General features: G+C 47.4%; 4 protein-coding genes and 3 long non-coding RNA genes across 13 annotated transcripts; 5 read left to right on the top strand and 2 right to left on the bottom strand.

Moving 5' to 3' along the window:
* Positions 1-19,192: 19,192 nt before the first annotated feature.
* Positions 19,193-31,632, bottom strand: LOC113263705 (uncharacterized). 2 transcript variants are annotated; one of them, XR_006410770.3, is made up of 4 exons: positions 31,217-31,632; positions 26,400-26,516; positions 23,053-23,142; positions 19,193-19,660 (listed from the first exon to the last, which is right to left on the bottom strand). It is a non-coding gene; the product is annotated as an uncharacterized LOC113263705 (long non-coding RNA). The 2 variants fall into 2 exon arrangements; XR_008956067.1 differs by lacking the exon at positions 31,217-31,632 and adding an exon at positions 26,631-26,714.
* A 160-nt stretch (positions 31,633-31,792) lies between these two features.
* IDH2 (isocitrate dehydrogenase (NADP(+)) 2) lies at positions 31,793-47,621 on the top strand. The gene is made up of 11 exons (XM_026510480.4): positions 31,793-32,031; positions 40,180-40,271; positions 41,137-41,302; positions 42,539-42,699; positions 42,783-42,926; positions 43,949-44,085; positions 44,270-44,421; positions 45,919-46,031; positions 46,176-46,273; positions 46,366-46,458; positions 46,648-47,621. Exons 1-11 carry the CDS (start codon positions 31,917-31,919, stop codon positions 46,730-46,732), a joined length of 1,356 nt encoding a protein of 451 aa, XP_026366265.1. The 5' UTR covers positions 31,793-31,916; the 3' UTR covers positions 46,733-47,621.
* A 585-nt stretch (positions 47,622-48,206) lies between these two features.
* Positions 48,207-112,507, bottom strand: ZNF710 (zinc finger protein 710). Of its 2 annotated transcripts, none has more exons than XM_026510477.4 (5): positions 111,883-112,507; positions 57,917-59,408; positions 55,238-55,429; positions 54,596-54,770; positions 48,207-50,876 (listed from the first exon to the last, which is right to left on the bottom strand). In XM_026510477.4, the coding sequence occupies exons 2-5, from the start codon at positions 59,378-59,380 to the stop codon at positions 50,710-50,712; spliced, it is 1,998 nt and encodes a 665-aa protein (XP_026366262.1). In that variant the 5' UTR covers positions 59,381-59,408; positions 111,883-112,507; the 3' UTR covers positions 48,207-50,709. The 2 variants fall into 2 exon arrangements, with proteins under 2 accessions (XP_026366262.1, XP_057159614.1); XM_057303631.1 differs by lacking the exon at positions 111,883-112,507 and adding an exon at positions 110,853-111,165.
* Positions 112,508-113,091: 584 nt separating this feature from the next.
* Positions 113,092-121,767, top strand: LOC130541973 (uncharacterized). The gene is made up of 3 exons (XR_008956140.1): positions 113,092-113,441; positions 117,080-117,161; positions 118,403-121,767. It is a non-coding gene; the product is annotated as an uncharacterized LOC130541973 (long non-coding RNA).
* A 43,614-nt stretch (positions 121,768-165,381) lies between these two features.
* LOC130541972 (uncharacterized) lies at positions 165,382-204,776 on the top strand. 2 transcript variants are annotated; one of them, XR_008956138.1, is made up of 4 exons: positions 165,382-165,567; positions 166,213-166,401; positions 202,878-203,033; positions 204,721-204,776. It is a non-coding gene; the product is annotated as an uncharacterized LOC130541972 (long non-coding RNA). The 2 variants fall into 2 exon arrangements; XR_008956139.1 differs by lacking the exons at positions 202,878-203,033; positions 204,721-204,776 and adding an exon at positions 170,277-170,365 and having other exon boundaries at positions 165,391-165,567.
* Positions 204,777-210,483: 5,707 nt separating this feature from the next.
* ARPIN (actin related protein 2/3 complex inhibitor) lies at positions 210,484-223,076 on the top strand. Of its 2 annotated transcripts, XM_026510474.4 has the most exons (6): positions 210,484-210,709; positions 212,059-212,134; positions 214,644-214,776; positions 217,613-217,819; positions 218,204-218,367; positions 219,288-223,076. In XM_026510474.4, the coding sequence occupies exons 1-6, from the start codon at positions 210,618-210,620 to the stop codon at positions 219,294-219,296; spliced, it is 681 nt and encodes a 226-aa protein (XP_026366259.2). In that variant the 5' UTR covers positions 210,484-210,617; the 3' UTR covers positions 219,297-223,076. The 2 variants fall into 2 exon arrangements, with proteins under 2 accessions (XP_026366259.2, XP_057159626.1); XM_057303643.1 differs by having other exon boundaries at positions 218,204-223,076.
* A 1,195-nt stretch (positions 223,077-224,271) lies between these two features.
* On the top strand, positions 224,272-275,008 carry AP3S2 (adaptor related protein complex 3 subunit sigma 2). 3 transcript variants are annotated; one of them, XM_057303641.1, is made up of 6 exons: positions 224,367-225,178; positions 228,811-228,898; positions 229,287-229,398; positions 243,097-243,168; positions 268,889-268,996; positions 270,655-275,008. In XM_057303641.1, the coding sequence occupies exons 1-6, from the start codon at positions 224,869-224,871 to the stop codon at positions 270,781-270,783; spliced, it is 819 nt and encodes a 272-aa protein (XP_057159624.1). In that variant the 5' UTR covers positions 224,367-224,868; the 3' UTR covers positions 270,784-275,008. The 3 variants fall into 3 exon arrangements, with proteins under 3 accessions (XP_057159625.1, XP_057159624.1, XP_026366260.1); XM_026510475.4 differs by having other exon boundaries at positions 224,534-225,178; positions 228,807-228,898; XM_057303642.1 differs by lacking the exons at positions 243,097-243,168; positions 268,889-268,996; positions 270,655-275,008 and adding an exon at positions 231,745-232,241 and having other exon boundaries at positions 224,272-225,178.
* The last annotated feature ends 3,206 nt before the right edge of the window (positions 275,009-278,214 follow it).

Raw genomic sequence — 278,214 nt, 5'->3', positions numbered from 1 at the left:
GACTAGCCTCTGAGTAGGGAGCCCGAGGTGGGACTCCATCCCGGGATCCCGGGATCATGACCTAAGCCGAAGGCAGTTGCCCAACCGACTGAGCCACCCAGGTGCCCACCTGTGAGCATTGTCTTTACCTACTTGGCTCACTTTTCATCTCGGCTGTTGGCCTTGGATGCAGGTTCTTTCTCTCTGTTCTGCCAAAACCAAGATGGCAGCCACAGTTCCAGAAACTGAGAGGTATGGAAAATAAGGAGTATTGCTTCCTGTGTGTAGTCAACCTACTTTCATTTCCCAATCCCCTTTTCTGTGTCCTGTTTCTTCTATAGCCAAAAAGAGCAAAAAGCTCACTTTCCCAGTCTGCCTTGCAGCTAAAAGTGGCCATGTGACACGGTCCTGTCTAACGAGAGGAAAGTGAAAGCAAGCCAGGGCGCTTCTGGGAAATCTTTCATTAGAAAAGAGACAGGTGTTGGTCACTGGCAAAGTTCCTTTCTTCCCCTGCCTTATCATGGACATAATGGCTGGAGTGGCAGCCTTTTTGACATCATAAGTGAAAGACAAAGAGAATCACAGAGATGTTGATCCTTTTTTTTTTTAATTTTATTTATTTAAGTAGTGTCTACACCTCACATGGGGCTTGAACTCACGAGCCCGAGATCAAGAGTTGCATACTCTTCTGACTGAGCCAGCCAGCCGCCCCCAAGAGATGTTGATCCTGATATTATTTGAGCCACCAAACCAATGCCAGGAACCACCTACCTCCAGACTTTTATACTAAGCTCATTAAATATCTTCACTCTTGGATGCCTGGGCGGTTCAGTAGGCTAAGAGTCTGCCTTCGGCTTAGGTCATGATCCCAGGGTCCTTGGATCGAGTCCCACATCAAGTCCTGCAGGGAGCCTGCTTCTCCCTCTACCTCTGCCCTTCTCTCTCTCTGTCTCTCATGAATAAGTAAATAAAATCTTAAAAAAACAAATAAAACAAACGTCTCCACTCTTGAATCATTGTTTGTCAGTGTATGTGTGTGTGGAGGAGGGTTCTGTTACTCGCTGATAAAAACATTTCTAACTGAGGAAAACTTCCCAGGAAGTCACCATCCCCTCTCCCCAGATTTCTTCTCAGGATATTTGTCAGACTGGATCACATGCCCTTTCCTGAAGCAACTGCCCTCAAGTGGAACAGAATTCCCCTGAGGCCAATGGGGTGACTCTTGAGGTATGGGGGTCAACTTTCCCTGAGATAAATGGATGCAAGGAAGAAAAAATGGTGGCGCTGTTGGCGGGGGAGATGTGGCACTTCTAGAAGGAAGAGGCAAGAACGGCTGCTGGGGAGGCCACCAGCAGAGACCCGTGAGAGCCATTAGCTCAGGTTTGGGCCTGAGAGAGAAGCAATCCGCGCCTCACCTGCACGGACCCGTTGCCCCATCAGGCTGCTCTAGGGCTTCGCTGGAGTTCGGCCGTGTGCAGAGGTTGCCATGTACGCCACCTGTGGGGCAACAGGTCATCGAAACCACGAATGCACGGTTACATGAGCTACCCCTCTCTCAGTGAGGTCAAAGAAATGTTGTTTTCTCCCCCTTAAAACAGAAATAAACTTTCCTTACTCCATGACTAGATTACACTAGTTTATTGACTCCGTGAGGACAGGGGTATAATTTTCTTGTTTTCCACTCCATCCCTAATCCCTAGCAATTGAGAAGACATGTTGAACAGGACGGAACCTCTCCGCAGACCTAGAGAACTGCCTCCGCTTTGACATCAATCCACTGATTTGGGGATTAGGATAACTCAATCTGCCACCATCTGATCTAACTACACTAACAGCTGCTCCATATTTCCCCATCTCAGCCAGAGGATGACAAGCCGAGACTGGTCTGCGGCGGGAGCTGGTGACCCCATTCTGGTTCTCAGGAATCATCACTTTCTTTCTGGGGCTTCCCAGGTCACCTCTTTACCCTTGTTCAGCCCTCTGACCCAATATCTGAAGTCTCCATTTCCTTCCCTTTCAAAAACAGGGGGAGGGGTGGAGTGGGGGGTTAGGGTGGGGGTGGGGACGACCTTTCAACCCTCCCGAACTTCCAGCTCATTTTCCACTGCAGTTTTTCAAAGACCACTGGCAGAGACTCAGTATCCTTTTCTCAGTAGCTGGGATATTAGCCCAGACCAAAGGACCTGATTTCGAGAAGCCAGGCGCTCATTTGCAAACTCTTCAACCCACCCTGCACCGGCTAAGAGCTAGCTCCTCCCTGGCGAGGATCGCTCACGTGCACTCTTCTCCAGGTCTGAGAGGCAAAGGGCCAGTCGCCTGATGGGCTTCCATCTTCCCTCGTGGCCCCCACCTCTGCAGGCCTCACTCAGCTCCGAGGCAGCGGGCTTGCTCTTTCTTTCATCTTCCTGCTCTGAACAGAGCTCAAAGTTCCTTCTAATTGTCCCCATCGGCAGTATTCTCTTACGGTTGTTTATTTCTCCCGTTATAAAAAGTAATATAAGCTCATTAAAGAAAATGTAGAAGATCCAATGAAGTAGGAAGACAAAGGGAGAAAAATAACTTTCTGCCCCATTACCTAAACTCAAGCCTGCTTAACGTACCAGAAGCCCTTCTGACTTACGGGCCTCCTTTCTACAATTTCCAAACCCAACTCAGGGTGAGAGGAGAGAGCAAGAGAAGGAAGGAGCAGAGAATTACAAAAACAACAAGTAACAAAATGGCAAGGAGTACATCACTGTAGAATTTCCTTTTAAATCTGAGCTCTAGGGGCGCCTGGGTGGCCCGGTTGGAGAAGCAAATGACTCTGGATCTCGGGGTCGCGAGTTCAAGTCCCACACTGGGTGTAGAGCTTACTTAAAGTAAATAAAAAACTTTAAAAATAAAAAGCAATCTGAGCTCTAATTGTTAACATTTTGTACAGCCTTCAACAGAACAATTCTAGAGTCAGTGTGAAGGTGCACAAAGGTTTAATTCACAGCCGGAGCGGTGTGCTCTCTAGGACAGCCACTCGAACGGGTCGAGATATGGGGACAAGGACGTTCCTGGAAGCAGCTTGCGCAAGCACAGAAAAGGTCTGAAAGGACACATCCCTATTATTACAAACCATTATTACAGGTGTTCTTCGGGGAGAAGGGGGTGGAAGTGGAGGAAGGGGTGTGCTTTCCCTTTTTACTTTATACGCTTAAAGAAAAAGACTTTTACAGAGATCCTTTCTTAATTTCTCCATTTCTGAACTTTCTACATTTTCTATGGAGAATTTATGTTATTTTTAGAATCATGAAAGTGTTACAAAGGCGTTAGCGGCCGAATGGTGTTCTCCCCCACAACTCATTGGTTGAAGTCTGAATCCCCAGGAGCTCAGAATATGACTGTATTTGGGGAGAGGGTGTTTAAGGAGGCAATTAAGGTGAAGCGAGGTTACTGGGGTGGGTCCTAATCCAATCTGACCAACGTCCCTGTAAGAGGAGATCAGGACACACAGAGAGGGAAGACGTAGGGAGAAGACAGCCACCTGCACGCTAAGGAGAGAGGCCTCAGATGGAACTAATCTTTTGCGACCTTGATCTTGGACTTTTAGAGTCCAGAATGGTCAGAAAATGAATTTCTGCTGTTTAAACCACCCAATCTATGGCTCTTTGTTCTGGCGGCCTGGCCAACGAAGACACTACGTAATTAAAAGCAAAGAAAGGCAAGCAGGTACAAGCACTTGGTATTTCAAGTTTTCACACTGAAAGTTTTTGCTGGTTATGAGAAACGCAGGGGTTCAGGAAACCATTTGTAATTTTTTTTTTTTTCCTTTTTGCAGCTAGAATTTGAGCCTCAGCCTATGGGGCCAGGAGCAAACCGAGGATCCAAGAGAGCCAAGGTGAGGCCTCTCTGCTCTAAGCTGCCAGCAGCCACCACTTAACACACACGAAGGTCACGGAGCCCAAAATACAGGTCTTTGTGATGAATGGTCTTAACCGGAAAGCCCCTTGCTGGGCTGGGAAAGAGAAACGGAGGAGTCCAGAAGCCGTGATTCTTGGCCAGAGAAGTCTGCAGAGAAGGAGCAGACGCTGCAGGGTCCTATCCGGTGGCCACTCGGACCCACCACATACTCTTAGGTGGGTCCCAGGCCCCTTGGGAAATTGGACGAAAATAAGCAACCTCTCCCTACAAAGATCCACACACACTAATTCGGGGGTTTGCGTCTTCCCCCTTCCCAACATCTGTGTACTCTAATGAAAAACCCCTGCCTAGGGTGGCTCAGTGGGTTAAGTGTCCGACTCTTAATTTCTGCCCAGGTCTTGATCTCAGGGTCATGAGTTCAAGCCCCGTGTTGGGCTCCACGCCCAGCTTGAAAAAACAAAACAAAACGGAACACACCCCTGCTCTAGTTAAAAACATAAAAAGTTAATTCCAGGAACTGATGTTTCAGTTGGACTTCTGTTGTGCAACCCCTCCCCACCCGCCCCCAAGTTAGAGATAAGACCAACTGAAAGGTAAAAGGGCGGTCAGATACAGCCTGGGAAGAACCTGGACAAACATTTCCACGAAGCAGAACGGTGAAGGCTCCAGGTGGCTCTAAGTGCAACTTGCCTGAGAGCAGGGGATGAAGAAGCATCTTTCTGCATAATGGGCACAGGAGAGGCAACCCCGGCCGACGGTGTGGCCCCAGAAATGTTTCCTCTCGAGCTGAATGAAGCTCATCAGAGAGCAGAAAGATGGGTGGAACCAAGTACCGGATGCAGAGGAAACCGGACTGTATGATGAGAAAGTTAGGTCATGAAGGTAAAGCACCAGGGTTTTTAGGTGGACATGTTCAGGGCCTCTTGGGTGCAGTGGCAACACATCAGGCTTGGGGTATTTGAGAGGCTCTCCTACACTCTTTGAACACCAGACAGTGAAGTGGCAGAAAATAAAAACTTCTGGGCTGCACAATGGATGACTGGAAAAAATAATTTGCAAGAATCTTCACTGCAGGGCTATCTATATTAGTGAAACATTGCCCTCAAAGAGGGACTGCTGAAATAAATTCTAGTGCGTTATTTGAAAAACGATGGGATGGGCTCCTGGGAGGCTCAGTGGGTTAAGCATCTGCCTTCAGCTCAGGTCATGATCTCAGGGTCCCAGGACAGAGTGCAGCATCGGGCTCCCTGCTCAACGGGGAGTCTGCTTCTCCCTCTGTCCTTCCCCCTGCTCGTGTTCTCGCTCTCTCAAATAAATGAATAAAATCTTTTAAAAAAAATACAAATAGTGGGCACCTGGGTGGCTCAGTCATTAAGCGTCTGCCTTTGGCTCAGGGCGTGATCCCGGCGTTCTGGGATGGAGCCCGCATCAGGCTCCTCCGCTGGGGGCCTGCTTCTTCCTCTCCCACTCCCCCTGCTTGTGTTCCCTCTCTTGCTGGCTGTCTTTCTGTCTGTCAAATAAATAAATAAAATCTTAAAAAAAAAAAAAAAAGAATGGCTTAAAAAAAAACCACAAATAGAAGTACATTACATGTAGACCTAATGTATACACGGGAGATAACCCAGGGAGAAATGAGTCACTCCTCTGCATTTTAAAAAGTAAAAAAATAATAATAATGATAAATAATAATACATATAGTGAGATTAATTGTAAAATATATTCTACTTAACCCAACAGATGCAAAATATTATTTCAACATGGAATCAAATAAGAAATTATTAGTGAGCTATTTCACATTCTCTTTCCATATTAAGACTTCAGAACCTGATGTGAATTTACACTTACAGCTCGTCTCGGTTTGCAGGAGCCACACTTCAAAGACTTATTTATTTAAGTCATCTCTACGCCCGATGTGGGGCTCAAACCCGTGACCCCGACTGAGCCAGCCAGGTGCCCCAAGGTGATGAGCCACATTTCAAATGCACGCTAGGTACATGTGGTTGCTGGCTATGCTGTTGGACACCACAGTGTAGACACATTAATTCTAAGTGCAAGCACTTTAGATATCAACTCGCTTAGTCCCCATAACCATGTTTTTGTTATTCTCATTTTGTAGATGAGAAAAATTAAACACAGAAAGAAAATGGCCGGGCTGGGGTCTGAACCACCCAGCTCAGCCGAGTGTGCAGCCACCATCGTATGGCAATCCCCCTCGGGCTTAAAGAAAAAGTCTGTCTGCTGTAGTTAACCTCTGTTTTACAGGAGAGAAACTGAAGGTAAGAGAAGCTAGAAGAACTTGCCCTTTAGGTGGTCCTGCTGGGAGTGTAAACTGGGGGGGGGGGGGGAATCAGCTCATACTTCAGTGAGTGTCAGGAAGGAAGGGCTGGGCATGGCCACCTGTACCCCACACTGAAGGTTAAGTCCACTTTGAAAAGTTCAAAGGAACAATGACCCCATGGCTTGAACTGGGAGGGAAAGAGGGGTTTGCACCCTCTTCTACACTAGCATTTTATTTTTATTTTATTTTTTTAAGCAGACTCTACACCCAATGTGGGGCTTGAACTCACGACCCAAGATCAAGAGTTGCATGTTCCACAGATGGAGCCAGCCAGGTGCCCTTTCGTGGTTTTTTTCTTGTTTTTAAGATTCTATTTATTTATTTGAGAGAGAGCGTTGGGGGGGGGGAGAGAGAGAGCATGAGCAGGGAGAGGGGCAGAAGGAGAGGGAGAAGCAGACTCCCCGCTGAGAATGGAGCCCGATGTGGGACTCGATCCCACGACCATGAGATCATGACCTGAGCCAAAGGCAGATGCTCAACCCACCGAGCCACCCAGATGCCCTATTTGTATTTTAATAAATACGACAAAATGCGGCTCCTAGAATATTTCCAATGACACATGCGGCTTGCTTTGCGTGTTTACTAGACAGTGCTGGCTCAGGACAATGCCTGGCACGCAGGAGAGTGACTGTAGCTGCTCGGCGTGGAGGGCCTGGCGCGTGGTAAGCGCTTATCTCATGGCCGCTTTTGTCTGAGGACGTCTCGCTGGGCCCTCTCTTGGGCCCGCACTGCACGTCTCTGCCCAGAAGGCGTTATCTGTTTCCCTGCCCACCCCGGCGTATTTCTTCACCCACCGCGAGAGCTCCTGGCCTTCCCTTTCATCTTCCCCACCTCTGAGACCTCTCCGGGGGCCTCACCCCCCCCAGACTCTTACACACTCACACGAGTGGACACCCACACCCACACACACGCCTCAAGAATTCCGTGCAGGGGCAAACTTTCTTAACATCCAGTCCACTGTCACCTCCTGTCTCCCAGCGGCTCTGGACCCCAAGCCTCTCCGCTCCATGGAGGTCCCCTCACCTCCGTGCTGTCATCCTTCCCGGCTTTCTCCTCAGGGCCCCGCACAGCTGAGGCTCGATCTGTGCTGCTCAGACAGATGGAACATTGCCAGAAGGGGCTGCTGGCAGGCTGCCAAGAGGCTGCCCCACACTGGCCTTTACTCTGACAAATTCACTCCTGGGGCGCCGGGCCGAGCCTCGGCCTGGCAGCTGGTGGAGAGGAGATCGGAGTCTCAGCTGTGAGCTTGGACGCCTCAGTTTCTCAGGAGACCAGCGTGTGCACCAGATGGCACGTTTTCAGTGCATTTGGCGGGGCGAGAACAGTTTTGTTTAGGAAAACATCTCGATCAGCCACTTTGGTTGAGGAAGGGGAGGGCGGTGCCAGGGACATGGTTGAAGGGACACCGTCAAACACGTGGGGGACGAAACAGCTTTATCAGCATCTTCACGGGAGCGTGGGGAAAAGAGACCCCAAGAAGAGAGAAGACGAGGGAGGTTGGAGAAATGAAATGAAGGGGGGAGGGGTGCGGCACAAAACGAAATGGCAGGAGCCACAGCCTGGGATGAATTCCAGTGAGAAATTTCCAGTGGCAGGGACACCAAAGGACGGACGGACTCTGACTGATTGATTCTTTTTTTTTAAAAGTAGGTTCCACACCCAATGTGAGGCTTGAGCTCAGGACCCTGAGACCAAGAGTCACATGCTCTACTGACTGAGCCAGCCAAGGGCCCCCAAAGGATTTTTTTTTTTCAACTGTAGTAAAATACACATAACAAAATGTACCATCTTAATCATTTCAGGACGTGCACTGCAGTGGCGTTTGTCCGCTGGTATCTGGTTCATTTCCCTTAGCCTCACGCCCTGAAGGTTCATCCACGTTGCAGCACGGGACAGCGTTTCCTTACTTGCTAAGGCTGAATAATATTCCATCGTATGTGTCTGCCTCCTTTAGTTGATCCGTTCATCCAGGGGTAGACACTTGGATTACTTCTACCTTTTGGCCGTCGTGCACAACGCTGCTATGCACACCGTGTCCAAACAGCTCCTTGAAACTCGGCTTGGATTCCTTCAGGTATTCGGCCAGAGGTGGAGTTGCTGGATCACACAGGGATTCTACTATTGCTCGTTTGCTTTCCCAGTGCTGAGTTGTGGAAGTTATTTCTAGTCTTCGGTGATTAAGCCCATATCACATCTGTGATCTCTAACTAGTCTCTTCCATTCCGTGGGTCGCCTTTTCATTCTGCTGTTTCCTTTAACGCACAGAAGGTTTTAATCGTGATGCAGCTCGATTTAATCTATCTTTCCTTTTGTGGCCTGTCATGTCCAAAAAATCATTACCAAATCCAATGTCAGGAAGCTTTTCTGCTATGTTTTGCTTTACGATTTATAGTTTTACCTCTTATGTTTAGGTCTTTGATCCAGTGTGAGTTAATTTACATATAGGAAGTGAGGTAAGGGTCCAACTTCATTCTTTTGTAGGTGGATGTCCAGTTTTCGCAGCACCATTTGTGGAAAAGACTCTCCTTTTCCCATTGAGTGGTCTTGACATCTTTGTTGAGGACCAACTGACCACACACATGAGGGTTTATTTGTGGGCTCTCTATTCTATGCCATGGGCTTATACGTCTGTCTTTATGCCAGTAACACACTGTCTTGATTACTGTAGCTTTGTAGTAAATTTTGAAATTAGGAAGCGTGAGACCTCCAACTTTGTGTTTCTTTGTTAAGATTGTTCGGCTCTTCAGGGTCCCTTGAGATTTCATATGAATTTTATTTTATTTTATTATTTATTTATTTATTTGACAGAGAGAGAGACAGCCAGTGAGAGAGGGAACACAAGCAGGGGGGTGGGAGAGGAAGAAGCGGGCTCCCAGCAGAGGAGCCTGATGTGGGACTCGATCCCAGAACGCCGGGATCATGCCCTGAGCCCAAGGCAGACGCTTAACGACTGAGCCACCCAGGAGCCCCTCATATGAATTTTAGGATGGATTTTTCTTTTTTCTTCAAGATTTTATTTTTTAAAAAAAGATTTATTTATTGGGGGCGCCTGGGTGGCTCAGTTGGTTAAGCGACTGCCTTTGGCTCAGGTCATGATCCTGGAGTCCCAGGATCGAGTCCCGCATGGAGCTCCCTGCTCATCGGGGAGTCTGCTTCTCCCTCTGACCTTCCTCCCTCTCTAATTCTCTCTGTCCCCGATAAACAAATAAAATCTTAAAAAAAAAAGATTTATTTATTTATCTGAGAGAAAGAGAGTGAGCAAGTGGGGGATGGGGAGAGGCAGAGGGAGAAGTAGCGAATCTCAGGCAGACTCTGCTGAGCACGGAGCCTGATGCAGGGCTCGATCCCAGGACCCCGAGAGCATGACCTGAGCGGAAATCAAGAGTCAGATGCTTAACCAACGGAGCCACCCGGGTGCCCCTTTAAGACTTTATTTTTAAGTCATCTCTACACCCAAGATGGGGCTTGAATTTACAACCCCGAGATTAAGAGTCTCACGCTCCACTGACTGAGCCAGCTGGGTGCCCAGCAAAAGAAGTCATTGGGCTTTTGATACTATAGGTTTTTTTTTTCTTTTTTTTTGAGAGAGAGAAAGAGAGCGAGCTTGTATGAGTGTGTGGGGGTGGGGGTGGGGTGGGGAGGGGCAGTGGGAGAGGGAGAGAGAGAGAGAGAGAGAGAGAATCCTAAGCAGGCTCCACGCTCAGCACAGGGCCGGGCCAGGGCTCTATCTCATGACCCTGAGGTCATGACCTGAGCGGAAATCAAGAGTCAGACACTTAACCAACTGAGCCACTCAGGCGCCCAGATGCTATAGGACTTTTAAGACGAGAATCTGTAATGCATTTTGAATGGCTTGTGTTCCTGCCATATGGACTCCTGTTTTGCCCCAAGCTGTATCTTGTGTGAGCAGGGGTCTCAGAGGAGAGACTCACTGGGAACCGAGGATGGGCGCATAGCAGGGGGAGGAGAAGGGGCTGGAAAGTGAGCGGCAGGCTCTCAGGAGATCAGCACAGGACTCTGGCCAGAGGTACTAGAAAACAAGCCCTTCTGAACCCCGGGGACAGCAAGGAGGACTCGGAGGGGGGAGGGGTCCCACTGCCTGTGGGACAGGAGTGGAAGGAGATGGGAGGAGATTGGGCCTAGGCCACGGGAGGAAGGCCTGTCAGGCTCAGATCGTGGCAAGGGGCAACACAGGCTGCATACCCTGGTGACTTGGCCGCTGGCTGCCCTTGGTGGGCCCTGCCCACACCCCTCCCTGGGTAGACACTGCCACCTTCTGGCTCTTTGTTGACCAACTGCCCCACCCCATCCCAAGAAGAGCTTCCTCCTGACCAAGAAACAAGAGAGGCAATGAGATTTCCTTTACCTGCAAACAATCCTATTCTCCTGGGGCCCCACCCTGGTCCTCTGCAGTAGAATCTGGCTGGTCCCAACCTTTCATCTTTTGGTCTCCTCCCACTGACGGCTTAACAACAACCCTCACCGGTCTACCTCTCCACAGCCAGTTTTGCTTGTCTTCATTTTCAGTTGATTAGGGGCAGGGCCTCACTGTGGAGTGCTGCAACCACTGGACCCTGGGATCCACAGGACCCCTGGGATAGAGGCGTCCAGGTGCCTACACGGCTGAGGCCCTTCTCCATTATCTCTCAGCTTGATGGTTGGTGGGTTGTTTTTGCTGGAATCCCCAAGTACCTCCCACCTATTGTTCCCTGTTAGCCAGACCTGCTGGGATCCCTATAACCAGTTAAGCAGTTTCTCAAGTTTGTCAAGGTGCTTTTCTCCCTCCCCTTCTACAGTTAGTTCGTTGCCTCTCTCTCACCTGAACAATAAGCACTTTCCTCTGCCTGTCCGCCACCCCCTAACCTGGCCCAAAGTCCTTTGTTTTGACATCTCAAACTCAGTGCTGAAACTCAGACTCTCCACCAGCAGGCACTACCTGGAGACCCAGCTCTTCTTGACTTTCCATCTTCCCATTCTCAAGTCCCAGACAGGGAAGTGAATGTGGGCTACCACGCTGATTGGCCTGGGGAGGCCCTCAGTTTCCTCAGATTCAGAAGGAGATGAGGGGATGGGGAATGGGAAGCTGGTGTTGGGGCCCCATTCCATCCAGCCTCTCTGCTCAACCCCACAGGTCCCCATCTGCTCCCCTCTCCTTGGGCTTGAAGACCCTCTTAATCCATGTCTCCCTCCTCCCTTCTCCACACAGCAAACCTACTCATTGGGCACCTCCAGCAATACAGTTCCTCCTTCCTCCCCCCAACCCCTACCCCATGCCATATGCTTCCTGGTAGAGGTTGGGGCACCTCAGAGGTTCCCACAGAGATCAGTCTGGAGACCAGTCTTCCTTAGGCCCAGGACTTCACAGCCTGAGGAGGGAGGAGACCACAGAAAGGCACTCACCTTCCTTTCCACATCAAGTGTGCCTGTTAGATATTCTGGAAACAGGAGTGCTCATTCCTCGGGTCCCTACGGGTTGCTAAGGGCACCTTGAGATTGTCTCTATTCCATGGGTTTTGCCTGGGACTTCCGAAGCTGTCCAGAGCCATGGAGTCCAGCAACACAGATATGGATTGGCCCTTTTGTTCCCAAAGGGTTCTGTGGGGTGAACCTGAGTAATGCCGGGAGGCTCTGTAGGAAATGGGAGGAATGCCCTCTCGATCTGATGACTGTCCTGACCGTCAGACCTAGAAGGACTAGGTTCTGCTGACACACACCCACCTCCACTCGCCATTCTCTTTTTGGAAGTTTGTGCAAGTCATTCCAGTTGCCACCATGATGCTCTTTTCATAGACAGCCCACTTAAAAGCCCTCAATGACTTCCCACAGATCCTGGAATAACAGTGTCCTTACCACGTCTTCAAGGCCCAGTGTGAACCCTGCCCGTTCCTCTGGACTCCCCACCTCTCCCTCTCTCCTGGCTCACTATACTCCAGGCCCACTGATCTTGGGCTGGTGGCATCCCAAGCCTGTATCGACCTCAGGGCCTTTGCACTCGCTGTTCCTTCAGCTCATAATGTCTTCACCCTTCACCCATGGCTGGCTCCTTGTCACTCAGCTTGCAGCTCAAAAGTCCACCTTCTCTGACTACTCCCGTCTAGACCACATGCTCCTTTCCCTTGGGCTCTGTCCCCTCATCTTATTTTATTTTCTGCTCCACACATATTCCTTTCTGAAGCTTAAGCTGCAGGGCTTCCTCCGAGGGTCAGTACCTAATTTTGTATTCTTTTCTTAAAAGGATCCCCCTTCCTGACTGACCCAACTGTGCAAGCTTAAGGTCTCACAGAATCTGAATCCATTTGTAGCCAGAGCAAAGGACCAGGCTGCGCTGGGGACGTCCTGTGCCTGTCTCTGGCAGGGAGACAAACTCAGCATTCCCTCTGCCAGGCTATTTTGACAGGCCCTTGGCCTCCCCATCTCCTCAGGCCTGGGTGCCAAGAGTAAGCCTTGCCCAGAAATCTTGGTAACTGTCCTGCTTACTGGGCCCTGGATTCAACAGGGGGTCGGACAAACAGAGCTGCTGTTCGTCCTTCTCTTCCTGGATAACCCCTGCCTTGACACCCAAAGAGACATAAACATTCTCAGTCAGCAGCCCTACAGCGCCAGACTGCTCAGCAGGGTGACAGAAAACAGACTTTTATGGAATCTTTCATGACTTCCCTTCCCAAACTTTTCTGCAAAGCTAAACCTTCAGTCTGCCACCTACCCCACCTCTAACCAGCTTGGGCAAATATTTAGCAGAACACAGGATTAACCCTCCCACTGCCTTGCCCTTGGCAGACCTGGCTAGTTGATCACAGAGCTCTTTCCAGATGGGCTCCAGTGGCTTTCCAGCCACTATCCATAGATCAGGGAGGAAACCGATTTGCCTCTTCATGAAAGTCAGGTCTAAATTATCAAAGAGGGGGGTGCCTGGGTGGCTCAGTCAGTTAAGCATCAGCCTTTGGCTCAGGTCATGATTTCGGGGTCCTGGGATCGAGCCCTGCGTGGGGTTCCACGCTCAGTGGGGAGTCTGCTCCTTCCTCTCCCTCTGCCCATCCCCCCATTCGTGCTCCCTCTCTCAAATAAATAAATAAATAAATAAATAAATAAATAAAATCTTTAAAAAAAGATTATTGAAGAGGTAAATCTGTTTCAGAGGAAAAGGGCCAGCGCTTGCAATGAGTTCTTCCATGTAGGCTGAGCCCAGGGAGGCCAATTCCAAGGATGTATTTTCTGTTTGATCAAGCAAGGGGAGACCTCGGGAGACCACAGCACCTGTGGCACATCCTGTGACACAGTGGAAAGTCACTGGCCCAGAGCTGGAAGTCCTGTCCTGTTCTGGGCAGAACGACTCACTTCCTCATTCTGCAGATGGGGTTACAGCTTGGGCTGCTGGAGCAAATTACCGTAGACCGGGTGACTGAGAAAAACAAATATTTAATCCTGACAGTTCTGAAGTCCGGGTGCTCCAAGATCAAGGGGCTGGCTGATGCCATGTCAGGCTGCAGACCGCCAATTTCCTGGACCCTCACATGGTGGAAAGAAACCCCTCACTGCTTACTGGGTGGCCATGGTGAGCTGTCCTTAGAACCTGGAGCCAATGTCACCTCCCGGGGACGGATGAGCTTACTGACCATAGACACAACCAGCTTCCGCAAAGAAGTCCAGGTACAGGGCTGCTGGGCCATGACAGCGAGGGGACTGTCCCATGCGTGCAGTGCCTCCTACTTCAGCTGCGTCTCCCGGCAGCCTCCCACACAGCTGGTTACAAGCCTCACCACTCCCCTTGGTGCCCCCACCTGTTCGCTCCCCTCACTCTCCGCCTCCTACTTATCGGACCGATTCGAGGCCACCAGGCAGAACCCAGCGCAGCCCACTCCTCCCCAGGCCATGAGGCGGATGTCCCCCGTCTGCAGCTCAGACCCCTCAGCGCGTGGCCTCCGAGGCCACCCGTCATCACTCTCCTCTGTCACCACCGTCTTCAGCCTCACCTCTGCCAGCGCCTTTTCTTCAGCATCTAGATTTGCTAAGGATATTCCCAGTTTAAAGCACCAACAAAATAAAAGCTACACCCCAAAAGCCCTCCTTCGGTCTAGCATGTGCCTCCTGCGTTCTTGCCGGAAGACAGGTCTACACTGTGGACCCCACTCAGCTAGCTCCTCGCCTTTCTTCAACCCACTGTTGTCGGGTTCTTCCTTGTCCTGCTCCAGCTTCCTCATCCTCTGGTAAAGAAATAGAGAAAAGGCCCCTCCTGCCAAGACCACCGATGGGCTCCGGATCGCCCGGTCCAGGGGACAACTTTGGTGTCCGTTTATTCATGCACTTGGTAGCTTCCCCACTGCAGCTTGCAAAGGGCAGCTTGCACTTTCTGTGACAGCCCGCCTGGGTCCTCTCTTCCTCGGGGGCCCTTAAGCGCTGGTGTCGCCCCGGGTCTCATCAATGATCTCTCCCCTGCCCCATTCCACAGCACACCCTCTCCTGAGCAATCTTCTCAGACCCACGGCTTTTACTACTACTGTCTCTATGCCCGAGAACACTTAGTAGGAAGCGAAGTGTTAAAGAACATAAAATAACCGTGCGTGAACCGAGGAGGGCACCCCAGGAAGAAGACATTCGAGGCAGAAAGGAAAAACACCGGGTCCTTCCCATACCACCGTGGGCAAGTTTGCACACCACCCCAAGCTCTGGATTTCTCATCCACAGGACTTGGGACAAGAATAGTACCTACTTCATAGGGTTGCTATGAGGCTTAAGTGGGATAATTCTAGAGCAAGCTGCCAGAGCTTGTAGTTGTCAACATTGCAACTGTCTCTGTGACTTGCAGGGGTAGAGACACAAGGGAGAGAAGAGAAGTCAAATGAGAAACGGTAGTCTGGGTCCAGCTTTGGAAACATACGAGCACAGTGGACTGGTGAGGTCCATTCGTCAAGGGCATGCCTAACCCATGAACACAGATGTCATGGGGCTGAGGGCCAAGCAGCAGGCTGCCACTCTCCTTCTGGCCATCTGGATGACCTTGTGAGCACCTGACATGGGTTCAGCGAGTGGCTGGCCACGGTGCCCTGTGTGCACGTCCCAGGCATTCCCCAGATAGTCTGTCCTGAAGTGTGTGTGTGTGTGGGGGGGTGCTGCTGGTGGCTTGGGAAGATAAATAGCCTAGAGCCAGGAAAGGAAAAGGTCACCTTCTGGGCTGTGTCGTGCGGAAGGGAACACAGTTCCCAGGGAAACGAGCACTGGTCCTTAAGAAGTACATCAAGCCTGTCCTTAGCATTTGTCCTGGTGCCAGGTCCTGAACTAAACATGAATGTTATGTGTCCATGATTACGGGCTCCAAATGAGGACCTGAGGACTAACTCACAGTGGTGGCTAGAGCCAGTTTACACAGGTTCACGAGAGTCAATTATTACATTTTCAGAAATTTTGCAAGCCAGCTGTTAAACACAGCCATCATTAAAAATTAAGTTATAGAGGGGCGCCTGGCTGGCTCAGTCAGAGGAGCGCGCGACTCTGGATCTTGGGGTCGTGAGTTCGAGCCCCACGTTGGGTGTAGGGATTACTTAAATAAATAAACTAGGGGTGCCTGGGTGGCACAGCGGTTAAGCGTCTGCCTTTGGCTCAGGGCGTGATCCCGGTGTTCTGGGATCGAGCCCCACATCAGGCTCCTCCGCTATGAGCCTGCTTCTTCCTCTCCCACTCCCCCTGCTTGTGTTCCCTCTCTCGCTGGCTGTCTCTATCTCTGTCAAATAAATAAATAAAATCTTTAAAATAAATAAATAAATAAATAAATAAATAAATAAACTAAAAAAAATTAAGTTATACAAACCTATAATTAAATAAATCATATTTAAAAACTCAAAACTTATCACTTCTTATTTAATTTACTTTATTTTACTCGTCTCTCTTCCCTTGAGGATACTTAACACCTATTGTCTCCATGTGATAGAAACACTATATAACTCTGTTCCGTGATGTTATGTGGGTAGTTTGAAATTGGCGGGGGCTGAAGTCTTTACGTCAGGGAATCAGCGCGCACATACACACGCTCACACGTTCCCCAATAACAACTACCAGCACCTCACGCGACAAACTCATGGCCCGAATGTGGTCTTTGGCCACGTCTCATCAGTTCCAGTAATCCCCATCTGCCCCAGATAAACAAGCACTCCAGCCTTTTGGGTTTCCCCACTCCACTCGGATCCAGAGTCCGATGCCTCCAACGGACAGCTCTCCCCCGTCCATACCACCGGGGGTGAGAACACTGGTGGCCACTGTGGATCTCGACACTTGCGTCCTCCCTTGGCCGGGCGCTCCTTTGACTTTGATAGCATGACCGGAGGTGGGGACTGAAAGCTGACTCTGCCCATTTTACAGATGCTAGAGTGAGCCGCTCTCCCCTGAGGCGGTCAGCTAAGAGCGGTAGAATCCTCTCAGAACCACGAGCTCTACAGATAAAGAATAATCCCATGATCGATAAGGGAATGTGATTGGTGGCTCGGTCGCTATTCCTTCAGGCGCCCAAGGCTGCCTTTGGTTTCCAGCTATCTCAGGGCATTCGTTTTGATGTAGTTTTCACTGTCCTTGCTCACATCCCATAAAACTGTGAACTGCAGCGTGAGGCCAATCCCAGGTCTTCTGGAGACTTTCATGAGTAAATGAGACTGTTCTAGAGTTAATGATCCACAGTCTCAGTGGATACGGTGCTTCTAAGTCAATCAATTATTAATTAGGAATTGAGGAACTACATAACCAAGGAAGTTCAGGATCTGGACACCTCCCACGAAAGCTAAAACCTGGAGTATTTCATTTATTTTATTATTTTTTAAAAAGATTTTACTTATTTCTTTGAGAGAGAGCGAGAGCACAAGCACGAGCAGGGGGGAGGGGCAGAGGGGGAAGCAAACTCCCTGCTGAGCAGGGAGCCTGATATAGGACTTGATCCCAGGACTCTGGGACCACAACCTAAGCTGAAGGCAAACACTTCACCGACTGAGCCACCCAGGCACCCTAGAACCCAGAGTATTTAAATAACTGGTTGAAAGTTACACAGTTTGGAAGAGATTAGGACAGGATATTCACCAGCCTTGTCTGAGTCCAGAGCCCCTGTGCCAGGGAGAGGCATGTGAGGAATATTTGACAGCTATTTAAAAAGTCTCCTGGGGTGCCTGGGTGGCGCAGTCGTTAAGCGTCTGCCTTTGACTCAGGTCATGATCCCAGGGTCCTGGGATCCAGCCCCTGCTCAGCAGGAAGCCTGCTTCTCCCTCTCCCACTCCCCCTGCTTTGTTCCCTCTCTCGCTGTTTCTCTCTGTCAAATAAATAAATAAAATCTTTAAAAAAAAAAAAGACATATTAAGAGGGGTGCCTGGGGTACCTGGGTGGCTCAGTTGGCTAAGTGTCTGCCTTCGGCTCACGTCATGATCCTAGCGTCCCAGGATCAAGCCTCACATCAGGCTCCCTGCTCTGTAGGTTGTCTGCTTCTTGCTCTCCCTCTGCTGCTCCCCCACCCTGCTCCTTCTCTCTCTCTCTCATTCTCTCTCTCAAATAAATAAATACAATCTTTAAAAAAGAAGAAGAGGGGCGCCTGGGTGGCTCAGTCAGTTAAGCATCTGCCTTTGACTCAGGTCACGGTCCCAGGGTCCTGGGATTGAGCCCCGATTCGGGCTCCCTACTCAGCGGGGAGTCTGCTTCTCCCTCTCCCTTTCCCTGTCCCCCCCCCAATCCCCACTCATGCTCTTTCTTTCTCTCTCAAATATATAAATAAAATCTTAAAAAAAAAAAAGGACATATTAAGAGAATGAGAAGATAAGCCACTGAAAGGGAGAAAACTTTTACAGTGTATGTGTCCCAAAAGGGGACTTATATCAGAATGTGTATCAAACTCCCACAAATCAGAAACAGGCAGAATCCAGTGGAAAAAAGAAAATAAGCACAAGACTTAAACAGGCACTTCATAAGAGAAAATAAATAAATATTAAACACTCAGTCTCATCCGTTTCTAGGCAAATACAATCTAAAAACGGTGTGAGGGGCGCCTGGGTGGCTCAGTTGGTTAAACAACCAACTCTTAATTTCAGCTCAGGTCATGTTCTCAGGATCATGGGAACGAGCCCAGCAGGGAGTCTGCTTGGGATTCTCTCTCTCCGTCTCCCTCTGCCCCTCACCCCGCTCACACTCTCGCTCGCTCTCAAATAAATAAATAAATAAATCTTTAAAAAATAAAAAATAAAGCTGCCACGAGATACCTCTATACACTCAGGAGCATGACCCAAACCCAGAAGAACGACAACGCCAAGTGTCAGCAACGATGTGGATAAACTGAAACTCCCATGCATTGCTGGTAGAAAATAACTGAGACAATCACTTGGAAAAACCATTTGGCAGTGTCTATGAAAGCTGAATGCTTATGCAGTAACCTACAAGCCGCTAACTCACTTTTGAGCGTCATCCAACGGAATTTCCTACATACGTGCAGCAAAAGACAAGCGCTAGAACATTCACACAAGCCTCATTAATAAGAGCCCCAACCCAGAAAAAACAAACAAATGTCCATCAATAGTAGAATGGATACATAAATTGTGGCAGATTCATAAAATGGGATTTTATATAGCAACAGCATTAAATTACAGCATGTTATGCAAAAGCATGGATGAATTTCACAAATGGAATGTTGAGAAGGAAGACACAACGGAGAACATGCTGTCTGATTCCATTTACACCCAAAATGAAAATAGACAAAACCATTTTAGTAGAACTCAGGATAGCAGTTATTTTGTGCAGCGGCGGGGGGGCGGGGGAGGGGAGCTGGGGGAAAAAGTGCCTAGGATGTGAGCTGAGGAGCGTTTCTGGTGTGCTAGTGAGGGTCTGTTTCCTGAGCTGGGCAGCGATGGGGTGAACATTCATAAACTGTGTACACGTACTTTTCTGTATATGTGTATACATATATTATGCTCCAGGAAAAAGTTTAAAAAAAAAAAAACAACAAAGGAGGGAGGACAAAGTTGGAGGACTTGAGACAGAGGATGTTAATGACTCACAGACCTTTGCTGAAAGACCCCAACCCCTTCGGTTAGGAAGTGGGAGTGGGATACGAGATGCCAAACTGAGCTAAGAAACGGGCAAACGTGCTGATGAATCTATTTGAAAAACGGGGGTGCTCAGAAAACCCACTGGAACTAGAATACTATGGGATAAGAACGTGAAATATAGAAGAGGAGAAATTGGACAGGAATCTTCTATGTTTTTCACATTTCTAAGAACGATAAGGAAAATGATGAGTTTTATACTTCATAAAGTCACGTTAAGAATTTAATTTCTAGTGGCACCTGGGTGGCTCAGTCGGTTAAGCGTCTGCCTTCGGCTCAGGTCATGATTCCAGGGTCCTGGGATCAAGGCCCGTGTTGGGCTCTTTGTTCGGCGGGGAGCCGACTTCTCCCTCTCCCTCTGCCGCTTCCCCTGCTTGTGTTCTCTCTCTCTCTCTCTCTGTCAAATAAAGAAATACGATATTTAAAAAAAATAAGAACTTAATTTCTAAATGAGTAGAAAAAGATGTATAACTTCTAAACCAGTAAACAGGGTGGGGGAACATAAAGAAATCTTGATTGACCCAACAGAAAACTAAAAAGAATGTGGGGAAAAAAGCAAACGAAAAGCGTGGCAAGCAGAAAATACAAAACAAAGTGATAGAAATAAGTAAAAAATCTTCAGTAATCTCTATAAATGTGAATAGTTTAAATGTGTCTTTTCTAAGACATGGATTTTCAAGTATGTTACAAAAGTAAAATTCAGTTGCATGTGGCTACATGTAGAACCTGGGACAGAAAAGATGAGTGTAAAAAGCATGAACAAATATGTATTAGACAAATGCCAACCAAAGTAAAGCTGGGTGTGGCCATATTATATAACATAACATAATATAAACCTTAAAGCAAAAAGCAATTATTAGGTATAAGGATGATTATTTTTTTATAAGATTTTATTTATTTATTTGACACAGAGAGAGAGAGGATGATTGCTATTTAATGATAAAAAGAATAAATCACTAGAAAAATAGAACAGGCATGAACTTACACTTAACATAGCTTCAAAGTATATACATCACCATGGATGGAATGTGAAGAGAAGACAACATCTACCACCACAAGGAGAGACCTTAACACTTCTCTCAGAAGCTGATAGATTCAACTTATAAAAATGTGTAGGAATCTAAGTTTGAGAAGCATGTTCTCAAGGCTAGACGTAGAACTCTCTAACCTTACAATCAGGGGCCGTATTTTTTGTTTTCAAGAACATGTGGAACGTACAACTGTGGCCCCATATTGGACCACAAAGGAAGAGTCAGTAAGTGCCAAAGAAGACGTAGCATTAGACCTAGTGCAAAAAAATATAAAATCACAATCAAGGGGTGCCTGGCTGGCTCAGTTGGTAGAGCACGCAATTTTTTTTTTTTTAAGATTTTTATTTATTTTATTTTATTTTTTTTTTTTTTAAGATTTTATTTATTTATTCGACAGGATAGAGACTGCCAGCGAGAGAGGGAACACAAGCAGGGGGAGTGGGAGAGGAAGAAGCAGGCTCATAGCAGAGAAGCCTGATGTGGGGCTCGATCCCAGAACGCCGGGATCACGCCCTGAGCCGAAGGCAGACGCTTAACCGCTGTGCCACCCAGGCGCCCCAAGATTTTTATTTTTAAGCAATCTGTACATCCAACTTGGCGCTCGAACCCACAGCCCCAAAGTGAAGAGTTGTACGTTCCACCCACTGAGCCAGCCAGGCGCCCCAAGCATGTGACTCTGGGTATTGGGGTTGTAAGGTCGAACCCTAGCCTCCATGCTGGGTGTAGAGATTAGTTAAAAATAAAATCATGGGACACTTGGGTGGCTCAGTTGGTTAAGCGTCTGCCTTCAGCTCAGGTCATGATCTCAGAGTCCTGGAGTCAAGCCCTGCGTTGGGCTCCCTGCTCAGCGGGGGTCTGCTGCTCCCTCTGCCTCTGCCCCTCCTCGCCCCCCCCCCCCGCCTCACCCCGGCACCCTTCCCCCCATTGTGCCCTCTCTCTCTCTTACTCTCTCTCAAATAAATAAATAAAATCTTTTTTTAAAAATAAAACAAAATCACGATCAAGAAGAAAGTCCCCAAATATAGTCATAACTAAGGACACATAGGGTATCTGGCTGGCTCAATTAGTAGAGCATAGGACTCTTTTTTTGTGTTTTTAATTTTATTTATTTATTTGACACAGAGAGACAGAGAGAGCGAGAGAGCACAAGCAAGCAGAGCGACAGGCAGAGGGAGAAGGAGAAGCAGGCTCCCTGCAGAAAGCCTGACCTGGGGCTCAATCCCAACACCCTGGGATCTTGGGGTCATGAGTTCGAGCCCACGTTGGGTGTAGAGATTACTTAAAAAACAAACAAAATATTTTTGAAAATAAAATAAAATAGGACACACAGAGATCAGGGGCTTCCTAATGTGATACAAGGGGAATGACACAATGTAAAATTCCTGTTAAAGATGTTTAACGTGAATCCAATGATAAGAAAACCATCAGACAAAAGAAACAAAGCAGCTGTTAGGCTCTTCTGCACAACAGTTGACCTGGCTTTTTCAAAAATAGCAATATAAATACCTCCCATCCACCCACAAAAGAACAGGGTATTGCTTTAGATTAAAGAAAGTTAATGAGGCATGACAGCCACATGCAACGCATGATTCTTACTAGATTCTGGAGCCCCGAGGGCCCCCCAAATGTAAAGAAATTATTGGGACAACTTGGGACAATTAATATGGACCATCTATGATATAGTATTATTGCATGAATATTAAATTTCTTGTGTGTGTGATAATGTGGCCCTATTTTTGTTGAGTTGCTAGGACTTTCCTCTAACAGAATTCTCGAACCTTTTGATTTTAGGACCCCTGTACATTCTAGAAGTTGTTGAGGACTCCAAAAAGCTTTTGTTTATATGGGTTCTATAAAACCACACTGGCTGAATTAAAAAGTTAAAGCAGAAAATTTTTTTTTGGGGGGGGGGGCGCCTGGGTGGCTCAGTCGGTTAAGCGTCTGCCTTCAGCTCGGGTTGTGATCTCAGGGTCCCGATATGGAGTCCCAGGTCAGGCTCCCTGTTCAGCGAGGAGTCTGCTTCTCCCTCTCCCTCCACTCCTTCCCCCTGCTCACGCTCTTTCTCTCTCTCAAATAAATAAAATCGTTAAAAAAAGAAAAATTTTTAAAAGTTTACTTTACTTAATTTCATTTATTTATTTATTTATTTGACAGAGAAAGAGCACAAGCAGGGGGAGCTGGAGAGGGAGAAGCAGGCTCCCTGTGGGGAGCCTGACGTGGGCCTGGATCCTAGGACCCTGGGATACTGACCTGAGCCGAAGGCAGATGCTTCACTGACTAAGCCACCCAGGTGCCCCTAAAAGTTTATTTATTCATTTAAAAATAACTACATTTCCGGGGCGCTTGGGTGGCTCAGTCGGTTAAGCATCTGAGTCTTGACTTCAGCTCAGGTCATGATCTCAGGTCATGGAATCGAGCTCTGCGTGGGACTCCACTCAGTGGGAAGTGTACTTAAGGAGTGTCTCTCTCTCCCTCTGCCCATCCCTCTGCTCTCTCTCTCTCTCTCAAAGAAATAAAATAAATCTTTAACAACAACAAGAAAACTACAGCTGGGGCACCTGGTTGGCTCAGTGGGAAGAGCGCTACTTTTGATCTCAGGGTTGTTAAGTTTGAGCCCCACGTTGAGTGTAGAGATTACTTAAAATAATCTTAAAAAAAAAAAGTTTCCCAAAAAAACAAACAAAACAAAAACCTTAGTCGGGAGAGTTGTTTGTTTATATTTTTGCAAATCCCTTCCTATCTGACTCGGTGGAAATACCTGGTTCTCGTACGTGCTTCTGCGTTCCGTCTGTTGCTGCGGGCTCTTTCGGTTGAGGTGTATGAAGGAGATCCAGCTTCACACAGATTTCTATTCGGAAAAAGAAGAGGGAGTTTTTTGGTTTTTTTTTTTTTCTTTCAGATTTATTTATTTATTTGAGAGGCAGGGGAAGGGGCGGAGGGAGAGGGAAAAGCCTCAGGTGGACTCCCTGCTGAGAAGGGAGGCGGACCTGGGGCTCGATCTCACCATCCTGAGATCACGACCCTGAGACAAAACCAAGACCCAGGCGCCCCCATCTACCATTTAATTCTTAAAGATCCACGATACCAAAAGCATTTAACGGAGTAGAAGAAAAGTTTTTTTACATGTATGATTTAACTTAAACTGTTCACAGGTATTCTCTCCCACGGTAGTTCAGCATGAATTTTAAAAGATTAAGAGATGAGACAAACAAGCCCACGGGCACACACGGTCAGAGGACCCGGCGTGCGGTCTGTGGCGCCCGATGTTTCACTGTATCAAGACGGGGACCAGACACCGGTGGCCTTTTTTCTTTCCTCCCTCCCTCCCTCCCTTCCTTCCTTCCTTCTTTTCTTTCTTTTCTTCCTTACTTACTTTTTTAATTAAGGCTGTTACTTGATTTTGGGTTTTTTTGTGTTTTTTTTAAAAAGATTTTATTTTTTTCATTTGAGAGAGAGCAAGAGAGCTCAAGCAGGGGGAGAGGCAGAGGGAGAAGCAGTCTCCCTGCTGAGCTGGAAGCCCAGCATGGGACTCGATCCCAGGACCCTGGGATCATGACCTGAGCTGAAGGCAGACACTTAACCATCTGAGCCACCCAGACACCCCACTTACTTGATCTTGAACAAGAAAGTGGCGAGTGGCGTAAAGAACTGAGAGTGTGCTTCTGTTATGAGACTTCTTCCCCTTACCACTCCACACTTCAAGGTCAAGGTACAATTTGGGGAGAAAATAGTGTGCTATATCTAGTTAGTTGTGTTATCTACTAGTACACCTTTCTAGTTTGTTTTCCCCACACTGAGCAATTCTCCAATCCTTTGCAGGACTGAACGTCCTACAATGTAACTTAATTCTGACACCATCTACCCGGAGACAGCGTCAGATCCCACAGGATAGGGGCTCACTCCCACCAGACTGATGCCAGTTGCAGATCTGGGAAGCTTGAACTTCTGATCAACGAGCTCTAAATGGGGGATTCCTATGACCCTCTCCTCTGGTCCCATAATTTGCTGGAATAGCCCACAAAACTGAGGGAAATGTTGGTTTACATTGACCCACTTATTATAAAGGGTTTAAAAAGGATTTAGATGGACAGTCAGATGAATAGGTACTTAGAGTGAGGGCCAGAGGGTCCTGAGCAAAGGAGCTTCTGTCCCTCCTTATGAATAACAAAGGACACTCCTGTCACTCAGGGAATTCCCAGGGGTTTAGGAGCTCTGTGCCTGGGACTGGAGACAAAAAGAATCATGCCCAGATAGAAAATCTAAGAAGTTACACTTTAGGAGATAAGACTTTCATTTGAGTTGAAGTCGAATGCCTGTCTAAACCACTGATCTTGATTGAGTTAGAGAAAATGATGCGTGATTTGTCCAGATGTGCACATTGCTTCCATGTAAAAAATCAGCTTTCTAGCTCCTTTTATTAAAACATATTCTGATCAAATAATCTTACGCAAGAAAGATAGCCTAGCTTCAAGACTGCAATGTAAAAACAGAGAGCAAACGATTGATTTTCTGCTCAGTTATCAGGTTTAGGATCTTTACAAGAAGTGTGTTAGCTCCCAGGAGCAAAGCTATGGGGCTGGGCCAAAAATTTCTTGTATTGTCCTTGAGCATGAAAAATGGTCAGCTGGCCGGTTGTACGCGGTTCACGCTGGTCCTCCCACAAACGGCCCCGTGACTGTCACGGGGTTGTGTTCACCCAGTGTGAAGCACAAGTTCTAATGTCGCCCTTTTCCATGAAAATCTGGATCTGCTAGTCCTCTTTGTTGCTCACATCAAAGTATCCACTGCCTGCCGAGGGGCAGCAAGTCTTACGTCCAAGCAGGTGCTCCTCACCAGATGCCTCTATCTTTTCTTCCTTTCTTCCAATGTATCTTTGCATGTGGTTATTATGCCCACCAGGAGTAGTTTCTTTTTCTGGAGAATTCTAATTCTGGACCATGCTCCCATTTGTCAGCTTTTCGGTAAAGGACGGCTGCTCCGGGCTGACCAGGTAGCCAGGCTCTTGGGTTGTAGGGCTACCTTGGGGAGTCCTGGGACTCATCCCTGTGCCAGGCCTGACCACAGTACTTCCCCGGGGGGTGCATCGGGGCATGGTGGACACCACAAACACCAGGGTCACTCCAACTTGCATGGGTCGATCTGGACCAAGGCCCAGGAAGCTTTTCTGCTCCAGGTGTCTCGGTGCTTCACTGCCCAGCCTCAGTTTCCTGTGTTTCCTGGTCACTGAGACTGGGTGAGACCCCATGGCGGGGGTAGGGGGGTTATTCTTTAACCATAACAAGATGTACAGGGGCTGCCTGGCTGGCTCAGTCAGTAGAGCGAGTGACTCCTGGTCTCCACATCGTGAGTTCAAGCCCTGCCTTGGGTCTGGAGCTTACCTTAAAATAAAATCTTTAAGAAAAAATGTACAACTGCTTGTTTTTTAAAGGTTCATTGTAATGTGGAATCCAGAACAACATCAATGTGCCTTTCCCACTCTGTGACATTCACGTCTATTACATTCAAGTTCTTTCTCGACTAGATTTTTTACCCATGCATAACGTTTTAACATCATGTATTGGTCACCTGGAAAATACTGGGTCACTGAGTTATGCAGATGTTCTAAAAATTGACACATTTCATTACACCATATGAAAAAAAAAATCACACTTGGTGATGCCACCAATCTCATTAGAAACATCTTCAAGAACCGGGAAGCTCTCAAGCTCAGGTCGTAAATACAAGTTTTACAAAATTTCAGTATTCCTTTGAAAGTTCACGTTTTATCATGGGCAACAAATACTGTCAGTTATTTCCTTGAAGTGACTGGCTCATTTCATTCTTTCTTGAGAAAATATCTGTCAAATATTCAAGTCTGAGTAACTATGGTTTCCCTATCTGCTGTTCTTTCCAGTTAAAATAGTGTTTTATGAAAAAAGCAGCTGCTTCATCTCGAAAACTCAAATAAACCTAAGGGCTTTTCCAGAAGACAACGGCGTACCTGGGTCTGCTCAACAAGTACTTTATAGGTACTTCCCACTTTTACTAGACAGGCTATTCAAAAGCGGTAAACCCGAGAGTTCATTTTTAATAACATTATTAATTTTACTGCTTTATGAGAGATACCTTCATACTTTTTCTTAAAAGCCAACGAGTGCACGTGGTGGGTAATAAAATCACCGCTCTGATGACTGGGTGCCTCCGTGTCCTGATTCGCGGCGAAGCGCCAGCAGTTTTCCCCACCTGTGCAAACAATAACACAGTCGGAAAGGCATGTGACTTCTCAGGAACGGTATGAAAACAGTTTTGCCCTCCGGGATACCCCCGCCCCTCCCCCTCCAGGGCCGCGGACCACACTTTGAAAACCGTTGCTCTAGGTGGCACCATCTTGTCCTTATCTCCACCTGACTTTACATTAAGTTCTCCTCATTCGTCCTCCTGCGCTCCTAGGACCAGGGCGGCGGCGCCAAGGCGGCACGCGGCGGGGGGGGGGGGCGGGGGGGGACGGGGGGGGGTCTCCCGCCGAGGGGCGTGGCCAGCCGGCAGGCAGCCCGCACTGCCCGTGGGGCCCCTCACCCTTCTTTCCTGACCTCACTTCCTCTTCCCCTCCCCCAGCCCCTTTAACCCTTCACTTCCCCCGGGGTGAAAAAGAAGCGAGGGGAAAAGCCTCCCCGTGAAGGAAGCCGCTGGAGTGACTTGTGCTAAGTTACGGGGGCGATTTGTTTTAAAAAATAAAAAATCTACATCTTGATTGTTCTTTTTCTGCTTTTAAAAGTAATAGATGCTTGTCACATAATATTCAAACCACACAGAATTGTATATAGTAGAAATTGAGAGTCTCCCCTCAGCCCCCCTCCCCCATGCTCTCTCTGGTTTATGTGCCTTCAATTTTTCGCATATATGTGTTTTTCGTATATATGTATGCAACTTTCTATTTTCACTTAACGTACCACATTACAATATTCCGCCTCAGCAAATACAGATCTACCTCATTCTTAATATAACTGACAATGGACATTTAGTCATTCCTAATTTTTCCCTGTTATAAACAGTGCTGCAGCGAACACCTTGGTCTTTTATGTCTCTAAACAATCTGGGGAGTATTTCCATGCTGTCAGTCCTTCAAAGTGGAATTTCTGGATGAAAGGGTATGTGCATTTTATAAAAGGATGGATGCTACCCAATTACCCTCCAAAGAGATGATACCAGCTAAGACTCCCTCCAACCACATCCACTGTATTTTGAAATCACCTCTTTACACATCCATCTCCCTGACCCCCCCCCCCGCCCCGTGGCTTGAGGTCCCCTTGGGAATGGAGTGTGTCCTCTTGTCCATCCCTGGGACACAACTGTTACATGACAGGAGCTCATTCATGTGAATGAATGGGTAATATTACCAATAGCACTGTTAAGAAAGAAACAGGCCCAAAATGGAGTTATTTGTGCTAAGCCCAGTGTCAGCAAACCAATACTTGATACCTAACCCAATGGCAATTTTAGCCCCTCCCAGGAATCTGGGAGTCAATCTGGAATTACCTGGTCAGCACTAGGGAGGTGATCTGCCTGATAGATCCCTTCCGTCCTCCATAGGACGGTGATTTTGTCTGGAAACAATCTACTCTTTGCTAGAAACTTCCTTTTCCTGCCCTCTTCTGCCTATAAAAGTCTTTCATTTTGTACAACTATTCGTAGCTCCTATCTACCTGCTAGATGGGATGGTGCCCGGTTCATGAATTATTGAATAAAGCCAATAAGATCTTTAAATTTTACTCCGTTGAATTTTAACACCGCCAACAGGTTTCCATTAGGTGTGTCAGGCACCATTCTAAGCATCTTGTCTGCCCAAAATTCTTTAATCGAATAACTTCTAGGAGTATGTGTTGTTATAACCCTCATTTACAGACGAAGAAACTGAGGCTGGGAAGTTAAGTGACTTGCCCAGGCAATGAGACAGTAATGACTAATAACTTCAGCAAACAAGCAGAAACCTTAATGCTCGAGGAATCTGCTGCCCGCAGGGTAATGACGCCCCTGGTTCTTTTTTAATGCCTTTTCAGTCATTTCCCTTGCTCCAGCTTCTGGATCTCCTACTTTATTAGGGATTTTTAGGATTCACTTAGGCAACCGGAGAGAACATTTCATAAATAGTATCCTAAAATCTTCCAAGTTCAGGGGTGCCTGGGTGGCTCAGTCGGTTAAGTGCCTGCCTTTGGCTCAGATCGTGATCCCTGAGTCCCAGGATCTAGTCCCAGGATCAAGTCCCGCTTCCCGCTTCCCACTTCTGGGATCCCTGCTCAGCAGGGAGTCTGCTTCTCCCTCTCCCACTCCCCCTGCTTGTGCTCTCTCTCTCTCTCTCTGTCAAATAAATAAATAAATCTTAAAAAAAAAAAAATCTTCCAAGTTAGTTTCTGGACCCCGCCTGTTATTGTCCATAGATTTCTTTGACAAAGTTAAAATCAGAGTAGTATATGGTGCTCTTTTATGGGGGGGGGGGGTGCTGGAGAGTTGTTTACCTTGCATGGTAACTTAGGTATACACGAATGCTGTGTGCTCCTCACCCCCAGTGCAGGCTTGAGAAGGTGGGCTTGACCACTGGGGGGGTGGGGGGTGGGAAGAGTCCACTTGATGGAAGGAAGGGGCCGTGCAAAGGCTCAGAGTCAGGGACTATTCAGGGGAATGGCTAAATATAGAATTCTTGGGGAGAGGAAATAGTAGAAGAGAAGGATGGTGAGGGAGGTGAAGGCCGGGAAATGTTACTAGTGTTCAGACTTGACTGTGTGGGGCCTGGAGAGCTACTGCGGAGAGCTGGCTAGGGAGTGACTGCTCAGGGCTGTGCAGCAGGGCTGCGGCAGTGAGAGTGGGAAGGGGAGGGAACAGACTGCTGGCAGGGACATAAGTTTAGAAATGACCATAAATAGCTCTGCTATCAACACACCCCCACCCCCACATACCCTACCTTCTTCTCCTCTTTTCTGATTTCTAATAATGGCATGACTATTCTTCTAGCCCCAGGGATGGAAGTCTGAGTCACTCTGACTCCTCCCCCTGCCCGAGTCCAGCCAGCGGCGATTCCTGCTGATTCTATCTCTCCACCACCTCTGGAGTCTTGAGGGTCCTGCCAGGACCTTGTGTGAGGCCTGGCCCTGGTCAGGGACTCTGACCTCCCCTGCCCAGGCCTGATCCCCTAGTGCCAACGTCCTCTCACAGCTGTTGCCAGATGTTACCCCCTGCCAACAAACACACCGCACAACAAATGACCTTCAGTGTCCACCTGGGTGAAGTGCAAGTCCCTCCCCTCTCCCAGAAGGCCGGTCCAACCTCCTCCCAGATCCTAAATATCCTTAAGAGCCAGCTTGATGGGCGTTCCCGCCCTAAACCAACGAGGGTCTCCCCTATTAGAAGTAACTTTGTCTTTGGTGCTTTGCTTGTCACCTAAGCCCCTCTTGGGACACTTCCTTCTTGTGCCTGGTTTGTGTGAGGGCACAGCTGTGTGTCTGGCTCTCCAAAGGTAGAGACCGAGTTTGGTGCCTCCATAGGGAACTTGCATATGACCTCGTCTCAATAACTAATTGCCATTTGATTAAAAACATGGGAGGGTGGGAGTTTCCAATTCTGCTGACCCCCGACTGGAGCGTCTGAGCATTTTTCCCTTAAATACCATCTTTCTATGAAGTGGCTTTCCGGGCCAGTAGCTAGCACTGCCAGGAATTCCAAACAAGTGCAATAAATGGGGACTCTGTTTTCTCCTTTCTTCTTAAAAGAGCAACAGACTGTGAGCCAGGTATATGGGTATGAACCAGAGTTCCGCTGCTTCCCAGCTGTGTAACTTTAAGTGTCCTAACCTCTTTGAGCAAATGTCAGCTGTCTCACCCAAACAGGCACTGTGTGGGGAAGGCTGGCATGCAGCTGGAGCCCTGGGAGGCGGGGAGTGAGAGGCAGTTTCATCTGAAGACCTTGCTTCACTGCCCTGGGCTTCTGCTGTGTGTGCAAAGGATACAAGTGCCCCCACCCTCTCTGCAGGAGTTGGCTGAACTCCAGAACACACTGAGGCTTCAGTGCTGCTTCTCACTAGGGCTTCTGACACCCTAGTCTACCACGCAGAGGAACAGATGAGCCCTTGGGGGGGGGCAGCAATTTCTTCATGGCCATTTCAGAAGTAGTAGTATGAGTAGCTGACATCCATAACCGAATCTCATTGTTTGGGCTAGAAGGATCCTCAGGGGGTCCATTCTCCCAGTTGACCGGTATGGACACTGAGGCCCAGGTGCCTGGTATCAACCAGGATGGCATAAAGGCAAATACCAGAGGCTTCCAAGGTCTTTAACTGTGTTTTGAACAAGAGGACTGGGAACACAGTGAAAGACATCATGAGTCATTCTGGGACAGGCTGGCCTAAGATCAGGCCTTCCACTGAGACCTCAGACTTTGCAGGGGAGGGGTGTCCAAAAGCAACCTCCCCTTGGATCCAGTCTACTGGATCTCAGGGCCAAAGCAGTAGCTCTGCCTGGTTGGGACAGGGAGAAGGAAGCAGTGAAGTCAGTAATTCAAGGTCGCTTTCTTGGCCCAGCCCCATCTGGCAATGTTGACTGTGAGGCAATGAAGGGGAGAGCTGGGGACACAGGGCAGAAAGAGGTTGCTAGTATTTGGAGTGAGTTGGTGTGACCGGGAAAGTGGGGCTGGGGTCAGATTTTTCTAAATAAAACCCAGCCCCAGCTGGTGTCTCATTTCAAGAACATGGCCTATGAGACTTTGGTTGCTGATGACAGAATCAATCAGTATTGTCTTCCACATGCAAACAGGCGAAGATGGAACTGTCCGCCAGCGTAGACCCTGAGCTTCTGCGGGACAAGCTGCACAGGACTCAACTGGATCGTGATAAGCGTAACTACAACCGTTGAGCACAGGGTGTGCCCCAAGCCTTTTCCTTGCCTTAGGTTACCCACCTTTCCTGGCAGCTCTGTGGTCGTCATAATTACCATTTCGGGGCCGGAGAAAACAGACTCTGGCTAGGCTGAATGACTTCGAGGATTAGCTGCGGAGAAGAGATTTCAGCTCTTGACTCGGGTCGGTCTACACAACTCGTGGAGTGGACAGGGGTGTCTGAGCGCGAACTTGAGGAGAGCCGACGTGCCCGTGGTCTTAGTCCAAGAACACGCAACTCGCCCTCGGTTAATGCGAAGGAGTTTCAGGCCAGCCAACGCGAAGGGCGCAAACGTTTGCTCACTTAGGGGGTTTAAGCTGATTTGTCAGCAACTGCCACCCAGGTTTAAATAGGGCATCCCGGAGAGAGGGGTTTAGACTCACTAACAGCTGCCCTAATTCCCCACCTCCCGCGCCCGCTCGCGGGTCCCCGCGGGTCTCTCAGCCTGTCTCAACAGCCCCTTGGCGCCAATGGAAGCGCGCGCCGGGCGCTGGGGCGGGGTCCGGCGGGTGCGGGGGCCCCCGGAGGAGGCCGGCCCGGCCCCGGCCCCGCCTCCTCCCCGGCGAGGCCCAATCAGGTTGGCGGCCCCCGGCAGCCCCGCCCCGCCCCTGCCCTCGCCCGGGCGCCGGGCAGGCCTCGGCCGCTTGCAGCCAGGCAGCCGGGAGCAGCACCGGCGCTCGGATCTCTCCTACCGCGCTTGTTTCGCTCGCCTGCTTGGCGGGATGGCTGGCTACCTGCGGGTCGTGCGCTCGCTCTGTAGAGCCTCCGGCTCCGGGCCGGCCTGGGCGCCGGCAGCCCCGACGGGCCCCAACTTGCAGGAGCAGCCGCGGCGCCACTGTGAGTGCCACGAGGAGGGTCCAGGCGGGGCGCGCGCCCGGCACCGCGACGTGGCGGCCTCCCGGGCGGGGACCTGGGAGCGCGAGTCGGGAAGATCGCAGGGCCGGGGACGGCGGGGTTGGCCTACAAAGAGCCGGGGGTCGGGGACGCTCTTCCCGGCCCCAGGCTCTCTGGCCGCGCCAGGCGCAGAGGTGGGGACTTGAAGGACGGTGGCAACTGGTGGCCCTGGCGCGGCCGGTCCTGCGGTCCTTCGCGGGCGGGGGTTCCGGGCCGCTCCTCGCCCCCAGGTATTCCTGTAGGGGCTGCTGGGGTGTCCCGGGCCCGGAGGGTATCCTGCCTGCCCTGCGTCCCCTGGAGGGGGACAGGCCTGCGAGTAGGGGGCCGGAGCACCCGGCCCCGTGTTGCCGTGAGAAGGAGAGTCGCGGCGCGGGCCCGGCTCAGACAAAGGCGGGGAGGAGGCATGTACTTCCCCTTCCTTTGCAGCCCGGCGCTCTGTAATCCCTCCTCGCTGTCAGGCCCGCGTCAGCTGTTTTTGGAGCCTTTTACGCGACAGCTGGAGGAGCGTCCTTTTTATTTTCCCTTTTGTTTGACACCCCCCCCCCCCCGGTCTCACTTAAGTCTCCATCCTGGGGCCTCTCCTTGGCCTGACCTGCCTTTTCTCGCCAGCCCGCTCCTGCGCTGCTCCTTGGCCCGCCCCTCTCTCCCGACTGGGAGACTGGGCAGCCTCACCAAAATACCACTTTACTGAATAGTTCCTCAGTGCTTCTCTGGTACCCTTAGCACCCTGCTTAGGAGAGAAGACCGTAGTCGGGGCAGAGTAAGCAGGATTTAGCCTGAACCTCCATTACCAACCTCGGCTGCCCCCTGTGGCACGTGGGCACTGGCCCACACTGTGGCTCTCCATTGCCAGCCACAAAAGGCAGGGAAATGTAGGTTCCTTGGCCCTGTTTCTTGCCTGTTGCCACGGAAACCCCTTTCCTGACCTGGCCTGCAGCCCCTTGGAGTGAGCCAGGACAGTGAGGAAGAGGGAGTGGGGCCCAGGCAGCCTGGCCTTACTGTTAGGGTAGGTAATCTTCAACGAGTGTGGGAGCAGCTGACCAGAATTGGGGATGGGAGGGGGGAGGAGAGCTTGGGCCCCCACCCCCACCTCTCCTGCCAAGAAGAAAGAGGCATTTCTGCTTTTGTATTTCTGGGATTTGTCTCTAAGTGGTCAGTCCTGCAACTCCAAGGTTCCAAGTGCCCGCAGGCCCCCAAACAGAGTTTCCCATACAGCACCACCTTTAGCAAAATAGAGTGGGAGTTAGATATATTCTCCAGTTCTGCCTTTTTCTCCCCTGCATTGATGGTGAGAAAGTAAGTTCTTTTAGTCGTAGGTCTTCCAGAAGTCCCCAGGCGGGTCGGTTATTAATGGGGCCAATACGTAGTATTTAAATTGGTCGAGAGATTACAACTGTGGCCTCTGCTAGCTTGTTACCTGGCAACGCTGTGAGAGACTGAATATTTGGCATTCCCCTTGATGACAAGGGAAGAATATATTTTTTTTTTGGCTAAAACACTCTTGTGTCTTTGCTGCTAGGTAATTTCCACCTGTCTCTCGTTTTGCAATTCCTAGGCCTCCAGCGACTGCTGGTGGTTGTTCTGACACGCTGGCCTTTGGGAAGGTGAGGGTGGGCTCTGCCCAGGCACCCACTGGAAGGATGAGCTTGTCTGGCCTTCCTTAGCTCCACTCCTCACCTGGGAACTTCTTGATTTTCTCACCCTACCTCTTAGCTCTTGGTGACTTGCCTGCCCTCTTAGATCCCAGGGCAGATTATTTAATGATTGTTCAAAGTTTCAGCCATATCAGATAAGACCACTGCTGCCCCATCAGAGGTGTTTTGGGTGGTCAGTGTTTAGGCCCAGTAGGTTTGGAGGAACAGCCTCCGGAAGGCCTGGGACCTGCCCCCAAATCCTCCATGGGAGGCTGGAGCCTCTTGCGCTGGTTCCATTCAGGGTATGCAGCGCTGGACGCTGCCCTCTGGTTCCTGGAAGCCAGGCTCTGTGACCCGCCCTGGAGTTTGCACTAATATAATGCATGTTTAAAATGCCAGTGGATTGCACATTTTAGCACAGTATAAAGTGTGAGCTTTTCCAGGGCAGGTTGCCCATTGCCTGGTAGAGATGCTGCCCATGTACATTTGTGATGGTCTCGTGCAGTCTGCTGGTGAGAATTCACCAGTCTGTGTGTGGCCGTGCATCCCGGGTGGGGGGAGGGGGGTGCATTTCATCCCAACAGGAGGTGCGAGCAGGGCAGCAACTAACTGTAGACCAAACTGACTGTGACTTGACATTCATTTGTGACTTCAACAACTGTTGTGTTCTCCTGTGTGTCAGGCACGGGGCAAGGTGCTGGGGACGGAGCCAGGGGTAAGAGACAAAGATTTCTGCCCTTGTGGAGCCTAAATTCTAATGTGGGGACAGCCAGTAAAACAAGGTCAAAGTTGGCTAGTGTGGTATAGAGTAACACGAGCTAAGGGGAGCAAAGAAGCCAGGCAGGGGTGAGAGCAAGTTTGGATGGGGCAGCCGGAAAAGACCTGGAATGAAGCGCTAAGGGGAGGAAGGAAACAGACCATTTGGTTTTCAGGTGCCAAGGCCACGCTGGGGGAGACCACCTTTGCTTGAGGGAGGAGTGCCTGAGGCTGGCCCAGAGTTGGGGGGCAGTGACATGTTAGGTCAGGCCTCGTGGGGGCCTCGTATTTTTGAGGACTTTGACCTTTACTCTGAGTGAAGGGGGAAGCTTTGCAGGGTTTTGAGGCCAGTATTCTGGCCTGATTTACGTTTAATAGGAGCACTCTGGCTTCAGGGCCTTGGTAGGAGGCTTGCAGTCCTCATCTGGTGAGAGATGTTGGGGGAAAAAAAAAAGAGTGAGCGAGAAATGCTGACATGCACCTGGGTGGTAGTGCTGGGGGTGGTGAGAAGGGGGTTGGATTCTGGATGTATTTTGAAGGAAGAGCCAATAGGATTTTTTGATGGTGCAGATGTGGTGTGAGGGAGTGGAAGAGAGGAGGATGACACCAAGGAAAACCCTAGAGCCTCTTCTAGTATTGCCCTACCTTCTTGAGCTCCCAGGAAGTGGGGGCTCCCCTCACATTCTGCTGGGCCATGCCATCAGCTTCTCTGCTGACCGCAGCCAGGGTGGGAAAGCGGTAAAGCACTTACTCTTGGGGGCGGCTGGCTTGGGAGAGACCTTTAGCCTTGAGTTTGGAGCAGCAGGCCGATCTTGAAACTGGGGACAGGTTTTGAAATCCTTACGTGGTATTGGGTGCTAGCAGTCCAGATGGGGAGGAGAATTGGCCTGCGGGGCCGCCTGTGACTGGTATACTTCATCCCACACTCTGGCCAGGGGGACCACGTGCAACATGGCTTCTGAAGATCTCCTGGTGGCTGGCCCTGGGAAGCTGTCAGGGAGGCCCGTGCCCTGTTCTTGGATTTCACGTTGCTTGTCATCCCTTGTCACCGAGAGAGGGGCAGACGATGGGGGTGTCTCTACCATATTGACTGAACCACACACCAGGTCTCCAACTCTGATGCCTCGGGGCTCACGTCCTCTGGAGGGTACATGATAGGCCTGGAATCGAGGAGAAGCTATGCCCAGCACAGCCCATCCTAGCTGTGAGTGAGCGCCTGCTCGGCGTGGGGGAAGCAGCTAATTCCTCAAGAAGAGACTGAGGGGCCCCTGGGCGGCTCAGTGGCTTGAGCGTCTGCCTTTGGCTCAGGTCATGATCCGGGAGTCCCGGATGGATCCCCGCATCAGGCTCCCTGCTCAGTGGCGAGCCTGCGTCTTCCGCTCCCTCTGCCACTCTCCTTGCTTGTGCTCGCTCGCTCTTTCAAGTAAATAAAATTAAAAAAAAAAAAAAAAAAAAAAGAAGAAGAGACTGGATTTTTAATGTAAAATCTCCTGGGTTGTCCCCCCCCCAACTGGTTCAAATTTTTAAAAACTAAAAAAAAAAGTATTTATTTTGTATTGTGGTAAAAACCGCACAACAATTTCCATCTTAAGCATTTTTAAGAGCGTGGCTCCATGGTGTCGAATACTTTCACACTGTTGCACGACCAATCCCCAGAGCTTTAGCATCTTGCAAAACTGAAACTCTGTACCCACCGAACAACAATGCCCCACCCTCTCCTCCCCCCCAGCTCCTGGCAACTGCCTTTCCACTTTCTGTTTCTATGAATTTGACTACTCTAGGTACCTCCTGTCAGTAAAATCAGACCGTATTTTTCTTTTTGTGACTAGCTTATTTCCGTCCTCATAATGTCCTCCTGGTTTATCCTGCTTGTGTCAGCATTTTCTTAATTTTTAGGGCTGAATATTCCATTCTCTATATACCCATTTAAAAAATAGTCCATTTAAAATGTATTGACCTTCTGAGTAAGGTACAGGAATTGTGAAAAGCTTGGGCAGTATGGTTATTAATTCCTTGCATATTTATTGCTGCTTCTAATTGATGATAAGAGTTACTCCCAGAAATGTTAATCACAGCTGGATTGAAAGTGCTGGGGATGTGCAGTGCTGTCTATGCAAGTGTACCGCATTATAAGTCCCCTGGCATCCGAGGGGAAACTGGCTTTGTGGAAGTTGAAACAAAAGAACGTGAGCAGCAAAAGCTATTGAGGTAGGTCCAGGTCCATCACTGTCACTAACCATGGTGGCACTTCCTTTTTTAGCTTCCAGGCAAATCCGTTCACATTTGAGTGGTGGGGAGCCCAGTCTTGGAGAAACTTGGAATTATGAACATCGTTTAACCTTTTGGAGGGACGTTTCTCTTAACCTTCCTTGGATTAGTGTCCAGAGTCCTGTTTTCTCAAAGGCTCATACCACGTTTTGTTCATCCCTTTGTTCCTTGATAGACCCTTGAGCTGCTTCCACCTTTTGGCTTTTGTGAATAATTCTGCTATGGATATGAGTGTACAAGTAGCTCTTTGAGACCCTGCTTTTAATTATTTTGGATATATATCCAGAAGTGGGATTGCTGGACAATGTGACAATTTTTTTTAAGAGGGGAGGGGCAGAGGGGAAGGGAGAGAGAGAAGCCCAAGCAGGCTCCACACCCAGAGCAGAGCCCGAGCCCCTGCTCCATCTCACACCCCTGAGATCATGACCTGGGTCAAAATCAAGAGTTGGACGCTTAACTGACTGAGCCACCCAGGTGCCCCTGGGCCATATGGCAGTTCTATCTTTCATTTTTTGAGGAACCATCATACTGTTTTCCATAGTGGCTGCAACATTTTACATTCTTACCAGCTGTGCACAGGGTTCCAGTTTCTCCACATCCTCACTAACACCTGTTGTTTTCTGTTTCAGGGGTTTTTTTGTCTGTTAGTTTGTTCTCTTGATAGTAGCCATCCTCATGGGTGTGAGGTGGTATCTCATTGTGATTTTCATTTGCATTTCCACTCATGATTGGTGCCGTGGGGCAACTTTTCATATGCTTATTGGCCATTTATATATCATTTTTGAAAAAATATCTATTCAAGTCCTTTGCCCATTTATTAATTGGTTATTTCTTGTTATTGTTGTTGAAATCACCTGATTTTAAAACCTTGGTCACCGATTAGTTAATATATTTTTTAAAAACCCTGCCTGAGCAGTGTCTTTTTTTTTTTTTTTGGTAATTGTAATTTTGTAATTGTTGGTAATTTTTATTTTATTTTTTATATTTTTTAAATATTTTATTTATTCATTTGTCAGAGACAGAGAGCACAAGCAGGGGGAGGCAGCAGGCAGAGGGAGAAGTAGGCTGAGCAAGGAGCCACCCAGGTGTCCCACTCCTGACTCTGTTAACAGCCCCTGCTTGCTCTCTCTCTCTCCATCTGTAGGTTTCCCCTTACATACTCACACCTTGAGGCCAGGCACTGTTATGTTTTTCTCAGTGTTTCAGAAAGAGGTTAGCACCTGGTTGTAAATAAGTGGGCCCTGTGTTCTCTGAGGGTTTGACACCTGCCCGCACAGCCGGGCGGGCTGCCTACTGTGATCTTGACATTGAGCTCTGCATGCAGGAGGCATGCTGTCCATAGCCCACAGGTTGCTGTGTCTGAAACCCATAACTTGAGGGGAGCCCAGGTGAGGCTGAAACCTTTAGGACTGGCCCCAAATGAATTCTCCTTAGGGATTATGATTATGGCAGATTTGGTACAGTTAAAAAAAAATCTTGATTAGTTCTCATGACATTAACTCGTAAGAGATGCTCTTAAAAACTAAGCTGGCTCTGCGACAGCCCCGTAGACTTTCTGCAGGTCCTAAAGCCCTTTACACTCAAGCTTTCAGCCAGGAAAGGTGAAGGAATTTTGTAACTTGGGTCCAAAGGCCCCTTCGCATCCTAGAAGGGTGGTAGAGCCGTGCCAGCTGCGTCCTCCTCGTTCTCTGGGGAATGGAATGTTTGGAGTCTGTTTGCTTTCTGCGTCTCTGCATGTGATCCATGAGGGTGTCCAGAGGCTAGGCTTGAACCAGAGACCTGGGATCTATCCTGACTTCTGACACAAGCCACACTCCCTGGGTCTCATTTTTCTTCCTAAATAATCTCTAAGATTCTTTTTAGGTTAAAAAAAAAATCTGTTTGCATATCCCTGGGAGATTATTTTTAGATTAAAAAAAAATCTGTGCACATCTTTGGAAAGTGAGTCATTTTGCTGCACATAACTCACCTTTTTCTCAGTGGGCTGGGATGTCAGCATGAGTCACGGTTGTGCTGTGTGTTGTAGGACAGTGATATGTTTGGGGTTGTGGGATTTTGGTCACTTCTGTTTTAAATGTGCGTAGGTGGTCATGCTTTTTTAGGCTCAGGGCCTGCTTTGCACAGACTTCCGTCCCTTGCTGTTCACCTAGCGGTGGTCACTTCTGAGTGTTGGTGTTTTTAAGTGAACATCCTGGTCCCCTCTTTGGACTTGCTGTCTAATCTCTGGTGAGGTGAAAGACCTTGAACTCTGTCTGTAAGGACTGTGTGTAACATAAGAGTCCGTGGGCCCTGAGTGAGGGCTGAGGGGCCTGCACTGGGGACAGAGCCCCGCTCTCGGCTGTCCTCCTCCTGCCTGCATGGGCTTTCTGGTGACGGAGGCCTGGCTGTAGGGTTTACGCAGATCCGGTTGCCCGACTCTGCAGTCACTGCTTCTTCCCCGGAGAGGTGGGGAGAGGGACGTGCCGGTGCGGGGGTACCTCTGTCTTCCACAGGCTGGGGTTCAACAAGCTCACTGCAGGGAACCTGCACTGATTGACTTGGATGGGCCCGTTCTCTTGAGTTTTCTTTGGAATTCACTTCCCAGACTGTTGGTTTTTCTCATGAGTCAGACTTTCCTTGGAGAGCCTCCCCCGGCTCCTCTCGCCCTCCACCATCTCCCTGGACCTTAGATGCTTCTCCGGCGGGACTGGCCACTTGAGCCGGCTCGGATCGAGGGTTCTGAGTTCCATTCCAGGTGCCCTGAGCCTACGCTTTCCGTTGAGAAAGGTGTGACTCCTGGTAGGTGTGTCATCTTCAAGCGGCAGTAAGCTGGTAAACTCTCTGAGCCTCGGCACCACGATGAAAGCTGACAGAACCGTGTTCCCTGTGGGAGTGGTTTGAGGCTGAAAAGGAATCACACGCAGGGTGTGGGTGCGCTGTCAGGCACGTCGGTGCTCACAGAGTTGCCGGCCTCACTTAGATTTAGTCGGGCTCTTGTTATAAGCTCAGAGGCTGGCTAACTTGGAGAGGAAGTTGCAGGAAGGACTTGGGGTAGCGCAGAGAGCTGCAGGGATGGGGCCACAGGGCCTGCGGGGCCGCCCTGGGAACAGGGACAGCCCCGTCGGCGTTCCCTCCCTGACTTGCGGCTGGACAGGGTGGCCCCAGCTGGCTCTCAGGCTCTGTGTTGGTATCCTCTGCCTTCAGATCCCAGGGGACAGGATCTGACGGGCAAGGCTGGCATCCTTCTGGCCAGTCCTAGGTGGCCGTCCTCCGTGGGGATCCAGGTCTCCCAGGTGGCCAGGGAGCTGCTCCTGTGGAGGGGGAGGGAACGTGGGTAACTGGGCCCCGGCTGACGCTGCTCCCTCCTTGGTGAAGGGCAGGTCCGGCTGGGGGGAGAGGGGCTCCCCCACGAACCTCCCCAGAGCTGTGATGCGCTGTGTGTGCCCGGTTCCAGATGCCGACAAGAGGATCAAGGTGGCGAAGCCGGTGGTGGAGATGGACGGCGATGAGATGACCCGGATCATCTGGCAGTTCATCAAGGAGAAGGTAGCCCCTCCCAAGGCGGGCGGCTCTCCGCACAGCCTCCTGCGCCCCGTGGCAGGTCCCAGGGCTCAGCCGCCACGCTGGTGGGCAGCAGCAGCCCTCTTTCCGGGCTTCTATCCACCCTCTGTCACGTCCGCACCACCCATGGTTTTCATGACATCAGGCAGGGGCCCGTCCTCAGCCGTCTGTCTTGTGCCGGTGCCAAACCCGCATGTTTTCCAGAAGGGGCGCACATTCAAGGCCCATCCTGTATCCGTCTTGATGCCCCACAGTCCAATGTGCTTTCTCGAGGGAGTGGAAGGAGCAGGGCTGGTGTGCCGGGCAGCGTGCACCCCTTTCTGTCGCGGTTCAGGGGTGTTATCTGGAGTTGTGGTGTGTCGTCCGACAGCGCTATGTCTGAGCTATCATGGCGGATGGCTGCCAGCATGGCTGCTGGGCTTCTCCAGAGTCGCGGTGCTCTGGACCTGCCTGGAGAGCTCGTTGTCCACGTGAAGACCCCCGCACTGTGTGTGTCCACAAGACGAAGGTCGAGAATCACCACTTCTGAATGGGGAGGAAGAGGGAATCCACTGTGTGGAGAAGTCTAGATACACCTGGAGTTGGTGGGCCATCGTGGTCCCTGTGAGGGGCTGGGCCCTTGGAGGGGCTGCAGCCTGGTCTGCTGGCCTCTTTCCAGAGAGCCCTGGCATCCAGACAGCTTCCGCCTCAGGATCAGGAATGGCTGATGCCACCCCTCTGCCATGCTGCCCCCTTCCCCCACTGGCTGCCTCTCATCCCCGCCCTGCCTGGGCGTCCTGCGCTGTGGCCCACACATGCCCCTGAGTCACAGACATCTGGGCTGACGCCTTGCCCTGTCATCTGTCTCTAGCTCATCCTACCCCACGTGGATGTCCAGCTCAAGTACTTCGACCTGGGGCTCCCTCACCGTGACCAGACCAACGACCAGGTCACCATAGACTCCGCGTTGGCCACCCAGAAGTACAGTGTGGCTGTCAAGTGTGCCACCATCACTCCTGATGAGGCCCGTGTGGAAGGTGTGAGGGTGTGGAGGTGGGTGGGCCGGGACAGCGGGGGCTGTGCCATGAACCCGGTCTCCCTGTGACAGCCCGGGAGACAGGGGAGCCCCAGGGGTTCCTGCAGATGAGGCTGGGCGGGGTGGTGTTCCCAGGCCCGTGGGGTTTGTGCTATGCTGTGTGACTCCTGCCAGGGTTGGTGTCATTGGCAACATGGAGGAGGAAGAGCACGCTGATGCCGGCACAGTAAGGACAGCCTCTCTGGGCAGCCTGCCCCCCTGGCCTCCTGGACTGTTCTGCAGGCAGGTTTACGGAGAGACTTTGGGGCCACCCCTGTCTAGTAGAGTGCTGTGTGTCAGGCTCGTATCCTTCAGAGCCTTAGACGGCCCTGGGGAGCATGGCTGGTATCTCGCCACCATCTTGGCACCACAGCTCTGCCCCTTGCCCCTGTGGCTGGGGAAGGGTCTCAGAGAGGTGCCCTCACCAGCCATGGACTGGCTGCTGGGCCCTGGTTCTGGGGACCACTTTCGAGGGTTCCATGAAATATGGCACCGGTGTGTGGACAAAGGGGCCAGGTTTGGAAAATTCGAGAAAGGGTGGCTTAGGAGTTTGCAGAGCTCTTTCTCTCTTGCTATGTCCTGCAGTGTGAGGGAGCTGGAAGGAGGCATTCAAGGCCCATTTCCAAATGCTCCAGAGCTCCTCCCATCTTTCGGGTGGAACCTGACTGTAGGGTATTGGAATCATTTTAGTGCTAAGCTCTTTTTGCAGGTTTTTCTTTGATTTCTCCTGAGCCCTGGGATTTATGCATCCCTATTTTATGGACAAGGAAGTAGGGAATGACTGTCGTAGTAATATGGGCTGCACCCTGTGTTTCAGTAAGGTGGCTAGAACAGCATGTCTGCAGGGAGGCCCGGTGCTACGCCCCGCCCCCCCCGCCCCCCCCCCCCCAGCGGCTACTGTGCTAGCCACTTTACACGTAAGTTTACTTAATCCTCACCGTGACCCAGAGGCTAGGTGTTTTAGCAATCAGTTCATTTTACAGCTCAGGTTAAGCCACTTGCATAAAACTCACAGTTAGAGGTGGTGGAGCTAGACCTCGAAGCCAAGAAATCTGATCCAACAGCCCACACATTCATATTCTAGACATTCCCCAGGATGATTTCCAGGGCTCCCGTCTGGCTGCGTTCTTGCTTAGGGTTCACATTTCTGCTGGAAGGTGGGGGCTGCAGCGAGGCCACTTCGTCTCTGTCCTCACAGAGTTCAAGCTGAAGAAGATGTGGAAGAGTCCCAACGGGACCATCCGAAACATCCTCGGGGGGACCGTCTTCCGGGAGCCCATCATCTGCAAAAACATCCCCCGCCTCGTCCCCGGCTGGACCAAGCCCATCACCATTGGCAGGCACGCCCACGGCGACCAGGTTGGCCCCACGGGAGCTGGCTCGCGCTGGTCTGGGACCCTCACCCGGGCCCCCTGGCCTGAGCCGCGCTCTCGTCTCTGTAGTACAAGGCCACAGACTTTGTGGTGGACCGGGCCGGCACGTTCAAGATCGTCTTCTCCCCGAAGGACGGCAGTGGAGCGAAGGAGTGGGAGGTGTACAACTTCCCGGCCGGCGGCGTGGGGATGGGCATGTACAATACCGACGAGGTGAGGCCCCGCGCGGCTCCTGAGCGCCCCCCTCCCCGAGCCCGGGCCCCCGCTCGGCCGCTGCGGACTGCGGAGTCTGAGCGCCCCTGCGACGGTGGTCTGAGGAGGGTACAGGCCTGTGTCCAGATGCATCCAGCATGCGTTCAGGGGTGTGCCCAGTATGGAGGGGGGCGGGAAGATCCCTGCGTAGCCAGCCGCCCCTGCTCTCCGACTTCTTGTGCTCCTCGGACACCCCGACTTCCTGTGCTCCTTCTCTGACACCCCGACTTCCTGTGCTCCTTCTCCAACACTCCGACTTCCTGTGCGCCGCCTCCGACACCCCGACTTCCTGTGTTCCTTCTCCGACACCCCGACTTCCTGTGCTCCTTCTCCGACACTCCGACTTCCTGTGCGCCTTCTCCGACACCCCGACTTCTTGTGCTCCTTCTCCAGATATACTTTTGGGGGCACGTTAGTTGTCAGGATGGTTGGCTTAAGCAAACTGGATGAGCATTTTTTCCCCCTTCCCCAACTCTTGGCTTTCATTTCTTCTGTGGTTGGCTTCGTTCTCTGGCGTGAGGAAGTGGCCACCAGGAGCCCCCCGGGCTTGTCCCCTGCCAACTTGGTTATCCGATCGGAAAAGAGCCATTTTGTTCATGGTTCCGGCGAATTGGCCCCGGCCTGGGTCACATGACCACCTCTGAGCCAATCACGGAGGGCTCTGAGCGCCTGCGCGGGGGACACAGGGTCCACTCTAGAGACCCGCGGGCGGATTGGGGAATCAGCCCCACCCCGGCCATATAGTCTAAGAATTGGGGAGAGGAGGGTAGTTTTCTAAAGCCAAATCGAGGGGCTCCTCCCTCCCAGAAGTTGGGAGGGGGCTACTGGGCCAGCAGAAACAGCAGCTGCTCCCTCCAGGGTGGCTGGGCTCACCCAGACTGTCAGGGCGGGTGGTATGGAGGGAAGGGATGCCGTTGGGGACCAGGAAGGGCTGGCAGTCCCAGGCTGGGGACCACGCCAGGGACCTCTCTCTCTCCCTGCAGTCCATCTCGGGGTTTGCGCACAGTTGCTTCCAGTACGCCATCCAGAAGAAGTGGCCGCTGTACATGAGCACTAAGAACACCATCCTTAAAGCCTACGACGGGCGCTTCAAGGACATCTTCCAGGAGATCTTTGAGAAGTAACAGCCTCTCCCTTTATTGCTCCCTAAGGATTCCACAGCCTTTCTTGCCTGTTCCCCCCCAGCCCCCAATCTGCAGGGTGGCCTCTGTCCCAGTGCATTTGGCTCCCCCCTGAGACTGGGGGGAGATACCCAGCCTGTCAGCCTCCCGCCCTCTCCCCACAACAGGCCCTTTTGCTCCCAGGCACTATAAGACCGAGTTTGACAAGAATAAGATCTGGTATGAGCACCGGCTCATTGATGACATGGTGGCTCAGGTCCTCAAGTCTTCAGGCGGCTTCGTGTGGGCCTGCAAGAACTACGATGGAGATGTGCAGTCGGACATCCTGGCGCAGGGTATGCTGCGAGCACCGTTCCCCAGGGGGTGGGTTGTTGGTCTTCTCTGGCTGGGGGATTTTTCAGACCCTTTTCATAGGAAAACTTCTCTAGTATGGCCTGCCGGCCCATTGCAGGGTTCCCTGTGGACAGCAGGGGGCAGGAGCTCTCTGGCATATGACGGAGGAAGGCACCCCAAATTAGGTTTGGACTGGTGTATTACTAAGGCTACTGTTAAAGAGAAAGGAGAATCTAGGAATTCAAGTTCTAAAGGGCTACATGCGTCAGCTTTGAGGTTGTTCCTGCCCATGGGCCAAGTGACTGTGGCTTCCAAGGTTTGGGCTAGGTTTGGCTCCAGGAGAAATATGGGATTGAGCACAACCGGGTGCTTTTTGAATGACAGAGACTTCATTTTGCACAGTAAATCTGTTGGAGGTAGGAGAATATTGGAGAAGGTGGCAAAGCCCCAAGCCCTAGAGTGTCCTATGAGACAAATTGGATTGCAGCAGGAGCCTGGATGAGGCCATTAGAGAGGTAGCCGTGAGAACTAGCCCAATTGTGTTGGGAACGAGAACAGGAAAGGTGGTGAGAGTAGACTACATGTGAAGTACAGAGAGGGAGGAGAAACAAGGTTCCATGAGATGGGGTGAAGTCTAGCTCCTGATAAGGAGGAAAGTGAAGTCCACCGCAGGTAGCGAGGAAAAGGCATAAGGTCCTGATGTTTTCTAAAAACCTTTGGCTTTATTTCTGTAAGTGCAGTGGTGATCCTCTCACTAGAACAATTCCTATCTAGGATGGGAGGATGAAAAGCCATAGCAGACAAGAGAAAGGTATGAAAATCACCTTTAAGCAATAAGAAATTGGTGAGTGTGAGGGTCCGGTAAACGTGAAAAAGAGACCCCTTTCCCCTGCCCCAGATGCATTCTTAGACAACTAATTTTTTTTAAATATTTTATTTATTTATTTGAGAGAAAGTGAGAGAGTACAAGTGGGATAGGGGCAGAGGGGATGAGGAGAGGGAGAGGGAGAAGGAGGCTCCCTGCTGAGCAGAGAACCTGACACCAGGCTCGATCCCAGGACCCCAGGATCATGATTGGAGCCGAAGGCAGATGCTTAACCAACTGAGCCCCCCAGTTGTCCCTTAGACAACCAATTATCTTATAGAAGTTTTTCACTTTTTGGGCACCTGGGTGGCTCGGTTGGTTGGGCCTCTGCCTTTGGCTCAGGTCATGATCCTAGAGTTGGAGTTCAGGGATCAAGCCCCACACTGGGGTCCCTGCTCAGCGAGGAGCTTACTTCTCCCTCTGACCCTCCCCCTCTCATGCTCTCTCTCTCACACTCTCTCTCAAGTAAATAAATAAAATCTTCAAAAAAAAGAAAGAAGTTTTGCACATTTCGGATCAGCCTGGGTCCGAGCGATGGAGAGATTCCCCCTCACAAGCAGGAGGGCAGATGGGCTCAACCCAGTGGTCTGAGGAGTGGTGTTGGCACTGAAAGGAGGGTCTTCCCCCTCTTCAGGCTTTGGCTCCCTTGGCCTGATGACGTCCGTGCTGGTCTGCCCGGATGGGAAGACCATCGAGGCTGAGGCTGCTCATGGAACGGTCACCCGCCATTATCGGGAGCACCAGAAGGTGAGCGGTAGGGACTGTGGTCACATGTCCGTCTACCCCAGCGGAAGGCTGGGAGGATGGGTCTGGCCTGTCAGTGCAGGGGCGGGCAGCCGCGTCCCTTGCCGGCTGGTTTGGCTCCTGATCCCCTGTGACCCCTGCCCCCAGGGCCGGCCTACCAGCACGAACCCCATTGCCAGCATCTTCGCCTGGACACGTGGCCTGGAGCACCGGGGGAAGCTGGACGGGAACCAGGACCTCATCAGGTGAGCGCAGAGGGAGGGGGCCTGAGCCGGTCCAGGGCAGGTTCCGGGCCGGCCCTGGAAGCTGGGGCCTCACCCTGCCCCGCCGCCCGCAGGTTTGCGCAGACCCTGGAGAAAGTGTGCGTCCAGACCGTGGAGAGCGGAGCCATGACCAAGGACCTGGCGGGCTGCATCCATGGCCTCAGCAAGTGCGTGGCCTGTGGCTCAGGGCGACCTGAGGGCGGGTGGGAAGAAGCCAGAGGCCCCCTCTGGACTCGGCTCCGCTGCCAAGGGCCCGAGGGGGGCAGGCGCCGGCCGGGGTGCGGGCCGCGGCTCGGTGGGGGTGCGGGCCGGGCCGTCCGGAGCCGCGCCTCACGCCGGTGGTGTTCTCTCGGCAGCGTGAGGCTGAACGAGCACTTCCTCAACACCTCGGACTTCCTGGACGCCATCAAGACCAACCTGGACAAGGCTCTGGGCCAGTAGTGCGGGCGGCGGGCCGCGGGTGAGCCCCCTCAGGCCCTGCTAGGGGACGTTTTTTACAAGCAAGATGTTTTTAAAAGTATCTGTGTTCCCCTCGCGGCGACGTGAGGCAGGAGCAGCGTGTTTTACCTCAGCGCGTGCGTGTGCCCCGCGCCCTGTAATTTATATCGCCCTGGGAACGCACGGCGCCCGATTTAGCTACTAAAAAGCTCTTCACACAACCGTCTGCTGTGTTTGTGCCCAGCAGGGGCCCCGGAGAAAGAGGGCCTCAGAGGGCTGGCCGAGTCTGCCGGGGGCACACTGGCCTCCGCGGGCCTGCGTGCCGGGCCTCCGTTCCGTCAGGGGCCACCATGGCGGGAGGGGACCGGGCAGCACTGAGCGTCCCGAATTCTCTAGAAGCCGCCTGACCAGCCCCGGGACTCTTGGTGTGCAGGCCTGTGGGCGCCCTGAAATGACCCGGCACGATCCCGTTCCTGTAGCCGCCTCTCTCCATTTCGGGATTGCCATCCCTTCCTGATAGATTCTGGTTTTCTGCTTCGTTGGTTCTAACCTTCTCAACATCTCCAGACCTCTCTCTGTGCCCTTTGCTGGGTCTTCCAAATGGGTCTCACATAGCAGCTGCCTCTCTGGCCTCTCCGTGGCTGCCTAGGGCTTGGGGCTGGGACCGGGGGCCCCATGCACTCTAGACCACTGGGTCCCAGACTTGCGTTCATCTTCATTGTTCTTTGGCAAAACCAGAAAAGTAAGATCATAAAGTTGCTGTAAAGTTAAATAGAGCCAATTGAAAGGGCCATCTTTTCTGCAGGGATTATATTCTGCTTTTGGTGTTTACATGTCCAGGGGAAGAGTTGTACCATTTTCACTTGATACAATAAATACTTGGCAACTGAAAGTCCATTTCCCCCAGTTTCGGGGGGACTCTGATGGCTCCTGACACTGGACAGTTGGGACCTCGGGAGCTTGGAGATGGGCTCTAGCCACCCCTCACTTTGGTGGCCTCTGTCTGTTCGAGGGACTACTTACTCCTTTCGCTCATCACACTGAACTCCCAGGGTGGCAGGAAGAAAAGCTGTGTGCTGGCTCTTCACTCCCGGGGTGAAGCTCAAGGTTTCCGGCCCCTTCTTGCCCAACAGTAGAAAAGGGCTGACAGCCTCTGAAATGCAAGCTGGCATCGTGAGCTGGCTTCTGTCCTGGTGCCCTGTTGGTGGGTCAGGAGGGGAAGTGGCTTTTCTCTGCAAGTGGTGGGAATTCTAGGGCCTGGTTCCCTCTTGGGAGGCTTGGAGCAGCTCCCTGTAGGTGCCTGGCCCTGCAGGTGGCTATTCAGATGCCAAGGATGGTCTGGGTTTCTTCCCCTCGTGACCGCCCCCCCCCCCCCCCGGCTGTGCAGGGTTGGGAAGCCTTGTTGGGAGTTCTTTGTGGGGGAGGGGTGAGGACCAAATCCTCAAGAACCAGGGGAAGAAGGACTCACAGTCACCTTGCTAAAGAATATTCATTTATTTATAATTATTGCTAAGTAAACTTCTCTTTTAAATGGGAACATAAAAACACAGTAGGGCTTTGCACAAGTGGAATTTCTAAACAGTTGGTTTGTATACACGTCAAAATAAGTTAGGATGGAATTTGTCCAGGAGTTTCCAAGTCACCCAAGAGGCCGCGTGTGCGCCTCTCTTGAAAGGTCAGGGGAGGGGTGAGGACAGGAGCCTTGCCGAGACCACCCCCCAGCTCAATCTGTGAGTTGTGCTGTTTCCTTCTCTTAGCTTTGCCCGGGTCCAAGGCACAGGGCAGGGGGGCGTTCAAGTATCGAACCTCGCAGAGGGCCGGTGCTGATGGCGGGGCTGGGGAGGAAAGGAGAGCCCCACCCTGGGGCCCAGACCTTCTCCCTTGGGTTTCCATGACCAAGGCCACTGCACTGGCAGGAAGGAGGAGGAGGAGAAGGAGGAGGTACAGGGTTCTTTTTGGTACCAGGGGAGAAAGACATTGTGGGAAGAGGTAGTTTGCAGGGGGTGAGGCTTCTGCTCAGCAGGAGAAAATGTCTTCTACAGTGACGGGGTCACTGCCACCTGAGGGTCATCATGGCGGGCACCTGGGGGGCTGGGGGGGGGGCCCTCTGGGTTCTGGAGGGGAAAGGCTCCTGGGAGCCCCCAGCCCTCTTGTCTGCTGCCTCTTCGTGGGAGCTTTAGCAGAGAAGGAAGGGGCACCTGGCTGCCTGATCCGAGGCCACCTTGTCCTCCCCTCAGTCCTGATGACAGCCACCCTGAAGCCTGGCTTGCTCCTTCACTAAGGATACAGCTTTGGGGGCAGCTGCATTTCAAACTGATTCCCCCCCACCCCTCCCCGGCTGTTACCCCTCCTTTCCTGGTTTCCGGGCTGAAGTTGGCGGCTTCACCGCCTTCACGCCTTTGGGGACAGCCCTGCCTGCCCCTCCGCACCGAGGCCTCAGGAGGCGAGTGGGCAAGGAGTCTGGGTGCCCTAGCCGTTCCCGAATGTGCTCTTTCACGCCCCGGACCTGGCTTCGGTGCCCGGGGCAGGAGCTGGCGTGGGGACAGAGGCCATGAGAATGGGCAGGCAGGGGAGCGAGCTGCTGGCTGAGCAGAATCAAGCCACTCTGGCTTCTGCGGTGGCTGGTGCTGCGCGAGTCACCGGCCAGAGGGGCCGGGCAGGGGCCAAGGGCCTGCCCGGCTCTGCCTCCCGCCTCTCGCCCCAGCCCGAGGCTCCCGCCAGCAGCCTCCCCTCCGCCTGAGCCCCGCCTGGCCAGCCGCTCGAGGTTGGGGAGGCACGAAGCACGCACAGCACACGAGGGAGCTTCGATTTGGAAAAAGAAAATGATCTCCATCAGAAAAGAATAGGCGACACAGAATTGGAAAGGAAAAAAAAATAAATTACCTTCAAAATACCCCTTTTGCTCAGAAAAAAAAATTTTTTTTTTCTCTATGGTCTTCATTTTCTTTTTAACTATGTTGCTCTTCTTGGGACCCTGTTGACTCTTGGCTGTCCGCTTCCTCAAAATGGACACCTGTTAATAATATAACACCCCAGCCGCCCCCCAGGTGGTCCTTGGCCTCCTCTGAGGACAGCCCCTCTCGGTCCCCTGCCCCTCACTCGAGGGGCCTCTGTCTTAGCCTGTGCCCAGCGAAAGGCACGTCCCAGCTCTGCTCACGTCAGGGGACCCTGGTGCGGTGACCGATTCAACAAGGAACTGGAGGACATCTGTTGGAATCCAGTTTAGGGACACCCACTTTCAAACCGCTGGAAGATGGGGGCCTTCTGGGGGTTGGCCGGAGAGGGCATTAGCTGGGGGCTGGGCTACACCCCGCTTTCCTGAGGCCAGGACCGGGGCTGCGTGCACGCCTGGCTCCCGGAGAGCGTGGGAGGCACCAGGAGGTAGAAGGCAGAGGGCCCTGCCTGGCTGTTTGTGGACAGGGTGGGGAGGGGCTCTTCGCAGCCCCGGGGCTGGTAGGGGGCGGGGTGGGGGGCAGTGCTGGCCGGCACAGGAGCTCAAACATCCCTGGAGGCAGGAGTTGGTCCAGCGGGAAACAAGGCCAGGCTCAAGTTCTGTCTTCCTCCAGTGCCAGGACCCCTGAGGGGCTATCAGGGGGCCCTACCCACACTGGCTGCCGCAGCCCTGCTGGGCCTGGAGAGACCTGAGGACCGTGTGCCCTTGTGACCTGTCCCCAGATGGCCCCCACCAGCATTTCTCCCACCCTCCCACAGCAGCAGGCCGAGGAGACCCAGAGCGGGGCCTCCCGGGCTCTCCTTCCTTCCCCAGACGCCTGCGGCCTGTGCCTGGTTCACAGCTGAGGCCAGTAGTACAGTCTCCATTTGGTCTAAAAGTCCCTAGTGGTGCAAACGACTCGGCGGGAGGGGAGGGCTCGGGACAGTGGGGCAGTAGCTTCTCGGCCGCGGGAGGTGCAGCCCGCAGCACATGGGTCTCCCCCCACGTCCCACGCCCTCCCCGCCCCTTCCGGGCGGCCCGGCTTGTGCTATAGCACGTTGTAGTAGGCCATCTCCTTCATGGCCTGTTCGGTGAGGACGCTGGCCTCGGCGCTGCTATCCACACCAGCGTAGGCGTAGGCGTTCTCGAAGTCCTCCATCTCCTGCTGGCTGTCAAGCTCGGAGGGGTCAGTGCCTGTCAGCTCCATCATGGGGTCTGCAAGAGAGGGGCACAGTCAGGCCCGGATGCCGCCTCCCGGGAAGAGCCAGTCACTTCTATACACGGAAGCAGAGGACCCTTGTCAAGAAAGCACTTCCTAGTCATTGCTTCCAGAGGATTCTCCTCGGCCTCTCTTCCTTCCTGCGCCGGGAAGCCCCAGGCTCCTGTGGCTTCTCAAATGTGTCACCAGACCCGAGCGCTAAAGCTGGAAGGGGGGGACGGGGGGGAGCGTGGGGGGATGGGCGCAGGCCTGGCCTTGAACTCTTGTTTCCCTCCTATGCATTCTCTGCAGTGTTTCGCATTGGCCCCCTTGGCCACACGGAAGCCTGCTGCACTATGTCACGCACCACTCATTTAGGACCTACTGCATGCCCGAACTTCCCATACACCGTCTCGTGAATGCTCACAGCAATCCCTTGGAGGTGGTCAAAAGGAAGTTCAGAGAGGTTAATCAACTTGCCATAGGGCACCCAGCAAGTGCTGTTGTTTTCATCTACTGTGCTGCTCTGCCTCGAAAGGCGGGAGGGAGCCCTTTCTAACCTCTGGCTTCCTACCAGCCTTAGTGCTTTAAACCGGTTCTGCCCAGTGGTCTCCTTGGTCTTGCTCTTCAAGGACAAACACCCAAGGTAGGTCAACAGAGATGCACGAGGCAAAAACTCGAAGAGGCCTCTTGTAATTTTACCAACTTGAAATCTTACTATAAAGTTCTTAGCATCAGAACAAAAGCCAGATGGAAAGCTCCACTTTCCAGCCTGGGGCTGTCTTCCATGGGAAGGAGGGAAGCCCAGGGTATGATCTGGCGACCCTGGGTAGCTGGCTGGCAAGGGCTGTGGCTGAGCCCCAGTGTGTGTTCTGTCCCTGTGCACCTAAGAGAAGTGATGTGTTTTGGGGAGAAACAGACCCCAATCAAGGGGGCGGCCCTAATAAGTCTATGGCAGGGTTTTGGCACTATTAACATTTTGGGCCATAATTCTTTGCTGTGGGGGTACATGGTAGGATGGCTAACAATATCCCTGGTTTCTACCAGCCAGATGCCAGTAGCATCACTCCAGGTACAACAATCAAAAATGTCTCCAGACTTGACCAAATGTCCCCAAGGGGCAAACTCACCCTCAGTTGAGAATCAGTGGTCTAAGGGCAATTCTACGAGTGGTTCAGGAATGAATCCAGGCCAGTGAATCATGAGGAGAGGCCTGCTTGTGAATTCTCTGAATTCACACAATTCTCATTGGTTTCATAGAGAAAAGGGAAGAGGCTCTTACTCTCCCACTGGTTGTGTACAAGCCGTGAAGAGCACACTGCCCTGAAAGAGCAATGGCAGCCATCTTGTGACCATGAGGAAAATCAGAGCTAATGCTGTGAACAGACGGAGGGAGCCTCACCCTGGTGTCATTGTTGAGGGGCTGAATCAGCCAACTCTGAAGAGGGCCTGGATTTCGAGTCCTTTCTGAATCTATTTCATTACTGTTTAAGTTAGTCCGAGTTGGGGGGGGGGTGTCTATTACTCATGCCCAGGGCATCTGACACACTGTGAATCTTCCTGACTTTATAAAACAAGGTCAGCTGTTCCAAATCTTAAAGACACTAGGCTCTGTCTTCCTCAAATCCTAGTGCCATACCTTCATATGGTACAGTTGACTAAACATTAAAAACAAGCTAATACGTACCATTTTTTACAAGGACATTGATCCACCTCCCAAATTATAGTTCCAATTTATTAGATGGTTCCATCTAGAATGTACCCTGCCTTCCTCCGGCATAAGTGTGAAACCTGAGCTTTTCAGACCAAGGTTATATGTGAGAGGCAGGTTGCCTTGGGTCCCAGCCATTCAAGTGCCAGTCACTCCTTTACTGCCTGTCATCTGCCGCAGTCAGGAAGAAAGCAGTCCTATGCATCCCGGTTATTGACCTCAGACAGAAAGAGCATGTCCCTTCACCACCCCCTGGGAGCAAGGTGTGCAGGGACAGCTGTTTCCAAAAGGACGAGTTCTGCGCTGGTCCCTCCTGGTGGGTTAGTTACATGGGGGGGGGGGGGGGGTCTGCTAGACTATGGCTGTCAAACCCCACTGCATATAGAATTATCTAAAGTGCTTTAAAGTGCTGACCCTAGGCCACGTGCCAGATCAATTACATTTGACTCTCTGGGGTTGAGACTCAGGCACCAGCATTTAAAAAATTCCCCAGGTGCTTCCGCTGTACAGCCAAGTTTGAGAACTAGACCTTTAGAGTCCAGATCAAAGGTTCTCCAAGTGAGGTCCCTGATCAGCAGCTTTGGTATCCCCTGAGAACTTGCTGGAAATGCAAATTCTGCAACCCTCCCCCAGACCTACAGATTCAGAGGCTCCGGGGGTGGAGCTCCGGGGGTGGAGCCCTGCCGTTTTAACAGATTTCCAGGTGATTCCAATGCATACGGAAGTTTGAAACACCACTGCGCTTCCATGCCTCTAAAACTCTACCGGGCAAACAGATCGCCTGGGATCTTTTCTGAAATGCAGATTCTGATTCAGCGGGTCTGGGGTAGGGCTGACTCTGCAGTTCTAGCAAGACCCCAGGTGATGCTGACACTGTTGGTTCTCGTACCACATTCTGAGCTGGAAGGGGCTACAGAGAGCACCCATATGCAGGCAACAGGGTGGGATTCTTGCTCACGAGATCGAAAACTGAGGACACCCGTGTCTGCCAGAAAACCCAGGCCACTCACTGGTTAGCTGCTGCAAAACCAAACCAGGGTTCCTGCAGCCAGCCCCCAACATCTGATTGCCTGCTAGTGAGTAACGTCACCCAGGCAAGTCAACTCACCTGTATTGTTCCCTGCTACTTTGTCTGAGAAGGCACGCCAGGCAGGCAACTAGCTCTAGACCGTACAGGGAGCCTTCCTGAGGCGCCATCAACTCTTTCCTCCAGTAGAATCTCTAAAGTCCCTCCTCCCCTCAGTACGGCCAGAGAGACTAATGTTCTTCCATAGCTGACGAGTGTGGAGGGGACAGGCTATCGCTCACACTTAGGGATGTTACAACACCAGCCTATGAAACGACTACCAACTGCAGAGGTGAGGCCCCTCCCCTGAATGCATGGCCTACACTCTCTTTGGCAAGCACTGTGAAGAGCGTGATGGACTGTGTTACACACTTTTTGCCTTGGCTGCTGGGAAGCTCAGAGCTCCCCCGGGCTGTCCACAGACCCTCCCATGGTACACTTGGGGATTGGGACCTCACCCGGCTTCCCTCATCTCTTCAGCTGCCCTTTTCCCTTTTGTTACTTCCTTTCCCAGCCAACATTTATTTTTAACGTCACTGTCATAGTCATAAAAGCGTCTGTCCCCCCCACCCCCGGGTGTTGTGATCTTCCCTGAGTTACCTAACTTCTCTGTCCAGTGTTGGCATCTGTAGGATGGGGATAATTAGCAGAGCCAAGCTCGCTGTGAGGAGCACGTGAGTTGATAAAGGCCTGGCACGCAGTCAGCACTGGATTGGTATCAGTCAGGCTTTTTATTTATCATTATTTACGTGAGCCCGCTGAAGTCCTTTGTTCTTACACAAAGGCCCTGTCGTCAGCACCAGGACCATCTTCCAGGGTTTCTCCTCCCTAGCCCGGAGCCCACCCCAGCGAGGTCTCAGGCCTGGCCAGCCTCCCCCACCCCCTGACCGGACAGGAGGCTCCTGAGCATGCCGTGACGGGACCGCTCCTGCGCCGTCCCCTGTGCGTGGCCCACCCACCTTGGCTGTCCAGGCCGATGTCCATGACGCCATGCTTGACCTTCATGTGCCGGCTCAGGTTGCCCTTGAGGTTAAACTTGCTGGAGCAGTAGGGGCACTTGAAGGGCTTGCTGCCCGCGTGCAGGTGCATGTGGCCCAGCAGGTTGTACATGCGGTTGAAGGACTTCCCACACACCTGCAACACACCGGCTCGGCGTCAGGAGCCCGCGGGGAGCCCGCCCTCCCTGAACCCCAGCCCCCTCCCACCACCCCGCTGGGGCTTGAATCCCACTCGCTGTGGACAGCACTCACTCTGTCCTCTCCTAGGTGACCCCAGAGGCCCGAGAGCCAGAGAACCGAGCCTCCTCTTGCTGGTCACTGTTCCACTCTCCCCGAGCTGGAGTTACCAGAAACCCAGGGCTGGGCTCTCGGACCACAGCGTCTCATGCCTGCACTTTTCCTGCCATGCAGGGACCTTCACCCCTTCCCCAGCCTCCAAAAAATACCACCTCAACAGCGTATAGGCTCTGAACACTGTGGCCCACAGTGACCCCCCCAAGCCCAGGCATTTTCACCCAAAACTGGGCTCCCCTGCTTGCACCGGCCAGGCCGGCTCTCAGCGGCTGCAGTCGTGCCAACCCGGGGGCCCTGGCAGCCGGGTACCTTGCATTTGAATGGCTTCACAGGCGAGTGTACAATCATGTGGGTCTTGAGGGTCTGCTTCTGCACGAAGGTCTTGAAGCAGATGTGGCACTGGTAGGGCCGGACGCTGGTGTGGATCAGCATGTGCCGCTTCATGTTGGCCTGCAGGGTGAACTCCCGGCCGCACACCTCGCACTTGAACTCCTTCACGCCCTGGCGGGGGAGGGGGGAGGGGGGGATGGTCAGGCCACGTGACGGGCATAGCCTCTGGAAGCGTGTGTGTGTGTGGGGTGTGCACACAGTGTCCGAGCGTACGCACAGCTTCCGGAAAGCGACTTCCCGGAGGGGGTGCTCCGGATGGGGACCACTTGTGGAAAGCCACTGGGAGAATGTTGGGGCAGGGCCACTGACTCCAGGAAGACTTCTAGTTCCTACCTACACACCTGCTGTCTCCCGCCCACCTGGGCAGGTGCCCCTCTAGGTTTGCACCTGTGCACCAAGGCAAGTGTGTTCATTCGTTCGTTCGTTCATTCATTCATTCGTTCATTCATCCAGCAACCATTTACTGGGCACCTGCGACAAGCCAGCATCACGCCAGGCACCAGGATCTGTGGCCAAGAAGTGGATCTGGGGCCACGGCCTGGTGGACCGTCCTCAGGTCAAGGGCACACATGTCTTTTTCCCCTCAGTGTGGGCTCTCAGTGTTCCTTGGGGTTCATGGAGCCCTTTGAGAATCTGATTAAAAGTATGGACGCTGCAGGAAAAATGACACTTGGATCTGAATACAAGAGTTCTCAACCCCCCTGGAGCCCATCCACTCAACCCCTTGAGAGTTTCCCAAGCTTCCCTGGTGTAAGAATCCACCACCATGCTGCACATACGGCCTCTCGGGAGATTCCTCCTGCCGCTGCCGGGCCAGCAGGCCCAGGAATGTTTGGTCTCAACAGGTCCCTCAGAGGACTCTTATCATTGGAGGAGATTGGGACACTTGGCCCCAGGAGACAATGATTCCAGGGGAAAACCCTCTGGTTTGACTTCAACATGGCCTGGAGGTGACCCCCAGAGCGGGACAGGGTGTTGTGAGCACAGGGGGTCCGATGTATTGTCTGGAGAGCAAAGTCAGGACAAATGTTGGGAGTTGATCTCTTTGCTGAGCCAGTAATTTAGCAGACCCCCAGCGGGACGGTCATGTGTGTGCGGTCACAGGGGCTGTCCCGACGCTTACGTGGGACAGAGTTCCGTATTATAAGGCAGCAGCGCGTGTGTGTCTCTCTTTTAGCAGACAGGGGCTGTGTGTCACGTCTCTACACTCGCCTGACACACTGACGGTGTGTCTGACCACCAGGGGGCCCTGCCTTGGGGCGCTGACCCCGTAAGTACATATTATGTGCACACTGTGCAAATTTAGGCTGACGACAGGGATGTTTTCGATTTTACCGGTCTTTGGTTTTTGTTCTCAGTTTTTTGTCACGGTGTTATTTCTCTTTGAACACTTTGCAGACTCGTGGGGATTTTTAGTAGAGGAGAAAAATGGCACAAGATGCTTATGGCTCCCACTCCCTTCCCAGCAGACACGAAGTCAGTCAGTCATCTGGTTTCACTTGACACACGGTCTGCTCTTATGGCTGAGCCCAGACTCTGCTTCAGAATCCTTCTTAACATCACACTGTGGGCAGCTTTACCAACCGACCGGGGGAGCAGCTGCAAAAAGCTGCAAGTCATCTGTGCTCTAGCAGATGTTCCCAGGGCAGGGAAGGCTGGATTCTCGGGCCAGCAGGCTCCGGCTGCCCCACTCACTGCTGCGTCCACTGTGAGAGGTGAGGACGCAGGCTGGACCCTAAGTGGCCCTACGGCTGCCATTACGGAACGAGGGAGCTCTCTTGCACCTTGAGCTGCAAAACGTGAAGCTGGTTGGATTTGGCGTGGAAACGAGGGGGCAGGCTAAGTGCCGAGCGAGCCTGTGGGACCCAAGAGGCCTCATTCCATCTGGACAGAAGGGCCTCTGGGAGGGGGTGACGGTGGCTGAAAGGCAGGGTGGCTGGTGACCGGAAGGGAAGGGGAGGACAGTGGGGGACAGTGGGTCAAAGTGATGTGTCAGGGACACAGTGGACAAGGACAGCTCCACCTTCCACCCCTACAAACTGTCTGCCTTGTTTATGTCCTTTTCCATCACAAATATTTTTCCTTCTGTCTGTTCCCTTTTAAAATGAAATACAGTTAAGCTTTTTCCTAAAGGGAAGTCACAGGTTTTGATACAGTTTTGTCATAACAAGGAGCAAAGGAAAGCTTCTCTCCTTCTGACTGTCTCGGTCACTGCCCCGTGGCCTCCTGGCCTCCGCGCTCCTGGAGGGCAGGCTGCTTTAATGATTTTCCAACTGGGTTCCCTGGGGCCTGCCGGGGTTCCTCCAACATTTCATTCAAAAACTTCAAAAAAGTAAGTTCTACTATTAAAAAAACACCCTGAATTTCAATTGTTATTTTTTTCCTAATACTCCTGCGAACGAATATGCAGCTCTAAACGTTAGGACGCGTTCATCTGCGTCCCATCTCTTTTGGCCCGACCTGCTCTGAAGCAGGACTCTGGGAAGCACTGGATGGAAGGCCAGCAGGAGGAGAGGGAGGAGCCTCAGACCGGCGAGGCCCCTGGGGCGGGAGAGCCGCTAGGGAGGATGTGGGGGAGGGGCAGAGGCGCCGGCCTACCTTGTGGGTGAGGGAGTGCTGCTTGAGGTGGTGGATCTGGCTGAACTCCATGCCGCACTCCGTGCACACGAAGGGCCGCACGTTCTGGTGTTTGAGCATGTGGTTCTGCAGCTGGCTGCGGTAGTGGAAGGACTTGTCGCACTCGAGGCACTGGTAGAGGGTGGGGCCCTGGTGGGAGGCCAGGTGGCGCTTGAGCTGGGTCAGGGTGGAGAAGTCCAGGCCGCACTCGACGCAGACGTGGCAGCGGCCGCTCTCGTGCTTCACCTCGTGGGCCTTGAGCTCGCTGGGGTAGGCGAAGCCGCGGCCGCAGAAGTGGCAGCTGTAGGGCTTGACCTCCGAGTGCAGCAGCATGTGGCGCTTGAGGTGGCTCGTCTGCGTGAAGGCCTTCTGGCACACCTGGCACTTGTGCGGCCGGGTGCCCTGGTGCGTCAGCAGGTGCGTCTGCAGGTGGCTGGGCTGCTTGAAGAGCTTGCTGCAGTGCGGGCACGAGTGCGGCTTGATGCCGTTGTGGCCCAGGATGTGCGTCACCAGGTTGTACTTGGACGTGTAGGACTTCTCGCACATGCGGCACTGCCAGCGCTTCTGGCGGTCACCCGCCTCCACCAGGTAGGAGTCGTCGATCTGCACGTTGATGTCCAGCCGGTCCAGCTGGGCCTTCTTGTGGCGCTCCACCGTCGAGCCGGCCGCGTCCGCCTCGAACTCGCCTGCCTCCTGCCACACGAAGCCCTGCTCCGGCTTCACGGGCTCCGGGGACTCCATGGTGGGGGGGGCCTCAGGATCGCTCAGGGGGGCCAGGTGGGGTGGCTCGAAGCCGCACTCGGAGGGCAAGGCCTCCGGCCCGGGCAGCGCCATGCCGGGCTCCGGGAAGCCGTCCCGGGCCGGGTCGGGGAAGTGGGGGTCGTAGGGGGCCGCGTCCAGCTCCGGCCTCGGGGCTCGGGGCAGGTGGCGCAGCGTCCGGGGCTTGCGGCTGAAGGCGCTGAGGTCGATCATCTTGACGGCGCTGCTCTGCACCAGGGCCTCGCAGCCGCCGCCGGCCACCTCGGCAGGGGCCTCCGCCGGGCCCGCGTCCTTGTCGTCCCCGGGCACGGACACCTCGTAGACCTCCTGCTCCTCCTCCTCCTCCACCTTCTCAAACTTGACCTTGGGCACCAGCCGCACGGGCGGCCGCGTCTTCCGCCGGGTGTGCTTCTCGAAGGCCGCCTCCACCTCCAGCACCTCCTCTTCTGCCGGCTCCTCCAGGGCCCTCCCGTTGCAGGCCAGCTGGTAGACGTCGGGGCCCGGGGGCCCGGGCTCCCCCATGGCCGTCCCAGACAGCTCGGGCCCCAGGTCCGGGTAGAAGGCTTCGGCGCTTATGGTGGCTCCGAAGAGCTCATTTTCCGAGACCAGGCCCAGCACGGCGGCCTGAGCCAAGGACAGCACCACCACGGCATCCGTCTGTGTCCCTGAGTCCATGAAGCCCTCCATCCCGTGACGGCTGGCTAGGAGGGCATCGCTGCAGGAGGAGAAGGGAGCGTTAATACTGCCGGCTTCAGGCTGCACACACAACAGACACACACGCATTCCGCAGGGGCTTGGCTAGTCTGGGGGGCGTCTGGCCCTGCTGTGTTTCTCCTCCTGCCTTGGGAACCAGACACACTTATAATTATGGGGACCCCTCTGTGTATCTGACCATTTTCTCTGTCACCCTGTGGGATCCTGGATCGGCCCTGCCCCCTTGCTGGCCTCAGTCCTCCCACCTGTAACAAGAAGGTGGCATTGTCACCGCGGTTCTCAAACCATGTTCCTCACAATGTCCTTCCAGAGGTCCTTCAAAAAAGCTGATTTACAATTGCAAAAAATAAAGATTCCTCTCTTTTAAAAATAGATTTTAGAGAACCCGTCTACTCTCGAATGTAATACACACCTTGCTTCAGCACACTCTGTAGCCCCCCTGGCTTTGGTCCCAAAGTAATTAATTTTGCACGGACCTTGAGGCCATACAGTGAGGTGTTAAACACTGTCACCATTCGTAATGGCTTGACCATATGAGTGAGGTGTTTTGGTTTTTATAAAGTATATATATTGCTGGGGGAGAATGAGGTGGGGGAAAATAATATATATATATATATATATATGGCAAAAACAAGGCAACACACAAAAATAAATTAGGTGCCAAGGTCGCTCTTGGCGGTTACCACCTATCAACGAAGCCTGATGCTACGCGACTGTGTCTCTCACAACAGGTGATCGTTCTGCGTTAGATAAGGATTACACATTTAAATATCTATATTTATGCCGATAAAAAGTACAGCTTTCCCTGATTTGTGCACTGGCGTTCCACGTAGGATGTGATCTGATAGAAGGCCCCGTGATGGCTAACAGGTCTGAGAGCACTTCCTCAAACGAATACAAAAGCCGGCTCCCAGGTTCGCAGGCATGCGCTCTGACCTGCCAGGTTCTTCTGAAAAAGCCAACGCACCCACCTGCTCAGGTCCAACCCCCCCCGCCCCGGTTCCAAACCCCAGGTGCACCGGCTCCCTGCCTTCCTGGGGGCGCAGTCTGTGTAACCAGCCTTTGCACATGGTTCTCCCATCGGTGCCACCAAGCTCCCGCTCCTCCACCAGCCTCCCAGGTTTCCCTCAAATTCCACCTGTTCCTGGGACTCCCCGGCCCTCCCACCGGGTCCTGGCACCCTCTCTGGGCCTCCCCTGGGCTGCAGCATGTGCCCCGGATGTGGGAGGGCCTCCTCCTGGGCCTGGGACACTCATCATGATTGCAAGGCCTACCCTTGCTCGGTGCAGACACATCAGAAGTGCTCCATAGGAAAGGGAAAGGTGTTACTGGGGTGGCTCCTGGCTGCCTGGCCAGCTCTGCTCCCAGGGTCAGGGTCAGGCGCATGGCGGGCTGCAGCCCTTCCTCAGGAAACCGGGGCTCGGGGCCTCGTGTCTCCCTCCCACCCCAGGCCAGCGGAGCTTCCCCTTCCTGAAACCGGCTAAAAATAAAATACCCCAGACAGGAATTTAGCTTCCTTGAAACGGACACTAAAGATTAAACTATTAATCTTCAAGCCAGGCTCTCGTGGAAGGGTCAGGTGGAACAGAACCCGGCTCAGGTTCAGGGTCCACTGGGAACAGGCCGGAGGGGCTAAACCTCATTCAGCCCACCCCCACCACCCCTGTTGGAAGGCAGCTCGGCCCCAAGTCCAAGCTCTGTCACTTACAAGGGGCTAAGAAGGGTCACTTCAAAGTCACTCTGCACCTCAGTTTCTCCATCTTAAACCGACCTACCCTTCGAAGGATCACGAGAGCCCAGAGGTCATAACTAGGCGAAGGGGATTCGTTAATTATAAAGCCCTCACCAAATGTAAACAATTAACTTATTTGCCCAGATCTCTGGAAGAAGATTTCCTGATGAAGGCCCCAGAGCAGAGAGATGTCTCCACTCCGGGGCCCCCCGTTCGGCATTGGGGTGCTTCTGCGATGAGAACTCATTCATTTCTTTGTGCAACAAATACTTGCTAAATCCCGGCTCTGGGTCAGGCCCTGTGCTCGGAGGTGCGAGGTGGGTGAGGCAGCCCCCCTGCCTCACGGAGTCCTCAGAGGAGACCACTGTGCCCACCGCGGCCGCCCTGTGGGGCAGCACCGTCCCCCGACCCGACCGCTAGTCTGACACAGCACCCAGTCTGACACAGCCCTCATGCCGGCTGTGGGTTTGAGCGAACAGCACGCTCAGCACTTTTTCTAGACTTCCCTGAAGTCAGGACCAACTCATCCCCAGCCGCGGAGCCGGCGCTGGGGACTTGGCCCTGGGTTTGGAGTTCAAGTCCGATTTTGCCCTTTTCTTGCTCAGCCGCAGCCCCCAGCACCCCCCAGCCTGCTTCTTCATCAGGGCGGAGGGGGCGCAGTGCCCACCCGTGGGGTGGTGAGCAGAGCGAGGACGGCAGTGTAAAATGTTAGTTCCCTCTCTGTCCTCTCCGCGGCCCCAAAGCCGGCACCCCCCCCTCCCCAGCAGCCTCAAGGGAACAGGAGCAAAGAAATCGTCATCCCTCTGGCAGCAGAAGCCGTGGGAGCCGGGGCGCAGGCCTGGCGAGGTCCCCCGTGGGGCGGGTCATCGTCCAGTTTATCATCCCCGCTAGGAGTGACCTTGAAGAGTGAAAGGGGCCTCTCCTGATGATCCCACCCGCCTCCCCGCCCACCAGGCGTCCCCTTCCTGTGGCACAGGCAGGCAGTTTTGACTTCGGGGCTGCAGTCCATGTTTCTGTGACAGGAGCCTATGCCTGGGTGTGAAAGGGGTCCTGCCCGCGGTTCTTGCTCATGAGGGGTTTGTGCCCACATGGGGTGGGACCCAGGCCTGCCAACAACTAACCCTCAGTGCGGGCAGAAGAGCTAGCTTCCCATTACCGGGGCTCACCAGGTTGCAGGTGAGCCATTTAACCCTAACAACAACCCCAAGGGGGGTGGGGGCGGGATGCACCCCATTTCACAGCCCAGGAATCCAGGGCCTCAGTCACATGCTCGAGGGTCCCGTCAGTGAGGGCAGATGTGGGTCTGCACCCAGGCCTGTGGGCCCTACAGCCCGGCCCCATGTGGGCCCCAAAGCTTCCAGCTCTGCTCCTTTAATCTGTGAAACCTGGTAGGTCGTGTCACGGCTCTGAGCCCGGCCTCGGCTCCCAGGTGCTGCCCTGTCGCCCCCAGGTTCCGAGGAGCCAGCAGGTGCTCACGGCTCCGGGCGACCTGCAACTGGGAAGCCTCAGAGCTGTCCCTGTCCGGCTGGTCCGGGGACCCCTCCAGGGCAGCCAGAGCCCCTCCATGGTTCTCTACTCAGACCTCCCTTCTTGTTGGAACCCTGCATCAGCCCTGTGCCTGCCTGGCCACTCAGACCCCCCTCCTTCCTGTGCGCCGGACAGACACTTGTCTGAGCAGAACCCCCCCCCACGCCCCGTAAGCGCATGTTCACTGGGGTGGCCAGGCCGGTGTGCGTGCACGTGTGTGTGTGTGTGTGCGTGTCAGATGGGCTCTGTTTGTTGAGACTGAGGCTCAGAGAAAAAAGAGGGAATCTAATTTACCTGCATTTTGCATGCACGCTCTGTCTACCAGACACAGAAACGAGGAGTGGGAAGGTGGGGACTCTGCAACCCAGTGTCGCCCGAGGACAGCCTGCCAGGTGTGCACCACCTGTGTGCCGGCACCCCCTCCTCAAGGCCCCCCTTGTGCCGCCTCCCCTCTCAGGGCAAGGCCTCCGACCCCACACTTGTGCTGGGGCTCAGAACCAAAGCTCACCCCAGTGTCCCAGAGAAGGAGCTCAGACCTCCGTGGGCTCTCCACGGGCTCGCTAGGAGGTGAGGGGTATCCATCTAGGCAGGGTGCAGCTTGGCATCCTGCCAGGACACCCCTGGTTCCCCGCGTGGAGGGAAAGGACATGGCAAAGGCAGAAAAATAGAGGAGATAGAATAGCTGCTTGGTTATAGCATAAAGACTGGGACTGGGGGTGGGGGGAAGGGAGGCCATGGGGGGGAAAGGGGAGAGAAGGGAAGAGGTGGAGGGGGGAGGTAGGGGGAGAGAGTAAGGAGGAGGCGGAAGAGAGAGAAAGGGGGAAGGGGGAGAAGCTGTGGAGGCCAAGAAACAAAAGCAGAGGAAGGGGAGGGAAGGAAGAGCAGCCCTATTTCTCAGGGCCCAGTGTCACCCAGGCCAGCCCCCTGGGGAGGGTCCCAAGCCTCACCCTCTGAGGCCCAGCAGGGGGCCTTCCCCACCTGGACAGGGATCCTGCCTGTCACTTCACCTTTTGCTATACTATAGGGGTTCCTGTCAACAGCGACACTCGTGTCAAATGCATTAATGGGTGACTTGCTGTGTGACCTTGGACGAGTCACCTGACCGCACAAAGTCTTGGTTTCCTCATCTGTAAAAAGGGCACAAGTGGCTTCTTGGAACGTTGAGGGCAGGTTAGTCCTTGGCCTACCTGCCTGTCACCCAAGGTCCCCTCTGCAAGATGTGGCTCCCCCCACACTGCTCTAGAAGTGCCTTTCCCATCAGTGAGACCCCCTCCACACACCCCTGCTCTGAGAGCAGGAGAGGGCTGGGGAGCTCGGGGGGGGGGGCAGTGTCCCTAGAACACAGACGGTAGGGCAGAAGGCACTGGAGGCCTGGTCTGGCTTGGGGCCCCTGGGAAGGAAGTGACTAGCAGGTTATTCTTTGACTAAATTCTACCACCAGGGCATCTTCTCAAAAACCAACTGACAGCATAGGAATGACCTGGGGCTTCTGCCAGCTCGGCCTTGGGATGTCCCCATGCGCCCCGTGATCCATTTACTGCAACGACGACCCTTGACGGTCTAGTAGGTGTCAGGGCCTGTCCTCTCATACAGGCTGCACGGTGCTCCAGACTTCCACTGGGAGGGCAGGTGTGGCTCTTGGCCCCTTCATCTTGGCCTTGAACCACCAGGTGGCTCAGAGGCCGTCTCCAGTCCTGCAACTGAATCACTGCCTCAGCCACAGCTCCTGGGAACCCACGAGGTGCTGGGGACTGGTCTTGGTTGTAGGGATACAGTAGAGAGCGAAATAAAGTTGCTGGCCTCAAGGAGCTGCCCCGAGTGGGCCCAGTTAACAGTGGAAGCACCAGGATTTCCGGGGTGGGGGGAGTGGGGGGGTGCGGCACGGGGGTCGGGTGGGGGCAGGGCTGAGGGCTGGGGCCCCGCGGAGACAGTTCAGGGCCCAGTAGAGAACAGAGGATGGTCTCACTCCTCGGTCTGGCATTTAAACCCTCTGGAATGTGGCTTCCCTTTCTGCCCCCCCCCCCATCCCCAGATGCACTGCTGGGGAGGGGGGGGGATATGCACATGCGTTGGGTGCCTGCGGCTGGGCCCTCCACCCCTGGGTCTGGAGAAGGGGAGCCTGGAGTGGGGTGGGAGGGTAGCTGGGCCCGGGGAGCAGAAAAGGCAGTCCCAGGTACATCTGGGGCTGTAAGCCCTAGTAGCAAAACTGCCCTCTGTGTCCTGGGCTGTCTTGCTCACTGCAGACTTCAAGGTGAATCCCCAAAAAGGAAGAGGAAGCAAAAGCCAGGGCTGGAGTCTTGTGCAAACCTCGGGGCTCCTTGCCACAGTCTCACTTCTGCCAGCCCTTGGGCCTCACTGGACTGGCAGCGTGAGGCCCGTGCCGAGGGGGCAGGTGGGGGTGTGGCGTGGCAGCCAAGGGGGAAGTGTGTGAGTCTCTGTCTGCCTCAGCTTCCCCTTTTCTCTATGGACCGATTTGCTGAGCCCGCCTCCAGGAGTCAGAGTGGCTGGGCCACCAACACAGCACCACCAACCCACAAACCACACAAGGGCCTGATGTAAACATACACTGGGTCCAGCCACTTCTTTTTACAGGTAAGGAAAGTGAGGCCCAAGGAGGGGACTGGTACAAGGTCACACAGTGAGAGCGTGAGGCAAGGACTAGAGTGTAGGTGGTGGGCCCCAGAGCCTACCCTCAGCACAGGCCTGTAGGATGAAGTCCTCATGTCTCAGTCTGCTGCTCAGTGTTGCCCCCAGCTAGGCTCCACCTGTTCCTCCATCAAGCCTTCCTGCCTCTCTGCAGTGTTTGCATGCACATGTGTACACACCCCCCCACACACCTGTTTCTGACCTCAGGGCCTTTGCACAGGCTGACTCCTCTGCCAGGCCCACCCTTCCTCTGCACTGACTGAATACCCCCTCATCCTTTAGGACTCCCCCCTCCAGGGAAGCATTCCTTAGCCCGTGGGCAGGGTAAGGGCCTCTTCCACAGCCTGAGGCCCTCAGGTTAATTTTCTTATAGCCTTGGCTGGGCCGTGGTGCCCCATTGTTTGCTCAAACACTGATCTGGATGTTGCTGTGAACTATCCTGGGGATGTGATTAACGTCTACAACCAGCTGACTTGAAGGACTTAATGTCGGCAGGTCTCATCCAATCAGTTGAAGCCTTCAGAGAACAGCTGAGGTTTCCCAGAGAAGAAGGGATTCTGCCTGAAGACCGAATCATGGAAATCCTGCCCGCTTTGCCAGCCTGCCAGCTTGCCAGCCTGCCCTGCAGATTTCGGACTTGCCAGCCCCCACAATTGGGTGAGCCAATTCCTTAAAATAAACGTCTCTTTGTGGATATATATATATATCCTACTGGTTCTGTTTCTCTGGCGAACTCGGTACAATTCACGCTGATTCATAACTGTATGTTTACGACCATCTCACCAGCAGCCGGCCCGCCCAGAGGATAGTGGCTGTAGCGGGAGCAGAGTGGGCCCCGCAGGGGAGCGTCCTGGGCAAGAGACACCGGCTAGGGGAAGGGGGAGGAAAGAGCGGACAGCCACGGAGGCACCCAGGATGAATGAATGAGACCCGGGGGAAATCCTTGCCTGGGAGTTCCACAGATGCTTTGCTCTTCTCTGCCCCTCTACCTGCCTCACCCCGGGACAGTCCTCCCTCCTCCACAGGGGTGGACTCCAGGCTGCCCAGAGAAGGTTTTGCTCTGGCAGAGTCCCCAGGGGCTCGGGCCCCGGCGCTCTGAGTTATTCCCACCTGCGACACCCTCACAGGCCGGCCAGTTCCTCCCACGGGCCTATTCTGAAAGCCCTTCCCTTCTTTTTTTTTTTTTTTTTTAAAGATTTTTATTTATTTATTTGACAGAGAGAGACAGCCAGCGAGAGAGGGAACACAAGCAGGGGGAGTGGGAGAGGAAGAAGCAGGCTCATAGCAGAGGAGCCTGATGTGGGGCTCGATCCCATAACGCCGGGATCACGCCCTGAGCCGAAGGCAGACGCTTAACCGCTGTGCCACTCAGGCGCCCCAAGCCCTTCCCTTCTTGATCTCCCAGGCCCGGGGCACCGAGACCCATCCTGGGAGCCATACCTCTGCTTTACAACCGAGGGCTGAGGGGGGCCTGGCTGCCATAGAGCAGCCACCGTGTGAGGCCCCTCCTCCAGGGAGGTCGCGGTGACCCCTACACTCAAGGAAACAAGGGATGGAGTCCCCGTGGCGACAGGCACAACCTCGGGCCCACTGTATCTGTGTGACCTCTCAGACTCAAACTCTCCCAAGGGCACATATCCCAGCTTCACAGGGGCCAAACACATCGCTTAATTAACAGCACCAGTGCCTGGGCCTGGACTCCCCGGGGATGGCGCCTCGACATCCTATTTTCTTTCTTTTTAAGTTGATCTATTTATTTTTAGTAATCTCTACACCCAACGTGGGGCTCGAACTCATGACCCCGAGATCAAGGGTCGCACGCTCTTCCCGTGGAGCCAGCCAGGTGCCCTTGGGCATCCTATTTTCCCAAAACCTCCCCAACTGATCCCGATTCTCCAAATTAATTAGTCAGATCTGATGAGCACCCTCGCAGTGACCGGGCCTTGAAGGTGAACTACGAGTACCCCACTTAACTAACATGTGGAATGTAAGAAACAAAGGAGCAAAGGAAGAAAAAGACACAAACCAAGAAACAGGTAACTCTGGAGAACACACTGCTGGTCCCCAGAGGGGAGGGGGCGGGGGACTGGGAAACAGGGGTTGGGGGGGATTCAGGGGCGCACTGGCGATGAGCACCGGGTGATGTATGGAAGATGTCGAACCACTACATTGCACACCTGGAACTCATGTAACACTTGATGCTACGTAACTGGTATTAAAAAGGAGGCCCCTACCTCCCTGAAGCTGTGACAGCCCACCCCGCGTGGGCTCCTTGCTCTCCCTCCCCTAGGGCGGCTGCCCCACTCCCAGCGCACGGCCACCCGCACAGCTCACCCCGCACAGGCGGTGCACACGGGAGCTGGACCCAGACCTTGGCCTGCTCCTCTCCATGCCCCAAGCGGACTTCGGCCGGACGGGTTCCTCTCTTGGAAACGGCCGTGCATCAGGCCTCGCGCCCGCGACCACCCGAGCAGGTGCACAAGGAATTTGTGCAGGCGGCCGAGAGATGGAGTCAGGCCAGGACACAAGTGGGCAGAGCGCCTGAGCAAGCCTGAGGTGTGGGGGGACTGGGGGCTGCGCTTGGCTCTCTCAGGAGGAGGAGGGGGAGGCCACCGCACTCCAGAGGAGCAGAGCCCTGGCCAGAGGCGGACTGAGGCGCCCCTGGTCCCTGGATGGGGACAGCCCCTGCTTCTAGCCTGGGGATCCCTTGCTGACAGTCAACCCCCTCTGTCCTGAGGTGAGCTGGGGGTGTCCTCCTCTGATCCTTGTAGAAATGAGCCTGCCTAAAAACGACCGAGGCATCTGATGCAGAAATTATGGGAGCAAATGCCATGCCACCTGCAGAGCTGCCCACAGGACCCAGGGCAGCGTCCCCTTATGCTGGCGTGGGAGGAATGTGGTGTCTCTGATCTCAAGTCACCAGGCCCCCAGAAGCCGTGGGCCTCAGGTTCTCCCACCTGATGCCCCACCGGCTCCCTGGGCGGATGCGTCTGTTTCTTTATCACAAAGGAAGAAAGCTCGGTTTTCCCACAGCAGGACAGTGGCCCTGCTGAAGGCTCTTCACTGCAGTCACTTTGGCTGTGTACCCTCAAGGCTGGCTTTGGAATCTTCACTGGCAGGGCTGGAAGGAACTCTGTGGACCCTCTTGTCCAATGCCATCATTTAGAGCTGTGGGAAGTGAGGCCCCGAGCCCTCCCCCCACCACGGGGACGAACCCGCCAGCTCTTGATTCTGGCTGTGTTTCTGTCCAACCATGTCAACAAACATGGTAGCCACTCCACACTCAGGCTCCTGCACTGGGGTGTCTGCCTTCCATGGTCTGGGGACCTCGAGGGTGGGCACGGTGGGATCGGGCAGCAAAGGATTCCACCAACCTGCAGAAGTGTCTTGAGCCCGCAAGAGTTCGCCCTCACAGCTTCCCCTTGACCTCAATGGCTAAAACAGTCCTGGCTCCCCCCTGCTCAGGACCCCAGCCACTTCCCCCGCTCCCGCAGTCAAGTGCCGACATCCACCGAGGACTTAGAAGAACTTGTGTGATGGGTCTCTGGCCATGTGGCCGGTGCACAGTGTGCTGCTCGTCTCCTTACTCATCACCCCCCAGACACGTGGGCTTTTTTCATCTTTAACAGACCTGCCCGCACACAGCCTTTTCATATGCTGTTCCCCCTGGAATGCTCTTCCTCATCTTTCACCTTTCGACGGGGTAGCCCTTCCTCAGGAAGCCTTCCCTGACTCTCCCCAAGACCCCAACAGGGTCGGACTCCCCCAGGTTCTAAGAAGTTATACATGTAATACTTTCCCTTCCTGGACCTTATTAAAAATCACACTGATATATCTCTTTATGTAACTATTGGCTTGCTGTCTGGACTCGGGTTAGATCACAGCGGACAAAGCCGGGGCAAACAGTGCGTCGGTACGCTTCCCCAGACTGTTCCCAGCAGACTGCCCATCCAGAACGAACGCTGTCCTTTTGAGAATATCCCATATTTAAGTGCAAAGAAAAAAAAGAGGCCCTTTGCTGAGCCCCAGGTGGAACCAGCCTCCTCCCCTGAGCCTAGACTTTCTCTCCTTGAGCTCCAGGACCAGTGCCTGTTCCCAGGAGAAGGGATGGCAGGCCTCATGTTTCTGGAAAACTCCATGTCTTTCCTCCAATTCCCAGAAGCAAAAAGCCCATCTGCCCTCCAAACAACTACCCTGTGCTGGACCCAAAGATCATCAGCTTAATGTCACAGGGAAAGACAAAGAAAACTTGGGCTTACAAGTTCATGGGACAAAGATGAGAATCACAGATGAAGAAATGATAGGGGCATTTATTGGACTTGGAACTTGGTCAGGCCCTGTGATGAGCACACAGTTTCTAGGCTTCCGGGCAGCCCTGTGGGGTCGGGAGGACCATTTCCGTTGGGCAGTTGTGGAAACAGAGGCTTGGAGAGAGCAGCCCCTGTGGGGTGGGTGCAGCTGACTCCAGCTGGGTCTCCCGAGGGCCTGGGCCAGCTCTGGGTGGGGACGAGGTTTCTGGGTCGTATCTTCTATCCCTGCCGACCTCAGTTTCCCCGCCAGGGCCAGAGTCAGCCCCGGTAGCGCCTCCTGGCTTCCCTTCCTCCTCACCAGTCCCCGCCCTCTCAGAGACCTCATCCTTCTCCATCCTGTCTTCCTCTCCCTCCATTCCTCCCCTCCTTCCGTTTCCGTGGCAACCCCATCCTCTGCTCTGCCACTCGGTCCTGCGCTCCCATCTCCTCTTTCCTCTTTCATCTCTCCCCTCCTCACAGGGTATGGTCCACATACCCCTCTGTCCTTTGCTTCTGGTCTCTCACTCCCTTTTGCTATGCTTTTATCTCCTTCAACGTTCTCTTGTCATCTCGGAGTGACATTTATTTATCTCTTGTTTAAGAAAAAAGAAAAAGGAAGGAGGGAAAAGAAACCCCCATTTCGCCAGCCCTGGTTTCTCTACTTCAGTCCCAGCCACCTTTCTCTTAGGTAACCTAGAGAAACGGATACAGAGCGACCCCAGAATGTGCCCCCTGCCTGCCACCATGCAGGCGCCCTGCGACCTCACCTGTAGAAGGGGGGAGGCAGACACACGCTGGGGAGGACAGCTGGGAGGTGTCCCCGTGAAGGCTCACCGGGGGCAGGCACCCTGCTTTCCTGAGGCTGGGCTGGGGGAGACGCCGGAGGCCCCCTCGGGATGCAGCAAGGGCAGGACCTAGAGCGAGGGATAAGCCAGGTCCACAATCCCTCCTCAGTGAGGCCCTCAAAAGTCCACGTGCACACGGCCCCGAGACGCCTGCCCCAGGCCCCACACTGCAGCCCACGCGATGCCCAATATACCAGGCAAGGTACACTCCCGCTCCAGACAGGATGGGGGATTCACCCATTCTTCAAGACTCACTCTTTACCACAATCCTAAACTGCTTCTGAGAAAAGGAAGCATCCACTCTCCTAACCAGCTCTGCGTCCCACGGTTTAAGGCAGGAAAAAGGTGGCAGGCTCATTCCCTTTCAGCCATCGTACAGAGCTTCTATGATGGACCAGGCACACAATACAGGCCCTCCCATGGAGATGTGCATCTTAATTTTCATTTTACAGATGGACAAACTGAGGCTTGGAAAAGCTGTCACTTTTCCAAATCACGCAGTCAGTAAGAGGTAAAGGCGGGCTTTGAACTGCTAATAATCATGTTCCTCCCCCGTTATGTCCCTTCTTCCTGGGCCCCCAGGAGGGGAGGGTCAGGCCTAGCCCTGGCCCAGCAGCCTCCCCCACCCCATCCTGCCTTCTGCATTTCTGTGCTCAATCTGGAGTGATCAGAAATGACAGGAGAAACAAAGAGATTTACCACCGAAATTACAAGCAAGCCGATTATCGCTGTGGCCCCAGCGTCTCAAAGTGACAGAGAGAATAGACAGCCTGGTGGAAAATGGTATTGCTCTCCTTTGAGACAAAAGTCATCTGGAGAAGAAAGAGATCCTGGATCTTTGGGAGCCCACAGGCTTGGGAGCCTCTGTGGGAGTTGTGACTGGTTGCTGGGCCAGGGTCTCGGGCCTGGTGTTGATTCCCTAAGTCCCGGACCTCCAAGGTTCTGCTGGAGGAGCTCCCAGCCTACCCTGTCAGGAGCAGCTGGCAAGGCCTGGCCACGGGAGATGGCAGGTCCCGGCGCCCGGGCTTGCTGAGCCCACAGAGGCACCAATGACACAACAGCTCTGCTTCTCCCCGAAGAGGCTGGCTTAGCACCTCCGGAACCCAACCCGGGAGCAAGGCCTGAGGAGGAAGAGATAGGAAGCAGCAAATGGGGATGGGTGAATACGGAGGGACAGCCCCTGGCTCTACAGATGGACAGAGTGGGGAGGAACCTGGCTGTCAGGCTGGCAGGCCCGGCCTGCACCCCTATCTCTGCCACTTATGAGCTGTGTGACCTTGAGAAATTTCCTCAACCTCCCTGGGACTCAGTTTCCCCATCTGTAAAATGGAGTAGGGATATGGAAAGGCCCTGCCATAAAGCTCCTCCTTCAGGTCAGGCTTGCAGCTGGTAAGATCATGTACGTAAAGTGTGGGATCCTCACAACAGGACCCACTTTACAGAGGAGTCTGGTGACCCGCCCCGATGTCACCAGATCACCAGAGAAAGGAGGAGTTTGGGTTTCCTTCTTGGGTCTAACTTAAATGCTCATGCTTTTAAGGGCAAGGACATAGGAGAGATAGAATTTGATAACACAGCTGGAGCGCAGTAAGGACTCAGTTTCTGGAAGCTATTGTTCGTCCTCTTCCTATGACCGTCCACTCTGTTGGGCCAGGCTGGTGCTGGCAGCGGATGGGACCCCAATAACCCCACTCTCAGGGACCTCACAATTTGGTTAGAAAGACAAGACTAAGAACCACGAAAGAGAGAGCAAAATAGCAGACAGGAAATGAGCCCTAAATGTGTGGGGTATCACAAAAGGACAAACTAATGTTGCTTTTTCCCCCTCCATCTCAACTTAAGGGGTGAGGAACATTCTTCCTTGTCCAGTGGCACTTGGGCAGGTCACAGAGGCTCGGAGCATGGGCTGTAGAGTCGGCTGCACCCCTCACACGTTGGTTGGTGCGAGCCGGTCTCTTGTGCGATAGGGGACAAAGGTTCCTGTTGTCCAGAGCTGTCAGGAGGTTCGACTGAGCTCACTAGCCCAGCGAGCATGATCCCTGGTGCTCAGTACACAGAGGTCGGGTGGAGGGGTGGGGAAGCCTCGAGATGGGGGAGGCTGGCCAGGAAGCCCCCACTCCCAGAGATGCAGAAGAACTGAAGAGGGCCTGCCGGGCTGGAGGCAGAGCAGGGACGAGGGAAAGCAAGGAGAACAGAAGAGCAGCGGGCAGAGAAGGTGCTGAGGGACGAGGCTGAAGGAGGAGGGTGGCCTGGGCCCAGACCACTCCCCTTCTTTCCCACCGCAGCCGGTGTGAGTCACCCTGGGGCCTCCATCCCGGCACAGCCCCTGGCACGGCTGCCTCCTGATGCCCATGCCGTAATCAACATTTATTTTGCAGTCACCCACACACCCAACTCGAGAACAGATTTATGCCAGGAGAGGAGTAAAAAATGCCTCTCTCATTCACGTAAAGCCTCCATGTATCTCCTGGGGGGAGGGACAGCTGGCCCAACATTTAGGCTAACAGCGTACACAGGCCGACGTCAGACACGCACGCCGTCCACACAGGCTATAATCACCGGCAAGCAGGAGCAATGTGCAAACCCACCCATTCTCAGTCACCTTCATGCAGCGAGGCGAGGGATTGGGGCCCACGCAAGGGGTGGGAGCCCGCGTGCATATGCACACTCGCGGACCCCGCAGACTGGCCGGGGAGGAATGCACCGGGGGCGGAGGGAACCCACAGTGCAGATGTGAGTTAAGAGGCTAGGCGAGAGGCTGGCAGGGAAGGCGGGCTGGGCATCCCAGCCGGGGGGCTGCTGGGTCGGTAGGGTCCTGAGAGCGAATGCGGTGGGCCAAGGCAAGCCTCATCTGCAGGTTGGAGGAGAGGTGAGGGGAGTCTGGGAAGGCAGGGGGGCCTGGGAGGGAGGCAAGGAGAGGCCCTTGCTCAGCCCAAAGCACGATCTGGTTTCCTCTCCAATCTAGATCACGAAGGACGACACTCAGGGGCTCCAGAGGCCTCACCTGCAGAGTGGTGAGCTCTGCGTCGTGGATCCCCAGGTGCAAAATTTCAAATGCATGCGGTGCTGGGACCCAAGGGCCAAAATGACTCTAGTGGAGGTGACAGTTACAAAACAAACAACTATCCGGCCTTCACCAGAGGTGTCTGTGGTCCAGCTTGAAGGCTTCCTCCCCACTGTCCTGCGGGATGTGGAGTCAGCCCGGCCACTGCCTGCTGAATGGCCTTGGGTGACTTGCTTCATCTCTCAGAGCCTCAGTTTGCTCAACTGTAAAATGGGGATACCAGCTGCCTGCCCTACAGAATGGTAGAGAAGATTAAAGAAGATCACAGAGTGAAAGTACCTGGCATGAGGGCTGGCGGTTGGTAAGTGGTGATTATTTTGGTTTCACCACTACGATATATGTGCACACAATGTGAATCACCCAGGACCCTAAAGTATCTGGCATGTACTTATTACTACGAAAAATACACTCTTACCACCCCCATGAATGAGCACGACCACTTGGAAAAAGCATCTGCTATTGTGAAGGAGAGAAAGCAGCAAAATCAGGTGCACGGGGAGAGAGCTGGAAATGAACCTGACCTTATAGAAGGTTCTAGTTTAGTTCTCAGCCTGCAAAGGAGTCCCTGGCTTGTCTGGGGATGGGCGTTCCCGACCCCAGTGCTTCTGGGCTGTGATGGTCCGTTGGGCCCCAGGACCCAGAGTGGAGCCCTTGGAGAGTCAGGAAGCCCTCCTCATATGTGCCAGACATCGTCTCTTTTCTGAAACTTTACAACCCATCAAGGCAGCTCCAAAGACCGAATTCCCAAACAAATCACAAAACTCAACTCCCCTCATGCGTGTTGTCGATTTCTGGGATCCCTGGGCACCTGCTCCATCTCTCAGAGCTGGGATGACCCACCGTCATCAAACATAGCCCCGATGGATGGGTCACAAGGTGAAGGGGTGACGCTGAGAATGAGACACACTCCCCACCCCGCGTGCTGGCCAGGATTCCCCGGAACAAAAATACCCACGAAGCTTCTTGTGAGAAAACCACCCTCAGGGACACATGCACAGGTCAGGGGGCAAGGGTCACCCTTCTCCACTCGCTGCAGCAAGGCCCTGCCTCCGGGAGGCTCGGCAGAGCCCCTCCTCCAAACGCCCCTGGATCTGGGTGCCAAGTGCAGGACGAACACGAGCTCTTCCGGGACTCTGAGAGCTAGGCTGGCGGTGGAGGGGACAGGCCCTGCGCCGTTTACAAAGCCGCCAGGGCACAACGCCCGGGATCCTCTCCGCTGGGGGCCGATGTGGTCTGTGCGGGCGCCCCGGCGTGGGCAGCCCCCGCTCCCGCTGCACGGATGGGGGATGGGGATCCCGACGTTAGCGGACAGGCTGGCTGTCCTGGGAGCTACAGTGCCGGCCGTGCCAGCTCGAAGGGCATTACCTAACTGAGTCCTGACCACTGTCTGTGTGGTTGGTCCTAGTACCATTACCCCTGTCTCACAAATAAGGAAACTGAGGCACGGAAAGATTAAGAACACCTTTAGAGCAGTGCTCCCTCGGACTGCTTCCATACCGACGTGAGCAGGTAGCATTTAGGGTTTGTTTTTTTTTTTTTAATAAAGATTTATTTACTTATCTGAGAGAGAGAGAGTGAGAACCGTGGGGGGAGGGGCAGAAGGCGAGGGAAAGAATCTCAAGCAGACTCCCTGCTGACCACAGAGCCTGACGCAGGGCTCGAGCTCACCACCCCGAGATCATGACCTGAGCGGAAACGAAGAGTCGGGGACTAACCCTCCTGAGCCAGCCAGGTGCCCCAAGCAGGTGGCATTTAGAAACTTTTACAGCAACTTGACATTGCTAGGATATGCAGGCCGGCTGATAAAGTGCTGGTCTGGAAGGATTACAAATAAGAGTCGTTTTTAAAAGTAGAAGCACTGGTTTAGAGCCCAGACTGGTTTCTGAAGGCCTAAGTTCAGTCCTGCCCCTGTTCACTCCCAGAGGTGTGACGACTTCTCTTGACGAAAGTGGGGTGGTACGCAGAGCACCTGCCTTACAAGCTAAAAAATGCTAAGTGCTCACAGAAGAACCTGGCACGCCTGTTTGCCGCTATTATTAGCACTTGGCACCTTGCTGGGGCCACAGAGCAAGTTCCTGGAGGAGCGGCGCTCCTTGGTGCCAGTTCTCAAAGGGGGACTGACCACCAGCTCCTCTGCCGCTCTGGTGGCCGGGGCCCACGAGACACGCCTGCCTCTGAAAGCCTTTCCACAGATGCAGACCCTGAACCCCTCTGCCGGGAGCTGCTCCCCTTTCATCTGCAGGCCAGGGTGGTGGCTGCTGGCGTCTTCATGGGGTGTAAGGAGATGTTCTGGCCCAAACAGGAAAAACCTGCCGGGCAGCCAGCACCCCTAACTCTTGCAACCTTCAGTTTTGCCAGCAGGTGTCCTGAGAAGCAGGTGGGGCCAGGAAGGCAGGGGTGGCCGCCTCGCCTGGCCCCAGTCTCAGATCTTTCCAGCAGGGACAACACCGGCTCCCCAGGCTTCTCCCTCCTTCCCTGGAGTCCCAATCCTAAACCTCCCCCAGATAACCGCATTCCCTGCTACCTTTACCCATAGTCCACTTCGCCCAGTCCCCCAGCCCCAGAGTGAGGACACGGTTCGTGCTCCAGGTATGTTTCCTGAACTAACCACCCTTCGGGGTGTGCGGGGGGAGCCCCCTCCCCAAAGCTCTTCCTCCACCTGGACCCCAGTGGCCACAGAGGAGCCTGCTCTTTGTCCCTACCCTGACCTGCTCCTGCCTCCCTCCTCCCTCTACCTTCCGCCACAGACGTGGCTGGGACCCTGTCCCAGTCTTCCTAGGGGAGGAGACCTCCCCCTTCCCTCAATACCCTGTGCCCTCAGCAGGTAGGGGACGGGCCCCGCTTGGTATGGGCTTTCCACTCTACCTAGCACTCGGCTGTGTGCTGTGCTGTAACCATCCCACATCTGCTAAGGACAAATTCAGTTCACACCTCAACAAACATTTGCGAAGCACCGACCCTGGGCCAGCTGTGCGGGTGCGGCAGGGGAGGGAGCCTCCCACTAGGCAGGGCCTCCACTTTGGCCTTGTGGCTTATGCCAGCATCCTTGCTCCACATCACCCAGGCCATTCACACCCCAGGGCTCCTTCCCAGGGATCCCCCCAGGTGACCGAGCCCTTCCTCCTGGTCTCCCAGACCTGCAGCCTGAAGCCAGCCCTTTTTGGGGGAGAAATGGACCCCCAGACCTCGCCCCTCTCTCCTGCACGCCTGCCTCCCCCACACTCCTCAGGTAACCCTGATCCACTCACATGCGTTTCCTCTCGGGCCGCAGGCTCCAGGCCTTCACCACACCCTGACCGCAGCCCCTGGCGGTGCCCGATTTCTTGCCTTCTCTCTACCCCTAAACAGGGGGTCAGGTCCCACGTCCTCCACCATCTCTTGGACCCCTGCTCTCTGTCCCTCCCATTGGACATCCTAGGTGAACGCCTCCAAACACAGAGGCTTTGATCTGGGACCTGGCAGCAGCCCCGCCATCTTCCCTGGGCTCCAGGCCACTCACGGCTTCCCTCTGTCTCTGCTCCTTCCTCCCAGTGGGCTCTGCTGTCCCGTCTACCAGGGCTTCCTCAGACTCTCCCCTCTGTGCTAATGTTACTAGACTGATGCAGTGCCTCTACTCCCCACCCCACGGCGTTTCCTAGGTGTCAAACCTTCTGTCAACCACCAGTCTAAACTCCAAGGATGGCTCGCCTCCTGGGAGCCATCAGACCTTCTCAGTGTCCTCCTTTCTGCCGTTCCAGGTTTTCAGTCCCCTCTGCAGGGCCCCAGGGCCAGCCGATGCAGGACCTGCCATCCCCAGGGTTTGGGGCCACACCAGACAACTGTGGCAGTGCGTGCGGACCCGGCCTTCTTCCTCACGCTCAGCCTGCACACCTCTACCCTTGCAGGAAAGCCAGGCTCTCACAGAAGAGGGAGGTTTGGGTGGGGGGGTCCGCATCCACCTCGGACCTTGACCCTCACATCGAGGCCCACCCTATGGCCAGGCAGAGAAGGAGCCGGTCCCCAGGGCCATGTCTGAATCCTGCAGGGGCAGGACTGGCCCTTTAGTCAGCCATCCCTGCTGACCGATGCGGGCCTTCCCAGCGAGAACCGTCTGCCTGTGAGTAGCTCCCTCTGGTCTGGCGGAGCCCCTTTCTAAGCACCCTTCCCTCTCAAAGTGGGAGCCTGGAGGAAACCATGTCCCACACGGCGTTTTTTTTTTTTTCCCCCTTTTACACATTTAGAGCAACGGAGGAAAATGAACACATTCACATTCTCCCTGCTCAAATAAACCAACTTCTCTGTTCGTTCCATCCCTTGAAAACAGAAGCACTATTCAAAAAGAAAAAGAAAAAAGAAGAAAGAAAGAGGCAAAAAGAACTGAATAGAAGAGGAAGAAGGGGGGAAGGAGAGCGGGAGGAGAGTGGTCCCCGAGGGAGCCGGGCAGGGCTCAGAATGAAAGGCAGAGCGTGAAGGGAAGGAGAGCGGAGAGACAAAGCAGGAGAGAAAGACGGGAGCTTTGAAAGGAAGAGTGTTCCGCGTGAATACGGCATGCAGGGGAGAGGGGAGCACTTGAAAAGGAGCAGCCGAGGCGGTGACCCCTCATTCACACTCGTGCCAATCACGGCGACAATGCAGACCCTTTTCTTCATGTTTCCTTCTCCCCTTTCTGGGGAGAAAGGGAGGGAGGGAGAGGCTGAGAACTGCAAGTTAATTCCTAAAAATACAAAAAATAAATTCAGTTCCACTGGAGAAGCATCAAAGAGCGGCATGAAAGGCTTCCCCCGAAACTCACGACACCCGCAAGAGCGGTGCTCCCTCTCGGGGAGCGGGGGCACAGGCCGGCGGCCATCAGCTTTATTTCAGGGTCCTGGGTGAGCCAAGGCGGAGAGGGCTGCAGGCTGCGACGGCTGTCGGGGAGGCCTGGTCTCCACGGGCGGCTTGGCCCTCGTGGTTGTCCTGCTCTGGCTGAGAGCTGAGGGCCAGGCGGGAGGGCCTAGGAGGAGGGTCTGAGCGGGGCGGCTGCTCCGGCTGGAGGCCGGCCTGGGCTGGGCCGGGAGCAGAAGGCACATGGTACTTATGAAATGAATGACACTCTGGTGGCTCTGGGATGGGGGGGGGGGGTCCTCTGCTGGGACTGCGGAGAGGAAGCACTGCTCAGGCTGGGAGGGTGAGAGGTGGGTGAGTCCTTTTCATTAGCTGCGGGAAGGGGGATGGCTGTGCTTACAAGGGAGGGGCCTCTGTGGCCTCCTCACAGATCAGCACTTTCCTGAGTTAGCCAAGACCCAAAGACTGCAAGATATGTGGGTGCCCCAAGGACACCAGGTCCCTCGTTCCTCGCTGCAGTCATGACCTGGTCTCTCCCGTGGGCTCAGCCCGGTGCTAAGCTCCGGGTAATACAGTGCACAGGACCTTGCCTACCCGTACACAGCCCTCAGTCTAGTGACCAAATGGCTCCCAAGGTGTCCCTCTGAGATCACGGGTGAATGTCCCTGGTCCCCCTTTCTTTGTCTTTCCTGGTCTCACTCTCCTCGTCTTTCAATACTCAGCGAGTCATGACGAAACCCGAAATGGGGTCACCTTTATGCAGAGGTTCCTTTTTCCTTCTGATCATCCAGACGCTGGATAATAAGAAATGCCTGGGAACAGAGAGGCTGGGTGCAGGAAGACTGATTGGTTTATTGATTGATTGATTGAGCGAGGCTCACCCTCACTCCTCTATTGAGCAATCAGTCTGTGCGGAGCTCAGTGGCGTGGGCTGGGATTAGAAAGTGACAAGGACCAATCGGAGGCCCCGACACGCTTGAGGCCAATCTAGTGGGGGGTGGGGGTGGGGTGCACCACCGAGCTGGGAAAGGAAACCCTGCTTTTGCTGGCTTCATCTGGGAAGGGCTGTTAAGTTGGAACCGGCCCAGAAAGGCCTCCAAACCCAACAAGGAAGCCGAGAGATCAGGCACATGGAAAATGCAAAGGAGCGCAGGGTCGGAAATTTCCCTGCACCACCAGGAGCATATAATTACTCTTGCCTTTCAATCCAACAAATGCAAATTCCAACAAATATTTATTGAGTGCCTGCTATGTGCCAGCCCGCTCTCGCGCATTCCTAAAGAATGCAGCGAACAAGAAGACCAAGGCTTGCGCTCGAGAACTCATGGTGTAGGGGAGCACAGTCAAGGAAACAGGTGATTACAATTTCGTGTGAGGGGGCTGTGGGGGCCCTGAGGAGGGGCAGCCTGGCGGGGGGAGTTGGGGGGGTCAGGGAAACCTTTTCAAACGAGGGGGCATGGAGTTATTATAATCCTTTTAAACGAACTAGATTTTCATTTGTTTTGAGAAAGCTTTAAAGAATTTCACTGGCGAGATACCCCAGTGTCTAGGGAAAAAAATGGAATTGATCAATGAACTACAGATAAAACACCTGATAGATGTTTTCTCGATTCTTTGGTGTATTGGGAAGAATCAGAAATAGACGCAGAAAACTAAGCTGCTGAGAAAAATAATGAACTCTTTTTAAAGAAGGAATGATGTAACTCAGTACTAGGCTCGGCGATGAACCGTATTAACATTGTGAGTTTAACCCCAAATTGTGATAGAATAATATTAGCAGAAAGGGCAAGAATAAGGAGGCAACAGACGATGTCCAAAATTGCTAAATGGAGAAGTGGAAAGATAGGTTTCAAAATGTGGAGGTGAATAACAGAGGAGAAATAAAAAGAACTGAGAAGTCATTTATGGGTCTGGAGGGCTGGAGTGGGCAAGAAGGTGGGCGGGGCCTGCTGCTTCCTCTCGACCCAGCTTTTAGTATTGTCTGACATTAAAAAAGATGCATATGGATTAGTTTGATAAAAAAACAAAACGAAAAGCAAGCAAAACAAGCAAAACAGACTTGGCAAAGGACGCACTGTTAGGCCGAACTGGGATCTTCCTGGAGAACTCAGCTGAGAAACAGAAAGGGCACAGTGCTTATACATTTGCGGGAACAGAAATCTCTTCTAGAAAGAGCACGATTCAGTGGGCTCCGGCCCAAGGTAACACGATTAGACAGAACAGAATGGGGGGAAAGTACCTTGGGGGAAAAAACCTGCAGGATATTGGCATGTGGCTTTAACAACAAGATCCGGAGCACTAACGACCCTGCTCTGGGGGATGAGGAGATCCAGAGACTGGGGTGCCGTTCTCGGGCAGGGGCCTAGATCATCAGGAAAACTGGCATGCATGTGAATACAGTGTGATCTACCTGCAGGGAGGGTGGTGGTCGGGGCATACAGACCTGAGCCCCGGGACCCCTGGCCACGCCCCAGCCCCAGCTACCCCCCCCTCCCCAGATCCTCGGCATCCAGGCCACCATGTCCAAAGTGCCCTCTCGCTCCGGCACTCACAGGCACACGCCGACTCTTCCCACACGCCACTCCGCTGTACATTACGGTCTTTCCTAGGCCTTTTAAACTTGAAACATGTGACAGCAACACCCCACTTGTCCATAAGTCCCTTCTCTGGCAACCTCACTTCCCCCCAAACCAGGGACCAGTGGAAGGTACCAAACAGCTCAGTAAGCCCAGAAGTTAATCGGCCGAGGGTGCCTCCAAGAGGGATCTTTGCAGTTACTCTCCCCTCCACGGACAATACGCCTCCCCTGTAGCCTCTGGACTCAGTTCTAACAAGCTTGTGTGACTGGCTTCCCAGACCGGCAGATGCAAGCCGCAGATGAGAAGGACGGCGAGGGTGTGGGATGCAAACCTACCCGACGGCCGCATGGGACCAGTCAGGGTGGGGCGAGCAGCTCCTGCACCTCCGAACGTCCTTTCAGTCACTAAGCTCATGACCGTCAAGACAGGTTCGATCCTATGAGAGTATATCCCATGTTCTGTTTAGCACTCGGGGACGCAGGTGCGGGGGCCAGGGCTGAGGTTCGGTGACACGACCTTGTAACTTACCCGGTCTCCCAGTTGCCATCTCAGTGCAGTGGCACGGGAAGCCCCAGTGTGGGTCAGAAGGGCTGGGCTCTGGGGCAGTTCTGCCCACCGTGGGGACTTGGACATGAACTCAACCTCTCAGGGCCCCATCCACTCAGTGGACAGAGAATGCCTGCCCGATCCGGCCAGGTTTGGTGCGGGTCAAGTGAAATAATTTTCACAGTCAGCTGCAACATTTTATAAATACAACGTAATGTTACTAAAGCCACCTCTTTTTCTGGCAGCTGGACAGGACATCCCACGACTTGCACAAGGGTAGGGGACAAAGGAGATACCCTCAACTGTACCCTCTGCCTTTGGACTTTTTTGGACACAATGAAGCAATTATCAGGCGAATTTTAAAACCATGCAAACTTAACTTGTACGGACTCCATCAAAGACAAAGCCAGAATCCATTCTACAAGACAGCTGGCCTGCCTGGGCTCTTCAAAGCCACCAGCACGCACACAAAGCAGGGGGACTGTTCTAGATTAAAAGAAGCTAAAGAAACATAACCAAACGCAACACATGAGGCTACTTGGATCAGAAAAAGAACCTAAAAACAGTTGTTTGGAGGATAGCTGGGGAATATCATATGATTATATATATTTTATCATATATTATTGAATAATGGTCATTTTTTTAGGCATGATGATGGCATTGCAGCTACAAGAGGAATGTTCTTGCTCCTAAAAGACACCTGCTGAGGTATTGAGGGGTGAAGTATCATGCTGCCCGTAACTCACTTTCAAATGATTCAGCAAAACCATCTGAAAGAGAGCGAGACAAAGCAAACATAGCAAAATGTTAACAATTGGTGAACCTAGATGGAGGATCTTAGCTTTTCAGTTAGGCTTGACATTTTCAAAATACAAAGTGATGAGGAAACAGACCCTGCAGGCAAAGTGTGACTTGTTCTTTTCTTTGCATTTGTTGGGCCCGTCTTTGGTTTGTTCCCCAACCTGCCCAACGCAGACTCGACATGCCCGTGATGAGGACGGGGGTCATGCTGTGTGCCCCGATCCGATCTGCACGGCACGCTGGACGACACAGGCAAGCCTGCTGAAGGCCGGCCTCGGCCACAGCTGGCCCCGCCCCGTCCGCCCCACCGCACGAGGGGCGAGGGGAAGTCAGCACCTGGGCATGGCTTCCTCTCGGGGCGGCCCCTGGAGGAGCTCATTTCTTCCCTCTCAAGCCCATCTCCCGTGTGTCCAGATTTCAATACTTTATGCCTGGGCCCATCGGCCCCCTGGATCCTGAGTTCCTTGAGGACAGAAGCCCAGATCCCGGTACCCCACATCTGAAGGTCAGAGAAAAGGATTCGGATTGTGGGGCTCATGGTGCTGAAGATGATCTCACAGAACCACGAAGTGCCCGTTCAGATCATCCGGACGGGAACACACGAGCGCAGCCCTCATTCCATCCTAGCCAGGTGGTAGCGAAGGCTGGAAACCCCAGGCTCTGCTACCCAGTGGTGATGTTCCCTGGCGAGGAGGCCTCAGTTTCCCTTTCTGAACATGGGCCCTGCCAGCTGACTCTCTAGGGATCCCATCCCTGCTTAGGGCTCCCTTAGTTCATTCTGGCCAGAGGCTCAGGGTTGATTAAAGCAGCCTTCCTGTCACCAGAGGAAAGCGCCAGTGCGTTCTCGCTGAGGCCATCTCCTCAAGTGCTCGCAGGGGATGCCCGGACTTGCTGCCCTGGGGGAGCAAATGAAAACACCCAGGATGGGCCCATCCACAGAGGCTCTGGTAATTTGCAAAGCCCTTGGGTGATTGGAATGTGCACCAGGTGGGTACCAGCCCTAAGGAACGAGGTCAGAGCCGAGACGGACGTTCTCTCCGTCCTGCTGCCCCTCCTCCCGCCCGTCCTCTGAGGTGGGACTCAAGGGTCACTTCAGCAACCCCGGGCTGCCTGCCTCTCTGGGAGGACAGGGCCTTGAAGGCCGCATGAGGGTCTGCATGCCATTCTCAGGCATCAGGAAGCCAGAGGATGGTTTTAGGCAAGGGACCATTGTGATCTCGTGGCTGCTCGGAATGTCCTTCTGGTTACAGTGTGGCCGGGGTGAAGGCAGGCTGGGACAGCGTCCCGCTGGGCTTATCTGTTTAACTCCTCCACAGTCCCCACCCCCAGCTCTCGGCCCTCTGTGGAAGCCTGGAAACCGCCATCTTTGGGAACCATGGCCAGGTTTGTCACCGGGGCACGAACGGTGTCACAAGGAAGAATAGAGCAGGCTTTCTTTCCACTGTGGCCAGTAGAGCTGACAGCTGAATGTGGGCAGGACATGGTGAGTGACAAATGCTAACAATGAGAATTCATTCCAGGCTCCCAATGGGCAGAGACCATCTGGACGGAGCCAGAGGCCACTGAAGGGACGTCCCTCGGTGGGGGAAGGTGCTTGCTTGAGCCACTTCAGAGAGAGGCTCTAGAAATCCAAGGAGCATTGCTCATTCAAAGGGACGTTAAAATCAAACAGCACCTAATGAATGGTTGGGAAATGTCACCCAGCAAACATGGGAAGGGTTTCCCCCCAGATGAAAGCAATGGGAAAGGAAGAGGGAAACAGAGCTGGAGCGAGGGGGAGGGCAGCACAGAAGGAGGGGAGGAAAGAAAGAAGGAGGAGGAATGGGAGGGAGGGTCCAACGTTTCTGAGTTTACCAAGAAAGGGGGAAATGGGGTAGAGGACAGAAAGGAGAAGTGGAAGTCACTGCAACCCTTGAGAAAAGCTGCCCGTGGGACAGGGTGGGGAGAGAATGTCACAGAACTCACAGCTGGTGTGGAGGCACAGTCCCTCTTCATCCAAAAAGAAGCCCAATTTGGCCACCTTGGAAGCATCAGAAATCCACAAGGCTGGGAAATGCTGACCTCAGGGTGCAGTGCCCGCACCCCCCCCCCCCCCCACGGCGCCAGGCCTGGGAGGGTCTGTGCTTGGTTCCATCACGCTCTGCTCTAGTCATCTTGAAATTCTTCCTAATTTTCAAACCAGGGGCCCTCATTTTCATTTTGCAACAGCAAATTATGTAGCTGGTCCTGGCTGACCTTTCCAGAGGACATTTTTGCTAGAAAGGCAGGAGCAGGAAGGCAGTGGGCCGGCTCCGGCTGCTGCTCCCTGTTTGCTAACCAAATACGCATCCTGGCCTTGTTGACTCAGCCAGCAGGTATTAGCAAGCACAGGGCTTCCCATCCCGGGCCTGACTCAGACCAAGTGTGGGGGGCTGTGCGTGTACTGTACAGCGTCACCGTTCCAGGAGCTCGGAGGGTCCGCCACCCACCGGGCACGAGATGGTCCTTACCCCACACCCCTCCGTGTAAGAGGCACGGGTGGACCTCAGGCCCCAAAGCCAGGCTGCACACCCGCCCAGTCCTGGAGACCTGCCTCCCGCAGGTCATTGGCGCCCGAGGGTCCACATTCAGGAACAGCTGGGCTCCTCTGCGCAGTGGAGACGCCACGTCTACGGTTGCTGGGTGTGTGTGTGTGTGTATTTCTGCTGAGGGCTCCAAGAACGGAGGCTCAGCTCATCACCGGCACGCTGTAGCCAGAGAGCTGCGGTGTTTGGGGACAAGACCACGGATTCATGTGCGGCCCCCACACCATTCACGGGACCAAGCGTCTAAATGAAGTGACGAGGCAGAGCCAATCTAACACGGAGGCTGCAGGCCTGACCTGAGCCCAGCCCCCTCCCAAGCTGCACTCCCCTTCTCTGTGGGTCCTTCACTCAAGGGCCAAGGCGCAGGCCAGGGACCCCAAATCCCAATGCGCTAGCCTCTCCCCCCTGCCAGAACTTTCCTTCTGAAGACCAAACTCCAGACTCCCCTTCTACCAGCAGGGAGATCCTGGCGTCTGGTGCCTTTTCTGGAGCCCCTGGCATCAGCCTCCCACTCCAAAGGGACAGAAGACCCCAACGGCCTCATTCCCAAGAGCTTGCAGTTCAGATGATCAGAACCTCTTGGCCCTAACCTGGGGGCGACTGGAAGAAGCCCAAGTCCCCACAGGTGCCAGGTGGGCAAAGGAAACACACCTGCAGGCAAAACCCAAAGCAGCTGGAACCCCGGAGCCCCACCTACAGCCAGAACAAAGCCGGCCTCAGCAGGCCTGCAAAGGGCATCCTGGGCCCTCGGGTGGAAGGTGGGCCTCTTAGAAGGGCCAGGAGAGTGAGGCAGTGAGGCAGGAGGCCAGGCCCCTCTCTCTGCCAGGGAAGGGCCCTCCAGGAACTGGATTAATCAGCAGGAAACCGATGGCTGTTTCCCCCCACCAAGGGCACAGAAAATACACATACACAGACACACACACACAGGAATTCAGAAACAGGGAGGGCAGCTGGCAACTTCCTGGAGACCCACAATGCAATCCACTTTTTTCAAATAACACAGACAAAACAGCACAGAGAACCCTCCCTTTCCCAAGTGCAGAGTCCCCCCAGCGTCATCTCATTTGTATCTCGCACGGAAGCCCTTCCAGGAGGGACAGTCACTGCCCGTTTCCTAAACTCCGAGATGTGGAGAAAGCCAGCAGGACCGAAGTCACAACTGCTGTGCCCATGTCCTAAGCCAGGCTTGCAAGGACTCGAAGGGCCAGCTCTTAAACCACCTCGCTCCGCCCTGGACCAACAAATCTCCCCCTCCCCGCCCAGGCTCCCAACCAGGCTTTCCACGAATCTTCGGGGACAAGCAGAAGGGCTCACAATGGAGTGGCCAGCTGGTGTGGCAGCCGACCCCCTTCTGCACGAATTGGCCTGTTGGGCTCCCGTGAAGAACGAGAACTAGTGGTTGGCTCCTGGCCCCTGCGGCTGTGGCAGGAGGTCCGTGATGCCCACACGGGTCACGCCCTCGGAGGCTGTCTCGGCACTGGCGCACATTACAAGTTGCTATGGCCGAGTCTCAGTTCCTCTGGGCTGGGTGACGATGTGCAGAGCGGCACCATCAACCCATGGCCCATTGTTTTGTGTGGCTCTGGCCCAAGAAGATATGACAGTGCTTACACACTGAAGAAATTCAACGTAGAGACGCCTGGGCGGCTCAGTCAGTGAAGCATCTGCCTTCAGCTCAGGTCCTGATCCCGGGGTCCTGGGATCGAGCCCCTCATGGGGCTCCCTGCTCGGCGGGCAGTCTGCTGCTCCCTCTGCTTCTGCCCCTCCCCACCCCCGCTTGTGCTCTCTCTCAAATAAATAAATAAAATCTTAAAAAAAGGAAGAAATTAAATGTAGATGTGTATCTTTCCTCTCAGGTGAACCCACCACTGCTAGGTAAGAGAGCCTCAAATTTGCCCTTCCAAAGGTCATCTCGCCTGCCTCTCCTCGCTCTAAAACAGTAAAAAAAAAATACATTTAAGTTTCTTAAGTGTTCTTGGAATTTACATTCAACTGCACACGGCCTGCTGAGCTCCATGGAGCTGAGGTTTGAAGAGAATGTTCCGTCAATGGGAAATTCACAAGTGTTCGGTCAGAGTACAAAATTTGCAATCCTTAGCCAGGGTCATCGCTCCGCGGGGTGCCTCCAGATGGAAATGGGCTCTGGTTTATACTAGCCCAAGCATCTGCAGGTTTACTCTCAGAAGGACAAGGCCACTGTAACAGTTGAGGGTTGACCCACGTTGGCCGCAAATAAGACTAGCAGCTAGGAAACACCTGATGTTACTTTAAGATCCGGTCTCTTGGGCCCTGCCTGGATCCAGTGGATTTGGGGCTGGACACAGGGAACTGCACCTTTTTTTTTTTTTTAAGATTTTATTCATTTATTTGATGGGGGGAGAGAGAGAGAGAGAGAGAGTGCGTGCACAAGCAGGGGGAACAGCAGGCAGAGGGAGAAACAGGCTCCCCGCCAAGAAAGGAGCCCAATGCGGGGCTCCATCCCAGGACCCCGGGATCAGGACCTAAGCTGAAGGCAGATGCTTCACCGACTGAGCCACCCAGATGTCCCAAGGGAACCGCATTTTAACAAGCTCCCAAATAATGACTGATACGGCCACTTGAAGATGGCCCTGCTGCGTGAGAACCAGGTTACAGAGCGCCACCAGGGTCCTCGGAAGCTTTGGCCTGGGGAAAGTAAAACAAGGCCAAACCAACAAGACCAACTGGGTTTACAGTACGGGGGCAAGTGCTGTGTCAATCCCTGGCGTAGACACACCAGCGGCATAAATCCCGTGTGTTTGCTGAACGGACCTCTCATTCTCCGCTCAGCTGAGCCGGGCACATAGTAAGCACTCAACTAACGTCAGTGGCTGTTGTTCAACAATGAGGAAATTAAAGCCTGGAAGGCCTGCGATTTGCTGAAAGTTAAGTTCCTGGTAAAACCAAGGCTTGCCCTGGAACTCACGCCTCACTCTTCTGTGCCTCAGTTTCCTGATCTATAAAATGGAGCTAATGTAGTTGCTAATCCTTACATGGTTGTTGTGAAAACTAAAGGACAGGATGGCTTTGTAAACACACTTAGCCTGCCCCCCCGGGGAGCACTCAATAAACAGTAACTGTCCCTATAACCATTACTCTCAATTTTGAAAGTCTGAGAATGACATAAAATCTGTTTCTGTCTGCCTGGAGCTTGTTTATTCCACATGGATATTAGCACTAACTGCGCTGCTGAAGCTGAATGGCCCAAACAGCCCCTCCGCCTTGGTGGGGGCCCTTTCTGGTTGGACGAGGAGAGCTCGCCACCCTGCGAACAGGCCATCCCATGACACACACCTGGTTTGTGCCTGCTCTTGGGGAGACCAGCTGGCGGAAACTCTCTGCAAACACGTCCCGGGCCCTGAGAGGTTTCCCAGTGGGCACCCGTCCAGCACACTTATTACATCCATAATATGCCAGGCATGGTGCTGGGCACTGGAAAATACAAGAACAGCAATAAACAGACAGAGTCTTCCCCTACCGTGAGTTTACAAAACTATAAAGTGGGTACAAATTTCTTTTTGGTTAAAAATTTCTATTATAAAATTGCAAAGAGTTTGAAAAGGATGGAAGAGAAAAAAAAGAATTAATACTCCTCGCTCTAACCCAGCCGCTTCTTGTGTATTTCTTCTTGGGCCTCCCCAAGCATGTGGTTTTCACAAGGTGTTGCTGGTGAGACCTGCAACCTGGAGTCTGCTCATTTCCCCTTACCTGGACGACCAAGAGATTTTCCATGCTGTACGTTCATAATCAATAGTCTATGTTCATAAAGACAGCACGTCCACACGCACACACAGACCACCATCTGCCTGCCCACGTTCACACCGAAGGACCCTCAGGTTGCTTCCCATTTGACCATACGGCCCACCGAATGCCCTCAAGTGTTCATGCAGAGAGAAGATAAAGGGAAGAGGCAGGTGTATAATTTGACAGTGTCGGATGAGCCTGGGTTGAATAATGCCACGGTGTGAACTTGGACAAGTCGCTTAACCTCTTTGAACTTCAGTTTCCTCCCAAATTGTCACACCTGCTTCATACGGTCATGAAGGGGGTTAAACTGGAGACCATCAGTAAAACACAGCACGGGGCCTGACAATAAATACGCGCTTTCTTTTCCCGTAAATACCAGAAGGTGGTCACGGTGACTGCTCTATCACTTAATATCTAATCACGGCTATATGAGTATCTATTTCATTTCTATATATTTGCAATATTTCATTATAAAACCTCGGTGAAAACTCCTGCTTTAAATTTAAAAGGTAAAAAACCGTGTAATACTTGAAAAACTTGCACTGAATTCATTTATTCGTTCCACAAGTAATATTCAGTATAGTATCTGCAAATTAGTGAACTGACCTGCTCTCCGACCTCATTGAGCTTACCATCAGCATTTCTTTGGGTGGGTATTTACTTGCTAATTTTATTGTCTGTTCACTTTCTCTGCAAGTTTCAATCTTGAGTTTTTAAAAAAAATTATTTATTTATTTATTTGAGGGTGGGGAGGGGCGGAAGGAGAGAGAGAGAGAGTCTTAAAGAGACTCCACAGTAGTAAAGAGAAGGGCCATATGCACCCCAATGTTCATAGCAGCAATGTCCACAATAGCTAAATCGTGGAAGGAGCCGAGATGCCCTTCAACAGATGACTGGATTAAGAAGTTGTGGTCCATATATACAATGGAATATTACTCAGCTATCAGAAAGAACGAGTTCTCAACATTTGCTACAACATGGACGGCACTGGAGGAGATAATGCTAAGTGAAATAAGTCAAGCAGAGAAAGACAACTATCATATGATTTCTCTCATCAATGGAACATAAGAACTAGAATGATCAGTAGGGGAAGAAAGGGATAAAGAAAGGGGGGGTAATCAGAAGGGGGAGTGAAACATGAGAGACTATGGACTATGAGAAACAAACTGAGGGCTACAGAGGGGAGGGGGGTGGGGGAATGGGATAGGCCGGTGATGGGTAGTAAGGAGGGCACATATTGCATGGTGCACTGGGTGTTATACACAACTAATGAATCATCGAGCCTTACATCGGAAACCGGAGATGTACTGTATGGTGACTAACATAATATAATAAAAAATCATTATAAAAAAAAAAGTAAAAAAAAAAATAAAGAGACTCCACACTGAGCTCGGTCTCATGACCCTGAGATCAGGACCTGAGCCAAAACCAAGAGTCGGGTGCCTAACCGACTGCACCACCCGGGTGCCCCTAAACCTCGATTTTTTTTTTTAAGATTTTATTTATTTATTCGATAGAGATAGAGACAGCCAGCGAGAGAGGGAACACAAGCAGGGGGAGTGGGAGAGGAAGAAGCAGGCTCACAGTGGAGGAGCCTGATGTGGGGCTCGATCCCATAACGCCAGGATCATGCCCTGAGCTGAAGGCAGATGCTTAACCGCTGTGCCACCCAGGCGCCCCTAAACCTCGATTTTTAAAAACAAATATATATATATGATCTTAGTAGAATCAAAATAGTAACCTGTTAGGGTATCTTATAATAAAATCTTTCCCCCCAGGCTCTCAAATGTTTTCTAGAATTCACAGAGCAGTTACAATTTTTTTTCTTAATGTAGTCAAATCTGTTGGATTTTTTTGATGACTTTTTTATTTCTAAACTTGGGAAATCAACCTCTAGCCCAAGATCTGGTACAGAGTAAACTGTATATACGGAACATTTCTTCTTTAGTATATATTTCTGTTTCAGTATTATTGAGGATTTTAAAAGCAAGGTTAGACAGTGAATATGATGGCAGGCCTCCTTACTTTGTTACTGGTTTCAACAGGAACGCTTCTAGTGTTTCATGGTTAATTACAACATTGGCTATTGGTTTGAAATAGATATTCTTCATCATGCTACAAATGTGCCCTTCTACTCCTTTTTTGGTGTATTGATTAGGTAGAAATGGTTGTTCGATTCTAATCAATTTTCCCCTGCATATATTGGAATCAATCCGGTTTTACTTCTTTAACCCATTAGCATGACGTAGTTACTATATTAAGCTTTCCTGATATTGACAATTGTCCCCACTGGGTTATGGTAGATGACTTGTTTAATACATTATTGAATTCTATTTCCGACATAACATTTCCATCCTTTAATATGGTCTCTGTGCCATGGTTAATATCAGGCTTATTTTGCTTTGTAGAATGAATTGGATCATTCCATCAATCTTGTGCTAAGCCATGGACTAGCTTAATGTCATCAGTATTATCAAATTTGAAATAATTACCTAGCAAAAACACTTGGGACTGGTGTCTTCTTTGGGTAAAGGGGGCAGTGCTTTGATAACAATCACAAATTTTTTTTTTCTCAATTAACAACATATTTTCAGAAGAGCCTTCATTTATGTGAGATTTTCAAACTTAAGCCGATTGTGCCTACATTTTTATTTCTTAAAATGTCTCTATTGCGATGTTCCCTTTCTGGTTCCTATTACTTTTTTCTCTTCTTTCTTTTATTTTTCAAGTAGATTTGCCAGAAGTTAGTCTACTTTATTGTTTGTTTAAAAACAGAATCAGTTCTTGGATACATTTGCTAATTTTACTGTGTTTTTGTTTTCTAATTCATTTATTTCTGGCTTTACTCTTTTTTTCTCCCCATTTTCCTTAGGGGCTGTGTTTGATTCTTTTTTTCTAAGATCTCAGGCGAATGCTTGGTTTATTCTCTTTTTCTGTCTCCCTTCTTAATAATAAAAGCATTTACGTCCATGAGAATAGCAGCAGCTGTCTCCCAGAGGTTTGGTTATGTGGCATTCTGGTTTCCAAGGCTTTCTAAATATTTGTCGCTATATTCTTTATTTCTTCCCTGACCAAACAGCATTTTAGGAGAGGGTTTTACGTTTTTTTTCAAGTGGTTGGGTTTTCGTTTTAGTCCGTTTAAATTTACAATTATTTTGGCTACGTTTACTGCATGGTGATCAAAGGACTCCCCGACTGGCACGATTTCTGTTGTGGGTGGAACGTGCGTTCTTACAGTTGGTTACTGGTGGCTGACAGAAATGTCTGCAAAGCATATGCTCGCTTGCAAAGCCCAAGTGCTTTTCAGAAGTTCTTGCTTTGCCATAATGTTACGTCAAACGAAAGGGAAAGAGGCTACAAAGTTCAATGTACTCGTAACCATGTTTACAATACAGTATGTTTACATATGTGCACTGAAGAAGGCGGTGACCAAAGATCTAAAGACACTGAACAGTGTTGGTAATTTCTACTTTGAGGAGATGATGGGTAATTTTTGTTTTCCCGTATTTTTCTTCTTCTTCTTCTTTTTAAGTAGCGTGGAGCCCAACACAGGGCTTAAGAGATCAAGACCTGAGATCAAGACCTGAGCTGAGATCAAGAGTCAGATGCTCAACTGACTGAGCCACTCGGGCACCCTGACACTTTCCTGTATTTTTAAATTTTCTGTATAAGCGTAAGAGTTACTATTTTAATAATAAGATTTCTTCGAAGGCTTATTTGCTTAAGCTTTGGTAAGAGAAATGCTCTGCGGCTGAAAGTGTTTTTGCAAATCGCTCCCTGGCCAGAGTTAAGGAAGTTACCAAGAAGAACCTGAGGAATGGCTGGGTTTGGACCCTTACATGGCAATGACACCTGGAGATGGTGCCCCTTGTGAGGGACCCACAGTCACTCTGGTGCTGGAGGTCCCCTCTGGAGGACGTTCATCCGCAGGGGGCACCCAGGAGAGTCACCCTCATCCTCGTGGTCCCCACTCGCAAACGAGCACGCCCTCATTACCGTGATGGCAGAGTTGTCCCTCAAAGGAAAAAAACGGCGAAATCCAACTACTGCAACCGACCCATGCGGGCTTTTATTTTCTCCTTCCTACGTGATCTCTAAGGCCCACCCCCCAAAATCCCAGGTCGACTGCTAGAGCTGAACTGGGAGCAACTTTGGCCAAACCCCCCACCTGGGCCCTTGCAAATGGAAGAGGTGGCTGACGGTCCCCTTGGCGGTGCCACCAGCTCCTGCGGCTCCCCACCCCGGCCCCCGGCCCAATACCAGCGGCTCTGGAGACGGGAAGATCCAGAGAGATCCAGAAGCCTGCTCCGTGATTGCCCACCCTGAGAAAGAAGCAAGGACAGAAGCTGAGGCCTCCCTCGGGAGGATGAGAGAGGGAGAACGGGGCTGTGTGACAGGGAGCGGACAAACAGTTCAGGAGTTCCTGGGAGACATCCTTTCAGAACCACGAGCCAGTGAGCGCATCGCAGCCAGCTGCCTGGGCTGACTCCCCATCTCGTGCTCATTACCATGACCAGGAGTCCCTCACACTGGGGTCTTTCTCCTGTTTTCCTGCCCTCCATTCCCGTGACCCTCTGGACTGGAAGACAGTGTCAAGAAGGAGGGAGAAAAGCATGCTGGGGAGGAAGGGGGGACAGGAGGACCCTCAGATGTCTTGACTGGCTTCCAAAGAGCCCCTGCCCAATCTGGTGGGCGGTCTGGGATTACCCGCGTCCCAGGGAGGAGACACTTAAAAAGCCAGGGAAGAGAATCCTGACGGAGGTGCCCTTCCCCTGGGGGAACGTATTAAGGAGGCCAAGCAAAGGCCAAAACAGTGCAACGGTGGGCAGAGAGATGCGGGTGTGTGGTCAGCTCCCAGCGGTGTCTTGTCTCGGGGGGACGCTCACTACCTGGATATGGCTCAGGTAGGGGTGTGGAGGAGGGTCTCATGGTACCACCAGGGAAAAGAGCCACAGATATCCTTTCTCTATAAACCCTGTCCCCCCTCCCATCTCACTGTCCCTGTGGCTTCCTACGTCCAGGCAGAGTCCTGCCCACCACCCTGGATGTTCTGAGCAGTGACCTTGAAGCTTGTCTATGTTTAAGCCTGATGCCCCGCAGGCCCCAACTTCCTGAAACACCCAAGTCAGAATGCAGCCAAGGACTTGGAGCCATCACCCTTTGGAAAGGGTGTTCTCGGCATGTCAGCCTGTCAGCCAGGAGAACTTACAGAGGGAGAATGAGAGTGAACTCGTGTTTTTGGTCTAATTTTTATCTAGAAGTCAGCAGGCTCTCCAGTGACTCATCTGGCCCACCTCTGTATCTCCTGCTTCACTGTTGTGGTGTGTCCTAGGGGTTGGGTGGCAGAGTGGTTCAATGGATGGGAGTATGAACTCTGGACTCAGTCACACCTGGGTTCAAATCCCCCTACCATCCCTTACAGGTACAAGGCCGAGGGAAAGTGGCCACCTTTGTGGACCTGCTTCTTTGCCTCTAAAATGAATCCAGAATGCTGTTTCTTGCAGGGTTACTGAATGAAAAGAGTCTAGCCCTGTGCCTGGCCCGGAGCAGGTGCTCAACAAACATTGGTTTTCTTTCTCTTTCACTTGCCAGCCTTCGGGGAAAGCCAGCCTGAAGATCTCACGCACTCATGCAACATTTCAAAAGATCTTCCTACATTCTCAAGTCAATTTGGTAACTATAAATATGTATTAGGAACACACCCTGGTGGAAGAATTTTACTTGGGGTTATTTCTTGGTGAGTTTTAAGAAATACAATCAAGCATAGAAAATGTACTTTTGTAAATTATCTGTAAACAACTGGTGCAAAGCTGAAATTTTAGGTGAAATGAGAAGGAATTCAAGCAAAAGTGCTATACTTATTCCTCTGAGGGGTTTCTCAACTCTCAGATCAACGTTTCCAGGGGGATTTCCCCACATGGATTTAACAACAACGTAAGTCCCAAGTCCCCTGGTTATGGCAGTGATCTGTCATGTTGCTTCTTTGCTCAGAGTCCATAGGGGCTCTGCCTAGCCTCTGGATTAAGTCCAAGCCTTTGGACACATTCCCAGATCAGCCCCTGCCTACACTTCTAGCCCCATCTTCTACCATCTCACCTACACATCCTACCTCCCATCCATACCAAACTATCACTGAGTCCTCAAATGTGCCAGTTCTTTCTGCCTTGGCAAGTTCCAGTATCCAATGGAATGCTCCTGCTCCCCCTGCCTGCTGGGACTCTGCTATATACCACCTCCACCAGGCAGTCTTCTCTGCATACAGCCCTGCCCCCACCATGTTCCTAACTTCCTGTGCTCTTGTTTGCTTATGCCACATTCCTCTGGCTGAGGGCTCACTGGGGACAAAAGGCCTGTCGTTTCCCTTTATATCACAGAGGTTAGCACATGGTAGGTGTGCCGCTCTGATGAAGGAATAAAGAGATGAGGAAGGAGATTTGTAAGAGAAAGGAGAATTCAGGATGGCTCTTCCCTGACTTGACAGCACAGCTCTAAAACGTAGGCTCATAAACCCATTTCACAGGCCATGAAACCAAGGCTTGGTCGGGAAGGCTGCGCCTCACTGGGGCTGGGAGATAGTGAGCCAAGATGCAAAGTCAGGGCTCTTGCGAGCCGGAGTCCTGTGACTTAAAGTAACGTCCTCCCCTTTGTCTCAGAGCCCACTTCCATGGGGAGCATGTGGGGAAAAGAGCAGCTCCGGGTTTCCGCATTGAAAACGGTTTCTGTCCTACAGAGCTCCCCAGGGCCAAGAAGGTGCCAGGGCAGAAGCTGCAACACACAGGAGAACAAACCGATGACCCTGTCTCAGGCTGCCCTGAGCCAAGACCCCCACCCTGGGGCCCAGCACTCTCCCCACTACTAAGGGCGGGCTTCCATAACCCCTCTAACAGGACACTGAAGTTGCCCACTACTTGTGCCTTTGGTGGGCCCAACACCATCGAAAGTGGACCCTCGTCACCCCCAGGTCTTAATTGGCTAAGAAGCAAAGTGACAAGTTTCATTTTATGTAAGGTGGCAGAATGGGATCTAATGACGCATCACAAATGGGAGGGTTTGGGTGGGGGGGTTGAGAGTGTGGAGATGGCCATGGGCCATTCAGGGAAGAGAGGCAGGACCGGGCAGATAAGAGATCTCATCCACCAGACAGATAACGGGGCTACAATGACAAAGGAGCTAGAAGCCGTCGCTGGTGCATTGAGAGAAAGGAAGAGCATATTAAATTTTAAACAAAGCCCACCCCAGGGGAAACCTCCAGCCTCCCTCTCCCAATCCGCGCCTCTCATTTCCAGCACAGGTTCACAGAAACTGAAACGTCCGTCCCTCATCTCAGGGGGCTGGGTTTTGTGTTTTTGTGTTTTGTAACCCAATGGGCAGCAGCTGGCACGCTGTGTCTCCGGGTAGGAGAGGAGCAGCCTGGGCCTCCAGGAGCCCCTGTGGCCTTCCCACCAGGCCTGGGAAAGGAAGGCGAAGCGGGGTCGGGAACCAGAGCAGAGCGGGTGCAGGGAAAGAGCGGTGGTGACATGCGTGAATGTGCCAGATCCAGCAGGTGGGCACCAGCCTAGGTGTCACCGGCGGAGAAGAGGAAAGAGGGAGGCTAAGAAGCAGGAAAGGTCCTCAGAGGCCACGCCAACCAAAACTACCCTAAAGAACACGCTGACATGCAGGAGGAAGAGAGCCGAAAAGGAGGAAGAGTGAGTGTGGAGCTGGAACAGGAAGGCCCGATTTAGCCTAAGCAAATGTTACTTCCTCAGTAATTCCATCCACCCTCCCTCCTGTCCCCCTCCCGCCCCACCAGGGCAGTGCTAGAGGAGTCAGGCTGGCGGGGCTGGAGGCCTGGGCAGACGCAGTCTCCCGGGGGGACCCTGGGACAGCCTCGGAGGCTGTCCAGGAAATCCCTCTGACCCGCAACCCCAAACCGCTACCCAGGTCGGGAGAAGTAGCCTTGGTCTCTGGTGTTAGGGTGGGATGTCTGCTTTATAAGTATCTTCTTGGAAGAAAGACTGTCAAAGTTCCCCGAGAGACTCTGGAGCCCTCCAAGCCAGCCCCAGGCCAGCACCATCCGGGGCACTCTAAGGATGGGCACCTTGAGGTTTTCCTGGGGAGCCGCATGCCTGCCCAGCTGCCTGCAGTCAGAGGAGAGACTCAGCCCTCGAGTCCCACTGCAAGCCAAGGGGCAAGGCTGGGGCTCTCTCCCCAGCCACTGACTCTTTACCAACATGGGCTCAACATTTGGAAAGTGATGTCTGAGAAACACACAGCCAGGGTTTAAAAGAAAAGAACTTTGGATTTACCCAAAAGGAGTAAAAAATACGATACAACCTTTCTGGAGGGTCGTTTAACCATCTGAATCAAGAGCCTTTAGAATGCGTCCTCAGCCCAGGGATTCCCTTCTAGAAACAGATCCCAAGGAATAATTAAGGCTGTGGGCAAAAATACCCAGGGTGTTCACTGCAGCATTCCTTAGAAGACAGAAAAAGAGGACATACTGGACATGTGGGAGGGCTGCTTAACTATATTATGGTCCTTCCGTTCGAAAGAATATTATGCAGCCCTTTAAAGTGAGCTGGGGGTGATGAGCTCCGGGAGGTGTATGGAGTGTTGAACACTACTATACTACACACCTGAAACTAATGTAACACTGTATGTGAACTCTACCGAATCAAAACCCAAAAATAAATAAATAAATAAATAAATAAATAAATAAAGTGACTTGGAGGAAGGGATTTAACTCCATGAAAATTTTAATCACAAATTGTTAAGGAAAAGAAAAACAAAACAAAACAAGGAAAGAAAAAAGTAACATGAAGGTACACATGGTATGATCTCATTTTAATTAAAAAAAATACGGGCTGGAAGGGTATATAATATACTGAAATATTAATAATTATAGAAGGTTTCTGTTTTCCTCTTTTTGCTTGTTTATATTTCCTAAATTTTCTGCAAAAATCATAAATCTCTCTGTAACAAGAAACAAAAATCAATAAAACCTATTTTCTAAAAAACAAAAGGAAGAGATCCAAGAGCCAAGAGACTGTTCAGTCCTTGGACATTCAAACCTGAACTGGATTTGGAAAAAACAAAACTGAACAGAAGACATCTTAAAACCACCTAAGAATATTTTCAAGAACTAAGGGGTAGTTTCCAGTGAAGAGGAATTAAACTCTCCGGGAGGCTGGAGCGAGTGCAGGCAGGGTGTGAGTCATGAGCTGAGAGCCAAACCCCCCAGAATACTCAGAACCCAACTTCTCTGTCCAGGTCCTTCAAATAATTGCCACTGGGGGAGGAAGAGGAGAGCAAGCAGCAGGGCCAAGGTGCAAAAAGGCAAAACAAACATTTCTTTTGTCCTTCGTGGGAGGGGGATGATAGCCGTCTCTTCAGACAGTAAATTCAAAAAGGAGAGAGAGGGGAGAAAAAAAAGGCCAGTTCCCGAGCTGAGACTGGTTAATCTACCAAGGTATAAAAGCGCTAAAATGGGGGTTTGGGGGCGCCCGGGTGGCTAGTCGGTGAAGCGTCCAACTCTTGATTTTGGCTCAGGTCATGATCTCAGGGTGGTGAGATCGAGCCCCGTGTTGGGCTCTACGCTCAGTGCGGAATCTGCTTTAAGACTCCCTCTCCCTTTGCCCCTCCCCTCCGCTCATGTGTGCACTCTCTCGTTCTCACTAAAAAAATTAAAATAAAAATAAATAAAATAAAATAAAAGTAGGGGTTTGGAAGACAAATTCTGACAAGTCCTGTCACCGAAACAAAAGAACTTAGCAGATGTGACCTTGAAGTTTTTCTGGAGAATGAGCTAGAACACAGGCAGATAATGGACTGGAACACTCCAGAGGGCATTTAGAGTACTCAGCACACCATTTCCAGAAGTTGGCCGTTGCCTAACAGAGATGACCTAGAACTCAAGGAAGGAACAATTCCACAGAGGATGGTCTTCGTTCTTCAAGCGTCAGGAAAACCCAACGAGGAATAATGGCAGACATCTAAATTTCTCCAGTCCTCTATGATCAAAAGCCTTAAAGTCTACCTCTAATAGCAAACTTTATTCATCTGAGGAACATATCCTGTGTGCCTCCCATCCGTTCATGCATTCAGCAAATGGCAGGGTACAAACGTTACACGGGGACAGCTCTGTGACGCTCAAGGCACGTCCACGTCCACCAACCAGACAAACAGAAATGGACAGGGTGGGTCATTAGGGTGCATCCCTTGTAAAGACGCCAAGTAGCAGCGCGATGGGGAGTTGGACATGCCGGCTCCGGCCCACGGATCCGGAAGACATCTTACCCCCATGAGCATTCCTCGGCCCCAAAGGACCCTGCCTGCTCCTTAAGAAATGATGACTCCAACTTAGAAAATAAATACGACACCGCACGCAAGGACAGGTGGTGCTGGATGATTTTGTATCTCTTAAAGACATCAAATTCTTGGGGCGCCTGGGTGGCACAGCGGTTAAGCGTCTGCCTTCGGCTCAGGGCGTGATCCCGGCGTTGTGGGATCGAGCCCCACATCAGGCTCCTCTGCTATGAGCCTGCTTCTTCCTCTCCCACTCCCCCTGCTTGTGTTCCCTCTCTCGCTGGCTGTCTCTGTCTCTGTCAAATAAATAAATAAAAAAAAAAATCTTAAAAAAAAAAAAAAAAAAAAGACATCAAATTCTTGCCCCGGGTGGCGTATTCTATATGGCCAACACCTTTAGCTTTGTTCTCCTCCAGCATTTCTCCTTGACAAAAAAGAAGCCGTCAATACTCTACTTTGAAAACAGCATAGGAGGTGTTTCTGTGAGACAAAAAAAAAAAAAAAAGAAGAAGAAGAAGAAAGCAAGTAAGCACTTTTCCTTCCCTTTAATTAAAGGGATGCCACCCAGTTGCACCTCTGTATAGAAAAATAGAAACAGAAAATTATTCTTCCAGAATCTTCTAAGTACCAAGTGCCTATAGCCCTAAAAACTTCTCCGCCATATAACAAAGTGAAAACCCCAGCTTAAGGCACCAGGAAGTATTCCCTCGGCACCTGGCAGCAGCTGGTACCTACCTGAGGCCAGTTCAGAGACAGTAATAAAAGCTCCCTTGAAATAATGTTAAGGTTCAGACACTCTGATAAAAGCTGGGAACTTCAAAGGTAGGACTGCAAAGCCCTTCCCTAATCCTCCTCATTGTGTCTGATGTGGCTGGCTGGGCTCTGGGCCGGCTCCACCACCTCCTGCCTGAGCTTTGCCCCATAGGCATTTGTGAGCTAGCAAGCCAGCTGGGGGAGGTGGGACAGAACTTTACACTCACTCCCTTGGGAGGGGTGGGCCTTCAGCCACGGTGTATAGCCATTGGTCTTTGACCAGTGGGATGTCACTTAAAAATAAGGGAAGAACACAAGAAAAAAAAAAAAATACTGATCTACAGACAGGAGCCCCATGGTTCTGGAGTGATCACTGGATTCAATGCCAGCTTCCAAGGCTTTCTCCATGAACCTGGGCGAGCCATTTCAGACTTAAAGCTTCAGTTTCTCGGTCTATGACAATGGTAACCTGACTGGGGGTTGCTGAGGGGAGTAACTGAAAAATTGAAAATGCAAAGCAAGGGTGAGATTCTTCACCTCACCCTTCCTTCTTTCCACCCTAACTTCCTTCTTTCCTTCTTTAAAAATATGTATATATATATTTTTTGGTTAGGTAGGATATGCACATAAGGCATAAAATTCTAGATGTAGAAAAAGTAACCTTCCAGAGCTATGGCATAGCCGGGCCTTCTGTCCTGAACTCTCTCACTTGAGAAAATACCTCGGTGACCGGACCACATGGGCCGACCCCAGGGATACACAGGGAGCTTTCACATTCTTTCCTACAGCTGCACAGAATTGCACTGTATGATCACAGGACAATTTCTTTACCAGTTCCCTCCTGGTGGGCATTAAGGTTTTCTTTCTTTCTTTCTTCTTTCTTTCTCTCTCTCTCTCTCTTTCTTTGCTTTTACGAGAAATGATGTAATGAACTATCTTGAAAAATGCTCGTTTGCATGCTATGCCACATACCCTGTGAGAAAAATTCCCAGAACTGGAATTGCTTGTGCACTTTTGATTTTAATAAACATCATCAAGATCTTCACTATGCAACGTGCACTCTGTTGACAATTTGAGAGTATCTGTTCCCACGGTGACTTCTCCAGAGTAGAGTTAACTTACATCTCTCTAATTAGTAGTGAGCTGAACATGTTCTTACATGGTTAAGAACCATTTGTATTTTCCTTTTCTGTGAACCGTCCATGTTCTCAGCCTATTTTAAACATTGAGTTGAGGGGTGCCTGGCTGGCTCAGTTGGCAAAGCATGCGGCTCTTGATCTCTGGGGTCGTGAGTTCGAGCCCCATGTTGGGCCTAGAGCTACTTGAAAAAAAAAAAAGAGGAAATAAAATAAAACACAAAAAAAAGTTGAGTTGATGGTCTTTTTTTTAATGATTTGTAGGAGCTCTTTAGATATTAAGGAAACCAGCTCTATCTATGACCTATGTTGCAAAAATGTTCTACAGTTTTGAGAACTAGGAGACTCTTCTGATTCCATTTATAGTGATTTTAGCCACACAGATTTTTTTTACTTGTGTATAAACACATCCATCTTTTCTTTTATGGCTTCTGGGTTTTAAGTCATAGTATTTCCTGGGTTCATTTTTTCATATTTACCACCTTTAAGCCATCTGAAATTTACTGTGTTATAATTTGTTCATTTTTTTAGAAAGCCATCAAGTTGCCCTCTCAAGCCACAAACTGTAAAATGCCACCTTTATTTCGTATCAAATTACCTTTAATTTACCTATAAGTCCCTTCTCTTTTTTCTCTTCCAAATCCCGCCCAGTTGTCTCAAATCATGCTCTTTTTCCTCCATGGCTCTCACATCCCTTCATTCCATTTGTGAGCCAAGAGTTGCACCATGTTATCGTGACTGACAATCATGCAAATTGTGCTGACCCTCGGCATCTTAGAGCAGGGAGAGATCTCAGAAGCATCCCTTCGTTTTACGGCTAAGGACACTGAGATCCAAAAAGGTGATCTGGACTTGTCTAAGATTACAGGGCAGGTTTGTGCTTGGATTTTTTTTTTTTTTAAATTACTATCCAAGAAGAAGAAAAGAATTGATTTTGCCATAAATTCTGCTCAATCAATAGATATCTATTAAGCAACTACTATGCCCAACAGTGAACCAGGCACTGGGGCTCCAGAAATAAATGACACAGCTCCGAGCTTTCAAGAAGCTCAGAATCCAATGTGCAGTCTAAACATACATACTACAGACTAAGAGGTGAGGCAACAGTGGCCAATGGATGTGGAAAAACAGGTCAATTCTGCAAGGGATGGCATGGGGAAAGCTCAGAAGATACATGGTTTTTATTTTTATTTTATTTTATTTTTTTAGAAGATACATAGTTTTTAATTGGGCCTGGCATGACCAGGACTTTGTCCAAATACAGAGAGAAAGTATTTGGCAATAGGGGAACAATAAGACAAAGTGGGGTGCCTGGTGGTATATAGTCAGGAAGGGAGTAATCTGGCTTCATGTTAGCTGGGGGTGGACTTTCAAAAAAAAGGCTCCTCTGAGGATCTGTCATTGCCAGGCCTTCAAAACTGCACACTAAGAGTAATAAATAAATGGATCCATCTAAAGGGCCTTCTGGTGTCTGGCAGAAAGCAACACATCCTCTGTGGAAGAACGTACTCTCATCCCACACTTGAACGAATTCTCACGGGCAGAATTCTAACAAACATAAACTCACAATCAACAACCATGACACACATACAGCACCTTGTGACTCACTTGGTGAAGCGTGTGGCTCTTGATTTTAGCTCGAGTCATGATCTCAGGGTCCTGCGATTGAGCCCTGTGTCGGGCTCCATACTCATCGGGGAGTCTGCTTGAGATTCTCTCTCCCCCTCCCTCTGCCCCTCCCCCCCCATGCGTGCTCACTCTCTCTCTCAAATAAATAAATGAATCTTAAAAACAATAACAAAAATCATGAAACACACAGGTCACGAGCCCTCAAGAGTGGGAACCTGCAGAAACATTGTATGACGGAACTGCACCTGCAAACACTTCAGGGACTGGAATCATTGGGTACAGAATACAAAATAAGTATGCTTAATGTGATTAATAAAATGAGGAATTAAAAACACAGGTAAGGAGTAAGAGATTATTAAAAAAACACAGGCCACCATGCATCCTCAGGAAAGGATAAAACAGAAATAGAAAATATAACCATCCAGGTTAAAAACTCAAAGGATGCGCATCAAAAATAATAAATGCAACGGAAACATAGCGAATATATTAAAATTTATGAGTTAATATTGATACTAAAAATAATTCCGTGGAAGAGCTAAACAGAAGATTAGCGATAACTAAAGAGAGAATTAGTGAGCTGGAAGACAAGATATTATCCAGAAAACATTACAAAAAACCAAAAGACTGAAAATGAAATGAAAGTTAAGAGACATAAAGGATAGAATAAGATCTCACATACATCTAATTGGAGTTCCCAAAAGAGACACCAGAGAGAGATAAATGATGGTGAGACAACCTTCGAAGAGGTAACTGCTGCAAAACCTCTAGAACTGATAAAAGTCACCAATCTTCGGTTCCAGGAAGCCCAGTGAATCCTTAGCCAAAAAAATTCAAGTCCACTCCTAAGTAAGTAATAATGAACTGCAAAACACACAAATGAGTGTGCATGTGTGCACACACACACACACACGTGCACACAGGCACACCCCCCCCCCCACCACCAACAACAATCAGGCAAAAGATATTCCCTAAGAAGAACAATATCGTGCTACCAATTTCTCAACATCAACAACTGGCCAGAAGACAATGGAATACTATATTTATTTATTTCTTAAAAGATTTTATTTATTTATTTTGGAGAAAGAGAGAGACAGCGCGTTCATGCACAAGCAGGGGGAGAGCAGAGGAAGAGGGAGAGGAACAAGCAGGCTCTGCGCTGAGCACGGAGCCCGATCTCAGGACCCTGACATCATGACCTGAGCCGACGTCCAGAATCAGATGCTCAACGGACTGAGCCACGCAGGCGCCCCTGGAATACTATCTTTAAATTCTCAGAGAAAATATCTATCAATGTTTTACACCCACTAAAACGATACTTGAACAACAAGGATGACGTACAATTTTAGCCAAACAGAAACTGAAAAGTTTGTGACTAAAAGATGTTCACCACCTGACGTCCTGATCCCAGAAAGTAGGTCTGAGATGCAAGGAGACATCTAAGTAAACAAAATGGAAAACACGTGGAAAATCAAAGCAAAGGTTAACTGCATAGAAACATTAAAAATAAATGCCTGCGGCGCCTGGGTGGCTCAGTCAGTTAAGTGCCCCTCTTGATTTCAGTTCAGGTCATGATCTCAGGGTCGCGAGGTTGAACCCCATGTCGGACTCTGCACTGGGTGTGGAGTCGGCTTCCTCTCCTTCTCCACCTGCCCCTCCCCCACCTATAAATAGATAGATAGATAGATAGATAGATAGATAGATAGATAGATAAATGCCTGATTTGTGGAACTGGAGAAACAAGATGCATCTAAACTACAGACACAACTCAATGTGTCACAACAGTGACTTTATATCAAGCATTCCAAGGTCCTCGCATTATTTGAGAAAAGACACAGACACCAACTAACTTTATGCCTTCTGCAGTCTGCATGCATCAAAAGAATAGGAAGAGTGTATAAGCTGCAAAGCAGTAGAGAAAAAAAACAGAGTGAAGGAAAGAAAGAAAAAAAACCTCTTTTAATCAATTTAAAAGAATGAACAGGGGCGCCTGGCTGCCCGGTCAGTCAGTGGGGTGTGTGATGCTTGATTTTGGGGTGGTGGGTTTGAGCCCCATGACGGATATAGAAATGATTTAAAAACACAGTCTTTAAAAAAATCAAAGAATGAACAAAGAATCAGAAAAAGAAACAGAAAGCACAAAATAAGATGGTAGAAAGAAATCCATGTATGTCTAAAACTATAACCAATGTCAACTCAGCTCTGGACTGTGTACAGGAGACAGGAAGGCAGGGACACAGGACAAGAGTCTGCAACCACAGACTGGAAGGGAAATGAGCAGCAGAGAACCAGGAGAGGAGGGAAGGGCAGAAAACAGTAGGATCAGAGAGGTAGAAGAGGGCCCAGAGTGACAAGCCAACACTCTCCATGACAGAATCGGCTACGGAGAAGTCAGGTAGGTAGAGGCCCCAAAACGGACTGGCAGGTGTGATTAGGGGGTGGGCCAGGGGCCTCTGCAAGGGCAGGTAGGAATGGGGAGTGAAATACTCTTCTGTTTCAGAGCTGGAGAGAAGAGGGGGAGAGAAGAAGCACGGACAGAAAGGGTGAACTCTTCTCGGTGAAGTCCTAGGGGGGAGAGAGTTGGGGAGAGGCAGGGCTAAAGGAGGATGTGGGGTGCTCAGGCCTAGGGAGGCAGCCGGGGCAGGACACAGGGGATCTAGGGATGGGCTGATGGTAGGCACAGGCTTCCCAGCGTGGCTGTGCAGTGGTGGGGGATGGGAAGAATTCTGAATTTCAGTGGTGACCTGCTTCCAGGTAACGGCCAGTCCACAGGGAACTCGTGGTCTGTGGCTAGTGATGGGAGGTGAGGCACATAAGCTCCGGAGGCCCCAGGATCAAACATCACAGAGTGGGCTTAGCCCACCAGCACCACCAGCCTCCAAAGCGTACCTGATGCTTTTCAACAGGCCGGCGTGGATGTGGTCCTTGTGGGGACGTTGTGATATGGTGCATAAAACCATCACTTGAGTTTGGCTCTTGTTTTTTACCGAACGCACAAAGGACAGCCGTCCCCATCTGGAAGCCCATTCATGGCTGCCCTACTGGGTACAGGATGGCATCACGGAGGGCGTTCAGACATGACCCAGAAGACAAACCACACACAACCAAAAGTCATCACAGAAGTTACAGTTTCTGGTGTAAACCTGGAGGGGGGACATTCCTGCTTTCCATGGTGATCATCCTTACCTGATTTCGATGCCCCACTTATTACACACTGGGGGAAGGAAGAAAGGGAGAGAAGTCTGGCCACAACATGATCCCCTACGCTCGGCTTCTGACTGCACTGAAAACCCTCACGTTTCCAATACCTCTCTCTGTACTCCCAAAATATACACGCAATAGAGCATATATATTTAATATCAGCAATGCCTTTACAATAACGGCTGCAGAAGACAGAATTAAAAACCCCCTGTAGGTCTACCCACTTCTAATAGTCCTTTTACTCCATTTATAAATATATAGATTATAAAGATAATACATACTGATAAAAATTCACATAACACAGAAATGAATTAAAGAGAAAACAAAAGACCTCTGTACTTGGGGGTAAGGCACTGGGGATGGGGGAAGGGGCAGGTCTGCGAGCCACACACAGTAATTAGTAAGTAATAAGAACCAGTCATTTTACCTTTGGAAGCCGCTGATTCGACATACATTTTTGGCCCTGTTTTGGCTTCTCACACCCTTTAATCCCCCTTCTGGAATCTACCCCAATCTCTTGCTACCACCCCACCCCTATTCAGCAGTGCACGTCTTCGAGCATCTTCTGCCCAATGCTAGAATTTTTAATGTAGCCTGCAGTATTTATGCGGCCGTCTTGTTTTCTAATTTCTTTTTTAAGCAAACAAAAATGAGTTGGGTCCAACAGTGACACAGGCTCTCACGGGCTAGCCCGGCAACCTGGTGCAATTTGTAACATGTTTCCTTGGGAAAAACCTTTTTGTTTTATGCATGAGCAACTAGGAGACACTCAACTTGTAATTGCAGGGGCCTCTGTGATCTCCATCTCTGTTCTACCGAAAGGGTTCTCCCCTCGTCCCACCTGCCCTGTTAACGAAGTTGGGCTTTGTGGGCAGGGACACTCTGGGCCCACCCGTCCGACACCAGGCCCGGTTCTGGCGCTTGTCCTCCGGAAAGTTATTCAATCTGAATGACCAGATATATGGAAAGTGCTTACAATGGTGCTTGATCCATCGTAAGTGCTGTGTCATAAGAGAGTTGGCTGAGATTTAGTTAAGGAAAGCGTTTGCCCCTGGTTCGGGGAGGCCACAGACCGCTTTGAGGCTGGCGAGAATTATTGGTCCTCTCCCCAGCAAAGTGCGCGCACATCCCCATAAGCCTCCACACAGCTGCACGTGCAACTGAAGTACCCCCTCGCCTCCCCGCCCCCCATACTGTAAGGCTCAAGGACCGCTCTCGGCCCTCTGGTCCTCCCCACACTGATGTGAGGATCTCAGGCACAAAACTGTGGCAACGCTTCATGTCTTATGTTCACAAGCAGTGGACGATTGAGCAACTCCCCCGTTTCAGGTTCCGCTTTTGGCAGAAATGTGACACCTTTCTTCCCCAAAGCCCTTCTGACCCTTGCCCGTTTTGCTCTCGATTCAGGCCAAATCCTCCCTGGGTCACCTTAAGACAATCTCTCTGTGGGCAACAAAGCTCTACATGCTCTTTGCGAATTATTCTGATCCTTCCCCAGAGCTCCTGATGGTCGGGCCACTGTGCAGCATTTACTGAAGTCAGGCCACCGCACGGACCCGTGCCTGCTGGGCCCCCACCCAGGGCACCGCAGAGGAGGGATGCTGCAGACGCCGGGCCCTCACTCTTAATAAGCCTGGACACAGCCCCAACCAGCAAAGGCCAAAGATGACAGAAGCCAGAAGGAACTCATGAGATGATCTAATTCCCTCATTAACCAGAGAAGTGACTTTTCCAGTGGCCACCCCACTCATTCACAGCCAAGCTGAGAACCTCCCGGTTCAGTACTTGGATTCCTTTGGCATTTCTCAGACTTCACCATGCAGGTGAGTTGTGTGAAAATGCAGATTCTTCTGCATTTCTAGCAGGCTCCCGGGCTGCGACGCTGATGGTGCGACGCTGATGGTGCGGGTGCACGGGCCACTGAGAGTAGCGAGGGTTTACATCAAGGTTAATGGACTATCCCCCCCTGGCTAAAGCCTCTTCACCCACCCTTCCTGTGGCTGTTTAAATGCCCTTTCTTCAGGAAAGCCTCCCCTCCCCTCCATCTTCCCTGATTATCAGCTCCCATGGCCTCTGTACTTTTCCCTTTGAAGCGTTTATAACAACTGTAATTAAAGAGTATTTGTGTAATTATTAGTTCAGTGTCTGCCTCCCAGGGAGACTACAAGCTCCATGAGGTCGGGCCCAGCACAGAGACTGAAAATGAAAGGGGAGCCGTGGTGCTCTGGAATGGCCTCAACCAGCATCCTGGAGTAGAAACGGAAGGTTTACACCCGTGGAAAACACCTTCTGGAGGCCTCAAGGCCAACACCGATACTTCCAGCTTTAGAATTCCCACCGGTTTCAAATACATACCACCTAAAATTTAAGTTGCAAAGCATACTTCAAAAGAAAAACGTCTCCTAAATGTTTATCAAGTGCAAAATAGTCCTGATCTGGTACTAGCCACTCTGCCTGGGGAATAGTCAGGCCTCCCAAAGAAGCAACCCTTAGAGTCTTCGTTGTGCGAATGGTCTTTGAGCACCGTGTGGGCCTTGGCAACGGGAGCAGAGGGCACAAGCTCCCTGACCAGCCTCACTCCACTGCAGACCAACAGTTTCTTTTTCAGTTTTTCTGCTGCCATCCTTTTGAGGAACCTCAAAGCTCTGTGTGCGCAGCTCCCTGGTGTGGGCAGATGCCTGACCTCGGGGCCAAGGAGGCAAAGTCTGAAGTCAGACCGCCCTAGTTCAAGGATCAGCTCTGTGCCCTTGGGCAAGTGATTCAACTCCTCTGTGCTCTAGTTTCCCCATCTGCCAAATGGGCATACTAAGGGGCGTGTATACACATAGCTCGAGCCTGGCACCAGATACATGATTATTACTATTCGCCCTCTAGCCAGTGCAATTCAAGCTCTCTCTATTGTTTTGCACAATCTCTACCCAGTGTCTCCACCTATTCAGGATCCACTCTTCCCAGCTGCGCCTGCCTTACCTGTCTGGAGCCTGTGTGAAGCCATGACTCACTGCAAAACTCTGCAGGTCCCATCAATCACCTCCCCATCCCCGCCTCTGTGTGTCACTCGTGGGTTCCTTCTGGGAGGGAGGTCTTTTCCTCAATGCCCAGTACACTTATTCATCAAGTATTATCGAGGGCCCACCATATGCCAGGCTCTGTTCTCGGCACAGGGGCTCAGGAATGAACAAAGACTTTCTACCCTCACTAGCTAATGTTCTAGTAGGAGATCTGACCCATGAACAGACCTCAGTTCAGGTCTCTGGCTCTTCCTTACACCCCCATTCGTCTCCGCAGACCAATCCTAAATAAATCGCACACAAGTACAAAGCATGAAGAAAGCATGCCCGATCCCAAAGTGCTGAGTGTGACTTGGGAACAGCCCGATGATTAAAATGCTGCCCCACGGAACTGGGGGCCTTTGCTCCTGGCTCCCCTAGTAGCCACGCTGGCCTGTCAAACCCTCCAGAACAGTTCGTGTGTAACACACCTGGACAATAAGGTGCTCTGTTCACCTGTCTCCTGCAGGTAGCGTATGCTGATGGTTGGCCTTATTCTCAGAGCCACACTCTTTGGGCAGAGCCTGATTCGGGACCCCAGCAGGAAGAGAGGTCACGGCCTTGTGTTGAAGAGCACTGCACACGGACTCTGAAAGCTCGCGTTCAAATGCTGGCTCTGCCCACAGAGTGTGGCCCCAGGCATGGAGGTTTTCTCGGCCTCGGTTACTCTTAGACAATCTCTAAAGTGTCTTCCAGCTTTGACGTCTAAGGGTTGAGATCAACCATCATTAACACAACACTCAGATTCAGAGATTCCTTAATTCAGCAACACGAGCCCCAGGCCCAGGATCCGATGGTGAGCAAGCCAGATGAGGAGCGGGTGGGGAGCACCTTCGGAGACACACCCAACTTCTCCTTTGTTTATTTACTCCCTTCTAACTTCAAACTTGAGCTTTTTAAGCAGACTCTGATAGAAATATCTCTGGGCCACAAAGCAAACCTAAAATGGAAGTCGTGTAAAAATCTCTGGTGGTCCCATTCGTCTCCCTTCCTTCAACTTGAGAACCGTTCCAGACCTTGTCTGTCTTCTTGTCTCTAGACAGCGAGCCTAAAATAATTCTCCCTGGTAGGAAATGCCTGCTTGGAATGGAAGTGACCCAAGTATGGAACAAATGGCCGCTGGCCACACACCACAGGACAAGGACTCACCTAGGAATCTGCCTGGAGAAGAGTGATCACCTGCCCTCATTCGCTTCAACTCACTGCATCTCCCTCCATAGGCGTGTGACCAGGCAAGACTGGAGGAAAGAAAATGTGACCCAAATGTCCAACTCCCCCTACTCAAAAGAAAGCAGCTCTATTCCCACTGCCCTCGTGTGAGAAAGCCAGGTCCTGTAGGTTTCTGGAGCAGGAATGCTGCTGGAGCTATAGGTGACCAATTAGGGGTAAGGCAGGTGCTTGGCCCAGGGTGACATGTGGCCACGGGCTAGCTGACAAAACCACCAAGAAAGCTCTAGAAAACAATATTCACTTTAAAACAAACAAGAAGGGTACAATCATACTAGGTCTCAAAAAATCAAAACTGGACAGGTCCATGGCTTGATCACAAACACTAAAAATACACGTTCTAACTGCTATGACAATTAGGGGTGGTTTTCTTCCCTTCTCCCATAAGACCCGGTCCTTTGAAGGCCCCTGGATAGGAGCACAACAGGGATGCAGGCCCAGGGGCCCTCTACTTGAGAGAAATGAACTTTGACTGTTTTTGCTTACACGTGTACAAAGGCAGAACTCAAAGAGTAGCTTCAAAGTTGGCTGGATGACCCCCAAGGGTGCAAAGTCCTGCTTTGCACACCTGTGGGGGAATTTTTGTGAATTTCCCAGGCGCCCACGGGAACCCTTTACGTCCCCTCCAGGTCGACACCGGCTAGGAGTTTCCATTTTGCACAGAAATAAAGGCGCTCAGGATGTTCTTAGCAATTAGGGCGCTCAGCCTGCAGCTCAAAGGTGGGCCACCAGGATGGTCATTCACTGGACCGCTCAGACAGGGAAGGACGAGCACCTCGCAGTGTCCCTGTGAAAACGCACCCACACTACGGCTCTGCCTTTACCCCAAACAACGCGGAGCTTAGAGATACACTAAGGACCGTTTCAGGTTAGTTAAAACCCACGCCAGCACCTCCCTGGCCTCTTAAATCTTCCCAAACTACAGCTCAGACTGGAGGGAAGCAGTTGCAGCGACCATAAAAGTCATCTTAAAAGGCAAGTTGGAAAAAAAACCCGATACGCACTAGTTAGCAAGTCCGCAGTTAGGGGGGCGGTGGCACCAGGGCCGGATCTGTGGGATCCGCGCGCCTGCAGGGGCTGCCCCGTCGGTCCCCAGATCTCCGCGCCCACCCGGCAGCCTCCTGGCCCCCTAGTCTGACGCCGGCGATCACACCCCACAGCTCTGTCCAATTAGGAAAATGACCGCGAGGAGACAGAGAGGGGGCGACGAGGAAGGGGAAGTGAGACTAGGGAGCCTGGGGACAGGCCGTGGGGACCCCGCCAGCCGGCGAGCGCCTTCAACAGGTCCCCCGCCCGGGGCGCCCCGACGCCGGCCGGGCTGGGGTCCAGCAGCGCGCGGCTTGCGGCCGCCGACTGCCCTCCGGAGCGCCCTCGATCCCCCCCCTTCCTCTACGGCGGCGCGCTCGGCCCTCCCCCGCCCCCCACCCGGGACGGCGGGGACGCGCAGCAACCGCCCCCCCTCACCCGGAGAATAAAGTTTGTGGGCAGCCGCAGGGGCGGGGCGGCGCGGCGAGGGGGTGAAACTTTGAGTCCCGGGCCGGGTGTGGGGGGAGCGCGCGGGGCGCCGGGACACCCACGTGCGGGCCCGGGAGCCGCCGCCGCCGCCTCCCCGGCCTCCTGCTCCGCCGCCGCCGCCGCCACAACCGCGGCGCTTTCCTTTCATTTCTGCTTCTCTCTCTCCCTCTCTCTCCCTCTCTCTCTCTCTCTCTCTCATTCGCGCGCTCTCCTCGCTCTCGCCGTCTTTCGCTCGCTCCCTCCCTCCTTCCCCTCCCCCTCCCCCAGACGCCATCTCTCCCTCTTTCCCCGGCTCTCCCTCTCTCCCTCCAGCTCCCCGGCACGAGGGAATGTGGAAGTGAAAGGAAAAGACGACATGTTTGCAGCGCGGCGCGGGCCTGCGCGCGGCCGTCCCCGGGGAGAGGCGGGGGGCGGGTCGGCCGCGGCCGCCTCGACCCACCCCCGCGCCCCCCGCGCCCCCGCCGGCGCGCCGCCCGGGGCTGCGGGGCCCGGGGCCGGGGGGCCGCGCGGGACACTCACCCTAGTCCGGGCGCGGCTCCTGCGCTGGGGCCCTCGGCGGGCCGGGGCCGGGGCCGGGGCCGGGGCCGGGCCGGGGGCTCCTGGCTGCCCACCGCCCGGGCTGCTGCTGCGCGCCCGCCTCCACGCGCGCCCGCCGCCTGCTCCTGCCGCCCTCCCTCCGGCTCCTCTCTTTCTCTCCCTCTCTCTCTCTCCCTCCTCTCTCTCCCTCTCCTCTCTCGCTCTCTCTCCCTCCTGCTCGCTCTCTCGCTCGCTCGCTCTCTCTCCCTCCCTGGAAGAAGGGAATGAGGCAGGGCTGACGTGAAGGGATGCAAAACAGCTCCTCCTAACCCAGCTCGCAGAGGAAGAGAGACAGAAAAGCAGCCCTTTTATCTCTCTTTTGTTTTCTCACTTCCTTCCACCCCCCCAGCACCCCCCTCTTGTCAGCCCAAGTTTTCTTTTCTCTTTCTACCGCAGAGAGGATTTTTCTTCCTTTCTTTCTCTTTCTTTCGGTTCAACTCTCCCACTCAAATTGAAAGCCTGGAGGGTTTTCTTTCTCCTTTTTTTTCTTCCCTCTTTTCTTCCTTCTTCCTCCTTTCTTATTTCTCTAAAAGGGTTTTGTTTGCTGTGGGAGTTTCGTTTGAAAATCAAGTCACGCCTTTTTTCCTCCTTTTCTTTCTTTCTCTTTTTTTTTCTCCTCTCAGCAGAAAAGGGGAACAAAGATTAACTGAAGCGGGGGAGAGGGGGAGCGTCAGAACCTCGCATGGAAATGGGGGGCCCGGCGCGGCCCCGCACAAAGGGGACCCGGGGGCTGCGCGCCCCCTCCCCCCTGGGAAGCCCGGGGCGTCCTCCCGAGAGGAGGGTCGGTGGGGGTGGGGGCGGGGGCCGCGGCGGCGGCTGGGTGCAGGTTCCTTCCGAAGTGCGGGCGGGGGCCGCCGAGTCCGCCCCTCCCCAGCCAGGGGTGGAAAGCTGGGTGTGTTCTTTACTTATATATTTTTAAAGTAGGCAGATGGGCTTGGAACAAACATCCCCGCAGAGCACTGAACTGTAAAAGAGCCTTTAAACAGCTGTTTGTAGAGCCCTGGACGGCCAGGCTCGAGGGAGCGGCGCGGGCTGCGAGCGCCGGGGCCGGGGTGGGAAGGGGCTCGGAGGAGGCGCTGGGATCGGCCCCCCGTGGGCTCTCCGATCTCAGGGTCTGGGCCCCGGCCCCCCGGGCGCACGGCTGGGGGGCGCCGAGGCGTGGCCGTTCGCGGCGCGGGGGGTCAGGCCCCAGGCACCTCCCCGCGGGGCCGCGGGCTTTGGCACAGCCTGGCCTCCCCCTGACGCCGCTCCTGGGCAGGCCGGACCCTCGGCCTCCAACCTCCGGAACGCCCGCCACTCGGAGCCGCTTCTCGACTCAGAGGCTGGGCCGGTCGCGAGTCCTCGGACTGAGCCGGGCAGAGCCGCCAGGAAGGGTCAATTATTCATGGGGCGCCTGGGCGTGCTCCCAAGACCTGCTCTGCCTTCAGCTTCTCCGGAGAAGTGGGGAGAAGACAAGGGAAAAGTTCCCAGAGCAAAGTTGGCCACGTTTCTCATTTTCCCAAGTAAGTATTGAGCACCTGCTGGATGCCTGACCCTTGGACTGGGGCTGCTGCCAGCGGCTGGGGAGAAACGTGAGGTCTTCGTGGGCCCCGAGAGTTTCCGCAGGAAACAATGCCAGAGCAGGCTGCAGCCCAGGACCAGGTCATCGAGAGGAAGGAAAGCCTGAATCCTCACCCCTCCCTCTTCTCTTCCTTCCCCTTCTCTTCCTTCCTCCCGGCTGCTTCTCCTTGGCTCCACCCCTTCTCCTCATCAATTCCTCCCACACTTCCCTGCTCTCCCTGGCTTTTCACTGGAGGGTCCCTTCTCCCAGCGAGGAGCAGATGCTGAGCCCCATTGTCTCTCCCCCAGTGACTGCAGCCTCCCGGGGACAGGACCTGCCACTCTTCACCCCTCCCCCCAGCCCAGAGGCCTGGGCCTTTAGAGACTGGAGCCCCAAGGCCACTGCCCCTCGCCCCACCCTAAACCAGCTCCTGGTGTTGTGAGCAGTGACTCCAGTCACTCAGAACATGGTTTGTTTCTGCCTGGGAGTGGGAAAACAGTAGCCTGAGACTTGCTTTAGCAAGGAGGACACCATGGTTTTTACATCTGAGCACTGAGCCCGGGATGACCCCAGAGCATTCGCCCACTATGCCCTCTTAATAGGATAGACAGGAAGCCACACTGCTGTCATTTTATATCCTCCCACTTAGTGCACCTAAGCTGTATTCTCCAGACAAAGCAGAACACAGCTCTGATAATCAAGCATTCATTTAACAAATGCTTACTGAGGACCTACTCTGTACCCCACTGTGCTGGATGCTGAGGACCTCACCATCAGCACATATGGCCCTCGCGTAGGCTTTGCAGCCCTGCAGGGGAGGGGAAGTGGTGAGAAGACAGGCAACCACAATGCCATGTGATACACGCAAGGATGAACCAAGGAAGCACCTAAGAGTGTACTTGGACTGGAGTGCTCAGGGATGGCTTTCTGGAGGAGGTGACATCTAAATGAGTAGGCCTGTGCCAGGCAAATGCATGGGAAGGTACAGCCTGTCCAAAGGCCCCAGGGCAAGAGAGAACATTCTTACAGATTCTTGGAATTGCCACAAGTATTTGCTGCAGTGTGGAGTACAGTGGGGGAGTGGGGAGTGAGGACCGCCAGGCACACAAGTCAGGGAAGGGGCCAGTGGGGTGTGTGTCAGGGCGTGGGGGGGGGGGCAGTATCAGGGAGATACAGCACAGTTCAGCTTCTCCCACTTGCTAGCTTCATGAACTTGGGTGATAGCAGCCTCCGTGTATAACTTAGATTCAGTTTGCTCACTCCTAAATTGGGGTTGAAGAAGGCCTGTGGGCTGCAGGGACAGGGTCTCCGTTTAAGGGCCCAGGCTTACTGGCTGCATATGCCTGGGCAAGTTGACCTCTAAGTTTTCTCATCTGTAAAATGAGGATGAAAGCCCCTCACTCACAGAGTTGTTGTGAGCCTCACCCGAGTGCATGTCCAGCACAGGATCTGGGACAGAAGGGCCAATATATGGTCACTTCTATTCATTATTATAAATCAGGGAGTGACTGACAGGGAGGTGCCGTACAACGTGCAAGTGACATTACATTCTGGGTTGAAACCAAAATGACTCACTGTGTCTGAAACGTGATGTGCTCTCTGGGGAAGAAGCATTCCTTCAAAGATGGCTGGTGTCGCGTGTGGGTGACTGGGATTGGGACAACACCTATGTCTGATCGGGATGTCCAGGGTGTCCTCTCCCGAACATGACTGGAATGTGCAGACTGGAGTTCCAGAAGCCTGGCCTGATCAGTGGGGGTGTAGCCTGCCTGAAGAACAAATAGGAATCAGAAGAGAGGGGGCCTCATACAATCCAGGAGGGCGCCTAGGAGCAGACACCTGGCTGTGTTTGCTCAGTGGAGAGAAGTAGACACAGACGTTCACACCAAGGGGGAGAGAGGGAGAAAAAGAGATTATTGACTCCTCCAGAGCCCGAATTAAATCCCTTTAAACCTCTCAGGCCTTTGCTTGGGTTCCTCATTCCCCAAGCAACCTGCAGATGAACTTGGCACCAACAAAATGCCCCCGGATGGAGGCAGACCCGGTGTTCCAGTTCCTGCATTGTAAACATTTTATACCTCTATTATTTCTTTATGACACAAGCTCATTGTGAAAGAATTTGAAAACCCGCTAAGCCCAGCTGAAAAAGAACCCCCTGTAGAGACATTATATTTTGGTGTAGATCCTTGGACATTTTATACCCACATATCCGCATGGAAATGCACATCATGGTGAAACTGTGCAAAGTAAATCTAGTTAAACAGATGAATGATGATCCACGTAAATATGTTATTTTTACAAAATTAACGAAAATGACATAGTGCTATGCCTATGGAATTACAACCACTTCTACCCAGTAATAGGCCACAAATACCCTTCCCTGTGTATAAACATCCACGTCATCACTCACGAAAGATAGTATTCCATGATGTGCGTGTATCTTCATTTGTTTAAACAAATTGTTGCACTGCGGGATGTTTCCAGTTCTCCACGTTCATGGACCCGCTCCGATAAGCATAGTCCTAGAGACACCTGAGTGCCAGGTGGACGTCGTGTTCTGGTCATCATTTTACGTAGGAGGAGACTGGTGCATGGAAATGTTAAAACAAACTTCCCAAGGTCACAGCTGTGCTGTGACTGAACCAGAGTTTGAAGCCAGAGTTTCCAGTTAGGAGTTTCGTTCCCGCATATCTGTTTTCTCCTTTTCTTTAGAGCAGCTCTTCCCTCCACATACCTCCCCATTCCCTTTTTTCACAGATTGCCTCCCCGTGATGACCAGTTGGTGCAGGTGACCCACTTCCTTCTCTGACACCTTTTAAACTTCAGGAGTGTCCACTTCTGGGGGGAGTTGGGAGGAATAAAACCAGTGCTGTATTTCATGGCTCACATGACGCTGCCGTTCATAAATTGTAAAGCCCATGTGAATGTCAGGAACTCCCGGCAAGGGCCTAGACCCGCAGTCAGACACTGGCACTGTTGAGCCAAATCCCCTGACCTGTCCCAACCCAGGAAGGAAGCCTCCAGATTCACCCCAGAGAGGGAGAAATCAGCCATCGTGATGCAGAAGCCGCAACTGGAGGCCTCTCCCAGGCATGTCATAGTTGCCCGCCGGGAGCCGAAACGGGAAGGAAGGTTTGTTATTAGGAGATGTACCCATCCTCGTGGTCTCCCCGAGGGAGGATGCATTCATGCCACAGGCCTTCCAGAATGTTCATATCCATCTCTGAAAATCTGAGGAATCTTGTAAGCTGAGAAAAGGGATGAAACACAGCTCTTCAGTGTTTCAACTGATGTGTTCACCAGAGTAACTGCTTGGAGATTAGCAGGTGAATATTAAAATCTGTTTTTTTCTTTTTTCCTTAAGATTTTGTTTATTTATTTGAGAGAGAGATAGCAAAAGAGAACACGAGCAAGGAGGAGAGGGAGAAGCAGACTCCCCACTGAGCAGGACCCTGGGATCATGACCTGAGCTGAAGGCAGACGTTTCACTGACTGAGCCACCCAGGCACCCAAAATCTGTTTCTGTCATAAGCAGAACCCAAACAGACTTTTAAAAAAGCATCACCAGTCACTTTGCAATATTTAATATTCAATTTTTAGTATCAAATGTCCCAACTGGACTCCAGCCAGTGGAAGGTGTTGGACCCCAAGGTTGACCTAAAAGGAGCTATGGAAAGCAGAGGTGAGTCTGGGGCCCCTGAGGGACTGGCTCAGTGGCAGGGGACCCAGAACTGGCGGAGAGTCACCAAGAACTAGATTGGTGACCAGGGTCCCACAGAAGATGGGCAATGACTCAAAAACCTCAGAAGTATAGCGACAATTTGGGAATAACCAAGGTTTTTAGGGTAAACCCAAAGAAAAGCCAAAGTCTGTGCAGATAGATGGGGTGAACATCTGACATCTGCGGATTATTTTTCCAGGAGAAATGACGGGTGCATCAGATAATCTTCTCCTCTGACCCCTTCCTTGTGACCAAGGGTGCATATTTGCAGAGTTCATTCCCATCGTGTAACTTGCCTTATTTGCATAAATATAAGAATAAACATATGCCCAAAGAAACACAAGCCATTGACCATAAACAAGAAACTGCCAGTGTCACCAAACAGTTAAAAACAAATAAATACATAAAAGGCACAACGCTGGTGTGCATTGCTATAGGAGGGCTAATTGGTACAAAGCCTGGAAAATGGGTTGAGATTAGGGATCAAGAGAAGTTTAAAAACTACTTTGATTCAGTAACTTTCGTTCTAGAAATCTGAGAGAAAGAATCAGCAAGGTGGACAAAAATGCATGTGAAGGGTGTTTATCGAAGTATTATTTATGTTGGCAAAAATTACAAACAAAAAAAAAAAGAAGGAAATAACCTAAGGAGTCAACAATGAGGAAATTTTTAAAGAAGTTAGGGCATGCACATTTGATGTAGCTATCAAAAACCATGTTTTTTTAAAAAAAGATTTAATTAACTAACTCATTAATTTAGAAAGCATGGGTGGGGGGGAGAGAGAGAGGGGGAGAGAACCTCAAGCAGACTCCCCCCTAAGCACAGAGCCCAATGTGGGCCTCGATCCCATGACCCTGAGATCATGACCTGATCTGAAACCAAGAGTCAGATGCTCAACCAACTAAGCCATCCAGGCATCTCTAAAAACCATGTTTTTGAAGCATTTTTAATGACTTGGGAAATGTTTGCAGCATTCTGAGCAAGAGACAAAATTGCGTATGCGTCAGAATTATATTTTTGTACAATTTTATGTATACATATATATTTATCCCCAAAAAACACATATAAAATACGGGGAAGGAAATACAAACAAGTTTTAAAAAGTTACTTCTGTTTGTGGGAATTGTAGGTGATTTTTATTTCCTTCTTTGACCCTTAGTGATTTAACAAACAGTGATGAGACTGTTTTTAAACAATAATAGGTATTTGGAGAGCAAGATCAAGGCTTCTTACCCCCTCCACAGCCAGCAGTGAAAAGACCCAGGCCAGGCCTACAAGGAGCTTCCAGTCTGTAGGAGAAACAGTCAAGCAAACAGCAAGTGAATTCTGCAGAATGCAATTATTTCTTCTTCCCTGAAAATGTTTGAAGACCTAGGAGGGAAGAGGAACCAGGGTTTTGGTTGCTGATGATTTGGGCTCTGGGTTGAATAGACTATCTATTGTGAAAGTGTATTGTGCAAAAGGAGAATGGGGCTTTTTATGAAGGGAGATAAAGAGGGTGCGGGGTGGGAACTGCTAGGCTGGGGGAGGAGGAGGCAGGCCTGGACGTGGTGGGTGGACTGCGGGCAGGGCTGCCCTGAAGGTCCTTCCAGGTTGTCCTCCTCAGCCTACACCTTGGTCAGTGTCCAGGGCCAGCCGGGTATTTGGCGCTCTGTTTGTAACAGGGGCTCAGGAAATGTTTACTGTCCCTAAGAATAGATGAACAAATAAGTGTGTAACATCAGGGATCACTCTCATGAATTTCCTTGAAGGCATCAATTCAACACGTTGTCTGGAAAAGAAAGACTCCATCGTGAAACCATGATGATGAGTAAGACAGGAGGGGAACTGATGGTCTTCACCAAAGCAGCAAGGTGTGCGTGTGTGTTGGGGTGTTTGTGTGTATGCATGTGTCTGCTTTAATGTCAGGAGGGACCTGAGTTCAAGTTTGAACGTGGCAACAAATGGAGTCTGAGGAGCTCTTGGCTGTGGCAGCTTGTCAGCTGTGTGACCTTGGCCAGACTCAGTCTCTGAATGCTTCACTGCCTAGAAAATGGGCTTAGAGCAACCTGTGTTCGTGGAGATCAGACGAGATAATGCCTGCAAGAGAATGCTGTGTAGACAGCAAAGCACTCTGCAAATGGAATAAGCTTTTAATGTCAGTATGATTACCTCTAAACCTCCAGGCATCACCTGCTTGGCAGGGACAGGGGAGGGGTAAGTACCATAAGGTGATGGCTTTGCTGTGTCAAATCTTCAGACATGAATTCTCTTTTTGGTCTCCTTCTTTTGCCTTTAATCTTCGCTTCATCAACAAACATTTACTGAGAACCCACAATGTGCCGGCCACCCTCAAGGGTCTCCCAGGCAACCAAGGGTGATGCGTGTAAGACTAGTGATGACTTTTACAAAGAACAGAAGAGGAGGACCCAGCTCTTATCTTTGGGAAGCCTTCTTAGAAGTGGTGACGTGTAAAATGAACCTTGAAAGAAAAGCAGGAATCTGCTCAGCAAAACAAGGGGGGGGGGTACACGCTTCGGGCAGGGGAATGGACTTTAGGAAGTTCCTTACGCTGTGGTTCCCCCGCCCTGAAGCATCCTGCCTCACTGCTGAATGAGACAATACACGCAAAGGACCTCGCACAGATCCTGGCCTTTGGTGGCTACTGAAAAAAGCCAGTTCTTTGTCCTCTTGGTATCAAAATCACTTCCCCTTTGAAGCTTAACTTCCTGTTCACGTTTTGCTCTTTTCCCCCAGTTCCTGAAGATATTTTGACTGTTGGCTTGGGCTGTAAGTTATACTCGGCCTATTTTCCAGGATCCACAGAATAATTTTAAAAGTGGAATTTTCGACCATAAAGAAAATCCCAATAAATTTGAAATACAGACCTCCTATGGATCACATCCTTTGTTCACAAAATGCTAAAACTAGAAATGAATGTTAATTGGCTATTTAAAATTCTCCAAAATGGTTTTTAGATAAAGGAGAAAATGAAGAATAAAGAGTTAACTTGGAAAATAACACAAAGAAGAACTAAATCTATGAAAACCAACAGTGTATGCGCAAAGTTCTCAAAAATTTATTTAGATTTATTTATTTATTTATTTATTTGGGGGGTGGTGGGGAGGGAGGAGCAGAGGGAGAGAGACAAGCAGACTCCGTGCTGAACACAGAGCCCGATGAAGGACTTGATCTCATGACCCTGAGATCATGCCCTGAGCCGAAATCAAGAGTCAGACCCTTACCCAACTGAGCCACCTGGGTGCCCCCAAAATTTGATTAGCTTTTAAGATGATTTTACTATTAAACTCAGAAAAAGTTAAACAAACAAAATATTCATTACACAAATTGAGAAATAACAGAAAACAAAACCCCGAATAAAGATAAGAAAGGAAGGACGCCTGGGTGGCTCAGTTGGTTAAGCACCTGTTTTTGGCTCAGATCATGAACCTGGGATCCTGGGATCTAGCCCTGGGTGGGGGCTCCCTGCTCAGCAGGGAGTCTGCTTCTCCCTCTGCCCTCCACCCCCCGCTCGTGCTCTCTCTCTCTCAAATAAATAAAATCTTTTTAAAAAAGAAAGATAAGAAAGGAAGAGATCAGGCAAAAAGCAGAAAAGAATCAATTAGGAAAATGGAAAACAGTCCAATTAATGCATGTGCCTTTGAGTTGGTTCTTTTTGTAAAGACGACGTCTGAATAATACAATGGACAAACGTGATGAAGAAAAGAAAGCAGAAACACACAGGAGGTGAAATGATGGAAATAACAGAAACAGAGACTTTAAAAAGAAAAATCTGAAAGGATATTATGTGACATTGCTGACAAATTTGAAAACGCCAATGAAAAAAGGCAATTTTCTGGGAAAAAGAAAATAGAGAAGTTTCCCTGTGTGACAGAATCAAAAGTAGAAAATCTCAAGTACCTCCCTCGGTTTCTGCTCAAAAGCACCCTGGACAGGGAGACTTCCCCAACCAACTTTCCAAAGCCCGGCGCCCCCACCCCCCTGTGTTTCCATTTTCCCCCACAGCGCTTTACACCATCTGATATGACATATGCCTAATTGCTTTTACTTGTTCCCCTTCTTTTCTCCCCACTGGAATAGGAGCTTCCTGAGAAGAGAGGATGTTTTTTTACTTAAACTTTTTATTTTGACATAATTGTGTTTTTTTAATTAAAAGTTTTATTTTGATATCATCGTAAGAAAACCAGTGGCTTGCTTCTGTAGACCTACTACAGAGCCAGCACACGGTGGGCCCTTGAAATACGTCCTAGTTTAGTGAATAAATGAATTGGGGAAGAATTTAAAGAAGAGAGCAAGGACACTTCCGTCCAAAGGTGTCAGTCCAGAGGATTTTCCCGGGGAGGAGGTGGATGCATTTGAAAGCTTTGAGGCACGAGTAACCCCGTGTTCTAGAAATTAAACCAGAATATAGCACTTTCTCTATGAAGAAAACTGCTTTTTTTTTTTTCCTCCCTAAGAGAAGACTTGAATAAGGAGAGACCCACCCTACGCCTGAGGTAAAGGTTAAATAATGTACAGGTGGAAAGGTCAAATGAATTTACAGGCTTAGTGCAAATCCAAATGTGACTCTTTTTCAAACTTTTACCAAAAAAGATTATTAAAATTCATTTAGCAATATAAACAGAATTTCAAAGAAAATTTTGTAGAATAAGAGTAAGGATGGAGGGAACAGATTTATATAAAACATACTAGAAAATTATAATACTTATAATTGTGGGGTATTAGGGCAAAGATATACAGTTATTTTATTTTTTTATTCATCTTATTTTAAGTAACTTATTTATTTTAGAGAGGGAGGGAGAGAGAGTGTGCAGGAGCTGGGGGGAAAGGAGGGACTGAGAGAGGGGGAGAGAGAGGATCTTAACTAGTCTCCATGCCCAGTGCAGAGCCCAAGACCCTGAGATCACCACCTGAGCCGAAATCAAGAGTTGGATGCTTAACGGACTGAGCCACCTAGGCGCTCTTATTTTTTATCTTTTTGTGTTAAGTTTTTATTTAAATGATGTGCAGTTATTTTATTTTATTTTATTTTTTAAAGATTTTATTTATTTATTTGACAGAGACAGCCAGCGAGAGAGGGAACACAGGCAGGGGGAGTGGGAGAGGAAGAAGCAGGCTCCCAGCAGAGGAGCCTGACGTGGGGCTCGATCCCAGAACGCCGGGATCACGCCCTGAGCCAGAGGCAGACGCTTAACGACTGAGCCACCCAGGCGCCCCTACAGTTATTTTAATAGAATGAAATAGATAGATCAAGGGGTGTCTGGGTGGCTCAGTGGGCGAAGCGTCTGCCTTTGGCTCAGATCGTGATCCTACTGTCCTGGGATCGGGCCTCGCGCTCAGCAGGGCACCTGCTTCTCCCTTTCCCTCTGTAGCTCCCCCTGCTTGTGTTCTCTCTCTGTCAAATAAATAAATAAAATCTTAAAAAAAAAAGCTTAAAATCAGACAATGATCCACACGCTAATTTAACATGTAATCAAGTACTATCATGGGGAAAAAGGGGTTATTTTAAAAATTATTTTGGGCTAAGAGCTAGAAATTTAGGGGAAAAAAATTCTACCCTTACCTTACATAGCAATACAGCAAATAGGTTCTATTCTGACTTAATAATAATAATAGATCAAACCATTAAAAAGTTGTGAGAAAAAGAAAATAGACACTTTCAAACAGCTGCAGAAGAAATGATTTTTTTTTAAAAAAGATTTTATTTATTTTTGGAGCGCCTGGGTGGCTCAGTCATTAAGCATCTGCCTTCGGCTCAGGTCATGATTCCAGGGTCCTGGGACTGAGTCCTCCCCGCTCAGTGGGGAGCGTGTTTCTCCCTCTGCCTGTTCCCCCTGCTTGTGCTCTCTCTCTCACTGTCAAATAAATAAAATCTTGAAAAAAAAAGATTTTATTTTTAATTTTATTTTTTAAAAAGATTCATTTATTTATTTTAGAGAGAGAGAGAGAGCATGAGCGTGAGGGGGGAGGGGCAGAATCCCCACTGGGTGCAGATTCAGTCGTGGGGCTCGGATCTCACTACACTGAGATCAGGACCTGAGCCAAAATCAAGAGTTGGACACCTAACTGACTGAGCCACCCAGCACCCCAAGATCTTATTTTTAAGTTATTCCTACACCCAACATGGGGCTCAAACTCACAGCCCGGAGTTGAGGAGTCACTTGCTTCACTGACTAAGCCAGCCAGGCGCGCCTAGAAATGACTTTTTAAGCTTAGACTCAGTGGAGGAAATCAACAGAAAAAAGAGCATTGTCGGTGATGTAAATAAGTCAAACCTTGCTGTGCTAAGAAAACAAAAATCATCTCCAGGTTCTATTAAGTGAAGAAATCAAGTTGCCGTTAAGATAATGTTCACTTAAGGAAGAAAAATGTACACAAAACAAAGCTATTTTTGTGTGACCATACCGTGTGTGTCAATGTTTAGAAAGTGGTGAGAAGGGACGTACACAAACTGATAGCATTTGGAGTGTGGCTGGACTAGAGAAGACGGTGGGCCGAGGGGACACTGGCTTTATTTGAAGTGTATGATTTTAAATTTTTTACATCAAGAATATGCTTGGGTCCACTTGTGTAATTTTAAAAGGTAAAGTGGAAACAAAAACAAAAGGGCAGACTGTGTTAAACATTTTTAAATATTTTAAAAGCCGTCTTTAAAAATTATATAAATATCATGTATAAATGATTTTTTTTAAACTGTAAAATCCCAACAGGTAAATGATCAAAAGATACCGTAAGTCAGGTCACTCAGGAGAAAATAACCAGAAAACAAAACTACAAGAAGGTGTTCACACTCATAGTCATTTAAATAAATCCGAAGTGGAAGCAGGCATGGAGGTTTCAGGTTCCAGCTTCCCTTCTGGGCCCCAGGTCCAACTACATCTTGGGAAGTGGGCACTTTGGGGGAGCCCACAGCAGAAGGGGGCCCCTGCCCAAGTCCTCCCAGCTGGAGATTTTGCCAGCGCTGCGGCGCATTGCCCTCCTGTGGAATGGATGGCCCTGTCCTGCCCCGACACTGCCTTTCTCCTCTTTCTGTGACAGGGCCCAGTGCAGAGAGAAGGAGATGTGGTGGGATGGCCAGGCTCAGACAAACTGAGCTCTTTGCTGGGCCCTGAGCACCAGAGCATGGAGAAAGGTTGGCATCAGGGCTTCCCAGAGCTGGGAGGAAATCAGGGGACAAGGTGGGCAGGACTGATGGACCAGGGGCCGCTGGGTGGTTCAGTTGGTTAAGCATCCAACTCTTGTTCTCAGCTCAGGTCTCGATTTCGGGGTCTTGAGTTCAAGCCTTGGGTTGGGCTCCCTACTTAAAGCTCTTGGAGCAGAGTGGAAACCCTTGGACACAGGGACCTTCTCTTCCACTGTCTAGATCCCAGTGTCGCTTACACTGTGTGGACCCTGTGTTTCCACTGTGCGACTGCGGACACCTCACCCCTCTGGATCCAGACAACTTGGGTTTAAATCCCAGCTCTACCTACTACCTACTTGATTCGAGGAAAGTAAGTGAACCTTCCTGAGCTCATGTTTTACTTTTCTGCATTGAGGATAAGAACAGAGCTCCAGGGGCACCTGGGTGGCTCAGCTGGTGAAGTCCACCTTCAGCTCAGGTCACGATCCCCGGGATCGAGTCCCGCATTGGGCTTCCTGCTTAGCAGAGAGTCTGCTTCTCCCTCTCCCTCTGACCCTTGTGCTCTCTTGCTTGCTCACTCGCTGTCTCTCTCGCTCAAATGAATAAATAAAATCTTAAAAAAAAAAAAAAAAAGAACAGAGGTCCCAGGGTGGTGGAGGGGAGGGTTCAGTGGGAGAGCCAGCGAGGTGCTCAGCATGAGGTCGGGCACGGTTAAAGGCTCGCTAGCTGGCAAACGGTGGCTGGGTTATCATTCTCCGAAGGCCTGACCTCATCAGCGTGAAACAGTTCACGGATACGAACCTGGGTGTCTGTGGCTGCTGGCCATCTCCACTCACAGGGTCTCTTTACATGTCACTTGTCCAAAACAGAACTCCTCATCCCCTTCTGGTCTTCATGCCAAACCTGTCCCCACATTGGGCTCCTGTCAATGGCACCACCGTCCACCCAGGGTCAACCAGAAACCTGCCACTCCCTCTCTTTCACCCACGATGCCCAGTAATCCCTGAGGCAATGGATTTCATCACGGAAATACTTCTCAGGCCTCCTCAGCCCCTCCTCTCCCATGGGCCTCATGCAGCTGCCGGTATGTCCCTCCCCTGTGATAGCCTTTGGCCACTCTGCGTCCACTCTGGACCCCTCTGACCTATTCTTTAAGAAATATCCTCTTAATGACTTAAACCCTTTTATTTATTTATTTTTGCAAGAGAGAGGGAGAGAGTGTGCGCACGCACAAGTAGGGGGGAGGGGCAGAGGGAAAAGAAGAAGCCGACTCCTCGCTGAGCAGGGAGCCCATGTGGGACTCAATCCCAGACGCTGGGATCATGACCTGAGCTGAAGGCAGATGCTTGACTGACTGAGCCACCCTGTGCCCCACTTAAACCCTTTTAATGGATTTCTATCGCTCTTAGGATAAATCAAAATAAAAAGTGAAATTTACTAAGCAGCAGCTGTGGGCCGGGCGCTGTGCTTTATCTCCTGCAGCTCTGGAAACCCTGTTGGGTAGAGACCATCACTTCCAGCTGGTAGGTCACCTTCAACAAGTTCATTTAGTGCCTCAGTTTCATCATCTGCTAAATGGGGATAATACCTTGCCTTGTTGGGTTATTGCAAGGACCAAATTAGTTCTATCACGTAAAGTGCTCAGAACATGCCCGGTAAGTATTAAGTGCTTATTACATTTAGCTGGGTGTGGGAGACGACCCACCATTTTGCAGATAAGGCAAGAGCCAGAGAGAGGTTAAGGAACTCGGCCAAGGGCTCCGGTGACGAAACGGCCCAGTCAGGATTCACAAGCCTGCTGACTCCATCACTGTGCCGTCTTCAGGGAGAGTCCAGGGGCCCTGCCAGTTGCTCGCCAGCCTGCTCCAAAGCCACCCTGGCCTGCGATACTTGCTTCAGCTCCTAAATGCACCTCGAACCCCCCACCTCTGTCCCTCATAAGCTGTTCCATCTCTTGTGGGCCTTTGTCTCCTCCAGGAAGCCCTCCTTGGACTCCCCAGACCACATGAAGTCCCTGGTAAGTCCTTCCTATAGCCACCCCCCACCCCGCACTTCCTGGCAACAATTCGTGCTCTAGCAATTATTGAATTGTTCATAACACTGTGTTTCCTGTCTGTCTCCCCCCGCCCGCCCCGTGGCTCTGTGAGGGTGGGGACCATGTCTTTCTTAAAGCCCCCAGTCTTTATGGAATGAATGAAACAATGAATGAACCCGGGGTTTCAATTATCCTTGTCAACTAGATGCTGCAAAGCTCTTTCCTCAGGGGGAGGGAGGTGGTGAGGGGAACCTGATGGGAGACCCAAGCCGGCAGAGGAAGTCTAGGATAGCCATGAGGACAGAGGGGTTCATTGGTACGAGGGGCTGCGGGGTCCAGGTGGAAGGGGGTATCAAAATATAGAAGGCAACGTGTTCATGGTCAGCATCTTGCTGGAGCTCTGAAGCTTGGGGTCTGAGTGCAGACAGCCGAATAGAGTTCCTGGCACAGAGTAAATGCTCAATAAACGTTGGTCATTCATATGAACAGCACAATCATCTGAATGGAGTTGTAGGAAAGGCTGTTTTACTTGGGAAAAGGGAAGGAAGGAGGAATAATATGAACAAAAATACAGAGAAATGAAGCATGGGTGTTTGGTCAGGATGGGGGAGCCAGCGTGCATCTGTGGAAGAAAGGCTGGGAGGATGGGTCATGCCGGAATGGAAGGGCCTTGGATGCCTTGTTAGGGTATCTGGGCTTTATCTTTTAAGCCAGTGATTTCCAAAGTGTGTTTGTTAAATGACAATGCATAAGAAGGGCTTCTGTGCCAAATCCGGCAAAGGGCTGATGGAGTAAAAAATAAAACAGGTCCTCTGCTGGAAGACTTGGAGCCTTTAATTCGTCATTTTGGGTTGGGATTCTCTAAGAGTGTGTATGCTATAGGGGGTTTCTTAAACTTCCTTGAGCCAAGAATGAGGATTCTGAGGCCCAGATGGAAGGCTATAAGAAATGCTGCTGTAGGCCCCGGGCAAACTTGAAAGGTTTTGGGGGTTGCAAATGATGGGATCAGATCTGTGTTTTAGGCAAAGAAATTCTGTGGCCCGGTTGCCACTGTGGAGAGAGCACAGGGAAAAGGAGAGGGGGGTACGTATAATTGGCTTGCTCCTGGGGGAAACAGAAGCAGCAGAGAATCACCGGCCCCAGCCAATGGGCAGGGGTGGGGTGGGGCTCCGTGTGGGCTTGGCTGGGGTGCTGTCCCCATGCTTCTAGACGGTCAGAGAGGGGAAAGCCTGAGTGCTAGCCATGCATGGGTTTGAATGCACCTGTGGCTGAGACTAGCACCTCTCCTGTCTACTCCCTCCCACAAGCTCAGGTCATTCTTTTTTTTTTTTTTTTTTAAATTTATTAATTTGATAGTGACAGAGAGAGAGAGCACACAAGCAGGGGGAGTAGCAGGCAGAGGGAGAAGCAGGCTCCCCGCTGAGTAGGGAGCCTGACTTGGGGCTCAATCCCAGGACCCTGGGATCATGACCTGAGCCGAAGGCAGACGCTTAACTGACTGAGCCACCCAGGCACCCTCAGGTCATACTTCTGCCGGTCCGTCCAGCCTCTCCCCTGCAGAGAGGTCTCCTACATCCCAGCACCTCTCCAGCCCCGCCCCTTACCACCTCTTGCCCAGGTGCTGCGGAACCAACTCCGGGATTATGGGGCCATCTCCTTTGGATTCCACTAGTGGGCCCCAAATGACCCAAATCATGGTGGAGTTGCGAAGACTCACGTCTTCCAGACACACCTGTAAAAAAGATGTAAGACGAATGTTCTCCTTGATGTACCTACATCAAGAAAAAGGAAAACCGTAACATGTGAAGGGAAATTCAACATAACAGAGAGCTGTGCCGTCACGGCTGGGCCCTTGCAAGGTGGAGAAGCCCCCTTCAGATCCTCACTGGAGTCTCCATCTGTTAGCTCGTTCTCATTAATTAGTGTGCTTTTTCTCAGGCATCAGCACTCATAGCAAATAAAGACAAGGTTTCAGATCCAAAATCTTTTTTATTTATCACTCACTGTTGTAAGCTTTGCCTTCTATTTTTCATTGCAAATAGCCAAGCATTTCCGCTATATTATGGATTACATTTTACAGTGTTAGGCTAGTTGGGGCAGTTTGCAATAAAAAATCCCCCTTCCCTCTCCCCACATGGGTAAAAATGTGCTGAGTTCGAAACTGATTTACAAATGAATTTTTGGAGCATAATCTGTCTGGAAGCTATTTGGCGTATCTTTGTAACCACAAAATTGTGGATCTGTTTGTGAATTTGTTCACCCCAAGTAGACTTCTGCCTTGCTTTCTTTTCTTCCTCCCTCCCTTTCTTCCTGACTTCCTTCCTCCCCCACCCTCTTTGTCTCTCTCATTCTTTGTGACATCCAACACCCCTCCCCCTGCATCCCTCCATCCTGCTTCTCATGATTTTTCCCAATACTGCTTGGAGGGCACCACCCCTCCACCACTCTAAGTCCAAGCCTGGATGGGTGTTGACCCCGCCCAAGGGTGGCCTGTGCCCAGGCCCAGCCAACTCACACAGCACGTTTCCCTGTGTCAGTGTGGAGCCGAGTCAGGCCAGCTAGAGCCAGTGAAAGTCTCTTGGTTATTTGATTTGTTGGACTACCTTCTCCCTTTTCCTGAGAGGGTAAGAGGTTTGGAGCTGTGGCCGCCATCTTTCCGTGACAGGAAAATGAAGCCAATATGGAGGGGAGCAGACTTAGAGTCAGCCTTTGATCCTCTGACAGGCTGCAGCTGAAGCCCCACCTATGGTGGGGGCTTTTGTTCTATGAGCCACTAAATCCACTTTGCTTAAACCAGTTTGGGTTCGGTTTTCTGTCACTTGGTAACCAGAAGTGTCCTCACTGGTTCCCACGTCTAGTCACCTCTTCTCCATTAGTGAGCCTCACGGCAGATTCGCCGATCCCCCACTGTCGATGGCAATACACTACTCTTCTCCCTCTCTCTGCAGGATGAGCAGTGCATGCATGTCTTGCTGAAAGAAAAGGAACCGTTTTTAAATATTCTGAGCTTCAGTCTTCTCTGTACCTGCAAATAGGCGAGTCACATATGTTCCCAGGGCTCCAGCAGACACTAGCTGTCCTCTGGCATCCATCCTGAAACCCAGAGCTGCTCTCCTGCTGGGAAAGGTAGCCAGCCCACAGGCAGAACCAAGCAGACATGAACTCAGGGTGTTTTGAGTCTCTTGATCCAAACTGACCAGACTGGCCTCTCCTGCCCCTTCTCTGGAGGCAGAGAGAATTCGTGGCATCTTTGGAAGAATAGTAAACCTGGCTGTTATGAGAGAAGAAAAGTGATTAAAGCCATGAGCCAGTTCTGGGTCCAAAACCTCATCTCACTGCTCGCAAGCTGGGTGCCAGTGGCAAGTTACTGAGCCTCAGTTATCCCATCCGTAAAATGGGGTTAGCAGTATCCACCTCGCCGAGCATTTGTGGGGTAGAGCACAATGCCTGAAGTAAGCAGCCAATATATGAGGAGAAATAATGCTTCTTATTATCATGAGGCATCTCCAAGCCTGGTCTAACCTGTGAGCATGCCGAATGAAGCGTACTGTTAACTGGAAAGGTTCTAAAGATGGAGAGGGCAGGCCGTGGCTATGGTTTGGCTTCTCCTTAGCAGGAGCCATGGGGTAAAGTACATGAACTTTAGTTTTAAGGATGAGTTAAGCTCAAGTCTGGCTCAGTCACTTACAAGCTGCATGACCTTGAATAAGCTATGAGTGACTTTTCTGAGCCTCCATGATCCCATCTGTAAAATAGGCAAGTGGAAACTTATCTCAGAAGCGTGTGAGGATGCGAAGAGCTAATGTATGCACCTGCCTGGCACATTGTTCAAAACTCGGTAAGTAGTAGGGTACACCTCGAGCGTGTCCAGAAGCTGGCTATGCGAATGATGGTCCATAATTATGTGAGCACAGCAACGAGGCTGCTGGGATCTTTATTTAAGCAGAATTAATTATTCCTTAGACAAGGGATGTAATTTACGGTGAGAGACAAGGAAGAGAAGCAAAAGGAGGAAGGATAATGAGAAAACAGCACGTGTGAGGGAGGAAGAGCTACGCGAGATGACGCCGTCTGGAGAGCTTTCTGCAGACTGCTGCTGTCTGCCAGCCGATGGCGGGAGCGCTGGCCCAGCTGTAGGAGAGCTGGGTCCCGGCCTCTGCCTCTTCCTCCAGAAACTCGCCTCACTTTGGTTCTGGCTGAGATGCTTTCCTTAACTGTGTGACCTTGCGTGGGTCGCGGCTTCTCTGAGCCTCGTATTCTCTCTGTGAGATGAGGGTATCGACACTTGTCTCTGTCACAGGGTGGATGTGGGGACTGAAATGTGGAACGTGGACACACTTTTAAAATTCCCTAGAATCCCTTACGGTCCCAGATGGACTCAATAGTCTGTGGTTTGGGTTCTGCCATTTTCTAATGCACATTAAACATTCTGAGCATACTTTTTCTTTTTCTTTTCTTTCTTTCTTTTTTGGGGGGGGGGGCAGAGAGAGGGAAAGAGAGAATCTTAAGCAGGCTCCATGCCCAGTGTGGAGCTTGACTCTTACAACCCTGAGATCATGTCCTGAGCTGAAATCCAAGAGTCAGATACTTCACCGGCTGAGCCACCCAGGCACCCCTGAGCATACTTTCTCTGTGTCTGTTTCATGCCCTGGAGCATGGCTATGGTGGGGACGGGGTGGGGAGGGCAGCAACACAGAATTTGGCTTGGGCTGGGGTCTTGTCGGAGGAGGTGCCTGAGGAGGGGCCGTTAAATGCAGCAGGGGCTGAGGGGGCAGACAGGAGGCAGGCTAACTACTTAGGTGTCAGACAGACCTCAACCTGAATCCTGGCCTCCAGCTGGGAGACACTGGGCAGATCCCTTATGAACTTTCCAGTCTCCCTTTATTCATAGGGATGAGAGTGTTACTGTGAAGACAGAAAGAGAAACGTGTGTAAAGCACTTAGTGTGGTTCCTGGCACCTTTTCCATCTCCGTGAGTTTTAGTTTATTACCCAAAGAGGAGAGACACATCAGAAACTCAGGAACCCCTGAATCCAGCCTGGGTTAATTCAGAAATGAGCACTCGACCCTCCAAGGGGGAGTCTGATTTTCAAATGTACTTGTCTTCCTTCACTTAATACTGCTTGATTGGCTTAGAATGGCAGAGTGGGGACTCTCACAGTCGGAGGGGATATTAGCCAGGGCTTGGAGCCATGGCCTCAGGAATCCGCAGAGAGCGGCATCGGTGCCAGGAAGGCCCGGTAGGCAGGGTTCCAGGAGTCTGCTGTTGAAGGTGGTTTACAAACCCCACAGCCCCATGCTTGAGTCCATTACGGTGCTCCTCCCCTGCGGTCGAGGCCATTCTTGGAAGAGTCGTGTCACAGTAGACGTTATTACCTTTCTTTCCTGGAGCAGGAATCCATCGTCCAGTCACGATCATCCGGGTCCAATTTTATTTTTGTTTTTTTTTTCAAGTTTCAGAGATGTATTCAGCAGTGTAAACCCCAACACAATACACCAACATGATCTCATGCATTGAGAGGGGAAATCTTTCCTGGATAAAGAGGAAAATTACGCAGATGGCTTCTGCAAGACCTCCATCCTAAGCAGCTTTATAGTGAAACATTTCATTTAAAAGTCTGGACCTTCTTTCTTCAGTTTGCAGTAATCTACACTCATCAAGTAAAACTTGTATTGATCATGGAGACCCAGTGTGTTCCAGGTTTCTGGTTATTTTTCTTATCCTAACTGACATCCAGATTGAACACTGCCAGGAGGAGCAAGACATAGAGCACTGCTCCAGTACCTTCTCCCCCTCTGAGCTCGGATGCTTCTTGGCTGGACCGAGGATCTGGTGGAAACAATGGTGATGGCAGAGGTCTCGGGTCCAGAAGGAGAACAGATCAAATCTGCAAGCCCCTATACCCTGTGTCCAGTTTCAGATCAATTTCTAGAATTCTACAGCATCCCCCACCGGGAGCTCCAGGGTGCTGCCTGCTAGGCCCTCCGAAGGATGAGCTGGGGCTCTGAGACTGGTGCTGAGCAGCAGAAGGAGGAGGGAGACCAGAATCCTGAAGAACTCAATCTTTTTGGCAGGGGAGGTGACAGTGGGGTATCTGGAGGCCAGAGGCCAACGGGATGGAGAACACTGTCCTCTGTGAAAACTTAGGCTGTCATTAATATCATCGAGGCTCCAAAAGACACCCCAGCATTCTAATAAGAAATGAAAGCCCGAGAGGCTCAGTGGCCAGTCTGGTCGGCAGACGCTTGCCAGGCCAGGCGCCCCCAGCAGAGGGCGCACGCGGGGATGGGAGGGGCCACCACGCCACATCCCATCTGGTCCTGCTCCGCCAGAGCAGGGCAGGTACCAGGAGACCTGCCACCCCAGGGATCAGAGTCATTCAAAGGAGAGGCCCAGGAGTGTTGGGGGTGGGGAAGATAGAGACTGGGGCACTTGACCCCAGCCTAGCTCCCCAAATTTGCACATAGTTTTGCACGGATTGGGTTTCCACCTAGTGCAAGGCACAGCCTGGTCTTCCCGCACACTGCTTCCAGATTCACCTGCTGAAGATACCGCTCGAAACATGTGCTTCTTCTTTTTTTTTTTTTAATGATTTTTTATTATATTATGTTAGTCACCATACAGTACATCCCCGGTTTCCGATGTAAGGCTCGATGATTCATTAGTTGTGTATAACACCCAGTGCACCATGCAATACGTGCCCTCCTTACTACCTTCTGCTCCAGGACCTACAGTGACTCCCCATTTCCACGGCATCATGTGAAGTCCCTGCCCGGTGTCCGGACCTTTAATGTCTGCCTGGTGTCTCCGCCCTTCCGGTCGGTGTCATGTCTCCGTGCACCGTTTCCCTGGGGCAGACTGGTGCCCTCGCTCGCTTGCCTCAAACTGCCACCGGCTTTCTCTTCTGTAAAATGGCCCTGGTAGTGCCCCCTCCCCCACAGAGTCGCTGGGGTGGGGATTATGTGAGAGAACACATGTGAACGACGCGCCTGGCACGCAGTAGGCATTATGGTAAGTGTTTGCGGTAATAGTGATTCTGCTTCTGCACGAATCCCTTCCTTTTTAAACCCCCCACCTCCTCGCCCAGCCAAGACGTCTCTGTCTTTCACAGCCCGGCTCAACGGGGCTCTTCTTCCCAGAAGCCATGCAGGGTCCCTTTGGGCCAGGAGTTTGCAAAGCTGGGGCGCACCTTAGGAAGTCTATTTTTCTTTTACGTGGCTTAAAATGTTTTATTTCGGTGGTAGAAGCACATCACATGAACTTTACCACCGTAACCATGTGTAAGGGTACCGTGCAAGCAGTGTTGCATGTGTTCACACTGTTGTGCAACAGATCCTTCGAACTTGTTTATTTCGCAAAACCAGCACGGTGCACCCTGAACAAAACCTCCCCATTTCCTGCTTGCCCCAGCCCCTGGCAATCGCCCACTTTCGTCTCTATGAATTTGAATATTTTAGAGACTCAATATAAGCAGAATAGTACAATATTCGTCTTTTTGTAACTGGCTTCTGTCACTTAGCAGGACGTCCGCAAGGTTCATCCGTGTTCAGCGTGTGACAGGATTTCCTTCCTTTTTTAAGGCTGAATAACATTCTACCATATAGTGTATATACATACATATATACACATATTTGTACACCACATTTTTAAGAAAGATTTTATTTCTTTATTTGAGAGAGAGAGGGAGAGAGCACGAGGGGGGGAGGGGCAGAGGGAGAAGCAGGCTCCCCGCTGAGTAGGCAGGCTGATGTGGGACTCGATCCTAGGGCTCCGAGATCACAACCTGAGCTGAAGGCAGACGCTTAACCAACTGAGCCACCCAGGTGCCCCACTTCTTTGGTGTCTTTACCCCAAAGTGGGATCGCTGCATCGTAGGTGCTTCTGTGTTTGATTTTTTGAGGAACTGCCATACTGTTTTCCTTGGCTTTTGTGCCATTTTGCAGTCCCACGACCAGTGCACAGGGTTCCAATTCCTCCACATCCTGGCCGACACTTGTTATGCTCTGGTTTCTAATGGGTGGGAGGTGATCATCTCATTTGTCTGTTTTTGCTTTTACTGCGTGTAATTTTGGCGTCATATCCAAGAAATCATTGCAAAATCAAACGTCTTGAAGCTTTTCCCTGATGTTTTCTTCAAGGAGATTTATACTTTTGAGTCTCTTGTTTAGGTCTTTAATCAATTTTGAATTAATTTTTGTATATGGTATAAAGTAAGGATCCAACTTCATTTTTTTTGCACGTGGCTATCCAGTTTTCCTAGCACCATTTGTTGAAGAAATGGTCCTTTTCCCATCAAGTGGTCTTCGCATGCTTGTTGGAGACCATTTGACCATACAGGGCTATCCAGTGTTGCTAGAGATCCCAAGTGAATTTTAGGATGGATTTTTTTTTTTTAATTTCTGCAAAAAAAAAAAAAAAGTCATTGGTATTTTGATTGGGATTGCGTTGAATCTGTAGAGCACTTTGGATAGTCATGACTTCTGAACAATATGTGGTTTTCTGATCCATGATCATGGGATGTCTCCATTTACTGGTGTGATTTTTTAAAAAATTAATTAATTAATTTTAGAGAGAGAGAGCACAAGTGGGAGGGACAGAAGGAGAGGGAGAGAATCCCAAGCAGATTCCATGCTGAGCGTGGAGTCCCACGCAGGGCTTGATCCCATGACCCTGAGATCACAACCTGAGTGGAAACCAAGAATTGGCCACCCAGGCACACCTACTTGTGTGATTTTTGTATGTTGGACCATCTTTGCATTCTGGGAATAAATTCCACTTGGTCATGGTGTCTTGGTCTTTTTAATGTGGTTGAATTTGGTCTGCTAGTGCTTTGTTGAGGATTTTGGAATCAATATTAGGATAATTCTGGCCATCATAAAACAAGTTTAGGAGTGTTCCTTCCTCTGCAACTTTTTTGGAAGGGTTCAAGGAGGATTGGTATTAATTTTATTTTAAATATTTGGTGGAATTCTCCAGTGAAGTCATCTAGTCCTGGGCTTTTCATTGTTGGGCAGTTTTTTATTACTAATTCAAACTCCTTACTGCTTATAGGTCTGTTCAATTTTATTTTATTTTATTGAAATGCAATTGACATACAACATATTAGTTTCAGGTGTACAACATAATGATTCAATATTTGAACAATTGCAAAATGATCACAACACTAAGTCTAGTTAGCACCCATCACCATACATGGTTACACATTTTTTTTCTTGCAATGAGATTTTTAAGATCTACTCTTTCAGCAACTTTCAGATGTGCAATACAGTATTATACTCACCATGCTACACATTGTACTCCTTAGATTTTCTCTCCCTTTCTTCCTTCCTTTCTTCTTTTCCTTTTCTTTTCTTTTTCAGATGTACAATATAGTGATTCAACAATTCTATACATTACTCAGTGCTCACCACCATAACTGTATTCTTTTATTTTTTAAGATTTGTTTATTCATTTGAGAGAGAGAGAGAGAGATAGCACGAGCAAGGGGAGGGGCAGAGGGAGAACAGACTCCCTCCTGAGTAGAGAGTCCAATGCCGGACTCGATCCCAGGACCCTGAGATCATGACCTGAGCCGAAGGCAGATGCTTAATTGACTGAGCCATCCAGGCGCCCCACTGTAACTGTATTCTTAATCCCCTTCATCTATTTCACCCATCCTCCCCACCCACCTCCCTTCTGGTAATGACCGGTTTGTTCTCTGTATATAACAGCCTGTTTTTTTGGTCTCTTTTTTTCTTTGTTTTTTGTTTCTTAAATTCCACATATGAGTGAAATCATATGTTATTTGTCTTTCTCTGACTTATTTCACTTAGCATTGTACCCTCCAGATCCATCTGTGTCATTGCAAATGGCAAGATTTCATTCATTTTTATGGCTGAATAATATTCCGTTGTGTATACAGACCACATATTCTTTATCCATTCATCTGTTGGTGGGCACTTGGATTGCTTCTGTAATTTGGCTATTGTAAAAACGCTACGACAAACACAGGGGTGCATATATCTTTTCAAATTAGTGTTTTCATGTTCTTTGGGTAAATACCCAGTAGTGGAATTACTGGAACATATGGTAATTTATTTTTAATTTTTTGAGGAAACTCCATAGTGTTTTCCACAGTGGCTCCACCAGTTTGCATTCTCACCAACAGGGCTCCTTTTTCTCCACATCCTCGCCAGCATTTGTTGTTTCTTATGTTGTTGATTTTAGCCGTTCTGACTGGTGTGAGGTGATCTCTCATTGCGGTTTTGATGTGCATTTCCCTGATGAAGAGTGATGTTGAGCATCTTTTCATGTGTCTGTTGGCCACCTGGATGTCTTCTTTGGAGAAATATCTGTTCATGTCTTCTGCCCATTTTTAATTGGATTATCATTACTATTACTATTGGTGTTGTTACATAAATTCTTCATAAATTTTGTATACTAACCCTTTATTGGATATGTCATTTGCAAATGTTTCCTTCCATTCAATAGGTTGTCTTTTAGTCCTGTTGATTGTTTCCTTCACTGTGCAGAAAACTTTTATTTTGATGACGTCCCAATAGTTTATTTTTGCTTTCTTTTCCTTTGCCTTAGGAGACATATCCAGAAAAGTGTTGCTATGGCTATTGTCAGTGAAATTACTGCCTGTGCACTCTTCTAGGATTTTTATGGTTCTAAGTCTCATATTTAGGGCTTTAATCCATTTTGAGTTTATTTTTGTGTATGGTGTAAGAAAGTGTTCCATTTTCATTCTTTTGCATGTAGCTGTCCATTCACCCAACACCATTTGTTGAAGAGACTAAATTTTTCCCATTGGATATTCTTGCCTCCTTTGTTAAAGATTGATTAACCATATAATTGTGGGTAAGTTTATTTCTGGGCTCTCTTTGCTGTTCTATTGATCTATGTGTCTATCTTTGTGCAGGTACTATACTGTTTTTATTACTACAGCTTTGTAGTGTATATTGAAATCTGGGATTGTGGTACCTTCAGTTTTGTTCTTTTCCAAGATTACTTTAGCTGTTCGGGATCTTTTGTGGTTCTCTACAAGTTTTAGGATTATTTGTTCTAGTTCTGTGAAAAAGGCTGATGGTATTTTGATAGGGATTAAATGTGTACATGGCTTTGGATAATATAGATATTTTTAACATTATTGGTTCTCCCAATCCATGAGCATAAAATATCTTCCCATTTGTTCTTCTGTTTTGTTCATTTGTATTTTATAGTTTTTGGAGTATAGGTCTTTCACCTCCTTAGCTGAGTTTATTCCTAGGTATTTTATTACTTTTGGTGCAGTTGTAAATGAGATTGTTTTCTTAGTTTCCCTTTCTGCTACTTCATTATTAGTGTATAGAAATGCAGCAGATTTCTGTATATTAATTTTGTATCTTGTGACCTTACTGAATTCATTTATCAGTTCTAGCAGGCTTTTTTTGTGGAGTCTTTAGGATTTTCTGTATGGAATATCATGCCACCTACAAATAGCAAAAGTTTTACTTCTTTCTTATCAATTTTATTCCTTTTTCTTATCTGATTGCTACTGCTAGAACTTCCAGGACTGTGTTGAACAACATGAGGAGAGTGGACATCCTTGTCTTGTTCCTGACTTAGGAGAAAAGCTCTCAGTTTTTCACCATTGAGAGTGATGTTAGCTGTGGGTTTTTCGTATATGGCTTTTATTTCGTTGAGGGCTTTTTATCATGAATGGATGCTGTACTTCGTCAATGCTTTTTCTGTATCTACTGAGATGATATTTTTTTTAATCCTTTCTCTTGTTGATCTGACGTATCATGTTGATTGATTTGCAAATATTGAACCACCTTGCATCTCTGGAATAAATCCTACTTATTGTGGTGAATGATTTTTTAAATGTATTGTTGGATTCGGTTTGCTAATATATTATTGAGAATTTTTGCATCTTTGTTCATCAGAGATATTGGCCTGTAGTTCTCTTTTTTGGTAATGTCTTTATCTGGCTCTGGTGTCAGGGTAATACTGGCCTCATAGAATGAATTTGAAAATTTTCCTCCCTCTTTAATTTTTTGGAGCAGTTTTGAGAGAACAGGTATTAACTCTAATTTTTTTTTTTTAAAGATTTTATTTATTTATTCGACAGAGATAGAGACAGCCAGCGAGAGAGGGAACACAAGCAGGGGGAGTGGGAGAGGAAGAAGCAGGCTCATAGCGGAAGAGCCTGATGTGGGGCTTGATCCCATAACGCTGGGATCATGCCCTGAACCGAAGGCAGACGCTTAACCGCTGTGCCACCCAGGCGCCCCAGGTATTAACTCTTAAAATGTTTGTTAGAATTTGCCTGTGAAGCCATCTGGTCCTGGGCTTTTGTTTGTTGGGAGTTTTTTGATTACTGATTCACTTTTATTGATGGTAAAATCAGTCTATTGAAATTTTCTATTTCTTCTTGATTCAGTTTTAGGAAGTTATATGTTTCTAGGAATTTATCCATATCTTCTTGGTTGTCCAATTTGTTGGCATATAATTTTCATAGTATTCTTTTACAATGGTTTGTATTTCTGTGGTGTTGGTTGTTATTTCTCCTCTTTCATTTGTGATTCTATTTATTTGAGTCCTCTCTCTCTCTCTTTTGATGAAGCTGCTAAAGGTTTATCAATTTTGTTGATCTTTTCAAACAACCAGCTTCTGGTTTCATTGATCTTTTCTATTGCGTTTTTTTTTTTTTTAAGTTTCTATATCATTTGTTTCTGTTCTAATCTTTATTTCCTTCCTTCTGCTGGTGTTGGATTTTGTTTGTTCTTTTTTTTCTAGCTTCTTTAGGTGTAAGTTTAGGTTGTTTATTTGAGATTTTTCTTGCTTCTTGAGGTAGGCCCATATTGGTAAAAATTCCCTCTTAGAACTGCTTTTGCTGCATCGCAAAGATTTTGGATGGTTGTGCTTTCATTTTCATTTGTTTCTATATAACTTTTGATTTCTCCATTGACCCATTCATTGTTTAATAGAATGTTATTTAACTTCCATGTATTTGTGGTCTTTCCAGATTTTTTTTGTGGTTAATTTCTAATTTCATGGCATTGTGTTCAGAAAAGATGCAAGGTATGACTTCAGTCTTTTTGAATTTGTTGAGACTAGTTTTGTGGCCTAATATGTGATCTATTCTGGAGAATGTTCCATGTGCACTTGAAAAGAATGTATTCCACCATTTTAGATGGAATGTTCTGAATGTATCTGTTAAATCCATCTGGTCCAGGGGCGCCTGGGTGGCACAGCGGTTAAGCGTCTGCCTTCGGCTCAGGGCGTGATCCCGGCGTTGTGGGATTGAGCCCCACATCAGGCTCCTCTGCTATGAGCCTGCTTCTTCCTCTCCCACTCCCCCTGCTTGTGTTCCCTCTCTCGCTGGCTGTCTCTATCTCTGTCAAATAAATAAATAAAATCTTAAAAAAAAAATCCATCTGGTCCACTGTATCTTTCAAAGCCACTGTTTCGTTGTTGATTTGCTGTTTAGATGATCTGTCCATTGATGTAAGTGGGGTGTTAAAATCCCCTACTATTATTGTAATACTATCGATTAGTTCCTTTATGTTTATGATTAACTGCTTTATGTATTTGGGTGTTCCCATGTTGGGAGCGTACATATTTACAATTGTTATATTCTCTTGTCGAATTGTCCCTTCTATTATTAATGTCCTTCTTGTCTCTTGTTACAGTCTTTCTTTTAAAGTCTATTTTGTTCTATGTCAGTATTGCTAACCCAGCTTTCTTTTGACATCGATTCACATGACAAATGTTTCTCCATCTCCTCACTTTCAATCTGCAGGCATCTTTCAGTCTGAAATGAGTCTCTTATAGGCAGTATATAGGTCTTATTTTTTTATGTGCTCTGTAACCCTATGTTTTATTTATTTATTTGTTTATTTATTTATTTAATCCTATGTCTTTTGATTGGAGTGTTTAGTCCATTTACATTCAAGTAATTACTGATAGATATGTATTTATCGTTAAATAAAATAAAGTAATAAAATAGTTATTTTTTGGTTGTTTTTGTAGATTTTCTCTGATCCTTTTTTTTCTTGCTCTTTCATGGTTTATTGGCTTTCTTTAGTGATATATTTGGATTCCTTTCTCTTTATTCTTTGCATATCTATTTCTGGTTTTTGATTTGGGGTTACCCTTAGGTTTGTATAGAAGTTCTTCTCCATGTAGCAGTCTGTATTAAGTTGATGGTCACTTAGGTTTGAATCCATTCTTTACTCCTCACCTCCCCTTCTACATTTTAGGTATGTGGTGACATACTTCACATCCTTTTGTGAGTCCCTTGACTTATTTTTACAGACATCTTTTTTATTTTTTTAACTGCTTTTGTGCTTCCAACTTTTTTACTCTCACTTATGGTTTTTCTTTCGACTCAAAGAGCCCCCTCTAATATTTTTTTCAGAGCTGGTTTAGTGGTCATGAATGCCTTTAGTTTTTGTTTGCCTGAGAAATCCTTATCTCTCTTTCTATTCTGAAAGGTAGCCTTGCCACATTGTTTTCTTGGCTGCAGATTTTTCCCTTTCAGAACTGTGAATGTATCATGCCACTCCCTTCTGGCTTGTAAAGTTTCTGCTGAAAAATCTGCTGATGGCCTTATGGGGTTTCCCTTGTATGTAATTGCTTTCTTTTCTCTTGCTGCTTTTAAACTTTTTTCTTTAGCACTACTTTCCCCTTTCTTTTTAAAAAAGATTTTATTTTTAAGAAATCTCTACACCCAACATGGGGCTTGAACTCACAACCCCAAGATCAAGAGTTCCATGCTCTACCAACTGAGCCAGCCAGGTGCCCCTACTTTTTGTTATTTTAATTACTATGTGTCTTGGGGTGGGCCCCCCTTGGGTTGATTTTTTTGGGAGTTCTACTTCAGACTGGCAGAACAAACTCCAGAACTAAATGTGGACCAGTGTCACCTTATTCATTTATTTGACACAGAGAGAGAGAGAGAGAGAGCACACCAGAGGAGAGAGGGGCAGAGAGAGAGAAGGAGAAGCAGACTTCCTGCTGAGCAGGGAGCCCAATGCCTAATGCAGGGCTTGATCCCAGGACTCCAGGATCATGACCTGAGGTGATGGCAGACCCTTAACTGACTGAACCACCCAGGCACCCCTATGATCATTACTTTAAATTCTCTTTCAATAGTATTACTTATCTCCATTTTGCTTAGGTCTCTTGCTGTGGTTTTTGTCCTGTTCTTTCATTTGGGACATATTCCTATGTCTCCTCATTTTGCCTAACTCTCTGTGTCTGTTTCTGTGTGTTAGGAAAGTCGGCTACATCTCTTGTTCTTATAAGTAATGTGCGGAGCAGGCATTTTTAATGAGGTGGCACCGGTCCTTTTCCACAGGGGATGCACAGCCACTGGGGAGACCAGGGTGGCCATGGTTGCTCCTTGAAATGCACGTGGGGGGTTGGGTGCTGTAGTTTTAACAAGATGTGGTTGTCCCCCCACCCCCAGGAGGTTGGGAGATGCAGTGTTGGCATGGTTTGCCCCTGTCTTTCGGGGGAGGAGACCCGCAGACCTGGGACTGAGGCAGGTCTGGCTAAAGGGGTCAGGGCCCAGTGTAAGCAAGTTAGGTGGTGAATGCCCTGCTGCACTCGTTCCCACAGGTGGTTGTGTGTTTATGCCGAGAGGCAGGCAAAATGGCACCTGCTAACTCCTTTGTTCCTGGAGAAGTCCCTCAGGGAACTCTGAGCTTAGTAACTACCTCTCCCTCCTATACGCTCCAGGTATTTTTCACACGGCAGCTTGTATGCTGTATCTCTGCAGGCTGTTTGCTGTGCTTTGTCTTTAAGGGTGGGGACTCAGCTTCCTATCTCCCTCCGAGCTCTCCCAGAGCCAAGCCTGCTGATTTTTAAAGTTCCGGGCTTTATGTCTCCCTGGCTGAAAGAACTCAATCAAATGTGGCCCCTCTGGTTTCCAACACCAAATGCTATGTGGATTTGTCCTCCCGGTGCAAGCTCCCTGGTGTGATAGTCTGTTTTTCACTCCTCTCTGCGCCCATAACTCCTTCTCTCCATTGGTCAGACCCATGAGGCTTAGCTCTCTCCACCACATCCCTGCCCTGCCTACCTTCTTCAGTGTGGCCTCTTTTCTGAATTTAGTCGTGGAGTTTGTTCTGTCAGGCTTTGGGTCATTTTCTGGGTTATTTGCACTGATGTGAGTGTTTTCTAGTTGTATCCATGGGAGGAGGTGAGTTTAGGGTCCTACCATCTTCCTGGAAGTTTCTCTTGCTTTTTTCTCCATTCTGTAACTCTATGTGTTTTAGTTGGAGTGTTTAGTCCATTTACATTCCAAGTAATTGTTAATAGGTATGTATGTATTGCCATTTTGTTATGTGTTTTATCATCATTTTTGTAGTTCTTTGTTCCTTTCTTCTCTTGGTCTCTTCTCTCATGGTTTGCAGGCTTTCCTTAGTGATATCTTGAATTCCTTTCTCTGCATGTTTTGCATATCTGTCACCAGTTTTTGATTTGTAGTTACTATTAGGTTTGTATATAACGTCCTCTGCATATAGCCGTCCATAATAAGCTGATGGTCGCTTCAGCTTGAACCGATTTTAAAAGCACTAAATTTTTACTCCTCTCCCCTTCATGTTTTAGATATTGGTATGATAGTTTACATCCTTTTATTCTGTGAGTCTCTCGATTGATTTTTATAGATATACTCAATTTTACTGCTCTTGGGCTTCCTACTTTTCTTACTCCTGTTTATGGTCTTTCCTTTCCACTCCAAGAGTCCTCTTAACATTTCTTGTAAGGCTGGTTTAGTGGTGAAGAATTCCTTTAACTTTTGTTTGTCTGGGAAACTCTTTTTCTCTTCTCTTTATCTGAATGATAGCCTCACTGAATAGAGTATTTTTGGTTGCAAGGTTTTTTTTTTTTCTTTCAGTACTGTGAATATATCATGCCACTGTCTTTTAGCCTGCAAAATTTCTGGTGAAAAATCAGCTGATAGAGTCATGGGATTTTCCTTGTGTGTAACTGCTTTTCATTGCTCCTTTAAAAATTCTCTCTTTACACTACTTTTTGTCATTTTAATTACTGTGTGTCTTGGTGTGGATCTTCCTGGGTTGATTTTGTTGGGGTTAGGGGAGGGTCTCTGTGCCTCCTGGATCTGGATTTCTGTTTCCTTCCCTAGTTCAGAGTGCTTTCTGCTATTATTTCTTCAGATGAATTTTCTGCCCTTTTTCTCTCTCTTCTCCTTCTGGGATGTATATAGTACAAATGTTATTATATTTGATAGTGTCACTGAGTTCCCTAAATCTATTCTTATTTTTTATTATTCTTTTTTTTTCTCCTGTTCAGCTTGATTGCTTTCCATTACTCTGTCTTCCAGGTCACTGATCCATTCTTTTTTTTTTTTTTTTTTTTAAGATTTTATTTATTTATTTGAGAGAGAGAGAGAGCATGAGAAGGGGGATGGTCAGCAGGAGAAGCAGACTCCCCCGCTGAGCAGGGAGCCTGATGTGGGACTCGATTCTGGGACTCCAGGATCATGACCTGAGCCAAAGGCAGTAGCTCAACCAACTGCACCACCCAGGCACCTCACCGATCCATTCTTATGCCTCCTCTAGCCTAACTTAATTTTAGTTATTGAGTTCTTCATCTCTGTCTTTTTAAAATGTTTTCTATCTCTTTGTTCAGGATCTCACTGAAATCTTTCACTCTTTTCTCAAGTCCAGTGAATATCTATATGATCATTACTTAAAATTCTCTATCAGGCATATTACTTATCTCTGTTTTATTTAGCTCTCTTACTGTGATTTTGTCTTGTTCTTTCATTTGGGACATATTCTTCTGTCCCCTCATTTTGTCTAACTGTGTCTGTTTCGTGTGATAGGAAAGTCAGCTACATCTCCTGCTCTCGAAAGTGATGACCTTATGAAGAAGAGGTCCTTTAGTGCCCTGCAGTGTGGTGTCCCCTGTTCACCAGAACCTGGTGCTTCAGGGTGTCTCCTAGTTGTGTTATGTGCACCCTACCTTTGTGGCTGAGCCACATTTCCTTCAGTCCAGTCACCTGCAGTGATTTTCTTTGCCTGTTTTGGGCAGGGTTTGGTCCCCATGTTGTTAGTAGGCCAGTATGGGTTTGCCTTGGGCTTATGTTGGGTCAGAACAGGCATTTGCCAAAGTTGGTGGCACCAAACTGCAAGGCACTCTCCCTGTGTTGTTCCCTGAGAAGCTTTCAAAGATTTATTTATTTATTTGAGAGAGGGAGAGAGAGAGAGAGCACATGCCTTGTGCTTGTGGGGGGAGGGGCAGAGGGAGAGAGAATCTCAAGCAGACTCTGTTCTGAGTGCAAAGCCTGATGTGGGGCTCAATCCCATGACCCTGGGATCATGACCTGAGCCAAAATCAAGAGTTGGACACCTAACTGACTGAGCCGCCCAGGTGCCCTGTCCCCTGAGAAGCTTTCATTGGTGGGTGGGGCCTGCAGTCAGACCAGATGTTCATGATCCAGTGTTGATTGGTGTGTATTTTTAGGAATTTATCCATTTCCCCTGGTTAACCAATTTGTTGATGTACAGTTGTTCACAATTTTCTCTTACAATAGTTTTTATGTCTGTAAAATCAGTTTAGGGTCTCCTCTTCCATTTCTGATTTTAGTTATTTTGAGTCTTCTTTTTTTTTTTCCTCAGTTAATCCAGCTAAGGGTTTGCAACTTTGTTTATCTTTTCAAAAACCAACTTTTAATTTTGTTGATTTTTTTCTATTGCTTTTTTCTATTCTCCATCTCATTTATCTCTGCTCTAATCTTTTATTATTTCCTTCCTCTGCTAGCTTGGTTTTAGTTCATTCTTCTTTTTCTAGTTCCTTGCGGTATGAAGTTAGGTTGTTGATTTGAGAGTTCTTTTTTTAATGTAAGCATTTACAGCTATAAGCTTCCCCTTGTTTTCATTTCATCTCATAAAATTTGGTATATTATGTTTTTGTTTTCATTTATCTCAAGGTATTTTCTAATTTTCTTTGTAATTTATTCTTTGGTCCATTGGTTATTTAACAGCATGTTATTTAATTTTCATGAATTTGTGGATTTTCATTTTCCTTCTGCTATTGATTTCTAGTGCCTTCTATTGTTATTGGGAAAAGATACCTTCTATGATTTCAATCTTTTAACTTGTTTTGTGGCCTAACATGTGGTTTATCTTAGAGACTGTTTTGTATGCACGTGAGAAGAATATACGTTCTGTTATTGTTGGGTGTTCTGCATACTTCTGTTAGGTGCAGTTAGTCTAGAGTATCATTCAGGTCATGCGTTTACTTATTGACCTTCTGTCTGGTTATTCGCTTTCTTTCCTTAAAAAAATTATACCATCTATTGAAAGAAACATATTCACAGGGTTCAGAATTTTAAAAATACTTGAGGTCCTTCCATTTTTGTCTCCCACTCCCCAGTTCTCCTCTCCAGAGGCACCCAGTGTTATCAGCTTCTTGACTGTTTTGGGGAGCTTTAAAGAAAATACATATTTCTGGGGCTCTTCCCAGAGTTTTTGATATCGTAGATCTGGGTAGGGTTCTGGAAAACTGTACTTTTTTTTTTTTTTAAGATTTTATTTATTTATTCGACAGAGAGAGAGACAGCCAGCGAGAGAGGGAACACAAGCAGGGGGAGTGGGAGAGGAAGAAGCAGGCTCACAGCTGAGGAGCCTGATGTGGGGCTCGATCCCATAACGCTGGGATCACGCCCTGAGCCGAAGGCAGACGCTTAACCGCTGTGCCACCCAGGCGCCCCTGGAAAACTGTACTTTTAGTAAGCCTCCACACAAGGTGATTCGTTGCTCCCGATATGAGGATTACTGCTCTAATCATCTTCCACATAAATGAACATGCGGCTCAAGCATTTTATTTAAAAGGGCTAAGGTTCTGAGTGGGATGGGGTACTCAGGGTAGATAATTGAGAACAGAAATTTTCAAAGGATAAGAGGCCATAAAAAGAGCATTTTGTGGCTGGGCAGTGGTATGGAGAAAAGGCTGGTCTGGAATTAGGTGTCCTGGGTTCTCGTCCCAGATTTGCCACCAGTTGTTTGATATGTTGGACACCAGTCAGTGCCCTTCTTTGTCCTAGGTTTCCTACCCATGAAGGAAGAGATTCGACAAGATAGTCTGTAGAGCCCCCTTCCCTGCAGCTCTAACATTAGGGGATTCCAAGCCTCTGCTTTCCTATAACCCATCCATGTGCTTGTCAGTGTTTCAGAATGTTTGCATCCATATTCATCATTCCCTCCCTCCCTCCTCAGACATGTACTGAGCTTGAAGCGAGAGTTGTATTTTCTATGAAAAGCATCTGGAAAGGGGATCCCAGGCAGAGGGATTAGTGTGTGCATGAATACATGGAGGCAAGAAATAGCATGGTCTCTCTTTGTGGGGAGAGGTTGTAACTGGCTTAGCATAAGTAGGATGGGGAGATTAGGGAGCACGTTCTGGGCACCTGATGGGAAGGTAGGAGGGTCCAGGCATTAAGGGCCTTGTGAGCCAGTCTAAGGAGTTAGGGCTCTGGTCTAGAGGCAATGAGGAGGCATTGAAGATTTTATACGGGAGAGTGATTCCCTCTAATTTAATTTTAGGAAGAATACTCTAGCAGCAATATGGAAGGTAAACTGGAGGAAGGCAATACAAGCATAAGGGAGACCAGGAAGGAGGCTATGGCCTAAATCCAAGCGAGAAATCCTGACAACGTGAATTTAAATAGTGAACTTGAGGGGGGCCTGGGAGGCTCAGTCGGTTGAGTGTCCAACTTTTGATTTCAGTTCAGGTCATGATCTTGGGTCCTAGGACTGAGTCCCATGTCAGGCTCCACACTCAGCGTGGAGCCTTCTCTGCCCCTCCCCCCACTCACGTTCTTTTTCTCTGAAGTAAATGGATAAATCTTTATAAATAAATAACCAGTGAGCTTGAAAGAGTAGATGGATTCAAGAGACAGTAAAAAGAAAGGCTTGATGGGATTGGTAACTGATTGGACGAGCAGGTGAAAGAGATTTTAGTGATGCTTGTCTTCTCTGAGTCTTTATGTCAGTGAAATCATCCTATTAAAAAGGCTTTATAAAAAGAAAAAGCTGTTGATTCCACTGTTATTTTTGACAGAAGACTGGAAGCATTCTGAGCTGCTTTTGAGGTGTGTTCCCCTCATGCAGCCTGTGGGATTGACTTAGCTTGGCAGAGCAGTGATGGAGGGAGGCCCCCATTGCTGACTTCCGAGGCTGAAGAGAGCTTGAGGAAGGTGGTACAGGGCCACCTAAGATCTTTGAGGGTCAGAAGCATGCCACCCCAGGTCACATGAAGTATAATAAAATGCACCTGCACAAACAATTGAATATCACTCACATCTAAGTACACGAGAGTCGCGTTACACTTGCCTGTTTGACGAAGGTTACATTTTGCAGGCAAACATTTATTGTGATCGGCTATTTTTAGTCTTTGAAGTCAATCTCTTTTGTTTGCTTGTTGGTTGCTTTTTAGCTTGCAAACATTTTGCTCAGCCTCAGCTCTGTGTGAAGTGACCTGGGGTGCACTGAGGCCGGGGGGGGGGCGGTTTCGGGGAGCCCTGCTGCATCCACAGAAGGAGCTTTCTACCCACGAGAGAGCTGCTCCACCAGAAGGGCTTCCTGTTCCTGGACATAATTTTATTTCAGGCCAACTAACATTCATTTAGCACCTGGTACATGCCAGCCACTGTCCCGCCATCAGACCTGCGGCAGGAAGGATTTCTGGCCTTAATGGGAAACAGGAAAGCATGGTCTCTGGAGTCCCTCCGTGTTTAATGATTTCATGGCCATGAAGGCACTGTCTAGCGGCCTGCCACTCAAAGTGTGATTCTGGGCCGAGCAGCATTGGCTGGGAGCTTGTTAGAAATGCGGATCTCAGGTGCCCCCAGCCCTAGGAATCAGAATTTGCATTCTCACAAGCTCCCAGGTGATTCATGTATACAAGACAGCTTGAGAAGTGCTGTCCTTGTGCCCTGACAGCCTCCATTGCTCTCACCAGCAGTGGCCTGTCTTGGGCTGACCACGGCTCTCAGCTTAAGGACTTATTTGTAACATAGGGTCGTCATTAGCTGATGACCACAAATGCACCCCCAGCCAGCAACTCTGGGCCCCAGTGGGGCTGGCTAGAGGCTGTGGACTATTCAGAAGCTCGTGGGGTACGCTCAGGCGGGGGGGTCACGGTCTGGATGAAGAAGGGGCCTGCCAAAGACTCACTGCCAGCCTCAGAGCACCCTCCTGTACCCACAGAAGCCCATTCTGTCTTGCACAATGAGTGTCCTTGGCTGACCTGGGATGGGCATGGAGCAGCGTGGGGCTTTCTTCAATGGGCAGGCCGAGGACGCTGCTGCTATGAGGGTTCTGCCTTTGGGGAGGGCAGAGCTTCGCCGCATGGACCCTGGGCAGGCTGGAATTCTGATTTTCCTTCCTACCACCTGGGAGTTGGGATGCCCCTCAGTCACTTACTCCCTAAGCATTTGCTAAGCACCCACTGTGTGCCAGGTATTTTGTCAACATCTGATTAATCTGTGCCCCAATATCTCCCAAGGAGTGGCTGGGAGCCGAGGCTCAGCCTTGCGAGGTCACTGGCCCAGGCTGCCTGGTGGGTTCCACTGCAGGCACCCCCTGAGAAAGCCAAGGCACAGGGCCTAACAGGCCGTGGGGTGGGCGGGGCAAGCAACTGGGGAGTGACAGGCCCGGCAGGGACTGAAGCAGGTGGCACCCAGCACCAGCCCTCACGGGGTTTGCAGTCCTGGGAGTGTTACAACAAATGTCCACGTGACTCTAAGGTAGGGTGGCAGATCCCAGAAGGTAGAGCCCTGGCTGCTGGGTGGCCACAAAGTGCTGAAGGGTCTCCCGCCTCCCTCTCAGGGAGCCCATGGGAAGCCCTGCGCTCATGAGGATGCTCAGCCGGGGCCTCCTCCCTGCAGGCCCTCCTGCCTGAGGACTCACCACTGGTCTGCTTTCTCGTGGTTTCTTTTCCACCTGTCTGGCTACTGATTTCTAATATCGTAGCTCAATCTTTTTTTTTTTTTTTGGAGTGTATCTATTTTGTTATTCAGACTTGTATTGTTCCCAATTATTTTTCCCTTTTAAATGGCCTCATTTTACCTCCTGTCCTCTCAAACCTTTTAAGCCTTCTGGTTTCCTTTCAGATCTCCTCTTAAATTATTTGTTTTTATTGTGATATTTCCGTCCGATTTAAAAAACCATATTTTTCTGACTCGAAAGTGTAATGCATTTTTATTGCTAAATGTTTGGAAAATATAGGAAAAGGGTATAAAGAAGAAAATTAAACTATCCCATTAAGCTCTCCTCTAGGGATAAGCACTGTCGCTTTATTCCAGTCTCTCCAACTACTTTTTCTATCTACACACAGAGAAGCTGCTGTAACCCTTTGTCCGCCACCTGTGCTGTAAATATTTCCCCACGGTTTGATGTTTGTTGAGAAAACATCTTCATTTCCTCATAGCAAAAGTTGCCTACGCTTGTTCGAACATCCAGCCACATGAATGGTCTACAGCGAACAGCACAAGCGCCCCTTCCTCCACACCCGCACCCCTGCGCCTCGGAAGACCAACCCAACATCAAGACCAGGAGCTGTTCCACATCCATCCCTCTAGAATCTGAAAATGCATCTTTAAGTATGTCTGAAACAAGAATTGTATCAGACACACGGTTATGCCTTTTGCCTTTGCACTCCACAACGTGATGGGTGGGTGTCTTCCCACGTGAGCTCCGAGTGGGGTGGAGGTGGGGTTGTGAAGGCCTCACAGGCAGGGTGGGGTTCGTGGCCTTGAGACAGGACACCCCGGAAGGCCGCACTTCCCCGTCGGTCACGGGAGGGGTTCCCAAGGGAGCTCATGTATGTGACTCAGCAGCCAGATGGGGATCAAGGCACCATTCATTTCATTACTCGCTGAGCAAATGCCTGAAACTGGAGAGGCCTGGGTTTGAAAACTGGCCCACGACGTGCATCCTGGTGCTTCTATCTTAGAGCGGCTCCCTGTTACTGCAATTAGTGAGCCGGAGGCCCGGGAGCAGGCTGCGGATGTGGGCGGCGGCTTCTCCGGTTCCCCGGTTCCCTGTCAGAAGAGGTGCTGGGGTAGCCAGCTGTCCAGGCTGCAGCTCTGCCTGAGCAGGGGTTTTTTGGAGTCTCTTGGATTCCATGTAATGATGATAGCAACTCGCACGGAGTTACCGTGCGCCGGGCACGGCTCTGGACCTGCTTCTTACATACTAACCCTAATCCTCACGAGCGCTCTGGAAAGCAAACACGGTAGGATAGTATTTTAGACTGAGAATGTTTTCCAGAGAAGAAAATTGAGGCACAGAGTGGTTAAGTAACTTGTCAACGGTCACCCAGCTGGCTAGATGTAGAATCTGGATTTGAACGCAGACAGCCTCATTTCTGGGTTCCTAACCGTGATGCTGTTCGGGTTCGTTTGTAATGGCTGTCGTCATGTACGTCATCCAGCGTCCGGATCCGCGGGGAAACTTCCTACGGCACGACGCCACCCGCGCGGCGTGTGCTCTTGTCGCACAGTGATGAGTGGACATCCGGGCACTTACACTGCACCCACGTGAGCGCGCATCCTCATTCACCTTCCGAATCGGGAGGCCCAGGACGGTCTGGACGGGCGGCCGCACCTCACACAGGACTCAAAGGCAGAAGCTGGTCTTCAGTGCAGAGCCAGGCCGAGTCTGGGCATCCGGCCGGCCCCAGCGCGAGGGAACCTGAAGGAGATCCCCAGAACCCAGGCGGAGGGACAGCCACGCCCCCCGAGGCAGCCCGGGAGCTACCAGCCCACAAGGGTGAGCCTGGAGGGCAGCCTAGGGAAGAGCAGGCGTGGGCGTGCCCATTGAACACAGTTACCTCACCCCTGCTAGACGGGGTCTGATCAAAGCGTAACAACTCCTCCTTCAGGCTTGGGGTGTGTGCAGAAGAAGTGGCAGAGCCATCTTCCCTGCACGGGGAAGTACACGCAGAGCTGACACATTCTTTTTAACCACCACACATCAAGCCATCAAAAGGATTAATCTCTTCACGAGCATTTAGACGCGCGCTGCGTCTCTTTAGACGTAAGCAAAGCTCAGGGAATAAATCCCACTCCTTCTACTGAGCTTTCCATTTTCCCTGAGCTGCTTTTATGTCCTCCAGTAAAGTTGTATAGTTTTTGTCACATAGGAATTTCACATTTCTTGTTAAATTTATACCTAGGCATTTTACAGCTGTTATTATTTTGAACTTAGGGTGTTTTAAAGCGCTTATATATATATATATATATATAGTGCTTGTATATTTTTATATTGTCAGATCTGTCCACCTTTTCCTTCGCACCTGCGAACTTCGATACTAGCTTAGAAACGTTTTCTCCACTCCAAGATTATGGAGCCATTTGCTTAGATTTCTTCTAAAACTTTCATGTTTTAACTTAGTATGATTGAAAGCTTTTTGTTTGCACTAAAGTAACATAAGGGTTTATTTAGCATCTGGTATGAGAACTCAACTTTATCTTCCGAATTGTTGCCAGTTGAACCAACATAATGTATTGAGTTACCCATCTTTTCCCCACTGATTCAAAGTCGTACCTTTCTCACACATCAAATTCTTATATTTAGTGAATCTCCTCCTCGGTTTTGTGTTCTGTTCGATTGATCTGTTAGTTTATTCCCCGGCCGATACTACAAAATGACTTTATTTCTTATTAGAAAAGCAATAAAGGCTTATTACAGAAAGATCAGAAAATACACAGACACAAACAAACAAAAACCACTCATGATTCTATCCCGGGATAACTACCATTTTACTATGGTGTCTATCATTCCAGATCGTTTCATTTATATAAACATATGTAAATATATATTCAGACAATATAAAATTAAGACAATGCTGTATAGTTTTGCAAACTTTTTTCACTCTCTGATACTTCAAGAATGTTTCCTTGCTAATAAATCCTCTTTTTTTTTTAAAAGAGAGAGTGAGAGACAAAGATCAAGCACAAGTAGGGGGAGGGGCAAAGGGAGACAGAGAATCTCAAGCAGATTCCGGGCTGAGTGTGGAGCCCGAGGTTGGGCTTGATCTCACCACCCTGGGATCATGACCTGAGCTGAAATCAAGAGCTAGATGCTGAACCACCCAGGTGCCCCCTAATAAATACTCTTTTTAGAACATTTTTATTGAAAAGTATTACATGCATGCAGAAAAGTACACAAAACACACACATTAAACTCAGCGATTCATCACAAAGTGAACACCCATGTAACCACAACTCTCGTCAGGAAATACCATACGTCAGGACCCCGGAAGCCCCATCTTATGTGCTGTCATTTCCCTACTTCTTCCCACGAGGATAAGCTTCCTTGTTTTTCTTTTAGAATTTTACCACCTGAGCTTTTATCCCTAAACAATATAATTAATCCTGCCTAATTTATGAACTCTATAGAAATGGAATTACGTACCCCTTGAGTTTTTTTGTGTGTGTGTGTGACTGGCTTCTTTTACTCAACATTATATTTACAACAACCCTCCATGTTGATGTAGCAAGGGTTTCCTTCACTTTTATGGCTGTGTCGTACTTCATTAGAGGACTATACCACAATTTATTTATAATTCTTTCTAGGCACATTTGGATTGCTTCCAGGCTTTTTAAAAATATTTTTTTATTTTTTAAAAAATATTTTATTTATTTATTTTGAGGTGGGGGGAGAGGAGCAGAGGGAGAGAGAATCCTAAGCTGACTCCACTCTGAGCACTGAACCCAACACAGGGCTCAATCTCACGACCCTGAGATCATGACCTGAGCCAAAGTCAAGAGTTGGACGCTTAACCAACTGAGTCACCCAGGCGCCCCAAGATTTTTTATTTTTAAGTAATATCTACACCCAATGTGGGATTCGAACTTACAACCCTGAGGCAAGACTCACGTGCTCTTCTGACTGAGCCAGCCAGGTGCCCTTCTCTGCTTCTATTAATTTGACTATTTTAGATTCCACAAATAAGTGAGATCGTGCAGTATTTCTCTTTCTGTGTCTGGCTTATTCAACTTAGCATAATACCCTCCAAATTCATTCAAATTGTAGCAAATGGCAGATTTCCTTCTTTTTTGAGACTGAATAATATTATAATATATCATATTCTAATATATCACATTTTCTTTATCCATTCATCTGTTGACAGATAGTTAGATCGTCTCCATTCCTTGGCTCTTGTGAATATTGCTCTGAGGAACATGGAAGTGAAGTTAACTCCTTGAGATACTGATTTCATTTCCTTTGGATATACATCCAGAAGTGGGATTGATGGATCATAGGGAAGGGTTATTTTTAATTTTTTGAGAAACTGCCATACTGTTTTCCATAGTGGCTGCACCAATTTATATTGCCACTGACAGTTTATAAGAGTTCCCTTTTCTCCACATCCTTGCCAACACATCTTTTGTCTTTTTGATCATAGCCATTCTAACAGCTGTGAGGGGAGATCTCATTGTGGTTTTGATCTGCATTTCCCTGATGATGAGTGACATTGAGAAGCCGTGCGTATATGTGTTGGCCAAGTAGTTTGCTAGTGTTTTATTTAAAAAAAAAAAAAACTTGGAATTTTGTATTTATAATCAAGAGAAAGACTTATCTGTAATTTTTCTTCCTGGTAATGTCCTTTTGGATCAAGGTTATGTAGACTTCATAAAGTGGATTATGAAAGTATTCTTTTCTATTCTCTGAAAGAGTTTATGTAAGATTAGAATTATTTTTCCAATAAATATTTGGAAGCATCAGACATCAGATTCAATTCGTAGCTACTCAGGTTCTCTAAGTCTCCTTATATCCGTTTTTGGTCAAATGTTTTTCTAGGAATTAGTCCAGTTTTGGATTTGTTGGCGTGGTGTTCCTGTTTCTTCTTACTATCTTCTTGAAGTCTGTTGATGCTATCCTGATACTGGTTATTTGCATTCTCGTTCTCTCTGGAACAAAGCTCATACATTTTATTATTTTTTTCCAAAGAAAACAAAATTTGTCTTTTATTTTACTGATTTTTGCTCGTTATCCTTTTTTCTCCTTTCTTTGAGTTTTATTTGTTGTTCTTTTCTAGCTTTTTAAGGAAAGATACTTAGATAATGGATTTTTTTTCTTTTCTAGCACATGCATTTAAAGCTATAAATTGCACTCTATTCATAGTTTTTGCTGCGTCTCACAATTTTGATGTCATATTTTTATTATCCTTCAGTTCAAAAGATTTTTTTATTTTTCTTTGTGATTTCATCTTTGCCTCCTGGGTTACTTAGAAGTATATTGCTTAATTTCTGCACATTTGTGGCTTTTCTAGCTACCTGGTGTAACTGATTTCCTGCTTAATTCCACTGCAGTCAGAAAATGTATTATATGATCTCGATACTTTGAAATATGTTGAGGCTTGCTTTATGGCCAAGTCTGTTGCTGACTTTAGTAAACATTCCATTTGCACTTGAAAATAATACGGATTCTGTGGTTGTTAGATGCAGTGTCCTATATGTGTCAGTTAAGTCAGTTTGCTAATAGTGTCCTAATCTTCTGAATTCTTATGGATTTTTAATCATTTTCAGTTACAGATGAGGGGCAGCGGAGTAGGCCACTCCAAAATATGCCATCCGGCATAAGGATGATTTTGAGCTAAAGGCAATTGAGAAGAAGCAAACACAAGAAAAACTCCTCCCCACGTCACCCCCACCAGGAAGGACAGGATGATTGATAACCAGCACAGACAACTCTAGAGTCTTTTCAGTCGGGAAATGGGGCCAGAGGAGTCTACATAGCAAATCTTACTCCGCTGTATGTTTACTTTCCCATGATTTGCTGTCTTAGAAGCTCAAAGTCCCTTCCTCTGGTCACTTCTGTATAATTTATCGCTCTTTTGTAGAGACGCTACAGAAGCCCAAGTGCTAACCAGCCCTTTAAGTTACTCCTTGTTAAGACCTGTGTGTATGTGTGATGCAGGCGTTAATTGACTTGTCTGTTTTCCTCTTGTTTTTTGTTTTTTTTTTTTTGTAAATATTTTATTTGTTTATTTTTAGAGAGAGAGGGCACATGTGTGAGGGGGGGAGGACAGAGGGGGCAGAGAGAGAAAGAGAGAATCTTTTTTTTTTAAGATTTTATTTATTTATTTATTTATTTATTTATTTATTTATTTGAATGAGTGAGAGAGAGAACAAGGCGGGGGGGGGGGGACAGAGGGAGAGAGAGAAGCAGACTCCCTGAGGAGCAGGGAGCTGGATACAGGGCTTGATCCCAGGACCCTGAGATCATGACCTGAGCCAAAGGCAGATGCTTAACCGACTGAGCCACCCAGGCACCCTGAGAGAGAGAATCTTAAGCAGGTTTCATGCCCAGTGCAGAGCCTGATGTGGGGCTCAATCTTGTAACCTTGAGGTCATGACCTGAGCCGAAATCAAGAGTTGGACACTCAAAGAACTGAGCCACCCAGGCACCCCTGTTTTCCTCTTGTTAATTTGTTGTTGTTGTTGTTTTCAGTCTCATTTGCGGGGTCCCAACCAGTGAACCTAAGATGGGTAGAGGAAAAACCCTTTTCCTCTCCTACAGTTTTGGCAACTGTGAAGGGCCAGTAAAAGCTTGGGATGCCCCACTGGCTTTGGAACCTACGGATGAAATCCTGGAACAATGGCTAAAAGCTGGCAAGAGGTTAAGAATTCATTTGTCGGGGCGCCTGGGTGGCACAGCGGTTAAGCGTCTGCCTTTGGCTCAGGGCGTGATCCCGGTGTTCTGGGATCGAGCCCCACTTCAGGCTCCTCCGCTGGGAGCCTGCTTCTTCCTCTCCCACTCCCTCTGCTTGTGTTCCCTCTCTCGCTGGCTGTCTCTATCTCTGTCAAATAAATAAATAAAATCTTAAAAAAAAAAAAAAAAGAATTCATTTGTCACGTCAACCTCCTGGATGTCTGGTTGTGGTGGCTGGTTGAGAGAGGAAGGTAAGAATTCTTCCTTGTCCTTCCCCCGCCCCCCCAAATTTAGATTAATAGGAGAAAATACTTGTGTGAGATAGTTCTTTGGGTTTGTGCTGTTTTTGCTATTTGTTATTGATCTGATTCTCTCCCAAGGGCAGACATCATTTCTCTGTCTTTGTCTTTTGTGTCATTTGTCATAGTGGGGAGAATCATAAGATAAAACATAAGTATAGGTCCTATAAGCCCCTTGTTTGAGTTGGCCTCACAGATGGTGACTTGACTTTTCCCTGGACTGCTATTTGGACAAACTTTGCTGTGGGTCACCAATTAAAAAAAACAAAAACAAAAACCACGAGATGAATTTCTCCTTCTGTCTCATTCACGTCTTGAGAGTTTGGCTTGGATCCAATGAGCGTATACTTTCCTTGTTTTTTTCTGTCTCCTCAGGAGTGCAGATTGTTGGGGTCTGCCTCCATAGGTGACGAGCCATCAGGCTGGGAATCTGAGACACTTCCTCCCCAACTGTGGCAGCAATCAGGGGAATTTGTTTGGAGAAGCGGTCACAGCTCATAAGAAGCCCTTGTTGGCTTTAACCCTTGCTGCCTTGGCAGTGCTGGGGAAATCCCATCCTGGCATTGCCTCCCTGGGACTGCAGATTAGTGCGTCTGCACTTAAAGACGTCTAACTTCTGTTGGACACTGGCGCTTCCTTACTGCATGTGACAACAAAGGCCTTTGCTTTCTTTGACAATCTCTGCGAGTGACCTTTGTGGATCACAGAGGTTTCATCATCTGTACCTGTCCTGGGAACGCTGCTTACGCCCATGGTAAAATTTTACTCTAGGCCTAGAAAGTTGTCTCTGGGTCTTCCCTTAAAAAGGTTTTCTGGGCACCTGGCTTAGTCAGTGGAGCGTGTGACTCTTGCCCTTGGGATTGTGAGTTTGAGCCCATGTAGGGTGTAGAGATGACTTAAAAGTAAAATCTTAAAAAAAAAAAAAAAAGGCTTTCTTGTTTGTGCTACATTTGGAATGAGTATACCTTTGGGAGATCCTATCTACTGATGGCCAGGTTATAGATCTTTTGATTTGAAAACATTTTTATACATAAGTGGATTTCTAGAGAGCTCTCATTCCAAATACCATATTGGTACCTTTGGAAAGATCACATTGTAAGGAGGGCACATGACACAAGGCATTACCATTAGCCTCAGGGATTCCTTTAAACGAAAAGGCAAAAGTCAGCCATTAAAAGTCAAAGACAGAATTTGGAAATCAGCAGGAGGAAAGTGACCTGTCTCATACAAGGGAGCCCCCATAGGTTCCAGTACCCAAGATCGTGTGGTATTGGTGAACGTATATGAATGAAATAGAATAGAGAGCCCATAAACAGACCCACATAAATCTAGTCAACTGATCTTTGACAAAGGAACAAAGACAATACAATGGACTAAAGATGCAATTTCAACAAATGGTGCTGGACATGTACAGGCAAAAAAGTGAATGTAGACACAGATGTTAGGCCTTTCATAAAAATTAACTCAAAACTGATCATGGACCTACGTGTAAAACACAAAACTATATAAAAACGACTCTGTGAAAGACAATGTCAAGAGAAGAGAAGACAAACCACAGACTGGGAGACAGTATCTGCGAAAGCACATCTGATAAGGGATCGTTGTCCAAAATATACGAAGAGCTCTTAAAACTCAATGATAAGGAAACAAACAACCCAATTTAAAAATAGGTCAGAAACCTTAACAGCCACTTCGCCAAAGAAGATATACAGATAGTAAATAAACCCATGAAAAGATTCTTGTCATCAAGGAAATGTCTTACTTTGGTAAGACAACAATGAGATGCCACTACACACATCTGTTAGAATGGCCAATATCCGTAACAGCGACAACACCAAATGCTGTGGAGCAACAGGAATTCTCATTATTGCTGGTGGGAATGCAACATGGTGCACTCACTTCGAAGACAGTTGGCAATTTCTTACAAAAATAAAAATACTCTCATTGTATGATCCAGTAATTGTGCTCCTTAATCTTTCCCCAAAAGAGTTGAAAACTTACGTCCCCAAAACTCCGGAGCAAGGATATCTATAGCAGCTTTGTTCATAACTGCCAAAACCTGGAAGCGACCAAGATGTCCTTCACTGGGTGAATGGATAAACAAACCATGGTGTATCTAGATAATGGGATCTTATTCAGCATGAAAAAGGAATGAGCTATCCAGTCATGAAAAGACGTGGAAGAAACTTAAATGTGTTGGGGTTCAGGATACACTACCCCCAAAATATGGCACACCTAATATGTTGACTATTTTAAGCTGAAGGAGTTTGAGAAAATGGCAGAAACAGGAAGGTCTCTGTGATCCCCACAATCCCTTGCTCTTCTTCCTTGAAACACATTGTAAAACAGTCAGGTGAGAGGTGCCCTCCCTATACCTGGAGGAAAGGAGCATCCTTATCTCTGAAGACAAGGGTGTCAAGAAGTATCGTAGCAAGAAGGACTGGCGAAGTTCCCCCACTTTACTACAATTAGCTTGTACTCCTAACCTAGCATACTTCACCACTGCCTACTTTTCATCAAACCTGCCATAGAAAACACAGAAGTTTTCGTCTCCTTAGGAAGGCTTACGTGTCAGGTAGCCTCATCTTAAGTCCATTTGTTTACCTTTCTCCTGTTAACCTGTCTGTGTTGGTGTGATTGCCAAACCCAGTCAGGGACCCTAAAGGGGTCAAGGAATAACTTTTCCTTCACCTACAAATGCATATTACTGAGCGAAAGGAGTCAATCTGAAAAGGCTATAGATTGTAGGATTCCAACTATGTGACATTCTGGAAAAGGCAAAACTAGAGAGACAGTGAAAAAAATCAGTGGTTATCAGGGGTTTGGAGGGAGGGAGGGGTAAATAATGAGTGGCACGGAGGATTTTTAGGGCAGTGAGACTATTCTGGATGATACTGTAATGGGGGAGCACATGTCATTATACTTCATCCAAACCCACAGAATGTACAATGCCAAAGGGAACTCTAGTGTAAACCATTACTCTGGGTGATGATGATGTCCGTGTAGGCTAACCAGTTGTCACAAATGTACCCTCTGGTGGGTGGTGTGGATAATGGGGGAGGCTGTGCATGTGTGGGGACAGGAACTATATGGAAAATTACCTTCCTTAATTTTGCTGTGAATCTGAAACGAACCTAAAAAATAAACTGTATTAAAATGTTTTTTTTAATGGCTCAAAGCCTCCTCACCAACTGCAGGAACTTTCTTATTTATCTCAGGACACTGCAGATACTGGACAGCCATGACATTGGAAAAACAATGATCCTACAGGTAAGAATACAAGGGAGGGGGGATTAAGTAGTAATGGCCCTAGATTTCTGATACTAGATAAATAGGCCCCCTGAATTCCTTCTGAGAGGAAACCTACATCCTTTCTCTGTCCCTTTGAGATGTAAATCTTACTGTATCTTTGAAATGTGAACATCCAAGGAGGTAACTCTTGGCTGTGCAGTCACCTGAGACAGAAGGAAATAAAAATGGGGGAAAAAGAAGCTTTTTGGAAATAAACTGTCACTTGGTGTTTCCAAAAGGGCCCCGGCCCAAAATATAGTCCACCCTCTCCATAATACTGCATCTCAGAGCAAATAAAAATCCTAAAATTCTCTGCAGATGTTGGTAAAAACCTTCAGCCCTCACTGAGCAGGTTACCTTAGCCTGTTCCGTCTGCCGGAAACATCATTCCGATTAAACCAAAATAAGACTAGGACGAGAATCAACTCATAAAAATTGGTGAAATTTATGTTTCTATTTCTAACCTAACTCATAGCAAAAATTTAGAATAAAAGCTGTAAGATCTCTACTTGAATTTGTATATGTATTTATGTTGTGTACATGTGATACTATTCTAAGTCCGGATGGTATTGCCCAAATTAATTTGTAAGAAAGCTCTATTAATTGACTTTAAAAAAAAAAGATGTATTTATTTATTTTAGAGAGAGACAGAGCTCATGTGAAAGTGGGGAGAGGGGCAGAAGGAGATTCACTTGGGCTCCTACACTGGACTCGATCTCAGGATCCATGAGTTCAAGACCTGAGTTGAAACCAAGAGTTGGAGGCTTAACTGACTGCACCACCCAGGCGCCCGTCTATTCATTGAGTTTAAAAAGTAAATGTGTGGGGGCTCCTGGCTGGCTTAGTCCGTGGTGTGCGGGACTCTTGATCTAGGGATTGTGAGTTCAAGCCCCACGTTGGGTGTAGAGATTACTTAAAAATAAAAAAATCTTAAAAAAAAAAGCAAGTGCTTATATAAATTCTTTAAAAAAAATTGTATTTATTTGACAGAGAGAGAGAGAGAGCACAAGCAGGGGGAGAAGCAGGGAGAGGGAGAAGCAGGCTCCCCGCTGAGCAGAGAGCTGGATGTGGGGCTCGATCCCACGACCCTGGAATTCTGACCTGAGCTGAAGGCAAATGCTTAACCGACTGAGCCACACAGGCACCCCTAAATTAAGTCTTTCTAACACTTTGAAAGAAAATAAAAACTAACCTCAATGTTTTTCAAGTTCACGTGATGTGAGATAATCTTTGGTAAATAAGGTTAGTTTACGATTATTGGTTAAATAAAAGTGAGTATGTCTTCAGAATTGGCAGCCCTAAACAGAATGTAGACATACAACTTTATTCTGCCTGGGTTTACTAGTCAAACAAGCTTCTCCTAGATGTCTAATATTGTAAAATTATAAATGCAGCCGAAGAACAAAAGATACAATAAAGGTGAAGTGTTTGATGCATGTCAAACATGGCAGTAAAAATAAAAACAGGGGAGAAGGGAGAGACATATGTTTAACTTTTAGGTTTTTTGCTTCTGTGATTTTTTTGTCTTTTTTGGTCCTTGCCTGATTTGTCAACAACAACAACAAATCAGGATGACGGCCAGCTTTTTTTAATGTCTCATGAAGTGTTCATGATCAATCCAAACATAATTGTTAAGGCAAGCGAGTTAAATAAATGTAGGTGGGAAGACGTTTATAAATGAACTTTAAAAAAACAAGTTTATTTTTATTTATTTATTTTTAAAAAGATTTTATTTATTTATTCGACAGGATAGAGACAGCCAGCGAGAGAGGGAACACAAGCAGGGGGAGTGGGAGAGGAAGAAGCAGGCTCCCAGTGGAGGAGCCTGATGTGGGGCTCGATCCCAGAACGCCGGGATCACGCCCTGAGCTGAAGGCAGACGCTTAACCGCTGTGCCACCCAGGTGCCCCCCCCAAAAGTTTATTTAAAGTAATCTCTGCACCGAAGGTGGGACTCAGACTTATAACGTCAAGATCAGGAGTCGTGTATTCCTCTGACTGAGCCAGCCAGGCGCCCCTGTAACTGAACTTTTTAACCATAATTATGTTTTCTAATATATCTGCTTAAAAATAGTTTCCAAAATCTTTTTGATAACTTGAAACCTTCAAGTTATACTGAGTTTAGTTAAACAATAGATATTCATTGACTATCTAGATTGCTTCCAAAAAAGATAAAATACTGAAACATTGATTGCTAAACATAAGTTTATCTACTTTGGCTTCTCAATTTTTACAGAGAGGCAAAAGATATTTGGATCTGTTACTTAAGCATGTCTTTTTTGCCACACTGAAAAATTATGCTATGAAAAATTATGTCGAAATTATGAAATGGTATATTAATAAATTTACTAATCTGAAGAATGCTGATATGTGAGAATTCACAACTGCCTGCTCCCCAATTTTCTCTGGAAATTAAGGTCAGTAAGACTTAAGAATTCTAATCCATACGTGGAAATGAGTTACAAGAATACTATGGGTAAAGGAGAAAACCCTATACGCAGAGCATGCAAGGAAAGTGAGATAGGTTTTTGAGAAAAGGTGTAAGGAATGACAGGTGAATTTTTTTTAAATTTTATTTTTAAGTCATCTCTGCACCCAACATGGGGCTCGAACTTACAACCCCGAGATCAAGAGTCACACGCTCCACCCACTGAGCCAGCCGGGTACCCCATGATGGGTACATTTTTGTTAAGGGAAAAGGGGAGTAATTTTGTCCTCGTTTAGAGGTTATTTCAGGTTGTTTCAGAATGAGAAAGGAAAATAAAGGGCAAAATCCCAAAGGGTATAAAAGGTTAAAAAAGGAAAGAGACAGAGACTATCCTACCTCGTGGTGTCAAGCCAGCTAAAGTTGCATGGACTTATTATAAGTGTATAAAGATGCTTTAATATCGATAGAATACCAATGCAAAAGTAGAATTTGATTTCCTTTCTCTGTTAAAAAGATAAAGTTTCCTGGGATTATTGGTCTGTTCTTAACAGAAAATTGTAAAAGGTGTTTGTTTTTTAATCTGCTGAGTAATACGGCTAGGAAGCAAAGATTGCTTTATCAAAATAATTTCCCATGCTTCATGTTATCGCTATCAAGTCTTAGATTAGTTAGGAAAACAAAGTCTTCTCAATATTAAAACAGCTAAGGTTTTTTTGTTTTGTTTTTCTTTTCCCCTCAGCTATGTTACTTCCTACGGCTGTTTCTGGAATCTTTTATTGCCAGTTTGGTAAATGAGTAAGTAAGTATTGCTTCATAGTGATCTGTAATCCTATTTATAGATCTTCCTCGATTTACTATGAGGTTATGTCCTGATCAATCTACTGTAAGTGGAAAATCATAAGTTGAAGATCAAAATTCATGATTTGAAGTATTGTTTCCACTGAAGGCCTATTGCTCCTACACCATGGTAAAGTTGAAAAAATCGTAAGTCAAACCATTGTTAGTAGGGAACCGTCTGCAATTAAGTGCTTAAAACTTTGGGCATTTTCTACAACCTTTACAAAACCAAATTATAGATAAAGTCTTTGACTTCAAACTAACTTTGAGGGGTTTTTTTGGTTTTGTTTTGTTGTTGCTGTTGCTGTTGTTTTTTTTAAAGATTTTATTTATTTATTTGACAGAGAGAGAGAGAGACAGCCAGCGAGAGAGGGACAACAAGCAGGGGGAGTGGGAGAGGAAGAAGCAGGCTCCCAGCAGAGGAGCCTGATGTGGGGCTCGATCTCAGAACACTGGGATCACGCCCTGTGCCGAAGGCAGACGCTTAACGACTGCGCCACCCAGGCGCCCCCGGTTTTATTTTGTTTTGTTTGAGGATCCTTAGGAAATCTCCAAGGATTTGTCCTCTCACCTGGTAAAAACAGAGATTTTTAAAATTTATTTTATATGTTAAATTACACAGGAAACATGGTCAAATAAAAAGTGGTTTAACTTTCTGTAGGTTGTAATTGTATGGACATATGTTATTAATATAAGTGTTTCAGCAATTGCATTAGATTCCCAGAATTGTGTTAATGTTATTATCCATGTACTCAGTCGTAATTTCAATTAAAATCTTGTATGCCACAGAAGTAACAAAATTTCCTTGTCAATTGCATTACAATGAACTCTCATCAGACGTTTCACGGTGGCATTTTAAATCTTTTGTCATTCATAGACAATTATTGTTTTACTCTGACACTTCCCTAAAATCTTTTATAATCAGCTGCAATCCAAAAGTACTTAGTCCTCAAAGAAGTTCATGGAGAAGTCTCTGACAAATACTCTGGAGTACAGTTTTCTGATAACTTTGAAAGCATACCATATGACCGGGTAAGAATTTCCAAAACTCTAATAAAGAAATGGAAGAAAAATTGCTGACTCAAGATCAGGTAGAACAAAATTATCTACAATGGCCAAGTTAGGAAGCAGCCTCAGTGTCCATTGGTAGAAGAATGGATAAACAAGATATGGAATAGATATAATATATGTGTATATACATATGTGTATGTGTATGTCTATACACATGTATATACACAATGGAATAGAATACACAATGGAATATTACTCAGCCGCAAAAAAGAATGAAATCTTGCCATTTGCAACAACGTCGATGGAGCTAGGGAGTATAATGCTAAGTGAAATAAGTCATGTGTGGAACTTAAGAAACAAAACAAATGAGCAAAGGGGGAAAAAAGAGAGAGACAAACCAAGAAACAGACTCTTAACTATAGAGAACAAACTGCTGGTGACCAGAGGGGAGGGGGTTGGGGGATGGGGGAAACAGGTGTTGGAGATGAAGGAGGGCACCTGTCTCGATGAGCACCAGGTGATGTATGGACGTGTTGAATCACTATATTGTGCACCTGAAACTTACGTAACACCGTATGTTAACTAACTGGTATTAAAATAAAAAAACTTAAAAAAAGAAAAATCAGGTGAAGGAAAAATTAATTACATAGGACTCAATAATTATGCTGATAAAGACGATTATACATTTTTTATGGCCTTTTGTTTAAATTTTTGCTGTCTCTTTAATCTATTTTCGGGATATAGGAAACCCTTTTTCTCTTTTCGCATAAGCTATTTACAACTTCTAGCAATGCATAAATTATATCTTTGTAAACAGAAAACATGAATTTTTCTCCCAACCTGAGAACCTGGGATTCCCAACGTGCTGGTATGTGGATGTGGGTCCTTGGGAGGTGATCAGGTCATGAGGGTGGAGGCATCATGAATGGAACTCGTGCTGGAGACCCCAGAGAGCTCCCTCGCTTCTTCTGCCATGTGCGGACACAAGGAGAAGACAGCTGTCTATGAACGAGGAAGGAGCTCCTCCGTAGACACTGAGTCTGCCATCAACTTCAGCTTGGACTTTCCAGCTTTCAGAAGTGTGAGAAATCGATTTCTGTGGTCTGTAAGCCACCGCTTCCATACGGTTCTGATACAGCAGTCTGAATGGATGAAGCCACTGCCTGATCCCTCCAGAATTCAGAAATTTTTAAAAAATATTTTATTTATTCATTTGTTAGAGAGAGAGGGAGAGAGAGAGACAGAGAGCGAGCACAAGCAGGGAGAGCAGCAGGCAGAGGGAGAAGCAGGCTCCCCGCCGAGAAAGGAGCCTGAGGCAGGACTCCATCTCAGGACCCTGGGATCCTGACCTGAGCAGAAGGCAGAACGCTTAACTGACTGAGCCACCCAGGTGCCCCTTTTGTATATAACTTTAAAGTTACAGAATTGGTACGGTATCATAAATCATGTTCTGTTTCTTACTTTTTTTTTTTTTTGCACTCAATTTGTAAGTTTCTGAGATCTCGCGATATGTTTCGTGGACTCCAGGCTGCTTTTCCTGAGTGCCGCAGAACATTCCACCGAAAACACTCCATCTTTTCATCATCCGTTCTGGGGCATTGGACCCAGCAATTTATGACACCCAATGTGTTGTTGTAAAGGTGACAAACTTGCGCAAGACAGACAGTGTCTTCAGAGGTAAGGAGGGGAAGGATTGCTGTGTGGCAGGGAGAGCGTGTTCTTTATTTCGCTAAGCACTATCCTGCGGCTCCCCAGACAGCCGCACGGCTACAGTCATATCAGCAAGACCCGAGGGCCTTTTATTCCCCCACCTTCTCCAGAACTTGATAACATCTCACTTCCTGATTTTAGTGAAGTGGTATCTGTTGTTTTGATTTGCATTGTTCTCATTACCGGTAAGATCAAATGCTTACCAGCCGGGTGAGTTTCCCCTTCAGTGAATTATCTATCAAATACTCTGCCCATTAAAAAAATTGCGTTTCTTGTTAAAAAAAGAAGGAAAGAAAGAGAAAGAAAGAAAGAAAGAAAGAAAGAAAGAAAGAAAGAAAGAATTGGGTTTCTTGTCTTTTTCTTGCTGATCTGCAGCTCTTGAATGTTCTAGCTATGATTCTGTTCTTGGCTTCGTACAGATTTCTCTCAGGCTCTCATTAATCTGCTCCCTTGTCGATGGGGTGCTCTACTGAACTCAAATCGTTAAATGGTCAAATCCATTGATTTTTTTTTTTTTTTTTTACTTCATGTAATTTAAAAACTTTGTTTAAAAGAGCCTTCCTCCCTCCCCACCCAAGGTGATAAAGCTGTTTTTCTGTTTTTCCCTAATAGGTTTTATTCCTGAGCCTGCCACCATGCCATCTGAGACTCAGGGCCTCTTCCCAGCAAAGTCTCCTGCATCTTCAGCCTTTTCTCTGAAGGCTGCCTTCACCCTCACCTTCTTGTCCTGGAAGAATCCTGGCTTTCCCGGGGAATCCTACTGAACTCAGGGTCAAGGACTCGACTGTAGAGTGCTTTGGGGTAAGTTAGAAAAAGGCAGCCCCTGTGGGTGGCAGAGCCCCCAGGCACAGGGGTGGTGAGGGGAGTGTGGACCAGGTCTCCTCCCCTGCTGGCCCTTTCCCTGCACACCCTCTGCAGGGCACACTCCTGGCTGACGTGTGGTTTTATCCTTGTCTTCGTCATCTTTCACCTCATAAGGCTGAATTCTTGGGGTGCCTGGCTGGCTCAGTTGGGAGAGCATGTGACTTCATCTCAGGGTTGTAAGTTTGAGCCCCACATTGGGTGTAGAGATTACTTAACAATAAAATCTTGACCCAAAAGAAGCTCAGTTCTTAAGCACTGTCCTCTCTGCCCCTCTCCTCCCATACTTCCTGTTCCATCAACGCCCCACCCCTGTGGGAACCTTCAATACACCGACGACCACTTTCTCAGGGTGCACCCACCATTCTCTCTCTGGGCCCCTCCCTCCCGACTACCCTGTGGCACAGTTAAGCTCCCACCTTCACATCATTATAACCATGCCCTTGTACTCCCAACTGGCCTGGACAAACTCTGCCCCAACTTACCGCTGATCTTTCACTAACTCTGAGGCGGCACATGAACTAAGCACTGAAAAGTCACGGTCATGCTGAATCATCTCACTTTTAATTAATGACCAAACATCTCCATGTCCTATTGACTGTTCCTTCCTCAAGGAATGGCCCTCCACCAGAAGCTGAATTGTTCACTCCATTATTTAACTTAGGGCTCTGCGCTCTGCTCAGAGCACCTCTTTGGAAAGGCCCTTATCATACGATCTAGAATTCCCCTCTCCAGTACTATCTAGTCCCTGTGATATGGCTTTATTTTTCTTCGTAGCATATATATCTCCTAACATAATCTTTAATTATGTGCTTATTGTTTATCTTCTCCTTCCCCCACTTGAATGGAAGCCCAGTAAAAGCGACTTGCCTATTCTGTTCCATGCTATATCCCCAGCCTAAAACCCACAGGAGGCATTTAATAAGTATTTTTGAAATGAATGAATGATGGCTGGCTCCAGGATGGATGTCCCCAAAGTATTAAACACATTGACATGTTATCTTACACGTTTGATAGAATTGAGAGGAGTTTTGGAGTTCTGGTAGAGAATTTGCGTATGCATTAGTGATAGATACATAGAAAAGCAAGCAAATTTAAAAATAAAGCAATTACTAACTCCAGGGCGATAAAAACAACAAAAGGTTGTTTCCAGAAAAGAAATATAATTATAGAACCATACATGGCTCAGCTGTGAATGTTTATTTAGTCACAGGAAGGTAAGCACAGAGTAATAATTTAATCCAAAACTGTGACATACCTATTTTGGCTCAATGGCGAGTGGGGAGAGAAGAGGAGGGACAGGTGTCTCTATGTCTGTACGGTGGGGGTAGGCGGTTGGGATTTGTGTGCGTGATGGTAGCTAATCCTAATCTTCTGTGGTGGGAAGTCAAATGATAATATTCCAAACTGAGAAAAATCACAAAACAGTTGTTGACACATCCTATTTACAAGAAGAGATTGTAGGGGAGGGAAAAGCTTTCCTTGACCCTCTTAGAGTCTCTGGCTGGGTCCGAAAATTAAGCAAAGACAGATTAAGAGGAGAAAAGCCTACACATTTTACTGAATTTTTACATGTACAAGGGAGCCGTCAAAAGAGAATGAAAACCTGAAGTAGTGACCAGAGCTTGAAGCTTTCATACCTTCTAGACAAAGAAATAATGAATCTGTGAAGAATTGACAAGACAAAGGTGTAGTATATGATGAAGTAACTGGGAAGGGCGCCTGGGTGGCTCAGTTGGTTAAGTGTCTGCCTTTGGCTCAGGTTATGATCCCAGCGTCCTGGGACTGAGTCCTGCATCCAGCTCCTTGCTCAGCGGGGAGCCTGCTTCTCCCTTTTCCTGCCCTCCCCCCAACTCGTGCACATGTGCCTTCTCTTTCTCTCTCTTGCAAAAATAAATAAAATCTTAAAAAAAAAAGAAGTAACTAGGAAGATAAGGGTAGTTTAACAAGGTTTGTTTATACAGCCTTCTTGGCTCCCCTCTCTGGTGAGAAGAATATCTTCTTTCCTTCTGGTATAGGGAGGGTACCTTCACTTAGGACATTTATGACCTGTTTCAGGGTAGAAGGTTAATGGGAAGAGGGGCGATCAGAGTGACCTTTCTGTTTCTGCTATTTTAAAAAATTCCTTCAACTTGAGATATTAAATATGCCAAGGTGCCATATTTGGGGATAGCATGTCCCGAACCCCATCAGGGTAGATACCAGGAAGAATAATTCCTGAAGTTAAAATGATTGCTGTTGGGCAATGAGACTGAGGGTAGGATAAAAGAGTAGAGCCAGGGCTGCTGCTTTCCTTTAGAAGCCTTTTGGTTCTAGTGGCCTTCAAAAAGAACTATTTTTGAGTTGTATCACTGTAATAAAAGATAAAATGTTGAAAATATTTTAAAAAAATTAACTTCTATGATGCTAAGAACTAACACCATTTTGAAAACTCATATAGTATTATAATAAGAAGCTAGGATAAAAATACAGGAACATGTTTCTCCAAGAAGATCTATGAATGGCCATAAGTGCATGAAAAGATGCTCAACATCTCTAATCATTAGGGAAATGCAAATTAAAACCATAATGAGAGGAGCGCCTGGCTGGCTCAGTCGGTGGAGCATGGGACTCTTGATCTTGGGGTTGTGAGTTCAAGCTCCACATGGGGGGTAGAGTTTACTTTTAAAAAGCTGCAATGAGATACCCCCTCTCACCCATTAGGATGGCTATTATCAAAAAAACAGAAAATACCAAGTGTTGGCAAGGATGTGGAGAAATTGGAATCCTTGTGCAATTTTCTTGGGAATGTAAAATGGTACAAGTGTTACGGAAAATAATATGGAGGTTCCTTAAAAAATTAAAATTAGAAATACCCTATGACCCAGCAACTCCACTTCTGGGTATAGACTCCAAAGAATTGAAAGCAGGGACTTGAGCTGATGTTTGTACACCTGTGTTCATAGTAGTGTTGTTCACAATAGCTAACAGGTGGGACCAACCCAATGTCCATCAACCGATGACTGGATAAACAAAATGTGACGGAGACACACAATGGAATGTTATGCAGCCTTAAAAGGGAAGGAAACCCTGTCATGTGCTGTAACATGGGTGAATCTTGAGGACACTGTGCTAAGTGACATAAGCCAGTCACAAAAAGACACATACTGTATGATTCCACTTATATGAGGTGCCTATATAGAGGAGTCAAGTTCCGAGAGACGAAAGGTAGGATGGTAGTTGTCAAGGGCTGTGGGGAAGGAGGACATGGGAGCTGTTGTTTAATAGATACAGAGTTTCAGTTCCGCAAGATAAAAAGAGTTCTGAGGATGGATGGTGGTGCCGGTTGCACAACAGTGTGAACGTCCCTAATAACACTGAACTTCGTGCTTAAAAATGGTTAAGATTGTAAACGTAATGTGCATGTGTTTTATCCACAATTGTTTGGAAAGTGAGATCATTTTACAATGACAACAACTAGCAAAATTGGAACATATGAATATTATAAATAAACATGGGCTTAAAATTAAATTATGTTTAAAAATTTTTGAATGAGGGGCTCCTGGGTGGCTCAGTCAGCTGTGTCTGCCTTCGGCTCAGGTCATGATCTCAGGGTCCTGGGATCGAGTTCCGCATCGCGGGAGCCTGCTTCTCCCTCTCTCTGCCACTCCCCCTGCTTATGCTCTCTCTCTCTCTCTCAAATAAGTAAATAAAATCTTTAAAAAATTTTAAAAACGAAATAAAATAATAATTAAGTTCTGTTATAATCCAATTTGCCTTTAGTAAATTGGTCCCAATCAAACTCAAATGGTTTTTGTTTTTTGTTTTTATTTAAGTGGTCTCCATACCGCCAGTGTGGAGCCCAACACGGGCTCATGGCCCTGAGATCAAGACCTGAGCTGAGCTGAAGAGTCAGACACTTAACGAGTGAACTATCCAGGTGCCCCTCAAATGGTATTTTCCTATAGACCTATAGAAATTTTCTACTTAAACTTTCTGGGTACAGTTATTAAAATATAATATTTCTCTAATTATTATTGACAGTATATTAATATATTATGTTTGTATTCACTTAATTTTATTTTTTGACAATCTTGTTTGGGGGATTTCAGACAAAAAACAATACTGACTTTAAAATTATCTCAGTTTGGGGTTCCTGGCTGGCTCAGTCAGAGGAGTGTGTGACTCTTGATCTCAGGGTCATGAGTTCGAGGCCCATGTTGGGTGTGAAGTTTACTTAAAAATAAAATCTTTTTCTTTTTTTTAAGATTTTACTTATTTATTTGTCGGGGGGGCGGCTGGAAAGTACAACCAGGGGGAGCGGGAGGCAGAGGAGAAGCAGGCTCCCTGCTGAGCAAGAAGCCCAATGTGGGACTTGATCCCAGGACCTTGGAACCATGACCTGAGCTGAAGGCAGACACTTAACTGACTGAGCCACCCAGGCGTCCCTAAAAATAAAATCTTAATATAATAAAATAATCTCAGTTTATCCAAAGATTTGTGAATAGTTGGTAGCAATATTGCCTGTGGCAAAAGATAAATAATGTCATAGATAAATGTATACACTAAATTTTTTAAATGAGTCCATATTTACCCATACAGGCTAAAAAACAAAAGAAGAATTTTGCTTATACCGCAAAAGTGTGTATTTCTCTATATTCCAACTTTTATTACTCCTATTAAACTCTATCAAGAAATAGGTATTCTCCCTAATATGTCCCTCAGGGTATATTAAAACTTCTTTTCTTTTAAAAATAACCGGTGTTGTGTTCACAATGGTGCTGATCATGAAAATCACCTGGGTCTATATACTTGAAATCAGTGCCAATACATTTGACCCTAAAAGGAAGGGAAAAAGGATTCATGGCCACAGCACCATCCCCGTGTGAGATCTAACTGCATTTTTGTCTAATTTTAAAATAAACTGGTTCTTCCTAAGCCCACAATGTTTTTAGGTACTTGCTAGTAGAACAATTAATGTGTTATGAGTTTGACACTATAATTTTACCATTTAAAATTTAATTATGTTTTTAAATTACGATTTTTTAAAGCTCTAAATAAGATAATAATTCAATATAATTAGCTGTAACAATCTCTCTCATACATATGTATTTTTATATGTGTGGGATATATATATATATATATAGAGAGAGAGAATAAAGTTACTTTCCATTTATTTCTTCCCATTTCCTGAACTATTAATTTATATATATATGTATATATATATATATATAATAGTATATTTAAACTTTGTAAATGGATGTGGGTTTATGACAGAAATTTTAAAAATCAATAGTTCAGGAAATGGGAAGATACATATATATATATATATATATATATATATATATATATATATATGATTGTATACACATATATGTGAATCAGGACTAAAAGACACAACAAAGAACCCCAATAGTTCAGAATGGGAGGTGTGGCAGTGCAGATAAATGTAAAGTTTGCTTTTATAAACAGTAGCCAAATGGAGATGCTCTCCCAAGAATTCTTACGTAGGAACTTCGCACTTGTAACCAGCACTGAACCAGAGAGAGGCCCATCCAAGTTCTCGTACATGATGGTGGCCCACGTTTTCCATCCATTTCTTTTCACATTAGCAACTAAATACATCTGCCAAGTAAGAAGCATAAATTGTAACTTACTAGACCACCATCACCTTTAATTTGAAAATAAATGTCAACAATTGGATCAAGCTATGCAAGTGTTTATACAATCACAGCCGAATCAGGAATTATTACCAATACCCATCACCAGGTATAGATTCACCATATGGCTCCCAAGGACAGCTACAATATTAAATTTCATTACACGTGCACTGGTTATATGATCAGTGCTGGGATTATATTTCATCTCAGGATAACACAAACAAGCAATTATAGTTTTAGTCAAGAGTTTTAATAAAGCCTTACTACTTTAGAAAAGGAAAAGGGTAGCAAATTTAAACACTGACAACAAAAGGCTTTTGAAAGATTCCCATCCTCCAGTAAGAGGGGACTTGTTCATTGACAGTATCAGGGTCACAAACCTTACTGGCCAAATTATGAAGGGAGTCTGCATCACTTGGAATTAGCAGGAATTTGGGAATACAAAATAGGATTTAAGAAAATAAACGGGACACATTTTGCACAGAAACCTAATTCAGATGGCCAGATGCCTTTTCACTCTGCAGTCAACAAAAAGTTGGAACTCTCCCCCTGCAGAGTCAGGATAAGCCCCTTTGATATTCTCTGCAGATGTTTATCAAAGGTAACCATATTCATCGATCTATTGAACACACTCTTGCATGTGTTTTTGAAGACACTAAAAGGTTTTTGTTGGGATGGATTGATTATATTTGAACATGACTATATACGCAAGAACTTAAACCACCCCATGAGTGCCCCCATCTGAGAAACATAACATTCTTTAAAACAATGCTACAAATATATTCCCTATGCATGTATTTGCCAAAACATGGAATAGATAAGCCACAAAATAAATAAAATGATTATCTACAGGAGAGGAAGGAGACAAGATGGGAGGGGACAGGGGTAGAAGATGTACTTCTCTGAACCTATCTTGTTTTGTAGATTTGACTCAAGAATTATGTGAATGTTCGGGGTATGAGTAAAACAAACTTAAATCAAAATGTATTGGCAATTTGTGTCTTCCTTTCTTTTTTCTTGATCAGTCTGTCTCGGGGTGGATCAATTTTATTGATCTTTTCAGAGAACCAGCTTTTGGCCTCATTGATTTTCTCTAATGTTCTCTAATGTATTGATTTTTGCTCTTATCTTATTTCTTTCCCTTTACTTACTTTGAGTTTAATTTGCCCTTCTTCTTCTAGAAATTTCTTCTTTTTGAATACACGTACTTGCACAGCTATAAATTTCCCTCTGAGAATGTGGCATGTGCGTGAAGATATTGTTTTTAAATTACAAATCCAATTTCTTTAACAGATACAGGGATATTCCGATTGTCTATTTCTCCTTATTCCAGTTTTGGCAACTTGTGGGGTTTTTTTCAGGGACTTTTCGAGGAATACCGGGGCTGTTCAACATGGCCCCTCCACTCAGGCTCACTAGAACTAAACATCTTTGTGCCGTGAATGGCTGTGGGCATGGTTTTGCTTATAGCTCTTGGACAGTTGTCCCCTGTCTGCCCTGCAGATATGGACGTGAGGTGTGCACATAGCTTTTGGGGAGTCACTTCTCCTAGGTCCTCTCCCTATGCCTATATCTTTTTTTTTTTTCTTTAAAGGTTTTATTTATTTATTTGAGAGAGAGAGAGAGGGAGAGCACAAGCAGGGGCAGCGACAGAGGGAAAGGGAGAAGCAGACTCTCCGCTGAGCAGGGATCCCAGAACCCTGGGATCATGACCGGAGTGGAAGGCCGACACTTAACAACTGAGCCACCCAGGCGCCCCTCTTTATCCATTTTTGAGCTGAATTCTTTGTCAGTGTGTGCCTTTTGTTTTCATTAGGTTTTCCTTGAGATAAAAAATCTTAACTTCAATGAAGCTGATTTGTCAATCATATTTTATTGTCAATGTGTCTTGTACTTGCTTGAGAAATTTTTCTGTACTCCATGTGCCAAAGGACAGGCTTCTATGTTCTCTGTTCAGTTTTTTCCAGTTTTGTTTTGCAGTCTAAATTCTTAATTGTTCTGGAATTGATTTTTGTGTATGATGTGACGTAGGGATTTTTTCTCTAATTTTTTCCTACATGGATAATCATTTTTCTCCTTTCTCACTGATCTGACACATTATCTCTGTCATTTGTGTATTGTGCATTAAAATCAAACTATTTTAATTATAATAAGTTCGTATTAAACCCTGATGTCTGGTAGGGAAAACCTTACTTTCACCTCTTTGTCTTTAGAAACATTCTGGCTATCTTCGGCTTTTTTTTTCCCATGTACATTTTGGAATAATCTTAACAAGTTTTATGGCAAACTCTATTGAAATATTGGCTAGACATGCATTGAATATACAGATCAACCAAGGTTGATGTCTTTATAATAATACATTTTCCTACCCATGAGTGTGATACATCTCTATATCTCTTTAGGTCATCTTTACTATGTCTTAACTGAGATTTATTATTTTCCTTAGAGGTCTTGAATATCTTCTCTTGAATTACATTTTCTAGTTGTTTGCTGTTTGGGTATAAAAATGCAACTGACATTTGTATATTAATCTTATATCCTTCCATTTTGTTAAAATCTCTTATTGTTTCTGATTCTTACCTGGGTTTTTGTGTTAATAGTGTATTACCTACAAATAATGAAAGCTTTGTTTTTTTTTTCAATCATTATGCCTCTAATGAATGTTTCTCGGATTGTTGCGCTGGCTAAGATCTCATATACAGTGTTAAATGGAAGTGATGATAGCGGGTATCCTTATCTCATTTCTGAGTTTAAAGGGAACATTTCTTTTTTTAAAGATTTTATTTATTTATTTGACAGAGAGAGAGCACAAGCAGGGGGAGCAGCAGAGGGAGAGGGAGAAGCAGGCTCTCCACTGAGCAAGGAGCCTGACCTGAGCCGACGGCAGACATTTAACGACTGAGCCACCCAGGCACCCCTGAAGGGAACATTTTTAAAACATCCCCTTGAGAACCATGTTTGCTCTGGTTTTTCTGACTTAGGAAATTCTTTCTGTTTCTAATTTACTAAGACTTTAAAAAAAAATTCCACATGGGTGTTGAATTTTTGCAAATACTTTTTCTGTCTCTATTGAGTGTTTACATAGATTTCTCTCTCATAATCTTTTAATATGGTAAATTACATTTGTAGATTCTCTAATCATCCTTTGATTCCTGGGACAAAACTACCTTGGTCATTGTGTATTGTCTTTTTTATAAACTTTGGATTTGGTTTGATAATATTTTGTTTAGAATTTTTGCATCTATATTTCTGTCATTGTCCTTTCTCATAATCTTTGTCTGGTTTTAGCGTCAAGATTATGTTGGCGCTGTACAATGAGTATACTAGATTGGTTTGGTCTGTTCCTTGAAAGTTTGGTAGAGCTCTCTTTAAAGTTTATGGGCCCAGGGATACCTGACTGGCTCAGTTGGTGAAGCATGCGACTCTTGATCTTAAGGTCCTAAGTTTGAGCCCCACGTTGGACATTGAACTTACTTTAAAAAAAAATTGTGGGTCTAGTCTTTCCTTTGTGGAAAGATTTTCAAGCACTGATTAACTTCTTAAAGTAGTTATAGGACCATTCAAGCTTTTTCTTCCTTTTTGAGTTAATTATGATTAGTTCTATTTTACTAAAAATCTGAATATTTTGATTTTCAAGCACTGATAAACTTCTTAAAGTAGTTATAGGACCATTCAAGCTTTTTCTTCCTTTTTGAGTTAATTATGATTAGTTCTATTTTACTAAAAATCGGAATATTTTGTCCAAGTTCTCAAAATTGTTAATTGTTGTCTCTTCTTCATTTTTACTTTATGCATAGTAATGTGTCTGTTTTCATTCATGTATTTTGTTTGTGTCTTACCTCTTCTCTTGACCAGTGTTGCTAGAAGTTTGTCAATCTTATTTGTTCTGCTTCAAAGAAACAATATTGACTTTTTGATCAACTCTGTGGAATCTTTGTTTTCTATGTTATTGGTTTTTGTTTTTATCATCTTTGTCTTTCTAGTTCATTGTTCTTTTTCTAACGTCTTAAGGGGATCATTTAGTTCAGTAAATTTTTAAGGCCTTCCTCTCTTTAATATTTAAGCAACTTGAAGCAAAGATATGCTGTGCCTTGCACAATCTCAGATACAATGTTTTCATGTTATTCTGTTCTAGTTATTTAAAAATGTCATGGTGACCTCTTTTACCCATGAGTTATTTAGCAATAAATTTTATAGTTTCCAAATATGTAGGGACTTTTTACTTATCTTTCCATAATTAACTTCTGTGAGATGATAGAAAATATATATTGGTCTCTGCCCCCAGTTCCTGTCACAGAGCTCCTAAAACTCGTAATTTCCTAAGTGATAAGAACACTGGGAGCATCTCTTGTTCTAAGATTGGTCTTTGACCTCTGCTCCTGACAATGGGCTCCTGAAGCCCTTGTGATTTCCTGGGTGAAAAGAGTGTCTCATTCTATTGATGTGACTCTGGCTGGGCTCCTGGATGGGGGCTGGTCATCAGAAAGACCATGCCATGACTAGAAGCTTAGAATTTTCTGTCCCACCCCCCACGTTCTCTTGGGAAGGGGTAAGGGCTGAAAATGGAGCTAATGATCAATCATGACCAGGAGGTGAAGCCTCCATGAAACCCAAAGTATGGGGTTGGGGAACTTCCAGGTAGGAGAATGTGAAACGGGCGTCCACAAGACAAGCCCTGTTCTGTGTCCCTTCCCTATACGTCACCCTGCATATCTCTTCCATCTGATGTTCATCTGTATCCTTTATCATATGCTTTTATAATAAACTGTAAATGTAAATAACTGTTTCCCTGAGCTCTGAGCTACTCCAGCAAATTAATCGAACCCGTGAAGGGGGGTGGTTGGAACCTCCAATCTAAAGCCGGTTGCTCAGAAACGCAGGTGACAACCTGGACATGCAAATGGCATCTGGAGCGTGTGGCATGGCGGGGGGGGGGGGGGGGGGTGGGGTGGGGGCCATCTTAGGGATGGAGCCGTGAACCTGGGGGATGTGATGCTATCTCCAGGTAGACAGTGTCAGAATTGAGTTAAATTATAAGACGTTTGTCTTGCATCACAGAGAAGTGAATTGTTTGGGGCGGTATGGTAAAAATATGAAGATATGATGTATCTTTACTATGCATTGAAAAATATGTTGAGGTTTTCTTGATCAGTTTTTGTTAGTATTTCATGTGTGATGGAGAAACAAGAATTGCATTCTTTCCCTGTTGGATGCAGAACTCTCTCTAGACTCATTAGATCGAATCTGTTCATTGTGTTGTTCAGACCTTTAATATCTTTACTGAATGTTTTTCTGCTTGACCTCTCAATAGTCAAGAGAGATGTGATGGAATCGCCCACTCTGATCGACATACATTTAAGAATTTCTCTCTAGGGTGGCTCAGTCGGTTGGGCGCCCAACTCTTGGTTTTGGCTGGGGTCATGATCACATGGGTTGTGAGATCGAGCCCTGCATCTGTCTCCCCACTCAGTGGAGAGTCTGCTTGAAGAGTCTCTCCCTCTGCCCCTCCCCCACTTGTTCATGTGTGCTCTCTCTAAAATAAATATTTTAAAAAAGAATTTCTCTTTATATCTTTACCAGTGTTTGGCTTATATACTTTGTTAGGTGCATGCACATTTTAAATTGCTATGATTTGTTGGAGAATTATGTCATTTATCTTAACACAGTGACCTTGTTCGCCTCTGATAATGCTCTTTGTCTTAAAGACTGTTTTATCTAATATTAATATGATTACTGCTACCTTTCTTTCTTTTAGTTTACATTTGCCTGATAAACCTTTTCCCATCCTTTACCTTCAATGTTTGTGCATCCTTATGTGTTTAGGTGGCGTTTTATATAAAGAGCGTATAACTGGAATTTTACAAATCCAATATTTACCTCTTTATATTTAAAATTATTTTATTTATTAATATAATTGGATGTAGGCCTGCCAACTTAATCTATTATTTTAATTTTTCTATTTCTTTCTCTTTTTCTTGTTTTTTTTTCAAAAATTGATGCCTACATCTCCCCCTCCCCCATAAGACAACTGCTCCATCTTAAAATTTTTTAAAGACAAGCTTGGTCAAGGGCACCTGGGTGGCTCGGTCAGTTAAGCATCTGACTCTTGAACTCAGCTCAGGTTTTTGTTATTTTTGTTGTTGTTGTTGTTGTTGTTGTTGTTGTTGTTGTTTTAAGTAATCTCTTCACCCAACGTGGGGCTCTAACTTACAACCCCAAGATCAAGAGTTGCCAGCCAGGTGGCCCTCAACTCAGGTCTTGATCTCAGGGTCGTGAGTTCGAGCCACACACTGGGCTCCACGCTGGGTGTGGAGCCTGCTTAGGTAAAAAAAAAAAAAAGAAGACTTAATCACTTTCGGTTCTTATATGTCTTGCAGTATCTATTAGATTTGTCTCTGCTACTATTCAAATACTTTATGCAAAAGTATTTCTAGTGCGAATCTTGCTGTGGCGAATCTTCTCAGCCCTGGTGTACCTCATGATATTTTTTTTATCATGCCCTTCTATTTGAATGAAACTTTGGCTGGATGTAAAATTTTATGTTTCTAAATCGTTTTCCTCCAATCGTTTGAAAAGAAGCCTCTTTTGCCATTTTGAATCCGGTACAGGTATTGAACAGTCGATGTAAATCTGATCTTGGTTCCTGTGATAAAATCTGCTCTCTTTCCTGTAAATTTTCAAGTATCTCTTTGTCTTTGACATTCTTAAATCTCACTATGATTTCTCTAGGTGTGGGATTTCCTTATCTCTCTTCTGGGGCCCTCGTGGCCCATTTCGATCTGAAGTCCTTCTTCTTAGGGTAATTCTAGTGAATTGGTCTTTATTATTTTTCAATTATTTCCTCCTCTCTGTTTTTGTCCCCCTTTCCAGAGTCTCACCGATTTTTTCTGTTTAACTGTGTTTTCTACTGGCTATACTTTTTTTGCAGTGGGCAGAATAATATCCTCCCAAAGACATCCACACATGACTTGGCAGTGGGGAGTGAAGGCCATAGATGGAATTCAGGTGACTAATCACCTGACCTTGAAATAGGGAGATTATCCTGGGTTATCCAGGTGGGGCCAACATAATAATGGGGGCCCCTAAATGTGAAAGAAGGAGAGTTGTGTTGGAGTGACGAGATGTGGAGAGACTCAGCCATGATAGAGGAAGGGCCACAAGCTCAGGAACGTGGTGGGGGGGGGACCTCAGAGGCTGGAAGAGGAAAGACAGTGGATTCTACCCCACAGTCTCCGGCAGGGAATGCAGCTCTGCCCACATCTTGATTTTAGCTCAGTGAGATCCATTTTGGACTTTTAAACTTCTGGAACTGTAAGCTAACGAATTTGTGTTGTTTTAAGATATTAAGTTTGTGACGGTTTGTGATAGTAGCAATCAGAAACTAATACACTTAAAAAAAAAACCCAATACACTTAAAAATTGTTTTTCTTGTTTCTTTTTCTTTCTTAGGGAAGCCGTTTTAAAAATTTATTATATATTTTTTTATTTTTTTAAGTAAGCTCTACACCCGATGTGGGGCTTGAACTCATGACCCAGAGATCAAGAGTCTGATGCTCTAGCAACTGAGCCAGCCAGGCATCCCTCTTGTTTCTTTATCTATCATTTGTTGGCTTGATTGCATTTTATTTATTCCATTTTTTGTTCCTTACGGATGGTTTGCAAGGTCTGTCTCCTATTTTCGTAATTTGGGCAGTTAACCTTAATGTGCTCACCTTTTTGCAGAGTGTGGTATATGTGCTCAGTGTCAGAGTCCAATCACTGTACAAGTTTTGTTATGAACAATAGCAGTCTCGCCCTTCCTCCCCCCTACCGTTTCCTCCTCACCAGCGGAAACCACTTTCACTCCTGTAGCTGATTTTTCTCATATTTACTTCTTTATCTCTAAATAAACTGCTCCTTCTTGATTTTTCAGTTTTGGTCATCATCTGTTGACTTTCCACTGGAGAGGATGAGGATGGAACACTTCCATCAGTGCGTGCACACGCACGGGCACACGTGTGCACACGCACGGGCACACGTGTGCACACACGCGCACACGCACACACACACACAGCCGTCTTCCCAATCCTCCCAATCTGGCAGGAGGTGGGAGAAGGAAAGAATAACTTTGGGATGTTCACAAAGCTGTGGAAATGAAGGAAGCATAGCTCTGGGCCACAACAGGCACGAATCTCGACAGTCTGATGAGAGGAAAAGCACATCTCAGACGACCACACAGAGTGACATTCTTTTTTTTTTTTTTTTAATAAGATTCTAAACCAAGTAAAACAAAACCATCCATTGTTCAGGCACCCATATATGTGATAAAACCATTTTTTAAAAACCAAAGAATGATAAATACACATTTCAGGATGGTGGCTCACTTTCATTGCGGGGAGTAGTGTCGGGGTTTGGGAGAAATAAGGCGGCGGAGAGTTGTCGGCTAGTTGGCTGGTGGGCTTATGGGAGTTCATTATGCAGACGGTTGCACACTGCATACGTCCGTGCAAGTCTAAGTGAACCAGATGAGAGAACGTGCATGAGCTGCACAAGGATGGCGGGTTCTTGGCTCTTGTAAAAGCGTTCACAGCAGCACCGTGCTTCACGGCAACAGTTCTGGAACATTTCATCAAATTACATTGTTTTGTAAATAATTTCCGCTCCTCCACTTTCCCGGTTTTCTCTGTCTGGGCTAATTATTGGACCGTTGGCTCTCTGGATGGATCCTCTCTATTTTCTGTCTTCTGTCTCCTTGTCTCTTGCTCTATTTGCTGGGAGATTTCTTCACCTTAACTTCCAACTCTCTACTTCAACTGTTATGTTTTTAATTTCCAGAAGCTTATTTTTTATTCCCCAAATGTTCCTTTTCTATAGTATCCTTTCTTTTTTAGTTTTTAGTGGATTCATTTTTCCTCTCATAAGGATTTCTTTTTTTATCTTTGGTGTCCTGAAATATCATACCGTCTCTAGGTGTAGATCATTTTTTTTCTTTCCTCTTGATTGGTCTATCTTTCTGCTCTAGGCTTCACATTTCAAATGTGTCCATTCTGAATTTGAGTTTGTTTGTTTTTTTTAATAGCCAGTTTAACTTTTTTGCCAAAATCTCTATTATTATTTTTGAATGCAAACTTCTCTTTTATCTGTCTGAGGTTATTATACATAAGTAATCTAATGTCTTATTGTTTCTTCCGCTCTTTGGGTTTGGGATCTCTTTTGCAAGGTGTTGTTAATTCTCAGGTTTTTTTGACTCTTGGATGTGTGATTGTCTCTGTTCAAGTGCTCCTATTAGCTTCTACAGAAGACTCTGGCAATGGGCTACAGATAGGTGTTTCCCACTTCTTGCTTCCTAACAGAACCCTTATTGCTCTTGGGCAGTCATATGCCCAACCAGATCCTGGTTGTACTAAATCAATTGTAATTCCAGTGCTTCTTTTTCCCAGCCTCCCCTGAAGCTAAGTCTGGCATGTGACAAACTTCTAGCCAATGCGATATAAGTGGAAACCTACTGAGAAACTTTTGGGAAATCTTTTACTTTATGTAAAAGGGACACTAATATGAGGAAAAGTCAATGGTACTGCCTCTTTTCCTTTCTTCCTTCCTTTGACATAGATGTAATGCCTAGAGCACAGCAGCTATTATGTGACCATGAGGCAGCTATACTCTAAGGATGTTGAAGTGGAGAGTATGAAATCCATTTTGGATAGCTTTAATTGGGTCAGACCTGCCAAACCTGAAACCACCCCTAGATATCCTACAATATAATTTAATGAAATGTCTTTTTTGCTTGACCCACTATTAGTCATAGTTGTTATTACTTATTAAAGATTTCTGACAAATGTGGCCAGTGTGTGAACACTGTAATTGTTTCCCACATCCTGAATCCAGGGATTATAATGGAAGAATGGAAGACTCTATCGGGTGAGGCAAACCAGGAGCGTATGTCTTTGACCAAAGTAGCTCCTTGCTCCTAAGTGTTGGTGGCCTTCCTGGGTGCTGTCATTATTTTTAAGCTCACGTGCCCCCCTTACTCCTGACTGCAGGCAGATGCCTCTCTTGCCCCCTTCTTGGCACACACAATATGGGGAGGAAAACAGAAAGCCAGTCTCCTGTTCCCATGTTAATGCCTCAACAAACCACTTTCAAGTAGCCAGAGAGCTTTCTTTCTGTTTCCCGTATCTGCCATTTCTGAGCTTAGAGCCTCTCAGCTGCTCTTAACTTCTATAAGCAGTCTTCTCTTGCATGTGGTTTCTACTGTGGTTTCCTCCTTCAGTCTAGCCTCATTCTCCTTCTGTCTTTTAAGAGTTCCTGATCACTTCTGGTCTACTGAGGGCACTTGTATTCCAGGGTCGCCATAGTACGCACGTACGCGCATACCAGCACGTGCCTGTGATACCTACCTCACGCTTGATCCCATAGCTATGACGTATATTCACGAAAAAAAAAATAGCCTAACTTTTAAATATCTAAACCCTCTACTAAGAGTCTGTTTGAAGAAATAGCAGAATTGTCAAGATTTTATATTCAGTGTTTCTTTCCAGTATCATTAATAAGATTAAGAGGATTAATATCTCAGAAAGTATTAGAATCTTTCCAAGAATGTGACTTTCCTTCTGTGTGATTGGAAGCATCTACCTGCCTAGAGGTAGAAGAGGAGGTGTGGGAAGGAGAAATATTAAGGTTTACTATAATTCATCCTCTCTAAGACTTACATTTCTTTGAAATTGGGTGTGTCCTGTAATCGATGTTGGCTGACAGTAGCTGTTGGCTTGGCAACAGTCATGACATGGTTGTCACTGTCGGCATATATGCAAACTTGGTCTGAAAACCTTCTATTAACACCTTCTGTAAGGCTTTTAAAAGGCTGGGGAGGGGCAGCATGAAAGCTTGCAAGATGGGTGTCAGCAGTTTGGAGGAAAATTCCAGAGGCAGTGGCAGACCTCTTACTTAGTCTCCGGGTTAAGAGATCTTGCATCGACCACACTCTCCATACACAGTCAACTCTGAGTTGAAAAGGGGTTCGGAAGGATCCTCTGCGTCAGTCTCTTCTGCAAAGAAGTTTTAGAAATACTTTCCAATTTATTTCACTTCTGTTTTCCTTTTTACCAATGCACAGGGGTGATATATGATAAAAATGTATGTCTAAATAAGTCCAGAGAGAGCTTTTGCAATAAGTACAAACCAAAATTGTAAATTTTAAGAAAGCATCGCTCATAACTTAATTGGCAGCTTGTTTTTCTTTCTCGGGAGTACCTAAAATAACAGTGCATCTTATAAGCGATGGCATTCATTTCAGTGAAATGCAAAATTACAGAAAGAATGAAGAGAGAAAGAAGGAATTAATATCCAGCTTCTGACATTCAGAATAGAATTATGCAGCATGACATTAGCCTTGCAAAACGGGTGTCTGTCTTAAAAGAAGATCTTCTAAATTATTTCCTTTTGATCCTAGGTACACCCCCCCCCAACCTCCCCCTTCTTCAGCATTTCAACAGCCGAGCTCAGAGAACTCAGCCTGTGGGGTCCTCCCAAAGTGGCGGAGATAATCCTTCCAGCTCTGGAAGGCAGGCTGGGAGGCTTGCTACTCCACACGGCAGGGATGGGAGGCAGAGCCAGGCGAAAGCCCGCCTGTGTCAGGCCCAGGGAAAAGCAGGAAGACGAAAGCAATGGAGGAGGAGGTGGGGGGTGAGGAGAGCACATCAGGCAGAATGGGAGATGGGAGACAGAGAAGTCAGTAACTCCTAACACCCATGATGGGGGGGGCTTTGCCTCTCTTCCTGCTTAGAGCCCCTGGAAGAGCCGGCCTCCCAGAAAGCCCTGTAACTAGCCCAGGCGCAGTCCCAGGTGGAGGGGCCCTGGGTCTGGCTCCCCCCTCCAGCCTCTGTACTGCCCCCTCATGGGATCCAGGCATAGCTAAGAGGGAGCTGTGATGTTGCTGAAGGAGATCACTGTGATGTGACATCACCTGGGACTCAGAAGGGACCTGAGGAACCCCACGGCCAAGGAACTCTGAGCCTCCCCTCCACCCCTGCTCCTGAGATCCCAGAAGCCATACTCCTTCCCGGTCTCCACCTTGGCAATAGTGGAAGACTGGCCATTTTTCTTAGGCTGAGCCTCACATATAAGGAGTATTGACTAGGACTAATATTTGGAAGGTAATTTTTTTTCCCCCCAGGCTAGCCAGAGAAGAGGACATGGGGGAGACCAGAAAAAATGCAAAAGCTACATTTTGTCTTCACCTCCCAGAGAGAGTTGCATTTGGAGACCCTGTTACATTTATAAAAGTGAAAGCTGGAAACAATTTTGATGTATTACAATGGGAGGATGGTTTAACCAGTTATTACGTGTGCATCAAATATAACTTTACACAGTTATCAAAATGATCTTTATGGACCATTTTAATTATACAGTAAGTGGGAGTCAGGAAGTAAATGTGTATATCCTGAAAGACCGCAGTTAGATGTAAACAACAGACTGGAGAAAATTCACTAAAATGTTAACAGTGGTTACTCTGAAAAGAGAAGTATGGGTAATTTTAATTCTTTATACTTCTCTGTATTTTCCGAATTTTCTACAGTGAGTATGTAGAGCCGAAAAAAATAATAAAAAGATTTAGAGACAAAATCTTATAGAGCGAATGTCACAAATGGGTTTCTGAAGCTTTTCACTCTTCTCTAACATAACCCACCTGCAACGGGGATGTGGGTGACTTGGCTGAGGGAGAGATTGTGGGAAATGATCCCTTTTTCCATGTTCCCTAATATCCAGCCCAAGTATGACAGTTTTCGGGGAAAAACTGGCAGGACATTTCTATAATGCTAGCCCTCAAAGCAGAAAAATAGCAGTAGCTTCTCCAAGACTGTCCCCAAACCCTACCACACAACAACACCCATTTCTTTATGGGAATTCCCCATTCACACTGGCATCCATGCTGTCAGCCTTCGGAGGACCCCTGAGTCTGGCATTGTAATCCCCAGAAATAATTTGCTTCTCCATAGGCACCTAAGACTAATAAAGATGTAAATACAAACAAAATGTGACCAGGTGAAGACAGCCTGTCTGTCTGATCAGGCAGAACAGTGTCCAGCGGTCGGAGCAGGGGAGCATGGTCAGAGGCCCCTGAAGGGACAGTCACCCAAATCATCCTGGCCTATCCTGCCTCTCTGCTCTGTCAGACGGATTCCCTTACAGGCAGCCTGGCAACTTTGAATAGGAGGACATTTCTTTTCTAAAACGCAGCGTCTTGCAAATAGCACCAAGGATAAGAACACCTCACACCACGCCGGGAAGTCACCAACACCACGGCTCCCCTCGGCAGGCCTGTGCCCAGTGTGGGGGCTTCTAGTCTAGGGCAGAAGTAAATTTAATCCCTTCCTCGAAACGGGCAAGTTTCAGGTGCTCTGGGCAAATCAATCCACCTGGGTGAACAGCAGCAGACCATCAGTTGGAAGAGGACACTCTTTAGCATTCTGGAAAATGAGTCTGGCAATAAATGGGAATCCCCTTAAGGATCCCTTGCTTCCAAGGTTGGGGGACAGCTACTGTCACTCAGACTGTGCCTCAGCATGGAGATTCCTGCTGGACAGAGAGAGACCTGCCTGGGAGCCCAGCGTCACCATGCCCCAAGCCTTGGAGGTCAAGTATCACCCCAGGGGCTCTAATCTGTGTGGAATAGATCAGTACACCTAGGAAAATAGGTGTAGGAGGAAAATTCAAGGTCAAGTTGAGAAGAGTTACAAAGGGGAACTTGCCTTATTGGTTATTAGAATATCTCCTAGAGCTACAAAAATTAAAATGGTGTGGTACCGACAGACAGTTCAGTGGGTCGGAGTAAAAAGCCAAGAAATATTTGCAAGTAGAGAAAAAAAAAAGAAAAGAAAAAAAAGGATAGAGCAATGGTGGCATTTCAAGTAGGGATGTATTTAGTTTGGGATATAATGACAAACGGGGGGGGGATCAGGAGCGGCTGTAGATGGATAAAAATTCATTCATAGTTGGTAACTACGAGTGCCATGGCTCACATACATGCTTTCTAACACCCTCCTTGCTTTGGTCTTCTAGTCTAGTTTCTTTATTTGGGGTCTTGATTTTTACATTTTTACTTCTCCCCCCCCCCCCACATGGGTAAGTGCTTTTCTTTTTTTCTATCATTTTTATTTTATTTTATTTTTTCATCATGATAAGTGTACTCTTTAATCCCCACCCCGTATTTCCCCCACCCCCCACCCACCTCTCCTCTGGTAACCATCAATTTGTTCTCTAGTTAAGAGTCTGTCTCTCATTTTGTCTCGCTCCTTCCCCCCTTGGTTGTTGTTTTTTTTTCTTAAATTCCACATATGAGTAAAATCATATGGTATTTGTCTTTCTCTGACTGACTTATTTCACTTAGCATTACACTCTCTAGCTCCATTCACGTTGTTGCAAAAATGGCAAGATTTCATTCTCTTCTACGGCTGAGTAATATTCCATTGCGTATATTGACCACCTCTTCCTTATCTATTCATCAGCCAATGGGCACCTGGGCTGCTTCCATAGTTTGACTTGTAGATAATGCTGCAATAAACATGGGCGCATATGTCCCTTTGAATTAGTATTTTTGTATGTTTTGGGTAAATACCTAGTAGTGCAATTCCTGGATCATAAGATAGCTCTATTTTTAACTTTTTGAGTACCCTCCGTAGTATTCTCCAGAGCGGCTGCACCAGTTTGCATTCCCACCAACCGTGCACGTGGGTTCCCCTTTCTCCCCATCCTCGCCAACACCTGTTGTTTCCTGTGTTGTTAGATTTTAGCCATTCTGACAGGTGTGAGGTGATATCTCAGTGTGGTTTTGATTTGCATTTCCCTGAAGATGAGTGATCTTTTGAGCATCTTTCATCCATCTGTTGACCATCTTGTATGTCTTGTTTGGAGAAATGTCTATTCATGGCTTCTGTCTGCTTTTAAATTAGGTTATTTGTTTTTTTGGGTATTGAGTTTTATAAGGTCTTTTTTTTTTTTTTAAGATTTTATTTATTTATTTGACAGAGAGACAGCCAGCGAGAGAGGGAACACAAGCAGGGGGAGTGGGAGAGGAAGACGCAGGCTCCAAGCGGAGGAGCCCGATGTGGGGCTCGATCCCAGAACGCTGGGATCATGCCCTGAGCCAAAGGCAGACGCTTAACGAATGAGCCACCCAGGTGCCCCTATAAGGTCTTTATATATTTTGGATACTAACCCTTTTCATCGGATATGTCATTTGGAGATCTCTTCCCCCATTCGGTAGATTACCTTTTAGTTTTGTTGATTGTTTCCTTTGCTGTGCAGAAATATTTTATTTTGATGAAGTCCCTATAGTTTATTTTTATTTATTTTAGGTTTTATTTTTAAGTAATCTCTACACCCAGTGTGGGGCTTGAACTTACAACCCTGAGATTAAGAGTCCCATGCTCTACCGGCTGAGCCAGCCAGGCGCCCCAGTTTGTCTTTGCCTTTGTTTCCTTTGCCTCAGGAGACATATTTAGAAAGAATTTGCTATGGCTGATGTCAAAAAAGCTATTGCATGTGCTCTCTTCTAGGATTTTTATGGTTTCAGGCCTCACGTTTAGTTTAATCCATTTTGAGGTTTTTTTGTTATTGTGAAAGAAAGTGGCCCATTTTCATTCTTTTGCATGTCGCTGTCCTGTTTTCCCAACACCATTTATTGAAGAGACTGTCTTTTTCCCATTGCATGTTCTTGCCTCCTTTGTCAAAGATTGAATTGATCATATAGTTGTGGATTTACTTCTGGGTTATGTTCTAGTCCATTGGTCTCTGTGCCTATTTTTCTGCCAGTACCATACAGTTTTGATGACTACAGCTTTGTAATATAACTTGAAGTCTGGAATAGTGATGGCCGCAGCTTTGCTTTTCTTTTTCAAGGTTGCTTTGGCTATTTGGGATCTTTTGTGGTTCCATACGCACTTGGGATTGTTCTAGCTCTGTGAACAATGCTTTGGGTATTTTGACAGGGATTGCATTAAATGTGTAGATTGCTTTGGGTCGTATAGACATTTTAACAATATTTGTTCTTCCAGGGCGCCTCGCTGGCTCAGTTGGTGGAGTGTGAGACTCTTGATCTTGGGGTTGTGAGTTCAAGCTGCACGTTGGGTGTAGAGATTACTTAAAAATAAAATCTAAAAAAATGTTTTTGTTCTTCTAACCCATGAGCATGGAATGTCTTTCCATTTCTTTGTGTCATCTTGAATTTCTTTCATCAGTGTTTTATTGTTTTCAGAGTACAGGTCTTTCACATCTTTGGTTAAGTTTATTACTAGATGTTTTATTGTTTTTTTGGTGCAATTGTAAATGGGATTTTCTTGGTTTCACTTTCTGCTGCTTCATTATTCATATATAGGAATAAACAGATTTCTGTACATTGATTTCATTTCCTGCAACTTTACTGAATTTCTTTATTAGTTCTAGTAGTTGTTTGTGGAGTCTTTAGGGTTTTCTATGTATAATATCATGTCATCTGCAAATAGTGACAGTTTTGCTTCTTTCTCACCAATTTGGATGCCTTTTATTTCTTTATGTTGTCTGATTGCTGTGGTTAAGACTTCCAGTACTATATTGAATAAAAGTGGTGAGAATGGGCACCCTTGTCTTATTCCTGACCTTAAGGGAAAGGCTCTCAGTTTTTCATCGAGTATTTTGTTGGCTGTGGATTTTTCATATATGGCCTTTATTATGTTGAGATCTATTCTCTCTACATAATACTTTGCAGAGGGTTTTTTATCATGAAACGTTGTTGTACTGTGTCAAGTGCTTTTTCTGCATCTATTGAAATGATCGTATGGTTCTTATCCTATCTCTTATTGATGTGACCTATCATGTTGATTGTTTTGCAAATATTAAGTCACCTTTGCATCCTGGGGATAAATCCCTCTTGATCGTGTAGAATGATTTTTTAATATGTCATTGGATTCAGTTTGCTAAGATTTTGTTGAGGATTTCAGCATCATATTCGTGAGAGATACGGGCCTATAGTTCTCTTTTTTTGTAGTGTCTTTGTCTGGTTTTGGTGTCAGGGTAATGCTGGCCTCATAGAATGAATTTGAAGTTTTCAATCCTCTTGTATTTTTTTGAATACCTTGAGAAGAATGGGTATTAACTCTTCTTTAAATGTTTGGTAGAATTGGGGCACCTGGGTGGCTCAGTCAGTTAAGTGTCTGACTCTTGATTTCGGCTCAAGTCATAATCTTGGGTTTCTGGGATCGAGCCCCATGGTGGGGCTCCATGCTCAGCGGAGGCCTGCTTGAGGATTCTCTCTCTTACTGTCCCTCTGCCCCTCTCCTCGCTCACATGGCTGTGTGCGCTCTCTCTCTGAAATAAATAAATAAGTAAATTTTATTCATTTCAGGGGTTGGGCAGAGGGAGAGGGAGAGAGTCTTAAGCAGACTCCACCCTCAGCCTGACAGGGGGCTTGATCCCGCAACCCTGAGATCATGACCTGAGCTGAAACCAAGAGTCGGAGGCTAACCGACTGAGCCACCCAGGCGCCCCATAAATAAATAAATCTTTAAAAATAAATAAATCACTGTTCAGTAGAATTTGCCTGTGAAGCCACCTGGTCCTGGGCTTTTGTTGCTTGGGAGTTTTTTGATGACTGATTAATTTCATTGCTGGTGATCGGTGTGTTCAAATCTTCTATTTCTGCCTGCTTTGGTTTTCACAGGTTATATGTTTCTAAGAATTAACCCATTTCTTCTAAGTTGTCCGATTTGTTGACATGTCATTTCATAATATTCTGTTACGATTGTTTGTATTTCTGTGATACTGGCTATTTCTCCTCTTTCATTAGTAATTTTGTTTATTTGGGTCCTCTCTCTCTTGCTCTCTTTTTTACTGTATCTTGCTAGAGGTGTCTCAATTTTATAAATTTTTTTCCTTTTTTTAATTTAAATTCTAGTTAGTTAATATATAGTGTAATATTAGTTTCAGGAGTAGAATTTTATTAATTTTTTCAAAGAACAAGCTTTTGGTTTCATTGATCTGTTCTATTGTTTTTTTAGTTTCTGTGTCATTTCTTTCTGCTCTAATCTTCATTATTTCCTTCCTTTGCTGGGTTTGGGTTTTTGTTTGTTGTTCTTTACTAGCTTCTTCAGGTGTAAGACTGGCTTGTTTATTTGAGGTTTCTCTTGCTTCTTGAGGTTGGCCTGTGCTGCTATAAGCCTCCCTCTTATACCCACTTTTGTAGCATCCCAAAGGTTTTGGAGTGTTGTGTTTTCATTTTCATCTGTCTTCACGTAATTTTTGATTTCTTCTTTGGTTTCTTGCTTGATCCATTCATTGTTGAGTAGCATGTTATTTAACCTCCATGTATTTGGGGTCTTCTCTAGATTTTTTTCTTGTGGTTGATTTCTAGTTTCATAACATTGTGGTCAGAAAAGATACGTGGTATTACTTCAGTTTTTTTGAATTCGTTGAGACTTGTTTTGGTGCCTAATATGTGATCTATCCTGGAGAAGGTGCTCTTGAAAAGAATGTATATTCTGCTGTTTTAGGATGGAATGTTCTGAATACGTCTGTTAAATCCATCTGTTCCAGTGTGTTATTCAAAGCCATTGTTTTCTTGTTGATTTTCTGTTGGGATGATCCGTGCATTGATATAAGTGGGGTGGTAAGTCCCCTACTATTATTGTAATACTATTGATTAGTTCCTTTATGTTTGTTATTAATTGTTTTATGTATTTGGGTGTTCCCATGTTGGGGTGCACAAATGTTTACAGTTGTTATATCTTCTTGTTGAATTGTCCCTTTCAGTATTATATGGTGTCCTTCCTTGTTCTTGTTATAGTCTTAGTTTTAAAGTCTATTTTGTCCCATATCAATATGGCTATGCTGGCTGTCTTTTCACATCCATTTGCGTGATAAATGCTCTCCAGCCCCTCACTGTCAATCTGCAGGTGGCTTTCAGTGTGAAATAAGTCTCTTGTAGGCAGTATATAGATGGGTCTTGTGTGTGGGTTTGTTTTTTTAATGAGTTCTGTCACCCTATGACTTTTGATTGGAGCTTTTAGTCCATTTACATTCAAAGTAATTATTGATAGATATGTATTTATTGCCATTTTGTTTCTTGTTTTGTGGTTGTTTCTATTGATTTTCTCTGGTCCTTTCTTCTCTTTTTGTCTTTCATTGTTCGTGGGCTTTCTCTAGTGATATACTTGGAATCCTTTCTCTTTATTGTTTGCATGTCTATGACTGGTTTTTGATTTGTGGTTCCCATTACGTTTGTATAGGACATCTTCTGTATGCAACAGTCTATATTAAGTTGAGGGGTCTCTTAGTTTATTCCTCTTCCTCCCACATTTTAGCTATGTCATGTCATGTTTTACATCCTTATATTTTATGAATCCCTTGACTGATTTTTACAGAAATATTTATTTTTACTACTTTTGTGTTTTTTACTTTCATACTCTCACTTACGGTCTCCCTTTCCACTCTAAGAGTCCCCTTTAGTATTTCTTGCAGCACTGGTTTAGTGGTCATGAACTCCTTTAGCCTTTATTGTCTGAGCAACTCCTTATCTCTCCTTCTATTCTGAATGGTAGCCTTGCTGCAGAGAGCACGCTTGGCTGTAGAGTTTTCCCTTTCAGCATTATGAATGTATCATGCCACTCCCTTCTGGCTTGTAAAGTTTTTGCTGAAAAATCCACTGATAGCCTTATGGGGTTTCTCTTTTTCATAACTGTGTTTTCTTCCCTTGCTGCTGTTATTTTTATTTTTTTATTTTTTAAAGATTTATTTCAGAGAGAGAGAGAGAAGCCGACTCCCACCAAACTCAGAGCCTGATGTGGGGCTCAATTCCATGACCCTGAGATCATGACCTGAGCTGAAATCCATAGTCAGATGCTTAAGCAACTGAGACACCCAAGCATCCCTTCTCTTGCTGCTTTTAAAAGTTTTTCTTTACTGCTACTTTTTGCCATTCTATTTGTTTATTTTTAAGGAAACTCTATGCCCAATGTGGGCTTGAGCTCATGACCCTAAGATCAAGAGTCATGTGCTCTACCAACTGAGCCAGCTAGGTGCCCCACTTTTTACCATTTTATTTACTATGTGTCTTGGTGTGGACCCCCTTTGGCTGAATTTTTGGGGGTGTCTCTGTGCCTCCTGGATCTGGTATCTGTTTCTTTCCCCAGATTAGGGAAGTTTTCAGCTATTATTTCTTCAAATGCATTTTCTGCCTCCACCTCTCTGTTTTCTGAGATCCTTATAATGGGGATGTTACTACGTTTGATGGAGTCACTGAGTTCCCTAAGACTATTCTCAATTTGCATAATTTTCTTTCTTCTGCTTTCCATTACTCTGTCTTCCAGGTCATTACTTCATTCTGCTTCATCTAGCCTGCTACTTATTCCATCGAGTGTATTTTTAATTTCATTTATTGTCTTCTTGATCTCTGATTGGTTCCTTTTTGTCTCTGTGTTAAGGGTCTCACTGATGTTCTCCATTGTTTTCTCAATTCCAGTGAGTATCTTTATGATCATTATTTTTAAAAATTTTTTAAAAAACTATCTTTTAAAGATTTAGAGAAAGAGGGAGAGAGAGAGTGAGCGCAAGCATGAGCAGGGGGGGAGGGGCAGAGGAAGAGGGAGAGGGAGATAAAATCCTCAAGCAGACTCTCCGTGGAGCACAGAGCTGGATGTGGGGCTCAGTGCCAGGACCCTGAAATCCTGACCTGAGTCAAAACCAAAAGCCTGCTGCCTAACTGACTGAGCCACCCAGGCGCCCCATGATCATTACTTTAAATTCTCTATCAGGCATATTACTTATATCCGTTTCACTTTGGTCCCGTGCTGTGGTTTGTTCCTCTTCTTTTATTTGGGGCATATTCCTCTGTCACCTCATTTTGTCTGATTGTCGGTGTCTGTTTCTGTGTGTTAGGAAAGTCAGCTACTTCTCTTGCTCTTAACAATAATAGCCTTATGATGAGGAGGTCCTGTAGTGCCCTGCAGTGCAGTATCCCTTGCTCCCCAGGGCCTGGCCATCCTATGTGTGTTGTGTGTGCTCTACCGTTGAATCTTGGCCTTTTATTCCTTCAGTCCCGTTATCTGTAGAGGCTCTGTTTGCCTATTTGGACAGCAAGATGTGCCGTGGTCTGCTTGCAACACAAAACCTGCCCCCACCACTGCCGGAACTGAGGTCCTCTGTATTCTTATGAGCACCTCCAAATCTTTTGTAGAGCAAGACTAGGCATAAATAATTAAAAGTCAAAAGTTTAAAAAAGGTAGATATGGAAAGTACAAAGTACTGTGAGTACTTGAGGGAGGCAGAAATCACATTTGCTTTTGGAGTTTGGGCTAAGCACCAGGGAAAGGGTAGCATCCTAGATGAGTCTTGAAGGTTGAGTCAAATTTTAGGAGATGGAGATGTTGAGGGAATGGCTTTCTCGGTGGAAGGAACAGAAAATATGAAGACACGGAGGCAGAAAAGAACTAGGTGTTGTGAGGCACGGGGAATGGTCCTGTGTGGAATATGTATTCATCCCTTCACTTAGTCCAGAATATTTACTGAGGACTTAATATGTACCAGATGCTTGCTTCTAGAGTTGGCAAAGACTTGATCAAAGACTTTAGTCCTTTGTAGATTTTCAATTGTCCATATTCTGTGTATCAACAGCATTCCTCTCTGGGGACACAATAGCTGCAACAGCCCCTAGCACCAAATTCTCCTATGACGACATGCAGGAAAGCAGCCTCCTCTCACCTGTCAGTTAATATTAAGGAGGAAGTCTCAGGGACCACTGCAGACTTCCCTCAAGTCCAAGGCCTTGTTTCCTTGCCCAACTCCATTTACTGCCTGGTCTGCTCCTTACCTTCTGTCACACTACCTCCGATACTCACCAGTCAATGGAGCTGGGCAAATTGATTATCCATATGGGGGAAAAAAGTAACAAACTGCATCTCTTCTTCCTCAGACCAATATGAAAATTGGTATATTATAGATCTAAATGCCAGAAGTAAAACTAAAAACCTTTTACAAAGCAATATAGGAAATATCTTTCTAATTTTAGAGTAGGGAAAGACTCCTTAATCCAGATGCCAGGAAGCGTTCTAACTATAAAAGAAAAGATCTATACATTGCATTTTTTAAAAAGATTTTATTTATTTGAGAGAGAGAGAGACAGAGATAGCAACGGCAATAGCGAGAGAGAGCACAAGTGGGGCAGAGGGAGAAGCAGGCTCTCCATTGAGCAGGGAGCCCGAGGCAGGGCCCGATCCCAGGACCCGGGGATCATGACCTGAGCCAAAGGCAGATGCTGAACCAGCTGAGCCACTCAGGTGTCCCTGTGAGTCTGCTTTCTCATATTCTCATCAACTATGAGCTTTATGAGTTTTTGAATCCTTTCTAAAAAATCTTATTTCCCTGATGTTTTAATTTGCATTTCTCTCATTACAGCTGAGATGGAATATTATGATGTTTCCAGAGTTTAAAAAATTAACTAGTTTTTAATTGAAAGAGTAATTCATGTACATGGTATAAATATCAAACAGCATAAAAACATACACTGTGAAACATAAGTCTCCTTCCTGTCCTGGAGCCCCAGTCCTCCCGAGGCCGCCACCACGATCAGTTTCTTGTTTTTCCTTCCAGAAATATGTACATAAACAAGCACACACACAAGAAAAAAATGCATCTATGTACATTTATATCCTTTTTTGTGTACAGTGAGAACATGTTTTTAGAGAGAAATACACATCCCAAGCCCTGCCTACCGCTCAGACCCCATCTGGGGTGCCCTCCCCACCAGTCACCACACTCCGATGGGACTGGCCATATTTGTGGGCCTCACTGTGAGCTCTTTCCTGCCTCGGGGTCTTTTCTCTTGTACCCTGCTGCCTCAACTCCGATGACATCTTTGGAGAAGTCTCCCTGACCACGTGTTCTTTTTTTTTGTTTTGTTTTTGTTAAGATTTTATTTATTTATTCGACAGAGATAGAGACAGCCAGCGAGAGAGGGAACACAAGCAGGGGGAGTGGGAGAGGAAGAAGCAGGCTCATAGCAGAAGAGCCTGATGTGGGGCTCGATCCCAGATCGCTGGGATCACGCCCTGAGCCGAAGGCAGACGCTTAACCGCTGTGCCACCCAGGCGCCCCTCCCTGACCACGTGTTCTAAAGCAGCCCCCTGCCCACAATCTCTCACGGTCACATCTCTGTGCACAGTTTCCTTGGCAGTATTTACCACTATCCTAAACGGGCTCATTTCTGGATATCCTCTTTGTTCCTTGCGCCTCTCCTCCGGCAGAATGTAAGCTTGGACCTGAGCCATCCCGCGTACCTCCATTTCTCCAGTGCCTACCACAGATCGTGGCGTAAAGCAAGTCCTCGACTAAAATTTGTTGAGTGAGTGATTCTTAGGCACACCGTACTGTATTTTGCTGTTTTGACTTCACAGGGAGTGAAATAGTTTGGTATCGCGGGCACACACACGTACGTATGTTGTGTGTATATATATATGTGTTCCGTTCACTTTACTGCTTTGGAAATAATTCATCATTCATTTAGCCTGTTCCCCATGCATGGACAATGAGATCGTTTGTAGTATTTTGGTATTTCAAAACATGCTCACATATATGTGAATTCATGCACATAGGAATATAGTTCTGGAAATAGAATTGCTGGATAAAGCGGTATATGTGTTTGTAGGTTTTATATTTTTGTTGAAGTGTGATCGACACACACCGTTATGCTGGTTTCAGGTGCACAGTGTCGTGATTTGTGTATATTGGGGAAGGATCAGCACAGTAAGTCTAGTTAACATCCTCCACCATCCACAGTGACAAAATTTTCTATCTTGTGATGAGAACTTTCAAGATCTGCGTTTGTGCTTTTATTTATTTTTTTAAAGATTATTTATTTATTTATTTATTTGACAGAGATAGACAGCCAGCAAGAGAGGGAACACAAGCAGGGGGAGTGGGAGAGGAAGAAGCAGGCTCCCAGCGGAGGAGCCCGATGTGGGACTCGATCCCGGAACGCCAGGATCACGCCCTGAGCCGAAGGCAGACGCTTAACGACTGCGCCACCCAGGCACCCCATGTGTTTGTGCTTTTAATAGATCAAGTGCCCTTTCAAAAAAGTCACACCAACTCACACATGTATTTTCCCCAGAGATGTATGTGTCTATTTATCCATGTCATAACCAACTTTGTTTTACCAAATGTTTCTCATCAGACTGGGGAAAATATGGACACAAGCAAAAATCGGCTTTCACAGAAAATATAAACGGCTCATAAAACATGTTACAAGATGCTCAACCCTACTCAACGGTTTGATTGCACAGCTTTCACGATGAATGAGGAGGAGCACGTTTTGCCATGTTTACAAGGCAATTATTAAGCTAGAGCGGCGCTCCGTCCACCTTGCTTTTATGCCATTGGCACGTCGGTGCAGGACTCCTCATTACGTGCACTTGCAATCCATGCCTTTTTGTGTGGCCGAGACTTTAGGTTTTATTTGGAAAAGCCATACCACTCTGCAATTATTAAACTTTTTTTGCATGGATTTTTTTCTAGTATTTTTACAGTACTTTAGAATTTTCACCTTTAATTGATCGGGATTCAGTGGTTCTAATACCACTCATTGATCTGTCCATCTCTTCCCTGCCGATTTACAATGGCACGTTTACCATATAGTGGTGTTCCATTTGTCTACCATACACTCACTATGGGAACGAAAGTCACATAGGAATGTGTGAAGCCGCCTTCCTAGACATTTTATTGGGGGGAAGCCTAAGAATCTTGAGGCATAATGCTATGGCGAGGGAAAAGAAGTAAGCACCTTTGAGAGTAGCAAGAGGGAAGATATTCCAAAACTAGAGTCTTCAGTGGGGGGCACCCCTAGCCCTCTATCTCAAGGGTGTGGGGCAGGTGGCAGGGCCTGAGATGTTGGAGCTTGGGAGGTGGCTCAAGGGGAAATTTACAGCCTTAGAAACTGAGACTCCTAAACCAGATAGAATGAAAACAAGTGGATTTAGAGTTTAATTCAGCACATTTTTAAAGGAACAACAAAATAAATATGCAACATGAGTGATGTTGAGCATCTTTTCTTGTGTCTGTTGGCCATCTTGTACGTCTTATTTGGAAAAGTATCTATTCATGTCTTCTGCCCATTTTTTAATTGGGTTATTTAGGTTTTTTGGGGTGTTGAGTTATATAAATTCTTTATATATTTTGGATACTAACCCTTTTCATTGGATATGTCATTTGCAAATATCTTCCCCCATTCAGTAGGTTGCCTATTAGTTTTGTTGATTGTTTCCTTTGCCGTGCAGAAGCTTTTTATTTTGATGTAGTCCCAATAATTTATTTTTATTTATTTTAGGTTTTATTTTTAGTAATCTCTACACCCAGTGTGGGGCTTGAACTTACAACCCTGAGATTAAGAGTCCCATGCTCTACCGGCTGAGCCAGCCAGGCGCCCCAGTTTGTCTTTGCCTTTGTTTCCTTTGCCTCAGGAGACGTATTTAGAAAGAACTTGCATGGCTGATGTCAAAGAAGCTATTGCGTGTGCTCTCTTCTAGGAGTTTTATGGTTTCAGGCCTCACGTTTAGGTCTTTAATCCATTTTGAATTTATTTTTGTGTGTGGTGAAAGAAAGCGGTCCAGTTTTATTCTTTTGCATGTCGCTGTCCAGTTTTCCCAACACCATTTATTGAAGAGATTGTCTTTTTCCCATTGCAATATTCTTTCCTGTTTTATCAAGGATTTATTGACCATATAATTGTAGGCTCATTCCTGGGTTTTTTATTCTGTTCCATTGATCTCTGTGCCTATTTTTCTGCCAGTACCATACAGTTGTGATGATTACAGCTTTGTAATATAACTTGAAGTCCAGAATTACGATGCCCCCAGTTTTGCTTTTCTTTTTCAAGGTTGCTTTGGCTATTCAGGGTATTTTGCGGTTCCATACACATTTAGGATTGTTCTGGCTCTGTGAAAAATGCTGTTCATATTATGATAGGGATTGCATTAAATATGTAGATTGCTTTGGGTCATGTAGACATTTTAACAATATTTGTTCTTCCAATCCATGAGCATGGATTGTCTTTCTAGATCTTTGTGTCATCTTCAGTTTCTTTCATCAGTGTTTTGGAGTTTTCAGAGTACAGGTGTTTCACCTCTTTGGTTAGGTTTATTCCTAGGTACCTTATTATTTTTGATGCAATTGTAAATGGGACTGATTCCTTAATTTCTGTTTCTGCTGCTTCATTATTGGTGTATAGAATGCAGTTGATTTCTGTACGTGGATTTTGGATCCTACAACTTTACTGAATTCGTTGATCAGTTCTAGCGGTTTTTTGCTGGAGTCTTTCGGGTTTTCTTTTTTTTTTTTTTTTTTTTTTTAAAGATTTTATTTATTTATTTGACAGAGACAGAGACAGCCAGCGAGAGAGGGAACACAAGCAGGGGGAGTGGGAGAGGAAGAAGCAGGCTCATAGCGGAGGAGCCTGATGTGGGGCTCGATCCCGTAACGCCGGGATCACGCCCTGAGCTGAAGGCAGACGCTTTAACCGCTGTGCCACCCAGGCGCCCCACTTTCGGGTTTTCTATAGATAGTGTCACGCCCTCTGCAAATAGTGAAAATTTGACTTCTTCTTTGCCGATTTGGTTGCTTTTTATTTCTTTTTTAAATTTATTTTTGTTTTTTAAAAAATATTTTATTTATTTATTTGTCAGAGAGAGAGAGAGCGCATAAGCAGAGGGAGCAGTAGACAGAGGGAGAAGCAGACTCCTCACTGAGCAAGGACTCCCCCCCCCCCCCGGCAACATGGGACTCATTCCCAGGACCCTGGGATCATGACCTGAGCTGAAGGCAGATGCTTAACTGACTGAGCCACCCAGGTGTCCCTAGATGGCTTTTCTTTTTGTTGTCTGCTCGCTCTGGCTATGACTTCCAGTACGATGTTGAGTAATAGTGGTGGGAGTGGACATCCCTGTCTTGTTCCTGACCTTAGGGGAAAAACTCAGTTTTTCCCCATTTAGGATGATATTAGCTATATTTCATATATGGCCTTTATTATATGAGGTATGTTTCCTCTAAACCTACTTTGTTGAGGTTTTTTTTTTTTTTTTTTATCATGAATGGATGTTGTACTTTGTCAAATGCTTGTTCTGAGTCTACTGAAATGATCATGTGGTTTTTATCCTTTCCTGTGTTGATGTGATGCATCATGTTGATTGGTTTGGGAATACTGAACCACCCTGGCAACCCAGGAATAAATCCCACTTGACTGTCGTAAGTGATTTTTTTAATGTATTATGGCATTCGGTTTGCTGGTATTTTGTTGAAGATTTTTGCATCTACATTTGTGAGAGATATTGGCCTGTAGCTCTCTTTTTTGTGGGGCCTTTATTTGGTTTGGGTATCAGGGTAATGCCAGCCTCATAAGATGAATTTGGAAGTTTTCCTTCCTCTTGTATTTTTTGGAACAGTTTGAGAAGAACACATATTACTTCTTCTTTAAATGTTTGGTGGAGTTTGCCTGGGAAGCGTCTGGTCCTGGATTTCTGTTTGTTGGGAGCTTTTTGATGACTGATTCCGTTTCTTTGCTGGTTATCGATCTGTTCGAATTTTTTATTTCTTCCTGTTTAGTTTTTGGTAATTTTTGTGTTTCTAGGAATTTACCCATTTCTTCTAGGTTATCCAGTTTGTTGGCATACGGGTTTCCATAATATTCTCTTACAATCGTTTGTATTTCTGTGGTGTTGTTTGCTATTTCTCCTCTCTCACTTGATTTTATTTGTCTGGGATCTTTTTTCTTTTTGGTAAGTCTGGCTAGAGGTTTATCAATTTTATTAATTTTTTCAAAGAACAAGCTCCTGGTTTCATCGATCTGTTCTATTGGGGTTTTTTAGTTTCTATATTGTTTATTTCTGCTCTCATCTTTATTATCTCCTTCCTTCTGCTGGTTTTAGGCTTTGTTTGTTGTTCTTTTTCTAGCCCCTTTAGGTGTAAGGTTACATTGTTTATTTAAGATTTTTCTTGCTTCTTGAGGTTGGCTTGTTGCTGTAAACGTCCCTCTTAGAACTGTTTTTGCTGCATCCCAAAGGTTTTAGACCATTGTGTTTTAATTTTCATTTGTTTCCATGTATTTTTAAATTCCTTCTTATATTTCCTGATCAGCACATTCATTGTTTAGTAGGAGTTATTTAACCTCCATGTATTTGTGGTCTTTCCAGATTTTTTTCATGTATTGATTTCTACTTTCATAGTGTTGTGGTGAGAAAAGGTGCATGTTGACTTTGATCTTGACTCTGTTGAGGCCTGTGTTGTTGCCTCATACATGATCTGCCCTGGAGAATGGTCCATGTGCACTTGAAAAGAATGTGTATTCTGCTGTTTTAGGATGGAATGTTCTGAATATATCTGTTAAATCCATCTGGCCCACCGTGTCCTTCAAAGCCACTGTTTCCTTGTTGATTTTCTGTTTAGATCATCTGCCTGTTGATGTAAGTTGGGTGTTAAAGTCCCTTACTATTATTGTATTATTATCAATTAATTCCTTTATGTTTGTCATTAATTGTTTTATGTATTTGGGTGTTCCCATGTTGGGTGCATACATATTTATGATTGTTATACCTTCTTGTTGAATTGTCCTCTTTATTATTATACAGTGTCTTTCTTTGTCTTTTGTTACAGTCTTTGTTTTAAAGTCTAGTTTGTCCCATATAAGTATGGCTACTGCAGCTTTCTTTTCACATCCGTTTGCATGATGAACGTTCTCCATCCCCTCACTTTCAATCTGCACGTGTCTTTCAGTCTGAAACAAGTCTTGTAGGCAGCGTACAGATGGGTCTTGTGTTTTATCCACTCTGTCACCTTATGTCTTTTGATTGGAGTGTTTAGTCCATTTACATTCAAAGTAATTATTGGTACATATGTATTTATTTCCATTTTGTTACTTGTTTCATGGTTATTTCTGGAGATTTTCTCTGATCCTTTTTTGTCTTTATTTCATGGTTTGCTGATTTTCTTCAGTGATATATTTGGATTTCTTTGTCTTTATTCTTTGCATGTTTATTAGTGGTTTTACCACTAGGTTTGTATATAACCTCTTCCGCATGTAGCAGTCGATACTAGGTTGATGGTCACTGAAGTTTGAACCCATTCTTCTCTCCTCCCCACATTCAGGTAGATGATTATATTTTCTATCCTTTTTTTGAATGAGTTCCTTGAATGATTTTTGTACAGAAATATTCGTTTTTACTGCTTTTGTGTTTCCTACATTTATACTGTCACTTTTGGTTTCTACTTGCCACTCAGAGAGTCCCTTTTACTATTTCTTGCAGGACTGGTTTTGTGGTCATGAACTCCTTTAGTTTTGGTTCACCTGGGAAACTCTTCATCTCTCCTTCTGTTCTGAATGATGGCCTCGCTGGATTGTGTATTCTTGGCTGCAGATTTTTGCCTTTCAGCCCTGTGAATATATCATGCCACTCTCTTATGGCCTGCAAAGTTTCTGTTGAAACTATCTCCAGCTAGCCTTATAGGTTTTCCCTTGTAAGTTAATGACTTCTTTTGTCTTGCTGCTTTTAGGATTTTTTCCCTTTATCACCATATTTTGCCAATTTATTTACAATATGTCTTGGTGTTGGCCTGCTTTTGTTGATTTTGATGGGAGTTCTCTGTGCCTCCTGGATCTGGATGTCTGTTTCCTTCTCCAGATTAGGGAAGTTTTTGGCTATTATTTATTCAAATGAATTCTCTGCCCCCTTTTCTCTTCTACTTCTGGGACTCCTATAATACGAATGTTATCGCATTTGATGGAGTCATTGAGTTCCCTAAGTCTGTTCTCATTTTGCATAATTCTCCTTTCTCTCCTTTTTTTCAGCTTCATTGCTTTGCATTACTTTGTCTTCTAGGTCATTAATTCGTTTCTCTGCGTCTGCCAGCCTGCTGTTCATTGCATCAGGCATGTTTCTAATCTCATTTATTGTGCTCTTCATCTCTGATTGATTCTTTTTTTAACTCTTTTATCTCGGTGGTAAGGGTCTCACTGGTGTCTTCCATTCTTTTCTCAAGTCCAGTGAGCATCCTTATGACTGTTGCTTTAAATTCTCTATCAGGCATGTTATGTATATGCCTGATGTGAACCTATGTTACACTTAGATCTCTGGCTGTGGCTTTATCTTGTTCTTTCATTTGGGATCAATTCCTCTGTCTTCTCATTCTGTTGTATTTCTAATACACACATATACAGAGACATGTACATTTTAACTTTTTTTAGAGGGGGTGGGGCAGAGGAAGAGGGAAAGAGAGAATCTTTTTTTTTTTTTTAAGATTTTATTTATTTATTTGACAGAGATAGAGACAGCCAGCGAGAGAGGGAACACAAGCAGGGGGAGTGGGCGAGGAAGAAGCAGGCTCATAGCAGAGGAGCCTGATGTGGGGCTCGATCCCACAACACCGGGATCACGCCCTGAGCCGAAGGCAGACGCTTAACCGCTATGCCACCCAGGCACCCCGGAAAGAGAGAATCTTAAGCAGGCTCCATGCCCGGTGCAGAGCCCAACACGGATCTCACAACCAGGTCTCACAACCCTGAGATCATGAACTGAGCTGAAATCAAGAGCTGGGTGCTTAACCAACTGAACCACCCAGGGGCCCTACGGACACGTGCGTTTTAAAATGGCATTTCCCCACTAAAAAATGCCCACGCCTGTGCTATATTTAAACCTAAGGAGGGAGTTGCAGATGACAGAAAATGAAAGGAGATTATTTCATAGAAAATACTCTAAATGATTGGATCAAAAGTAATTCTGTTTTGGTGTCCAGGCACTGTGCTAACATACAAGAGAATGAGAAACATCCTCTCGTTTCTGCATGAAGCAAGGTGTGGCTGCAAAGAACAGGGACTACACCAGCCCCTCAAGAACTGTGCTACCCCACGGAGTGCAGAAGGAGCAGACGTAACTGGAAAAGGCAGCAGTGGTGGGTATGTCATGGGAGGGAAGAAGGGTACCCAATGGTGGCTTGACATCAGAGACAATGAAAAAGGGCCTTCCAGGTTCTTTATACACAGCATGGGCCTCAACGAGAGGCATAGGATCAGGCACACTGATCAGGAAAGGATGAGTGTGATGGAAGCTATATGATCTTCTTTGAGGATGGGCCTCCTAGAAGTAATTAGGAGAATGTCATAGGGACAGTCTGGGACGTGGGAGTAGAAATCAGTAAAATATGAGTCTGTGATGCTATTATGACCCATTTCAAGCCCCAAACTCATATCCTTAGGAAGTATGGATTACCATAATATTCAGAAAATAAATGCATTTAACTGTAAAAAAGTAAATAAATAAAATGGCATTTCCCCTCCACTTACTATTTCCGCTCCCATTCCAACTCTGTTCTCGTGCCACTCTCATCCTCTAGCTTTTGCACTTTTGCACATTTAACTGTGTGTCCTTGGTTGGGTATGTATCATTGAATGACATAAGTGTTATGGTCTGAATTGTGTCTCCACCAAAGTTTCTATGTAGACCTTCTAACCCCCAGAACCTCAGAATGAAGTCTTTAATGAGATAATTAAGTTAAAATGAGGTCTTTAGAATTGGCCCTAATCCAATATGACTGGTGTGCTTATAAGAAGAGGAAATTTGGACGCAGACGTGTACGCACACAAAGAAAAGACCACATGAGATGCAGGGAGAAGATGGCCATCTACAACCTAAGGAGAGAGGCCTTGGTAGGAGCCAACCCAGCCGAGACCTTGACCTCGAACGTCCAGCCTCCAGAAGTGTGAGGGCATAAATATTTGCTGTCTAAGCTTCCAGTGTATTGGACTTTGTTATGGCAGCCTAGTAAACTAAGACATCCAGTGTTGGTGTATGCATGTGTTTGTTTTTTAATTTACATATATCATCTTAGATACAGACTCAAATCTGTTTCTTTTTTTTCCCCTTAGTGCAATTTCTAAAAATGTTTTCTTTTTGCTTATCCTATTTTCTACAGTGCATGTGTACATTGATTTTTTTTATTGTGGTAAAATATATTTAACATAAAATTTACCATCTTAGCCATTTTTAAATGTACCGTTCTGTGTTGTTAAGTGCAGTCACATTCCTGTGATGTATCCCTCTCCAGAAGTTTTTCATTTTCCCAAACTGAAGCTCTACACCCATTAAACAACACTACTGCATTCTTCCCTCCCCTCCCCAGCCCCTGGTAACCACCATTCTATTTTCTGTTTCTGTGACTTGGAGTCCTCTAGGTACCCCATATAGGTACAAACCTATAATATTGTCCTTTTGTGTCTGGTTTATTTCACTTAGCATAATGTCTTCAGGGTTCATCCATGTTGTGGTATGTGTCAGCATTTTCTTTCTTTAGTTCTTCCTTTTTTTAGAGAGAGCGCGCGCAGGGGGAGGGGCAGAGAGAGGGAGAGAGAGAATCTCAAGGAGGCTCCAAGACCAGCATGGAGCCCGATGTGGGGCTCGATCTCACAACCCTGAGATCATGGCCTGAGTTGAAATCAAGAGTTGGACGCTTAACCAACTGAGCCACCTTGGTGCCCTGCATTTCCTTCCTTTTTTAAGGCTGAATAATATTCTATTGTATGTATATGACACTTTTTTTTTTAATCCATTCATCCACTGATGGACATTTGGTTTGTTTCCAGCTTTTGGTTGTTGTGAATAATGCTGCTGTGAACGTGGGTAGGTAAGTAAATGTTTGAGTCCTTGCTTTCAGTTCTTTTGGATGTATACCCAGAGGTAGAATTGCTGGATCATAGTTGCTGGAACATAATTCTGTGTTTAATTTTTTGAGGACCCTCCACACTGCTTTCCACAGTGGCTGCACCATTTTACATTCCCACCAACAGTGCACAAACGTTCCGATTTCTCTACATTCTCACCAACATTTGTTATTTCTGTTTTTGTTTTTATATAATAGTAATTTTCATGGGTGTGAATTTGGATCTCATTGTGATCCCTTCTGATTCATGTTTCATCCTATAATGTTTTATTTTTGAATTCCAATCCTACTTTACTTGACAGGTTGATATTCTCTTCATTCTGTTTCCTTGTGGACTGTAATTTTTAGTACTATAAAATCCCATTTTAAAAAACCTGAGTTTATGCATTTTGTGTTAAGCTCAGCCTTGTCTGTTATTACAAGCATGAGTCTGCCATTTTGGTTTGCATGTTTCTCCTCTTTGCCAAATCCTTTTACACTTATCTTTCTGGGTCACTTTGTTTTAGAAAATTCTTGCATATGATTGTATTAGATTGCGTTCTTCAAAAAGCATAGCCTGAGACCAAATCTCCCTTGCCACTCCTTTATTAGGGAATGCAATCCCAGGAAAGCCAGAGGAAGGGAACATGACTGAGGGGCAAGGAAGCAGGAAGGGCAAGTCTAAGGATGCCCTTAGAGGGAGTGCGTGTCTGGTCTCATGGGATCATCTTCCAAGGGCCCATCCGCCTTTGCAGCTATCTCTCATCACAGTCTGTACAGGGAGAGAAAGGAGGAAGAATTCACCTGGCAGCTTCCATCCCCCACGTTCTCAAATGTTCTCTCCACAGGTGTTAACTCCTCTGCACTTCGGGTTGTGTGGGGTTGGTGCCCAGAGGCCCAGGTGTCTCATGCATCAGCGCAGATGCCTCAGGGCAGGAGCGGAGACACGCACAGGGGAGCGCTCCAGGCACTGCTGGGTTGTATCCGCACCATGTGAGCTGAGGCGCAAAACTTCTGTCATCTCAGCAACAGCTGGAATGGGGCAAGCAGCTCTGTCACCCTTACATATGCAGCAGGGCCTGACTGAGCAGTTTGCCTGGAGCTGCGGGAGGTGAGCGGCTCCTTGAAAGCTGCCGTTCCCCCCCCCCAGCATTGCCCTATCCTGAAGCGGGCTGGGAGCCACCCTGAGCCTCTCATCTTCTTTCCACCAAGGTTTCCATGGTTGTGCATAAAAGCTGGCCTGGCCCACATTTCTTGTACTTATCATCGCCCCCAGACCCATCACAGGCTACAGACATTCCACCTCCCAGCTGACATTCACCTCCTACCGGCACCTCAGCCCATTTAACCACAGACGGAAACCTCAGGAATCCCTCTGCCTCTCCCTGCCCAGGGTGGCCACCACCCACTTTCCATAGCAAGTGACCTTACTGCCATCAGTCCCACGGGTAATTCAATTTCACAATCCTACACTGAGTGTCTTCTTTTAAGGGCCACCCTTGGGACCAGTTGTCTCGGGGGCAAGTGTTGAGGTGTGGCCGCGAGGTGAGGCGTGGAGGATTGTTTCTGCGGGAAGTCAGTGGGAACCCAAGGAGGGTTGGTCATCACTGAGGGGCTAGGACAGGATGGGTCAGAGGCCCCGGACGCATGAGAGGACCAGAGGCTCTGGTGTGGCATGAAGAGATGTCTGATATAAAGGCAGATCATAGATTTTCTTTCCCAACAAGGCTTGTCCTGTTTGCATTTATTGATGTAATGTGATGGATGGGTTTAGTTCTCCTTCTGGCGTCTTATTTTCTATTATGCGTTCTCTCTTCACTGCTTCTTTGTTTTGCATCTTTTGCTCTGTGGTGTGTATGTGTGTTTTCTTCAGGTGATTTCACTGCATTTGTGGCAATTTGGCACTCTCTTTCTTCTGGAACCAGCAGACTTTGTCAAGACAAGAGGTGTCAGATATGCTAAGATGTGTTGTGATGCATGAAACCCGAGACTACACACATAGGCACTTCTTGTTTGTTTTACTGTTGTCTGTTTCTGTTCTACAGAAATCCTGGGAAATTCAGTGTTGCCCCATGCACAGCAAAAGAGCAAAAAAAAAAAAAAAAAAAAAGGTTGGTGGGTTTACAATGACTTGTGCGGCTTTAGCGAGAACATTCCCGAGAAAACGTCCATTTTGACTAGGGTTAATGAGAACCAATCCTCTGCTTACTGTTTTACCTCTCTGGTGAGTGGAAGAGTTTTCTACACACCAGCTTCTGGTTCCTTTTGTCCCACAGTTTGTTCCTTCTCCTCTCCCCACGCCATCTCAGTGCCAGGTGCTTCAGAACACATTTCTACTGTGATGTGACCCCCCGTCCTATACCTTTGAGCCCTCCCCTAGGTGAGTCAGCACAGAGGCTGGAAGGGCCCTCCTATACCAGGACAGCTTGCAAAAGCTGAATGATAGGCGGGAAAGACTATAGACCCCGTAAATCTATCCTACAAACCCCGAACTAAATGTATCTCATGTCAGCTGTTCTCTCATTCAGGTCCCTTCCAATATCGTCTGATGTGAGGCAAAGGAAAATTCAGGCAAAAAAAAAAAAAAAAAAAAAGATACTGGTCTTAACTGACTGCACCAAAAACTGCCCCACCCGTGAAAGTTTTGTAAAAGCATATGCCAATATGAACACACTGTTTGGGGTCCACAACCCTGTCCTTAGAAGGGGCTGTTGAACTGAAGGGCCCAAAACTTAAGCTGTCTCCATGTCGTACCTCATGGTTTATCATTTAATATAAGAACATCAATAACCTACAAGTAGGTATAAGGAAGTCCAGCAAAGTTCTGGTCTTTTCCCCATGATGACTGGTGCTCTTAAGGAAATAAATACCAAACCTTTAAAAAAATGTTTTCTTGTTCTTTTAGCTTCCTGTCTTGCCGGTACCTGGTCTACCAGTTGTGCTGATGGGGTGAAGTCATAGAACCCAGTAAGCAAGAGATTACTCTTCCCAAGAAAGGATTTACGGCAGCGCTGCCCCATAGAACTTTCTGCAATGATGGAAGTGTCCTTTGTCTGTGCTGTCCAAAATGGCAGCCACTAGCCACACGTTGCTAGCTATGAAGCTCTTGAAATGTGGCTGGTGAGACTGAATGCTTGAATTTTACTTAGGCTTAATTCATTAAAAATAAAGTGAAAACAGCCACATGTAGCTAGTGGCTGCCACATAAGGCCGTGGAGATTTGAAGCCATTGGAGCGGGACGTCAGGAAGGGGAGGAAGTAGGGGGCACGCCAGCCACGTGGCTGCAGCCAGCCTGGGGTTTTTTGTTTGTTTTTCAAACCATTTTATTGAGGCATAATTGACATATCACTGTACATATTTAATGTATACAACTTGATGAATTTAGAGGTAAGTACATACCCAAAACACCATCACCACAATTTATGCCATAAACATACCTATTGCCCCCAAAAGTTTATTACTATTATTATTTTATAAGAATGCTTAACATAAGATCTATCCTCTTAGGGGCGCCTGGGTGGCTCAGTCGGGTAATCGTCTGCCTTCAGCTCAGGTCATGATCCCAGGGTCCTGGGATGGAGCCCTACATTGGGCTCCCTGCTCAGCGAGGAGTCGGCTTCTCCCTCTCCCTCTGCCCTTCTCCTTGCTTGTGTGCTCTCTTTCTCTCAAATAAATAAATAAAATCTTTAAAAAATTAAAAAAAAGATTTGCCCTCTTAGTAAATTTTTAAGTCTATAAATCAATATTAACTATAGGCACTACACTGTACAGTAGGTCTCTAGGTCTTTATTTACCTCGTAGACCTGACATTTTGTACTCCTTTGACTTCTACCTCCCCATTTCCCCCTCCCCCCAGTCCCTAACAACCACCATTCTATTCTCTGCTTCTATGACTTTGACTATTTTAGATGCCCCATGTAAATGATCATGCAGTAGTTGTCCTCTGGTGTCTGGTTTCTTTCACTTCCGGGTTCATCCTTCTTGTTGTTGCAAATGGCAGGACTTCCTTTTTTTTTAAAGGCTGAATAATATTCCATTGTATGGATATACTACATCCCCCCCCCCATCTATCCATTGATGAACATTTAGATTGCTTCCATGTCTTGGCTACTGTGAACAACACTGCAAGGAACATGGGAGGGCAGGCATCCCTTTGAGATCCTGGTTTCACTTCCTTTGGATGTATACCCAGTAGTGTGATTGCTGGATAATATGGTAGTTCTATTTTTAATTTCTTGAGAAAGTTCCATATTGTTTTCCACAGTGGCTGCACCAGTTTACATTCCTACCAACAGTGTATCAATGTTCCCTTTCCCTACATCCTTGCTAATACTTACCTTTTGTCTGTTTGATACTAGCCATCCTAACAGGTTTGAGATGATATCTCATGCGGTTTTGGTTTGCATTTCCCTGATGATTAGTGATGTTGAGCAGCTTTTCATGTACCTGTTGGCCATGTGTATGTCTTCTTTGGAGAAATATCTATATGGTTCCTTTGCCCATTTTTAAATCGGGTTATTTGGTTTTTTGCTATTAAGTTGTAGGAGTTCCTTATATCAGCCAGGGGGGTTTTGCAGAGAGAAAGCCCAAAGATAGTTCTGCTCAGAGCCCACTAGGGCTCTGGCCCTTCTCTCTCAGACTTTCTGGAACAGCCAGGTAGGCCAGGCTGAGGAGGGAGGAGGGGAGCTAACTAATCCGTTTGACACAATGCCTAAGACCCATGAAAATGTTTTAATTTCTTTAAAAAATTAGAAGAAGAAAAGAATTTTTAGGCTGAAGAAAATGTTTTAATATATAATATTAATATATTCATCTTTATGTGAACCCACCCATAAAATATATTAAAAATTTTTTTTTTAATCTAGGAAGGAGCCCTTGAAAACAAAAGTGTGTAGGACCCACCAAAGTCTTAATGTGTGTGTGGGGCGAGGGAGCTTCTTCCACCAGGGACAGCTCATCTTGGACTTCCAGGTATCTAACTGGCCGCCTCCCCTTTTGACTGCTCCCTCAGAGGCCACAGATGAACTCCATGAATGGGTCCAAGAGAACCAAGGCTTTCCAACAAGCCCAGGGTCAGAATAGACTCCTGCACCCAGGCTTGGGAAATGCCTCTCTACACTCTTACATACTTGGGCAAAGGGCAGTAGGGGAGGGGTTCAAGAACTGTGTGGGAACGCAAAGAGGGGAAATGCTATGTTCTACAGTGAGTTTATGAATCATTACTACCCCTCTGATACCGACCCCATAGGGGAGGAAGCATGGGCTCAGAGAGGTTGAGACACTTGCTCACGCTCACACAGCTGGGATTCAAACCTTAATATGTCCTTGATCTGACACCGAAGCCTAGACACAGATCCCTGGAACCCCTTCCTCAGCCACTGTGGGACCTTGGGCAGAGCATAAAGAGCAGCTTCAGTGCCTACCCTCCCGCCATTCTTGAAGACTGTTCCCTTTTCTCCATTCCTGCTCCTTCCAGAGCTGATCCTGTAGATTTTCCGGGCCTCAATTTCCCCTTTGTGCGTGCGTTGGGACGGGGGTCTCCCTCTAGTAACAAGAAAGGGAGGGAAAGAGGAGGACGTAGCTCCCCCCGCCCACAATGAGTGCCCAACTGCTGGCCTTCCCGGAAGCCCACCTCCCCGCGCGCGCCGTCCCGCGGCAGGAATGGGGCTCGGCCCCTTTAAATCCCGCCCGGGCAGGCCTGCGCCGGACCGCGCCCTTCCCGGATCCGCGCCTGGGAATCGCTGCCCGGCGCGCGCCCCCCGCGCTCCCCAGCGCCCAGCCCGAGACCCCGCGCGCCTCCGGCGAGCGCCAGGCCTTCGGGCGCAGCGGCCGTGCGCATCATGAGCCGCATCTACCACGACAGCGCCCTCCGGAACAAGGCGGTGTGGAGCGCGCGGCTGCCGGGGGCCTGGGACCCCGCCGCCCACCAGGGGTAGGCCCGCCGCGCTCTGCTCCCGCCTCTCCGACCCCCTGGGCCGGCCCTCCGGCCCCGGCTTGGAACCCGGGCTCCGGGACTGGGGAGGGACCGCGGTCCGCGTGCGGGTGGGAGGGAAGGCAGACCTGGCCAAAGCTCTCCCGCACCCCAGCTCTCCCCTCCCCCCTGCAGCCGGAGCGCACCCCGAAAAACACAGATCGGCTTAAAACTGCCCTCCCCTTCCCCCCCGCCCCGTACCCTCCTGGCGCCTACACGGAGCTCAGAAGCACCGACCTTTGTCTCAACCCTTTCCCGGCGCGACTGTGAACTCTAGCCACTTGCCTCGGCTCCCTGCCCGCAGTCCTTGGCACAGGCCGCCCCACTTCCCGCCCCGGAAGGGAGGACGTCGTGCAGTGACCCCAACAGGACGGGGCAGTTGGCTTGGCGTGGCCATGGGAGGGCAGCGCCTGCCTGGAGGCGCTTGTGGGCTCGGGATGGGGGGGGGCTGTCGTCACCCGCACGGAGGTTATGAGAATAAATGGACCATTCCACGTGCAGTTAGAAACACTAAAGAATTTGGAGGTGAGGCGGTGGGTAGGGTAAGTAAAGTAGAGCGAGTTTCCATTTTCATCCCCATCCTTTCGTGTCCCCACCCCTCTCCCATTTCTGTGGCTCTAAAAAGGGAAGCCTCTGGTTCTGCTTTTACGAAAACTAGAAGCGGGAAGCGGATATCTAGTTCCTCTATGCGAGGGACCCGGTGATCTTGGGCAAGTCATAAAACTTCTAAGTTTGGATTTTCCCACCTCTAGGTGGATATGAATGAGGAGAAGAATAGCAGTGCTTTAAAACAGGTGAAAAAAAAAAGGTGAAAAAGGAAAATACTTTATAGCAGCTTAGACCCCTCCCTCAAATTTGGCTAAATAAAAAAGTAAAATCCTTTATATTTAGTAAGCACTTACTAGTTTACAAACACCTTCACGTACACGATCTTATGCTGTCATCATCACAGAAGCAGAGTGAGGTGGCTGTTACTCTCCCATTTTGTAGATAAGAAGACTGAGGCTCTGCTTACTGTAAGCCCTTGCTGGAGGGGCCACAGCTTGGTCTTACAGCCTGAGGCGGTCCCCCCTACCCTTTGTGCAGCACTCCAGCCTTTGGGGCCCTTGGAGGAATGGAGGCCCCATGTGGGAAGCACAAAGAAAAGCCTTGTTCAGTAGTAGGTCTGCTTGGGGGCCAGGTTACTAGGGGACGCTTGCAGGCCCTGCTTCTGTCCCAGTGCAGACTCTGGCCTGGGCCATTGGACTTGTGGCTCTTCCCGGAGGAACGACAGAAACAGCAGATCCCTTCTTTCTCTCTCTAATCCCTAGGGGAAGCGGCGTCCTGCTGGAGGGAGAACTGGTAGACGTGTCTCGCCACAGCATCTTGGATGCCCATGACAGGAAGGTGAGGATGCTTCCCTGGGGGACACCCGCGGGGGACTGGTTTCCTGGTCCTCAGCCACCAAGCCATCTCCCTGTGCTGGGCTCTGCCAGTGCCCAGACTTGGGGTGCAGCTCATTCCTGGAGGGGCTCGTGGGGCAGGTGGGGGGTGGGTGGGGACAGAGCGGCCCAAAAGGTGGGAAGGGGTCAACTAGGACTGTGCTGGGCAGAGGACAGAGGGCAGGGCCTGGGTTCTTGCTGACAAGACAGACCAGCCCAGTGGCGTGTTTGGAGTTGGGATTGAGAGGGTAAGAGCAGGAAGGGGTGAGGTGACTGGCTGAGGGCTGAGGCCGTGGGTGCTGCGCGGCTGGAAGATGCTCCGAAGAGGTCCTGTCACCTTCTGTTCAGAGTGCTGGGAGCCTTGCGGGTGGGCAGGATGAGTGGCTCTTTATTCTGGGAGGGCTGAGGGCCCGAATTCCTGGCTTCTGGTCTGGTGGTTCCCACTGCCCGAGGACCTGATGGACAAGGTCAGAGCAGGTTAGCTGCCTGTGCGGGTGTAAGGGGGTCAGCAGTGACCTTCCCCTTTCTGGGTACCAGGTCTGTTCCTGGAAGTCTCATGTCCTTGGAATTTTTTGGAATTGCATTATTTTAAATGTACTGGTGGAGTTTGCTGTTAGAGCTTTGAAGTTCTCCATTTGCAAAGTGCTGAATCTCTTGGCATGGGCTCGCTCACCTTTGAACACCACTGTGTGTGGCTGTGCACTTTGGCATGTTGGGTTTCTAGGACCTCCTCATGCATATGGGCAGGGGACGTTGGAGTGGGAGGCGGGTTGCTGTGTGCAGGGCCTTTGTCCAGCCTACAGCCTGTGTCATTGACCCTGCCGGGGACTTCAGCTCCCGTGTCCGTGCCCTTCTTCCTTTGCCCTGTCGCGCCTCTGGGGTCATGCCCTCTGTCACCACGCCATCTCAGGTGTGCACGGACACAACTGAGCTTCTTGCCTGGGTCGCTTTCCCGAACACTAGTTCTGAATTTCCGCCCCCTTTCATATAGCCCCACTCTAGTGCGCGGATGACCTTAGCTCCTTGGTCTCTAAAGCCGAGCTCATCTCAGTGCCGCTGAGGCGGGCCAGAGGCCTGGTGCTCCTCAGAGCCGGTTGCTGTCCCGCGGCTCAGGGGAGAGCCTCTGCTCCCCCGTCCCCTCCTTAGTGTACAAGTCAGCAGGGTAGACAACTAATCCAGAGCCCCCAGCCAGCCAGCCCAGCACAGCCAGTACTAGTAACTGCAGCCTCATGTGGGGCTCTCTTAGCCCCGCCCCAGCTTGCCTCCTCTATTCCCCCTTACTAATGATAAGGCAGTAGACCTCCCAGCCGCTGGCCACAGGCCTGCGAACCTCCACTGTCTCTTCCTCCCTCTCCCCAGGTGAGCTGTGCCTGGTCCTGTTGGCCTTCTCCCATGATCACCCTTCCCCTGCCCTTCCCTTCCTCTTTCCCTGGCCTCAGATGGGCCTCAGGAACTTGGCCGGTCCTCATCAAACCTTGCATCTGCCCCTCCTGCCTTGTGGCTGCTCCCAACACTCTCTCGCCCTGCTGCCAGCTTGTTTCCCGAAAGACATCTCTGAGGATCTCACTGCCGCCCAAAAACCTTTTAGGATTCCTCGTTGTCTACCAGATCAAGTCCAAACTCCAAATACCAACTCAAAGCTCGTCTCAGACTGATCCCACTTGCATTCTCAGCCTGGGCGCCCATAAGGCCTGTGTTGCTCAGACATGCACGTGGGACCTTGACTTTGATTTCGTACTTGTCCCAGGCTTTGTGTAGTCTCCCCACATCCTTTTTCCTGCAGTTGTAGGTTTCTCCACTCTTCGAGACCTTGCCTTTTCTGTTTCTCCTAGGAGGTGGCTTTCTCTTCTTCAATCTCTGGGGGCGTGTCATGCACGTGCTTAGATTAGCGTAGCTGGCAAACAGCACTGACAGCACACTCTGTGTCCTACATTGTCCTTGCTCCTCTGTCATCTCACTGAACGTTTACAACTTTCCTGATAGTAGCATGTTGTCCCTGTGCACAGGGGAAACTGAGGCTAGGAGGAATTTGCCCCAGGTCCCACATGTGTTGGGAGAGGCACAATGGCCGCCCTCACTCAGAACTCCCTTACGCTGCCCTTTCTGTGACACTTTGGTTTCTTTCACTCCTGCATCACAGTATTTTCGGTCCGTGGTGCTTGGGTTACGGTTTTGTGTCTGTTTTCTGATTCTGGCTGGGTGGAGACCCTGGGGTCAGGCCCCGGGCTGGCCGTCTCACGGCTGCCTACGTGGTTCATTTTGGTGGCAGGTGCTGTACTAAGCACACGATTGGATGAATGAATGAATATTGGGGGGGGGGGCATCTGCCCAGCCTGAATATCTTTTGGTGCTGAGGTGGGATTTGGGGTGGCGGGAAAGGCTGGGGGGCAGTTTGCCGCGGAGCCCTGTGGGGAGTGTGTGTGTTGGAGGGTGGGGGTGGGGAAGCAGCCCCCTCACTCTGTCTCCGGCCCCAGGACCGCTACTATGTGCTGTACGTCAGGCCCAGTCTCATCCATCGGCGGAAGTTCGACCCCAAGGGGAATGAAATTGAGCCCAACTTCAGCGCCACCAGGAAGGTGAACACGGGCTTCCTCATGTCATCCTACAGTAGGTATCTTCCATCCTTCCTCCCTAAGAGCCTCCTGACCCTGTGGCCTTTCTGTCCCTTGGTCCCTACTGAGTGTCTTCTCAGTGTGGTTGGCCTGGAAGCCCATGTCCGGCCTGAGGGCCCCCTGGCTGGACTTCTTCCTGCCCCCATTGCCCTCAGAGGATCCCCAGGGCCTGGCGGGCCCTCCACCTCCGGCTGACTCCTGCAGTCCGGCAGAGTTGTCTGCGTACCTGGCTCTGGGCTCTCGCTGCCTTTGTGCAGGGCCTCTGTTTTCCTGCCCAGATTCCCATGTGATTCTCAGGCCCTTCGTGACTTCATTCCTCTTTCCAGTTTCGGCTCTGCGAGGCCCTCTTTGCTGTCTGCTCTGTGGAAGGAGGCTTCTAGGTCGAATGAGCATCCCTCCCTCTGTCAGTTTATCCATTCATGCCTTCAGCTGTCTGTTCATTCTCTGAATGGCTAAGGAGCATCTACGCTGGGGCAGGCCCCGAGCCAGGAGCAAGACTCGGACCTGCCCTCGAGATGTCCTCAGTCTGGGAGAGGAGATGGACAGGCCCAGGACTGGAGCCTGAGGAGGGCCTCCGGGCCCAGGCGGGCACAGTCAAGGGCTGCTCTGGAGGAGGGAACTCCAGTGGAAGCTGAAGGAAAAGCGGGGATCAGCAGGGTGCCAGAGCTTGGAAGGGTGTTTCAGAAGGGGGCCGTGTGCCAAGGCATGCTGGGAGCTGGGGGCTCCTGATGCAGGTGAGGAGAAGCCTCTAGGGAGGCAGGGGCCAGGTCGAGAAGGGCCCTAGAAGGGACACTCCATGGAGGTTACCCTGTCGTGAGTAGTTTTATGTAGGAGAGTAACGTGATTAGAGTGATGTTTAAAAATCTCCGAGGGGAGCCCAGCAGGCCTGTTGGGAGGCTGTGATGGCCGGATTAAGGGCCTGTCCATGAGGATGGAGAGACTGGACAGATTGGAGACAGAGGAGGGACAGTGGCCTCAGTGTTTGGAGATGGGGAGAGTGAGGGAGGAGTCAGGGACAGCCCTGGGGCTTGGGCTTGGCTGCAGGTGTGGGGAGAAGAGTTCTGTCCCGGACATGTGGTCCCACTTCTGGGGAGAGGTCGATGTTCACTGGGGCCTTGGGGCCACAGTTCAAGAACCCAGGAAGTGGGCTGGAGGCACGTGCTTAGGGGTCGTGACACACTGCTGGTACTGAAGCGATGAAAGTGGATGGAGTCGTGCAGGAGGCCATCTTGGGGAAGAGCAACCACAGGAGAACAGGGGAGGAGCCTGTAAGGAGCAGGAGAAGGGACCCCTGCAGAGGGCTGAGGGAGAGGGGGAGCTTGTGTGTCTCTGAGGCCCAGCGAAGGTGGGGGGAGGAGATATGAGGGAGGAGGTAGCAATGGGGTCAGGTGCTGTCTCAGGCCCAGGAAAGTGGGGACTGCGGGGCCTCCGGCAGCCTCACAATGAGGAGCTACTAGTGACTCCGGTCTGGGTGGGGGTGGGGGGTGTCTGGAGTAGTGGGTGTCAAAGCCAGAATTCGGGAGGGCATTAAGGAAAGATCCAGTATGGAGGAGGAGAAGGAGAGCCAGGTCCCTGAGGAAGGGGAGGCAGCGGGATCTGGAGCCCAGATGGAGGAACTGGCTTGAGGCAGGAGGGGGACCATGGTCCTTTGAGACAGGAACAGAAGGGAAGGAGGAGAGGTTTCTGTGCTTCTTGGTAAATTGACAGGTAGGTGGGGGCAGGGGTGAGGAGCCCCACCTCTGGCTTCTGCTGTCTTGGGAAGTGGAGGTGAGGCAGTTCGTCTGAGGGACGTTGAGCAGGTGAGAGCTAAGGAGTAGGGAGCAGTTTGAAAGCCCTTGGTGGGAGTGAGATATCTGGGGAACCCCAGAAACCATCCCTGACAGAGCTTGGAGGTTTCACACCCAGCACGGAACGGGGTGTGGGCTCCATGGGCTGGCTGGCTGCTCTCCAGCAGAGCCCTGCCCCGTCTGCTGGCATGGAAAGGGCCACCTGCAGGACAGTTTCAGGGTGCTGAGCTGACGGGTGACTGTGCACACCTTCATGAGGTCTCGGGGCCTTGCGAGTCCTTCTGGCCATGCAAGTCCTCCCTTCTCAGTCTGGCACACTGCCGCCCACCCCCCCAGCCCCTGGTCCCCAACCCAGGATCTGCAGATTTGGGACATACCGGGCAGGCAGGTGAGGCTTTTGGAATTGTCCCCGAGCAGGCCAAGGGAGAGTATAAGGATCGCCACCGTTTGCTGCTCATTCCAGCAGACCCCAGCCCAGCCAGGAGACCTTGAGAGCCTGGAGAGAACCCTGGCTCGTCACTGGGGATTCCGTGGGAAGGCAGAATTCTGTGGAGGGCTGGGATCCTGTCTCCTCCACTGACTAGCTGTGTGACCTTGGGCAACTCACCTAACCTCTCTGAGCCTGCGTTTTCTCCTGTGTCAACAAGGAGTAATTAAGACATTGACACGCATTGAGGGTTTCCCACGTGCCAGACACTGTGCTGAGTGCCTTACGTGTGTTACTTCACTTACACCTCACGTCAGCCCCGTCAGGTAGGTACTGTTTTTATCCCCGTCTGTCAGGCCCAGAGAGGGTAAGTCACTTGCCCGAGCTCACGTGGCTTGTAAACAGATCGGCACCAGGCAACCTGGCCCCAGAGCCCCATGCCCGTAAGTCCTCGGCCAGGAGTCCCTCGGTGAGTCCCGGCACCGTGGGGATGCAGAGCCCTTCCTGCAGGTGGTTAGGAGCGTGTAGAACGCTCAGGCCTCCCCTGGCTCCTGGAAGACCCTCCCCCGTGCTTGCTCGTCCAGCAGTAACGACCTCCTTGTGCTATGTGCCTGCAGAGATGGAAGCAAAGGGGGACACCGACAGACTCACGCCCGAGGCGCTGAGGGCCCTGGTACAAAAGCCAGAGCTGCTGGCGCTGACGGAGAGCCTTACCCCTGACCAGACAGTGGCGCTCTGGATGCCCGAGTCAGAGATGGAGGCAATGCAGCTGGAGCTGGGGGCCGGGGTACGGCTGAAAACTCGAGGCGACGGCCCCTTCCTGGGTGAGCAGCGCAGCCTCATGTCCCCGTGGCCTGTAGAGGCTCCGGCCTCCTGTTCGAGGTTCCTCTACCCCTCCTGCTTAGAACTCATGGGAGCAGGCCAGGTCTGCTTAGTCCTGAGATTTATTCCTAAGTCTCTGGACAAGTGCCCTGGGGCCAACGGCCTAGACACTATAGATCCTGGGGTGCTGCCCAATCCTAGGGTTCCTGGGGGTGATGTCTCCTATCTAGTGCCTTGGGGACCACACTCAGGGCCTCCCCAAGGACACCCAGGTCTGAGAGAACAGTGGTTTAATCTGGGCCTAGGGGACCACAGCAGAACAGGCCAGCCCCCATTATGTTTCCAAAATAGGGAGACAGGCCATTCAACTTTTTCCCTCCTTTCAGAGTCATTAGCCAAACTTGAGGCTGGAACAGTGACCAAGTGTAATTTTGCTGGTGATGGAAGGACAGGGGCATCCTGGACAGACAACATCATGGCCCAGAAGTCTTCGGAGGGAGCCACAGCGGAGACCCGAGAGCAGGGGGACGGGGCAGAGGACGAGGAGTGGGTAGGTCAAGAGAGATGACTGTGGGCCCAGCATTGGTACGGCTGACCTCTCGAGAGGAGTTTTGTCTGTGCGGGCTGAGTCTGGGTGTAGGACAAGGACACGGCAGCATGCATTTCATGCCCCTGCTTTGGTGGAATTCCACGGGATTCCCGAGAGTGTGTTAGCCTCAGGAAAATTCGTTTCAAGGAATGAAGGGTGACCGCTTGAGACCTTTCCTTTTGGTGGGTCCAAACTGTGCCGATCTACAAGAATACAAGAAAGTCCCCAAGATCGAGAAAAGCAAGGGATGGAAAGAATGGACCGTGGAGGGGAACCAGTGAAGCCCGATGCCATGGATCTCAAAACATTTTCACTTCAAGTGAATACATTAGCCGCGATGTGGCAGTGAGCTGAATGCCCGTTTTCCCCCCTCCTTCATTCTGGGCTCCCTGCCCAAAGTGGCTGGAAAATGGCTGGCTCGGTCCTCACTAGGTTGGGGTTTTTTTTGGTTTTCTTTTTTGCCAAGGATCAGGATCAGCCCCCTAGTTGATCTTTAGTCTATCCGTAGTCGATGTGTGTTTCTGAAGCGTATTTCATCTGAAGATTTGAATTGATGTCAGAAGGCCCCAAACTGAACATTTAAAACGAAGTCACAGAAAAATGGGCTATTTATCTAGGTGATGCAGATGAAGACATTCGCCAGAGAAAGCAGGGCAGGAAGAGTGGAGGGTCTGGATTCCCCTTTGTCTTAATGAAGTGAGTCTCAGAAGGAAAAATAATAGGAGCTACCAGGCTAGCTCCCTGGGCCCGCTCTAATGAGGTGAAGCCAAGAAAGGTGGCTGAGGGCTCCACTGGTACCACTCAGTGGAACCCTTGTTTGATGACTTGTAGAAGACTTTTATGAAATGTGCTCTGTTCCCGCCTCTTTACCTAACCCCTAGGACGACTGAGGTGAGTGGGGGTGAAGCGCCTCTGGGGCCCGCCAGCACTGCTGAGAATCTCTTCCATCAACATCTACTCTGGAGTTCGAGGGAACAGTCCACCAAGCCTTCCCTGCGTCTTGCTACATCTGCCATGGAATGCCCTTGGAATAAGTGCTGCTAAAATCAAATCCAAGACGGTGACTTGAGCAGTGGCGCCCCATGCCGTGGCTCACGGAGGGGCCCTGCCTCCATGTGAGTCTAGGTCTCCTAGACATGTCCACGATGGCCCTTGCCCTGAATGGCAGTCTTGTTTCTGGAGGCAGGCAGTGGAACCGAATTTGGTCTTGGTGTAGACTTGGGGAATGTCCCTCATCTGCATGCAGAGTGGCTCAGGGGTTCCTCCCTCTGTCCTCATATTTTCTGCCATTTCTTCCCACACCTGCGCCCCTCTCCAGTGCTCTGAGTTATAGCCTTTGCGTTCCTGTTCAAACCTCGTTGTCCGCTCTGTGCTCTTTTCCTCCCCTAGAGCTGCCAATTCTTTACTCCTCCTCTGGTTCTCTGCCACATTGGAGGGTTCCTGTGTCCTGACCTCTCTGCTGTTCTCAGGGAGGTCTAGAGTTTTCACAGGTGCGGCTGGCTGGTCCCTACCTTTCAGGCTCACTCTACCAGGCCACATTTTCATAACACCTTTGTCGCTGTTGTTATGTACTTTGAGAACGTTTTATGAGTGAGTAAATCTTCAGAAGAGGATTCCTCTGCATTGACTGGGTTATGTCAGGTGTAAACAGTTTTCCATCTGAGCAATGATCCTATAAGAAGGAAGCCATTTCTTTTTGATCATGAACATCGCCTTGCTGGGTAGTGTGCCTGCACTCTGATCCATGGTGGGATGTAGAGTTGAAGTCCACGTGTCCTAAGAATGGGGAAGAGACTTAGTGGATTTGGATCCTGCTGGCCTCAGGGAGAAGAGAGGGTGGTGGAGAAGGAACAAGTATTGAGTCCCTAATGCGTCGAACGCGGCACTGGATGCTTTCCATGATGGTAATTATAGCCACTGACCATTGAGTGCTTCTTGGCGCTAGTGCCTGTATCCCCCGCTTTTCAAAAGTTACATTATGACACTAGGTGCGAAGTCCTACCTTAGTACCTGTTTTTTCTAACCAAAAGAAATCTGCAGGGGGTTTTCATTTTTATGAAAATAAGGCAAAAAAAAAAAAAAGCATTCAGCATTTGTTTTGCAGGGAGCCATTATAGAGGCTGTGTGCACCCCAAGTAGTGAGAGTGACCCCACCAGTCTCCTTCCCTGGGAACTACACTTAAGCATCAAGCCCCCAGAGCTTTGAACTGTATCTGAAGCATTGGTGCTTTACCTCGATTTATTTTGTGCATGCGTTAGCAAGATGTGTCCTAAGGTTTCAGAAAAGCCTAAGAAAATGCTCAAAAATTTTTCCATATAAATTAATGGTGATTCCTAGACTTTAGGGAACTTGCCTAAACCCTTAACTGCTGATCTGCCCAGCTGGAACTCTGTTCTATTGGTATTAGAATGGCAGGTATTATATTGGTATTATAGAATGGCAGGTAATATTATGCTTCCAGAATTTATTATCATGGTTCCAATTTTCATTTGCCTTCTTGCATATTTGAGCCTGGTCTTGACAATACGGCTGTGAGGCTTGGGATTCACACTTCAGTGAGGCCACCTGAAGTCACGGGTCATTGGTCTGCTCACGGATCTCTTCTGTTCTTGTTGCCCTTTTCTTAGTTCAGACCCTTGTGACCTCTCACCTCGACTATTATAGAAGCTGCCTTCCTGGTGTCCGGTGTCTGAATGGGGCTGGCTGGTTATTGAGCACATTGGGACCTCAACCATGGGGGTGGCCAGGGAAGTCGTTAAGCAGCAGGACTGGGGATATTGACTGGGAATAGAGACACCCAGTGAGGGCATCCTGCTGCCCATAGCACTGTGGCCAAAGGTTATGGCAAGGTCATATAGGCAGGCCACCATTCCAAAAAAGGAGGTGCAGTGTGTCAGTGGGGGAAGCCCTGGGCAACAAATGGGCTTGGTGTCTTCGGTGGGCAGGGGAGAGATGAAGGAAGGGAGGGAGAGGAAGGAAGGAAGGAAGGATGGAAGGGAGGGAGGAAGGAAGGAAGGATGGAAGGGAGGGAGGAAGGAAAGAAGGGAGGGAGGGAGGGAGGAAGGAAGGAAGGATGGAAGGGAGGGAGGGAGGGAGGGAGGAAGGAAGGAAGGAAGGAAGGAGGGAAGGAAGGAAGGAAGGAAGGGGCCTTTGTGGCTGGAGCTCAGAGAATGGGTGGAGGTAGAGGTTGTTTGAGATGACGCAGGAGGTCAGGCATGGCATTTTTAGCACATTAAGTATTTTAGGACTTTATCCTTAACTTCCTGGAAGCCAGTGATTCTGGGGAGAGTGATATGATTTGATTTGTCTCTGTCAAAGATCATTTGACTGCAGGGAAGCTGAAGGCAATGAGCCCAACTGGGAGACTGCTTTAACTGTCACAGTGAGAGGCTAGAGTGGTTTGGTATATAGCAACGGGAGTGGAGATGGAAAGAAATTGAGGTAGTCTGGAGAGGAAAGGAAAGTCCCAGCAGGACAAGAGCACCTGAAAAGCCATGGAGGTGAGGGAGGGGCCTGTTCCTGGAATATGCAAATTGTGTACAAGGTTGTTTATACCATACCTACACATAAAATTTGATAATCCTTTTTCAATTAATGTTATATAATCACTTTCCATATTGCTACACAGTCTTCATAACCATTGTTTTTTAAGATTGACTACCATTTAATAGCTCTATCATTGTCTAATTTTTGGGTAATTAATTGATTCCCACTTGGAGCTAATATAATTAACATGTCAGTAACTGTTCTAGATTATATAGTTCCCTAAATCTCACCCATACAGCCTCCCTGCCCTGCCCCCCCCGGTTCCCCACTCCCACCCCCACCCCTGCCACCATATTTTTGTATTTGGGGGCTATTTCTTTAGGGACAGATTCCCAGGAGTCAGATTACTGGGAATCTAGGAGTTTTTTTTAAAAAGTTTTTTTAGATTGTCAAATTGCTTTCCAAAAGAGTTCTAAATTATAATTTCACCAGCACTGTAGGAGAGGACCATTTTCATGCTACCCTTGCCAGAATTGGGTGTAATAACATTAAAAATGATATTTAATAAGGTAAAAACAATACTCCAGAGTTAATACTTGAATTGTAATTAGCCTTTCCCCCCGATTAATAGTGAGCTTAAACATTTTTTTCATGTTCATTATCTAGATATATTTCCTCTTTGCTTACTCAGTTTCTTTTCCTGTTTATATACTGAGGGGTGAGGTCTTTTGGTTATTTATATTTTAAATGTAACTATTTACCATATTTCAACAACTTCTTTTCTATTTTTTAAAAACTGATTTTTTTACAAGTTTACTTTTTTCTTTTTCTTTTTTTTTTTTTTTTACAAATATAGATCTATTGTTGACTTTCTGTGATTTTTTATTGCTTCTAAGCTTATATTCTCCTTTTGGATGTTAGATACTCAGTTTCAATTCTTCCATTTTAGTTATTACCTTGTTTTTACATTTAGTTATTACCTTGTTTAGTTATTACCTTGTTTTTACCTAAGTTATTACCTTAATACACTCTGCCTATAATTGTGAAAGGGTAGGAAATGAGATAACTAAATAGTTTATTTTCAAATTGCTAACCAGTTACCCCAACATATTTTTTGGATTCCTTTCCATTCTCAAGTTATGATGCCTCCTACATCACGTATTAAAGTTATCTTATACTTAAATTATTATTCTATCGCAATGTCTCCCTGTCGTGACAACTTGAACATCACACTGGGTTTTAGTAGTTGGTATTATATGACTAAATGAGGTCGCCCTCATTATTCTTGTTTTAGAACTTTCTTTGCAATTTCTCCTCAATATTTGAAACATTTTGTCAAGTTCCAGTGCATATTTATTGACTTTGGATTTTTTTTTTTTAAGTATGCTCCATGCCCAGGGTGGAGCCCAACTCAGGGTTTGAACTCATGATCCTGAGATCAGTCCCTGAGCTGAGATCAAGAGTTGGATGCTAACTGAGCCACTCAGGCGCCCTTGGGCTTTTTTTTAAGTTTAAAAAAAAAAAAATCTGGCTACAAGAGTAATACATATTTGTTTTAGAAAATTCGAAAAATGAAAAACAATTTCACTGTTTATTAAATCGCTTATGTACTACTCAGTTACATGCCATGCATTGCTCCAAGTGCTTACAAACAGTAACTAATTTTGTGTTTATAACCATCTAAGTAGAATAATTTTTTTCAAGTAGAAAAAAACCTAGTTTTATAGTAAAGGAAACTGATACTATGCCTGTTTTACAGATGAAGGCACTTGCCCCAAGTATCCAGGTGGTCAACAGAGCCAGGGTTTTAACCGGGGCAGTGTTGTTACAAGGGCCTGTGCTGAACACTTTGTGATGCTGGTGTATCTACTTACTGTCTTTTACGAAGTGGGATATCCATATACATACCTTGTGGGATCTTTTCACTTACAGATATGCCATGAACACTTATCTATACCATAAACCTTTCACAGTATTATTTTTTAATGACCATTTAATGTTTCTCATGTGCATGCGGAACAAAGCATTTAACAAATAACCCGTTTCAGAATAATTTGTTTCCCATTTTTCCCTGCAGTTAATACTGCTGAGATGTACATTAAAAAAAAAAAAAGATTTTATTTATTTATTTGTTAGAGCGCTTGCACAAGCAGGGAGAGCAGCAGGCAGAGGGCGGGAGAGAAGCAGGCAGAGGGCGGGAGAGAAGCAGGCTCCCCACGGAGCAAGGAGCCAGATATGGGACTGGATCCCCCGCCCCTGGGATCATGACCTGAGCCAAAGGCAGATCCTTAACCAACCGAGCCACCCAGGGTCCCTGAGATGTACATTCTGGAAGCTTTTCACATGTCCACAATCTTTTTATTATAAATTCTAAAACTGGAAACGCTGGGCCTAATGTCCTATATATTTTAAAGGCTTTTGATACCCACTGCCAATCTTCTGGACAGGTGATTCCAATGTGTAGCTCTAGCCGCAATAAGGGACGTGGCTCCCCCTTTCCCCCATTAAGTCATTAGAAGAAACAAAATCTACCAATTTGGGATCGCCACATGGATTTGCACTGAAGAGTCCTCAATTCCACCATTCACTACCGACCACGGAGAAACGGCCCTTTTGCACGAGCAGGCGTTTGTGTAATTCACTGCAGCATTGTATGTAACACGGAAAAAGGAAAATGAGCCAAACGTTCCCTAAGCGGACAGTGGCTGAATTAGCCGACACCTCCACACTGCGAACCATCCTGCAAGTGTGACAGGGAAGGTAGGACTGGACTTTTCGCGCGGACGGCGGGACAGGAAGGTTCCCGCCGCCTCGTCGCCTGAGAGCGCGGCTGCTTTCGGCTGCTTTCGGGAGCTTCTACTTCGGGATCTGCTTTTCCGACGTGCTCCGCCCAGGGACTCTGCGGCAGGCGGTCGGTCTGGACGAGCGGCGGAGGCCCGGGTTCGCGCCCTGGCCAGGCCCGGAGTGGCAACCCGATGCTAGCCGAGGTGACGCCGGGGTCCGCACCAGCCCGACCCCCACGAGCCCGCCGCCCTCCCTGGAGCTTTCTCGTACGGGCGCCGGGAAGCCGGACTCTTCGCGGAGGGGGCCCTTGGGCGCGGAGGCACGTTTCCGGGGGCCTCGCTCTGCAGCGCACCCAGCGGAAGTGGCCGTGTTGTGACGGAAGGAGATGCTTTGTGGGAGCTGCCGGCGCTGGAAGAAACGTGGCCGGCAAAGATGATCCAAGCGATTCTGGTTTTCAACAACCACGGGAAGCCGCGGCTGGTCCGCTTCTACCAGCGTTTCGTGAGTGCGGTCCAGCTTCGTCACGTCCCTTCAGAGCGCCCACGCTCCCCCTTCCCTCCCTTCGGCCGCTCGGGCCGGCTGACCCCCTCGGGCTCCTGCACCGGGCGTGACCCCACACGCCTCACCCTCCTTGCGGGACCCGGGCCTCTGTCTGGCCGTCCGTCCCACCCCCGCGCTCCCTCACCTCTTCTTGGACCCGTGCATCTGTCTGCCATTTGGTGACAATTCCCCTTGGGTCTCAGGGCTCGCTAAATGACGATGGGGGTGTGCCCCACTGAACACGCGACTGATTGAAGTCCCTTTAATCTTGTCGGCCCTTAAGCGCGGCTGTCCGAGTAGGAAGACCTGTGCCAGCTTAGGAAAGTTGTTGCTTTGGCCAGAAGATCTGGAGAAGTGCTTTCTTGGGCTTATTTTGCTTTAGTGCTGGCTGGAACTGCCCGGGGACTGGATACCCTTCCTCCGTGGAGTTGAAGGAAGTCAGTTTAAAAGTGGGAAGTGGTGAGAAATTATAAATGCTGCCGCGTGAGGGCTCAATAAATGATAACGTAACTCCGAGTTTTCCCAAAGAACTCCTCTGGGAAAACACAAAACATCATTATTTGCCTCCTGCCCTCCAGCGTGTATTTTTTCGTGGCAGGGTTTCAAAATGTTCACTAATTGGTGAAACGAAGAGGGTAAAGAACCAGAAAACCCCTGTTCAGGCCTCTGCTCACCTTTTTTACCTTGTGTCTGTTGACCCTGTGTTTTTCCTCTTTTTTTTTTTTTTTTTTGTCACATAGATACGAACAAAATAATTTTACCTTTTTCATAGAATTTTTAAAGCCAGATTACATTTTATTAAATAATTATTTTGAGATCAAACTTAACATTCAATACAACCATTCAGTTTGTATTTGCATTTGTGTGTGTGAATTTTTCTGGTTTTTTTTTTTTTTTTTTTAGGTGTTCCTGAGAAATCACATACATATAGTTCACCTATTTAAAGTATACAGTTCAGTGGTTTTGAGTACATTCACAAAGTTGTGGAACCATCCCCATGGTCAATTTGAGGACATTTCCATTTCCTCAAAAAGAAGCCCCTACCCATTAGGAATCATTCCCTATTTCCTCCTGACTCCCTCAGCCCTAGGCAACCACTAGTCTACTTTCCGTCTCTCTGAATTTGCCTATTCTGGACATTTCATATAAATGGCATTCAGTATGTGGTCTTTTATAACTGGCTTCTTTCACGTAATATGTTTTTAAGGTTAATCCAGCTTGTAGCGTGTATTAATTCTTCATTCCTCTTTATTGCCGAGTTATATTGCGTTGTATGGGTATACCACATTTCGATTGTCCCGTAGTTGGACATATGGCTCTTGTGGATAGTGCTGCTCTGAACGTTCATGTACAAGTTTTTATGTGCACATATGTTTTCATTTCTCTAGGTTTCATTTCTCTAGGAGTAGATATGCTGGGTCATATGGTAACTTTTTGGTGAACATTTTGAGGAATTGCCCAACTGTTTTCCAAAGTGGCTGCACTGTTTTATGTTCCCATCATAACGTATAGGAGTTTCAATTTCTCCACCTCCCTGTCAACATTTGTTACTATCTTTTTGATTAGAAACATTTTAATGGGTATAAAGTGAATTCTCATTATGGTTTTAATTTCCATTTCCCTAATGACTAAGGATGTTGAGCATCTTTGCATGTCCTGTTGGCCATTTGTAAGCCACCTTTGGAGAGCATAGGATTTTTATGAGAACCACATTAGCTCGTGAGTAAAAGTTACCTTGAAAACTGTAGAGAACTAAAAGATATGAGGGATTGTTCAAGTCATTGAGGTATGTAAGCAAGTGGTAGTTCACCTTTCTGTTGAAATTAGAAATTAGGGGTGCCTGGGTGGCTCACTCGGTTAAGCGCCTGCCTTTGGCTCAGGTCATGATCCCCAAGTCCCTGGATGGAGCCCCGCTCAGGCTCCCTGCTCAGCGGGGAGTCTGCTTCTCCTGCCCCTCAACTCGCTAGGTTGTGCATTCCGTCTCAAATAAATAAAATCTTTTTAAAAAGTTTTAAAAATTAAAAGAGAAATTAGTTAGCTTCACTGTTTCATTACTACTTCCCCTCTGACTGCTGTCACCTCCCCCAAGGTCAGATAAAAGGCTTTAGTTTGAAAGATGTTTTTATCAGGTTAAAAAAGTGCTGATACTTAGCCTGTTTTGTATTTCCAAGTACACAGAGTTAATCCTTTACTAAGGCATCCTGGCCCTGGCGTCAGTGAGCTTTGTGACTTTAAATGGAAACCAGGAAAATAGTGACTGATTGACTCAAACTTACAGTGACTAGTGATTAGCAGGTTTTTAAATTTTTTTATTAAGTTGGGTTTTTTTTAAAGGTTTTATTTATTTATTTGACAGAGAGAGCACGAGCACGAGCAGGGGGAAGGGCAGACAGAGGGAGAAGCAGGCTCCCTGATGAGGGAGCCTGACAAGGGGCTGGATCCCAGGACTTTAGGATCATAACCTGAGCTGAAAGCCAGAGTCAGAGGCTTAACTGACTGAGCCACTCAGGTGCCCCGCATCGTCCTTTTTTTTTTTCAACCATACTTATTATGAACCTCCTCTGTATAAACAGGAATCAGTGTGAGTTATCAAGAGGTATCATTACGGTTGAGCTTTCTTGTGTATGGTAGTGAGAAAAAGTATAACTGTTTAGAATTCTAATCAGTAAATAGAACTTTTTCTGTCAGTAATGCTTTGTTGGTGAGTAACAACCCAGCTTATATGTAATACCATATTACCAGTACAGAAGATGGAAAATTCAGTTTTTAAAAACATGATTACACAATTAAATCTTGACCTCCTTGAAGGGTTAGACCTATTGACAGTTGTTATTTACCTGGGTGTAGATATTTTCTAGGGGAAGGCAAAATATTCCTGGACTGGGCCTTCTAGTTAGTCTTTGACCTTTTATGAGAGTTTATCAGTTTTTAAGATTTTTTTGATTTAGGGGTGCCTAGGTGGCTCAGTCGGTTAAGTGTCTGCCTTCGGCTTGGGTCATGATCTCAGGGTCCTGGGATCAAGTCCTACATCAGGCTGCCCGCTCAGTGGTGAGTCTACTTCTCCCTCTGCCCCTCCCCCCAGCCAGTTCTCTCTCTCTCTTTCTCGAATAAATAAATAAAATCTTAAAAAAAGAGATGTTATTTATTTTAGAGAGAGCATCTCAAGCAGACTCTGCATCGAGCACAGAGTCTGTTGTGGGGTTCGATCTCATGACCCCGAAATCATGACCTGAGCTGTAACCAAGAGGCGTCCTGACTGCAACTGAGCCACCCAGGTGTCCTGCTCCTTTCCTTGGTTATTAACTATAAGGAAGTATGGGCTGACCTACCAAGACAGTAATGGTTAGTGACTTGATGTTACTAACCTAGCTTAGTTCCTATAACTGAGTCTTACCCATTTTCCATAGATTCCCCTTTTATTTTTCCTTTACTCATCACTTTTATTTTTTCTGGAAACTGGTACCAAATGTTCAGATCGTTCCCTGCTCGGAAGCACTTCTCTCCCTTTTCATCCCCATCCATGGAATGTAGTTTTTCAGACTGCCTTCCTCCCACCCCCCGATTCACTTTTACTTCTTTTATTCCGTAGCCAGAAGAAATTCAACAGCAGATTGTTCGAGAGACTTTCCATCTAGTTCTCAAGCGAGATGACAACATCTGTAACTTCTTGGAAGGTGGAAGGTAAATGATGGGCTTCAGTTTTCTACCCGTGTGTCTGCTATCAGGTGCCCTTCATCGCTGTTGCCTCTTCGGGTAGGATTCAAGTGTCAGGTGGGTACCTGGCTGTCCAGGAAGAGACCCAGTCCGTTTTGGAAGCTGTTGAATGGTTGTGCTTCAGCTATTACTCGTTTGGATGTCTGGTTGCTGGGAGGATGATAGAAGAAAAGGTGAGGTAAAGTGGTTTGGGGTACCTCTGCCAAACCTGGTTGCTGTTCCCCTGGTAGAAATGGCCTGCTGTTTGGCCCGTCCTCCCCCTTCTGTTGCACTTGTTCTCATTCTTTGGCATAGGGTTTCTCTTTGATGTGTTTCATTAAGATACAGCCATTTAAACGTTTCCCATCTTCCACAGTTTGATTGGTGGCTCTGACTACAAACTGATTTATCGGCACTATGCTACACTCTACTTTGTGTTTTGTGTGGATTCATCAGAGAGTGAACTTGGAATCTTGGACCTCATCCAGGTATGTGTAGTCAGCTAATGATGGCAGCCACTAAAGAGAATTTGTGCTGGATTTTTGAGTAACCATCCTGTAGATCTTTTTGTCAGTCTCTTTATTGATACGGGGAAGAGTTGCCAGATGTCTACCATAGGGTGCTGTAAGAAAGCTCCTAGCAACACGTAAAAACTCCAAGAGCTTTTGGACTCATTGGTTTCTACCCAGCCCTCTCACTGCCCTTGGTTTTCATATACAATTCTGATACCAATTCCAATGGGTGTGCTTCCCCCTCCACCACCACCTAGCAATTAACTCAGTTCTCTGTGGGGAGTGACCAGGTGTCCCACAAATTTAACTCAGTTCTGACACTGTCTACCTGAAGATAGATACGAATCACAAGTCCAGGTTGGTGTCACCTGTGCTTCTTGCTGACAGGCTATGGATTAGAGGTTTCCAGGACTTCCTCCTTGGGTTTAATTTGCTAGAGTGGCTCACAGAACTCTCTAGAAGAACATGGTACTTACTTGATTACCAGCTTACTACAAAAGGATGTTACTCAGGAACAGCCGATGGAAGACATTTACAGGGCCAGGAATGGGGAAGTGGGGAAAGGGCTTCCGTGCCCTTTCCACTCAGGCCACTCTCCGAAGTCCACCATCCTGAAAGCTCTCCTCCAAACACTGTCCTTTTGGGATTTTTCTGGAGATCAGGGGTGGGACTGAAAGTTCCAGTCCTCTAATTGCATAGTTTGTTCCCCTCTCAACCAGCCCCCATCTTTAGGGGCCTTCTAAAAATCACCTTATTAACATAAACAGGACTCCTTTATCACTTAGGAAATTCCAAAATTCCTTTATCACTTAGAAGCTCTGTGCCAGAAATGAATGATGAATGATGAATGACTACCAAATATTTCCTTATTATAAGTTACAGTGTCATATCATGTCTTGAAATTTTTTTCAACCGTTAAACCAAATGACATTTAAGAATTCATACTTTTTATTTTCACTTATAATTCTAGCCTGAGACAAAGAAACTTGATGTTTAAGTTAGTCTGTGCAATCTTAACATAGGTAAACATGATTTTTTTTGGGATTTTTGAACATTAGAAATGGCTTACAGATTTACTTATTTATTTATTTATTATTTTTTAAAGGATTTTATTTATCCATTTGAGAGAGAGTGAGAGAGAGAGAACACAAGCTGGGAGCAATGGTGGGGGGAAGTCAGAGGGAGAAGCAGACTCCCCACTGAGTTGGACCCCGACATGGGGCCCCACTCCAAGACTCTGGGCCCATGACCTGAGCTTCTGAAGGCAGATGCTTAACCGACTGAGCCACCCGGGTTCTTATAGATTCTTTTCATTGTCTTTATGGAAACTGAGATGTGTAGGGACCCTACGTTGGGAACCATTAATTTAGTATAATTCTATCATTTTAGAATTTTTTTTAAAGTAATTTCTGCATCCAACCTGGAGCTCAAACTCAGAATCCCGAGAGCAAGAGTTGCATCCTCTACCGAGTGAGCCAGCCAGGGGCCCCTAATTCTGTCATTTTATATGTGAAATTTTAGGTACGCTTCCTTTAAGGGACTTGAATAAGTTTCTTGAGTAGAAAGCACTGAAATAGGAGCTTACATTAAAACCTAATTAACAGTTATAGAAAACTCTCTAGCTACAAAAATACAAATTTTACATTTAGAAAATGATTTAAGATGATTAATTTAAAAACTCATACATTATATTCACATATTATACATAACAGTATAAATTATCTAAAAAAGATTATCTCTAAGATGATTTAAAAAGCTTTCTTATTGGGGCGCCTGGGTGGCACAGCGGTTAAGCATCTGCCTTTGGCTCAGGGCGTGATCCCGGCGTTATGGGATTGAGCCCCATATCAGGCTCCTCCGCTATGAGCCTGCTTCTTCCTCTCCCATTCCCCCTGCTTGTGTTCCCTCTCTCGCTGGCTGTCTCTATCTCTGTCGAATAAATAAATAAAATCTTTAAAAAAAAAAAAGTGTTTTCTCTTGTAATCAATGAAAAAGTAATTCTCTGTATATTTTTGAGTTTATTAAAAGTAACTTATTTTTTTCTAAAATATTATATTAAAATGTAAATAATCCATTTTACTTCCCCTTATTAAAGAAACCTTAATGTATAAGGTTTAGGGTAAAATCCAAACTCCCTGTCAGTCTGTAAGACGTGTCATGATCTGGCTCCTTTGAGCTGGTCGTATTCTCGCTCACCTTCAGGATACTCCAGCCATTTCCACCTTCTTCCTGTTCCTCAGACACAAGTACATTGTTGCCTCAGGGCCTTTGCCCTTGTTCAGTGCACTAGAATGCTTTTGCTCAAGTTCTTTTCCTCTTTAGGCTTCTTTATCATTCATGACTCAGCTCAAATGTTGATCCTCCAAGACTTTCATGAAGGCCTATCTGAAGTAACCCCCATCCCATCATCCTGCTGATTTCCTTCAGAGCACTTATGACAATAGAAAAGATCTTGTTTATATGCCTCGTTCTTCCCACACCCGGAACATAAGCCTGCCAAGAGCATGACTTGTTGACCGAGGCAGCCCCAGGGTAGAATGGTGTGTGCCTAGCACGTAGTAACCCCTCACTGAACATTGGTTGAATAAACATAATACATAGTGAGATTTAGTTCTTACTCATCATTCTGTTCCACTGAGTTGTGTTTCTCTTCCTGCATGAATTTCACACTGTTTGATTTATTGTTGTTAATATAGGTTCATATACTCTGTTGTAAGACCAGTTATTCCCCTTGGGTGCAGTTCTTTTTCAATGTATTTTCTGATTTTTATAACCATTTGTTCAGCTGTATACATTCTTGAATAATTCGTAATGGTCCGAAAAGTCTCTGATGGACTTACACTTAGAAATGAATTAAAAACATTTCCTTCTATTTATTCATTTCTTCTTGCAGATCTTACGTTAAAGTTGTGGGTTTTTTTTTTTTCCAAAGACGTTCTTAATATTTTACGATTTATTCTGAAATTTTAAGTATTAAGCTTTTATTCATCATTATATTTGCAAATATTTCTTATAACTATACAACCTTCCCTTTAATTCTCAGTTTAATTTGTAAGTTCACTCTCCACTGAAACTCTCTACTTTATTTAATCCTCCTCTTCTTCACTAATCATGTTTGTCTTCCTGTCACTGTTGTTTCCAATTAAAAAATACGTGTATTATTAAACCTTTAGCACAAAGGTTTATTTAAACCGTTTAACACAAGATTTATTTCAATATATGTTGAGATATGGAACTGAGTTACTTTTTCTCTGTATCATTACCCAGTTTCTCCGAATTATTCAGCCTCCCATCGTTTTGCTACCCCTAGTTTAAACCTAAATTTCTGTATAAATTTAGGCCTATTTCTGGAATTTTAAGGATATTGTTTTGGGTTTTTTAAATTATGCATGTAGAAAACGTATTTTAAAAAATCATATAAATAGTACATGAATATATTCTTTTTATAAAAAATTCAAATAGTAAGTGTATTAAGTGAAATGTAGAAGTCCTTCCGTTAGCATTCATTCCCTTCTCTGTCATACACCACTCTCCTTTCTAGAGGTAGCCACTGTTAACTCTTAATGCATGTATACACACGCGCGCGCACACGTCATGTGCATTTACTTTTTAAAATAAAAAGTCGTCAGGGGCGCCTGGGTGGCTCAGTCGTTAAGTGTCTGCCTTCAGCTCAGGTCATGATCCCAGCGTTCTGGGATCAAGCCCCACATCAGGCTCCCTGCTCAGCGGGAAGCCTGCTTCTCCTTCTCCCACGCCCCCTGCTTGTGTTCCCTCTTTCACTGCCTCTTTAAAAAAAAATAAAAAGTAGTCGCACTATAATACATAGTTGTGTAACTTGCTTTTTTATCACTTAATATTAAGTCTTGGAGCTTTTTCCATTTCATAGTATTCTTTTTAGTGGTGCATGATTTTATAATAATATAAATGATATGCTGTAAACTTCTATTCAATACTCAGCTTCTCGCAGTTTCCAGCAGCACTGCAGTGCTCCCCTGCACATACGTCCGTATGCTCGTGTGGTAGTTTCTTTAGGATAGATTCCTGACATTGGAATTGCTGCTTTGATGAAAAGATGTGTGCTTTTTAAATTGGTAGGTATTACCAGATTGTCTCCCCAAAAAGCCCTGTTTCCCCATAACTTCACCGACTTTCAATATTAAGAATATTTTCAAATGTTTGCCAATCTGATGGGTGAAAACAGAAATCCATTGTTGTCCCTAGCTTTCTTGAGTAGTGCAGCAGTTGCACGGCTCTCAGTGTTTACTGGTCATTTATATTTGGAAGTATCTGACCATAGCATTTGTCCACTTTTCTCACGGCCATTTGTTTTATTCATTTGTAAGTGTTGCATTTTTTTCTTAACATTTTGGGTATCAATTCTTTTTCTGTTGTTTTTATTGCAAATATTTTCTCCTAGTCCATTGGTCTTTTAACTTTAGGTAGTTACATCTGTTGATATTTTTCCTGATAGCTCCAAGCTATAAAAATGTTTTCTAGTATTGCAGTTCCTTTTTCTTTTGAGAAAACCATTTTTTAAAATTTCCTCATACGTATGTATATATACATATATATTAGACTTAGTAAACGATATTGACTGACACATAAAGATAACCCTTACTTGTTTTCCTTATTCTTCAGCTTCCTTTTTACATTTAAAAAGTTTTCCAGTATAATTCACATACAGTGTTAACGTTAGCTTCAGGTGTACGATATAGCAACTCGGCAGTTCTGTGCATTACTCAGTTTGTCACTCTAAGTGTACCCTTGATCCCCGTCACCTATTTTACCATCCCCCTCCCACCTCTCCTCTGGTAACAACCAGTTTATTCTCTGTATTTAAGAGTCTGGTTTTTTTTTTTGTTTGCTGCTTTTTTTGTTTGTTCATTTGTTCAGTTTCTTAAATTATATGTGAGTGAAATCATATAGTGTTTGTCCTTCTCCAGCTGACTTGTTTCACTTAGCATAATACTCTCTAGATCTATCCGTGTTGTTGGAAATGGTAAGATTTCATTCATTTTATGGCTGAGTAATATTCCGTGTGTGTGTGTGTGTGTGTGTATATACACACCCCCCACATCTTTATCCATTCATCTCATCTATGGACACCTTGGGTGCTTCCATACTGTGGCTATTGTAAATAATTCTGCAATAAACATAGGGCTGCATACACTTTTTTGAATTAGTGTTTTCATATTCTTCGGGTAAATACCCAGGAGTGGAATTACTGGATCATATGGTAATTCTATTCTTAATTTTTTTAGTAACGTACTGTTTTCTATAGTGACTGCACCAGTTTGCATTCCCACTAACAGTGCACAAGGGTTCCTTTCTCCACATCCTTGCCAACACTTGTTTTTTGTGTTTTTGACTCTAGCCATTCCGACAGGTATGAGGTGATATCTCCTTGTGATTTTGATTTGCATTTCCCTGATGGTGGGTGATGTTGAGCATCTATTCATGCGCCTGTTGGCCATCTGTATATTCTCCTTGGAGAAATGTGTATTCTGTCTTCTGCCCATTTTTTAAGTTGAATTATTATTTCTTTTTTTGGTGTTGAGTTGTATAAGTTCTTTATGTATTTTGGATACTAACTTCTTATTGGATATGTCATTTTCAAATAACTTCTCCCGTTCTGTAGGTTGCTTTTTACTTTGTTCATGTTTCTTTTGCCGTGCAGAAGCTTTTTATTGTAATGTAGTCCCAGTAGTTTATTTTTGCTTTTGTTTGACTTGCCTCAGTCAGGGGACCTTTCTAGAAAAATGATAACTCTGGTCAGTGTCAGAGAGATTACTGCCTGTGCTATCTTCTAGGATTTTTATGGTTTCCAGTCTCACATTTAGGTGTTTAATCCATTTTGAGTTTATTTTTGTGTGTGGTATAAGAAAGTGGTCCAGTTTCATTCTTTAGCATGGAGCTGTCCAGTTTTCCCAACAGCATTTGTTGAAGAGACTGTCCCCCTCGCATATTCTTGCCTCCTTTGTCAGAGATTAATTGACCATATAATCATGGGTGGGCTTATTTCTGGGCTCTTTATTCTGTTCCATTGATCTATGTGTCTGTTTTTGTGCCGGTACCATACTGTTTTGATTACTATAGCTTTGTACTGTGTCTTGAAATCTGGGATTGTGATACTTCCTGTTCTGTTCTTTTTCAAGATTGCTTTGGCAATTCGGGGTTTTTTGTGGTTCCATAAAAATTTTAGAATTGTTTGTGTTCTAGTTCTGTGAAAATGCTGTTGGTGTTTTGATGGGGATTGCATTAAATGTGTGGATTGCTTTGGGTGGTATGGCCATTTTAACAGTATTTGTTCTGAGAAAACCACTTTTATCACCATCACCACCCAGTTTATCTGTGCTGGATTATGTAGCAAATGGCCAGAGCATCTAAAGAACATCTGTGTAACGTTTGTTTCATGTTTCAGGAGATGAAAATATCTGCAAAAAGTTAGTACAAAAGTAGGATGACACAGATAATCCACGTATGAAACTTTATCCCACTTGCAGCTTTTATATATTTGAAAAGTAGAATTCATGAAATAAAAAATTTGTCCTGTAAAGTTTAATGGAAGAAGATTTAGCCTGATTACAACACTAACACCAGTGTCACTGATCTGATTTTTATAAAAAATTATTTTCTCCCCAGCTTTATTGAGATATAAGCTTTATTGAGATATAATTGATGTATATAGTATTACATAAGTTTAAAGTGTGCAGTCTGTTGATTTGATACACTTATATATTGCAAAATGATTACCACCGAGTGTTAGCTAACACCTCTTATTGCGTCACATAATTACCATTTCTTTTTTTTGTAGTGAGAATCATATTTTTCAACAAATTAAAGTCAGTGTGATACCCACACAAGTGGAATGCTAGCCCTCTGGTGAACGAGGACCTGACATCAGAACAAGATGTCTTTAAAGTCCCAAACCTTAGAAGTGCGATCTTTTTCAAACTGAATCCATTCCTTGCATTATGTGTGACTTTATGATCTTGCCATTTCCCTACCTAGCATCTAGATTTCCAAACACGGTTGACCCCTGAACTGCACTAGGTCCACTTATACATGGATTTTTTTCAATAATTACAGTACTGTATGTGTATTTTCCTTATGATCTTAACATTTTTTTCTTTAGCTTACTTTATTGTAACAATACAGTATATAAAACATATAACATGCAAAATGTATGTTGATTGGTTGTCTGTGTTATTGGTAAGGCTTCCAGCTATTAGTAATAGGCTATTAGTAGCTAAGTTTCAGGGGAGTCAAGTTATAAATGGATTTTTGATTATGTGGGAAGTGGGGGAGGGTCAGCACTTCTAACCCCCATGTTTTAGAGTCAGCCATACTTCTTCCTGTTGTTTAGTCTTGGAACTTCCTTCATCAGCTGAGCTATATCCATCTTCATCTTCTTTTGTAATATCACTTAATTTTCTAAATTTGACATTTTGGTTCTTGTTTTCAAAATTCAGTTTAATTCCATATTTTTTTTATTTTTTTATTTTTTTTTTTTTTTAAAGATTTTATTTATTTATGTGACAGAGAGACAGTCAGCGAGAGAGGGAACACAGCAGGGGGAGTGGGAGAGGAAGAAGCAGGCTCACAGCAGAAGAGCCTGATGTGGGACTCGATCCCGGATCGCCAGGATCACGCCCTGAGCCGAAGGCAGACGCTTTAACGACTGCGCCACCCAGGCGCCCCTAATTCCATATTTTTTTTAAAGATTATTTATTTATTTATTTATTTGACAGAGAGAGACAGCCAGCGAGAGAGAGAACACAAGCAGGGGGAGTGGGAGAGGAAGAAGCAGGCTCCCAGTGGAGGAGCCTGACTTGGGGCTCGATCCCAGAACATCGGGACCACGCCCTGAGCCAAAGGCAGACGCTTAATGACTGAGCCACCCAGTCGCCCCTAATTCCATATTTAAGCAGGCTGGGATTTGTCCCCTTCTCCCTTCTTACTTGCCTTGCTGAAGCGCCTTCCTTTTTCCCCTTGTTCAGCAGGTTTCACAGGATTCACAACTGCTGGGTTGTAATAGCTAGATAAGACTATTCTCATCTCTGCCAAAGTATTAATTTGGGCTGACATCTGAGCCGTAGCTGTCTGAGGCTTCAGAGTAGTCCCCCTTTATGCACAGCTTTGCTTTCCCTGGCTTCAGTTACCCGAATCAGCCACGACCCAGAAGCATGTCTTCCTTCTGACTTATCACAGGGTCAGTAGTAGCCTAATGCTACATCACAGTGCATTCGTCACCCACCTCACTTCATCTCACCACGCAGCCATGTTATCATCTCTTGTCATCACAAGAAGGATGAGTACAGAACAGTGAGAGAGAGAGAGAGACCACATTTATAGAACTTTTATTACAGTATATTGTTACAATTGTTGTATTTTTATTATTGTTAATCTCTTAGTGGGCCTCATAGACTAAACCATCGTAAGTGTGTGCATGTAGGACATAGTCTGTACAGGGCTGGGTACTAACCGTGGTTCTGGTACCCACAGGGGCCTTGGGGTGCACCCCCATGGACAAGGGGAACTCGCTGCACTGCCCACAGGGCCGCAGCAGTGAGAAGAGAGCCTCCCGTAGCTGTGGCTAGTTCTTGTTCTTGTTTTCAGTAATTTCCTCTTCCGCTGTTCTTGTCATTTCCAGCCTCTGCCCTTTCCAGCTCCCTAGCTAAAGCTTTTTGTGCACCCATTGCTATTTCTGCCTCTGAAGACAGGTAGACTAGGAGTCTGGCTTAAACTTCTGTTAATATTTCTTGGTTTTTCTTGACGTCTCCTCTGGTGCTGCTCCTGCTTCTACCCTATGCCTGTTGGTGCCGAGCAGGAACTAGATCTGATCCGCAGTGCTTCCCCTGCTTCTGGATCATGGTTTCTTCCTCTCTCGCTTCTAGATTATGACATCTTCTGGATCTGTTCATGGATCGAGACATTTCCACTCCCTGCTTCTACTGCGATATGCGTTTAATGAGACTTAGGTCTTGAGTGACTTCTGCCTCTTGATGACTTAGTTTCTTTGCGTTTGTGTCTGTCCTCACCATTTTCAGATGAATTTAGTCTCTCCTTTACTTTATAAGAAGAATGTTCTTTGTCAATATGTTACTGAAATTTGTATTTCATAGAGGATTTATTTTTAGATTCATGTCTTATTATTTTGCCGTCTGTGCCTGTGGCTTCTTCAGTTTCTTCATGCATTAGCATACTCTGCTTCTGCTCTGACTCCTACATTTTCTTCCTACATTATCAGACTTTCATGTTCTTTTGATCTTGATCATGATCTTGATGATATCTTGAGGCTCTAGGAGAAACAGATACATCTGACTGCTCTTTTTTGATCTTTATGTGGGGATATTTTTTCTGGAGCTATTCCATCTCATTCTGTATTACCAATCTGTTTGAGAACCCAATTGTTATGGACTAAATTGGGTCCCCTCAAATTCATGTGTTGAGGCCCTAACCCCCAGTGTGACTATATTTAGAGATGGGTGCTTTTAAGGACGTTGTTATGGTTAAATGAGCTCATAAGGGTGGGGCTCTGATCCCATACAACTCGTGTTCTTGTAAGACAGAGAGAGAGATTAGGGATTTCTCTCTTTCCATGTGCACAAACCAAAGAAAGTCCCGTCAAAGACACAGTGAGAAGGTGGCTGTCTGTGAGCTAGGAGGAGAGCCCTTATCAGGAACCAATCCTACCAGACCTTGATCTGGGATCACTAGCCTCTAACACTGAGAAAATAAATTTCTATTATTTAATTCACACAGCCTGTGGTATTTCGTTATGGCAGCCCAAGACGACTAATAACTAATCTTAATTTCATTAACCCTTTTTAATAAAAACAGCCCCTTGGCACAGTGCTGCTGAGAAATATGGTCTCCTGTTCCTCGCATATACTCTAGGCATCTTACTCCAGAGTTCTGGCTGCTGGGGCAGTGCTTTTAACAATACCAACCACCCAGAAGCTTCCCATAGACTGACTAAATCCACTCCCATGAGAGACGTAAGTGGCACTAAGGGGATCTGCCATTGCTTTTTTAGTTTGTTTTTTACGCTTAGCTCAGTAGTACCTGTAAGGTTTTTTATGTCTGTATTGGGACAGGTAACTGGCTTTAATTTTTTCCCTGAAGGATAGCCATTTGTCCCAACACTGCCAACTATCTTTTCCCTACCAATTCAAATTACTATCTGTGTCGGGGTGCCTGGGTGGCACAGCGGTTAAGCGTCTGCCTTCGGCTCAGGACGTGAACCCGGCGTTATGGGATCGAGCCCCACATCAGGCTCCTCCGCTATGAGCCTGCTTCTTCCTCTCCCACTCCCCCTGCTTGTGTTTCCTCTCTCGCTGGCTGTCTCTGTCGAATAAATAAATAAAATCTTTAAAAAAAAATACTATCTGTGTCAAAAATTGTATTTACTTGGCATGAGTGGACCCATGTACAATGAAGTGCCCCCAAACCTTGTAGGGCAGGGAAGAGGATGTGCAGTAGAGGGAGAGGAAGAGGATTTGGTGGTGCCTACCACTGGAGGCTGCATAAATGTGGTGCTGGGCATGGAGGCAGCCTGGCGACAGTAGGCTGCAGTGACTCTTTCGCAGACTCTTACTGGCTTTCATGGTTTTGGTCTTCCTAGAGTACATTTAAAAATATTACACACAAAATCGACTTTTTAATTTTCTCAGGCTTCAAAACCCAGAGTGCCCATGATGTGTCCCTGCGCCTCACTGGATTCCTCAGCAGTGGCTTTTCAGCATAGCTTGTCTGAAATTCTTGGACTACAGAATTCAAGACGATAGTAGATTTTACCATGATTTGCTTTTGAATTTGGTCTGTTGAGGTTCACGATAAGTGGAAAATAATTTTAGAGAATTCATTTTTGTTCAGAATTGCATAGAAGTCTAGAGCCAGCATTGCTCTGTATTAAGGCAAAAGCCTACCTTTGCTCTTTATGGAGGGTATTGCTTTAAGAGATAGATACGATAAATTTTAATCTACCTTTGTCTTAATTTATGGCAGGTTTTGTATGAATTTTAACCTTTCAACAAATTTCCAAAACTGGATTATGCCTTTGACAAAAATTAAAATGATTTACCACATCTGGGAGGGGGGAGAGGAATGTATTTTCTTATACACATTTGTATGTTTCAGTATGTATGTGTTTATTTATAAAGATTTTACTCATTTATTTGAGATAGCACAAGCAGGGGGAAGGGCAGAGGGAGAAGCAGCCTGCCCTCTGAGCAGGGAGCCCAATGCGGGACTCGATCCCAGGACCCCAGGACCATGACCCAAACTGAAGACAGACGCTTAACTGACTGAGCCACAGGCGCCCTGTTTCAGGATTTTATATCCTGTCCCACTGACATACTTTTATTTCTTAGTATTTTTTTATTTTAATGACCAAGGCTTTGCAGTGAATTTTGATGCCTAGTCATTCCTTATCATTGTTTTTCTAAACATTCTTGGCAGAGTATTTTCATTGTTTATATTCTGTTAAGAACTTTGACTTTGTCAGTTTCATTTTTTAAAAAAAGTCCTATTGGAAACTTCAACACTTCTAGGTTTATTTTTTTTTTCCTTTAAAACTAGAGGCCATACACACAACAACAAGGATGGAACAGGAGAGGAAACAATAGCAAGGAACTTTTTGAAAAGAGGAAAGAGTATGGTAATTGACTTGGCAAGTCCAAGGAAGCCTCGTCCTGGGCCAGCAGTAGAGAAGGCTGCCAGCCCGGCTGCTGCACCACATGGAAGCCTCACGAGGCACAGAGCTGGCCCCACAGCCACTGGGTGTGGTGTGGGGCGGGCAGGGAAAGCTGCCTGAGCACCAGTTCCATCCCTAAGTCCTTTCCCCAGTTGCGGGTCCCTGGTCTGGGGGACAGCAGACATGGTTGGTGGTGCCCCCGCAGGGGGATCAGATGAACGTGTGCCTTGTGAGTGTTGTATCCTGACTTCCTAGCCCTTTGCCACCACTCCGCTCCCAAATTTCAGGTAGCTAGTCTTTTCGTCTTTTGTCGGGAGATTGTGAAATTTCTCTGGGAAATCTGAACAATCGAAGAGGAAGGAATAAAAAAGCCTAAAGGGATGAAGGGAGGATCCCCAGCAAGTAGCTAGGATTGCAGAGCTTCCAGTCGGCCTTTGATTCTTATGAATAAAAAACCAAGGATGATCAGTAATCTGAGGAAAGCCTCTAACATGGAAGATGGAGACCAAAACGAACAAACCATAAAAAGCAATGTAGAGGAAATAGAGACCATAAAAGAAAGAACAACAGTAAAACAAACAAGCCCCTGTCTTTAAGCCCCAGGGAAGTAAAACAAGAAAACGGTCTGCTAAATAAAAAAGAAAGATGGAACAAAGTGTTCTCTTAGAAATTAAAGACCTGAGAGAAAACTGGAAGGGGAAGGATAAGAAAATGAGGAGGTCTGGTACCTCAGCAGAAGCAGCTCCAAAAAGAAAGATTAGGGACAGGAAAACGGGGAAATTCTCAACTAAATTATTTGATAAAATTTTCCCAAACTGAAGGACTTGAGTTACTACATTGTAAGGGCTCACCAAGTGCCCCGCACGGGGATTGAACATAAGCCCCTATTCAAGTATGTTATCCTTACAGAAGAATATTCAGCCACTGATAAAAATGTAAAGAGTTATGGATAGTGCTGTTATGAAATTATGATATGTGTTTTTTTGCATATATGTGTATGCATTTCTGTACTGATACAATAAATAACAATAATAAGTAAGTAAATAATATAATGTCAAAGCGTTTTCCAAAGTAGCTAGAAATATGATTTCCATTTATATTAGTTTATAGCCAGTCGAAAGCTGAAAACAACTCAGATGTCCCATCTATAGGAGAATGCATAAATATGTCTATGAAATACTGTCCAGCAGTGAATATGAGCAAGCCTTTAGGACATGCAGCAACACAGGAGTTCACCAGCACTGTTGAATGAAAGAAGTCAGAAGGAATACATGTTGTATGATAGCCCCTGTGTAAACTCACAGACAGGCAGAACTAAACTGTGATGATAGGCTCAGGGTGGTGGCTCCCTTTGGAGAGAGGGTTTTGTCTGAAGGGGCATGAAGAGAGCATCTGGAGCTGGAAGTACTCCATTGCAGTATCTGGATGGTGGTTGGGTACGTGATACGTTCATTCTGAAAGTTCGTTAAACTGTACTCGTATCTTTTGTATACTTTTCTGTTTAAATGTTATATTAAGTTAAAAACAAAAGTTGTGAGCATGTTAGGTGGTTCCTGGAAAGGTATTTTGAAGTTAATGTTAACTGGAATTTAGCAGGACAAAACTGAAAACGCTGTAATAGTAAAAAGTTTTTGTATGTGTATACACGGAGGCTTGCGGAAAGGAGTGCTAGTAGTTGGTATTTCAATTTGTTATTTTTCTGTGTAAATTAGCACCTTGTAAAGGGAGAAAGAAAACCCCATGTGTTTGCTGCTGGTTGTATTGCTATGCTAAAAACAAGATTGTCCTGTCCTATACTGTGTCCTCTAAACTGGAATAGGTAGGGTGATTGCCTAAAGCTGGTAGTTTTTTGGTTTCTTTTGAGATTTATCATAAGGTAAGTAGCAACGTGACTGCCCCCCTTGACTTTCAGATGTGACATTTATGAAGATGTGACTATGTTCCTATTTCTTGATCTGTTTTTCTTTGTTTCCTAGGTTTTTGTGGAGACCCTGGATAAGTGTTTTGAAAATGTTTGTGAATTGGATTTGATCTTCCATATGGATAAGGTAAGGTACCTTCTCTCCCTGACCAGGGTTACTAGAACACTAAAGCCTAGGATATTTTTGTCTGCCTCTACACCTTTACGTTCTTTCTTGTGGCTTTTTACTCTGGAGTAGTCCCAGATGGGTTTCATTTAATAACTTCAGTTTGATAGTTTTGGGAGTGTTTTGCTGAGGTCTGTTACCAGTTTTAACACACACATGTGATTACTGGGCCTATGTCATGGTTCATCTTTTTACAGACAGACCTTGCTAGAGAGCAGTGATGTCACTATAATGACTGGCTGCCGCACCAATGGCGAGAGAAATTATTTTATGTTTGTAAAATGAGTTTCTTTGGCATAATCCAGTGTCAGTGAAGCTTCGGAAGAATCCAGATACAGGGTCTTTGACCTAGCTAGTGAAGTTTGTAATTTTCCTAAAGAGTAACAGAGTGACTCAGACATTTACAACATAGTTTGAGGTCAGGTAATATTCTGTAGGGAAGCAGACCGTTGGGCAGCATTGAAGTGATACAAAGTACATGTTCTCAGATTTGTGCTGCTAGCATCACTTTGACATGGCCTGTGTCCCCATGTGCCAACTTAAAGGTGGGAGATAGCCAGCAAGGGGATAGGAGCTGCCGCATGAATTTTATCCAGCTGGGCTCATGCAGTATCCAGTGCTGTTCACCTTAGGTGTGCTTGCTCCTCGTTTTCTTCAGCTGGTTGTTGTCACCATGCTCTATGGCCCTTGGAGAGAGTGAGTGATTGTTTAGGACACGACTCATTGCTAAGCCATGATCCTTCATTACTGTGTTTTCATCCTAACGAGGTCGTTGTTTTTAGATCCATCATTGCTAGCATTGCCATCTAGAGGACTTCTTGTCATTTTCCAATAGGATCTTCAGCTCTGTTAACTCTCCTGAGATTCTCAGATGACACTCTCCAGGCGAATGCAGTAAGTGCATTCTTAAGGTTGGATGTTGGAATGAGTGAAGTTTTCTCTCTCAACACCTAGCTTGGCGCTGAGGCTCCCTGAGCAGCCTGGTACAAGAGAATCACAGAAGCCCATTCTTGCCGGAGAGACTTGCCTTGGGGCTCTCTGATAGGCTTGAGGCATCCAGAGCTCACTGGTGTTTTTGAGGTGGTCACTCTCCCTTTTCATATGAAAGAATCTTAGAAACTTCAGAGACCTCTTCACCTCCTCTTTGTAAGCCTTTAGAGTTGCCTTTTTTAAATATTTATTTATTTATTTATCTATTTGATAGAGACAGCCAGCGAGAGAGGGAACACAAGCAGGGGGAGTGGGAGAGGAAGAAGCAGGCTACTAGCGGAGGAGCCTGATGTGGGGCTGGATCCCGAAACGCCAGGATCATGCCCTGAGCCGAAGGCAGACGCTTAACGACTGCGCCACCTAGGCGCCCCTAAAGTTGCTTTTAAGCATGTCAGTTGTTCAAGGCGCTGTCTGGTAATGTCCTTTAAGGAGAGCCATAGGTCAAACCCAGTGTCCCTCTCAGCTAGTGGGTGTGGCTTTAAAAGGAAATAAAAAACCATCAAGATGTTGTTCTTTCTCCTGTGTCTTATCTTTAAATAAGTTCCATAAAGTAGTTTGCTGCTGCTGCAGATTCCTTTTATGGTTTATAAAACTGTCTATTTTTAGTTGCTGATATGACATCAGGAAATTACCATCCCTATTTCCTGAGATCTTTGGAAAGTGATGGCGCAAGGAGCCAGGACCTCACCCTGCTCACCTTTACAGTGTCCGAAGGTGTCTTTCAGCAGGTGACTTTTTTTAGTTCCATCTCAGGCTTGTCTTTGCCCTCTTCTAGAGCTTAGAGCGTAGAACGGTTGCTAATTCAGGCCTGTCGTCTACTGATAAGTAGGCAAAGGGCCTGTCAGAAGACAATAGGAATGTCACCTTGAACTTGGTCCTTCTGGATTGAAGAAACCTCTCTACCCTGTCTCTCCGCCTCCTGGCTCCCCCTTTCTTCCTGGCTTAAATGAAAGTGTGTTTCATCCCATGTGTAGAGCCGGAACAACTTCCTGTCTCTCCCTGCCGTATACCACAGTGTCTCGGAGCTGTCTGTATATGTCCCTTCTGCTGTGGCTGCAGTCTCTCACAGAACCCAGCTGTTCCTTGCTTCTCCCGTTCTTTTAACTGGCATCTCATCTCCACTCTTGCATTTTTAAGGTGAACATCTTGAATGCGTGAGTGGTTTGCATCCAGTCTTGCATTTCTGCCTCATCTGTTCCCTTTCAGGTGCCCTGTTTACTGGTTTTCACTCTCACCCTAAAGGCGCTGATAATTTCCTAATCCCAATTGCCAGTATTACCTTCCGGAAGGTTTCTGCAGCATTCCATGCTACCGATCCTTCCGTGGAGTACTGCCGTTTTAGTTCTTTTTCCACCTTTGCTTCTGTTACATAGAACCCTCCTGGTCTTCTCTTATTCTCTTCTCACCTCTGTCACTAACTTATGTTGTCAGTCATCTCTCACCTCGCTCTTCTCACTCTCCTGTTTCTAGCCTAGATCTCATCCTTTTCTCTTACTTAAATTATCCTTTTCGGTAATTCCCAAACTTGTAATTTCTAGTCCAGTATGGCCTGAGTCCCATCTCTGTATTTCCCACTGCTGGATGGCATTTCTTCCTCCTTTCGTTCCAGCATCTTACTTCTTCCTGCCACTTCTTATCCAGAGCCAGATTCGGCTTGTGTCTGCTGAACACCGTTTCACCCTTCAGCCTCCCTTTTCCGCTGGCGCTGCCACCATCCTCTGGCAGGTACACTCAGCACCTCAAAACTTTGCCTCCCTCTTCTTTGCCACCAATAGCCAGTTGCTAAAACCTGTTGCTTCTCTGCGTAGACTCCTCATATCTGTTCTTACGTTCACCAATTGCTAACATTTGGCACACTTGCTTTTACATCTCTCCGTATACATATATAGTTTTCTTCTCAACCCATCCAGGTTAGTTGCAGACGTCATGACCTCTCGTCCCTAAATACTTCAGCAGACATCTCTTGAGAACAAGGACATTATCTTATATAATATGTTGTGCATAATTCTGTAATTAACCTAATAAATTAACCACAGCATAATTAACATGTTTGAAATCTAACACCAAAAAATACTGTTATTCAATATATAGTTCATATTTAAATTTTCCTCCCTTGCCCCAGTAATGTCCTTTGTATTTTTAATGCCGATTCCAGCTATGGGTCAAGCACTGTCTTTAGCTATGGTGCCTCTCAATTTCAGTTGTATCTGTCAGGTTTTCTGACCTTATTTCTTCCTTCTTGTTGACCTGCGTGTGGGAATTATTTTTCTTTTTCCCTAAATCACCCATTAGACTAACGGTTCCCTTGAGCACAGCCCAGTTTTGGTCCCTGTTACCAAGCCTTGACCCCCTGGCCCGGCATTCAAGGCTGTCTACAATTGTTACTATTCTGTCTTGGCCTTGCTTACCATTACTTCTTGCCAGATACCTCTGCTACACCCAGACTGGACCAGTCGTAGTCATGCTGTCGTTCCTGCTCAGAGCCTCTGCCTGAATTGCCTTTCACGTCTTTTTATAACTGAATCCAGCCTGTCATTCAGGTTCAGCTCGAATGCTACCACCCTAAAGCTTGCCCTCATCACCCTGGCCTATGATGATCTCTGTGGACCATATATAGTGCTGTTTCTGGCAGTATGTACCTTAGTTTATATAAGTTTGTATGTTTTCCGTACTTGATTAGACCATCCTTATCTTTGTGTTTCCCCTGTCTCCCTCACTGAATCCAGCGTGGTCCCTGAGTGAGGTAGTCTTCACCCGAGTAGTTCCAAAGATTCCCAGGTAATTAGACTCATCAGGTTGTTCCATGATTTAAACTGCTGCAGGCTGTGTAAAGTCTGATTTTACAGCCTCTCGGGTAGTCTTCAATCCAGACTGGGCCATTTGGAGCTTATCTTGCCTGGGGCAGTTGGTTCCCTTTTGCTTTCAGAAATCCCCAAATAGGTCAATGTCAGGACTAAGTTGGGTGTTGATGTTAATTATGATGAATTAAGTTTTGTTCAAAGAAAACCATGTGGGCAGCATAACATTTTGATCTGCCAGCGGCTCATCAGCAAAGCTGGATTTGGCACTGGGTTGGGCTTTCAAGATTTGGTCATCAGAGTCACAATTCAGTGGCTGTGTCAAGGAAATTTATCCAGCCTTTTTATAGACTTCAGTTTGCAGTGGGCTATCTCAGGAGAGTTGGAACATAATGCTTCTGGGCGAGTCTGAGGCCAAGAAACCTCAGAGTATGGAATTTAAAAATCTCTTGCTAAGTATAGACTGCTGAAATGGGAAAATGCTGAGGGCTCAAAATTGGAGTGAACTGGTGAGCCCAAGATGAAAGGATCATAAAACGTAATAAAGGACTAATAAAGGACGGTGCTTATTTAATGTCCCTTCTGGGAACAGAGCTTGTGATAACAGCTCATTAAGGCTCTCCACACCCTGATGACGTAAGGCCCTCCACACCCTAGTGACGTTGAAGCAGGTATCCTGATTGCTGGTCTCCAAGAATGGAAAAAAGAGTGAGGGACGCATACTTTGTATGTTTTTAGTGATGAAGAAGTTGCTGTTTTGGCACAGAAGAATAAGACATTCAGTTTGAGTTTTAGTGCTTGGGAAGGGGCTGACCAGCCCTTTGCTACTTGTGTCTGTCTGGCTATGCCTAAGAGAGAGGAGGGGAGCCTAGGCCAACCTTTGGTCCCATTGCATTCTGAGCCCGTCTCTGCTGATGCTTGATGATAAGAATTTTGTGGCAGAGTATGTTTCAGAGGCCAATGTCTTATCCTTTCAGAACGACTGACAGAGACTGGCAATGATGATTTCTTAAATTTCTAACATCTTTGTTTAAAAAGAAAAAAAAGCTGAGACTGCTCCAAACCACTCGTAATGTCTGCTACACTACTTCACGTTCCTTACTTGAACTTTGCACTGCCTCATTGTCTGCGACTTGAAATTGCAGAGAGCCTGTTTACTTTGTTTAATCATTCCATATTAATGGTTAAGGGCATTAGGATGACAGCGTATACAACACAGCAAAATCTGAACTTGAGAGCTGTTTGTTACCCTGCCTTTTCAGTAAAACCCAGTGTTTGTCAAGATTGTAATCAGTAGTAAAGCTGATTACTAATGATATTACTTGGATATGTTGCAGATAAAACACATTATATATTACTTTGTTGATTTGTAGGTGCCCTACAAGGCTGGAATTGAGATCAGTTCTACTGTTCTTGCTGCTGTCCTTTATGATGCAAGAGAGGGTTGGCCTATTCTGAGGCAAAACCCAGAATTTCTTGATCCCTAGTTGAGAACCCTTTGTCTGGCTTGATGTTTATGTCAATCTAGGAAGACGAGGTAATGCATAACTCCAAAATTCTAGTAGCTTAGATAGTGACAGGGTTTATTTCTCACTCATGCTGTGTGGCCGTCGTGGTGCCTCTGTTCACGATAGTCACTCCGGTGTTCAGGCTGATGAAGTCCTCCTCGACATGTACTTCCAGCTGGACACTTGTGCCCTGGCTCTGGAAGTGCCACACAGTATTCACTGTACTCACATTTCATTGGTCCGGGCAAGTCACCTGCCCACACCTAAGTGGCTGGGGAAGTGCCTTCCTGCCATGTGCTGAGGACTGGGGGGAACCTGAAATAGTTTTGAATGTTACTGATGACTACCATACTTTTTTCATTTATTTTCTTAGAGGAAAAGCTGACATTTGCTTCAGGATCAGTTTACAGGCAGGAACCAAGAGGTTTTGGTATTCAAAGATAGAGGAATGCTTGTTAAAGAGGGAAACATGGTTGACTCTTAGAAAAAGGCATCTGTGTAGCAGCTTTTCAGTTTCTCTACCAGAATTTATGACATTCCTATCCTGTACCTCTCACGTGAATTTAAGGTGATTTAGGAAATTAAAATTCCTTAACAGAATAAATGGCTTCCGTATCTGTGAGACAGATACCTCCTTCCTTATAGAGGCTTTCCTCAAGTCATCTGTCCTTACCTTGGCTCTCTGACCTTAAGTACTAATGTCTGTTGAGAATGTTGGTTTGTTTGTTTTATATAATCTTTTTTTTTTTAAGATTTTATTTGTTTATTTGAGAGAGAGAGAGAGACAGCCAACGAGAGAGGGAACACAAGCAAGGGGAGTGGGAGAGGAAGAAGCAGGCTCCCAGCAGAGGAGCCTGATGTGGGGCTCGATCCCATAACGCCAGGATCACTCCCTGAGCCGAAGGCAGACGCTTAACGACTGAGCCACCCAGGCGCCCTAGAGAATGTTTTTTGTCTTCTTCCCCCTCTGATTATCAGATGAGTAACAAACATTTATTAGTGAGAAGGACCCTGTGCTAGGTGTGGAGATACAAAGATGGAAAAGACAAATGCCCTGCCCTCAAGAAGCTGATAGTCCAGCTAGAAGGGTGGGTCCCCTAGAGATGTTCCTTGGCCTTGGAGTAAGCAGCATTTTTGGAAAAGATGCCATAAGTTGAGTGTGATTTCTTGGTAGGCATGGTGTTATATGAGGGGGCTCTCGTCTTGCACTACTGTTCATAGAAGTGAGCACAAGCACTGCATTTAGTCACATAAATACAGTATATCTGCATATTGTATTTTGTAAAACCAAAGTGTATATGAATTATTTCTATAGAATAATAGAGTACCTAATCATGAGTTCCTTGATTTAGTGATACGTGATCAGTGGTGGAGAAAGAAAAGTGGGACTTCGAAGAGGTGGCTCTTTCTGAGGCGAGGCTCTGCAGTGGAAGTGGCCAGGGTAGATGGCAGCCCACCTGCGCTCTGGCTGGGCATCTGGGGTCCTAGACGTGGGAGCATGTTAGACAGCCTACTGAGCGCAGCGGCCCTTGCTGAGTCATAACAACACGGTGAGGCTGGCCAAGTACCACAGGTGTGGCGGCCCAAAGTCAAGTAACTGGGGAAAAACCCTAGCAGTGCGCGGTGGATCAGTGCTGCCAGAGAGGAGCAATGAAGGCTGTATAAATTCCTGAGCAGAGCACTCATCAAGGGGAGGGGCAGTCGTGGAAAGAGAAATTAATATTGATTGGGCAGCTGCTGGTGCCAGGCATTGCGCTAGGAACTTTATGCCCAGTCATCTTTTGTAAAGGAGTTGGTTATATTCCTGTATAACAGATCAGCGAGCCGACGCTGAAATGCCCGGAACATTAAAAACCCACATTTTTTGCATTAAAGCTCAGATCTCAGAATTTGAGAGTTTTAAAGCATGAATATTATGATAGATATGTGGACATTTACAGAATGTTTCCATTTTTAATTCCAAAACCAGAATTCTAGGAGACAAAGCTGTAGGAAGTGAAAGTATGGCAGAGGGTGTGGGGGAATGTGTGAACATTAGGGGAGACTTGGAACCTCCCGTAAACGCAGCTCCAGCTACAAAGAGTCAGCCAGTGCAGGCGTTATCAACATTTTGGGTAGTGCAGGTTTTCATTGAACTGCTGGTATGTAGCATCCCTGACCCCCTTGACTAAATGCCAACAGGGCCCCTGCCTGACCCATGTGCAGATGCCCTCTGAGGTGGGAGCACAGTGTGAAAGAGTGAAGGGTGAGCGTGCTGTGGAGAGCCTCGTCCTCTGTGGTGCTGAGTCCAGTGCACATTTCCAGGGACCTTCTCACCAAGCCATTTCCACACTTCCTCCTCCTTAGAGCAATCTTTGTTCCTAGTTCCATCGCACACGTTCACCTGGTCTTTTATCTACCTTTCTGGCCATTCCATCTGGCCTTTTAGGCTTCTTATCTTGTAGTTTAGTCCCTCTTCTCTTTTCTTTTAGGTGCTCTCTTCTTAGGAAATCTCATACAGTCATCTGTCTGCTGGTGACTTCTAAATTACCAACTGAACTCACTTCAGTTCAAACTGACTTATGTCCAAAACTGAATCTCTAGCCCTCTGCATCTCCAGACTGACAATTCTGACTCACCCTTCAAGGAAGTTAGTCTTCAAAAAACCTCCCTGACATTCCTCTCCCTGCCCATAGATGGAAATAAGTATACTCACCTTGTTCCCCCCCAGCACCCCTCAACTAGGTTTGCCATTGCCTTTAACATAGTGTGGTGTTTTTGCTTATTTACCTAATTACGAGCATGGACTCCAGAGCCTGCATGCCTGGGCTTGAATCCTGGTTCTGCCACATAGGAATTGTATGACTTTTGCCTTAGGAACTTACATGTGGACAGGGAATCATGAGTGACCTAGCTCTTGTTTGTTTGTGCCTTGCCCACCTCATACCATTAAGGTGGGGATCAGACTGTCGCATTCACCGCTGTGAATCTGGTTAACACAATACTTAGTACATTCTGGTTACTCAATTATTGTTGAATTCATTTATCCATCCACTATTCTAGGTGCTTGGGAAAGTTAATAAAACATTCCTATCTTCATGAACCGTATATCTGGTAGGGTAAGCTAAAATGTACGTCAGGTGGTGATAAGTACAGGGGAGAAAATAGAGCAGGTAAGGGTTGGGTATGTCGGGTGGCTTGGGAAGGCATCTCTGATAAGGTGGCATGAGAGCAAATAATTGAAAGAAGTAGAAGTGAGCAAGATGTGGTTTTCTCGACAGGAGCATTCTAGGTAGATAGAATAGCAGGTACAAAGACCTGGAGGCCAATATGGCTGGATGGAAGTGACAAAGGTGGGAGGTACAGTTGACCCTTGAACAACACAGTTTTGACTGTGTGGGCCCACTTATATGCGAGTTTTGTTTTTTTAATAAATACAGTCTGGTACTATACGTGTATTTTTTCTTCCTTATAATTTTCTTAATGTTTTATTTTCTCTGGCTTTATTGTAAGAATACACTATAGAATACATATAACACACAAAATATGTGTTACCTGACTGTCGGTATTATCGGTAAGGCTTCCAGTTAACAGTAGGCTATTAGGAGTTGAGTTTTGGGGAAGTCAGAAGTTCCATGCAGATTTTTGACTACGTGTGTGTGTGGGGGGGGTAGGTCAGTGCCCCTAACTCCCAAGTCATTCAGGGGTCCTCTGTAATAGGAGTTGAGGTTGTGGTGGGGAAGAAGATCAGGTAATTGTTACAGAAGAAATTAGTAAGAGTTACTGCCTCTGGGGAGGGGAACTATGTAAGTGTAGGGACTAACTTTTGAGAAGTGTTGTACCCTGTGCGTGTAATGCCTGTTTATCACTTGGGGTCTTAAGGCCCACTGCACTGAAGAGTACAGGCAGTTCTCTCTCTCTACGAGCTTTATTGCCTAGCACGGTAAACAGTTAAATCGCTCTCTGCTGCTCTAAGGCAAAGTCTGAGCTTGAAGCCAGATAAATTGATGGATGGTCTGCAAACTAGCCCTTTACCCCAGCCTAGGAACTATCATTTACTATGCCCAGAGCACCAGTGGGGAGGGCCAACGGAGTGTGTGCAGAGCAAGGGTAATGGCCCAGAGTGTGCCTTAGGATATGTTTATGAGTCTGAAGGCAGATGGATCTGCAGGCTTCGTGAAAACAATATACTACATTTAATTCTCAGTTGTGAAATCTTCATGGCCTTATCTGCTTATGACCTCAAGAATTAAGGTTCACATTCTGTGGAGAAGAAATTATCGAACCCATTTGTGACGTTAGCCAGGTCTGTACCATGGGTACCATAAGATATTTTCAGCAGCTGTGGCAGAGGCCTGCCTGGGCCCACCCCTGCTGGTCTGCCTGTTGAGACTGCTGAAGAAAAGTCATCCTGTCAAAGCCAGGAGCTGAGCACTTCCCTCTTTTTTGCACAGTCACTACATAAGTGCGGCCCTTTAGATTTTCAGAATCCGCATACCTGAATTTACCCTGTATGTATCACGTTTAATGATGTTGGTTATGGAAACCTCAGGAGAGGAATGGAAGGTCTCTCCTGACTGGGCCCAACCTCTTGGACTTTAAGACTGCTGCCCCTTTTCCTGCCTAGAGGGTGAGAGAAATGGGTATGTGCCCCATCTTGTACAACAGGGATGATACCATACTTCATTGACTCTCAGTCCCCCATTTTTGGTAATATTTTTTATTTTACCATCTCAAGTCAAGATTTGTCTTACATCACTGGCATTTCATAGTTTAATTGGCAACATTTTTCTCTTTTAGTGGTACATAAATGAATGGTGTTTTATAATCAGTGGAGTGCAGTAACTTGGCTTTGGTGAAGTACAGTAACAGCCACCACTCGTGGTTGTTTTGCAGATTGGAGTTAGGGAGTAATTGCCAAGCTCAATAAATGGTGATCTTGTCTTTATTTTTACTTTTTTTCCCACTGTTCTCTCTGGCTCTGATATTACTCCCTTAAATCCATTCTTTACACACTTGCCTAATGATATTAAAAATGTGTTTTCACTGTCTCTCTCCCTTGTTTGAATTATTCAGTGGCTCTGTATCCTACACAGCAGCGATTCTTAGAGAGAAGGAGGACATGCCTCGCTCCTTGCCCTGCCTCCTGAGAACCCTTACAAATATGAAATGACAACTGAGTGGTTGAGGAAGTGTGTCATACAAATGAATTTTCATGAGTGTAGAAAGAGTTGGGGACCAGTGCCAAAGGAGTGGCGCTGAGTCCCCTTCACATTGTTTACAAAGACCTCTGACATCTGTCCCAGCCTGCCTCTCTAGGCTCATCTCTCACCATTTCCTGCCTTGAACTTTATGCTACAGCAATACTGAGTTATTGATATAAATTGTCTTTAGGGATATCATAGCTTCATAAGTTTTTGACCCAGTTCATAAAGAGGGTGGAGCAGGGCCCACAGCCGTCCCAGGAGTAGTGCTTTAGAAGGAACGGGAATTTCATCTTGTTAGAAACAGGTTTGTGGATCAGAGCATGGCATTCGGAATTTTTTCTTGATGGTCAAATAAATTGTTATTCCCTTACCTGACTGCCCGCCATTTGGTCAGATTAAGAAGAGTGAGAGAATCCCAGAGTGGAGGGCAGGGACTTATGCTTTGCTGCTTCACTGGGCAGAGGTAAGGCCAGGGGATGGAGGTGGTTCCAAGCATATTGCAGCTCAGAACAATGAAGAACGTTCTGACAGTTACTGCTGATCACAGTAGACTGGGCAGCTTCAGAGTGCAGTGAGCTCTCTCTACTTAGGTGACGGATCTATTCTGTCTCAAGAGCTAAAGAATAAATTCCTGCATCAGGAAGGAGGTTGGACAAGATGACTTTGATTATAATTACTCCATTAACTAGTATTCATCAAGTACTTATTTACATTTCAGGCACATGATAGCTAAGTGCTTGAAATACAATGTCTCATTTATTTCCTGCATCATCTTATTGTGTCTTCAGACTAGGCCTATCAGAAGAGAACTCTAGTTCTCCCCATTTTACAGAAGAAACTGAGCTTAGAGATAGGAAACCTCAGTTTCCCTAAGGCCACACAATTTTGATAAGTAGCAGAGACAGAATTCAGACCGTGAACTTGCTGATTCCGGAGCCTACGCTCTCCACATGCTGCCCTTAGTGTCCACTCCTGCTCTGGCATCCTCAGTGCCGAAAGACGTATATCTGGGTCATGTTTTGTTAGCAGATAACCAATCAGAGAGAGGGTAAAACTCAAGAGGACAAGGCCTGGGTCATTTTCTTTACCCAGTACTGTGCTTAGCATTTGCAAAATACTGGAGATAGGCAGGAAATGAAGGAGGATGAAACAATAGATGAATAAGAAAAAGTCCTGCTGGGACCTCTAAAAATTTACTTCACAGAACACTCCAACTTACAATAGGCATTGTTTGGGAAAAAGAAAAAAAATTAAGAAGTAAGGAATAATATGCAATGAGCACGCCTTGCTGCGGTCAGCTGCGCACATTCAGTGTCAGACGTGAAGCCAGCAAGTGAGGAATCCTTTTATTAAAGAATTGTTAGCAGAGCATGGAGAATAGTTCATGAGTTGCAGAGCGATGTGCGGTCCCCTCTGCCCAGATGCCTTCTCCATTTACCAGTTCGAGACCCACCTTCCTCGGAACTCCCATAGCATTTTGTACTTGGGTCATAGTACTATCACAGCCTTCCTTTTATTACCGTTAATTTTGTACATGCTTTATCTTCCTTAACTTGATTCTAAGCCCTTTGAGGACAGGGTTCACATCTTATCTTCATTTCCTCCTTCCAGCTCTTTTTTTTTTTTTTAAGATTTTATTTATTTATTTGACAGAGATAGAGACAGCCAGCGAGAGAGGGAACACAAGCAGGGGGAGTGGGAGAGGAAGAAGCAGGCTCATAGCGGAGGAGCCTGATGTGGGGCTCGATCCCATAACGCCGGATCCTCACGCCCTGAGCTGAAGGCAGACGCTTAACCGCTGTGCCACCCAGGTGCCCCTCCTCCTTCCAGCTCTTACCATTCTGTGATGTTAAGCATATTTGAAAACAGATACTGTTACAGGTCGCATCCTTTTGGTGAAAATGAGTGAATGCCTTGAACCTAACACATCATGTTGTGTGTAGGGAGTACAGTGGGCTCCCATGTACATATTTGGCTGATACAGATTCAGCTTTCACCATTTGGAAAAAAGATGGAGAATCACAATTCCAAATACAGAATGATTCCACTTACAATTTTACTCAGTTTGTGTGTGCCTGGAGTGAGTGTGAAATGGGCTCTCCTTTGTCTCTGCTCTTTCATGCCTATCATGTGTCTCATAAGCATCTTCTGGTGCTTGGAGTGATTTTAATGCTTAAAGATGCAGTACAGCTTTTCAGGCTGTGTCCCCTAACCAAGCCGGCCACTTCAGCATTGTCGTCGGTGGAGGAAGACCACAGACGATGTAAGGGATGTGCGGCTATGCATGTTTCCATCTCTTCTGGTGGCTTACAACTTAAACTGATGTGAGATTCCATTGGACTCGTTCCTGTTTCATTGAAAGAACGTGTGATCATATGAATGTAAAAAAGAAGGAAAATCAAGGGAAAGGGATTGAGGTTTGTGGAGTTACGTAACAAGAAGACATCTGGAGAAAATGGTGCAAATGTCTTATCTCCGTCTGAAGGTTAAGGGAGGTCATAAGTGTAGTTCAGGAGACACTCATAACAAGGAAAAGAGAAAAATAGAACTTTACAAAGCAGGTTGTTTCTTTGCCTGCTTTCTTTAACAGCTGCTTGGGACCAGACAGCTCTGTGGCTGTGCTCCTGGGGCATCTTGGAGTCAGAGTGCATTCACTGACGGATATTAACATCGAGCCCCGAAGAAGAAGCTAAATTGTGTTCACTATATTCTGTTTTAGAAGTTATAGGAATGTGAAGTATACTTTTTTTGTGTTTTTCTTACCATTCTATACCCAGCTTATTTTCCACCTAGTAATTTAGCATCAACAGTTTTGTTACATAATATTTCTCTACAGCATAATTTTTTGGGGCAGTGCAGATACCTTGGAGTAACAAAATAGTAAATAGTCCAATGCCTCACTGCTGTCCCTTGTGTCATTGCTGTCATTTATCTCAGTCATACATAACATACATATATACACACAAGCATGCATTGCGAAACACTTGTTGCTTCTTTTTTTTTTTTTGCCTTGCTTGCCGTTTATCTTTTTATTCTAGCTGGGTACCTCAGTCTCCAAATTCCAGGTCTGGAGGTTAGTTTTCTCACCCCTCAAACCAGTATAAAACCTGGAGCTCCTAGTCTTGTGTTAATCATTCTGAATCAGTTTTTCTGGGATATCACCTGATCTTTTCAATATGTAAAACCAAGTTATATATTTTTTCTATTAATCTTTGAATATATTTTCTCTCTCCTATTATTCTATTTCTTTCTGTGGCATACCAGTTATGCACATGTTGTATTGCTCTCTTTTTTTAAATTTTTTTACTTTTTGACCCCCTTGACCCATTTCTCCCACCCTCTTCATCATCATCCCCTTTCCCCCTGCCTCTGACAACCACCATCTGTTCTCTGTATTTATGAGCTTGGTTGTTTTTTTGTTTTTTTTAAGATTGTATATATATAGGAGGGGCACCTGGGTGACTCAGTCGGTTGAGCATCTGACTCTGGTTTTGGCTCAGGTCCTGATCTCAGGGTCGTGAGATCGAGCCCTGCGTGAGACTCCACACTTAGTATGGAGTGTGCTTGGGATTCTTTCCCTCTCCCTTCCCCTCCCCCTCTGCCTCTTTCTCCCTCTCACAGGTGTACGCGTGCTCTCTCTCTCTCTCAAATAAATCTTAAAAAAAAAAAGATTCCATATGTAACAGAGATCATACAGTATTTGTCTTTCTCTTTCTGACTTACTTCATTTAGTATGATGCCCTCAAGGTCCATCCATGTTGTCACAAATAGCAAAATTTCCCTTTTTGTGGATGAGTAATATTCCATTGTGTATTTATATTCCACAATTTCTTTATCCATTCATACATTGATGGACACAGATTTTTTCCATGTCTTGGCTATTTTAAGTACTGCTGCAGTGAACATGAGGGTACATGTGTCTTTTCAAGTTCGTGTTTTCATTTTCTTCAAATAAATATCCAGAAGTGGAATTACTGGATCATAGGATAGCTCTATTTTTGACTTTTTGAGGAACCTCCGTACTGTTCTCCATAGTGGCTGCATCCGTTTACATTCTCACCAACAGTGCATGACGATTCCCTGTTCTCCACATCCTCGCCAACACTTGTTATTTCTTGTCTTTTTGATATTAGCCATTCTGACTGATGTGAGGTGATCTCCTTGTGCTTTTGATTTGCATTTCTCTGAGGATTAGGGATTCTGAGCATCTTTCCATGTATGTATTGGCGATCTGTATGTTTTCTTTGGAAAAACATCTATTCATATCTTCTACATTTTTGAAGGTTTCCAGTAAAATAGTTTAATATGGTGATTGAATCTTTGACTCTTTTGTGCAATGTTTTGTCTCTAACTAGAGAATCAACTTCCCAGTGGAACCAGGTGTGCCTGGTGCTTCTCTGTGTGGTCCATGTTGTTCATTGCAGTTACGTCTACATAGACTCGCGACGGTTGTTGAGTCTAATTACCATGGTTCATTTGTAGACAAGTGAGATGAAAGGCAGGCCATGGAGATGAGGAGGGGCAGTCCTCAGCATGTTTCAAAACACTGATAAAACATTGGACTTTGGAATGAAAGTAAGGAGAAGAGAGAAGAAGGCTTAGGTATCAGGTTTCTGAAAATGCCTTTTTATGTCCTATCTGCTTTTCATTTCTCTCTAAAATTGACAGTATGGGAACTAGAAGCTAACTCCGGGCCAAGATGACTCTCAAGTGATTTTCTTTTCCCCTGGTCAGTACTGAGCCCACTTGCAGTGTCCTTCCACGCTTTGGCCTGTTGAGAGCCACTACCCTCCAGCATGGACACGGAGGTGATGTAGACCCCATCCTACCAAGAATGTCTTCCCTCCTTACTCTCCAGAGGTCTTTCCTAGGAATTCATGAAACCAGCCAAGCAAGAAGGGGTCAAAAAAGTTATCAGCACTTAGCTTTTTTTTTTTTTTTTTTTTTTTTTTAAGTAATCTCTACACCCAGCGTGGGGCTTGAACTCACAACCCTGAGATCAAGAGCCACATGCTCTTCTCTCTGAGCCAGCCAGGCACCCCAGCACTTAGCTTTTAATATAGTACAGTATATATCTTATCAGTGATTCTTTCTTAAAAAGTATTAAAATATTGGTATCCTCCTGTTCCAGTACAAGCACTGTGATCATGTTCTTTTGTATTTGATCAGTGTTTTACTGTCTTACTGTCTTCTGTGTGATAACCCAGTTGTTTTTAGAAAGATACGAAAGTATGGATAGGTGGTGGGGATGGAGCCCTTGCCTTTTGTGGTACTACAGGCTTTTGTCCTCCAATGTAAGAATCTGGGGAGGGATTGATGTAGTCTAGAGGCTTCTGTGGATGTGATTAAGCTTGGAGTGTGGTGTGCCTTAATATGCCCCTGGTGTCTCAGAAGATCTTACCGACCCTCTCTGCCTGAGGAGTTCTGCCAGATAGGTTGCTGCCATCCCCGTGTAGAACTGCATTTTGCTGAAGAAGCAGTATTATTCGTGCTATTTAGATACAGATGCAGGGCTGCTCAGCGGTACTACATTCTAGGTAGCATTATGGATTTAAGTCTGCCTTTGCGAGCTGCTAGCATGAGAACCTTACTTATTGTGTCTGTAGAAAAATTCACTGGAAGTTTAATGCTTAAACTTAATGGAACATTGCCAGTTTAAGGTGTGAAGACTGTTTTGACTAGAGGAAAAAGTACTGTCTTGTTTGTTGTCTTTAGGCTCCAGATCAGTTTGCTCTTAGTGATGGTCTCTGTTGACCTGGGACTGGATTCAGAACTTTTTTGACTTCAGTGAGAAACATAACCAAGGATAGAACTCTGGCAGGTCCTGGAATCCTCTGTCCTTGGATAGGATTGTTGAAACCAACTTGTCTCCCTCCCCAGCAGTTCCAGAGCTGTGTCCCTAAGGAGCAACTCTGTCCTTGAAGCAACACTTTTATGTTCCCTCTTAGACTCTTGATCCTGACATGAAACCAGCAAGTTTATTTTAACCCACTTTTATCTGTAGAAGTTCACTCTGTGTCCTGGGCGGTAGAGCTTGTTTCTCAGTGCCAGAATGGGAAGCCGGGCCTGTGTCTCCTCAAAATCAGGACTTCTGAACTTGATGTGTTTCTTTCATCCATTCAGCCAGCAGTTACGAAGGCTCCCTGTTACCAAGCATAGTGCTTAGCGCTGGAGACCCAGGGATGAATGGGACATAGAATCTATCCTCAGGGGGTGCCTGGGTAGTGCATTCGGTTGAGTGTCCGACTCTTGGTTTTGGCTGAGGACATGATCTCAGGGTTGTGGGAATGAGCCCTGCATTGGGCTCCGTGCTCAGTCAGAGTCAGCTTGTCCGCCTCTCTCTGCTCCTCCCCCTGCTTGCGCGCTCGCTCTCTCTCTCTCAAATTAAATAAATACATAAAATCTTAAAAAAAGGAATCTACCCTCAAGGAAAATCATGGTCGAGGGGAAGAGGCAGACAAGTAAAAAGTATGCCTGCACTAAATTAAGTACCTCAGAAATGCACACAGGCCCCATCTGTCACTGAGAAGAGGGTGATTGTCTCAGCCAAGAGAGCCCTTAGCCTTTCTTGAGTTTACTTGGCCCAAGCTGAGGCATTCCACACCTCAAATTCTGGAAGAATGTCTCTCCATTTTACAGAACTGCTTGACAGGATCAGGTAGTAATGAAGGTAGTAAAGGTTAGGTAGTATGAATGAAGGTAGTAAAGGTTAGGATTAGAAATCTCAGCAGAGTCGGCGGCAGTACAAGCCCTTCCTTGTTCTCGTTTGGAGAAGGGCTTTCTTTGCTTCAGGGAGTCCAGCAGGTTCAGTAGTCACTAAACTCTCCTCTGATGGCTCCCAGTGTCATTTTCCCCTTTCTGTGCACCTTTGCAGTGAAACTGTTGGCCAAGCCTTTGTTGGCCCAGAACCTCTCACTCAGACTCCTCAGAACAGTAGAGTCACACTTCCTAGGAGTCCCAGAACTGTACCTAAGCACTGTCGCATCCTCAGCACACACCAGATGTGTTCTTCCTGTTTCATCTATTCATGAACTGGATCACAGAAAAACTTCTGGGGGAGCCCTACAAGCCACAAATTTATAGGTCCCCATCCTGAAGGACACTCATTATTGCCTCTAGGGAATGAAATGGGGAAGGTCTCAGTTAACTTATATTGATAGGAAAGAACAGTGAGGCCAAATTAGATGCCCAGAGGATCCAGTTCTAGAAGTAGGTATCTTCACGGGAGGGCAGACAATGTGAAAGCTTCCTAGAACAGAAAAACGAAGACCATTATCCAGATATGTTGGGAGGATAGTACAGAGGCTTGATAGCAGGTTAGATTGCCTTTAGAGGAATAAACATTTTTTAAAAAGATTTTATTTGAGAGAGAGAGAGAGCATGAGCAAGGAAAGGGGCAGAAGGAGAGGGAGAGGCAGACTCCCTGCGAGCAGGGAGCCAGCTATAGGACTCGATCCCAGGAACCTGGGATCATGACCTGAGCCAAAGGCAGATGCTTAACCAACTAAGCCACCCAGGCGCCCCAGAGGAATAGATATTTTGATTCTGGTAGTTACAATTGACCCTTGAACAATGCAGGGTCAGGAGCACCTACCCCCAGCTCAAATCTGCATATAACTTTTGACTGTCCCCAAAAACTTAACTACTAATAGCCTTCTGTTGACCGGAAGCCTTACCAATAACATAAACAGTTGATTAAAACATACTTTGTATGTTACATGTATTCTTTTTTTTATTTTTTTAAGATTTTATTTATTTATTTGACAGAGAGAGAGACAGCCAGAGAGAGAGGGAACACAAGCAGGGGGAGTGGGAGAGGAAGAGGCAGGCTCCCAGCGGAGGAGCCTGTCCTGAGCTCACGCCCTGAGCTGAAGGCAGACGCTTAGCGACTGAGCCACCCAGGCGCCCCTGTTACATGTATTCTATACAATATTCTTATCATAAAATAAACAAGAGAAGAGAAAGTGTTATTAAGAAAATTGTAAGGAAAAGAAAATACATTGACAGTACTGGAGTGTATTTATAAAAAAAAACTGTGTATACGTGGACCCACAAAGTTGAAATCTGTGTTGTTCAGGGATCAACTGTATTTTACTTTTTGATAGTTTTGAGGGATTTTTAAGAGAAAAATTTAAGTAGGACCAAATTATAAACTCCTAACTTTTTTCTTATTAAGGTGTGGCCATAAATTTACATTTCTTTGATCTTGTAAAATATGAGTTTCCACGCAGCATTTTACGTGTTAAGATTTCGGATTCATCACCCAAAGTATCTTTTCTGTTGCCTTCCTCTTACATCAAGTTGGCCTGTTGGTTTATTGGGGTTATCTTAATCTTATGTTCATCTGAAACTCCTCCTGGCTGTTATTATTCCTAGATCAGGTTACCATTGGATTTGCTGAGAAATAAGCACTAAGAAATCAATAGTGCTTTTGTTTAAATTCTCTTAACAGGTACTTCTGAATGAGTTTTGCTATTGTCATTGTTTTATTTTATTTTATTTTATTTTAAAGATTTTTTATTTATTTGACAGAGAGAGAGACAGCCAGCGAGAGAGGGAACACAAGCAGGGGGAGTGGGAGGAGAAGAAGCAGGCTCCTAGCGGAGGAGCCTGATGTGGGGCTCGATCCCATAATGCCGGGATCACGCCCTGAGCCGAAGGCAGACGCTTTACGACTGAGCCACCAGGCGCCCCTACTATTGTCATTGTTTTAGATGATTGTCAAGATAGCAGAGAGCTGTGAATTATTATTACTTGATAATTCATGTTTGTTCGGTGCACTTGATGTTAGGCTGGGTTTAGGGCTCCTGAGGACCTTTAGCACTTCGTTTTCTTCTGTTCTTGTGGTTTTTATTGCCACCTCCATGACTCAGATTTTAGATTTTCTTTTTCCCTGCCTCCTCTTTGTTAGTTTGGTACTTTTAACTCTCAGTGTTCTCTGAGGTACTCACCTGCATTTCTGCCAGCGTCCTCAAGGTCAGGCCATCCGTCAACTCTGATCATTTAACAGGACCATTCCTCATGATCTGACTATCTAGTTTCTTAGGTACATGAGTATTGATTTTTTTATTCAAGTATAATTAACAATACAGTGTTACATTAGTTTCAGGTGTGTACAATAAAATGGTTCAACAATTCTACACATTACGCAGTGCTCACCATGGTAAGTGTTCTCTTGATCCTCTTTATCTGTTTCACCCCTCCCCCCACCACCTCCTCACTGGTGACCCCTCTGTCCCCTGTTTTCAAGAGTCTGGTTTTTTTGTCTGTCTCTTTTTTCCTTGTTCGTTTATTTAGTTTCTTAAATTCCACGTATGATTGAAGTCATATGGTATTTGTCTTTCTCTGTTTGACTTCTTTCACTTAGCATAATATCCTCTAGGTCTATCATCCGTGTTGCAAATGGCAAGATCTCATTCGATTTTATTGCTGAGTAATATTCCTCTGTGTGTGTGTGTGTGTAGAGTATTGATTTTTGGCTGCCTTCTGTACACACCCGTGCTTAGCAGCCTCCAGCTTTCTTATGTCCCCTCTGTCTGCACTCGAAGAAATGTTATTCCTCTTGCACGGTGCACTTCACGTTCGGTGAAAGGGGTCTTCACTGACTTGTCAGATGAACCTGGGCAGTTGGGAAGCTGGCCCCTAGTTCCTCATCCTTTGCTCATTTATAGCACATGAGTCACTACGCTGACCAAAGGTCAGCTGTAATATTTGTAGATCCGTTGATGCCAGTCAAAGTGGTATTGTAATTACCTAACTTAATAATGTACAAATAAACCGTAATGAGCAAAGAGAATTGTTCTATGAAAACTAAGGTGAATGCTTTGGAAAGGCTAGTTAGGTAAAAAAGGAAATGAAATTGAATCAGGTTTGGGCAAGATAACCGTAGAAGACTAGAGATGGAGGCTCCTAAAAATCTAGAAGGAGTCCGTATTTACTGCTTCACGGGGGTCTGAATTCTCCCTGTGCTTAGAGAAACTAATGCATATGGCTTTGATGCAGGAAAAGTGGCATAGAACTCTGGTCAGCAGGAAAGATCTTGTTGGCCCCAAGTCTTCCTAATTTTTGCTAGCTGTGTAGCTTTTCGACATCGTAAGGCACATAGCATTGGTCTCTGTTGTCGTTCTGTTCCTCAGTGGTGGCCCTGCCTGTAAGCAGACTCTCGTGTCCAGTCTAACTGCCCTCACCTGTTGGCTGGCAGAGGTGTTTCCTTTTGTAGATTTCTGCAGAAAGACTCATGGGAGCAGTGTTTCCCATGCTGTCCCTCTGGGTTAGCAGCCCCCTGGGTACCGCTCTTGGCTTGCACTTCCTGTCTTTGGGAATTGTGTAGGCACTGCGTCTTTTCCTGCTAGCCCTGAATTTTACTGTGGGAATTTTCAAGAGTTTGCCCCCTCTTTTATGTGATTTGATCTTCTTGCCTGGTTGCAGAAATGCAGAAATCTTACCCTCAGGGTCTGTCTTGGCACCGACTGTTCTGGGCCAGTTTTTCCTGGGATACAGTGTGCCCTCTCAGTATGTGGATAGTTTTGTTTCAGAAACATCTTGAAGTAGATCTTCATGGAATGTTTATGAGCAACTCTGCCTGTTCGTTTGCCTCAGTTACAGTTCTCCTTTCTGCATGTGCTGCTGGCCTTGGCTGTCCTCTGTAACCCCTGTTCGCTCTCTACTCCGTTGACCCCTTTCCCATTTCATTTTATGTGCTGCTATTCCATGTCCCTCCGTTTTGTTCCTTACCATGCTTTCTGCAGCAGCTCTTCTCCGTTTTGTTCCTTTTTTGTTTCACCCTCATTTCGGTTCATTTTTTCCTTCCACTTCTTCCCTGAGCCGTGCTAGTCGAAGCCTTCTCTTCTCCCTGTCGTCTCCCTACCTCTCCCATGAGCACTTGCTCTTCTGCTCTGAGCTCTTGCTTCACGGTTTTCTTTTTTTCCGTTTTGCAAAAGATTTTATTGCCATTCATCTGCTCTGTAGCAGCGTTTCCCAGGGCATAGTCTTAGTCTGCCTTTTGGTTTTCCAGTCTCTTCCCTATTTTTTTCTTGTTGTATCTTTGTATATATCCTGTGCAGATTTCATTTTGATAACGCCTCTGTAAGTAGGTGAGTTTTTCAGGGACTAGCTATTTGCAGGATGATTGTGTAGAAGAGGTGCCAAGTCTGCGTTCCACACTGGCTGCAGCTGTTCTCATGATTTAGGGTTCTAGGTGAGTTCACTTACCTAGAGATAGGCATCTCCAGCCAGCAGAGATAGGCATCTGTGAGCTTTTTCACGATGCAGACGCTGCCACAGAGTTGAACGCTGTGAGGCGAATATAGCTGGTTTGTGTGGTTTCCCAAGTAGTTCCAGCTCCAGGTCGGCGGAAGTTCCTGCCTCTCAAAACAAGGAATCTGTTTGGTCCCAAAGAGCGTGTCCTTTACTTACAGGAAGTCTACTTCGGCAGGTCTTTCTCTCCAGCTCCTGTGTCCCCTCTCCATAGTATACTTTCTTCTTTTCTTTCTCTAAAGGAAAGGAACCTTGTTTGAGCTCCCTGCTTTTGACAGCTTTTCCAGCTGTTTTAGAGCCTGGAATTTTGGTTGTCTTCCAGTTTTGTTGAAAATGGAGTTTGCATTTTTACTTATTTCTCCTTTTTGCACTTAAAACACATCTTGACTAGCATTTTAAAATTATGATTTCATGATGCAGTGTTCAAATCAGAAATCTTAACTGACAATTTCTGTTAACCAGTGGCTGGTTCCCATCCATCCAGCCTCCACCACCACACTGCCATCCACCTTCTAAGCACCTACAGCCCCAGGAATGCTACTCAGACTTAAGAAAAGCCTTTTCATTTAGTCAGCATGCCTCCTCCTCACTGGCCAGTGTTCTAGGCCTTGGGGATAGAGCATGGAAGAATTCATACGAGATCTCTGACACACCAAAGGCAAGTCTTAAAATGATTCCATATGGACTAGGGGTGTGGGGTGAACAGGGTGGAAGACACAGTTTGGGATTTTGAGGTGTCACGGTGGGAAGGGTGTAGAACGTGAGCTCTGGAGTCGGACAGACCTACACTCGGTGCTCTGTTCTGCTACCGATACATGTGACATCAGAAGAGTTGATTGACTTTTCCATATTTCACTTTCCTCATATACAAAGTGAAGTTTATATTACCTCCCTGGGGTTATATTACCTACCATCGGTATTGGAAAATTAAAATAAGTTACGTATGAAGTGCTCATCATAGTACTACTTCCCCCATGAAGAAGGGGCTCATTAAACAAAAGGAATAAAATACTAGGAGTACTGGTAAATTTCATGGAACGCAAGTTTACCGTCTTCATTCTGAAGTGTACGGTTGATTAGTGTTAAGCACATTCACGTGGTTGTGCAGCCCTTCTCCAGAATTCTTCATCTTGCACAACTGAAACTCTATTTCCATTAAACAAGTCCCCATCCCCACCTCCCCTCAGCCCTAACAACCACCATTCTACTCTCTGCCTCTGGTTTTGGCTACTAGGTACTTCACATAAGGAAGTCACGTGGTATCTGTCCTTCTGTCTCTGGCTTATTTCACTTAGCTTAATGTCTTCAGGGTTCCGATACCAGGTGTCTGAGTTTTCTTCCTTTTTATGACCGAATAATATTCCTTGTACGCATACGTCACATTTATGCTTTTATCCATCAGGCACTTGGGTTGCTCCTGCCTTTTGGTTATTCTGTGGATAATGCTGCTATGAAGATAGGTGTACAAGTATCTTTCGGAGTCCTTGGTTTTAATTCTTCTGAGTATATGCCCAGTGGTGGAATTGTTTGATTATATGGCTATTCTTTTTTTTTTTTTTTTTTTTAATGTTTTGAGGAACCACCATACTGGGTTCAGAGGCTGATTTCTTGATAGGGAAGTATAAACGGTGTAGTTCCCCAATGAATAATTTTAAGATCTTGTTCAACATTTTGTTAATTATCTGAGTATGAGCATTTTGCCATTAGATCTCCATTTGTATTTAAGTAATAAAATAACTCCTATTGTATAAAATTTAAGAATGCTGCATGAGTGTGTCTATGTAGATAGAAAAGTGATTTGTAAAGCTCAGTGTAGGCATATATACTTTGTGTTTAAACATATGCTTTTTAAAAATTTTATTTATTTATTTATTTATTTATGTATTTAGAGAGAGAGCATGCAGTGGGGAGGGAGAGAGAGAGAGAGAATCTCAAGCAGACTCCCTGCTGAGCGTGGAGCCTGACGGGGCTGGATCTCACCACCCTGAGATCATGACCTGAGCTGAAGTCGAGAATTAGATGGTTAAGCAGTTGAGCCACGCAGGTGCCCCAAAATATATGCTTTTATTACACTTCCTCTCTGAGACCAGAAGGAATAACTCTAGTTACATCTGTTACTGCATTCCCTCTACTTGTAAACTGTGGGCAAAATACTGAGAACTGATGTGCCAGAGAACGTTGTGTCAAAAATACACACGCACAAGCACACAGACACAGCTTTAGTCTTGCCTCTTTGTTGCCTACAGAGTCAGTTGACCCTCGGATCTTCCACGGTCCAGTCTAGACACAAGACCAGTGTGTCTCAACTGGGGACGATTTTGCCAGGAGACATTTGACCATGTCTGGAAGCATTTTGGTTGTCACAGCTGGAGAGGTGCTACTGGAATGTAGCGAGCAGAGCCCGGGAGTGCTGCCGAACATGCTACAATGCACAGGACAGTCCCCCCACAACAGAAAATTGTCCAGCCCCAAATAGCAGTTGTGCCCAGACTTTAGGCCCAAACTGCCTTGTCAGCATTGTCTCTAGCCTCCTGATAAATCTGCCATTCCAGCCAGATCCAGGTGCGCCTCATACCCAACAGCAGTTGAATTGCTTCCTCCACTGCCTTTCACCTGACATCCTTCTCCGATGTCAGAGCCCAGCGCAGTCCTCCCACCATCTTAGTGAACCTCTCTGGTCTCTAGCCACTGCCCTCTTCCTTCTCAGACTGCTAATTTGGCGCTTAATTAACAATGTAAGGTGATAGGGGCGCCTGGGTGGCTCAGTCGTTAAGCATCTGCCTTCCGCTCAGGGCGTGATCCCAGAGTCCTGGGATCGAGCCCCACATCAGGCTCTCCTGCTGGGACCCTGCTTCTTCCTCTCCTACTCCCCCTGCCTGTGTTCTCTCTCACTGGCTGTCTCTCTCTCCATCAAATAAATAAAATCTTTTAAAAAAACCAAAAAGACAAAAAAAACCCAACAATGTAAGGTGATAATCTGTGATCTTTCCAGCATGACTGAAAGCACCTTGAAGGCCATGTTGATATGATTTGATTTGAAAGAGGAAGCCCCACCCCCCCCATTATGGACCCCAGCGGGCACCTCTTACCTGACCCTCTGGGGGTTTCCATGGCAGCCTTCCCGCTACCGTGGGGCACAGTGGTTGAGTCAGCACCACGGCTCCACTGGCACAGCAGTCAAGCACACCGAGATTCACCTTTGTTGGGAGTACTGGCTAGGTGGAGCCCGAGCCCAGGTGTGAGCCTGGTCCCCAGGCGAGTATTCATGCTGAGCCTGGGTTCTTATTTGAGCTCTAAGAAAGGGATGAGGACAAATACAAAGGAACGGGCCCATTGTGCCTCCAGCGGAGCCCAGACTGGGTCTTAATCTTAGGAAGCCTGGAGACATCCCTCTGGGCAGGGATTGTTCTGGCACAGCTGGACTGACGGAATGCATCAGTGATGATGATGACAATGATGATGATGATACTAGTAATGAAAGCCATCCTAATTCATTTAGAACCTGTTGTGGGACCAACCCCAAGCCAGGTGTTTGATACAGGACATTCAGTCCTCACCACAATTCTGGAGAACTGAAAGGATAATTTGCCCAAGATCACCCTGCTAACAGAGAGCAGAGCTGAAATTTAAACAAGGTCTGTCTGACTTCAGAGTCTGTGCCCTCAGCCACCACCTCCCTGCCTTGAGTGTGGCCAGGCAGTTCGGCAGGTATCACTGCTCATGGAAGACATTCGTGTTAGGGAATGCCAGGACGTGGGGGCCATCCGTGTGGGCTCACTTGAGAGGTGGGTGACACAGGGGCTCAGGCATCTGCTGGGAATCAGGAGCTGGTGTCAGGTCCGACTGCCGGGCTGGTGCCAAAAAGGCCGTGAGGTCTCCGTCCAGGCCACACCCCAGCTACCGCAGGGTGCTCTAACCCTTCTTTCTTTTGCTTCCCTTTTAGGTGCACTACATCCTTCAGGAGGTGGTGATGGGTGGGATGGTGTTGGAAACCAACATGAATGAAATCGTGGCTCAAATTGAAGCCCAAAACAGGCTGGAGAAATCTGAGGTGAGTGCACATCTGTACTTTGCCCCAGCGGGTTCCAAGAGACTGGGGCAGAAGGAAAATGGATACATGTGTTGGTTTATGTTGCTGTGGAACCTTCAGGATGTTTATGCTCCTCTTTCTTCCTTGAGTCCACCAAAACCAATTGATTGAAGGCCAGCGCTGAAAATTAAACATGTAAAAATTAAGGCTAAGAGTATGAACGGGAAAGTCAGATGGCACAGGAAGACAGACAGCTCCGGGCTTGGAGGATTATGGCCCATGTTTGTGGGTTGTCATTCCTCTTTTCAAAGCTGCACGTTCCCTGGAGGGAGCCAGAATGCCCTTCTCTGGTCCCAGCGTGGTGTCCTGGTACTACGGCGGTCCCATCTCCCAGCGGCCATTTCTCATGGTGTCTTTCAGAACCTCAGAGTTGTCAGCTGCCTTATTTCCAGTTAGCCTTCTGCTCAGCTGCAGTAGAGTTTGGGCTGGGTTTGCAAATAACAAACCCCAGCCCATCCCCACATAGTGCTCACAGTAGGGGCACCTGGCTGGCTCAGTCGGTGGGGCGTGCAACTCTTGATCTTGGGGTTGTGATTTCAAGCCCCACGTTGGGCATAGAGATTACTTAAAAAAAAAAAAAAAAGGACCCTCAGTAAAATCTGCCCTACCCCTCCGAGGTCTCTCCATTGCCTCCATCAGCCTTCACATGTGGCAGAAATAGCAGAATAAGTTACCTCTTTAATGAGCTGAGCATCTTAAAGAGCTTCGTTGCTTCTTGTAACAACTTGATCTTGCAAAACCAGGAATTCCTCTGTCTATGAGGACTGGCGGTCCTGCTGAAGAAGCTTTTCTGGACTGCAGCTAGAGTGGCACGACAGTTTTTTAGGGAGGCAGGCTGGGAAGTTTCCAGGAATAGTAAGTGAGTCAGAGGCAAGGGGGTTGGAAAGCGGACGAATGGAGACGTGCTGGGCGAGAGTGGAACTGAGTTGGTCTCCTGAAAGGAGTCAGTAAGGAGCAAATGGTTCTGAGAGTCTTGTCGGCTTCTCCCCTTCTCTGCGCACTGCGGGTGAGCCACAGGGGAGCGCCGCCTGTGGACGCCTTCCTCTGTGTTTGTTACCAGCCCTTCCGTCACTGTGGGTACGTCAGACCCATGTCCTTCCTCCCATCTTGCTGCCACATGACATTTCCAAAGCCAGCTCTTTCCCATCTCCTGGTGTTAGTTGGCAAGCAGTTGCCCTAAGCTTTGACTTTCCTTTTCCTTGTAAGAATTTCCCTGTGATTGTACTTGTCTCTTAAGAGTCAGTCTCTTTAGGAAAGGGTTTTGTCTTGGAGCCTGAAAAGTGCCCCCAATACTATGACTTGGTTGAAACATCTCAGGTTATTGTAGCAAGCATTTATTAAGCACCTGCGGTGTGCCGGGCACCTTTAGGTACTGGGGCCCAACACTGCATAAGCCACAGCCCCTTTGGGAGCACAGAGTGCAGGTCCCTCCCCCACGGCTCCCGTCAACCTCAAGATCGTCATATGTTGGCCACCTTTGAGGAATAAGGAGGAAAAACCAAAACGTGCGTCGTGTGTGCTCAGTGGGGACACTTTCCAGGTCTCCGTCACTTGTGTTTCTAAGCATTAGGCAGATGACACTGAGCATGTGTCTCATGCCCCTTCCCGTTTCTCCTCAGGGTGGCCTTTCGGCAGCTCCTGCCCGGGCCGTGTCTGCTGTGAAAAACATCAATCTGCCGGAGATTCCTCGGAACATCAACATTGGTGATCTCAACATCAAAGTCCCCAACCTGTCCCAGTTCGTCTGAGGGGCCACAGCTACTGAACTGCAGTCCTTGAAGCAAGCCAAGCCAGTGCTGCCACAGAGCCCACTCTGAGCCTTAGAAGGGTCGGGCCCCGGGCCCTGCCCTCTGCTGCCGTGGAGTCGGAGGTGGGGGGGCGTCCCAGGTTCACATGTGCCGCCTGCCGGCCTCTGATACATGTGGCCATTGCAGATGTGGGGGGGCCCCCCGGCTTCCTCTGTGGGGATCCACGTGCCCGAGCCACTCGTACCTTTACCTCCCGCATGTAGCCACTCCCAGGGACCGGGCACTGTCTGGGGGCCCACCTGCTTCCTAGAACCCACCACTAGGACATTCTCTGACTAGTCTTCATCCTTAGCACCGCGAGGCTTCTGAGGTCCCATAGTATTCACTCTTGCTGACAAGGTGCCATAGCTAGAACAGGGCTGACCCTTCAGAGTAGGGTATGTGGTGAGTGGCAAACAGGGACAGGGTTTGATGAGAACCAGACTTGCCCCCTGGCTCAACTAGGCTTGTCATGCCCAGAGTCCTTTTGTACAGGCAAGTTTTCTGGTTCCCACCGCCTATGGAGTACGTTTCCCTCACTGCCACAGTCCTAGCTCTGTTCTCACAGGACACGATCCAGATCATGAACCTGGTGCATGCTGGTAGGGAGAGCACCCCCTTCCCCACAGCCATTTCTCCAGCACAGCCACAAGGTCCCTCAGCAAAGGGCAGAGGCCCCGTGTCTGTGGAAGGCAACGCCGACAACATGTGGAATATCTCAGAGTTATGGCTCTTCCCAGGTGTAAATACATTCTTCTCACGAGGAGCAGACGGGTCAGTTGCTGTGTTATGAATGATGAGTTTTCTCCATACAGGAAAGCCACTGCCGTCTGCACCCACTTGTGGAACAGGAGAGCCTGAGCTGGGATCACTCGTTCTAGAACTGGCACTGGGAAGGTTGGGGACACCGGAAGTGTGCTGGCCAAGACCAGTGGCAGTGCAGCGTCTTCTCCCTGGGGTGGGAGGAGTCCCTCCCTGAGCTCTGCTGATAGGCCCGCGTTCTTCCTCCCCCAGGTGACATCCTCCCACAGCTGTCTTTGGAAAGCTGTAGATTTTTACGTGTGATGAGAATCTTTCTTTTTGTGGTTAACTTAGAGCTCAGACTGCACCTTAGAGTAGTGCCTCTTCCTGTACTGCCTCAGGGGCCAGGTCTTGGGACCTTAAGGAGCTCACTGCGTCATCACAGCAAAGTCTCCCAGCCTGGGGGTTTCTCGGGCCTGCTGGCCAGGGGCCCAGACTGTTCGCCCGAGTCTCCTGCTGCTGCTGCTGCTGCAGAGCCCGTCTGAGATGGCGCCCACAGGACCACCGTGCTTCTGTGCTTGGTGCCCACTGTTCGCCGCAGTCTCCTGTCCTCACTCTTTCAGGCCCTCGCTGATAGCCTCAGAGATGGGTGTGGTGATCAGAAGGTAGGCCCTCTTCTGTCGGAAGAGGGAGATTGGAGGCCACTCTGATGTCACCGCTGATAGCATTCTTTGAAGGCGTTAATTTTTTTTTACAGACATTTCAGCCACTCACATCCCTCTCTCACATTTGCTGAATGTGGAATAAGAAAGGAGGAAGAAGACTGACGTTTATTTTGTACGTACTGTAAGGTGGTGTGAGCAAGATCCTTCCACAGCTCTTATGACAGACATTATTGTCTCCGTTTTGCAGGTGAAGAAAGTAAGACTCAGGTCAAGTAACCTGCTTTTGGTCACACAGGGCTAAGAATTGAGACTCTGCTTGCCTAAGTCCAAAGTCCATTTTCTTTCACTGCTCAGTGGCTTCTTCTGATTTTATCCTCCTTGTTAGAGATGAGGAAACCCAGTCCCAGAGAGGTTAGTAGCTTCTCATAAACCCTAATAAACCTGAGCCTGGTTTGCTTACGGGGCCAGTGATAATGTAGATGGCAAGAGCTGGAGGCCCCCCACGTGCTCTGTTGGACTGATGAGGGAACAGCAGCCCAGAGTGTTAAGTGTTGTTATTGAGAGTCACAAAGCTAGAACCTAGTCGTTTTTCTTGAGTTTCTTTGTTTTGTGGTTTCGTGTATTACTCAGGACAGCTGGATGTCCTGCATTTCCCAGAGCAACCTTCCAGTGTTCTTAGTTGCCGGAGACCATTGGTTTCTGCTCTGTTCCCACAAACCACTGACTGGTCCCATACACTCCCAGCCAGTCAGCATCCCAATCACATCCCTCAAACTGCCTCAAAAAGTGGCTGAAAACTTCAGCCTGCTGTTTCGTTTGGAAAACTCCGTCCATGTGGACAAACCACAATAATTGTTCATTAACTACTTGAGGTTGCCTGCAAATCCAGCTGGATCTCTTGCCTGCTACCAGCAAAACCATAAACTTTTTTTTTTTTTTTTTAATTAAAAGGGACTTGTATGCCTTTTTTGAAGAAGAATACAGATTCTGCTGCTTGAGAGACGTGAGTTACGAAAATAGGGACTGGGCCTAAATTTGGGAGCCGCTGGCCCTGGACGGTTTACACCAAGGGTTTCCTGAAGTGGGACAATGCTGGGTTTCCAGTGCTCACTGTCCCTAATTAAAATCTGAAATTCTTCTGTTATGCAGTTTCTAAGTGCCTGGTACGTGTCAGGCTCAGCTTCCTGATCTTGTCTCTGCTGAGGACCTCTGAGTGCCCACACCGAGGGGCTGGCAGTCTGAATTTGTAGTGACTCGAATTGGTGACTGTTATATGGAATATTTAAAGGACAAGAACCCATTTCCCCACCACCAGCAGCCCCCATCATGCTCTTCTGGCCATGCTCTAAACAGCCTGTCTTAGTTCAACCTGCTGTAACGAGACCTTAGACCGGGCGGTTGAACAAACATTCCTCACAGTTCTGCAGTCTGATCAAGATGAGGGTGCCAGCAGATTTGATGTCTAGCGAGCACCTGCTTCCTGTTTCGTAGACTGCCGTCTTGCTACGTTCTCACGTGGCCAAGAGAGAGATCTCTGGGTTCTTCATCCCCTTATAAGGACGCCAGTCCCATTATGGGGCTCCACCCCCATGACCTCATCCAAATCTAATGACCTCCCAAAGGCCTCCCCCCAAATACTGTCACATTGGTGATTAGACTTCAATATTGGAATCTGGGGGACACAGGTGTTCATCCATACAGGGCACCTAATTACTTACCTTTCCTCTTGGCCTGGTCACAGCTGTGTGCTTGTGACATTGAGGATTAAGTTGGGATATCTTGAGTCTTCTCAGGACCCTGTTATTCATGCCTCTGCCCCTTACAGAGCCAGCCCCTTCCCCTCCACCCCCACCTCCATGGAACCACCCTAGCGAAGTGCTCTCTGGCCCCAGCTCCACCGGAAAATCAGGGGAGCATGCTAGCTAAACCTGTCTTTTGGACCAGCCTTTTTTATCTTTTTTTTCCAGATTGATGTATATAGAGAGAGGGAGCACAAGCTAGGGGAGGGACAGAGAGCAGGAGAGAGAAGCAGACTCCCCGCCCAGCAGGGAGCCCAACACAGGGCACGACATCACAACCCAAGCTGAAGCCAAGAGTCAAACCCTCAACTGATTGAACCACCCAGGCACCCCTGGACCAGTCTCTAAGAGGGGGTTTCCTTAGTGTCGCCATCTGTCTGTGGCTTTCCAAATAGGATGCATCAGTGGTACCTGAAAGTAAAAACTGGAGTGAACGTGATAGCCAGGATGGAGAGCCCCTCAAGTATGAGACAGACCCAGAGGAGTTGTCAGTTCCCAGCGGGCGCCCTGCTCTCCAGCTTCCCACGCCTTCTGCCCTGCCTCCTGGGGGTGCCTGTCTCACTGTGCGCACGGTTAGTCGAGTGCCCACGCACACCCGTGTGCCACCTGGCCCATGCTTACAGGCTGCCAAGGGGCTGTCCCCCTGCTCGAGACTTTGCCCTCTGAGCAGCACGGGAGGGCTCCCATCTGCTGTGTTCTGGCAGCGGTCGGCAGGTATACAGACAGGTCCCCTTTAAGGAAATAGTTCCATGGAAATGATTAATCTTTTCCAAAAGACTGCACATTCTTTCCTAGTTCAGTGAATTAGTGTTTTTAAAAGGAAATATATTCATGTAGTTCAAAATTTAAGATAACAGAAGGCTGTTCAGGCAGATTCCCACCCTGTTCCCACAAACCGAGAAGCCCCCTACCTCTGATAGCAACAAGTCTTTCCAGTTTAAAGGATTAAGAAATAAAGTCCCTGGATTTTTATTACCAAAACTGAGAGTGTTCTCTTTCTGAAAGAGTTATGTTCCTTTTGACTTTGGTGATTGGCCTCAGCCTGTTGAAGCCATTCCACCCTCTGGACAGAGGAGGAGCCTTTCAGACCACCCCACATAGTCACTCCCTGCTTCTGCACCCCTGTCCTTGCTCTGCACCTTGTTTTTCCATGGCACTCTGGTGTTCTGTACGTTTGGATTGTAGTTGCTGTCTCCCTTGCTAGGATGTATGCCTCCCCGGGGGGGGGCAGGGTTCGTCCCTCGGTTGGTTCTGCGTGGACGTGGCCTGGTGTATACTGCTCAGTCAGGAACTGTTGAGTGAGTGATGGTTGAGGCAAACAGCAGTTCCTTCTTAGGAGAACGTGTAGCTTGTGCTCTCCGGGGCCCTGTGCTCAGTCCGTTGGGGAGGAGAGCCAGGACAATGGCCCTGGGAGCAGCAGGAAGGGAGGGGCCAGGTGATGGCCTGTGGACACTGAGGGAGAGGAGAAAGGCAAAGCTGATGACCGAGGAACCCAAGTGACGGGAGGACCAGCGAGGGTGTTACCTGAGAGAGGAGAAGGTGTTTTGGGAGGAAGAGAGACCCAGGAGTTTGGATGTGGACACGTTAGATTGGAGTTGCCCGAGACTAGCTGGGGCAGATGTCCACCAGCCAGCTGGGAGCCTGAGAGTGGGCAGGAGAGGAAACGAGTTGAAGCTGTGGGGGCAAGCAGTGTGGCTGAGAGATGGTGGGAGGGGTGAGGACACAGCCTGTGGGCAGGGGAAGGGAGAGGAGACAGTGGAGCAACTTCACGACAAGGGAGGGGCCTTCAGTGGGAGAGGTCAAGGGGCTAGGGGCTAAGAAGACACGGCCTCTAAGCTCGCAGTAGTCCCTAAGTGAGGCAACACAACTAGGGAACTTGAACGGTGGTTCTAGCCAAGTGGCAAGGCGGTCATGTAGGAGCGTGGGTCACAGCCCCGCTCTGGGACACACACAGCTTGCCAAAGGTCAGCATCCTCAGCCAGAAAAGCAAGAACCAGGTACTCCTGCCTCGGGGGCCTGTGAGGGTCAACTGAGAGAACGGCTGTAGACCATGGAGGGCCCCCTAAGCTCTGGCTGCTGTCATCATGGGGTGTTTTGCAGGGGGAGTGGCAGAAGATGCAGGAAGTCAGGAGGTTTGGTCGTGCTGGGAGGGAAGATTACAGAAGGCAGGAGGGGAGCCAGGATGGTCCTCCCAAGACAGGCTGCTGCCCTGGCCCCACCAGGGAGACCAGGCTCATATCCAGAGGCCACCACTGGATAAAGCGGTAGCAGAGTGGCGGAGGCTCTGGAAAGCAAAGCTTTTCTTACAATGAGGAGCAAACTTCTCGGATCGGTAGGACGTGAAGTGTGGGAGACACAGCCTGGAATTCCCTCCCTTCTGGTCAGCAGGGAAGGTGAGAGGTGCCGCAGGCACAGTGGAAGGAGTCTGTGTTTGGCCAAGGCTGGCATGAGGCCTCTGGCCAAGCAGGCCTGGCTGCTTCCCATGAGAACTGGGATCTTTGGGCCTTCGCTAGAGCAAATCTTACATTGTTGTTCAACTCTGACATCAGCCTAGCTACCTGAGAGGGGGACAGGGATGCCCTCCCCTGCCTCGTAGGATTGGGCCACAGCTCCAAGAGGGCAGGTTGAAGGTTGTCTTCTGCATTGCTGAGAATGAGTGCCCTTTGCAAACTCCTGACATAAAGGCACAGCTGAAATGATACAAAGGAAGAACAGGTCAATTTCTCGAAGACCGGGGTCCACTCGTCCTCCAGATTGAGCTGATCCTCAAAATATTTACCCACCAGCATGGCTCAGGCACTGACCAATCAGAGTGGAGGTACCAGACAGGAGTGGGTGTGTTCCTGGTGGTCCATGTTGGTCTGCCCCCAAGAAGGACCTTGCCTCTCTGGAGGCAACAGAAGAGAACCCAGAAGGCAGCCACTCCTTAATCAGCCTGGGTGCAGCCAAGATAAGACCCTGTGTTGCCTGTGTGGCTTGGTGAGTCAGTCTGCCACCTCCAACATGGGGCAATGCCGCAGGAGGAGGCCTCCCACACCCCATCTCTGGACCCTCACAAGCCTGCAGTGAAGCTGGAGGTGAAGAGGCAGCCACAAACCCGGGGCATGCCCCACGGCCAGAAACCACTACTTTTGCCCTGGGCGGACTGGGCATGAAGCTTTCCTCCAGCCTCTTGGTTCCGAGTACTGGGCCCTGTTGCCCTTCCTTTGACTGCTCCCCAAGCCTCCAGGTAGCCCCCAACTGGCCTCAGGCCACATGACCTTGCTCTGGCAGCCTGGCATGAGGTAGCTGCAAGCCAAAGATGGCGACATGTACAGCCTGGGAAGTAATCCTTCCTTGCTAGGGAAACTGAGGCAAGCTAAGATTTGAGCTTAGCCAGCTTTCCTGGAACTTCCTTTGTGTGCCTGGGAGGTACAGGTAGACCTGCTTCCCTGGCACCCATCCCCTGGGAGGACGCTCCCACTCAGATGCTAGGCTGGGCGCTTCGGGGTGTTTTCTGCTGAAGTTCACCTCCTGAATTTCCCAGCCTCTGAGTCCTCTCCAGCAGCCAGGCCCTCCTGGGCCCTGGGAAGTGCCAACCAACCTGTCAGCTGTTTCAAGTGCATGACGATGTTACACGTTGGAAGGAAATCCCAAGGTGCAAAGTCTATGACAAACAGGCGCTACAGTGATGCTGCTGGGCTTCGAGCAGCACCTGGCTCAGGTTGACAGCCCCGGGGGAGTCGGTGAGGGGGGGGGCTCCCTGTCAGGCCCACCTGGGCTGCAGGGCTCGGGGTCATAACTCCCATCAGCCGCCTCACTCCCATCAGCCGCCTCACTCCCAGCCCCCAACCCTGCTCTGCTGAGCTGCTCTGGGCTCCTGTGGCCCCAGAATGGCCACGGACCCAAGGCTGGGCTGGGCTCCCCTGGCCTCCCAGTGACCTCTAGCTCCCATGTGTCCTCAGAGGTGGTGCCTGTGTTCTGAGCCTGCAGTCTCCAGCCTTGTCCCCGGTTGAAGCCTCAGGCGGCCAGCCCCTATGTTCTCCCCTTCAGAGCCCCCAGCGTTAAGCCCCCTCCCTGGGAGCCCATTGCCCACCAGTCTCAGCTACTGTCTGACGACCCAACAGACTGTCTTGGTCAGCCCCACTTCCCCCTACCTTCATCCCCTGCCTAGACACCATCGCAGCCCCTCAAATGTTGCCCTAGCC

The sequence above is a fragment of the Ursus arctos genome, unplaced genomic scaffold (genome assembly GCF_023065955.2).
Source record: "Ursus arctos isolate Adak ecotype North America unplaced genomic scaffold, UrsArc2.0 scaffold_28, whole genome shotgun sequence".
NCBI lineage: Eukaryota > Metazoa > Chordata > Mammalia > Carnivora > Ursidae > Ursus > Ursus arctos.
The sequence above is the reverse complement of the archived record's forward strand: the minus strand, read 5'-3'. Positions and strand labels throughout refer to the sequence as shown.

Coding starts and splice junctions, on each gene's coding strand:
- IDH2 (XM_026510480.4), top strand. CDS start 31,917: ATGGCTGGCTACCTGCGGGTCGTGCGCTCGCTCTGTAGAGCCTCCGGC. Junction 41,303..42,538: donor TGATGAGGCCCGTGTGGAAG/GTGTGAGGGTGT, acceptor CTGTCCTCACAG/AGTTCAAGCTGAAGAAGATG. Junction 46,032..46,175: donor ATTATCGGGAGCACCAGAAG/GTGAGCGGTAGG, acceptor CCCTGCCCCCAG/GGCCGGCCTACCAGCACGAA.
- ZNF710 (XM_026510477.4), bottom strand. CDS start 59,380: ATGGAGGGCTTCATGGACTCAGGGACACAGACGGATGCCGTGGTGGTG. Junction 55,430..57,916: donor AGCACTCCCTCACCCACAAG/GTAGGCCGGCGC, acceptor CTCCCCCGCCAG/GGCGTGAAGGAGTTCAAGTG. Junction 54,771..55,237: donor TGAAGCCATTCAAATGCAAG/GTACCCGGCTGC, acceptor GGTGTGTTGCAG/GTGTGTGGGAAGTCCTTCAA.
- ARPIN (XM_057303643.1), top strand. CDS start 210,618: ATGAGCCGCATCTACCACGACAGCGCCCTCCGGAACAAGGCGGTGTGG. Junction 214,777..217,612: donor CTTCCTCATGTCATCCTACA/GTAGGTATCTTC, acceptor ATGTGCCTGCAG/AGATGGAAGCAAAGGGGGAC. Junction 217,820..218,203: donor AGGCGACGGCCCCTTCCTGG/GTGAGCAGCGCA, acceptor CCCTCCTTTCAG/AGTCATTAGCCAAACTTGAG.
- AP3S2 (XM_057303641.1), top strand. CDS start 224,869: ATGCTAGCCGAGGTGACGCCGGGGTCCGCACCAGCCCGACCCCCACGA. Junction 229,399..243,096: donor GAATCTTGGACCTCATCCAG/GTATGTGTAGTC, acceptor TTTGTTTCCTAG/GTTTTTGTGGAGACCCTGGA. Junction 243,169..268,888: donor TGATCTTCCATATGGATAAG/GTAAGGTACCTT, acceptor CTTCCCTTTTAG/GTGCACTACATCCTTCAGGA.